The following is a 288,358-nucleotide window of genomic DNA, read 5'->3' on the forward strand; positions in this document are numbered from 1 at the left end:
TTTTTTCATCCCTTCTAACATTCTGCTTAAACTTTGTCATTTGTAATAGTACTGCTTGGACTTTGAAGAAGGGGACATACCCCGAAAGTTTGTCCTCAAAATTGTATGTTAGTGCAAATAAAAAAAGTATTACGGACAGTACTCAATTGTTTCAGCGGCTTTATTGAAATCTTTAAGCCTAGGTTCACACTTCTCCGGTTATCAGTGTGCTTCTCGGTTTGCAGAAATGCACTACAGTCCATGTAACATGGCTTCCTATGGAACATGTTCACATCTGTGTTTTCAGAAGCTGCATTTTTTGGAAAGGATCAGGGACTTTTTTTTTCCCTTTAGCACATTGCATTTTTGGTGCAATAGACTTCAATGGAACCACACCAAAAATGCAAGTGTTGTGTTTTTGATGCATTTTTTTTTTTTTGCCAATAGCAAAGTATTGAGTGAAACTTTGATGCGACTTTACACTCACTGGCACTCAAGTAGCATCAGTTGCACTCATCAAAAGTTGCATCAAAGCTTCCCTCAATACTTTCCTATTGGCCCTCCAAAAATAAAGAAAACAAAGCAAAACGCATCAAGCATTCTGGAACAATATATCAATTCCAACGTACATTTGCGACGGTAGGTGTGAACCTACCGTCAAGTAACCTCCAGCTCCAGTATGAGGATTAGATTATAATGCAAATGCTGTTTGTCACTTTAAACCAGATGCCCGCAGATTTCCGCAAGCTTTCAAAGGCTTTTAGGGAGTACTTATATGACAGTTTACAGAATCAATTGATTCCAGCTTTTTAAAAGTGAGAGTAAGCATTCTAATTAGGCTGTGTGTTGAACATACCCAAACAGGAGCTGAAGTGTGCTTAAAGTAGAACTATAGACACATTTTTTTTTTTTTTCAATTTCAGACAGAGTGAGAGAGCATTATGACCCGTCAGATTTTTTTTTCAGAGGTTCTTGTATAAGCATTACTTACATCCTTTGTTCAATAAAAGCAGAGAATATATCAATGCTAATATGCAGGCTGCCTCAACCTACAACAATGTTTCAGGATAACATTTTTGCTGGCAAAATAATGCCACACTGGATTTGTTTTTTTACAGGTATTTTAAATGAAGAGAGCGATAGACTTTAAGTGAAGAGTGTATATGTATCAGAATGTCTTTTTAACCCAACAGCCATTAATAGTTGATAATACGTTTCCCCCATGACTAATGTGATAAAATTGATCAAGAAGTCGGGCAGCACAATAGCCTGGCAGTACTAGGGTCATTGGTTCGAATCCCAACCACGGCACCACCTGCCTGGAGTTTACATGTTCTCCCTGTGCCTGCATGGGCTTCTTCCGGTTACTCCAGTTTCCTCCCACACTACAAAGTCATGCTGGTAGGTTAATTGGATCCTGTCTAAATTTGCCCGTGTATGAATGTAAGTTTAGGGACCTTAGATTGTACACCCCTTGAGGGTTAGGGACTGATGTGAATGTACAATATATATGTAAAGCGCTGCGTAAATTGACAGCACTATATAGGTATATGAAATAAATAAGTCAAGCTGTGAGGGAAAAACACTTTCATCATGGCCTTTTGGAAGGAGGAGGGGACACAAAAGCTTGCCAACCTTGTGGGGATCAGAAAAAGTGTGTATATATATGTGTGTGTGTGTATGTATATATATATATATATTTCTGTGATGTAAAAAAAATGAGACAAAGATAAATCATTTCAGAAGTTTTTCTAACTTTTATGTAACCTATAAACTGTACAACTCAGTTGAACGACCTTTTGATTTTACAGCACTCAGTTTTTTTGGGTATGAGCCCATCAGACACACACAGACAGTGAAGGAAATAAGTATTTGATCCCTTGCTGATTTTGAATGTTTGCCCACTCACAAAGAAATGATCAGTCTAAAAATCGAATGGTAGGTGTATTGTAACACAGAGATTAGCAACAAAATTTTCAAAAATGCATGACTAACAAATTATGCACCGATTTGCATGTTCATGAGGGAAATAAGTATTTAATCCCCTATCATTATGCCGGATGTCTGGCTACCATGTGTCTTTCATACAGGTAACAAGCTGAGATTAGAAGCAGTCTCTGAAAGGGAGTGCTTCTAATCTCATTTTGTTACCTGTATAAAAGACACCTGTCCACAGTAGCAATCAAACAATCAGATTCCAAACTCTCCACCATGGCAAAGACCAAAGAGCTGTCCAAGGATGTCAGGGACAAGATTGTAGACCTACACAAGGCTGGACCGGGTTACCAAACTATCACCAAGCAGCTTGGTGAGAAGGTGATAACAGTTGGTGCAATCATTCGCAAATGGAAGAAACACAAAACAACTGTCAGTCTCCCTAGGTCTGGTGCACCATGCAAGATCTCACCTCGTGGAGTGTCAATGATCATGAGAACAGTGAGGAATCATCCCAGAACTACACGTGAGGATCTTGTCAATGATCTCCAGGCAGCTGGGACCACAGTCACCAAGAAAACAATTGGTAACAAACTATGCCAACAAGGATTGAAATCCTGCAGTGCCTGCAAGGTCCCTTTGCTCAAGAAAGCACATGTCCAGGCCCGTCTTAAGTTCGCCACTGAACATCTGAATGATGCAGGGGAAGACTGGTTGAAAGTGTTGTGGTCAGCTGAGACCAAAATTGAGCTCCTCAACTTGCAGTGTTTGGAGGAGGAGGAATGCTGCCTATGACCCCAAGAACACCATCTCAACTATCAACACATGGTGGTGGAAACATTCTGCTTTGGGGGTGTTTTTCTGCTAAGGGGACAGGACAACTGCACCGCATCAAAGGGATGATGGACGGGGCAATGTACCCTCAAATCTTGGGTGAGAACCTTCTTCCCTCAGCCAAGGCATTGAAAATGGGTCATGGATGGGTGTTCCAGCATGATAATGACCCAAAAAACACAGCCAAAGTAACAAAGGAGTGGCTCAAGAAGAAACACATTAAGGTCCTGGAATGGCCTAACCAGGCTCCAGACCTTAATCCGATTGAAAATCTGTGGAGGGAGCTGAAAGTTTGAGTTGCCAAAGGTCAGCCATCAAACCTTAATGACTTGGAAAGAATCTGCCAAGAGGAGTGGGCCAAAATCCCTCCTGAGATGTGTGCAAACCTGGTGGCCAACTACAGGAAACGTCTGACCTCTGTGATTGCCAACAAGGTTTGCCACCAAGTACGAAGTCATGTTTTGTGAAGGGGATCAAATACTTATTTCCCTCATAAACATGCAAATCGGTGCATAGCATTTCTTTTGAATTTTTGTTGCTATTCTGCCTCTGAGTGTTACAATACACCTACCATTCGAGTGTTAGACTGATCTTTTCTTTGTGAGTGAGTAAACATTCAAAATCCGCAGGGGATCAAATATTTATTTCCTTCACTGGTCAGGTCCATAAATATTGGGACATCAACACAATTCTAACATTTTTGGCTCTATACACCACCACAATGGATTTGAAATGAAACGAACAAGATGTGCTTTAATTTAAGACTGTCAGCTTTAATTTGAGGGTATTTACATCCAAATCAGGTGAATGGTGTAGGAACGGTGTACAACAGTTTGCATATGTGCCTCCCACTTGTTAAGGGACCAAAAGTAATGGGATAGAATAATAATCATAAATCAAACTTTCACTTTTTAATACTTGGTTGCAAATCCTTTGCAGTCAATTACAGCCTGAAGTCTGGAACGCATAGACATCACCAGACGCTGGGTTTCATCCCTGGTGATGCTCCGCCAGGCCTCTACTGCAACTGTCTTCAGTTCCTGCTTGTTCTTGGGGCATTTTCCTTTCAGTTTTGTCTTCAGCAAGTGAAATCCATGCTCAATCGGATTCAGGTCAGGTGATTGACTTGGCCATTGCATAACATTCCACTTCTTTCCCTTAAAAAACTCTTTGGTTGCTTTTGCAGTATGCTTTGGGTCATTGTCAATCTGCACTGTGAAGCAGCGTCCAATGAGTTCTGAAGCATTTGGCTGAATATGAGCAGATAATATTGCCTGAAACACTTCAGAATTCATCCTGCTGCTTTGTCAGCAGTCACATCATCAATAAATACAAGAGAACCAGTTCCATTGGCAGCCATACATGCCCACGCCATGACACTAACACCACGGTTCACTGATGAGGTGGTATGCTTAGGATCATGAGCAGTTCCTTTCCTTCTCCATACACTTTTCTTCCCATCACTCTGGTACAAGTTGATCTTGGACTCATCTGTCCATAGGATGTTGTTCCAGAACTGTGAAGGCTTTTTTAGATGTCGTTTGGCAAACTGTAATCTGGCCTTCCAGTTTTTGAGGCTCACCAATGGTTTACATCTTGTGGTGAACCCTCTGTCTTCACTCTAGTGAAGTCTTCTCTTGATTGTTGACTTTGACACACATACACCTACCTCCTGGAGAGTGTTCTTGATCTGGCCAACTGTTGTGAAGGGTGTTTTCTTCACCAGGGAAAGAATCCTTCGGTCATCCACCACAGTTGTTTTCCGTGGTCTTCCGGGTCTTTTGGTGTTGCTGAGCTCACCAGTGCGTTCCTTCTTTTTAAGAATGTTCCAAACAGTTGTTTTGGCCACGCCTAATGGGTTTGTTTTGTTTTTTCAGCCTAATGATGGCTTGCTTCACTGATAGTAACAGCTCTTTGGATCTCATCTTGAGAGTTGAAAGCAACAAATTCCAAATGAAAATAGCACACTTGAAATGAACTCTGGACCTTTTATCTGCTCATTGTAATTGGAATTATGAGGGAATAACACACACCTGGCCATAGAACAGCTGAGAAGCCAATTGTCCCATTTCTTTTGGTCCCTTAACAAGTGGGAGGCACATATGCAAACTGTTGTAATTCCTACACCGTTCACCTGATTTGGATGTAAATACCCTCAAATTAAAGCTGACAGTCTACAGTTAAAGCACATCTTGTTCGTTTCATTTCAAATCCATTGTGGTGGTGTATAGAGCCAAAAATGTTAGAATTGTGTTGATGTCCCAATATTTATGGACCTGACTGTATACACTATATTGCCAAAAGTATTGGGACACCTGCCGTTACACGCACATGAACTTTAATAGCATCCCAATCTTAGTCCGTAGGGTTAAATATTGAGTAGGCCCACCCTTTGCAGCTATAACAGCTTCAACTCTTCTAGGAAGGCTGTCCACAAGGTTTAGGAGTGTCTATGGGAATGTTTGACCATTCTTCAGAAGTGCACTTGTGAGGGCAGGCACTGATGTCGGACGAAAAGGCCTGGCTCGCAGTCTCCGCTGTAATTCATTCCAAAGGTGTTCTGTGGGGTAAGGTCAGGACTCTGTGCAAGCCAGTCAAGTTCCAAACTCACTCATCCATGTCTTTATGGACCTTGCTTTGTGCACTGACGCGCAGTCATGTTGGAACAGGAAGCGGCCATTCCCAGATTGTTCCCACAAAATTGGGAGCATAAAATTGTCCAAAATGTTTTGGAATGCTGATGCCTTAGGAGTTCCCTTCCCTGGAACTAAAGGGCCAAGCCCAACCCCTGAAAAACAACCCCATATCATAATCCCCCCTCCACCAAACTTTACACTTGGCATAATGCAGTAGTAGTCAGGGAAGTAGCATTCTCCTGGCAACCGCCAAACCCAGACACGTCCATCAGATTGCCGAACAGAGAAGTGTGATTAGTCACTCCAGAGAAAACGTCTCCACTGCTCTAGAGTCCAGTGACAACTTGCTTTATACCACTGCATTTGACACTTTACATTGCACTTGGTGATGTAAGGCTTGGACAGCTGCTCGGCCATGGAAACACATGCCACAAAGCTCTCTACGCACTGTTGTACTAATCTGAAGGCCACACGAAGTTTGGAGGTCTTTAGCTATTGACACTGCAGACAGTCGGCAACTTCCATGCACTGTGTGCTTCAGCATGCGCTGACCCCGCTCTGTCATTTTACATGGCCTAACACTTCATAGCTGAGTTGCTGTTGTTCCCAGTTGCTTCTGTCTTGTTACAATACCACTAACAGTTGACCATGGAATATTTATTAGCAAGGAAATTTCATAGATTAACTTATTGCACATGCAACCTATCATGGTACCATGCTTGAATTCACTGAGCTCCTGAGAGCGACCCATTCTTTCACAAATGTTTGTAGAAGCAGTCTGCATGTCTAGGTACTTGATTTTATACATCTGTGGCCATGGAGGTGATTGGACACCTGAATCCAATGATTTGGAGAAGTGTCCCAATACTTTTGATAATATAGTGTCTGTGTGATATATATATTTCCTGGACCTTCCCATGTCAGCCTACCATAGGTCAGCTCCACTCCATCTGACCCCTCCAGGACGACCTCTTTCCTAGCTAATAAGAGCGGCTGTCTTCCCCCCCCCCCCAGCATTCTTTTTTCGTCCTCGCTCTGGCCACATTGGAAAAAAAAAAACACAATCTCTCTCCGATGGCCTTCCCAGGTTCAGCCTCTCCTGGGTAAGAAGACCCCTCTTTTGGGCTGAAAACCTCCCTGTGCAGTGGGCTCCCTTGGAGCGAGGATTGTATAGAGTACTGCTGGGAAGGTGGGGTGATTTACCTGTGCATAGTATAGAGTACTGCTGGGAAGGTAGGGTGATTTACCTGTGCATAGTTTGGCTGGCACTTGTAGTCCATATTTCAGCATGTCTGTAGGCTGGCTGGCACTTGTAGTCAAATACCTCAATAGGTTGTGGGATGGCTGGCAGTTGTAGTCCCTATCTCGCCATGTCTGTGGGCTAGCTGGCGCTTGTGGTTTATGGCCTACAATGTTCCTGTGGGCTTCAGTATGTGGGAAGAACAAAAGGACCCTTGTGGATAAGAATTCGAGAAAATATCAAAAAGGGATATCCCAAACATAGCGTATATAAACATTTTGCAATATGCCATAATAAAGACCCATCATGCCTGCTCTTTTGGGGAATAGAAAAATATAAAAACATTGGAGAGGCAGCAACAAAGTTCTAACCCTGAGTCAAGCTGAATCAAAATGGTTATTTGCTATGCAAACCCAGGCCCCCAAAGGCCTTAACATTGATTTTGATCTGATCTGTTTCATCAGTAAATTTTAACAGTTCATTTTTAAATACTGGATTTCTTATAGTATGATGTTGTCTCATGGTTATATATAGTTGTCTCTATTTATTGGTTTTGCCTCAGAAACTGGATTTTTGATGTCACCCCACAAGTTTTCTATTGGATTAGGATCCGGGGATTGGTCTGGCCACTCCATAACGTCAATCTTGTTGGTCTGGAACCAAGATGTAGCACGTTTACTGGTGTGTTTGGGGTTGTTGTCTTGTTGGAACACCCATTTCAAGGGCATTTCCTCGTCAGCATAAGGCAGCATGACCTCTTCAAAGTATTCTGATGTATTCAAACTGATCCATGATCCCTGGTATGCGATAAATAGGCCCAACACCGTAGTATGAGAAACATCCCCATATCATGATGCTTGCGCAACCATGCTTCACGGTCTTCACAGTGTACTGTGGCTGAAATTCAGTGTTTGGGGGTCGTCTGTCAAACTGTCTCCGGCCACTAGACCCAAAATGAACAATCTTACTTTCATCAGTCCACAAAATGTTGCGCCATTTCTCTTTAGGCCAGTAAATGTGCTCTTTGGCAAATTGTAACCTCTTCAGCACGTCTTTTTTTCAACAGTGGGACTTTACACGGGCTTCTTGCAGATAGCTTGGCTTCACATAGGCGTCTTCTAATTGTAACAGTACTCACAGATAACTTTAGACCTTCTTTGATCTTTATGGAGCTGATTGTTGGCTGAGTCCTTGCCATTTTGGCTATTCTTCTATCCATTCGAATGGTAGTTTTTCGCTTTCTTCCACGTCTTTCAGGTTTTGGTTGCCATTTTAAAGCATTTGCGATCATTTTAGCTGAGCAGCCTATCATTTTCTGCACTTCTTTATATGTTTTCCCCTCTCCAATCAACTTTTTAATCAAGGTACGCTGTTCTTCTGAACAATGTCTGGAACGACCCATTTTCCTCAGAATTTCAGAGAGAAATGCACTGTAACCTGCCTTCCTTCCTTAAATAAGGACAATAATTGCCACCTGTTTTTCAAAGAATGAATGACCTCACTAACAGAACTCCACACTGCTATTATTTTGAACATGCCCGTTTCAATTAGTGATTCAATTACACAGAATCAGCAGCATGCATGTCATGACTGTTGGGTCTGTTGAATTTCAATTACTCTACTACACCTGCTAGTAAATTATTTGCCATGTAGAAATATCATTTCTACCAAAAACAGTGACTGATCAGGTTAGTGATGTCTGACTGCTATTATTTTGAACACAACTGTATGAGATGGACTCATTACATGCAAAGCAAGATAGTTCAAGCTGTGATTTGTCATAAGTGTGATGATTATGGCTTACAGCTCATGAAAGCCTCAAATCCATAATCTCAGAAAATTTGAATATTGTGAAAAGGTGCAATATTCTAGGCTCAAAGTGTCCCACTCTAATCAGCTAATAAGCCATAACACCTGCAAAGGGTTCCTGAGCCTTTAAATGGTCTCTCAGTCTGGTTCAGTAGGAATCACAATCATGGGAAAGACTGCTGACCTGACAGTTGTGCAGAAACCATCATTGACACCCTCCATAAGCAGGGAAAGCCTCAAAAGGTAATTGCAAAACAAGTTGGATGTTCCCAAAGTGCTGTATCAAAGCACATTAATAGAAAGTTATGTGGAAGAGAAAAGTGTGGAAGAAAAAGGTGCACAAGCAGCAGGGATGACCGCAGCCTAGAGAGGATTGTCAGGAAAAGGCCATTTTAAAAGTGTTGGGGACTTTCACAAGGAGTGGACTGAGGCTGGAGTCAGTGCATCAAGAGCCACCAAACACAGACGGATCCTGGACATGGGCTTCAAATGTCGTATTCCTCTTGTCAAGCCGCTCCTGAACAACAAACAACGTCAGAAGCGTCTTACCAGGGCTAAAGAAAAACAGACCTGGTCTGTTGCTCAGTGGTCCAAAGTCCTCTTTTCTGATGAGAGCAACTTTTGCATCTCATTTGGAAACCAAGGACCCAGAGTATGGAGGAAGAATGGAGAGGCACACACTGCAAGATGCTTGAAGTCCAGTGTGAAGTTTCCACAGTCTGTGTTGATTTGGGGAGCCATGTGATCTGCTGGTGTTGGTCCACTGTGCTTCATTAAGTCCAGGGTCAACGCAGCCGTCTACCAGGAGTTTTTGGAGCACATCATGCTTCCTTCCGCAGACGAGCTTTATGGGGATGTGGACTTCATTTTCCAGCAGGACTTGGCACCTGCCCACACTGCCAAAAGCACCAAAACCTGGTTCAATGACCGTGGGATTACTGTGCTTGATTGGCCAGCAAACTCGCCTGACCTGAACCCCATAGACAATATATGGGGCATTGCCGAGAGACATGAGACCAAACAATGCAGAAGAGCTGAAGACCGCTATTGAAGCATCCTTGTCTTCCATAACACCTCAGCAGTGCCACAGGCTGATAGCTTCCATGCCACATTGAGGCAGTAATTGATGCAAAAGGGGCCAAACCAAGTACTGAGTACATATGCATGCTTATACTTTTCGGAGGTCTGATATTGTTCTATGTACAATCCTTTTTTTATTGATTGCATGTAATATTCTAATTTTCTGAGATTGTGGATTTGGGGTTTTCATGAGCTGTAATCCATAATCATCACATCACGGCTTGAATTATCTTGCTTTGCATGTAAGGAGTCTCATATATTGGTTTCACCTTTTAAGTTGCATTACTGAAATAAATGAACTTTTTCACAATATACTAATTTTTCGAGTTTCACCTGTATATAAATATACAGTTAGGTCCATATGTATTTGGACATAGGCACAATTTAAGTTTTTTTTCCAGGTATTTACCGAAACATATTCAAGCTATCATTATATAATGAATATGGGCTGAAAGTGCACACTCCCAGGTTTAATTTGAGGGTATGTATATCCAAATTGGAGGAAGAGTTTAGGAATTATAGCTCCTAAGGCAGCCAACCCCCCCTTTTTCAAGGGACCAAAAATAATTGAACAAATTAATATAATCTTAAATAAAACTTTCATTTTTAATATTTTGTTGAAAATCCTTTACTGGTAATGACTGCCTGAAGTCTGGACATTACTGAAGACTGGGTTTCCTCCTTTCTGATGCTTTTCCAGGCTTTAACTACAGCTGTCTTCAGTTGTTCTTTGTTTGTGGGTCTTTCTGCCTTTAGTTTTGCCTTCAGCAAGTGACATGCGAGTCTAATTGCGTTGAGATCAGGTGATTGACTCGGCCATTGCGGAATATTCCACTTCTTTTCCTTCAAAAGCTCCTGGGTTGCTTTTGCAGTGTGTTTTGGATCATTGTCCATCTGTACTGTGAAGCGCCCTTCAATCAAATTTGCTGCATTGGGCTGAATCTGGGCTGACAGTATATCCATCCAGCTGCTTCTGTCACATCATCAATAAAGACCAATGACCCAGTGTCACTGGAAGCCATGCATGCCCATGTCATCACACTGCCTCCACCATGTTTTACAGATGATGTTGTGTGCTCTGGCTCATGAGCGGTTTCAAGCCTTCGCCACACTTTTTTCTTCCTGTCATTCTGGTACAGATTAATCTTAATTTCATCTGTCTAAAGAATGCTTTTCCAGAACTGGTCTGGCTTTTTTAGATTTTTTTGGCAAAGTCTGATCTGGCTTTTCTATTCTTCAGGCTTATGAATGGTTTGCACCTTGTGTTGAACCCTCTGTATTTGTGCTCGTGAAGTCTTCTATTGATTGTAGACTTTAACAATGATACACCCTCCTCCTGGAGAGTGTCCTTCACTTGTCTGGATGTTGTGAATGGGTTTTTCTTTACCATAGAGAGATCTTGCGATCATCCACCACTGTTGTGTTCCATGGACGTCCATGCCTTTTAATGTTGCTGTACTCACCAGTGCATTCTTCTTTCCTCAGAATGTACCAAACTGTTGAGTTGGCCACTCCTAATGTTACTGCTATCTCTCTGATGAATTTGTTTCATTTTTGAAGCCTTACAATGGCCTGTTTCACTTGCATGAACAGCTCCTTTGAACACATAATGTAGGGTCACAGCAATAGATTCCAAATGCAAATACCACACATAGAATCAACTCCAGACCTTTTACCTGCTTAATTGATGAAGAAATATTGGAGAAGCCCACACCTTGCCATGAAACAGCTTTTGATTCAAATGTTCAATTACTTTTGGTCCCTTGAAAAAGAGGGATGGCTACTCATAAGAGCTGTAATTCCTAAACCCTCCAATTTGGATGTACATACCCTCAAATTAAACCTGAGAGTGTGCACTTTCAGCCCATATCCATTATATACTGTAACTATAGCTTGAACATGTTTTGGTAAATACCTAAAAAAAAAACAAGAACTAAAATTGTGCCTGTGTCCAAATAAATATGTACCTAACTAATTAAATATATATATTTATTTATTTCACACACACACACACACAACCACCCCAAGATAGGATAAAGAAAATTAACAAAATGTACAGAGTAATTTATTCTCTTATTGTTTTATTATAACATGCATTTTCAGTTTAATTCATTTTTGCGTAACATTACAGATTTCTACATGCTAAAAAAAGACTTGTCTATATTTTACATTTAGTAGTGTTCAGGTGCCTTCACAATACATTATATAAGGAAGTGTTACATGGTGGGCACAAAAGATCCTACAGATCTAAATCCCACAAATGAAAGTTATCTTCTGTGGTTCTGTCCAATAGGTATACATTATGCAAACACCACAACATGTAAGTCCCGCAAAATGGTATTCCTAATTCATATGCTGTCCATATACACAGCTTGTTAGATTACTTACTCCTGGTAGAACTTCTAGTTATCATTGTATGTGCAGGTGGAACTGAACTTCTGCGACTCTTTAAAGATCTGTTGAGAAATCGAAAAATAGACTGGAAAGCAACAGAGGGTGCCAGGTCATGGTTTTCAGTGCCTGCAGATACCTTTGGGCAGTCTAATTTCCTTAGGGACCCAGTAGGTCTGTCTAAAGGTTTTGCATTCAGTACCCAACTCCTACAATGTGAGCGAATCCAAGCCTGGATTTCTGGGTTAGTTCTTGCCTGATGCGGAGCATGGTGTTTTGAATCTATAAATGCTACAGCGCTCACTTTGCTCATCACCTCCTTACTTTTCTTACAAAGTAAATCCATAAACACTAACCCACCATAGCCATGTGCAATGAATGATATGTTTCTTGCTGCACTTTGTGAAATGAAGTGGTCCCAAACATAGCTGGTGTGCTCTTCTGGTGAACTGCAACACCTTTTGAGAACAATCATTTTTTGTTGAGGTGCAGCAAGCCCAACCTTTTCCCTGATATCTATAGGACAGAACTCCTCTTCTGTTTTGACCAAGGTGCGTGGTTCCTCTTTCATCTCCACAAAATTGTCATTGGGATTTAATACAATCACAGACCCATTGTCTCTTAAGGCAGTCTTAACATATGGGATCTGGGTCCCTTTATCTATGGAGTGATGAAATATTGCTTTTTGTCCCCACTGGCCAGCTCTGACCACCCCACTGTCTTGAAGCAGAACAAAAAGGTTTGTCTGCATACTTGGCAATTCTTTACTCATGAAGAAGAAAGACCTTGGCTCATCTTCAATAGCATCAACTGGAATGGTAATCCTTTGAAGATTGCAGTCTTTTTCGAGTAGCTCATAAACATGAAGTGTAATCATAGCCCCAATGATTTTATACCGTTTGTGGTTCCTATCATATTCATTTTTATAATAGTTATAAAGAAATGGTTTATTGGTGACCATGTGTCTCAACTCTCCTTGCTCATTGAAATAATACTGCAGGTCCTCAAAATGCTGTGGGATTTCTACGCATTCTTTGAATTTCATCAATCCTTCCATTTCCTTTAAAAAGAAAGAACAATAATTCAAATAAGATTGTGGAATTTGTTAAGCGGGAGATAATTATCTAGAGAAAATAAATGGAATGGCAAAAGAAAGCAGACTGACATTGTCGTGTGCAGGCATCAAAGCAAGCATCAGACTACTTACAGTATTTTCCGGTTCTCCAAGACTTTGTACCAACACCTCATGATAACAGAAAATGACATTGCAGCAGTCCAAAATATAACAGTACAAACTAAACATTGTGGTTCTGGAAAATATTTCATCATTTGCACATAAAAATGGAGAGAGGATATTCACATATCTCCCTTTTCCACTGACTGAAGGATGGAACCTGATTGGTTGCTATGCTCCATTTTCCTTTGGCCCTTGTCAGGGATCCCGGGTCCTCGGCGGCGCGCGCATGCGCAGACCGCCGATCCGTCCCAGCCGGCGAGCGCAGAGTCCTCGGCGATCGCGGTGGCCGCACCAATGGGAGAGCAGGGCGCTCTATTTAAAGCTGCCCTGTGCATCTCCAAGTTGCCGCAAGGTCTTGTTCCTGTCCTGTAAGTACGCTTCCTTGTTGCCAAACTCTGCCTGTTCTGTTTATGCTGACCTTCTCCTGCTCTGACCCCGGCTCGTCCCTGACCATCCTTCTGCCTGACCCTCTGTACCGCGCTGCCCGCTACCTGCTGAACCTGGCTTGTTACCCCGACCATTCTCCGCTTACTCCCCCTGTACCACGCTGCCCGCACAATACCGACCCAGCTAGTCTGACCTCGCCTACTCCTGATAGTTGCCCATCCATCCCGCTCGGATTGGGATCTGTCATCCCATCCATCCAGCTCGGATCGGGATCTGTCATCCCATCCATCCCGCTCGGATCGGGATCTGTCGTCCCCTTCACAGCAGGCTCAACCCGGGCACATACCCTCAGCGGGACCCCTCTGCCACCGCCGGGGGTGCCCAGGGACGCGACCTGGTTTCAGTCTTGCACCAAGTCCATCCCCACCATCAGGGGCCCTGGTGAAAAGGCAGACTGGGACTTAGACTCCGCGTCCTGGGAAACCCTGTGCCGTGGACCACTAGAGATCCCGTTGGGCGGAGCCTGACAGTACCTTGCGGCCATGACTGAGCCTGGAAGGGGAACTTCCCCTCTGGACGACATCTGCCAACAGATGGAGACCCTTACACTGGGAATTAGGGGCCTACAGGAAGGTTATACGGTATTGGACAGACGCATGCAGACCTTAGCTACCTCTACCAGGGGGTCTGGGGAACCCATTAGGGAGACTCCGGGGTTGTTACCCGCACCAGAACCCCGTGTCCGCACACCGGAACGTTTTTCCGGAGACCAAAGTAGATTCAGGGCCTTTCGTAACTCCTGTCAGCTATACTTTGACCTCCAGCCTCAGACCTTTTCCTCCGAATCGGTGAGGGTAGGGTTCATTATTTCCCTACTACAGGGGGGACCCCAAGACTGGGCCCACCGGCTCCGAGAGAAGAGAGACCCACTGTTGCAGTCAGTGACGGTATTTTTTGAGGCTATGGCCCTCTTGTATGACGACCCGCTGCGCACCGCAACGGCCGAGAGGGCCCTATATACACTCAGGCAGGGTCACCGGACAGTGGAGGACTATGCCGCCGAATTCAGGCGTTGGCATAGTGACTGCCAATGGAACGAGGCGGCTCTGCACCACCAGTTCCGCGTAGGGTTAGCTGAATCCCTGAAGGACGAATTGGCCCGAATAGACATACCTAGCACTTTGGAGGCCTTGATAGCTTTGACTATTCGAATTGACCGCCGGTTGCGGGAGCGCAGGCAGGAAAGATGCAACCAAGGACAAGGATCAACTGGAACACCCCCTCAGGCCTCAACCCAGTTACAGCCGGCAAGCCAGAACCAGGATGCCATGGATACACCCGAGACCGGGCCATCGGGAAGGATCCGGCCGACACTTACGCCTGAGGAACGCCAGAGGCGTCTTACCAACCATCTCTGCCTCTACTGTGGGGGAGCAGGCCATGTAGTACGTACCTGTCCAGCCAAGAGGGGTAAGTGTTCCGCTGTTTTCTCTACAGTCACTTCTAACAGTGTGGGCAACACTAGTTATCTAGCGGTACCTGTGTCACTTCAGCTGCCGGGGAGAACAGTGGTGACCACGGCTATTGTGGATTCTGGGGCGTGTAGTTGCTTCATAGATTTAGACTTTGCAGTTCAGCAACAAATTCCCCTACAAACCAAGGAGGTGGGATTGAATATTTTTCTAGCAGATGGATCACGTATTAAGTCAGGGGTGGTGGACCACGAGACCCCACCTATCCGTACTACCGTATCGACCCATCATGAAGAACTCCTTCGGTTGGACGCCATAGCATCCCCACTATTTCCAATTATTTTGGGGCTCCCGTGGTTGCGAGCCCATAATCCCCAGGTGGACTGGAAGAGGGGTTCTATGCAGTTCCTCTCCCCATACTGCCAGCAGCATTGCCTCCCTAAGATCTCCCCGATTCCACCGACTTTGTTGTGTCTAGAGACAGATGCGGAGCTGGCGCAAGTCATTCCGTCAGTCTACCATAGTTTTCTGGATGTGTTTAGCAAGCGGGGGGCGGACACTCTCCCCCCGCACCGAGCTTATGACTGCCCAATTGATCTCCTCCCAGGGTCGGAAATCCCATTTGGGCGGATATTCCCCTCATCCGAGCGGGAGTTAGGGGTACTAAAATAATATATAGATGAAAACCTCCATAAGGGGTTTATTAGACCCTCCACGTCACCAGCCGGGGCGGGCATTTTCTTTGTGGAGAAAAAGGACAAGTCCCTCCGGCCCTGCGTAGATTACCGGGACTTGAATAAGGTCACAGTAAAGAACCGTTACCCGCTACCACTAGTCCCCGAGCTGTTTCAGAGGCTGAAGTCAGCATCTGTCTTCACTAAACTAGACTTGAGAGGTGCCTATAATTTAGTTCCTATCAGAGAGGGGGACGAGTGGAAGACAGCATTCCGTACCAGATTCGGACACTTTGAATATTTGGTTATGCCCTTCGGCCTATGCAACGCCCCTGCCACCTTCCAACATTTCATAAACGATGTGTTCAGGGACTACCTAGATATCTTCGTCATTGTATACCTGGACGATATCCTTGTCTTTTCCCCAACCTTGGAGGACCATAGAGGTCACGTGAGGCGCGTGTTAGAACGGCTCCGCCAACACAGCTTATATGCCAAGGCAGACAAGTGCTGCTTTGAACAGAGTAGCATTTCGTTTCTGGGTCTAACCATCTCTCCCACGGGAATAGCCATGGATCCCCAAAAAGTTTCGGCCATTTTAGATTGGCCAGCTCCCACCGATAAGAAAGCGGTCCAACGCTTCATCGGCTTCGCGAACTTCTACAGAAAGTTCATTAAGAACTTTTCGGGCCTAGTGTCCCCTATCACCCAGCTGACCAGGCAGGGGGTTCGCTTCCAATGGACACCTGAGGCACAGAGGGCTTTCGAAGCCTTAAAGGAATTGTTTACGGCAGCTCCTATTCTGAGCCACCCTGATTCGTCCTTGCCATATATCTTGGAGGTGGACGCATCCGAGAATGCGGTCGGAGCGATCCTGTCCCAGAGGAAGGGCATCAAAGAACTCATGCACCCAGTCGCTTTCTTCTCCAGAAAACTAACTCCTGCGGAAAGGAATTATGATATCGGGGATCGGGAGCTCTTGGCGATTAAGGTGGCACTAGAGGAATGGAGATACTTGTTAGAAGGGGCGGTACACCCAATATTGATTTTTACGGATCATAAGAACCTAGAATATCTGAGGACAGCTAAACGTCTGAGGCCACGTCAAGCCAGGTGGGCGCTGTTCTTTTCACGGTTCTTTTTCCATATAACCTATAGGCCAGGGTCTAAGAACACAAAACCAGATGCGCTCTCCCGCATGTTTGGGGATCCCGAAGAGAATCCCAAGCCAGACACTATCCTGTCCCCAGGAAATTTCTTAGTTCTCCAATCGGAGCTCCATTCTCAACTGCAGACCGCGTCCGTAGGAATGCAAGGTCCACCTGGTGTCCCCTTACTAAATAGGGAAGGACTTTTTTGGAAGGAGGATCAGATTGTGGTCCCTGAGGAGGCCCGTACATTGGTATTAGGATACTGCCACGATCACCCACTGGCTGGGCACTTTGGGGTACGTAAGACCTTGGAGCTGCTGCAGCGTACTTTCTGGTGGCCTAATATGGCCAGGGAGTGCGAAACCTACATAAAGACCTGTCCCGTTTGTCAGAGAAACAAACCCACTAGGAATAAAGCTTGGGGTCTCTTGCGCCCATTACCCATACCCGACAGGCCATGGACCATGATTTCCATTGACTTTATCGTGGAACTTCCACCCTCTCAGGACCACACAGCAATCTTCGCGATTGTAGACCGCCTGTCCAAGATGGCCCATTTTGTACCTCTAAAGGACACACCTACGGCCCTTGAGACAGCACGTGTGTTTATTAAGGAAGTGGTAAGACTCCACGGAATTCCCAGGGACATTGTATCTGACAGAGGGGTTCAGTTTACGTCCAGGTTCTGGAAAGCTCTATGTGAAACCCTGGGGATTAAGTTATCGTTCTCTTCAGCTTATCACCCACAGACCAATGGCCAGACGGAGCGTACAAACCAGACCCTAGAACAGTACCTCAGGTGCTATACCACCTTCCTCCAAAATGACTGGGTTACTCTCCTGCCGCTTGCGGAATTCGCATATAATAATGCAAGTCACTCTGCTACTAGACAGTCCCCGTTTTTCGCAAACTATGGGTTCCACCCTGTATTCCTGCCAGATCTAATCCCGGAGGTCGCAGTCCCAGCCACGCAGGATATGTTGACCTTTCTGTCAACCAATAGCAAGGTATTGCAGGAAGCAATGGTAAAGGCCCAGGATGACAATAAGAGGGCGTTTGATAGGAAAAGAAGAGGGGAATTGAGTTTGCGGCCAGAGGACCAGGTTTGGTTGTCCACCGCAAATTTAAAAATGTCCTGCCCTTCGAAGAAATTGGCTCCCAAGTTCTTGGGGCCTTTCCGGGTCAAACGTAAGATCAACGAGGTGGCATACGAGCTGGCACTGCCCGAATCTATGCAGGTTCATCCGGTCTTCCATGTGTCCCTGTTGAAACCAGCAACTCCAGACCCCTTCCCGGATCGAAGGTCTAAGCCACCGGAGGCAGTAGACGTGGATGGGGAGGAGGAATTTGAAGTTGAAGCTATCTTAGATTGCAGGAGGAGGGGAGGCCAAACTCAGTTTCTGGTTAAATGGAAAGGATATGGGGCGGAGGAAAATTCATGGGAGCCGGCCCAAAATGTGCACGCCCAAGGCTTGTGCGGGAATTTTTTCGGTACCAGCCGTTGAGTAGGGGTCGGCTGGGCATCCGGAGGTTGCCCGTAGGGGGGGGACAATGTCAGGGATCCCGGGTCCTCGGCGGCGCGCGCATGTGCAGACCGCCGATCCGTCCCAGCCGGCGAGCGCAGAGTCCTCGGCGATCGCGGCGGCCGCACCAATGGGAGAGCAGGGCGCTCTATTTAAAGCTGCCCTGTGCATCTCCAAGTTGCCGCAAGGTCTTGTTCCTGTCCTGTAAGTACGCTTCCTTGTTGCCAAACTCTGCCTGTTCTGTTTATGCTGACCTTCTCCTGCTCTGACCCCGGCTCGTCCCTGACCATCCTTCTGCCTGACCCTCTGTACCGCGCTGCCCGCTACCTGCTGAACCTGGCTTGTGACCCCGACCATTCTCCGCTTACTCCACCTGTACCACGCTGCCCGCACAATACCGACCCGGCTAGTCTGACCTCGCCTACTCCTGATAGTTGCCCATCCATCCCGCTCGGATCGGGATCTGTCATCCCATCCATCCAGCTCGGATCGGGATCTGTCATCCCATCCATCCCGCTCGGATCGGGATCTGTCGTCCCCTTCACAGCAGGCTCAACCCGGGCACATACCCTCAGCGGGACCCCTCTGCCACCGCCGGGGGTGCCCAGGGACGCGACCTGGTTTCAATCTTGCACCAAGTCCATCCCCACCATCAGGGGCCCTGGTGAAAAGGCAGACTGGGACTTAGACTCCGCGTCCTGGGAAACCCTGTGCCGTAGACCACTAGAGATCCCGTTGGGCGGAGCCTGACAGCCCTTCAGCAGGTACACTATATTGACAAAAAGTATTGGGATGTCTGCCTTTACACAGACATGAACTTTAACCACTTTCAGTCTGGACACTTTTACCCCCTTCCTGTCCAGGCCAATTTTCAGCTTTCAGTGCTGTCACACTTTGAATGACAATTGCGCGGTCATGCAACACTGTACCCATATGAATTTTTTTAGCATTTTTTTGAGACAGATAAAGCTTTATTTTGGTGGTATTTATTCACCACTGGGATTTTTATTTTTTTTGCTATGTCAATTAAAAAGTCAAAAAAATTTGAAAAAAAGTGTTTTCTTATAAAATTTTGCAAATAAATAGTATTTCATCATAAATCTTAGCCAACATTTATTCCGTTATATTTTTAGTAAAAAAAAAAAAAAAAAACCCAAATTAGTTTATAACCAAAAATTATAATTTTAAACATATCTTTTTACATTTTTTTTTTTATTTATTATTAGTTTTTTTTTTTAGTTTATTTACATAATGTCACCCTAGCAGTACAGTGTCACTATGGTGACACTGTACTACTTGTGGGGGGTGATGAAGATTTTTTTTTTTTACACTGATTGCTTTTACACCCATAAAGGATGTAAAAGCAATCATTTCTCCTTCTCTCTAGCTACATTCTTGCAGCCATTGAGAACTACTGAGTGAGCTGTGATTGGTCACAGCTTGTCACATGGCACAAGGCTGTTGTGAATAGCCTTGTAACATGTGACCTCTGTGATCATTCACAGATTTCACACGTAGTAAGTAAGCAATGATGTCAGAAGTGACATCTTGCTTACTACTCTGCATGTGATCACTCGTACAGAGGTCCTGTCCGACGATCGGTGTTCCACTGTGTCCGGAGGACACAGAGGGCACCGGATTGCGGCGCTGCGCGCTCCCAGGGAGCGCGCACAAGTAGGGTGCGGGGAGGCCGTTTATAAACAGCCACCCAACCCTGCACTGCCACTGTCCGGTCGTTTATATACAACGGCCGGACGGGAGGTGGTTAATGGTATCCCAGTCTTAGTCCGTAGGGTTCAGTATTGAGTTGGCACACCCTTTGCACCTATAACAGCTTCAACTCTTCTGCGAATGCTGTCCACAAGGTTTAGGAGTGTGTCTATGGGAATGATTGACTATTTCTTCCAGAAGTGCATTTGTGAGGTCAGGCACTGATGTCGGGTGGCCTGGCTCGCAGTCTCTGCTAAAATTCATCCCAAAGGTGTTCTATCAGGTTGAGGTCAGGACTGTCAAGTTCCTCCACCCCAAACTCTCTCATCCATGTCTTTTGGGACCTTGCTTTGTGCAACAGGAAGGGGCCATTCCCAAACTGTTCCCTGATCTTAAGGGTTTCCTTCACTGGAACTAACGGGCCAAGCCCAACCCCTGAAAAACAACTCCACACCACAATCCGCCCTGCACTCAAATTTACACAATGCAGTCCGGCAAGTACTGGTCTCCTGGTAACCGCCAAACCCAGACACATCCATCGGATTTCCAGATAGACGTGATTTATCACTCCAGAGAACATGTCTCCACCAGAGTCCAGTAGCGGCATGCTTTACACCACTGCATGAATGCCTTGCATTGCACTTGGTGATGTAAGGCTTGGATGCATCTGCTAAGCCATGGAAACCCATTCAATGAAGCTCTCTACACACTGTTGTGCTAATCTGAAGGCCACACGCAGTTTGGAGGTCTTTAGCTATTGACTCTGCAGACACTGGCGACTTCTGCGCACTGTGCAAATCAGCATGTGCTGACCCTGCTCTGTCATTTCACGTGGCCTACCACTTCATGGCTGAGTTGCTGTTGTTCCCAGTTGCTTCCACTTTGTTATAATACCACTAACAGTTGACTGTAGAATATTTAGTAGCAGGGAAATTTCACGGATGGACTTGCACAGTGGCAACCTATCACGGTATTACGCTTGAATTCACTGAGCTCCAGAGAGCAACCCATTATTTCACAAAGGTTTATAGAAGCAGTCTGCATGCCTAGGTGCTTGATTTTATACACCTGTGGCCATGGAGGTGATTGGAACACCTGAATACAATGATTTGGAGGGGTACCCAATACTTTTGGCAATATAGTGTATATCATATACCATGTAGTAACTGTATGACTAAACCTGGCCAAACGCTATATAATCTGATTGTACAATCTCTGTACAATCTCCTTTAGCGTTAACAAAACTATGTAATATGAGGACACACCTGAACAATCCATTCAGTTGGTATCTAAATCAGACAGGCCAGTGCACTACATATTTGTTGGTAAAATTGTACAAATCTTAACCTTCATCAGACCCCTCCCAGTCTCCCACTGTACTTTCTTCCAGGTGGGTGACCACACAGCTGTTCCAGCAGTCCTGGTGATTTGAAATCCCTGAACTTCTCACTCTTCTAAGATAGACCAGAGTGATTCTGATTGGTCACAATAATGCACAATAAATTGCTCTGCGCTCTGTCCTGGAAGAACAGCACAGAGAAGAGGGAAAAAAAAGCAGAAGGTAACTACACCAAGGACCAAGTGCAAACTGACAACATAACAAAAATGTATTTTGTTTACATAGATAGGAAATTGACAGCAGAAAAAGACTGAGTGGTCCATCAAGTATGCCCTTTTTTTTTTTTTGTTTTTTTTGGGGGGGGGGGGGGTGGAGGGTGTGGGGTTGTTTTTTTGTAAACATTTTTGTCAGAGTATAGATTTATGCTTGTCCCAAGCATGTTTGAAACTATGGTTTATGGTTGACTATCTCTGCTGGAAGTTTACTCCAAGCATCTTGAAATTTTGGTTTCATGCTTGAAAATAGTGGCTTCCTGAACCTCATTTACCCCCTTGATGTTTTTAAAGGTTCCAATTATGTCTCCCCTTTCCCTTCTTTCCTCCAGACTGTACATGTTAAGTTCCTGAAATCGCTTTTGATATGTTTTATCCCCCAGACCTTCCACCATTTGTTTTACCCATCTCTGGACTTGTTCTATCTTATCAATATCTTTCTGTAAGTGAGGTCTCCAGAACCGGGCACAGTATTCTAAATGAGGTCTCACTAAAGATCTATATAGGGGAATCAGGACCTCCTTCCTCCTGCTGGTGACCCCACTAGTGATGCATCCTAGAATTCTATTTGCTTTCCCCACTGCCTGGTCACACCGTTTTCTCATTTTACAATAATCTGAAATAAGTACCGCCATATCCTTTTCCTCTGTAGTGCTGGCCAACAATGTAGTACTCTCTCAAAGGATTATTTCTCCCTAGGTGCTATATTTTGCATTTAGAAACATTGCACTGCAATTTCCACTTTTTTGACCAATCTTCCAGCAATGCAAAATCATGTTCCATATTACAAACATCTCCAGGGATATCAACCCTATTACACACCTTTGCGCCAAAAGCAATTAGACACACCTTACCTAACAAACCTTTAGTGTTATCACTTACATATAGATTAAATAGAACAGGACCTAGTACACAGCCTTGTGGTACATCACTAGTGACTGGTTTATTTTCCGAGTGAACTAAAGTGCATTATGTATACAACATATATCGATAGCACGTCAATGGAAAGCATATGAAATCCAGGTTAAAAACTAGTAGACCCCCCAGAAGGTGACATTATGTTCTACAAACGTTATACCCTGTTTGTACACTTTCATTAACAAAAACCAATAAAAATTATTGGAAAAGAAAAACTGGAGGACAACACTGGACTGCAGTCTGAAATCAGACCACTATATATATAACTTCAATGGGCATTGTCATATATTCTGTTTTGAGAAATCTGTCTAGAAGACTCTAGATATTGCCTCTGCCCTCACATTATCTAATTTCACCAAGATCAGTGTGATCAGATGCTTTCCCAGTTTACAAATGGCCCTGTTTATATCCTGCGAAACTGAAGTGATGAAAGGCTCGTAGCGTCCGATTTCTTAAGACTATAGAGATGATTGGCACCATTCCAGTCTCTAATCTGCTCCATGGTCAGCTGGCAGAAACACCAGCTGCACTCTCAGGTTCCCCTGATGGCATGGGACTGCCCGAGATGGCCATAGAAGGCAGCTGTGGGGGGGTGGGTGGGGGGGAGGTGCATTGTCTCCCGCTGCTTGTAAAAGCAATCCTGCAGCTAATTAGCCACTAAGATTGCTGTTACATGAAAGCCGATGGCCAGCTGAAAAAAAAAAAAACGATACCAGGATGCTGCCTGCAGCTGTAGGCATCATCCTGGTATAACCAAAGTCCAGTGAATTACCAGTATGTCGCTGGTCCTTGTTGGGTATATATGCTATGTTTTTGGGGGTTTTTTTAATGCTTGTGTGCTGAATGAAAAAAAGAGAAGAAATCTCTGCCAGAAAAAGTGTGTGGTATGCACACCATTAGAATATACTGCCCTGCATCCACCCACTTGTAATGGTGGGCACACATATGTCTAAATAGTGGCACGCTTGAACAGAAATTGTCCACGTATAATTGGTACCCCATACGGAAAAGGGATGACACCAAGTCCCAAACTATCTTGCCACTACTCCCCATGTAGTCTGGGCATCTGGGGGGTTCTACATGACTATCATTTCCCTTGTAAATCAAAAACTTTTATGTATAGCCTGTTGCCCTCTCACAGGTCTTATACATCTCAACCCCATATCTAGCACGCTTGCTGGGGAGAAATTGTGTAAATGCAAAGTGGCCAGAAAAATTAAGGAGGGACTCATCAACACAGATTTTTTGATGGGAAGTATAGACATCTGCAAATTTTTGGTTCAGGTGATTTACGAGGGGCCAAATTTTGTGGAGTCGGTCAAGGTCATTATACTCTCATATCTCATGACTGGCCATGGCAGCAGAGAACACGGCATATGATGAATCGGGTCTGTGGACCAATACAACCGCAATTAATATTTTTTTTAGTAATGCCCATGTTGAGGGTTAGGCCCCAAAAAAATTTAAATTCGGAAACTGTAATGGGTTTCCATGCAAATGGTCTGGCAAGGTTTGAATTTGAATTGGAGGTGATAAATTGTTGTGCATATAAATTGCTTTGATCCACAATCAATGCATACTGATCTTCTGTTAAAAACAGCTCCAAAAAAAAAAAATCAAGGGGAGTAGTTAAAGTGGGAAAAAGGGGAAGTTCGCTTTAAGAACTGCTCCCCCACTCCCCATTAAGGATTGGCACCTTTGGGGGGCGGGTACCCAAATTTGACAGGTACCCGTTCCCACTTCTGGTCCAATCGCCTAGGTGATCTGAAGCAGAAGGTGTCCTCCCTCCCTCCCTGTAGTCTTTTGGGACACGTGACAGGTCCCAGAAGACTACAGGACCATTCATGAAGCGCAGTGCTACTCGCGCATGTGCAGTGGGTACCAGGCTGTGAAACCGCAAGCTGCACATCCGGGTGCCCACGCTGAAGATGCCGGCCTCCTGGGAACAGGACGACCGGTGAAACAGGCTGTGGGGGACACACCGCGGGACAGAGGGACAGGTATGTGGCTGTTTTTTAAAAGTCAGCAGCTACAGTTTTTGTAGCTGCTGACTTATTTTTTGACAGCGTGAGTGGAACTCCGCTTTAAATTTGTTGTTTCCACCTGAATTCCGGGTTGGGCAGTGAAAGGAGGAAGTACGGGTGCTGCAGAATTTGTGGGCTGCCAATCGAGATTTGCAAGCACATCCGGTAGGATTCTAGGGGCTCTATGGGCCTGTGTGCGAATTCTTGGCATTTGCGGGACAATACTTGTACTCGCCATCGCACCAGCTTGTACTGCACTTATGGGACTCACCACATCACCAAGTGATACTACAGTGCTGGTATGTGAAAAACCAGGATATACTAGGCCGCTGGTGCTCGCTAGTTCACCAAAAGGTAGAGCGGCACTAGTACTGGCACTCTGCTGCATATGAGAGTCATCAAAATTTACCGGCAAGTGCTAACAGAGATCAGGCCTGATTCTGTGAACACTGCTGTTTTGTGCGGAATGTATCAAGTGACCGTGACCTACTGACACTGCACTTGCTGGGGGAGAAGGGGGTAAGCGTAGAGGCTAAAACGCAGGTACTGGCAGGTGCCGGGGCTGATCCCGCTAACGCTGTGTTTTTGGGCACACTATTCTAATGTGAACGCTGGTATAGTACTGATCTGATCCAAGATATTGATCCGTTCAGACACTATACTAGCAATGGAGGTTTATTGTGTATGAGCATGTTCCTGGTACTGGTGGCAATCTGACGCTATCTGGAAGGGGCATGAAAACCATGGGAGCACGAATCACATATATATAAATATATATGTGATTTTGCGCACTCGTGCCGCCCTGTAGCAGTATTTCTGCTATAGGGCGGTCAAGAAGCAGTTTGCATTACGTCACTGCATTATTTTAACTGACAATTGCGCGGTCATGCAACACTGCACCCAAATGAAAATTTACGTTCTTTTTCCCTCACGAATTTTTAAAAATTAAAAAAAAAATTATATATATTTGTTTTCATACTGTCAGTGTCCCTGATCACCACCATACCAGTTATATGACGCTGTACTGCACTGGTGACAGTATGTAAAAAAAAAAAATAGTGAAAATACTTTTTTTAATTTTCCAAAAAATGACAAAATACAACTTAAAAAAACTCGCCATGCCTCTTATGAAGTACGTCGGACTGTCTACTTTGCAAAATGTGGTCATTTGGAGGATATCTGTACTGTTCTGACATTCTTGGACCTCAAGAAATTAGATTGGCCGTCAGTACTTCAGGATTGATAAATTTTCAGATCTATACCATAGTTTGTGAACGCTATAACTTTCCTACAAACTAAAAAATACATCCTCATTTGGGTTATTTTCACCAAAGACATGTAACAGAATACATCTCGGCCTAAATTTATGAAGAACAATTATTTATTTGCAAACTTTTATAACAGAAACAAAGAAAAACGTGTTTTTTTTTTTCACAATTTTTGGTCTTATTTTGTTAATTTAGCAAAAAATAAAAATCCCAGCGGTGATCAAATACCACCAAAAAAAAAACAAAAAAAAAAACAAAAAACTCTAGTTGCGTGAAGAAAATGATAAAATGTTAGTTTGGGTACAATGCTGTATGACCGCGCAATTGTCATTCAAAGTGTGAGAACGCTGAAACCTGAAAAATGGCCTGGGCAGAAAGAGGGTAAAAGTGCCCGGTACTGAAATGGTTAAACAAAAATTGGACATTGTGTTCACATACGATATGCATTTTTTAGCTTGCATCCTTGTTTTTTGTCTGAAAAGTTGGAAATAAGTTGTCAAAAGCACTGTACGATTTTTTTATGTGTATGGGCCATAAGTCTTGCACAGTCCTATCCACAGCAACCATGTAGAACTGCCTCTATATTGAACTGCTCTGCATTGGAAACTAAACTGCACTGCCACATTGAGTTCAGCTGGCCATACACGGATCGAATTGTGAAAGAATTTTCTTTTGAAAATCTTTTCTAAGAATTTTCATTCGAATTTTGCACCATTAGTGGGCTATCGCAGCCATCGAATTTGAGTGATCAGGCATGTTGGAAATTTTTTGAAAAACAAACTTCTAGTCAATGGTGGGAGAATCATGCGAGCAATATAATCTAAAAAGAAATGAGCATGAGCTGTGACCTGGAAAGAAAAGAAAATTCTTGACCACAAAAATTCTTTTCTGTAGCAGGAGAAACAATTCACACTGTGCTGGGGTGATGCAGGGATGTTATATTTGTATCACCTGACGCTTGGGACATGTAATTACAGGCGTCAGGAAGGTAGTTTTTTTTTTTTAACCTTCAGCCCTGCTGTGGGCAAGCAGCAGGGCTCCCCTGTCAGGTGGAAGCATTAAGGCGGCTTCCAGGCAGTGCCAGCCTCCACCCCCTCTGTGAACCTTCCCCCGCTAAGTCTCCCGGGCTCCACTTGCCCATCTGTGGGCCCGGGACCTGTTCACCTCCGTCGGCTAGAGGGAGGGAGGAGAGTGGACACGTCCGCTCCCCTCCCCTTCTTGTCCTGACACTATGATGCCACTTCCGGATCCCAGTTGAGAGATTCCTGGACATGGAGGCAGGGAAAGAATGTAATGCGGTGTGATGTGCACCACATTACATTCAGTGGAGCAGAGGACAGACATCCAGGGTCTTTTAGACCTTGGTTGTCTCAATAAAGAGAACCTGTCACCAAAAATCATTACATAGGGGACTTTGTGAATTTATTTCTTTTTTTGTGCCCTAAAATTAACTTGTATTTTTTGCTGAAATTTTGCAGTAATATCATGTGACATAAAAGATTGGAACTATCGCTATTTTATTCCATAGGGTGTCTGCTTTAAGAAAATATATAATGTTTGGGGGTTTTATGTAATCTTCAGGCCTAAAATTATTTTTTTAAACGTGTGCAAATATGGAAAAATGGCTCTGGCAGCGAAAAGGAATAAAGGATAAGCCCAACAATCCCCTTTCCTGATGAGCACCCAATCGGTGCTCATTAAACTGCAAAGGTCTCTCCCCTCCCTGCTAGTCCCCGGGTGCTGGAGACAGGCAGGGAGATAAGGAGGAGATAAACAGTCCAATGTTAAAAATATTCCTCATAAAGCTCCTTTTGTTTTTAAAAGCCCCAGACATTCCTAAAATCACCTCAGATTTAAATACAGTTTTGGTTAAAATGTATTTATGTTTTTATCAGGACAAGTAGATGGTCATGAGGGACAAGTAGATTGGGACACTGATTTAGTCTCTGGACAAGCAGTTTTTTCAAAAATGTCACAGAGCCCTGTGAGGTTACTCTCCTCTGGCAGCAGCCTCTTGCCAAAACCTGTGTTTAGGCCGACCATACACGGGTCGAATTCCGAAAGAATTTTCTTTTGAAGATATTTTCTAAGAATTTTGGTTTGAATTTCACACCATTAGTGGGCTACAGCAACAGACGATTTTGAGCGACCATCGAATTTGAGTGATCGAACATTTTTTTTGAAAAATGAATAAATTACTAATCAATGGTGGAAGAACCGTGCGAGAAATGTAACTGAAAAAGAAATGAGCGGGAGTGCGCATGTGTGGCCGGTGGGACGGACATGTCTCCCTGACGCTGTCAAACCACAGGGAAGACAGCCGCCCATACACGGATCCCGGCCAGCACAGTTCAATAAGCGGCTCCGGTCTCCGTGGCAGCCCCCCTGGCACGTTCCAGCATGGACAGGGGAGCGCCCCGTCATCAAACCCTGCCGCCCTGTTATCCCATCAAGGAGGCCCTGGCTCGAGCCTCCTCCAAAATGGCCACAGCACCCTCTCCTGGAAGCAAGAAAGCTGCACAGACATATGCAGCTCTGCAGACAGTGCAGCCAAGCCATGCCCGCACATCTGAGGGTGAGTCAGATATTGACACAGAGACCCCCACACACGCCTCAACTCCTGATCTTACTTCTCCTGACCTCACACGCTTTGAAAAAATGCTGCACAAAGCCCTGAACTAGAGCTCAGACCGCATCACAGACAAGCTGTCCAGAGAAATCCGCTAACTAGGGCAACGCACTGACCTGGAACAGAGTGCACGACCTTGACACCTCCTTTCAAACACATGTAGATGACCTTTACCTTCTGCGTGACGAAAATGCGACACTGCAAACGCGTCTTGAGGACTTTGAAAACAGGGCCAGACACTCAAATGTATGCATCCGTGGCCTCCCAGAATTGGTCAGACATCCAATCAACCATCACAGCGTTGTTCCAAGAGCTCGCCCCTGCTATCCCAAAAGAACGTCTAAAAATGGACAGGGTTCATAGGGCGTTAGCTCCACGATGCACAGGTGGCCCACCATGCGATATTGCAAAACTCCACTTTTTTCGCACTAAAGAGCAACTCCTGCAAGCAGCCCGCAACGCGGAATCTTTAATGTTCCAAGGTCACACCTACCAACTGTTTCAAGATCTCTGTCCCACTACCATCGCTAAACGCAGGGTTATGAAACCCCATCTGCAAGTGCTCCAACAGCACGGCATTCCATATTAATGGAGCTTCCCCACTGCAGTAAGTTTCCGATACCAAGCTCGAGACTACATCTGCAAAACCCCTGATGAGCTGCTGGGCACCTTGTGGAACCTTCAGCTACAACCTCCAACAACACCTTCAGAAGGCTCCAGACGGTGTTCAGCGTCCTGTTCACCGCAGAAATCCAACCCTCCACGTCAAAAAAAAACAAAAAACAACATTTTCAATTTTCTAAATAAAATTAGTTCAGAATTAACCCATTAATGCCTGCATTACTCTTCCCTGGCAGCAGCCTCTCTCCAAAACCTGCGTTTAAGCTGGCCATACGTGGGTTCAATGCTGAAAGAATTTCCTTCCACAAAATCTTTTCATTCGGATTTTGCACCATTAGTGGGTCACAGCAATGGCTGATTTTTGAGCGATCATCAGATTTGAGTGATCGAACATGCTGGAAATTTTTTGAAAAATTAACAAATTTCTAATCGATGGTGGGAGAATTGTGCGAGAAATGTAATTGAAAAAGAAATGAAAATGAGCTGTGACCTGGAAAGAAAAGAAACCAGGAGAATTCTTTTCTGTAGCAACACATAGTTACATAGTCTGGCTGAAAAAAGACAAAAGTCCATCCAGTTCAACCACAGAAAAAACAAAAAGTTATAATCCTACACTTACAGTTGATCCAGAGGAAGGCAAAAAAACCCAGCAAAGTATAATCCATTTTGCTCCTGCTGGGAAAAAAATTCCACAAGAGGCAATCGATATTCCCTGGATCAACTTTACCTATAAACGTTAGTATCCAGTTATATTCTGTGTATCCAAGAAAGAATCCAGGCCTTTTTTTAAAGCAATCTATTGAGCTGGCCAGAACCAACTCTTGAGGGAGTCTATTCCACATTCCGAGGTGAAATGAAAGGCTTGTTTGGTCAAATTTCAAAATCAATGGTGGCTCCATCTGATTACAAAAGGCACAATTTGTTCATAATTCGACCCATGTATGTCTGCATTACACAGATGAGGGTCCCTGAACACAAACACAGCCACTCACCTGTCCCTAGCCACGTGCAATCGGCCACACACGTTGTCATTGATATGTACAGCCTTCCTATCTGCAGCTGAGCACAACCACCTGGCCCTACTCCATGCAGAAATCTGGGTGGTGTACCACCCTGGCTGAAGCCACGTACCTCAAAACCTTCACCCTATTTATACTGTACTCCTATCATGAGGCAAATTCTGCCATTGCTGAGCTGAACACTCTGGTTGTCATGCTGATCCTCTGGCATTATTTCTAGGTAAGCATGCTTGTCCCAGATCAGTAAAGCTGGTCATACAGCATGCCAGCCAGGCATTTAGCATTTCCAGAAGGAGAGCTCAGCAATGGGATACCCCTGTGCAGAGTACTCCTACACGTGTACACCACTCACTTCTCGGGAGAGCTGCACAGGAGTCATGTGACCACAGCCCTGCTCACGTGATTGTGTTATGCCTTCTGCTAGACGTCACGTCCGAGAGCCGAGGATGCTGAGCTGGGAGCAGCAGGAGGAGGAGGAGGGGGGAGATCTGTGAAGGGAGGCAGGTAAAGTTTGCACTGTGCTAATCGTCTGACATCCATAACAATCTGTGGGAGAGCTATGACTATCCGGAAGTAGCTGTACTACAGGGTGGAAGACGGTGACGTCGTTGGTCGATATTTGCAAGGTGGGAGCTTTCATCTCATTTGTGCTTCCGTGTTGTGTGTGTGGGGGGGATCTGCCATTGGGGGACATACAGGGATCAGCTCTATAAATAAATGCACATGTCTAGATGTGTGTGGGTGATGGTCCTTATATGTAAGTGTTGTACATCGAGCCTTATTCCGTCTATTGACAAAATCACTGCCCCCCTCACCCCCATAAAGCTCCTTCATACCATATCTGTTGATGTGCAAGGGCACATAGAAAACAATGGCTCTCCGTGTGCCCTCTTCACAGCACAACATTGTGTTTGGGTGGGTTGCAGTGCGCTGCTGTATTTTTACAAAACGCAGCTCATCATAACATGCATAGACTATAAATGGAATGTCATTTTGTTATATTTCAGTAAAGTTAAGGCCCCATGCACACTGGGCATAAAAAAGACCCCTCTATGGGCCCTTGGCATTCTTTTTTTCAGCCTGTAAACGCCCCTCTGTCAGTTTGTCTGCAAGCCTATAGGTGTTTACAGGCGTATTAGAAGAGGAGTGTTTATAGGCTGAAAAAACCCACATTACCAGCACATTCAGGAAGGGAGATTTTGGACAGAAAAAAACGCAGAACGCGCATAAACACTAAACACATTTAGGCATGTTTGTGTGTTAATTGCATTCCAATGGCTAGAATACATTTTCAACTGATGGTCTTTTCCTTCGTAAGGTGCCTGTAGCCTGGTCCAGACCAGTGCTTCCCCCCCACCCTGGGGGTAGGTTCCTGCCTAGTGGATGGCGAGAGCTCCTTAGGCTGGGAGCATTGTGTCACAACCATGGCCTAGTGTGCAGTCATAAGCATAATGTGCACCATTTTCTAATCCTGAAAGACCGTCTTGGACATGGCCCTCATCCTTGGAGTTTTTGCCCCCGGGAGCGAGTGTTGAACATTTGAGCCCACAACTGGACCCTGCACTCAATAAAAGCATCCTGTGTGATTTTTCATGCGGGTATTGGCCTCATTTGAGATGGTGATATCTGCCCAATTTCACTCCAGGCTTCTGAAGCTTATTGTGTTGACTGCTTGGGACAAACTCCCTAAGTCCTTGAACAGGCCCATATACCTACACTATATTGCCAAAAGGTATTGGGTTGCCTGCATTTACACACACATGAACTTTCATGGCACCCCAGTCTTAGTCCGTAGGGTTCAATATTGAGTTAGCCCGCCCTTTGCAGCTATAACAGCTTCAACTCTTCTGGGAAGGCTGTCCACAAGGTTTAGGAGTGTGTCTATGGGAATGTTTGATCATTCTTCCAGAACCGCATTCGTGAGGTCAGGCACTGATGTCAGACAAGAAGGCCTGGCTCGCAGTCTCTGCTCTAATTCATCCCAAAGGTGTTCTATCGGGTTGAGGTCAGGACTCTGTGCAGGCCATTCAAGTTCCTCCACCCCAAACACGCTCATCCATGTCTTTATGGACCTTGCTTTATGCTCTGGTGTGCAATCATGTTGGAACAGGAAGGGGCCATCCCCAAACTGTTCCCACAAAGTTGGGAGCATGAAATTGTTCAAAATGTCTTGGTATGCTGATGCCTTAAAGAGTTCCCTTCTTTGGAACTAAGGGGGCAAAGTCCAACCACTGAAAAACAACCCCACACCATAATCCCCCCTCCACCCAACTTTACATTTGGCACAATGCAGTCAGGCAAGTACCGTTCTCCTGCTAACTGCCAAACCCAAACACATCCATCGGATTGCCAGACAGAGAAGCTTGATTCGTCACTCCAGAGAACACGTCTCTGTCATTTTACGTGGCCTACCACTTTGTGGCTGTGTTGCTGTTGTTCCCAGTTGCTTCCACTTTGTTATAATAACACTAACAGTTGACCGTGGAATATTTAGTAGCAAGGAAATTTCACAGATGGACTTATTACACAGGTGACAACCTATCACGGTACCACGCTTTAATTAACTGAGCTCCTGAGAGCGACCCATTCTTTCACAAATGTTTGTAGAAGCAGTCTGTATGCCTAGGTGCTTGATTTTATACACATGTGGCCATGGAGGTGATTGGAACACCTGAATCCAATGATTTGGAGGGGTGTCCCAATACTTTTGGCAATATAGTGTAATGCAGGCCATAGACGGGGAGAAAAACGGCCGATTTTTCTTTTAAAAAACGAAAAATCGGTCGTTCAAGCGGCCGACGTTACCAGCAATGGTAAAAAAAATCGGCCGATTTTCATCCCGTCTACAGCCGGCAAAAAGTGTCCCTGCAGAGAGCTCTGCTATTTCTTTGACAGTTCTTTGACATTTATAGCGGTTGCAACAATGTATTATTTGTATCCATTTAGGATACAGATGTTTTTATCTGTATAACAAATAGAAACAAATAGATACAATGTTGCAACCTCTGTAAATGTCAAGGAACTGTCAGAAGAAATAGCGGAGCTCTCTGCAGGGACACTTTTTGCCGTACTGGAATTCCTCTTATTTTTCCTCCTCCTTCTCCTCTTCCGAAGGTCGGCAAAATTGGTCGCTTTTTTTTCCAACTTTACCGATAAAAAATATCTGCCAAAATACCGAAAAACGGCCGAACAAATAGCCCACTAACGATCCGAAAATCGGCCGATTTTATTTTCGGCCGAAAAATCGGCCGATTTTCGACCCATCTATGGCCTGCATAAGTCCCAAGGCCAGGATATCTCTGACTTGGTGGCTGGCCATGCCTGTGCTGGAATAGGTTGACTTTTCTCCTATTAACCTGGACAGTTCTCATGATGGATGCCAGCCTGTTGGGCTGGGGAGATGTTGTAGGGATGAAAATGGTCTAAGGGACATGGCAACTGATGGAGTCCAGACTTCCCATCAGCATTCTTGAACTGGGGGTCATTTTCCTATTACTGATGTGTTGGACCAACCAGTTTCAGGGGTGAACAACGAGGATTGGACCGCACCACAGCTGTGGCTTACCTCAGTCATCAGGACAACACCAGAAGCCATGAAGCCCTTCAAGAGGCAGACCTAATTTTAGCTTGGTTTGAAAGGCAGGTTCCAGCCTTTTCCACACTCACTGGTATTTTGTTATGGCTGATATACAGCCTTTCCCCCTTCCCATGGTAATGGATTTATCATTGACTGCTTCACAGGCCCAGGATGGAGGGAATTCTGAGCTGTAGCACCAAATTGGCCCAGGAAGACTTGGTACTCAGAAATTCTATGACTCATGAGAGACATTCTTCAGGCACTCTCAGTCCATCCAGATCTGCTGTGTCAAGGATCGGTCTACCATCCTTTACGATTAATGGCTTGGCTGTTGAAAGTCCTGTGAGATTGAAATCTGTCAGACTCCCTTATTCCTTGTCTGCTTAAAGTGAAACTACAATGTATTTGAGCTCCACAAACCAGAAGTGCTATTTAATTTATTTTTAATATTCAAAGCAAACTCCTCCATCCATCCATGTCTCCATGCTTTTTTTTTTGCTGAAAAATCACTTAGAAAAATACCCCCTATCATTTCCGGTCATGGCCATCTTGAAAAAGGGCAGATGAATCATATAGCAATTACGTCCTGGAATCCATCTGCCCTTTGCTCATGCAGACAGGCAGGAGGGTGTGCTTAGCTTAGAAAACCCCTTCTGAAGATTCCTGGGATGTATTACCTCATTTGCCTAGACATGGAAACTAAAGAAATGTAAGAAAACACAGTTTAAAACAAATATGATATACTTTCCTATGTATTTACTAATGATAGCAGCATGAGAATTCAGAATAGTCAATGTTAATTGATTGGGAAAGAGAAGTTCCCCTTTAAAGCTAGGAAATCTATCTCTCGCAAGCTCTTTCTTTGCACTTGGAAGGCATGGAATGTTTATTTTCAATAGTACGCCATGGGATGTATCTTGTCTTTTCTCCAATATGGCAGGGATGTTGACTTTGTATCTCCTCATGCCCGGGACATGTAGTTACGAGCGTCGGGCAGGTAGCATTTTTCAACCTTCAGCCCTGCTGCAGGCAAGCAGCAGGGCTTACCTGTCAGGTGGAAGCATTCCGGCGGCAGCGCTGCCGCCCGATTGCTTCCACACAACCCACGGTGCCAGCCAAGCACAGCCTACGGTGCCCCCCTGTCACAATCGCAAGATCGCCGCCACCAACATGCGACAATCTCACGACCGCAACCACCAATATGTCACGATCACGGCGTCGACCCCAGACCTTCTCACCAAACTCATGACCCAAGGACCCACCGATCTAAAACTGCGATGTGATGTGCGTAAAAATGCCACACCCAGCTGCACCCTACACAGCGATTTCCCAGCTAATGGATTTCAATCTGTGCCTGCAGCCTGGATGCGCTTGTTACTGGGTCAAGTTAATTACGCAACTGACCCTTACACTGCCACCACCCCTTTTTGTACAGAGAAAGGGGAAACTCTCTTTATCATATATACACTGTAATGGTTGAAAAGTCCTCTGTCCAATACGGTCACCGCAGGCCGATTGGGCAGAGGATTAAACAAACACAGTAGCGTCTCTTTTGAGGCAGGAATTCGTAAATTGCAATTAAGCGCTTTAGAAACAGTCTAACACTTTCAGAAAGAAAGATTTATTACTAAAAGAGTCAAACAGGCGCAATAAAATATTTACAGAAAAAGATGTAACTAAGATATATATATATATATATATATATATATATATATAGAAAACAGCATAGCACAGCAAAGAGTTAACAGGGAGAAGTTAATGGGTTAAGTTACTTGCCAGTACGCCTTGGTTTGTAAGCAGATCCACATTGCAGAGCGAAAGGGTCTCCCCAGGTGGTATATTGATGTTAAAATTGGGAGATGTGTTTAGTTTAACTTTTTAGGCGTGCTAGCCTGTGTTTTAAAGTCCCCCGGCAAGGGGGGGTGGCTCTGAGTACTGACCAATACTCTGTTTAGGGAGGGATCGTCGGGCGGACTCTGCATTAAAAATACATCTTCATAATCCATGATATGAAACATAGGGGACAAACTGACTCGAGGAATGTTCATTTAATTCTGTCACCTATGCTGGTAGGTTTTATGAGGTTACAACCTCTTTCAAGTCCGGGAGAAGCTGCCTTATCTCTGTTAGGAGGTGAGAGTTTACACAGGCTTTTGGACAGCCAGGCTATGCCCCTCTGGGGGGGCCTTTGTAGCTCTGGGCCCCCTGCTGCTCTAGCCTGCCAGCAACTTTTAACACACACACATCTGTCACTGTGCCTCTCAGGAAGGTAGGGGAAAGGAGAATAAAGAATAAATGAATACTTTTAATAAAAAGGGGGACTCTGCGTCCATTTCTGATGAGCAAGGTTGCTACACCCCCCACTTGCCAAGTGTCTGGCTCAGTGTGCGCCGGCATCTAGAGGGGAGGGAGGAGAGCGAATACGTCCGCTCCCCTCCTTTTCTTGTCCTGACCCGGAAGTGATGTTTGACGTCACTTCCAGCTCCCCATTCACAGATTTCCGGCCATTGAGACCGGGAAAGAATGTAATGCGGCGCAATGTGCACCGCATTACATTCAGGGGAGCACAGGGGAGACATGCAGGGTCTTTTAGACCTTAATAATGCTAAACTGATGACCTATAAGGGACTTTAAAAGGGTCGCCTATAAAAGTTATAGGGTACTGAAGTTTGTCGCCATTTTGCAAGCGCATGCAAATTTAAGGTTTGACATGTAGGATATCTATTTACTTGGTGGAACCTCATATTTTATATTTTACCAAAAAATAGGGTAATTTATTGCTTTTTTTGTGCCCTAAAATTAATTTTGTGTATTTTTTACTGAAATTTGCGGTAATATCATACGACATAAAAAATTGGAACTACCGCTATTTTAATCTCTAGGGTCTCTGATTTTAGAAAATATATAATATTTGGGGGTTTTATGTAATATTCAAGCCTAAAATTATTTTTTAAACGTGTGCAAAAAACACAAAAATGGCTCTGGCAGTGAAAGTGATAAAGGATAAGCCGGATACTCCCTTTCCCTGATGGGCACCAAATCGGTGCTCATTACACTGCAAGGTCTCTCCCCTCCCTGCTAGTCCCTGGGTGCGATGCTGGAGAGAAGCAGGGAGGGGAGGAAGAGATAAACAGCGCAATGTTAAAAAAATAAACGTTTAAGTCGCCATAAAGCCCCTTTTGTTTTTAAAAGTCCCAGACATTCCTAACAGCACCTCCGATTTAAATACGGTTTTGGTTAAAATTTTTTTTTTTTTTCTATCAGGACAAGTAGATTGTCATGAGGGACAAGTAAATTGTGGCACTGATTTAGTCCTTGGACAAGTATTTTTTTAAAAAATTTCCACACCCCTGAATATGGTCTGGAGCAGTATTTGGCCTTGAGCACCCTGATGGGTCAAGTCTCAGCATTGACCATTTTCATTCCCTGGTGAAGGCCTTTGTTCGGGGATGCTCCCATTGCTCCTCTTGTTCGGGGATGCTCACATTGGTCCTCTTGTTCGGGGATGCTCACATTGCTCCTCTTGTTCGGGGATGCTCCCATTGCTCCTCTTGTTCGGGGATGCTCACATTGCTCCTCCTATTAGGGGATGCTCACATTGCTCCTCTTGTTCGGGGATGCTCACATTGCTCCTCTTGTTTTTGTAAACCTGTCTTGCCTTGAGATCTACATGTGGTCCTGTCAGCTTTACAGAAGTCTCCCTTTGAGCCTATTTGGGATAATCTCCTGGCTGATCTTACTTGTAAGGTAGTTTTTCTTATGGCTATCACATCAGCGAGATGGGTCTCAGAACTGGTGGCTTTATCCTGTAAAGAAATTTTCCTTATTCTTCATAAAAACATGGTGGTTTTCATGCCTCAAGACTTTTTTTTTTCCTCCTAAGGTAGTTTTCTCTTTCCACCTTAATCAGAATATTGTCCTGATTTTTCTTTGTCCTGCTCCAAAGCACTACAAAGAGATCTCTCTACATTGTTTAGAAGAAGTGTGAGTTAAAGTGTTACTAAACTCACAACCGTAAAATCAGTCTGTGTATGCAGTAAAGAATGTTTGTTATAGTCACTGTGGAAGAGGTTAATCCTCTGCATTGTGTAAAAAGGCTGTTTGATCCTTTTTTCTCTGATCCTCCCCTTTTTCAAGCGACCACAACTTATCTCCACACTGAACCGTAGGCATGCACACGCTCCGTTTGGTGTGTATTGCTAGAGAGGTTTTTATTACTTGGGAGGCTGCATGTGATCATCACAGGGCCAATCAGCACTGTCCAGACAGAGGTTAGGGGATTTCCATTCTCCGAGAGCAGAAAGAAAACTCCTCCTACAAGCTTTAGTTAGTGGTGTGCTGGACACAGATGGAAGCCACAAGACTGCTCTAACTTCTGATGTGAACAGATATATAACAGTTTCTGTTTACTAAAATAATTGCATTTCCATGGTGTGTGTACTGTGGGAGACCAGATATAGATGATGCAAGGTCCTGGGTTTAGTAACACTTTATTCTCTTGGCCACTACAGCCATTAGAACAGCAATGGGCAAACTACGGCCCGCGGGCCGTATATGGCCCGGCGGACCTTTTAATCCGGCCCACGGAGCGTGATAAAAAAAAACACAGCCAGGGCAGGCAAACATTGGCTGTCAGGATGTGTGTAGGCGGGGCAGCGTGCCGAACGTGAAGGGAGCTAGGCTCCTCTCACAGTCCGCCCTGAAGACCGGAACCGCGCGGGAACACGGCGAGAGGAACGTGCGGAGCAAAGGTAAGTGAATTGACACAGGGGGGACTTGGCTTACTACTTGGGGGGGAATAATACTGTGGGGGATGAAATACTATATGAAGAATGAATTACTATGGGGGGATGAATTACTATAGTGGGATGAATTACTATAGGGGGGATGAATTACTATGGGGGATGAATTACTATATGGGGGATGAATTACTATATGGGGGATGAATTACTATATGGGGGATGAATTACACTATGGGGGATGAATTACACTATGGGGGATGAATTACTATATGGGGGATGAATTACTATGGGGGATGAATTACTATATGGGGGAAGAATTACTATGGGGGAAGAATTACTATGGGGGATGAATTACTATATGGGGGATGAATTACTATATGGGGGATGAATTACTATCTACTCTTGGTCCGGCCCCCGGGTCCAATATATGAACCCATTGCGGCCCTCAAGTCAAAACGTTTGCCCACCCCTGCATTAGAACCTTGGATTCTCTGTCTGTCTTGCCTGTGGGCTCTTTCAAGGGCTGTCTAGCATTTCATTTTACCATCTCTAGATGGATATGGAAGATTATCACTTTGTTTATGCCTTGAAGGTTAGGAATCCTCCTTTCCCTGTTAAGTTTCACTTGACTTGTTCAGTCTGTGCCTCTTGGGCTTATCAGTATCACACATCTGTTTCTCAGACTTGCAAAGTGTATGAACAAACCTCTGCTGACGCCAGCTTTGGCCGTAAGGTGCTTCAAGCTTCTGTTTGAGTTGCGAACCTGGTTTCCCTGTATTGGGCCGGTTCAGCTTTGTTTGCTGTGTTGCCCACCTCTGTTATATTGCTTTGGGATGTCCCATGGTCAAGATGTAAAGAAGCCTGTGTCCTGTACTATACTTTTGCGAAATAAGGATTTCTGACTTAGCTGTAAATTTTTTTTTTTTTTCCTCTCTGATTTCTTGCTACCCCTGGATGCATGGTTGGGATCTGCATACTAGGAATTGAAAGATATCTATCAGAAGTAGCCATCGCTATGTATGGGTATACCTGTTGTAGATTGGGCCACCTACTGCTGAAATACAGGCCCATGAAGAGCCTTCCTAGCAGTTTGCTTCTATTCCCTTCCTCATAAGCAGGTCCAGGCCTTCGCAAGCTACCATAAAAGCATATCTGAGGTCTAAATGTAAAATGATGTATTCATTTCCATGTTATATTTCAATAATTTCTAGCCTACTCTTATTACTTCTGTGATGCATATTTCCTATGCCCTGTGAGTAGGTGCTGCTGTGTCACACATTTCAGAGTCTGCCTTCTGAACTATGAGGGCTAGTTCACACTAGATGCAGTCCAGTGAGGTTTTTTTTTTTCTGTATCAAAAATGCGTGCACAGTGTCTTCCATGTATTCCATTGGCTTTAATTCACACTACTGCAGTCAGTTTCCAATGCAGAAAAAAAGTAGAACCTGCTGCATTTTTTCTGCACAGAACCATACTGGAACTGCATCAAAACTGCATTGGAACAGAGAGCGGTGGTGTTAACTGTAAGCAAAAATGTATCCGGAATGCATCCGGAGTGTGTTTTTGTGGGTGAACTGGCCCTCAAGGTTCTGAGAGGAGCAGTTTCAGGAGGCTGAGTCAGTATAGGAAATGCTGTTTGCAGGCAGCAAGGTACCTTTATTATATGTGGTTTAGAAATTGAAAGTAAACAGTAGAGGAGAAGGTGCAAAGCATGCAGGGAATCCAGGAAGTTGTTGAGAGAGATGGCAGACCGACAGAACTCGCAATTTATTGATTTATTGATTCAGCTAATATTGGATTGTCAACAATAACTATTGTTTGGGGATTACAGTGCTGATGGTAATATGCTGTGACCATAGGACTGCTTTAGGTGTTTTAGTGGAAGTTTTTGTGAAGGGAGCTAATATTGTAGTTCATGGTAACCTAAAGCTGAATTCCAGAAATTCAGCAACTTTGTAAAACTTGCAGGAGCACTATGAATTCTGTCCAACCAGGTGCCTGCTTCATGATGGATTTACACTCCAGACACTCTGGGCAGTGAGAGAGGAGAGAAGCATACAGAGCTGCTATGCCCGCCCCTTACCCTCTGCTGCCCATTCACAGAAGCCTTTGTATTATGTGAGCTCATTCACAAAACACAAAGTCTTCTGCGATTGGGAAGGAGGAGAGGAGGGGCAGGTATAGTAGCTGCACTGACTTTACACTTAAAGAAGCTGAGACCAGAATGTCTACGGTCTCAGTTTCCTTGGAGCTCCGGTGTAATCCAGAAGCTATCTGGTTGTAGCACAATAAACTAGATCTAAATAAAAGAGAGAGGTCCACCAGGTGGTAGGCATCTCATTTACCTTTGCTCATAGTGTGCCTGCAACTTTTGTCAAAGTTGCTGAATTCCCGGAGTTCATTAAAACAATGATTATCTTTTTTTTTATGTTTTACAGAATCATTTTTGAGAGGCAAAAGTGTTATGATGAATCCGCAGAATAAAGAATCATCACCAGGAAACCAGTCAAATAGAAATACACCTGGGGTATGTAACTACTGATAAGGATTTACATCTTTGACATATGAGATTTTACACTAATGATCTCTACTAAAAGCAAAACAAAAATTATTTATTTCAGGTACTTATATAGCGCCGTCAATTTATGCAGCGCTTTACATATATATGTACATTCACATCAGTCCCTAACCCTCAAGAGGTGTACAATCTAAAGTCCCTAACTCTCACATTCATATATATATACAGGTTAAACGCGGAAAATTAGAATATCGCGCAAAAGTTCATTTATTTCAGTAATACAAATTAAAAGGTGAAACTAATATATGAGATAGACTCATTAGATGCAAAGCAAGATAGTTCAAGCCGTGATTTGTCATAATTGTGATGATTATGGCTTACAGCTCATGAAAACCCCAAATTCACAATCTCAGAAAATTAGAATAATGTGAAAAGGTGCAATATTCTAGGCTCAAAGTGTCCCACTGTAATCAGCTAATTAAGCCATAACACCTGCAAAGTGTTCCTGAGCCTTTAAATCAGGGTTCCTCAAACTACGGCCCGCGGGCCACATGCGGCCCGCCGAGGACATTTATCTGGCCCGCCGGGCAGGGGCGTATCTGCCACGATGCCAGGGACTAGGGTTTGGCAGGGCGGGAGAGCTCATCAGGGCTCGGGCGGGAGGCTGGAGGGCGGGATCAGCAATTCTAGAACAGGGGAAGGTGGGCTCAGCTTATGAACCCTCACCACTCACCTGGCCTCTCTGCAGCCAGCTGGCCATCTATTCTGATCAGTGCATGCAACCGTCACGGCCGGAGGGCGGAGTCTAGAGCTGACCATGAAGAGGGGGAGCAAGAGAGGAGACTCAATCGCTGCATGTCGGTTTTTACGGCAACGGACCCTAGATGAGTGCAATAAATGATCGATCTCCTACCTCTCTCTTTCCCCCTCTCTCCTCTCTCTCTCTGCCCCCTTCTCTCTCTCCCCCCTCCTCTCCCCCTCCTCTCTCTCTCTCTCCCCTCCTCTATCCCCCCCTCCTCTCTCCCCCTCCTCTCTCTCCCCCGCCCCCTCCCCTCTCTCCCCCCTCCCCCTCCCCTCTCTCCCCCCTCCCCCTCCCCTCTCTCTCCCCCTCCCCTCTCTCTCCCCCTCCCCTCTCTCTCCCCTTCTCTCTCCCCCCTCCCCTCTCCCCCATTCCCTCTCCCCCCCCTCCCCCCTATCCCCCTCTCTCTCCCCCCTCCTCTCTCTCTCCCCCCTCTCTCTCTCCCCCCTCTCTCTCTCCCCCCTCTCTCTCCCCCTCCGCTCTCTCTCCCCCTCCGCTCTCTCTCCCCCTCCGCTCTCTCTCCCCCCCTCTCTCCCCCTCTCTCTCCCCCTTCCTCTCTCTCTCCCCCTCCTCTCTCTCTCCCCCTCCTCTCTCTCTCCCCCTCCTCTCTCTCTCCCCCTCCTCTCTCTCTCCCCCTCCTCTCTCTCCCCCCCTCCTCTCTCCCCCCCCCTCCTCTCTCTCCCCCCCCTCTCTCTCTCCCCCCCTCTCTCTCCCCCCCCTCTCTCTCTCCCTCCCCCTCCTCTCTCTCTCCCCCTCCCCCTCTCTCTCTCCCCCTCCCCCTCTCTCTCTCCCCCTCCCCCCCTCTCTCCCCCCTCCTCTCTCTCTCCCCCCCCTCCTCTCTCCCCCCCTCCTCTCTCTCTCCCCCCTCCTCTCTCTCTCCCCCCCTCCTCTCTCTCTCCCCCCCTCCTCTCTCTCTCCCCCCCTCCTCTCTCTCCCCCCTCCTCTCTCTCTCCCCCCTCCTCTCTCTCCCCCCTCCTCTCTCTCCCCCCTCCTCTCTCTCCCCCCTCCTCTCTCTCCCCCCTCCTCTCTCTCCCCCCTCCTCTCTCCCCCCTCCCCCCTCCTCTCCCCCTTCTCTCTGCACAGGTTGTGGTCATGTTTGGGCTGACAATCCCACACCAGTGGCTTATATCAACCCTACCAGGGTAGCACCAAGGGTCGTGCGATTCAGAAAAAGGGGCACCACATTCTGTCTGGGGCAGAATAGCATGTGCTGTCTTTGTCAGCAGTACATACAGAATTCCAGGTATAGGAAACTAGCATGGGGTTTTCCCTAGCCATCAGCAGCTTATACCGGCAGAGTGGTCCATGCATCACAAGACATTCTCGGAAATCTGCTGGCATTGGGGAGCTCTGGATATGGATCTACAGACTTCCAGGTTTTGCAACAAGTTAGCTTGTGTCCAGTTCAGGAGTCCCACTGACTGCATAGCCCAGGAGGGCTTGGTACACCAACATAGTGTGTCTGTCAGGGGACGCTCCTTGGATACTTCCATTCTGCTCAGAGCTATTGTCTTGGGTCCAATAATGTATCCTGCTTCACGATAGCTAGGATTGAAGGCTGGGCTATTGAAGCCCAGGTCTGCAAGGATTGGGGGAACATGGTTCATGTTTTTACGCACTGTTGAGCGCCAGGAAGCTGGCTTCAGGGAGCTTCCATTATAAGACCTGAGGTGATTGTAGCCGTATTAGTGCACTTGCGACAGAAACAATTGAGTACTGACGTGATACTTTTTTTATTTGCACTAACATAATTTTGAGGACAAGCTTTCGGGGTATGTCCCCTTCTTCATGGTCCAGGCAGTACTACTCCTACTACTTTCTATTACAAGACCATTTTGGTTCAGATTTCGGCTCTATCCATTTTTCCCAGAGATTGTTTCTCACTCCTTGATTCGTACTTCGTAAAAGATGGAACACGGATGGTCATGTCCGTCATGCCACCCGAGTGTCCTTGGGACTTGAACTTGATCTTGGTTGTTCTTGAGGAGGCCAGCTTTTGAGCCAATTCAATAAATTTAATCTCTTGATGCGGAAGGTGGCTTATTTCATTACTGTCACTTCAGCAGGAAGAATGTAAGCTGGCAGCCCTTTCAAGTAGGGAGCCGTTCTTGGTCTTAAAAAATTATACGGTAATGCGTCCTCGTCTATCTTCTTGCCTAGAGTGGTTTTTGGTTTTCACTTAAAATCAGAACAGTATCTCGCCTTTCTTATTTTCCTAGTCCACAGTCAGCAGGGGAAAGATCACTGTATACTCTGAATGTACTTTGGATGGTCATGCGGCACAGGTCAGGATTCCTGGTTTGTGCTGCCAGAATGGCCCAGAAAGGGCAAGCGGCTTCTAGGTCAACTATTTATTTCTCAATGGATTCACCAGTTAATCATTCAAGCCTATGTTTTGAAGGATAAGTTTCTACCCTTTTGGGTGAGAGCATACTCTACCTGGAGTGTGAGGGCATTTTGGGGTGATCCGCCATCAGGCATCAGTTGCTCAGGTTTGCAAGGCCACTACATGGGCTTTGGTTCACACACTCACAAGGTTGTACCAGGTGGATGTCAGAGCCGCAGAGGATTCTGCCTTTGGCCACAACGCTTTGCGAGCTGCTGAGTAGGTCTTGTGGGATTGTTGACGGTGGCTATCATAGTGTCACCCTCCCCTCCAAAATTTCTTTATTGCTTTGGGCAGGGTGGATTTGATTTAAATCAAACTGATTTAAATGACGATTTATATCACTAGTCAGTAAGGTTTGATTTAAATCCTAGTTTTCTACATAAAGGCTAATTCTTGCTGGTATAACTTTAATATGCAAGTAGATGTAGATTTTTAGAATAACAACTTTTCATATTCGTTTTTTTATCCCCAGTTTAAAAGGTTAATCATTCGTATTTGGACAACTCTTCTGTTGTACTTAGGAAGGAGAAAAATAATCATTACCTTAATAATAACAATTTAAATAGATTTATTCAACTGAAACAATAACATTCCAGCATATGTTATTTGCTTAAACAAACATCCATGTTTGTTAACTAATTTGGCTAAACAAAATATATATATTTTAAGAAACTTAGACTGTCAGCCCCTTCCTCCTCACACTTAGTTTCACTTTCTTCTTGTGCAGATCTATTCCACTCCAAACAATCAGAAAAATATTGTTTCTATTCTATTCACTGAACTTCTTGAAATTTAGCACTGAAGGGGTTGATTCTGTATTCATAGGTTTGTAGAAGTTAGGATTAAGGTCTTTTTCTTAACTCTGTTCATGTTATAACATTTTTGCTGTGAAGAAGAGGCATGTGATCTCCGCTGAGTCAAATTCAGTTTTGAGAACTGCAAAAGTAAACCAACCATCTGTGATAATATCTTGTAGGCAGAGAAACTGCCCAATAATCTTTCAAAATCCTCTGGAAGAGCATGACATTGTGAATGGATTAGTGGAATTTATTTACCAAAAAAATTTAACATATACAGCCTTATTCTACATAATTAAAAAACTAATCTTTATTTCATGATGGAATAACCTTTGGATGGTAATATATTTTCCTCAAAAGGCAATTTATTTAAAAAAATCCGATTTTAAATCAAAAAAATTTGACTTAAAAAAAATCCGATTTTTTTTTTTTCTTTTAAATCATTGATTTTTATCCACCCTGGCTTTGGGACATCCCAAAAAATTGGATATTTCATACATACTTACCTGTAAAATCCATTTCTTGGAGGTCCCTCCCCTCTTTCTGGAATTTCATTGATTGCTACAAAGGCTGAAGTACTGCCTGTGAATGGGGGTGGGGGGTTATATAGAGGACGACTTTCTCTCTGATTTGGTCAGTCAGTGTCCATTTACCTACAGGTGGCATATGACCCACACATTCATGAATAGCCTGCTCTGTGTCCCGTGATGTACTCCAAGAATTGGATTTTACAGGTAAGTATGTAGAAAAATATCCAATTTTTTTTCTGCAAAAACACTGCTGCTCCTGGACACACTGGCAGCAGGGAAGGGGGGGTTGTGCCTCTAATCGCCCTGCCTCTAAACATCGGCTAGCATGTAGGGGAGGCAGAAATAAAAAATGACAGGACAACCCCTGTTAGTTTCACCTGATTTCTTGGAATCAGCCAGAACTGTACCAGTGTATGGCTAGCGTAGGAAACTGATTTACAATGCAGGCTTGATTGTAAAGCTATTTTTGTATTAAAATATTAAACATGTCATACTTATCTGCTCTGTGCAGTGATATTTCACAGAGCAGCATTGATCCTTCTCTTCTGGGGTCCCTCACCAGCCTTCCTGGCTCCACCTCTTCGGCGAGTGCCCCCATAGAAAGCTGATTTTTTTGCATGTGTGCAAACCCAACTTGGAGCTGCCCTCCGCTCTCTGTTCACTGGTTTTGACTGACAAAAGCAGGAGCCAAGCCTGTGAGAGCTGGGAGAGGGGAGAGTAGCTGCTGCAGAAGTACACAGCGCTGGACCGAGATCAGGCTCAAGTGAGTATTTAGGGGGGTTGTGAGAGAGCTACTCCTTAAAAGGTTTTTTACCTTAATGCAGAGAATTAAGGTAAAACATTTTTTACCTTTGCAACCACTTTAAAATGGAACTAAATGCATAGATACTTACACCCTCTTGCACTAGCATCTTCTCCTGTGTGCAGTTTTTTGTGCCTCTTCATTGGCTGCTGGTTCAGGATGACGTCACTTTTACACATACATACACGAGCTAGTCACCTCTACACACAGGATTGGGCTGGCCACTGAAGGCTGGGCTGCAAATGCGGAGCTCAGCTTACATTCCAATGATTGCTGTGAGCAGGCATGTAGGTGTAGCTTATTGCAGACATTGCTTGCCTCTTCTGTAATAAAAAGACTCCCTGCTCACAGTGAGTTACAGTGGGACTTTAGTTCCGTTTTAAGTAAGTCAGGAGTTCCAGCTTCACTGACTGCATGCTTGTTCTGCATCAGTGACTCACTCAGCTGTGTATATTTACAAAACAGAGGACACTTGCAATTCCAATATTGCAGTTCTAACATATTGCCTTTAGTAATTGTACATTAATGCACATTTTCTATAACTTTCTACTGGATTTTTCTTATGTGTTTTAGCTCCTTTTAGGTTTAACCTAAATTTTGTTTTATTTATATGATAGTTTAAGATTCCAAAGAAAAAATCTGATGATTGGTGTGAGGACATCCCAGTAACATCTCCATTATCAAGACTGCAAGATGATAACTTCAGAAATGTTACTTGCCGAAGGGTAATGCACAGTGCAAATACTGTGTAGAATGTTTTACTGACAATAGTTGAACACTTTGTAAATACAGCTTGATGATAGTATGTACTTATTGCTCTGTATAATTAGTAGAGGTAGTGAGTTTGTTTGCTTAGTTTTATCTTTGTAGTACATTTCAATGATTTGCACAAGCACAGAATTGACATTTAAGTCCATACAGTATGAACATACAGATGTTATTTGTGTCTGTCATAAACTAGTCAGAACTTCTAATTAATCTAATCTTGATTAGTTGTCACAGTGGTCACGTGATCAGGAGCCGGTTTGTCCTGCTTCTGATTGTCAGTGTGCGCTGTATTTGGCAGCTCAATCTCTGTGCTGTGAGCACGTTCAGCACAGAAACATCGTTCACCCAGTGACGCATATATGCGCCCTGTGGGCGTTAAAGCCCACCATGTTGACGCCACACATATATGTTATGCTGACGGCAACAGGTTAAAAGAAAAGTAGCCAGGTTGCAGTTGTATTTGCAGTTGGTGTTGATACTTATTGTTACTTATGTATGCATGTATGTTTGTTTTACAGAAGGCATGTGGTTCGTCTTACGAAGATTATAATGTACCAAGAAATAAGCGCTCCCATGCATATTTTTCATTGAGGCTTGACAGGTATAAATACTTTTTTTAGTACATAGATTTTCTTACAAAGGTACCAGACAATTTCATAACATTTAGTTTGTTTATTGGCATAAAATTTTCCTACAAATATCTCTTAAAAAAATTCAAACTATCCTTGACAGAAATACCATGAAGGGGTGCAGGAGTGAACTTGGGTCCACAGTCATTATAAATGTACTTGTGGTCTGTTGTATCTTGTAACCTAGCGTAGAATTACAAGTTCAGGTATCTGCACATGATACTTTTTTTTTTTTTTTTTTTAATGAAAACAGCAGAACCAGACCACTCGCACCTCCCCATTGGCCACTAAGTGTGATAGGCACCCTTACAACTCATTAGAACGGGATGAAGGTGGCAGGACACAGCGTGACCATGCAAGGTTCCATAGTAGAGCACTTGGGCATTTGGAGGTGCTTATCATGTAACCTTACGGCCAAGTTGTAAACTGCAGCTAGAACACAGGTTGTACTCCAACCAGTGTTTTTTTTTTTTTGTAGAGTGTGAAAAATGTACTGCTATGTTTGCTCTCATTTAAGAGATCTGCCATAACCCAGGCAACACAACAATTGGAAAGGAGAAATCACACAGACAGCAGTACAAAAAAAAAAAAAAAATTAAGAAAAGTCAAAACCTTTGACCAATTTCTCCAAAACTGTTTTTTCTATTTTCTGGCTTTGTACTGGGAATATTGGCCCTTGATTCCACTTGAAAGCAATTGGTAAGCTGCTAATTGTCCAGGAGGTTTAGACAGTTTACCTTCGTTTGAGTTTTACATGATCCAGCTGTCAGAGAGTTTTGGGAGGAAAGTATTGCAATTATCAAAGACCTAGCAAGATACTGTTGTAAAGCATCAATATGTAGAGCATGCTGTGCATGCCCCAGGATATTTACGGATGTGCTTAAAAGTTTGAATACCCTTGGAGAATTGGTAATAAGCAATAAAGTATGTACCATTTTTTTAAAAGAAAAACATGATGAGCAGGCAGAACACATTTCTTTTATTTCTTATGGAATTCATATTCAACTGTACGTCATAACAGAATGGAACAATCATAAATTAAAATGTGACAAGTAAACAAATTAAATGACCCCTGTTCAAAAGTCTTGTTCTTATTATGGTGTATTGCCCCCTTTACCATCAATGACCGTGTGCAGTCTTTTGTGATAGTTGTCTATGAGGCCCCGAATTTTTGTAGATGATATAGCTGCCCATTCGTTTTAGCAAAATGCCTCCAGGTCATGCAAAGGCTTTAGTCATGTTGCATGAACCGCACGTTTGAGATCTCCCCATAGATATGAGTGGCTCGATGATATTGAGTTAAGGAGAGTGTGATAACCACTCCAGAACCTTCACTTTTTTCTTTTGTAACAACTGGAGAGTCAACTTGGCTTTGTGCTTAGGGTCATTGTCATGCCGTAAAGTCCAAGAGTGTACCATGCGCAGCTTTTGTGCAGAAGAATGCGTATTATTTGCCAGTATTTTCTGATAACATGCTGCATTCATCTTGCTATCAATTTTCACAAGATTCCCCATGCCTTTTTAGAGCTCACAAACATCCCAGACATCAGTGAGCCACCACCATGCTTCACAGTGGGGATGGTATTCTTGTTTCTAAAGGTCTTGTAGACCCCTCTCCAAACATTGCGCTTATGGTTGCGAGCAAAAAGCTCTATTTGGTCTGATACACAGACACTAATTGCAATTTAAAAAGCCTCAGATATGGTAAATTAACCTTTAATTGCCATTTTAACCTGTGTGTGTCATCTTGTGTGTCTGTACCAAGGCCAAACATTCCGGGGGATGTAAACTGTTCATCAGGGTCATCTGGGTAATTTCAGTTATCATTAGGATTTCATAGGGAGCCAAACAGCTATGTGATTATGGCTTCATATGATCACTATCCTTAAATAAAAGACATAATTTTGGCATGATGAGTCATATTTTCAGTATCAATGCCAACATGTCTCGATTTCTGCCAGGGCATGCAATCTTTTGAGCACAACTGTAAGGAACTGTGGGAGGATATGTAATAGCATGTATTAAATTAGCATAAAGAATAATTGTTTCCTTCCCAGGCTTCACACACTGCTTAGTGTCTGAGCAGCCAAGTACCAGGCCAAGCACTGTCCTGTGGGAATGGGAAGTGGGCATACATAGCCCTAAGTGGGTTTAGTCAGTGTAACACTTGACATGAAAATGTATGGGTTTTGGGGTAAGGAAGCTGAAAGGGAAAGGTGAATAAAGACTTGTAGACCTTGCTATGAAGTGAACCTTTTACGTTGCCTAGCACAGACTCACTTTAAAGACTAAGTTTACTATCTGAGTATTCAAAAGTTTCAGAGACTAATTCTATCTCAACTGGTGCCACTGCCCTTAGCAATCAGTAAGCTCCCATCTTTCATTTTTTTTTATAGCTTAGTAAATGAAAATGTATTGGCTGTGCTGCAATTGAGACAAAGGTTGTCTTAGACCAGTGATGGCGAACCTTTTTGAGCCCGAGTGCCCAAACTGCAACCCAAAACCAACTTATTTCTTTCAAAGTGCCAACACTGCAATGAAACCTGAATATCGAGCTTTTGGTTTAGAAAAAACAACTCGTACAGTAGTGCAAACTAATTAACAGTACAGGGATGACCAGAGACTGCGGACAGTACAGGGATGACCAGAGACTGCGGACACAGTACAGGGATGACCAGAGACTGCGGACACAGTACAGGGATGACCAGAGACTGCGGACACAGTACAGGGATGACCAGAGACTGCGGACACAGTACAGGGATGACCAGAGACTGCGGACACAGTACAGGGATGACCAGAGACTGCGGACACAGTACAGGGATGACCAGAGACTGCGGACACAGTACAGGGATGACCAGAGACTGCGGACACAGTACAGGGATGACCAGAGACTGCGGACACAGTACAGGGATGACCAGAGACTGCGGACACAGTACAGGGATGACCAGAGACTGCGGACACGGTACAGGAGATGACCAGAGACTGCGGACACGGTACAGGAGATGACCAGAGACTGCGGACACGGTACAGGGATGACCAGAGACTGCGGACACGGTACAGGGATGACCAGAGACTGCAGACACGGTACAGGGGATGACCAGAGACTGCAGACACAGTACAGGGATGACCAGAGACTGCAGACACAGTACAGGGATGACCAGAGACTGCAGACACAGTACAGGGATGACCAGAGACTGCAGACACAGTACAGGGATGACCAGAGACTGCAGACACAGTACAGGGATGACCAGAGACTGCAGACACAGTACAGGGATGACCAGAGACTGCAGACACAGTACAGGGATGACCAGAGACTGCAGACACAGTACAGGGATGACCAGAGACTGCAGACACAGTACAGGGATGACCAGAGACTGCGGACAGCACAGGGGATGACCAGAGACTGCGGACAGCACAGGGGATGACCAGAGACTGCGGACAGCACAGGGGATGACCAGAGACTGCGGACAGCACAGGGATGACCAGAGACTGCGGACAGCACAGGGATGACCAGAGACTGCGGACAGCACAGGGATGACCAGAGACTGCGGACAGTACAGGGATGACCAGAGACTGCGGACACAGTACAGGGATGACCAGAGACTGCGGACACGGTACAGGAGATGACCAGAGACTGCGGACACGGTACAGGGATGACCAGAGACTGCAGACACGGTACAGGGATGACCAGAGACTGCGGACACGGTACAGGAGATGACCAGAGACTGCGGACACGGTACAGGGATGACCAGAGACTGCAGACACGGTACAGGGATGACCAGAGACTGCAGACACGGTACAGGGATGACCAGAGACTGCAGACACAGTACAGGGATGACCAGAGACTGCAGACACAGTACAGGGATGACCAGAGACTGCAGACACAGTACAGGGATGACCAGAGACTGCAGACACAGTACAGGGATGACCAGAGACTGCAGACACAGTACAGGGATGACCAGAGACTGCAGACACAGTACAGGGATGACCAGAGACTGCAGACACAGTACAGGGATGACCAGAGACTGCGGACAGCACAGGGGATGACCAGAGACTGCGGACAGCACAGGGGATGACCAGAGACTGCGGACAGCACAGGGGATGACCAGAGACTGCGGACAGCACAGGGATGACCAGAGACTGCGGACAGCACAGGGATGACCAGAGACTGCGGACAGCACAGGGATGACCAGAGACTGCGGACAGTACAGGGATGACCAGAGACTGCGGACAGTACAGGGATGACCAGAGACTGCGGAAAGCACAGGGATGACCAGAGACTGCGGACAGTACAGATGACTGCTGACCTTTGGGGAGGGAGGGGGAGCGGGTACCTGAATTTGACAGGTACCCGCTCTTACTTCCGCAGGGTTTTTTTTTTATCTTACCTGTTCCTTTATCCAGCCGCGCGCTGTCTTCCCGGCTTCTGTAGTGTGGGCGCTCGTCGGACAGCCGGATGCCCAGTGCGCATGCGCGAGAAGCGCTGCGCTTTGTGATTGGTCCGGCGGCTTCTGGGATCTGTCATGTGTCCCAGGTACCGCCTTACCATTCACAAAGAGCACTGCTTCTTGCGCATGCGCACTTGGGACCCGGCTGTCATGCACACTACAGAAACCGGGAAGACAGCGCGCCGCTGGATAGAGGGACAGGTACGGTCCCACTGCAGAGCTGAGCGGCCGGCCCGGTATTCTGACACGGCCGCGGTGGAAATACCGGACCGGCCGCTCTATATTCGCTCCATAAGACGCACTGACATTTTCCCCCCTTTTTTGGGGGAAAAAAGTGCGTCTTATGGAGCGAAAAATACGGTATTCTCCTGGCGTGCCCACAGATAAGGCTCGGCGTGCCGGCTGTGGCACGCGTGCCACGGGTTCGCCATCACTGTCTTAGACACTTTTTTTTCCTCTGTGAGGTCCAAGTAGACTATAAAATACACTGTCCAATTTAGTAAAATGTTGCTAAATGTAGCTGGAATACCTGATGGCTATTTAAGCCACCCCAAAACCTGGCTAAATAAAACTCCATCATTGCAGTGTTGCATCCTGGATAATGGGAAGGATGCAAAATCTTTTGGCCACTCGCCCCCGTGTTAAAATGTTGTGCGCATACAGTACACTCTTTTACCCTTCCCTCATTTTAATGTACTTGGACCTCTTATATGTATAGCCTATTTTACTCCAAAAAGTAAACTTAGATTTTAAAGCATAGTCCACCCTTCTAAATGTTTCATGTTACACCTTTCAGCATCTAACATGAAACATGGTCTTATTTCCCAGCTCCCCACCTTCAAACGCCTCCCCTTCATCCTTACTTGAAGTGGGGGATTCTTCTCCCTGAACACACCTGTTTTCGTTTGAATATGAAGTGGCTGTGCATGGCTCTGTCCACAAATATGCGGCATCCATTTACAGATATATTTCCAGTGTCTGTGGCAGAGGAAATCCTAGATCTCAGTGGAGCAAAAGTGCAGTGATGTCACGACTCTTAGTAGAGTTATTTACTAAAACTGGAGAGTGCAAAATCTGATTCAACTCTGCATAGAAACCAATCGGCTTCCAGGTTTTATTGTCACGGCTTAATTGAACAAGCTGAAGTTGATTGGCTACTATGATGCACAGCTGCATCAAATTCTGAGTTCACCAGTTTTAGTAAATATACCCTTTTTAGTCTACTGTTTACTTCTTCCAGCCCAATGTCCATACATGCATATATACCTGGGGCTGGAGGTCTGCCTGTGTAGTCTGTCTGTGTATTGCATCTGCAGTGCACTGATTGCGGTTGCAATGCTCTGTGGTTGCAGGCTCCAGTGCAAAATGCATTTATTATGCACATTTTTTAAATTCTGTTAACCACTTTCCATCTGCCCTATTGCAGTTTTACTGCTACAGCATGGCTTTCCTGTGCAAAATCAATCAAAAAAAAAAGTAATTTTGCACTTCCGCCACATGGGCACGCACCGCAGGAGAAAATCTTTTCCTGTGAACTGTCACAGTACAAAACGATCTACAGGCCCCGGCGAGCAGTTGCTTGCCCAGTACCTGTAGATTGTCAGTGAGGGAGGAAGAACAGTGCTATAGCTATGTTTACATAGTATTGTTTTGACAGGTAAAAGTCATGAATGGTTTCTCTGCAGAGCAAAGAAAACAATCCATCACTTCCTATAGTAATAACACCACCTAGTGTACACCAAGCACATAGCTAGGCACACACTTAACCCTTTGATCACCCTAGATGTTAACCCCTTACCAGCCAGTATCATTAGTACAGTGTCAGTGCATATTTTTAGCACTGATCACTGTATTAGTTTCACTGGTTCCCGCAAAGTGTCCGTGTTAAAATGTCCGCTTCAATATTGCAGTCCCGCTGTAATTCGCTGATGGCCGCCATTACTAGTATAAAAAAAAGCCACTATATGTACCGTGGTTTGTAGACGCTATAACTTTTCTGCAAACTAAACAATATACAATTTTTGGGATTTTTTCTTTTTTACCAAAAATACAGTTAAGTCCATATATATCTGGACACAGGCTTAATTTTCATACTTTTGGCTCTGTATGCCACCAAAATAAATTAAAAATAAACAATCCAAATGAATATGAAATGCAGACTTTCAGCTTTAATTTAAGGGGCTGAACATAAATATCAAGTACTAATTTTAGGAACTGCAACCATTTTTATACACAGTCCCTCCATTTTCAGGGGCTCAAATGTAATTGGACAAATGAATATAATCATAAATAAAATGTTTATTTTTAATACTTTGTTGAGAATCCTTTGCTGGCAATGACTGCCTGAAGTCTGGAACCCATGGAAATGACCAAAGACTGGGTTTCTTCCTTTCTGAATCTAACTGCAGCTGTCTTCAGTTGTTCTTTGTTTGTGGGTCTTCCTGCCTTTAGTTTTGCCTTCAACAAGTGAAATGCATACTCAATTGGGTTGAGATCAGGTGGTTGACTTGGCCATAGGAGAATATTCCACTTCTTTTCCTTCAAAAGCTCCTGGATTGATTTTGCAGTATGTTTTGGATCATTGTCCACGTGTACTGTGAAGCACCGTCCAATCAACTTTGCTGCATTTGGCTGAATTTAGGCTGACATTATATCTCTAAACACTGCAGAATTCATCCGGCTGCTTCTGTCTTCTGTCACATCATCAATAAACACCAAGGACCCAGTTCCACTCAAAGACATTCATGCCCATGCCATCACACTGCCTCCACCATGTTTTACTGATGATGTGTGTGCTTTGGATCATGAGCTGTTCCAAGCCTTCTCCGTACTTTTTACTTCCTGTCATTCTGGTACAAATTAATCTTCGTTTCATCTATCCAAAGAATGCTTTTCCAGAACTGGGCTGGCTTTTTTTAGATGGTTTTTGACAAAGTCTAATCTGGCTTTTCTATTCTTCTGGCTTATGAATGGTTTGCACCTTGTGGTGAACCCCCTGTATTTGCTCTCGTGAAGTCTTCTCTTGATTGTAGACTTTGACAATGATACGCCCACCTTCTGGAGAGTGTCTTTCACTTCACATTCACAGTATTTGGATGTTGTGAATGGATTTTTCTTTACCATAGAGAGGATCCTGCGATCATCCACCACTGTTGTCTTCCAAGGACACCCATGCCTTTTTTTTGCTGAGCTCACCAGTGGGACCTTCTTTCCTCAGAATATACCAAACTGTTGATTTGGCCACTCCTAATGTTGCTGCTGTCTCTCTGATGGATTTCTTTAGTTTTTGAAGCCTTAAAATGGCCTGTTTCACTTGCATGGACAGCTCCTTGAAAAGGGGGGGGGGGGCTACTTTTAAGAGCTGTAATTCCTAAACCCTACCTCCAATTTGGATGCACTTTCAGCCCATATCCATTATATAACTATAGCTTGAATATGTTTTGGTAAATACCCCAGAAAAACTACAGTTGTGCCTATGTCCAAATATATATGGACCTAACTGTATGTAGCAGAATACATTTTGGTCTAAATTTCATAAAGAAATTTGGTTTTTAACATTTTTTTATTAAATGTGTTTTTTTTTTAAGTGTTGGTCTTTTTTTGTTTATAGCGCAAAAAGCAAAATCCGCAGAGGTGATCAAATAGCAACAAAAGAGATCTCTATTTGTGGGGGAAAAAAAAGACAAATTTATTTGAGTGCAGCATTGCATGACCGCACAGTTGTCAAAGTAATGCAGCGCCGTGTTGCAAAAAATGGCCTGGTCAGGAAGGGGTGTAAATCTTCAGGAGGGCAAGTGGTTAATGTGGGTACATTTATTACATTTTAGCAAAAAGTGAAATATACCTTTTTAATGCTTGTATTATAAACATCTATTTCATTTAATAAGACATATCATTGTTATGTCAGAAAATTAGATAAATAATGTTGGCCTTAGTAGTTTATCAGATTTTTTTGTTTGCTATAAGCAACAGTTATTTACTCAGCTCCAGTTTTCATACATCTGGCCAAATGTTTTAAATATATACTTACAGTGTATGTTATGTGCTTTAAAGTGATTCTGTTAACAAATAAGCTGCTGTAAGGCCTCATGCACACGGATGTCTACAGGCATAAAGTAAGCTAGGGTAAAAAACAGCATTTTCCCATACCAGGGGAACCACAGGTGGGGTGTGACCAAAGATGTGAATGATTTACTCCCCCTGTACTCATGTAAATGCTGATGTTTCTGTGCATCGGTGTTTACCTGTGCATGTGTGTGTGACATGTATTCTGAGGGTGGCTCCCCGGGTGCAGGAAACATTGTGTTTTCCTGTGCCAGGGGAGCTGTATTCAGGAAGTTACCTGCTGCTCTCCAGGCATAGGAAAATGCTGTATTTTTTTAAATTAGGCATTTTATGGCTACAAACATCTGTGTGCATTTAGCCTTAAGTACAGGCATCTAGGGGGCATGTACTCATATGTGGAACCTTTCGGTGTCCCTGCTCTGCAGTGTTCATTTTGACTTCAGATTTCAATTTAGATTTAGTCTTAGTCTTTTGACTAAAATACCATTAACACTATTGACTATAGTTGACTAAAATAGTGTTAATTTAATTGACAAAAATATTTTTGTCGATCAACTTAACAATGCAATGCCATGCCTTTCTGATAAGACAAAGCTTCAGCACTAGATCCCTGGGCCTTTTTATAACTGTAAGCAGTTTTTTTTTTCTTGTGGTTAAAGCGACAACTGGAGGTTGTTCTTTTGCAAGTATAGATTTGTATTTATCTACACAATAAAAAAAAAATAAACCTGTTTTATATATCTATTATATTCACAAAATAACAGGCAACCCAAAATTATCCTGATGGATATCCTAAGAAGTGGTGAAGGGATACAGGCTGCACATAAAAATATTTCTGATTCAGTTTCTTGTAATGATGGAAAATTTCAGATTAATCCTGTTTCATCAGCTTCCTATATACACCCCCCAGCACCAGCAAATTTGTGTTTGCCCAGGTATAGTATTATTTAGAACGAGGCCTAGACATTATTCAGCTAAACATATAAAAGTGTGTTTGTTCATATAAAATCGTTTTGGCTAATGATGGCTGACATAAGTTTTGTTATTTACAGATGTTTAAAGGCATAGTTCATCTTCTTTATAAAAGCTGCCTATGTAGATAAAGAGTGTCTGTAGATAAAAACAATATAAACAATGGTGTGCAGCGCTAAAAGATAAAATCAAAAAAAGGTATATAAACCTGGCGTAGAGTCATAAAATATTCACAAATTCACAATCATATATAAAAAAGACATATAAAAGTTCGTAGATAAAAACAGACTGTACAGCTTTGACTAAAGTTGAATTATACCTTTTAGGCACACGTTTGTCAAATTAGTTCATACTTTTTTTAGAATCCATTCTTGGCAAATACGATAGACTCTGCCCTACAGTTACTATCAACTAGCCCATCTCCTGACAAGTATGTTTTCCACTTATTTTTTATCCATTCCCTTCATAAAAGACTTTACAAGCACTGTGTTCCAAAGTATATGGCTTTCCAAGCACTGTGTTCAGTAATAGTGCTTGCTTTGGTGCAGTCTTCACAGACTCCTCTCTGGTTGGTTGAGCTATTTTAAATAGGAAACAACTGATACATTTTTGAGGATTGAGAGTCATTTGAAGACAAGGTAAACAGAACTGTATCTCTCAGTTCATATTTTGTAGGAGCAGACCGTGTTCTTTAATTTTAATGTTTTACATATGGCATAGTTATTAAGAGGCTATCCGCATACACAACAATGGTCCTGACAGGCTGGTTACACACAAAGCGAGTGAGCAACAAGAATTCCATTTGACAAATGGTGCTGTGTGTGTGTTTATAAGCATGCACTCATATGTAGAGAAGTGGTGTTGAGTGTTTATAGAGTAAGTATTGCGTAAGTACAGATCCTGAAATTATTTATAATGTTGTGTAAGGTCCACTGTCTATGTATATATTGGGGAAGTTATAGCTGTAGGAAGTGCAAAGGGCAAAGTAAACGCATAGTTTGATCTGCATTAAAAATAAAAGACTTTGTTACAACTCAAACTGGTGAGTGGTCTTCTAATGCTTTTATTTTAACCACTCTGTATTTTAATGTAAGTGAAATCACACTAATTGTTCACTATGATTTTTAGGAAACCACATTGTAATGATTTTAGAGAGTGGAGCCGAGAAAGAGAAGTTGGAAATAAATATGAAGCATGTAGTCCAGTGGATCGTAAAGGTTGGTCTTTAACCACTTTCCACCTGCAATCTGTAGATTAACATTCCTCTGTGTAATACCCCATGCTTACAAAACATTAATCTATGTCTTTCTTTTGACAGTGAACCAAATAAATGTTCTATAGGTCCTTAACCTCATCCCGTCTGCCTATTGCCTATGACAGTGGATAGGAAGCTTTGCCGATGCGGGCTAACATACCTGTATGTCAGCCCTCATCGATTGGCTCTTGAGCATGCACCCGGGAGTGCGGCGATCCGAATGTCACCTAGATACAGCGAATCACATTACCGTTGTGTCCGGGCGATCACACGGTGTTTTACCATGTGACTGCTGTGACCAGTCACAGCACTCATATGGTAAAAATTGAAAGTGAAAGTAAAGATCGGTTCTCTCTGCTCTGTGTGAGAGCAGAGAGAAGCGATGCAAGAGTTTGTGAGTGTGCAGCAACCTGTCAGGCTGCATGTACACTCACTGCCCCCGTGTCCCTGATCACTGCCCATTGTAGTCTATAGTAAACAATACAGCCAGCCCTGTCACCTGTTCCAGTGCATACTATAACATGGCCATAAACCATACAGATGTCCAAATCACTGCCATACCAGCTTCCTGATCTCTACCTTGCCTCATACCAGCACCCTGATCACCCCATAGGCTGTACCAGTATCCTGATCAACACCATGCCCCATACCAGCATCCTGACCATCCCATATGCCGTAACTGCTCCCTTATCACCGTCCTGTCCCATACCAGCATTCTGATCATCGCCATATCCCATACCAGCGCCCCCATCCCCGCCATACCCCATACCAGCACCCTGATCCCCCCATAGGCTGTACCAGTATCCTGATCAACACCATGCCCCATACCAGCATCCTGACCATCCCATATGCACTACCAGCGTCCTGATCACTGCCATACCATCTTCTTGTTCATCGCCATACTCCATATCAGTTTTCTGATCACCACCATACCCCATACCAGCATTCTGATCACCACCATACCAGTGTCCTTATTACTCCATACCAGCTTCCTGATCATCGCCATAACTCACGCTAACATCCTGATCACCGCCATACGAGCGTCCTGATCACTGCCATATGTCATTCCAGTGTAGGGTCTCAACTGATCAATTTTCAGATATATATCACATAGTTTGTAGACTATAGCTTTCACACAGACTAAATAATATACACTGTTTTGGGTTATTTTACCCCACAAATGTAGCAGAAAACCTTTTGGCCTAAATTTATGAAGAAAGATTACTGATTTGCAAAATTTTACAACAAAAACTAAGCAAAAACATTTTTTGAATCAAAATTTTCGGTATTTCTTTATCGTACATCACGGGACACAGAGCAGGCTATTCATGACTATGTTGGTTATAGGCCATCTATGGTGAATGGACACTGGCCGACTAATCCGAGAGGAGGTCCTCCCCTATATAACCCCTCCTACACAGGAAGTACTTCAGTTTTTTCACCAGTATCTGTAAGGGGGATGGTCACTGAAAGTGTTTGTGCTACTGGAGCATACCTAAGGTCTAGTACAGTTCCTTCGAGAATCATGAACTTTAATCGGATCCATTCGGAAAGCTGTGAGCCAAAATGGATGGTACCCGAGCCTCGCTGGATAAGGAGAAGAATCCTCAGGGTTTTGCCTGTGATGCATCCTTGCTGCGCTGAACCCCGTGCAGATGGAACCCTGTGCAGTTTCAAATCTGACCAAGGCGCTTTCCAGCAGGGTGCTATACGGGTTCGAGGCAGTGGCCCCACATTATGTGGACTGGGTTCTTAAAGGCCTGTATGACAATACCCGCCGTGATGGGTGAAGGTTGGTGCTTGGCAGGACTGGTAAGATAGCTCCTTTTTTCTCTCTGTAAAAAAAGAGGAACAACAAAGCTCAAATTTGGAGGGTATTGTTGTTTGACAGGGTTTCCACCAGGGGGAGTGCTCATTGCATTTTTTTCTCTGCATATGCTTGCTTGTTGTTTTTGTCTTGAGCACCTATAGGGAGTGCGGCCGGCCATCAGCTGTAGGGCACATGCATGGCAAGGTGCGCGTGTGTATTCACAGTAGTGGCCAAAATGGAAGTCGCCCATATTTGTTGATCAGCAGGCCTGGGCACACATGGATTGCTGCTGCTGCCGTTGAGGAATTCCTGTGGCTGGAATACAGAGCAGGCTATTCAGTGGGGCACGTGAGTACTCCCTGAAGGGGAAGCGTTGACCAGTCAGTCAGGAGCCGCCCTTGGTGGCTCATAAGGTCAGCAATTGCATGGAGTGTTTTTCTCCATTACACCTACTTAGATAGCTGTATCTTGTGGTCTGTGTTTATTAGTGGAGGTGCACAGGTTTTTACGCTGAAGTAATGTCTTCCAGAAAGCGGCGTGGGGGGATGTACAACAGCAAAGGACTCTTATGCCGCCTCCAGGTCCTGAGGTACCTAACCGAATGTCCGCTGTAATTTCGTCTCCTGTGAGGCCAGAAGCTAGTGGGCAGTCTGAGCCACTGCATTTATCTGTCATTTTGTCTACTACTGGGGCATCTGCCTTGGCATATGTAACCAAGGATGATCTTGGTAACCTTGTAACCAAAGATGATCTTTTCATCCTTAGCAGGGTTAGAGGATAAGATCGCTGAGATAATGGCATCGGTTCTCAGGGCACTAAGAAGCAGGAGAGATCCAGCCAGAAGTGGCAACTATTGACATTTGTCTTTCTGACCGTGGCAAGCGACTGCTTTGAATACTCAGCCAGGGATTTGGTGGATGTTCCACAATTTTTATGGTTTGCGGTTGATGCTCTTGAGGACTCAATTCAGCAAATTTCTCACTTGACTCTCTTATTAGTGCACATGCTCTGTGATTTGTGGCTAAAGAGTTGGTTGGCAGAACTGCCATGCAAAAAATTATTGGCAGTGTGACCGAGGAATGAGTGGAACAGAACACACACGGAGAGCAGGGGTACACGCAAGGCTTTTATTGAAAGGCAGAGAAAGCAGAGTTCTGGTAGGCAAAAGGGTAAGTCTGCAACATGGGGCTGGCACACAGCAGGGATAGCAGAGTTCTGGCGGGCAAAGGGTAAAATCTGTAACACAAGGCTGAACACACTGCAGGGATGGCAGGACTCCAGCAGACAAAGGGTTAAGTCCAGCACACAGGGCAAAAGGTTCGAGGCAGAATAGGGTTAGGTCCAGCACTCAGGGCAAAAGGTTCTGGGCAGCATAGGGTTCAGTCCAGCATGCAGGGCAAAGGGTTTAGGCAGAGCAGGGTTAATCCAGTACACAGGGTACAGCCAGAGGTTTGGTCTCCAGGACAGGGTTATGGGGTTTGGCCACAGCTCAAAAGCACCCCAGTACTGGATGGAGGACACACACACAGCAGGGTTGGCAGAGTTCTGGTAGGGAAAGCGTTAATCCACACAAAGAACTGGGCACACAGCAGGAATGGACAGGGATCCAGCACAACAGGGGCTAAGTCCTTGGCACAGGGTGGCACTCTAGCACAGCAGAGCTTAGTCCAGAGTCAAAGAACAACAATCGGGGCCCAGAGTGGCAGGCCAAAAACTGGTACAGCACAGTCCCGGAGTACAAGGCAGCAATTCAGGGACTCACCATCCAACAATGGCTTCAGCAGAGGAAGTCTAGACAGAGTGGCATGGAGAAGGAGGTCCTGAGGACAGAGATCCTACACCAACTCATCAGAATCTTTGGAGGGCTGTATGTCCTGACTGCAGCTTCAAGACCTGCAGCCATGATCTCCTCTGTGCATCACTGACGTAAGCTCTGATCATTCTCCCAACATAGGTAAATTATATTGTCCTTTCAATTTGACCAAACCTCAAGCCCCCTAGTGCCGACACATCTGGCTTTTCCCAGTTGCAGTACACCATGCTGTCTGTGCCTCCCGCTGAGATCAACCTCATCTCCCACCTCCTGCAGGGATCAGGAACTCATAGATTTAATTAAGCAGACAAGCTGACTGCTTGACACACTTGTTGATTTCAACACAAAAATAAAATAATATTCTGCTCTCCATCACAGGCAGGTTTTCCCTTTCATGAAGAGTGGTTGTTTGGGGGAGATTTGGACAAATATATCCAAAAGATTTCAGAGGAAAAGAGTTCCCTTCTACCTTTTTAAAAGGAGATCCAAGCACCCTTTTTTTAAGGTGTCAGGGGCTTCGAGTGCTGGCCCCTCTTCTACCAGGCAGTCGCACAGGTCCCAGCCTCCGGAGGTAGAGCTTAGAATCAAAACCCGACAGGGCCGTGGGTACAAAAGTCATCCAAGGCAGATCCAAAGTCTGCCTTCTTTATGAAGGGGCGCCCCCACTCGTTCGGGTGGGAGGAAGGCTTTTGAATTTTGTTGCTTCCTTCAGGGCTCTAATCCAAGACAAATGGGTCATTTCCACGATTTCTGGGGTACAGACTAGAATCCCAGGTCTTTCCCCCTCCCCAGTTTCTAAAGTCAAATGTACCAATAAATCCAGAGAAGAGCTCTATTTCAGGCACTCGATTGCCTATTGTCTCGGGGTGATCATGGAGGTTCCACCAGACAAAAGCTTTCAGGGGTTTTATTCAAACCTGTTTACAGCCCCAAAGCCAAATGGGGATGTAAGGCCCATTTTGGACCTCAAGGGGCTATATCGGTTTCTAAATGTCCGGTCTTTTCCTATGGAATCAGTTTGGTCAGTAGTGGCCTCCTTATAGGAAGGAGTTTTTTTAACGTCCATAGACATCAAGCACGCACACCTACATGTGTCAATATTCATTCCTCACCAAACATTTCTGCGGTTTGACGTAGGAGCTCAGCATTTCCAGTTCATAGCACTACAGTTTGGGGTGGCCACGACTCCCAGAACTTTCACAAAAATTCTTGCTGTGGTGTTGGGGCTACTCAGAACTTGAGGGGGGGGGGGGGGTTGGGTATCGGTCATAGATTATCTAGACGATCTTTTGCTCAGAGGTTGGTTGGTGCCAGGTCTCAAACAGGATGTGGTCCTTACGATGCAGATCCTGGAACAGCTGGGCTGGGTGCTCAACTTCACATCAGCCCTGGAACCAATACAGAGCCCTGGAGTATTTGGGGTGGTCCTAGACATAGTTCAGGCAAAAGTATTTCTGCCTCCAGGGAAACGTTGTGCCCTGAGGAACGAGGTTTGCCGTTTAAAAGCCAAGAGGTACCCTTCAATTTGCCTCTGTATGAGTTGCTGGGGAAGATGGTGTCCTCGTTAGAGGCTATTCCCTATACCCAATTCTACTCTTGACCACTGCAAAGGAATATTCTTACTGTTTGGAACAAGAAGGTTCTGGCCCTGCATTACTGTATGTCTCTGTTTTCAGAGGTACACAAAGCCTGAATTGGTTGTTGATGACTCACAAATTGGAGAGAGGGAGATCCACTGATGCCAGCGCCTCAGGTCGGAGGGCTGTCCTGGAGGAGGACAGCGAACGTGACTTCCACTGGAAAGGGTTCTACCCATCAATGTCCTGGAACTTTGGGCAGTGAGGCAGGCTTTGAGGTATTGGACATCCAGGCTTCAGGGTTGGCCTGTAAGGATTCAGTCCAACAATGCCACAGCATGCATCAACCACCAGGGCGGTACCAGGAGTCGAGGTGCTCAGGAGGAGGTGAAATACATTCTGACCTGGGCAGAGAAATATGTTCCAAGTTTGTCAGCACCCAGCTTTACGGTCGCTAAATTTGATGGCGTGGCTAATGAAACCCAGATCCTAAAGGATTGGGGAATATCGGAATCTGTCATCCCCATCATTGGGTTGGGTGCTAGAACGGTACTCTCTAGAAACATTTATTACAGAACTTGGAGGGCTTACATTCCCTGGTGTGAGGTACCCATGAAAGTATGTGATTGGTAGGATTCTGTCATTTCTTTAAACAGGGTTGAAGAAGAAATTGGCTGTTGGTACCATTAAAGGCCAGGCTTCAGCATTAGTCCCTCTCCTCTTTCTGTGTAGGAGGGGTTATATAGGGGAGGACCTCCTCTCTGATTGGTCGGGCAGTGTCCATTCACCTATAGGTAGCCTATAACGCACATAGTTATGAATAGCCTGCTCTGTGTCCCGTGATGTACTCCAAGAAATGTATTTTACAGGTAAGTATGTAGAAAAAAATCCAGTTTTTTTTTCATTTATATCAAAAAATAACAAACCCAGTGATGATCAAATACCACCAGAAGAAATGTGTCTCAAAAAAATTATACAAATTTCATATAGGTACAGTGTTGCTCAACCGCGCAGTTGTCACTCAAAGTGTGATAGTGCTGAAAGCAGACAATTGGCCTGGACTGGAAGGAGGTGAAAGTGTCCGGACTTGAAGTGGTTAAAAAAAAAAAGTATACAAATAGGTAAATTAGCCGCAGGGGTCTATATAACAATGTCTTCATCTAAGATTTACACAACTTTCACCCAAGATTCCCACCCATCTCAGTAAGACTTGATTGAAAAAAGTGTTACACTCGAGGAAAAGTGTTTTGAATTTGGGTGAAAATATTGATAAATATACTGAATAGAGTTTTATATTCAAGTTATCTGACACATAGGGGTTTATTTACTAAAGCTGGAGAGTCCAAAATCAGACTCCCTTCTGCATAGAAACCAATCCGCTTCTAACCTCAGCTTGTTCAATGAAGCTTTGGCAATGAAACCTGGAAGCTGATTGGTTTCTATGCAGAAGGGAGTCTGATTTTGGACACTCCAGCTTTAGTAAATAAACCCCATAATAACACAGTTAAAGTGATTGTAAAGGTTCATTTTTTTTTTAATAACAAACACATATTTACCTGCTCTGTACAATGGTTTTGCACAGAGCAGCCCTGATCCTCTTCTAGGGTTTCCCACTGGTGGTGCTAGCCTCTTCCCCCTGCTGAATGCCCCCATAGCAAACTGCTTGCTCAGGGGGCACTCATGCATGCTTGCTCCTGAGCTGAAACACACAGAACTCTGCTTGGCCCTGCCCCCTGATCCCTACTCACTGGCTCTGATTGATTGATTGACAGGAATAAATAAATTACTAAAAATACATTGACACTATAATTGCATAAAACACTTAGTACTGATAAAAACATTAAAATTACATTACGTGAATGCACCACTGGAGATATCAAGTATAATAGTCCTCAATCATTCATGTAAGCAATTTTATGCCTTTTGAATATTTTAATAGTTCATTACGTTTTTAACACTACTAAGGGTTTTATGCAATTATAGTGTCAATGTATTTTTATTTATTTGTGACCCTTATGGGCAAACATTGTGTGTGTGCAATTCAATGCGACTTGTTTCTATGATCACACTTCTTAATGTCATAACCAGCTGTGTACAATTTGGGCCATTATTCATACACACCCCAGTGGGGGGAGTCTGCTGGACACTATGTGATACCACTATGTAGCTTTATAAAGACTATGTAGCAGGCAGGATTGGCTCTCGAAACGCATCAGCCATTTGCGGGTCTTCTTGAGGTTTGGGAGTTGACCTGGTGACCTGGTCGCTTTGAGATTATGATGCTTTTAACATATAATTGTTTGTGTATATATTTTGTTTTAATAAAAATTCTATTCTCAGGTAATGCACTAGGCTGTTGTGCCCTTTCTTCCATTGTTTTTGCAGTTCACATTTGGGTTTCCCTTTGACTCTTAGAGGGCAGCAAGGCCTGTGCAGGAGATGGACGCTTAAAGACCTGTACTGTTCATATCATCCCACAACTTTTGAGCGCAGGGGACATTTTTCTGTTTTTTCCTTTTGATGGGAGGACAGTTCCCTTGCTTGGGGTTATAGGCAGCAATAGAAACTGCTTTAAGAGTAACCCTGCACCAAAACCAATTAAAATGTAAAAGAAAAAAAGCTTTTTTTTTGGGTTGTGTTTCACTTTACAAGTTCCATTTGATATTATTATTATTATACAGGATTTATATAGCGCCAACAGTTTGCTCAGCACTTTACAATATAAAGGGAGACAATACAGTTCAATACAAGAGGGTTAGGGGGGCTCTGCTCCTTGAAGCTTACAATCTAAGAGGGAGGGGGATATGAAAATAGGAATTTTATCAGAAAAGCCAATATGCTCATTGTATAATACTTTTTTGCAGCAAAATGCCTATTGTTTTATGAATGAGACTAAATAGCTTTATGTTCACTTTACAGATCAAACACAAAAGTCACCATCTAGTAAAGTCTGCCGTGATGTCAGCAATACATCTATTTCTTCTGGATCAAGAAAATCTACTAGTCTTGATCAGGAAAGCCAAGGTTCATCAAAAGCACAAGAACAGGTATATGTAAGCCTCCATATGCACACCATGATGTCCTAAAGGAAATCTCTATTGAGAGAACTGTGTGGGCCACCATAGCTGAAATCCTCTTTTTAAAATGCTCTTTGCTCAGCTATTTATTGATCCAAAGGTTTCAGTGCTTTCTGATGTGAAAGAATTATCCAGATTAAAATCAATCAATCTCTCTTTCTCTCGTTACAATTACGAAAGCAACTGGGGTTTACACATGATAAACTAAAGGAGACCATATAGTAAAATGAAAAAAAGCTTTTGTCTATATCCCTTCCTCGCTCCCCCACTATCAGTATGCCTTTGCTTTTTTTTTGCTTTTTTTTTTTTTAAACGCTATCCTAATTTTTTTTTTCTTTTTAACTATTTTCTTCTCTACACTGCTGCTGAAGGTTCCCCCACTGATTTGCAACTATCCAGGGTGATTGTCCTCATCACAGCTATTGTACTGTACCTGCCCTCTCATTAAAATCTCAAGTAGTAAGCTAGCGGGGCCAAGCATTGGGAGCTCACATTTTTTCCTTCCTATTTTTCCTTTCCTTCATATTTTTTTAGTTTCTGGGTGCCAATTTTCCCAGTTTTCTGCTCTGGCTTTGCTATGAAAGGCGTTATGAACTCCACGAGTTCTGACATTTCCTACTTTTACCAGGGAGACTTTCTGGCTTATGTGGACATCAACAATGCTTACTTACATGTGTTCATATCTCCAGCACATCATCTGCTTTGTTGTGCCATTGTGGCATCTGCATTGTGGGATACTGTAGCTACCTCTTGTTGAGAAAACAGTCAGCAAAGACTCTGTTGGACGAATTGTCTCTGACTATCCAAATGTTACAGAGGTTCGTATAGATCATGAACCTTCAAAAATTGCTAGGAGAACCTAATGATCGCTTGGAGCATATGGGTCTGGTCCTGGCCTTGTCTTGGGCTAAGTGTTTCATCCTCAGATGAAGCTTCAGACTCTTCAGTTTCAGGTTCAAACTCTTTAATACTGAAGCAGAGAATCGGATGGCTTCTGAACTGAAGTCTTGGGGTTAATGGTAGCTGCCTTTTGAGGCAGTTCCCTCTCCCCAATTTCACTAAAGACATCTGCAACACCACATACGATCATCATGGGACAAAGCAGGCCTGTCTATGTACAGACTGATTTGGTCGACTCTAAGTGCTAGGCAATTCCTGGCTTGGTGTCTCAGGAATCCAGAGTGAAATAAGCACTTTCTTCCCATGTTTTGGAAGTTTCTTATGACAGGTGCCAGACTGTTGGGCTGGGGGAAAATTTTGGATACCTTGTCAGTGCAGGGGACTTGGTCATCAGAGAAAACCCTCTCCAGTAAACATCTTGGAGCTTGGGGCAATTTGGCTTTCCCTTCTGCATTAGACCAACCTGCTGGAGAGCCATGTGATCCAGATTCACTCATACAACATCAAGGCATTGGCGGTGGAAGAAACCAGAAACTTCACTGTGGCAAGAGAGGTAGCACGGATCCTGTTCCGAGCAGAACTGCAAATGGCAGGCAGGTAGGTTTTTTCACCTGGTAGCATCTGGACATGGGAAAGTTGTCTCTACACCCAGTGGTGTTCCAGGACCTGCATCACAGGTGGGGGATGCTCAACGTGCACCTCCTGGCCTCCAAGTTCAACACCAGACTTGGCAGGTTTTGTATCTAGGTGCAGGGCAGTAGCATTGGCTGCTCTAGTGACTCCATGGTTGCAGTAAACCCTGACTGATGCCTTTCCTCCTCTGGACTTTCCTCCTTGCTTGGTCCACAGAATAGAGTTACAGGGCACTCCAGTGATCCTGATTTATCCAGATTGACCCAGATATGTGGTATGACAACTGTGTAGGACTTCTAGCAGATGCAACATGGGCCCTGCCAGACTGTCCAGATCTACTCTCACAAACGATGATTTGTCATCCCGTTTCACCTCGCCTGAAATTTCTTCCTTGCCTTGTTCGTAGGATCAAGATGGAGGGCATTCCAGTAATCCTCATCTCCCCAGATTGGTCCAGGTGTATGTTTGTACGCCGACCTGGTATGACTTCTAGCAGATGCAGGGGCGGACTGACCATTTGGAAACTCGGGCACAGCCCGAGGGCCCGGGGTTAGTAGGGGGCCCCATGAGATGCCCCTGGTGCCTTTTTCATAGGCTTTTTTGAGTTTGGGCAAGGACACAGGGGCCCCATGATCCCCTATTGCCTGGGGGCCCCATGAGTTGTCAGTCCGCCTCTGAGCAGATGCACTATTCATCAAATAAAAATTTCCTTCCATGGTCTGAATTTGGTTTGAGCTGTGTGAGTCCCTCAGTCACTGTTTCTTTCAGAAAGATGGATTCCTTTTTTGTCTTTCTGGATGGGTACCAAACGGGTCCCAGTTTTTGGTTCCACAATCTCCAGGTGGGTCAGTCAGACCATCATTTATGCTTGTGGTCTCAAGTATCAGATCTTCCTTTACTGTTTACTGTTCGGACTCCTTCCATTAGGTCTGTGAGCACCTCTTGGACTTTTACACATTAGGTAACTGTTTCTCAGATTTGTATAGCAGCCACCTGGCCTTCTGTTTACACATTCTGTAAGTTCTGCCTAATCTGAAACTGTTTCAGGCATAAAGTCTTTTAGGTGGCTCTTTGTTCTCCAGGTATGTAACAGAACCGGACCCAATATGCACTTGGGTATTTCCGTTATAATGCCGCTTCCCCATCCAAACGCCGTCGACACGGGCGCCACTGCTGACCATACGAGACGAGACCAGTCTTGTATTAAACCAGGAAATATACTGCTTTATTTTAACACAGACACAAGATATAAACATTCAAGGGAACAACCCACCTCCCTGCATAAGGACACAAGGCGGGGCAAACCAAATCAAACAACAAGAAACACATCAGCAGACAGTCCCATCAGGGGGAAGGGCTGCCGGAAACACCCCCCACCAAGCCAATACACAAACACATACATCCCATAATAGTTTTCTCCCAAGCAAGACACACAATAGAACAATGGGACACAACCACATGGCATTAAACAATGACCAACCCCCCACCCCACCTATACATGTCTACACAATATCAGGACATCTCACCCTGCACCCCTAACAGGCACAGGGTGACTTACACATAAGAGGGATATGGGGAGCTGAGACAGGTGTTTCCCCACCTCTCCAGGGTGAGCTGTGTTCCATGGGCCCCCCACCCAAAGTGACTCCCGTCACATATCTCCCCTTTCGGCAGGAGACTAACACAGGAGTAAACCCCAGATGGGTGGACTCCGAAGTTAGTCTGTACTTCCAGTCCCCCAATGCCAGTGCCCACACAGTTCCCCAAGCAAATTGTCCCACACAAAGCGTTACTCACCCAGCCAACCTCTGCCTCTCTCGTAGAACATACCCGCCCCCTGGGCAGAGTTCAGCAATATTTGGCCCTGTTGCCAGCTCTTCTGCTGGAGGCGCATCGGCTTGGTTCCTCCTCAGCAGAAAGTTAATCAAATCCCCAGTCTCCGGAACTGGTGTCTGGGGATAGGGGTCCACCATCTCCTGTCTGTGGAACCCAGAAGATGTTACAAGTGCTGGGCAGAGGCTAGCAGAGCTCTGCCCTTTTGTCAGCACTTCAGGTTTGGGGACGGCAATCTCTGGAATTTCCACTGCCGATTCTTGGGCATGCTGCTACACGTTTTAGCAGTTGCCTGTATGCCCTTTCCAGATGCTGTTCTTTCATCAGTAGGTATTCCAGTTCTGGTTCAAGCTCTGAGATCCCTGTGAGACCGAACATAGCCTCTCCGTCTTCTCACAGGTCCTCAAGGGTAGGTTCTCCTTCATTGCCAAACACAAAAAGATCTGTAAGGCTCTCCCACAGCAATCTAGGGCCACCAAAGTCATATCCCTCTGGAGAGCATTCTGTTGTCACCCCTAAATATTTCTGCACTACATACCATTGCAGAACCCGATATCTGTTGTCCAGCTCTATCTCCTGCTGGACCAGCCTGTCCAACTCAGTCACCCATTGCTCTTGGGGTCGCTCTCCCAGGAATGGCATCTGTAACATCCGATGGTCCCTGGCCCATTCCCCTGGGGTTGGATAAAACTTGCCCTTGTACATACCAGCAACCTGGAGGGCTCCACTCCACAGCAGCACCCGAATCCGCTGCCTGAGCTCCAGGTACTCATCCGCAGACACAGTCCTGGGGTATGCTGCAAGAACGATCCGTAGCAGCCCTGGGAACTCTGATGCCAGGTCCATATCTCCACTGGGGTGACCGATGTCTACGTTCCTCATCTTGAATCCCGGTGGTGGTTTGGACGTGTTCACAGCTTGGAAGCACAATCCCACCGCTTGCCACCAATGTAACGGAACCGGACCCAGTCTGCACTTGGGTATTTCTGTTATAATACCGCTTCCCCGTTCGAACACGCCACTGCTGACCATACGAGACTAGACAAGACCAGTCTTGTATTAAACCAGGAAATGTACTGCTTTATTTTAACACAGACACAAGATATAAACATTCAAGGGAACAACCCACCTCCCTGCATAAGGACACAGGGCGGGGCAAACCAAATCTAGCAACAAGAAACACATCAGCAGATAGTCCCATTAGGGGGAAGGGCTGCCAGAAACACCCCCCACCAAGCCAATACACAAACACATACATCCCATAATAGTTTTCTCCCAAGCAAGACACACAATAGAACAATGGGACACAACCACATGGCATTAAACAATGACCAACCCCCCACCCCACCTATACATGTCTACACAATATCAGGACATCTCACCCTGCACCCCTAACAGGCACAGGGTGACTTACACATAAGAGGGATATGGGGAGCTGAGACAGGTGTTTCCCCACCTCTCCAAAGTGAGCTGTGTTCCATGGGCCCCCCACCCAAAGTGACTCCCACACCTCAGGTGGGCTGATTTTTGGTGTCCCAAAACCTAAAGACTTCCTGTGTACTCATCCTAAAATCCTTTTTTGGAGTCTGTAAAGGGGCACAGGTCCCATCGCTCTTTATTTAACAACATGCTCTTGGTACTGCTTTGCTACAAAACTGAGACATTCTGGTAGCAGGGGGGATTGACTGGATTATTATTTTGTTTGTGAGTGTCCAATCCTCCTGTAAGTGGCAGTATAACCTGGAGATTTAGACTCACACATCAGAGTTTTGTAGCTCAAAGTTCACAAATTCTCAACAAGCAAAAAACCTATTATTTTCAATAGCACTTGTTCACATCTGAGCGTCCTGTCGCTTGTAACAAAACGCCTTTCACTCAAAAAAGTACATGAGCTACTTTTCAGGCAGAATTGAGCATTTTTTTTTGTCCCCATAGACTTCAATAGAAAAGTGAGACACAAGCATTTTTTTTTTTTTTTTAGTTTTTTTCAAGCGTTTTGTGCGTTTTCTGCTCAAATAGCAGCTGTGCACCCCTTTTTTTTTAGCAGCACTCCACACCATTTTGTTGAAAAACGCCTGGCAAAAGCTGCAAAAATGTGCAATTCACCTCCAAAAACCACAATGCTTGAAAAAAACTATTGAAAAAACACTTGAGTACGTGATGCTTAGGTGAGAACGTAGGCTTACTGTTCCTCAATAAACACCAAGAAAAGGATTTTACACTGTGTACAGTGTTTTTTTTTTTTTTTTTTCTTTTGGAGATTGGGAAAGGCTTAGGATGTTTGGAATGTCCATATTGCTGTCTGTGCTTTTATATCCCGATGACAACCACACCACCAAACCAAACATTTTGGCTGGAGTTGAACTTTAATTTACATATTTGCTCAAAGTTTCAAAGTGAAAGTCCTGAAATGTCAGCAAAGCAAGTTAGTTGATAGCTTAAGCTGTTAGCAGAGACCACTTTTCTTTGTTTTCACCACTTCATCATCAGCAAGTGTACATGATGTTTCTTCACTTCCTTGCAGTGGAGAGTATGCATGCTCATCAGCAGGTGTGGACATTCACACATGGGTGAAGTTGGGGAACATGTGCATGCAATAGTGACCAGCAGTAGGCTGCCATTTGCGTATTCATTTTGGAATGACCCAGTCTGGTGCTAGAGAGACAAATGCTAATGTTGTCAGTTTCGAACTTGTACATTCACAAATTTGCTTTATATCTTCTATTGGTACATGTGAAAATACACGAGACAACTTGTTGAAATTGTATGCCTTTCCATTTGATTTACAGAAGAGTGCTTTGAAGGGTAATGAGGTGTCACCAGCCAAACGTGAGAGAACTTATTGCTACAAAAGAGCAGAATACCAGAACAAGAAAACGTCACTTTCTCCTTCTTCAACTGACCCATCTAGCTCTTCCACTGAGCCGTTTACAGACCACACTTTAACCTGCACTTTAGATTCACCAGGTAGAAAAATTATTCCCAGAGAGAAAATGAAAGAGAAAGCTGAAGAAAAAAACTCTTCTGATGATGGATGTCCCTCAGATACACCGAAATTCCATTCACCACCGTCTGTTACTTACAGCAAAACAAGAAGAAAAGTGCTATTGGCCACAAATGACAGTATGGAAATTCTGCCAAGTAAGCTATTTTTAAAATTTGTTCCTTGTTTTGGTGAAAGTGGTAAAATTTTAGATTTCCTTTCTTTTTTTGTGTCTGGCAATGGTCACTAGGACAGATGGAGATGGTGAATCTCCTTAGAAGGGTCACAAACCCTACCTCACTCCATAAAAGAAAAAAAAGTTTTGTCTTTATATATACTTTAACTCATTAACTTATCAGTTAAAGTATATGTAAAGACCTGTTCGTATAAGAGAATTACAAAGTTAGAACTGAGGAACGTAATGCCCGACCCCTGCCCTTCTCACCAACTCCTGACAAAGGACCAGCCAATCCCACACAGTGCTGTCACTTGCATAACAATGCCACTCTCAGCTGCACCGTGTGCAAAGATTTTCCAGCTCTTGGGACTACAAGCTATGTGCCGCAGCCAGAGAGCAATTGTCACTGGGTTAAGTTAATTAAGCAGTTAATCCTTTAAACTCTAAACTGCCGCCAGATAGCTTTGGACTTATCAACCCTTCACAATATTAGGAAAAACAGATATGAAAAATAAACGTCAGTACACACACTGTCACCCAAGAAAGGGATATTCAGAGGATTATATCATATACAGTAGCACTTTTCGAGAGACAGGGATTCTTTTAGTTTGCATTAAAATCCTTAAGGACAGTTTTAGCACCTTTCAAAATAGGGTTTAATGATGCACACACCAAAATGGTGCAAATAAAATATTTACAGAAAAAAATATGTTACAAAGAAATGACCCCAATAAAGCAACAGAGAAGTAAGGAGTTGAAAATGAAGAATACTTGCAAAGTCCTTGGTTTGAGTCCAGTTGTCCAATCAAAAAATGGTGCTGTGGCTCTCTCAAGTCCGGTTTGGTGCTCCTTGGTTGTTGTTAAAACATGAGCTTTAGGAGGGTCCTGACATTTCCTTTTTCTGTCGTATCAAAGGGTTGTTGCCATAGACCATCTGACCAATTACCCTGTTTAAGGGGTGGGTGCTGGGAGGTCACCACGTTTATGACCAAGTCCCAAATACAGTTTTGTATTGTTATCTTCCATTATGTACAGGTTGCATTCTGGAAACTGGTAGATTGTTCAGCATTATATTTCATGTCCAGGGGCAAACTCAGGAGAGAGAAGACTGGTATCTCCGCTTCTGTGTGTGCTAGCTTAGTCATGTATGACCTTGATTTGTTCACCAGTAACAGATTGCATAGCTGTCAGTACAGTCTATTCCTGACTTGGCTGTGAAAGTTGCAATGTTAATGTTGTAATTGTGACCTGCAGTGTTATTTGTCAGCTGCAGTAGTAGCTGTGTAAGGCTACTTTCACACTGATCCTAGCAGAAACGCATATGCCGTATTTTTGCCACATTTTTTTTTACAAGACATGTGACTCAAAAATGCACGGCGGGTGCGATTCTGATGCATTTTTGCCACATTTTCCATTCATTTCAGTGAGGAGGTGCATTTTTGCTGCAATTTTATTAAATTTTTCTTTCCCGCACCAAAAATCCAGCATTTTAAAAAGAAAAAAAAAACGTAACTGACCTGCAGCGGATCAGTGTGAAGAGTTCCATAGGAATACATGGTCACATGTTTTTCTTCCACTTTTTTAAAGAGATCGGTGTGAAAGCAGCCTTAATTGCTGCCAGTTCCTTCACAGCAGCTGAGAGTAAGTAGTTGAACATGGAAAAGGCGTAGGATCAATTTCTTTTATTTGATTGTCTATGTTGTTTACAACTGCAAGAGCCAGGACAATGTCCCAGACTTGATCTCCAGAGATAGCTAGGATACGTTTTCTGACTGTATGCATTCCTAAGACTAAGAGGAGTTTACATGCGTATTACTGCATGTTGTGTTTTGTTCCGTTTCCCTTTAATAGATTTACACCAACCATGCCTCAGGTTGATATTCGCTGTTCATTCTTATCCTAAAAACAGCATTTAATCATTTACTTTTTTTTTTCCTAAAGTTGTACTGTCTAGTGATGAAGATGATGCTGCCCAGAAGGAAACAAAACCAGGCTGTTCACATACTGTGAAGAAAACTTCAGCGAAGAGAAAAAGCCCATGTTCTTCTAAAAATGCAGAGCCAAAGGTATGTGATTTAATATTCCTTCTATAGGCAGAGCATACCTTATGATTCTGCATCCCCTAGTGCAGGATAACTTAAAGTGGGTTGAGATCATAATCATTGCTTTCAAATCACATTGGTAATATTGTTTGTGGCAGGAGTGTGTATGTTGCCTTTATTATTATCTGCAATCTGTTTATGGAATGCTGGATTTCTTAATATTTTTTGATTGTTTTCTTATTTGTTTTGATATATTGCAGATATGACACTAAAGCACCAATGGCAGTGGCATATATATATAAAATCTGATGCAAAGTTGTTAGGATTTCTTAACAACTGTGACAGTACAATACCATGTCCCAGTGAAAATAGCAATTTGTGTTGTTCGACAGATGAGACTAGACCGCAAGATCATAAAAGATGTGTTACCTTTGGGCTCTCACCCATACAGGGTATGGGGCTTCAGGGCATGTGTTATATAGAAAGAAAACAAGTTTGTTTCTTTTCTCAGTGCTTAGCAAATCTTGGTTTGGGCACTGGATCCTGGAGGCTTCAGAGAGACTTGGGGGAGATGACGTCTCCAAAGTCTCCAACCCTAGGTCCTTGTTTTGTGACCAGCCAGCTCCCACTGATTGTGCTTCTGTACACAATCCCTTTAAGTTTGGGAGTAACTGCGGCTTGGGTCTCCACCCTTCCCAGGAATCCATGTGGTGCAATGGAGCATGTGTGCAAAAGGGAGTTTGAGTACTGTCCGGACGAATAGACCCGGCCCAAAACCTGTGGGCTGGAGCAGCAGTGCTACAAAGGCAGTCAAGTGGCTGATCATGTGCTTTGTGAATTGCTAAAAAACCTTCCATAGGAAACCCAAATGTTCTGTGAACTTTCTTTGAATAAAAGTGAACAAGGAAAGCCCTAAAAACTTGAGGTAATTTTCCCACACAGCCCGCCAAAGATTGTTTTCCTCTCATTATTACAAACTGTTTCATCCAATATTTGTACATTGCATTTACCCTGGGTTACAATTTCAGCCCACTAGAGAAGTACTCTCATTAAAGTGACACTAAACTGTGGTTTATAGAAGAAAATTCAATTCAAGCTTCTTTCAAATCTCTGATTTTATTTATTTTTTGCAACTGTGATGCAGCTTCCTGTTATACGGTGGCTGTGTTTGTTCTGTACGTAGGAACAGAGCTATCCTTTCTTGTTCGATCCCAATATGGACTATGGGGTTTGCAGTGTGCATAGAGCAGTATTCATGATCGCCGCTAATGTGCACTACTTTTTCTAAACAAATAGAAGTGGCTAGGAAAAGAGGTTCATGAGCTCATGGAGGACATTAGAAGGAGGCAGAAAAACACAGTAAGGAACAATTTTATCAAAAAATAAATTACAGGGTCATTATGTAGTGGATGCGTATGGATTGGTTTTGAAAAACACAGATATTGTGTCACTTTAAAGTGGTTGTAAAGACTCAAGGTTTTTGTACCTTCATGCATTATATGCATGAAGGTAAAAAAACCTTCCCTGCGCAGCATCCCCCCCAGCCCCCTTAATACTCCCCTAAGCCCCCTCTCGATCCAGTGATGTGCACTGGAGTCTTGGCTATCCCGGGACTCCCTCTTCTCATTGGCTGAGACAGAGGTGGGAGCTATTGTGTGAATGGACACATGGAGCAGCGGGTGCCCTCATAGCATGCTACTTACTGTGGGGGCACCCAACAGGAGGGAGGGATCAGGAGTGCTGGCGGGGGACCCAGGAAGAGGAGGGTCCAGGCTGCTCTGTGCAAAACCACTGCACACAACAGGGAAGTATAGACATATTTGTTATTTTGAAGAAAAAAAAAAGCCATTAGAATCACTTTAAGTAGAGGTCATTTAACACATATAGCACCAGACAAATTTGAGGACTGTTAATGTCAAATCAGCTATAGCAAGCCAAGGGAAGCATATTTGGTCATATTGTTGTGGATGACCTATGTTATCATAAGTAAGATCTTACAAGGATACAAGGGAAAGACAAGATCAGTCTGTGTTTCTCACACTTCCCTGGAGTTGGTGGGGAGGGGAGGGGGGTTTAAGATTAACAGAATAAATTCATGTAGATTCCATGTATCCAGCTGTTCTCTAATCAGTGATTTTGTCCTGTAGGATCACGCTGATATATTGGAAGATGCCATTAATGCACCAGAACAGTCAGAAAGCCACGTTCTGCAATTAAAATTAGTCAACATCTACCATGGCAAAAAAAAAGGAAGGGCAACTGGATTGGCTAAGGTAATGTAAAAGTTTTATTCTCTCATTGACAGTATGATTCTTTTTCAAAGGAACTAATAATGTGTTTTGATCAGTACAATATTCTTTCCTGTTGCTTGTATCGCCAAATGTCCTTCCAATCATGGGAAATCCTCTGCTGAAGAGTGTTGATCTCCTGGCTCTCCCAGGAGATGCGGTGACATTGGAAATCAATACTACCAGAGATATTGGTTTACCTGCAAACTTCAGTAGATTTTCCATAATCAACAAACCTTTCGATCGATATGCCACACACAGAAAAGTGGTTTTCAATGGATATTTAAGATACGATTGTAACTTGTGATTGTAAGTTATCATTTGCATTTCTATTTCAACCATTTAACCTCATTATCTGATCAATCAAAATTTGATTATATTTATGAACAAACTATCTCTCTGCTTCTGATCGATAATTTTCCTCCCTGGTTGATCAACTCAGTTTAAATAAATAAAATCTAAATCGCGTCTAAATCAATTAGAGTTTTGTCTAAATCAATCAGAAGTTATGGCTATTTGATTGTTTACAATTTCAATAGTTTTGATTGAATTGTACATTGGATAATAAAATTGAAGGCATGAAAGTCCACCATTACAGTTATGGCTTCCTTTAAAATCTTTACTATAGCTACAGAGTCACTTGAAGGATGTATAATATTAATTTTGGTACATTGTTTTATTGAGGGTTTTTTTTTATTTTATTAAAAGCTGAAAAATGGATGAACCGGTTTAGAAAATCTATATATTTTTTTATTTCACACAACATTTTTTAATCAATTAAAAAATGATTTTACATTTTTAACACCGCTTTCCACAGTGTCTGCTTCAGCTTGCCAACTTAAATAATCACTTTGCTGCTTTCTGTGCAAGACACAGTGACCGTTGAAGCTGCAGACTTGATTGCAAGCTCATGTGATCAGTACAATGGGCTGTAAAGAGTTACCACATGATGGGGGCACCATGTTGGTTCTTGATAGATAGCGTACATCAGTTGCTCTCCGTGACAGCACAGGCTCAAGACTAGGAATACACACAGATGCCATGAAAAACATTTTTTATGGATTAACCCTTAAATTTTTATATACTTTGCTGTTTGTTTTTTTTCCCCTCCACAACACTGTTCTAAGTTTCTTTTCTTATTTTAAATTTTACAGTTTACTGCAACATCTATTGAAATTCCTTTGGCAGGCAAGTACTAAGTTTATCTTTACATAAAGTGACACTAAAGCTTAGTTTTTGTTTTTTTTAAATAAACATGTCTATACTTACCTGCTCTGTGCAGTGGTTTTGCACACAGTAACCCCGATCCTCTTCTTTTCGGGTTCCTGCTGGCGCTCCTGGCTCCTCCCCCTCAAACCGTGCCCCCAGAAAAAGCCGATTGCCCTGGGGGCACCGCTGCATGCTCATTCCCGAGCTGCTGCTCTATGCGTCCATAAGACACATAGAGCCGCGGCTCGGCCTAGCTCCCCCACTCTCTCCCCATTGGGTTACTGGCTATAATTGACAGCAGCGGGAGCCAATGTCTCAGCCAATGAGGAGGAAGAGTCCCCAGATAGCAGAGGCTGCTGTGAACGTCGCTGGATCAGAGGGGGCTCAGGTAAGGATTGGGGGAGGCTTGGGAGACCGCTGCACACAGAAGGTTTTTTTACCTTCATGCATAGAAAACATGAAGGCAAAAAACCTTGAGCCTTTAGGACCAGCCAGAATAGAATTTGCTGTGTACGTGCATGAAAACACAATTTCTAGGAAGACACACACTGATGATCAATCCAGATGTATTCAGGCCAGACAAAGCACAGTGCAGCCCCACCTTTGACTTTGACAGTCTTTGGCAGGGCTGCAGTGTGCATCTTCTTAAATTGAATGTGATCTGTCATCATCTGTGTGTGACTTCCTGCTTTTCCTCCTAGGTTTTTAGAGCATAATTGGGCTCCTTTTGGTCAACACCTGGAGTTCCAGAGGCAAGGTATTCTAATACGGGCTTGGAGCAATAGCATATTTCTACATGTCTACAGTGTCTACTTATCTAATAATTATGTTGCTGTTGTCTTATTCTTGAGAGAAGTTCAGCTTCTGTAACAAAAGTGGTGAAGCGTGGACAGGACTCCTGAGTAAGATTTAGAAGCTTTAGAATATTTTATCAGGGCGATTAAATAGAAAAATCTGTGTGCCGCCAGTAGAGGGCTTGTTCACTTTCATTACAAATCTAAAAAAATAGGGGTTTATTCTTTATTTTAGTATAGTGGGCAGGGCCAAGCATATCTGTGCTTTTTGCCCTTTGAACAACAGATATTTCTCCCAGTATTAAAGCGATTGTGACTGTTTTTTGTTTTGTTTTTTTTAAATAACAAGCAGGTCATACTTACCTGCTGTGCACGATGATTTTGCACATAGCAGCACTGAACCTCCTCTTCTGGGGTGCCCTGCTGTCGGTCTCTGAGTGCCCCCATAGCAAGCCGTTTGCTATGGGGGGCACTCATGTGGGCACGAGCCAGACTGTGTGCGTCTTTAGACACACAGCAAGGCTCGACCCCACCCCCTGCTCCCTTCTCACAGGCTTTGACTGGCAGCTGCTCCTGAGTCTGCTGTGAAAAGTGAGAGAAGGGAGGAAAGCGGCTGCAGACGAACACAGTGCTGGATCGAGATCAGGATTAGTTAAGCATTTAAGTTGGAGCTGTAGAGGGTGCATCATTTTTAAAGGTGATTTTTAGACACTTAGAATGCCGTAAGTTACAAAAAACCTTTTTGGCATTATAACCATTTAAAGTGGAGGGGGTGTGGTACCCGAATTTGACTCCCACTTCCGCTGCAATAGCCTAGGCAATTGTCGGAAGAGGAAGTTGTCCTTCCACCGTAGTCTTGTGTGGACACGTGACAGGTCCCAGAAGACTACGGGACCATTCATAAAGCGCCACGCTACTCGTGCATGCGCCGGGTGCCCACACTGAAGATGCTGGCGCTGAGGAGACAGGACAGTCGGTCAACCTGGCCAGTGTGAGGGCGACGCGGGATTGAGGGACAGGTTAGTGTCCGTTTTTTAAAAGTCATCAGTAGATGCTGACTTTTATTTATTTATTTATTTTTTATTCTGACTGGAACTCCGTTTTAAGTAAAAATACATGTCATGATTTATAATGAATACATAAAAACGTGTTCCGCTTTAATGCTGCATTAATACTTTCATTTTATAGAATCTAATAATACAATTTACTGCAGTCACGTTTGTATTTATTTTTCTTGACCATCTTTGAATCTAAGTAAATCTTGGTGCAGTGAATCTCAGGACAAAACACAAAATTCTTTGATAAGCAATGTGTGCTACAGTTTACATGTTTTCTGGAAGTAAGTAATCAGTGTTTCTATAGAGACATTTTTATTATATACAATTTTTTTGCTGCAGTACCCTTGCACAAAATTACAAGCCTCTCTGTGGAGACAAGAAAGCTGCAGAAGTATGGATTATGGTTAACTAAAGGAAGTGACTTGGTCAGAAGTAGTGCTGTTATTATCCTTTGGATGACTCCCGGCTATGTGCCCACCATAGAGAAACAAATGGCACTGTCTGCTAAAAACCAAGCCTGTGAGTACTTTGATTCAGCTTTTCCAATAAAATTATATTTTCAGTTCTAGAGCAAATCTACTGTATTACATACAGTGGGGATCGGAAGTTTGGGCACCCCAGCTAAAAATTTGTATTAATGTGCATAAAGAAGCCAAGGAAAGATGGAAAAATCTCCAAAAGGCATCAAATTACAGATTAGACATTCTTATAATATGTCAACAAAAGTTAGATTTTATTTCCATCATTTACACTTTCAAAATAACAGAAAACAAAAAAATGGCGTCTGCAAAAGTTTGGGCACCCTGCAGAATTTATAGCATGCACTGCCCCCTTTGCCAAGCATCACAGCTTGTAAACGCTTTTTGCAGCGAGCCAAGAGTCTTTCAATTCTTGTTTGAGGTATCTTTGCCCATTCTTCCTTACAAAAGTCTTCCAGTTCTTTGAGATTTCTGGGCTGTCTGTCACGCACTGCTCTTTTAAGGTCTATCCATAGATTTTCAATTATGTTGAGGTCAGGAGATTGTGAAGGCCATGGCAAAACCTTCAGTTTACGCCTCTTGATGTAATCCCCCGTGGATTTCGAGGTGTGTTTAGGATCATTATCCATTTGTAGAAGCCATCCTCTCTTTAACTTCAGCTTTTTCACAGATGGCATCAAGTTACCATCCAAAATTTGCTGAAATTTTATTTAATCCATTTTTCCTTCTACTCGTGAGATGTTCCCTGTGCGACTGGCTGCAACACAACCCCAAAGCATGATTGATCCAACCCCATGCTTAACAGTTGGACAGAGGTTCTTTTCATTAAATTCTGTGCCCCTTCTTCTCCAAACGTACCTTTGCTCATTCCGGCCAAAAAGTTCAATTTTAACCTCATTGTTCCACAGAACTTGTTTCCAAAATGCATCAGGCTTGTCTATATGTTCATTTGCAAAGTTCAAACGATGATTTTTGTGGTGAGGATGTAGAAGAGGTTTTCTTCTGATGACTCTTCCATGAAGACCATATTTGTACAAGTATCTCTTTATAGTGGAATAATGTACCACAACTCCAGTGTCTGCCAGATCTTTCTGGAGGGATCGTGCAGTCAAACGTGGGTTTTGAATTGTTTTTCTCACAATCCTGTGAGCTGTTCTGTCTGATATTTTTCTTGGTCTTCCAGATGTTGCTTTAACTTCCACTGTTCCTGATGACTGCCATTTCTTAATTACATTCCGAACAGAGGATATTGACATCTGAAAACGCTTTGCTATCTTCTTATAGCCTTCTCCAGCTTTGTGAGCGTCAACTATTTTCAGTTTCAGTTTTCTAGACAACTGCTTAGAAGAACCCATGGTGCTGATTGTTGGGGCAAGGTCAGATGAGTCTGGGCATTTAAAACCTTTGAGATTGACATCACCTGGTCTTCCCAGACGATGATTGAGAACAATCCATGACACTGGCAGGTCTCAGCTTGGCAAAGGGGGCTGTGCATGCTATAAATTCTGCAGGGTGCCCAAACTTTTGCAGATGCCATTTTTTTGTTTTCTGTTATTTTGAAAGTGTAAATGATGGAAATAAAATCTAACTTTTGTTGACATATTATAAGAATGTCTAATCTGTAATTTGATGCCTTTTGGAGATTTGTCCATCTTTCCTTGGCTTCTTTATACACATTAATACAAATTTTTAGCTGGGGTGCCCAAACTTTCGATCCCCACTGTAGATCGTGTAATTTTTCAGCATTCAAGTTTATGTATAGCCAAATTTTTTTTCCAGCTGCTGAAGTGTTAGAATCTATGTTCTGTTTTATTGCTATGTCCCAGCTAGGTAGATTCACCTCTTTATTTTTCCTGGTCACCGATGTCATGGAGATAAAAAGTGGAGGGAAATCTAAAATTGCAGAGATGTCACCAGAACAAAAAGTAAGGGGAAATTTTCCAGTGTAGACGTCTTTTCAAGACTAAGACTTTATTTCCCCTCGTATTGTAAAGATATCTTTCTACTTGTTATTAGTGATAGTGGTAGTGGTAAAGGGGAATTGGACACAGATTATCACAGGTTATTTAAAATTTGTACAAGGTCCTTACTTGAGTTCAATTGGCATGCATTCGGCAGCTCACCACAAAGACCGAGATCCTCCAGGAGAGGACATTCATCTGACTTAACAAATCCAACTGTAATAGGTCAAAAAAAGTGCCAAATTAAATTCTTTAGAAGTCTAAAAGAGTGTCTTGCTACAGTGCCTTGAAAAAGTATTCATACCCCTTGAAATCTTCCACATTTTGTCATGTTACAACCACAAACGTATATGTATTTTATTAGTATTTTATGTGATAGACCAATGCAAATTGGCACATAATTGGAAGAAAAATTCTAAATGGTTTTCAAAATTCTTTACAAATAAATATCTGAAATGTGTGGTGTGCATTTGAATTCAGCTCCCAGAAGTCACCTAATTAGTAAATAGAGTCCAACTGTGTGTAATCTCAGTATAAAAACAGATGTTCTGTAAAGCCCTCAGAGGTTTGTTAGAGAACATTAGTGAACAAACTGCATCATGAAGGCCAAGGAACACCACACCAGACAGATCACGGATAAAGTTGTGAGAAGTTTTTAAAGTAGGGTTTCTCTTGATCTCGTGGATCACTATTCAGTCCATCATCTGAAAATAGAGAGTGTGGCACAACTGGAAACCTACCAAGACATGGCCGTCCACCTAATCTGACAGGCCAGGCAAGGAGAGCATTAATCGGAGAAGCAGCCAAGAGGCCCATGATCACTCTGGAGGTGCTTAGAGATCCACATCTCAGGTGTGTCTGTGCACAGGACAACTATTAGTCGTGCACTCCACAATTCTGGCCTTTCTGGAAGAGTGGCAAGAAGAAAGCCATTATTGGTAGAGACATACCCAAAAAAGACTTGCAGCTATATTTGCAGTGAAAGCGAAAGGTGGTTTTACAAAGTATCGATTGATTGGGGGCTGAATACAAATACGTGCCACAATTTTCAGATATTTGTAAACAATTCTGAAAAACATTTATAATTTTCCTTCCACTTCACAATTATGTGCCACTTTGTGTTCGTCTATCACATAAAATCCTCCCAGATCAGTCTGATTAGGAGTACTTTTGAGAGCATTTAACATTCTGCAATTTCATCCAGCCCTGATGAAGGGGGATTGTGCGTCCCCTTAAATGTGGTGGCTGCCTTTTGCCCTGCTTGTTGTAACCAGTTGAACAATAAAGACTTTGGACTCATAAGGATTTTTTATTTGGTGCTCTGTTTGACACTTTACACTTGGATTTCTCACTTGTTGCATCTTGGGAGCTGGAAGCGAAAGAGAAACTCCCAAATAGTGCACATATCATAAAAAGTTAACTGGCAGGATTTATACTTTTTTCTAGTCTGAAAAACAAAAAATAGTTTTCTTAATCTTATAGTCCAGGGCACAGGAATTATTCTGCAACCATAGGTTATATGTCACCACCTTCAGGTGATTGGACACCGGCCAAAATTTTGCTGGGAACCGCCCCTCAGTGTAAACAAATAATCTGTTAGAGAGCACTTTTTTGTATTTTTAATCAGATTTCTTTTACCTCCTTTAACTCACACTTCTATGAAGATTGTACTGCTTATCGCCTTACAGCTCATTAGCAGTTTTTGGATTTGTTACCCTTGATGTTCATCTTCGGACTTGTAGCTGGACCCCACGTTAGCCTGTAATGTTTGCTTTGGGCCCTGGCTCCTGTGTTCGGCTCTCACCTTGGTATGTGGTACAACGAGTGAGTTAGCTGCAGGGTGCTATACAGGTCAAGGGCCCTGGTCCATTCCTATGTCACCCAGACCCTCAACCCCTGTGACAGGCAAAGTCTGGACCCTGAATGAGATTAAGGTAAGATGGTTTCCCTGTAAACGGACATACTGGTTCGTGACTACACATCATGTTAGTTTATTTACCTGGATTCATAGTAGATACTACACTATATATTTTATCCTGAAAGGCACATCATAGTGCTATACACATAAGCATTTTTAAAGGAGCAAGTTATGGGGTAATCTACACTTGATTATGTTTTTTTTTTAATCTTCACTGTTATGGTCTTGTTTATTTGGCCTTGTAGCTAAAATTAATATAGCAGTTTCTTATTTAAAATTGGCAATCTTTTCTTCCACCTCACTACTTTAAGTAACTCTCTAGCTAGTGACATAGAGTTCATAGGACTCCTTAGTGCACACTTTCCCCTACGATGCAAGCCGATCACTTTCTGTCCTCCCTATGTGGCACCTGTGTTGCTGTGATTACTTCATACCAGACTAGTGGTGCACAGAAATGTAAATTCTTGGACCGAAACCAAAAATTCAGGATGCATCTGGCCAAAATCCGAAACGGAAATGGACAGTTTTTTTAATAAAAAATATATTTTTAAATATATAATTGCATTGTGTTCAACTTTTTAATTAATATTATGAATTTAAATGAATATGAATTTATTTTCAAGAACCTTTTGGCCAGTAGCCTGCTTTCACACAATTTTTTCAAGGCTCAAGAAAATGCATCCCTTTAAATTCAATGTTTGTCTTCACACTGGTCCGTTGCACTTCCCTTGCGGTGTTAAAAATCCTGCTTGCCGCATTTTTTTGGTGCATATTTGGCGAGTTAAAAAAAAAAAAAAAGCACCTGGTATTTGGCAAGTTAAAAAAAAAATGCATAAAGTGTAAAAAATGCAAAGTGCAAACTTCTTGGTGTTAACCAGGCCTGAAATGCAGTGGAAACCCATGAAAAACGCACACATGTTGCGTTTTGATGCGGTTTTTGTTTTTTTGTGTGTGTTTTCAGTTGCATGACCTATGAAAAATGCACCCTAAATGTAAAATTGTGCGTGTTCGGCAGCCATTATTGGCACTATATCCATCCGACGATATATCAGTGCATCCCTATACCAGACATGTTGAACTCCCTCAGTCTGCATCAATTCTGTAAATTCTCCTCAGGAGAAGATCCTCACTTGGCAATGGTTGATCACAGGGAGGAACAGGAACATATTGGATAAACTGCAAGAACTTTGCTACAGGTCTGGAGGGGTAGTATTTTCCTTCCCTCTTCCAGAAGAATGCAAGGACTTTCAAACTGCACATGGACACTTATCCACTTAACACAACATGTCCTATCATGCTTCTAAATACATCTATTCAAATTATTGGAGCAACCAGTCTCCTAGGTGTCCTAAATCTATTACACGTGTGAATTCTACTTAAAAGCAAGACCTACAACGCTCAAGGTGAGTATACTTGCTGTGATCCTGTGCATGTGCCACCATATATACTGGAGGGGAAAGGAAGCAATGTCTGCACACCACTGCAGGTTACAATACAAGCAAAGTTTAGTTCTCAGGTGTCTGACAGACAACGGAAGGACACACAATTAGGTGCTTAACTCATAACACATACTGTAGCTTATGAGTAAGCACGTAATTGTGTGGAGATCCTCTTCTTGTAAAAGGTTCTGAGTGAAATCTTTTATCTTTAGGCCTAAGCACTTATGCCTTCTCCTGGGGTTTCAATTACACCCTTCTTTGGTTGCTTCTTCATGAAAGTTTCCAGTGCCTGGCTCTACACAGGGAGGCTAGCTCCATTACATGGAGCCCCCTCCTTTTTTCGTAAGTCTTGGTCTGCATCCCTCATACTCAGACCTGAGTTTAATATGCACATCCTGCCATATAAGGATCAAGGATCACAAGTTTCTTTTTATTTCAACAAGAAAAAGTATCTTTGTCCTCACATCCTTTAGAAGCTGGCATTTGGCCCTTGTCAATCTCCTTTTCTAGATTAGTACTGGAAGACTATGGAATGCATATGAGACTCCAAGGATCTGAGGGTCCCCTTCTCTGCAGATGTCTAGCCCTGGTAACCTTGGGTCACCAACAAACTGGGCCGTTCAGCTCTACCTCACGAAGTCCACTTAAAATGGACCTGTATCTTTCACAGCAATTTCCATAACTTCCCCTTTTGGGTTTTTTGGGGGTAATGAAATGCCCTTCAGTATTTGTCTCCTCTTCTTGTATGAACTCTGTCCTTTTTCATCTGCAATTGAAGCAAACTGCATTGAATGAAGCTGGACAGCCAAAAAGGAGCAAAAGCTTCTTTTGGGGTGACAAGTTTTGTGCAATGAGGTTTGCTATGATTGCAGTACAATTTATCATGACAAACCCACACCGTGTTTAGGTGATATTGAAAATGAATGGCACCCGAACACATGTAGTGCGCTCTGCCAATGTTACAGTGCAATTTGACATTAGAGGCAGAATCACAGCAGTTCTGCTCAAGATCCCAAAACGCCATATGCAAACTGGGCCTTAGGCTGCATTCATACCAGAGCTGAGTGATTTTTAGGAGTTACTATAGTAACATTGTACTACTCTGGGGGGGTGATCAGGGATTTTGTTTTTTTTTTTACACTTTGATTGCTGGTACAATGAAGATTATTGCACCAGCAATGCTTTGAGCTGTCATGAATGGGTTAGGTTCATGACAGTTCAGAATGCTAATGATCTGCGATTGGCTACAGCTAATCACATGGTACAAGGTGCTGTGTTTGGCTCAGGTACCATGTAATAGCTGTGGGCCATTCTTAGCTCACTAGTACCAGAAGCAAAGCTGTTGTGAGTGAAATGCATTCATAACAGCTTTGTTGACACTGTGATCATGTGATCGCATAGCGACAGAATTATAGAGAATATAAAAGATGTATTTTATGGCTAATTTTGTAAGTTTAACCTCTGCAAGCTAAAAGTGTAATTAAAGCAAATCTATTACAGTTAAAGTAAAGGTCTGTAGCTAACTACGAGCACTAACTTCCAAGCACTATGAATGAATGAAAACTATAAATTGCAGTATTGGACAATTATGCTAATATATAGTCAGCTAAAATTGTTAACATATTAGGGGAGATTTACTAAAATGAGTGCACACAGAATCTGGTGCAGATGAGCATAGTAACCAATCAGCTTCCTGGTTTTATTTTCAACACTTAATTGAACTAACTGAAGTTAGAAGCTGATTGGTTACTATGCACATCTGCACCATATTCTCTGTGCACCAATTTTGCTAAATCTCCCCCATTGGGTTTTTTTTTTCTTTTATTAAACCTTATCCTCTATATTTTCCTTTTTCCTGGTAGCTAAATCCAATGAATTTATTTTTCTGGAGTTAGCGGAACCTTTCTCAAGCAAAGAGCAGTCTCTGATGAGTGAAATTATGGTGGAAGCCAGCAAACATGGTTCACCCTCTCTTGCTGAAGTGCTTACCTGGGAGGAAATGTACTCCATGCTAGAGTCCTTACCCTCTGAAGAGTGTTTCTTCAAGTTAAATTGTTATTCTGTTGGATCCCAACCACCTGAGGTAGGCTTCTAATGAATTAAATATATTCTTAAGATTGAACCCAAATGTATGGAAGGTAATTTATAATCCTGCTGAGGGACATTTCAGAACACTAGAACCTACAGCAAAAATGGTGCTTAGTTTGCAAATACATGCAGATATCTGCTTGCAGATTAAATTCTAACCAGTCTTAAACGTAATGTTTTATTGTTATTAAATACTTGGATATTTTGAAGAAACATTTTTTTTCTTTTGATGATATCACTCTGAAGACTGAGGAAATAAAAGGAGTGCAGATTGCATAGAATAAATAGTTCATTAAAACATTCAGCAGAGAGGAGGAACAGTAATTACCAATAGAAAGGTGCAGAGATCTCTTACTGTAGTCCTTAAAAAATATGAGATTGGTGAGTAAACTGCCATCCAATATCTGAATGGAATGACCCTTTAAATTTGTGTCCAGTATGCCCAGTAAAAAATAAAGTGGGGGAAAAAAGCAATTGAATGCAGCCATCACAACTAAGAGCTGATGAGCTACAGTATATTACATATTCGTTTTTGGTTTAGATACACTTTAAAGTGTTTCTAAACCCATGCCCCTGTATTCTCTATATCTGGTCTGCCACAGTACAAAGAACATGAAAGTGCAATTATTTTAGTAAATATAAACTTCTAAATACCCTTTCTCATTAGGAGTTAGAACAGTCTTGTGACTTCTATCAGTGTCCAACAATGCACTGGTTAAAGCTTTTCATTCTCCCCTGATTGTCCTATGAGACTGCATAACCCCTACCCTCTGTCTGGACAGTGCTGATTGGCCCTGTGCTGATCACATGCACCCTCCCAAGGAAAAAAAACCCCTCTCTAGCAATACACACCAAACTGAGCATGTGCAGCTTGCCCCAAAACTGCTCTATCAGCAATTGGACTGAGACCGTAGTAGAAGGGGAGGATTAGAGAAGACAGGATCAAACATCGTTTTTTATCAAATGCAGAGGATTAACCCCTTTAGGTTCCACAATGAGTAAACAAGCATGATTTACTACATATACAGAATGATTTGACTGCTGTGGGTTTAATAACACTTTAAATGTACAGGACATGAGTAAACAAGCATGCTTTCCTGCATATACAGACTGATTTTACTGCTGTGGGTTTAGTAACACTTTAAAGCCCATCTGATCTGTAAGTGTTACAAGGGCTACTCCAGTGCTAGACTATGACCAGAAGCACACCTCTCTTTGGGTTGAATTTGCTTAGTGATGCTGTAAGCAGGGAGCTATCGAGCTCCAGGTAGTACACTTTCACTGCCCTCCTAAGTAGCCTGTTAGAGGGTCTATGAAATCTAACAGAAGTATCTTGCAGTGTACTTGGTTTAAAGTTATCTGAATGGGCTTGTGATTTTAGCACAGTTGCAGTGAATCCTAAATTACAATATCAGCTCATAGATGTTTCCTGTAATTGCTCCTTGATATTCTCCTGTTGCATTTATTTTTTTCCGATTCGTATATATAAAACCACTTAATTTGTATTCTCTGTGCAAGATGTTTTAAGAGAACCAGCACGTCCCCCCTTCTCTGAATCAGGAACATGAAATTAAATTACTGTCTGTGTAGTGCTGTAAGTAGGATAACCTAATTCTCTACCCAAATTCTGTTATCAGTGTCATCTGTGCCATCAGATAGGTATAGCAAACATTTTCTAAAAGAAAAATGTACTCTTTTATTTGTACCCACTGGCTTTAGCACTTTCTTGATCTGCATACTTTTTCAATGTCCCTGACTCAAAGTTTTGAAGCAGGAGGGCAAAAGTTGCAATGCAAGCTTTCATGTGTCTCTTATAATGTGGATATTAACCCTCGACCCCCTCTTCCAGTGTTGTTCTGCTGAGATCCTTCTCTCTTCCGTACCTGCTTGGTCCCGCACTGCCTACTTCTTGTGTGACGTCATCGGGAGGCTGCCGGGAATTCTGGGTTCAGGCGGTGGGCCTCCTAATGACACGCCTCTAGGCCAGCCCCCCCCCCCCCTTTGTCAGTGAAGAACTATGCCTCCTGGGATGTGATCTGGGATATCCCAGGAGGCACAGTGAGCATCGTGCACGTCATTTGCCTTGGTAAGTGATGTGCATGGAGGGTGGGCCAGAAGTCTTTTAGTTATAAAAAATAAGTAAATAAAAAGTGCCCAATTTGTATAGCTTGGGGAGGAGGGGAGGATAGGAGTGAACTTTAATTTCAGGATGAAGATCCGCTTTAAGAAAGCTTCTCTTTAAAGTGATTCTGTTGCTAGTTTAAAAAACTAAAATTAAAACAATTAAAGTGATACTAAACCTAAAAATGTTATTTTTACCTTAATGCATTGCTTGCATTAAGGTAAAAAACGTTTTTAGTTTCTCTGTGCGAAGGGGAAGAGAGGGGAGAGGAGAGGAGATCAGCGTTTTGCATGGTTGCATCTCTTTTTCCCTCTCTTCCTCTTCACAAAGGCACTTGAACAGCAGCAGGAGCCATTGTCTCTTGCTGCTGTCAATCAAATGCAATGAAGAGGAAGTGAAGCCGGGGCTAGTAAGAGGAAGTGGAGCGTGGCTCAGTAGACACACAGATCGGAAGCGAGCACGCAGCGTGTGTCCTCTAGCAAACGCCTCGCTATGGGGATACAGAAAGAAGAGGAGGAGCCAGGATCACCGGCGGGGGCATTTAATAGCCATTTAATATGGCTATTAAATGAAATGTATGAGCTGCTTGCATCTACTGCTGCCCTATACAGGATAGCATACAGTCAGTCCATACATGAAGGGAGGGCATTACTACTGTTAATACAAAAAGAAGGATTTGCTTATCAAAAAATAATTTTATCAAAACGTAGAGTTTTTTTTTTTGTTTTTGTTTCCCCTTTTAGGCTAAGAAAGTAAAACCCACTTATAGCCTTATGCAAAAATGGAATGATGGTCAGTTTTCACTTTCTATGGTACATGAGCAACATAACGTGTTGGGTGAAGCACAGAGAAGTGGAGTTCCTATCAGGTGTGTATTTAGAAATGTATTGAGCTTCAGTATGTGCTTATGAATTGATACAAATAGTCCTACAAATAAAAGGTCAAAATTCATACTGTCCATTTTTTTTTTCCCTGTGGAAAATTTTGATTTGGACACTTTAACCTAACTATGACATTACTCTGCTTATGTTTGCCTAATAATGCAATAAAATCAATTTTCAAGATTAATTTAAGTTAAAAAACAAAATAAAATAATGTAAAATGTTTGTGTTAAAACATTGTGTTAGAACTGGGGTAATAGGGTGTAATATCTGTAATTATTCAAACATATCCCTAGAAAAGATACATTGCTATGTTTTTCAGTCTCCCATCGCCAGTTTGCTGTTTAATATGTAAACAAGGGACCAAAACCAACAGTTGAGTTATCCAATTGCTTTCTTGTTATCTTGGTTCCTTAAGCTGGACATACACATAGATTTTTCTTTATCATACATCACAGGACACAGAGCAGGCTATTCATGACTATGTGGGTTATATGCCACCTATAGCTGAATGGACACTGGCCAATCAGAGAGGAAGTCCTCCCCTATATAACCCCTCCTACACAGGAAGAACCTCAGTTTTTTTCACCAGTGTCTGTAAGGTGGATGGTCACTGAAAGTGTTGCTTGTGCTCCTGGAGCATACCTATGGTCTAATACGGTTCCTTTGGGGAATCATGGATGTTAATTGGATCCATTCGGAAAGCTGTTGGCTAAAATGGATGGTACCCGAGCCTCGCTGGATAGCGAGAAGAGTCTACTGAGTTTTGCCTGTAATGCAGCCATATGGCGCTGGACCCTGCGTAAATGGAAGCTTGTGCAGTTTTGAATCTGACCACGGTGCTTTCCAACAGGGTGCTATACAGGTCCAAGTCAGTGGCCCCACATTATGGGGACAGAGTCCTTGAAGGTCTACATGACAGGGCCCCCCATGATGGGTTACAGTTGGATTCCTGTTGTAATGCTGAGTCCTGCAGTGGGAATCGTAAGTTGCCTCCTCTTTTTCTCTTTTTGTAAAAGAAGGAAAAATAAAATGTTAGAAATTCGAGGTATTGGTTTTCCCTTACTGTCAGCTGAGGTTGCCACTAGGGGGAGTGCTTCGTTTGCCTAAAGCCTGCCTGATTTTTTCTGTGGTGCATCTAGGGGGAGCAGACTGGTTGATGATGTGGCCAATGACTGCTGGGTGTGTGCCTGTTCAGTGGAGGTGCATGCACGCGCACTAACAGCTGAATGAGGAAATTGGCCATATATATTTATGTATTCGGCATTCCTGGGCACATATGTGGCTTCTGCAGCTGGAGGTGGCAGGGACACAGAGAAGGCTATTCAATGGGGCACGTGAGTCCTCCCCTGGGGGAAAACATTGGCCAGTTCAGACAGTTCATTTTAGTCAGCAGTTGCAGTGAGTGTAAGAAGTCACACTACCTGCCCTAACTGTCTCCTGGATTCTCTGTATTTTTTTCTATCTGTATTGCATTCAGATTGAGCTCTGTAGGAAGAGCTCTACAAGTCTAAAGTTTTTCTTTGTATGCTTTGTAGGTTCAGTGGGTGCACTGGACTCCCTAGCTGCCGTTGTGCAATATGCTGGGTGTCAGGTGCGCTCCCATAACCTTTTTAATGAAGGGTGGGGCTCCCCTCATGTTTATCTGGCCTTGTTTCTATCCATTTAAATGCATGTGCCTCCACTGTGAGGACTCTTTAGACTTGTAGAGTTAGGACCACAGATACTCAGGGTGCCGTGACGCGGCTCTGTGGCTTACGTATGTATTTGCAAATGTGTGCTAACTAAACCCCTGTTTTTAAACGCATGTTTCCAGACAGGTTAATTTGGTTTTTGATAGTTGGCTAACTGGCTGACAGTTTGAACTGGCTTTTCTTATCCCCCTTTGTCGATAAGATATACATATCCTTGTTCCTTGCCAATAAAAGCCGATATTAGATTGGGGTAGGCTGGCAAGTTGAACTGGATAGTTCTACTTTTTTGGAAATTTTCTCACGTAGTGACAGCCCCCCATGTTCACTGTTTAAAAAGCCAGTTATAGACCTGGGCAGGTGATCAGTTTTTTCTAATTACGCAATTAACCCTTCACACTGCCACCACCATCCTTTTACAGAGAAGGAGGAAACTCACAAATCTTAGCAGTAACACTATGATATTAGTATAAGGGTCTGTAATACACACTGTCACCACAAAAAGATATATTCAGAGGATTATTACATACAGTAGCACTCTTCAAGAAACAGGGATTCTTTAGTTTGCATTAAAAGATTTAGAGACAGTTTCAACACTTTTCAAAAAATAGGATTTATTACTAAAAAGGTCAAAATGGTGCAATTAAAATATTTACAGAAAAAGATGTAACAAAGATATAAAGAGAACAATAAAACAACACAGAAAAAAAGAAAGGAGTTCAGAAGGCAGAATACTTGCAAAAGTCCTTGGTTTGAGCAGAGTCCAATTGTCCGAACAAAAAGGTTGCCTTGGCTCTCAAGTCTGTTAGATATTTTCTGATTGATGTTAAACGAGAGCTGTCTTTTTCCAGGCTGTCAGTCTTTTTCTATCATATCAAAGGGGTGTCTCCTGAGAACAAATGACCAATCGTCCCATTTGGGGATGGGTGTTAGGCGGTAACCAAGGTTATGACCAAATCCCTTACAATTTCATACTAAGGTAGCATCCCAGCAACTGGCAGATTAATATTCAGAATTATATTCCAAACACAAAGATACCAAACATAGCATACCCTTGTCATCCAGGATAAAAGAGACTGCTTCTTCTCTCTTGTAGGTACTAATATAGTGATGTAAAATTTTGTGTGACTCATATTAAAAGGATCTATCAGAATATATACTTATATTAATGTGCACAGTTCCTGCTGAAGTTTATGAATTGTATGAAAAATGACTCATGTGAAATGTATGTTTTATGGCACGCTCTAGTCCTAATGGCCTAACAGGTCATGACTGACTGAGTTATGGTTTTACGAAAGTGATTTTCAAAGCAGACCCCTGGAACCAGACTAATTAGGGTTTACAGCCCTAGAGCTTTATCTAGCTGTGTTTTATTTAGGATAAGAGGCCCTTTTGACCTCCATTCAACTTACAGCCTCACATTCCATTCAAAAGTGAGGAGGGAGAACAGGAGAGAACATGGCTGAGACCTAAAAAAATGGCTGTCATGTACAACGTCCATGTCTCTAGTGTGCACAGTCATCACAGCCTGTACCTTTAGCAGAGAAACAGCCCCAAAGCATAATGTCTCCACCACCATGCTTGACTGTAGGGATGATGTTCTTAGAGTCATAGTCAGCATTTTTCAACATTCCTCCAAATACGGGGAGTCGAGTTAATGCCGGAGAGCTCAGTTTTGGTGTCATCTGACCACAGCACTTTCTCCCAATCCTTCTCTGAATCATTTAGATGTTCATTGGCAAACTTCAGAGGGGCCTGTACATGTGCGTTTTCGAGGAGCGGGACCTTGCAGGTGCTGCAGGATTTCAATATATGGCGGCGTATTGTGTTACCAATGGTTTGTTTGGTGTCTGTGGTCCCATCTGCAGTGAGATAATTCACAAGGTCCTCCCATGTAGTGCTGGGCTGATCCCTCACTTTTCTCATGCTCATCCTTATCTCATGAAGCAAAATCTTGCATGGAGCTCTAGATCGACGGCGATTGATGGTTATTTTGTATTTCTTCCATTTGCGAGTAATCACTCCAACAGTTGTCTCCTTCTCACCAAGCTTTTTGCTGATGGTCTTGTAGCCCATTCCAGCCTTGTCCCTGACGTCCTTTGACAGCTTTGGTCTTGCCCATGGAGGTGAGGTTTGAATGGAAGAAAGATTCTGTGGACAGGTGTCTTTTATAAACATAACAAATTGTCATTAGGATCACCTTCCTAAATTGACAGGACTAATCTGTGTACCATATGAGCACATAGCTAGTCTGTGGGATCCAGAATTATTGTTGGTTGGTAGGGGATCAAATACTTATTTTACTCACTGAACTGCAACTCAGTTTATAACATTTGTAACATGTTTTTATGGACTCTTTGTTGATATTCTGTCTTTATAATTTAAAACACACCTATGATAAAATTTATAGACCCTTCATTTCTTTGTAAGTGCGCAAACTTACAAAATCTGCAGGAGATGAGATAATTATTTTTGCCACTGTATAATACACGTTTTCAATTCAGCACAATTTACCACAACTGCCATATGTGCGGGACAAACGTTCAGGACTTGATCTACTTCTTGGTTGGTACTGTTCTGTGTGATCCCACAAACGTTTTCCTATATACACAATGTGGCTGTGACAACTTGTGTTACCCTAAAAATCCTCCTATATCTGTGAAGAATCTACCAGAGAGCCTATGATATGTAAATGGTGATGTGTCGTCTTGGTATCTGTATCATAGGCCATCTAGTGGATTCTCTGTTGTCAAATGTAAAAAATACCTGCTAGTGTTTGGTTTGAAGGAAGATGCTGTTGATGAACTGTTCATGTCAAGGTTCAGCTAGGTAAATGCAGTTTGAAAAATAAAGCTCTTTAGCCAAATGTCACATGGATTTGCATTCACTAATTTATTTTAATTCCCCTGTATTGTATTTAGTTTTCATGTTTTGCTATTTCAGATTACTGGTTTATCCTCCTCCGCCAACAAAAGGAGGCCTCGCTGTAAGTAATGAAGATTTGGAGTGTTTGGAGCAAGGAGAGTTTCTCAATGATGTTGTTATTGATTTTTATCTGAAGTGAGTATCTTTTTATTGTCTTTCCTGCACTGTTAGAGTAAAAAGTACTGTTTTCATGCCTTTTTTTTTTTTTTTAGCAATAATCTGCACTAATGTCCCCTTCTATTTTCTAAACAAATGTCTTGCTCTGCCATTTTAAGTTTGATAGCCTGGAGGTTTAATAAACTTAATGATAAGAATTACTGATATTATTGTCTAATATATGTATATTAAAGTTTCTTTACATATTTAGCTTTGTATCTAAGCATACTCTGCCTTTTGGTCAATACTGTTTATGACCTGTGAGGATAGGAATATGGCTGCCATCACTCACTTATTTTTAAAGGTGCAAGCTTATCCTGACTTTAACTTTTTTACATAAATTTAGGCCAAAATGTATTCTGCTACATGTCTGGTAAAAAAAAATCCCAATACATATATATTAATTGGTTTGTGTGAAAGTTATAGCGTCTACAAACTATTGTATACATATTGGAATTTACGTAGCTTTTACTTTCTGACTGCCTATCACATTTCTTGAGGTGCTAAAATGCCAGGGCAGTACAACCCCCACCCCCCCACCCCAAATGATCCCCTTTTGGAAAGTAAATACCCCAAGGCATGTTGAGTCCCTGGAACATTTTATTTTTTACCACAATTTTTGGGAAAATGACAGTTGTGGTTTTTTTTTTTTTTTTACACTTTAATGATATATTGCTCATGCATGCCATGGGTATGTGTGGAATAACACCCCAACACACATTCTTCTACTTCTTTTGAGTATGGGGATGTAACATGAGAGACTTTTTGGCAGCCTAGCTTCATATATCCAATGACCACCTCATATCATTTCCCCACTACCTATCACAGTTTTGGAGGCCCTAAAATGCCAGGATAGTACAAACACCCCTCCCCCAAATAACCCCTTTTTGGAAAGTAGACACCCCAAGGAATTTGATAAGAGGCATGGTTAGTATTTTACAGATATAATTTTTGTCACAGGGTTTTCAGTTTCCAGACAGAAAGAATGGTAAAAGTGCAGGCAGGGCACTGGACAAAGCACTAGGGCCAAAATTTAAGTGAAATTGTTTGATATAGTAATGTAATACTAAGAGATTACAGTGTATTGTGTGTATGTAAAATTGTAACTTTTTTGAATCTCCGGCCGGTTCCACCCCCTTACGTCCCGAAGCTCGCAGGGAACGGAACCCAGAAGACGGATGTTGTCATCGGCCGGGAGACACAGTTGGAAGTACCTCGCAGGATCGTGGGACAAGGTAAGGCTCGAGGGATCACTGCATTGTAATCCCGAGTGTTGCTCTGGGTTACCGCTTCTGGTACTGAAATTAACCCCGGGCTACACTCGGGATTACCGCCAGGAAGGTTAATGCACAAAAACACAGTATATTGCTCAATTGATTGATAATATATAAAAGATGTTACGTGGAGTAAATAGATACCAAACATGATATGCTTTAAAATTGCGCATGCCCATGCAATGGCAACAAAGTACGTCCATTTTTATTATTGATAGGCAACTCTTTAAAAGCCTTTACAGATCACCACTTTATATTTACACAGGAGTTCTAGTGCTAGACATACTGCTCTCAATCTGATGTTCGCGGTGATACCTCACATGCATGGTGCAACCACTGTTTACATACCAGCACGGGGTCAACGCTTGCGCATGCAGGGGGGCAAGGGTGTTTTTTTTTTTCTCTTTTTAGTTATTTGGATTTTTTTAATTATTTTTACACTGTCCTTTTTTTTTTTTTATCACTTTTATTGCTATAGGCATTGTCAGGTATTATTTTTTTGAGAAATCTGGGGTCTATTAGACTCTAGATATCTCCTCTACCCTCAGATCATCTGATCTCACCAAGATTGGTGTGATCAGATGCTTTCCCAATTTACAAATGGCGCTTTTTATATCCTGCGAAACTGAAGTGATGAAATGCTCATAGCTTCCGATTTCTTAGACTATAGAGATGTTTGGAGCTATTCTGGTCTCTGAACAGCTCTATGGTCAGCCAACGGATCTGCTGGCTGCACTCTGGGATTCCCCTGTGGGACAGGAGAGTCCAAGAAAACTGTGGAAGGCGGCAGGAGGGGGGGACCTGTAGCTGCAGGCATCATCCTGGTATAACCACTCAAGTCCAGCGGCGTACTAGTACATTGCTGGTCCATGTTGGGCATATATGTAACAGCAGACAACAAGGGCATACGATTAATTGGGTCTGTGGACCAATATGACCGCAATTCAATCTTTTTTGCAATGCCCATATTGAGGGTTAGGCCCAAAAAAGTTTTAAATTCAGAAATTAGGTTTCCATGCGAATTGTCTGGCAAGAGCTGAATTTGGGTGGGCGGCAATGTATTGTTGTGCATATAAGTTGCCTTGGCCCACAATCAATTGATAGAAAACTTCCTTGAAGAACAGCAGAGGGGCCACGCGCTAGTGCTAGCAGTGAACAGGGACGATCCTGCTAACGCTGTATTTTTGGAGACACTATACAAAGCAGGCACTAGTATAGTTCTGTTCATGATCATATTGATCTGTACAAACACTATACTAGTAATGGAAGTGATCAGCGACTTATAGCTTGAGTGCGATAGTGTGCGGGCAATCTAACGCTACCTGACCCTGGCTGGGTGGGGCGCTTACTGACCCTGATGTTATCTGATGTCGCTAGTGGCAGTAATACAGTGATCAGTGAAAAATTCTATATACTGGCACTGTACTAATGGCACTGGCTGGGTAACAGGGCAGTCAAAGGATTAAATGTGCTAATCTAACGTGTGTGTAAAATTTAATTCTTTTTCTTGGTGCTGTGTTCTCTCTTCTCTCCCTGGACCGTGCGGGGGGGGGGGGGGGCGCAGGCGCGTTCACACCCCATAATAGGAAGGGAAGCAAGATTACGTTGCATAGCCAAGATACAAAATGCATGGTAAGCGGTTGACAAGTAGTTAAACAAAAAAACCTTAAAACAGCTTTATAAAAATTCTCAATATGGTATTTTTTTATTCATTTTATTTAACATTTTTTGTTACCATAGTAACATTGTACTGCAGTGGTGGGGGGAATCAGGGATTTTTTTTTACTTTTTTTACAGTGTTTTGCAGGAGAAATAAAGATCATTTCTCCTGCAATGCAAAGCCTGCTGTCATGAATGAGTTAGGTTTTTGAAAGCTCTAGATAGTGACCTGTGATTGGCTGGAACTGGTCACATGGTACAGGGTGCTGTGATTGGCCCCATGTATCATATGACAGCTGTGGGACAATCACAGCTCACTAGGAGGAGAAGCAGAGTTGTTATGAATGAGATTGATTCATCACAGCTTTGCGTGCATTATGATCTTGTGATTGCATAGCGCTGCACGCCTGCTCGGGCGCTCGGTGCCCCCCTGTGTTAGTACAGCCAAAGCGATGTACAGGTACGCTGCTTTGCCTGTGCCTGCCGCCCAGCTGCGATGCATTGCGGGCAGGCTGGAAGTGGTTAAAATGAAAAATAATTTCATAATGCACTTCATATAAATAAATAAAATCTTCAGTAAAGTGCTCAGGAATAAAATGCTTACTTTCACACACCGGTGCTTGTGTCAACATATGCACCCTCTCATTTCACCATTTCTCCATGTCCCCTTATTTTATAAGTGGGTCTGTATGCGCTTGATCAACTGAATTAGCTTGCTTCTTGGTCCCCATGTACAATCACTTCCCCTCTAAGGGTACTCTCCAAAGTGATGGATTTTTTTTTTTTCATTTTCCTCTCCTCATCCACACCAGGTCATTTAAAAAGGAACCAGAGAGGCAGCCTCCAATATTGTTATACTGTTTTTTTTTATTTTAAAGCAGAAAAGGCAAACAATGCACTTACAGCAATGTAGGGCTTGCAAGTCACCGAAGACCATTCCTGAGGATGTCACCTTGACGAAATGCATTAAGTGGAGCCTCTTACTCCCCATCCGGTCCATGGAACACAAGAGCGTCCCTAATACATGCACATGCCTGTTAGCTTGTGACTAGCAAGTCATACATTGCTGTAAGATCAGTTAGATCAGTGAAAGTATGACTTTGCTGAGAGTGATAATACATTAAAAAAAAACCACACAAACTTTTAGATGTCTTTCTCAGTCAGAATTTTATACTGGGCGATGGGAATTCTTACATTCAATAGGATGTCGATCCAGGATGTTTGTCATTTTCAGGATCAAGCACACAAAACTCACACACATGCACACAGTGGTTAAACTTGATGGTGCTAACCTGGATATAACTATTATACACTCTATTAAAAAAAAAAGTAAATCAAACCTTGAGATGCATACTAGAAGAGCCAACCAAACCTTTAGGCCTATTTCATATGAGCTGACTGACAATCTGCAGAGGATCATGTGAGCAGCGGTTGGTCTCTGCAGTTTGCAGGTGATCAAGAGAGGATATGCCACCTCTCACATGTCTGTTAGAGGAAGGATTGCATACTGAAGTCATTCCTCATGTTGCATTGCATAGCACATTGCAGTTGTGGCGTGGCCCCATTCCCTTTTACAGGGAGGGGGTGCGGTGGAAAGCAATATTACCTGCTGACCATAACATATCCCCTTTTTTTCTTTTTGCCACAGCAGTGTGTATGCGGCTGTCTGAAGTGAGTGAAAAAATGCGCCTGAACTGCCTGGTTTGCTGCCCAACAGTGCCTATGTGAAAAGGGCTTTAGTTTTTTATCAAGGCATTGCAGTAGTGCACCAATGCACCCCACTCCCTTCTGTTAACAGATTCAAAGCTGGATTAGATGTTTGAATTTCACAAGCATCAGCAAGTAAATTCTGGGTTCCAGTATAATGGGCTGTGTGAATTCTGTCTGCAGTGGATTAAAGCACGCTCAGATTAACCTTAAAGTGTTACTAAACCCACAACAGTACAATTAGTCTGTATATGCAGTAAAACATGCTTCTTATACTCACTGTGGAATTTAAGGGGTTAATCCTCTACATTGTGTAAAAAGACTGTTTGATCCTTTCTTCTCTGATCCTCCCCTTTTTCAAGCGACCACCACTTATCTCCAGACTGAACCATAAGCATGCACATGCTCAGTTTGGTGTATATTGCTAGAGAGGTTTTTTTTTTTCTTGGGAGAGTGCATGTGATCAGCACAGGGCCAATCAGCACTGTCCAGGCAGAGTTCAGGGGTTCTGTATCCTCCTAGAGGAAAATGAAAACTCCTCCTACAAGCTTTAACCAGTGCTCTGCTGGACACTGAAAGAAGTCACAAGACTGCTATATACTGCTGATGAGAAAAGGTATTTAGCAGTTAATAAAATAATTCCATTTTCATGCTCTGTGTACTGTGGGAGACCAGACAGAGTGAATGCAAGGTCCTGGGTTTAGTAACACTAACTTTAGAGAGAAGTACAGGCTTTCTGTTTGTTAATGCTAGTTGCCTGGCTTTTAAGCACCTGCTTTGGCTGCCAAATCCAAAAGCCTGTTATTTCAAGAATATGAGATGAGGCAGTCATGACTTTTCCCAGAAGTTTGCTATATGCTTGATCCAAGACAGAGCTATCATTTCCTGGAGAATTGCAATAGCAAACCCCCAGATCTCTCTCATGACTTAACTAAATGGATAATGGTGCTTACTTTTGAGTCTGTGTGATTATTGCTGACATGGCAGCTGTTCCTTGTACAGCTAATGCTTGCTGGATAATTCACAAAACACATTGATCAAAGCTGTATTGACATACTGTATATTATCTAGTCAAATATAAATTATATTAAAAGTAAAGCATTAGGGGAATTGAAAAAGCATTTAGTAGACACTGAAAGTGTTGGTTCTGATTCATATATCTGTCAGAGACTGGTACATGAATCTGTCGGTGCCCGCACTGAGGTCAGTGCACTGCGGTCATCACACTGACAAGTTCATGGCTGTACTAGGTGTAGTCACAACCTGATGGGAATCTAGTTCCTCATCAGGTCTGAATTACTTTGACTGACAGTGAGCAGCAGTGAGCGGATCCATGGCCTCTATTCAGTCCCATAATGGTTCTCTAATACTTCCATTGGCGTGCCCTCTCAGTAATAAGTAAAGTGGACCTAATTGATAACACGTCTCTCAGTTCCTTTATCAGACTCTTCCCACCTAGTGTCAAGTCATTTCCCAAATATTGCCAGTGCCATATTTGGAAAATTACATCACCATTATCCTCTGCCTCTCTGTTTACATTTTAGCTTTTGGTTGGGAAATCTTCCAGCCAATAGCTTAGTGAAGTCAAGGATGGAGCACTGTGTGCAAAACTATCACATTCAAAATGGCTTCCCAGCACAGACATGCCACTGTGAGTGTATGGTATAAAAGTGCAGCGCTAAACAAATAATTATTATAATATTGTGAAACAGTCAAGTGCAGCATATAACGTGAAGTAAATATAGTCCATAAAATATATATAAAGTGTATTAGTGTCCGTGGGACTACAAGGCACAGCAGTCACAGTGAAGGATAAAACTGTGATCATAGTCCAGTGAGGGAATCCACCACTTCTGCCAGATGTAAACTCACCAGAAAGCTACTGTTAAATAGCATGTATCCACAACACATCAGGGAACCAGAAAACAGCCAGAAGACTCTAACTTGGACTGCTCCGCCACAGGCAAAAATGAAGGTGGACCCTCTCCTAGGAAGAATAGCCTACCATAGGAGCCCAGAAATGGTATAGAGTGCAGTATTTTATTGCAGCATGAATAAAAATAATCCACGTGGAACAAAACATAAATGAGGATAAAAACAAAGTACCAAGTTGGCCACCGCTCCGACCTTCGGCAGCAGTGACGTGACGTCAGCAAGTGTGGCTCCTATGGGAGGAGCCACACTTGCTGACGTCACACTGCTGAAGGTCTGAGCGGCAGGCATCTTGACCAAAACAAAATACGCACTATTGTTTCTGGGCTGTACTACGGGTACAAACAACAAATAACATAAACATATATGGTATTGCTGCGATCGTCAAGAGCTGGAGAATTTATTTTGGGCTGTTCTTTGGTGGTAGGTTATGGTAGTAACAAGAAACACACAGCTAAATTTAAAAACAAATATTTTTTTTTTTTACCATTCTTAGCCAGTTTTCCCTTGATAATAAAAAAAAAAATCAGGAGCTATCCATTACCATTTACCACCAAATGAAAGCCCAATTTGTCTTGAAAAAAACGCGGTATATTCCACCTGGATGTACAAAGTAGTTGTGATGATATGTACGGTTTTACTAACACATGTCAACATTGCAAAATTGTGCTTAGGCATTTAGATTTGTTTTACACTTAGGCGTGAAGGGGTTAATTAGGAACAAGTAGTTCTTACAGAAACTATCGCCAAAAATATCAGCTCTTTTATTTCTCATAGATTTAATTTGTGTCTGCTATGTTTGCCTTTGCAACATTGATAATAAGCAGAATAAAGCAATTAAAGAGTATTTATTACAAAAAAGTAACAATAATCTAATGCCAGGTGCTAATAATGTGTGGGGCTTGCTGACTCCAATTGCATTTTTTATTTTGTCTCCTCCAGATACCTCATGTTGGAGATATTTCCGAAACCTTTTGCAGACAGATGTCATATATTTAGTAGCTTTTTCTTTAAGTGCCTAACAAGAAAAGAAACCAGTTCAAATGATAATAACCCAGACATATCGTAAGTACAGTGCTTATTTTTTTATTCATTGTTTTACACTTGATAGTATTACAGAGTTAGTGATCATAATTTTATTTTTTTTTTTTTAAACCTCCTCTTGCTTGCCATGCAACGCTGTCTTCAATTCAGATACTCACCTGCCCAGCGGATCCAGTATTGTCTTGCTGCAGTACGCCGCTCAGGTGTGAAAGGGTCCTGTGTTGCCATCTTAATCCAAATTCATCATTGTGAGCCAGCTGCCCCTTCCAGCTTCAGACAGCCAGCACACAATGATGCACGCCAGTGTTTCCTATTGGCCTTTGTTTGTTCTATGGCATCAACCTTCTGGGATGTAGATATTGCAGGAGGCTGTGAGAGTTGTCTACATCATTCTCATCTAGGCCAGATGTAAATATTAAAGTAGACTGCAGCAGAGGAAAAACAAATGGGGGCAGATCAGAATGTGGCAGAGGGAAGGTAGCCAGGGAGATAAAATTGCTGGAGTGAATGAGGGTCTACTGCTAACGATGTTCAGCATATCAGATACTTCTTCAAACACAGCCTTAGTTAAGCAGTGCTTATATCTGTGATGTTTCATGTAGGTTTTAGTTTGTGTGTGGCCACTTTAACTGCAGCACCTAAAGTGGAATTAAACTCTCACTCCACCCTCCCCTTTTTTTTTTTTTTTGGTAAATAGGTCCCCAGTAGGTATATGTCATAATGTGCTGCTATGTACCACATTTTAGCACTTTATTGCAGGCTTGTCTGTTAAACAATGCTCTCCAGCACTGTGTTGTCAGTGCTCCCATTGGTCAGGGGCACTGCCATCTTCTTCTGGCCTCCCTTCCGGGTTCCATCTGTTCAGTTGCTTGAATGGCCGGGCTGTGATGACATCACTCTAGTGTGTGCACACAAGAGTCACATCACTTCACAGAGTGGGTTGTAAGTGTACACTGTATGCGCGGCTCAGTGTACAGTACAGCTGACAGGAAGAGAGACGCATTTATAATAGAAGAGACCAGTAGTGTCTCTTCTGTCATAAAAACCTCATCTATTAGCGGTTTTTTTAAATGTGACATCATTTTTGCTTTAGAAGTGTGTTGCTGAAGAATTTCAAGTTGCAGCACATTAATAAGTGAAAGTTTTAAATGTTATGAATGAGCCGACTGTAGATTTAAGAATTATACATGTTTTTCAGAACGGCAGAGAGAAGGCATCAAAGGGTGAAAACTTGGACTCGCCATGTTGATATTTTTAGAAAGGATTTTATCTTTGTACCAGTTAATGAAAAGTAAGTATTTTAGATGCAAGCATTTGATTGTGTTTGTTCTCATCAGCAGCACAGCACTTTACACAGTTACCATTAGATTGTCATACCAAATAGCATTTAGTGCCACAAAGTGTTCATGTCACCTTGCCAAGTGTTTAAACCACAAATGTCATTGTGAAACGTATCTCTGCAAGGAAACAGAGGTCACAAAAGATTTTTGTTTTTTGTTTTTGTCTGTGTTGATTTGAATGTATTCACTGAATGATCAGCTAAGCATGCTTGAAGCTGCCATAAACATGAGATGGTCACCTAATTCAGCTGTGTTGGGAGACACACATCTTCTTTCCACTGGCAAGCTTTGATAATAAACCATAGATCTGATATGCTCTCTGTGGTAGGTCATAAATAGACAAACTGCTAATTGTTAGTTTGATCTGAAGATATAGTAACAATGATCATAGCTCACTGTTTAGTTTTAATGTTCTTTTGCCAGACTTTTTTTTTATGCTAAATAATAATAATCCTGGGCATCTACAGCTTCTCAGATTGTTCCTCCATTATGAGAAAGTCTGTTCTTAGCACAAGGCAAGGAGACCATTGGCATTGCTAACCAGGTATTCTAAGCCTTGGACCTACAACTGCAATAACTGTATATTGGAACTATCAAAAATAGGAGCAGAAGTAGATTTACTTATTTATTTTAGGTGCTTATACAGTGCCACCAATTTACACAGTGCTTTACACATATATTGTACATTTACATCAATCCCTGTCCTCAAGGAGCTTACAATCTAATGTCCCTAACTCACATTCATTCACATACTAGGGCAAATTTAGACAATATCCAATTAACCTACCAGAATGTCTTTGGAGCATGGGAGGAAACCGGAGTACCTGGAGGAAACCCATGCAGGAACAGGAAGAACATGCAAACTCCAGGCAGGTAGTGCCGTGGTTGGGATTCGAACCAATGACCCTAGTACTGCCAGGTGGAAGTGCTAACCACTGTGCTGCCCATGACACCCAACACTACTAACCAGATCAATCACTGTTTTTGGTATAAATTATATTTCTACATGGCAAATAATATAGTAGTAGGTGTAGCAGAGTAACAGAGAACGAACAGACCCAACAGTCATGACATGCATCCTGCTGATTCTGCGTAATTTAATCATCAATTCAAAGGGACATTTTCAAAATATTAATAGTGTGGAGTTCAGTTAGTGAAGTCATTTAGTCTGTGAAAAAAGAGGTGTCAAACAGATGTTCCTTATTTAAGCACTAAAGCAGCGAATGTTGTACATGCTGAGTATAGTGCATTTCTTTCCGAAAATCTGAGTAAAATGGGTTGTTCCAGACATTGTTCAGAAGAACAGCGTACTTTGATTAAAAAGTTGATTTGAAGGGGGGAAAACATATAAAGAAGTGCAGAAACTGACTGGCTGCTCAGCTAAGATGATCTCAAATGCTTTAAAAAGGTAACCAAAACCTTAAAGATGTGGAAGAAAACAGAAAACTACCATTCGAATGGATCGAAGAATAGCCAAAATGGCAAAAAATCAGCCGATGATCAGCTCCAGGGCTATCAAAGAAGTTCTAATGTTATCTGTGAGTACTGTAACAATTAGAAGACGCCTATGTGAAGCCAAGCTAATGGCAAGAAGCCCCCACAAAGCCCCACTGTTGAAAAAACGACGTGCTGAAGAGATTACAATTTGCCAAAGAACACATTGACTTGCCTAAAAAGAAATGGTGCAACATTTTGTAGACTGATGACAGTAGGATTGTTCTTTTTGGGTCTAGGGGCCGCAGTTTGTCAGATGACCCCCAAACAATGAATTCAAGCCACAGTACACTGTGAAGACATTCAAAAGGAAAACAGCGGCAGAGGAGCGGCGAGAAGGGAGGTACGGAGAACGGCACGGGCACAGGTCACAGTGAACTTATGCAGACGTGAAATTTTAAGGTGGAGAACTGATTAAGGTGGATATTTATTGATGCTGACCTGACTGATGCCTGGGTGTAAGTGAAACCGAGGAGCTGTCCTGGCTGGCTGTGAGGGTCCTACTAAAGAGGTCTGGAGTTCGGTTCCAGGGTGTGCACAGTGCCTGAGAAGTGCCATATCCTTACCGGTTCCTTAGATGACCACGAGTGCCCCTCTGAGTGTCATATAAATGCGCAATTATATTGTGCGTCTGGTGAGTGCAAGCACACCTCTTTTTCTTATCCACAGAAGTCACGAGCACCTATTGATGTAATTCCAGTTGGAGCGATCATTATCCCCAGACACTGATTGATCTGTGCACTTCTAAGGAAAAGTTCCACTGTTTGGACTATTATGCATTTATAAGTATAATGTTATACTTTACTGCCTGTCTATCTTAAGACGACGCAATATTGTCACTTTATTGCGCTCATTTACAGCACCTTGTTTTATCACTTGTCACTATGTAATTCAACTTATTTGATTTAATGTTATCATATTTATATTTATATGAAGAGGTATTGTTGTTTGGCCAAGGTTTCCACCAGGGGGAGAGGGGGAGTGCTCACGGCATTTTTAGCCCCGAACATGCTTGCTTGTTCTGTCGGGGGCCATTAGAAAGAGCATTTTGGTCCCTAGGTGCGGCCGGCTGTGGGGTGCTGGGGTGCGCACACATTCGACATGCGTGCGCACGAGGATCACGCAGGCATGTGCAGTAGCGGCCGGAAACAGAAGTCGGCCATATTTATTTTCCAAGAGGCCTGGACACGTGGTCTGCTGCTCCTGCTGCCGCTGATGGATTCTTATGGCCGGGACACAGAGCAGGCTATTCAGTGGGGCACGTGAGTACTCCCCTGAGGGGGAAGAGGCGTTGGCCAGTTAGTCAGGAGCCGCCCGTGGTGGCTTATAAGATCAGCAATTTGCATTGAGTGTTTTTCTTCAGCACACTACTTGCACAGCTGTATCTTGTGGTCTGTGTTCACTATTAGAGGTGCACAGGTTTTTACGCTATCTGAAGTAATGTCTTTCAGAAAGCGGAGTTGGGGGAGGCACAGCAGGAAAGGGCACTAATGTGCCGCCGCCAGGTTCTGAGGAACCTAGCTGAATGTCCACTGTAATATCCTCTCCTGAGAGGCCAGAAGCAACTGGGCAGTTTAAGCCACTGCATTTTTCTGTTATTGTGGCTACTACTGGGGCATCTGCCTTGGTGTATGAAACCAAGGATGATCTTGCTTCAGCCTTAGTTTCTCAGGGGACTAAGAAGCGGGAGAGATTCCCCAATCACTAGAACCACCGATCCTGGAGCAAGAATGGGTGGAACCTGAGGATGAGAAGGAACTGGAGGAAGGTCAGTAGGTAGAGTCTGTCTGAGGGGTCACAGCCTGAGGAGAAATAGGTGGTCTCTGCCTCCCAATCTCAGAGGTTATTAGTCCATGAGCTCACGGTACGATATGGTACGATCTGGGTCCAGGCTACCTCCAATGGAAACATCTGAGGTTTCTTTTTATGAACTCTGGAAAGATTTGAAGTTTGGGGAAGATTTGGACAAATATATCCAAAAGATTTCAGGGGGAAAGAGTTCTCGTCTACCCTTTAAATGGAGATCCAAGCGCCCTTCTTTAACGTGTCAGGGGCTTCGGTCGCTGGCCCCTCATCTACCAGGCAGTCATTTCGCCACACACAGGTCCCAGCTTCCAGAGTTAGAACTCAAAATCAAAACCCGAGGAGGCCCTGTGTGCAAAAGTCATCCAAGGAGTATCCAAAGTCCGCCTCCTTATGAAGGGATGCCCCTACTTGTTCGGGTGGGAGGAAGGCTTTTGAATTTTGTTGCTGCCTGGAGGGCTGTAATAAAAGACAAGTGGGTCTTTTCCACAATTTCTCTGGGGTACAGACTAGAATTTCAGGTCTTTTTCCACTCCTGTTTCTAAAGTCAAATATACCAATGAATCCAGAGAAGAAAAGCTTTATTACAGGCACTCGATTGCCTATTGTCTCAAGGTGATCATGGAGGTTCCAGCGGACGAACGGTTTCAGGGGGTTTTATTCAAACCTGTTTACAGTCCCAAAGCCCAAGAGGCTAAATCAGTTTCTAAATGTCCGGTCAATAGTAGCCTCCTTACAGGAAGGAGATTTTTTGCGTCCATAGAAATCAAGAACGCATACCTACATGTGCCGATATTCATTCCTAACCAAAGAATTCTGTGGTTTGCAGTAGGGGCTCAGCATTTCCAGTTTATAGCATTTCCGTTTGAGCTGGCCACAACTCCAAGTTTTCACAAAAATTCTTGCTCTGGTGTTGGGGCTGCTCGGAACTCGGGGGAGGTGTATCGGTCATAGGTTATCTAGACGATCTCTTGCTCAGAGGTCAATCGGTGCCAGGTCTGAAGCAGGATGTGGTCCTTACAATGCAGATCCTGGAACAGCTGGGCTGGGTGCTCAACTTCAAGTCAGCCCTGGAACCAGTTCAGAGCCCTGGAGTATTTGGGGATTGTCTTAGACACGGTTCAGGCAAAAGTATTTCTGCCTCCGGGGAAATGTTGCACCCTGAGGAACGAGGTTTGCAGTTTAAAAACCAAGAGGTATCCTTCAATTTGCCTCTGTATGAGGTTGCTGGGGAAGATGGTGTCCTTGTTCAAGGCTATTCCCTATGCCCAATTTGAGGCATTGGACATCCGGGCTTCAGGGTTGGCTTGTAAGGATTCAGTCCCACAATGCCACAGCAGTGGCATACATCATCCACCAGTGCGGTACCAGGAGTCGAGGTGCTCAGTAGAAGATGAATTACATTCTGACCTGGGCAGAGAGATATGTTCCAAGTTTGTCAGTAGTGTTCATTCCGGAGGTGGAAAATTGGCAGGCAGATTATCTCAGTCGCTGCCGGTTGATTCCAGGGGAATGGGCTTTGCCTCCTGAGGTTTTCAAGGGAATCTGCCAACGACGGGGTTGCCTGGACGTAGATCTATTGGCATCCAGGTTCAACAACAAGGTCAGCCTTTTTGTGTCCTGGGTAAGGGACCCTCACGTGGCTGGGGTAGATGCAGGGGCGGACTGACAACTCATGGGGCCCCCGGGCAATAAGGGATCATGAAGCCCCTATGTCCTCGCCCACACTCAAACCACACCCAAAAAAGCCTATGAAAGGTACCAGGGGCTTCTCATGGGGCCCCCTACTGACCCCGGGCCCTCGGGCAGTGCCCGAGTTTCCAAATGGTCAGTCCGCCCCTGGGTAGATGCCTTACTGATTCCTCGGAACCAGTTTTCACTGATTTATGCCTTTCCTCCGAACATGAGAGTGTGCACTTTCAGCCCATATCCATTTTGTAACTATTGCTTGAATATGTTTTGGTAAATACATGAAAACAACTAAAATTGTGTCTGTGTCCAAATAAATATGGACCTAACTGTATGTGATTGGTAGGATTCTGTCATTTCATCAAACAGGGTTGAAGAATAAATTGGCTGTTGGTACCATTAAGGGCCAGGTTTCAGCATTAGCTGGTTAATTCCAGAGGCCCAGTGCATCTCACTCTTTGGTTCGCACTTTTTTACAGGCAGTAATGCGTATTGCTCCTCTTGTCATGTTGCCTTTGTATCCTTAGGACCTGAACTTGGTTTTGGAGGTTTTGCAAAAACCACCATTTGAACCTATTTGAGAGATTCCACTGGCCCTGTTGACTCATAAGGTGCTGTTTCTGGTGGAAATCACTTCTGCAAGGGTGTTGGAGCTGGCAGCTCTTTCTTGCAGAGAACCATTTGTGATTTTGCATCAGGATAAGGTGGTGTCGCGACCTCAGCTGACTTTTTTTTTTACCAAAGGTGGTTTCTAGTTTTCATCTCAATCAGGACATTGTTCTACCTTCATTTTTTCCGATGCCTCTTTTTGAAAGTGATGACACAGGTCAGGAGGTCAGATGCTCTGTTCGTGCTGCCAGAGGGGCCTAGGAATAGTATTTCACGTTGGATGCACCTATTGATCATTCAAGCCTATGGTTTGAAAGGTAAGGTCCCACCCTTTCGGGTGCAGGCATAGTCTACCAGGAGTGTGGGGGCATCTTAGGCAATCTGCCATCAGGCGTGGCTTGCTCAGGTTTGCAAGGCCGCTACATGGTCTTTGGTTCACACATTCACAAGGTTCTACCAGGTGGATGTCAGAGCCGCAGAGGATTCTGTCTTTTGCCGCAGCGTTTTACGGGTGTCTGATTAGGTCCTGAGGGATTATTGACAGTGGCTATCATGGTGTCACCCTCCCCTCAAATTTCTTTATTGCTTTGGGACATCCCACATAGTCTTGAATAGCCTGCTCTGTGTCCCTTGATGTACGATAAAGAAAACTGGATTTTTTTCTACATACCTTTTAAAATTCATTTCTTTGAGTACATCACAGGACACAGAGGTCTCGCCCCTCTTTCTGTTATTTCATTGCTTGCTACAAAAACTAAGGTACTTCCTGTGTAAGAGGGGTTATATAGGGGAGGACCTCCTCTCTGATTGTTTGGCTAGTGTCCATTCACCTATAGGTGGCATATAACCCACACAGTCATGAATAGCCTGCTCTGTGTCCCGTGATGTACTCCCAGAAATGGATTTTACAGGTAAGTATGTAGAAAAAAATCCTGTTTTTTTTAACAGCCTAATATTCCTTTTTCTTCATTTTCTAAAAAGTAATAAATTTGAAAAATTTTTCTTCATGTTTTGATTTGGAATAGACTGTGCAGTGTTCCCAATGCATTTACGTGTATGGAAATAAAAGCTATTATAAGGATTTTGAGCTGTACTCACTTTTTTAAATACACTGCTATAATTATAATGATCACTCCTCATCCATGATGTGACAACACTTGGCAGAGACAGATCAGTACTCCTGTATATTGTCACAAATTGTCTGTTCCATCATATCTAATTGCAAAATGTAGATATTTTATGGTCAACTTTAGTTATTCTTTACTTAGTTTTTACTAGATTTTCTTTAGTTATGTTTCCTGAATATGGATTTTGTCTTCCTCTTGTGGATTAACCTTTTAATTTTGTACATTGATACTACTTTCCATAACAATGCACATTTTTGTTTTCTTACAGTTCCCATTGGTACCTTGCAGTGATCTGTTTTCCCTGGCTGGAAAAAGCTGTGTTTGAGGACAAGAAAGAACAGGATGTGGTTCCTTATTCAAAAACAAAAGACTGTTCTAGTAGTGGTTCCGTTATTGTATTTAATGACCACTTGTCAAAGACTGAGGAAACTACAGAAGACAGCAACAGTGGATCTGAAGGTATGTTTTTCTCTCCATTAGTCTGCATACCTCGCAGTTGTCTGTGGTTCCAAGAATAACATAATGCTGCACTTTACCCTTCAAGAAATCTGTACTGTTACGTTATGTTACATCTCTAGACTGCTGAGCATTCACAAATTAAACATTATATCATTATAGTATAGCTTACTATAGAATATTGCTAATTTGATCAGCAGTCTTCATTTCAGGACCTTTATCTTAAATCTATTTCCATAACTTCAGCTTGCATATCTTGAATTGTCTCCACAATCAAATTAATTTTGGTGCAGATTGGAGTGATGGTATGTGAATGTTTTAAGAAATGTGTTATATTTACAGTATTTTGAATATAAATAAAGGATGCGCAAATTTGACATTACTTGTTAGTGTTTGCGTTTTAACATATATATTTTTACTTCAGGTTCTCATTGTTCTGGAACCAGCTCCAATCATAAATATCCAGTGAGTGGTTGTGCTTTTATTCAATTATTTGTATAATATATACAAGCAAGATTTGTAAATTATGTGTACACTATATAAATGTGATGGTTTTACATAAATCTTTAAGTCTTGTAAAACATTCAATGTAGATATGATATAGTTTATTGTGTTGTTGTACATGACTATAGACTGCTGTGTTGTGAACTAAAGCTGGGCATAGATGGATTGAAATTTAGCAAGTTCAGCAAGGACCAGATGGATTTCGATCTGCGTGTGGCTCTCCCTGTTCGACATAAGTCAATTGTTAATCTTGGCAGGAGGATTCCTCCGTTCACCTCACTTGTGTAGCTGGAGGAATCTGTTGGCTGAATGATAAAAAAAGAGATGTAAATGCACCCCACAGTTGTAGAATATGGCTCATTTGGAAACAAGGATCAGTGATATACTGTACGTTTTCTGTCAACGGGCAGTAAGAGCTTGACTTTCCTTCGTTTTTTCAACTTTAGTCTGTAGTTGCCATGTGTCCTAGCACATTACCACTGTTAATAGAGTGGTAACATAGCTGGCCAAATCAAAAGTTGAAAAAAGTTTTCATCCTGGAGTTCCACTTTAAGGCTGGCTTCGAACCTTTGTGTTGCTGTAACCAACCCAACACACACATACAGTAGATGCTAATGTGCTTTCACTACAGTGCACCCCAACACACACCATGCAATGTGTAAGCTCTTCTTTTTTTTTTTCTTTTTTAACATGGTTTGAGGTGCACTGGCAGTCCCTGAAAAATGAATGGGCTGCCTTTAAAAGGTCTTACCAAAATTCATAAAACCTATACAGTATGTTAACAACTACACAAATATGAATAAGCACTTTTTCTAATATTTTATTAATTCTTATGGTTGAACTTCATTGTCATTTTTAATTTTTTTTTTATTTTTAACCTAACCAGCTGTATGTAACAGACTGGTGGGGCTACCACAAACGTTTTATTGTTTACAGAAATGTCATAATTTTCAGGTTGGTGTGTAAGAAATTCTTATTTCCAAAAAGGAGAAAAAGGAAATGTAGGAATTTTATAAGTGTTGTCCTCTCAAAGAATGTATACAGACTCCATATAAAATGACAATCTTTTATAAATCCAAAATCAAAATAAACTGAAATATAAAATCTTGTATTCGTAAAAAACAGATGTGGAATTGCATACATCCCCCTCTATTGGCCAATCCACAATTACTCATACTCAGTTGGGCCTCATGCATGCTGGGCATAAAAATGCTTATACAGGCTTTTGGCATTGTCAACCTGTATAAGCAACTCTATGCTAGTCTGTTTGTCCATGCACATTAGGGCAGTTACAGACATATTTGCAGAGGAGCGTTTTCAGGCTCGTGGAAAAAAAAAAGTGTGTTTTTGAGAGGAGCTTTCAGGCAGAAAAAATGCTTGACAAGCAAATTGCACCTAAACGTGGTATTTAGGAGCATTCTTCATTTTCAAGTGTACATTGATTATCATGAAAAATGAGCAGAGGGAATTGTTTTGGGAAAAAATGCTTATAAAAGCAAATACCCATAAACATGCATAAACTCTTGGGCAATACGAGCCACTATGAGCGTTTTTATACTGCTTTTTCTGCCACAGGTTCTGGCATTTTTTCAACCTCCTAGTGTGCTCGAACCCTTAAAGGATCGAAAAAAATCTTACAGCGTATAATGATGTGGATGAGACCTCTCTTGACGTGTTTTGCTTGTTGTTTCACGTGGAGTGGGTCTCCGAAGATGTTATACAGACACTCCTCGATGCCTACGGAAACCGTTTGCCCTTGTAAAAAATTCCTCCAGGAATCTCCAAACTATTCAAACAAAGGGCCAGTTTACTGTCCTTCAGACTTTATGGGGGCTGGATTGTCAGCAGTGGGGATAGAAAATATCCTGGGCCCAGCATCAGTGAGGGTAAACATGGCTTCAGGATTGGTGGTCAGTAGGAGGAGTAGTGTCCCATCATTGGTATTAGCAGGAGGAATAGTACCCTATCATTGGTATCAGTGGAAGAAATAGGTGCCCCATTGTTTGTGTTAGTGGGAGGAATAGTGCCTCATATTTCTGGGAAGAATAGTGCCTCAAGGGCCGGATAAAGGCTAGCAAAGGGCCGCAGTTTGGAGACCCCTGATATATAGATAGAATATATTTGTCCCCACATTACTGGAGCCTTACATGTTAAGTGTCCCCTACATTCGGTCCACCAGTTAAAAATAAAAGTTTAAGCCAGGCATGTATCTTAATAGCCTGAGGAGTAAAAAAAAATCAAATCAGTGGAATCCACTGGTTGATCCAACTATTTCACTAACGTCATGGGGCATGACTTACACTCACCGGCCACTTTATTAGGTACACCTTGCTAGTACTGGGTTGGACCCCCTTTCGCCTTCAGAACTCTCTTAATTCTTCGTGGTATAGATTCATCAAAGTGTTGGAAACATTCCTCAGAGATTTTGGTCCATATTGACATGAGTTACTGTTGCCTTTCTGTCATCTTGCACCAGTTTGCCCATTCTCCTCTGACCTCTGACATCAAAAAGGCATTTTTGTCCACACAACTGCTGCTCACTGGATATTTTCTTTTTTTCTGACCATTCTCTGTAAACCCTAGAGATGTGAGTGAAAATCCCAGTAGAGCGGCAGTTTTTGAAATACTCAGACCAGCCCGTCTGGCACCAACAACCATGCTATGTTCAAAGTCCCTTTCTTCCCCATTCTGATGCTCAGTTTTAACTGTATCAAGTCGTCATCACCAGGTCTAGATGCCTAAATGCATTGAGTTGCTGCCATGTGATTGGCTAATTAGCAGTTTGTGTTACCAAGCAATTGAACAGGTGTATCTAACAAAGTGGCCGGTAAGTGTATAATAAGCATGTTAGGCAGAAAAGGGGCTGCGTGAGTGAGGTGAATATGTGATGGAAGATTAGTTGAGCCTTGTTGTAATAGACTAGTAAAAAATCCAATATGTAATCTAAAGTAGGTATATTACAATTGGGTATAAAATAGAAAGATCTTGTAACATTAATAAATGCAGTTACTGTACTAAATGATATTATGACCGGAGTTTTAATCTTAAGTAAATGGTCTGAGCATCCTTTTAGTGTGGCCTTACCTTTTATTTTTTATTATCTTTTTATTTTTAGAAACCAAAAGATAGTCACATTGGCAAAGTGTGCAAAAGGTAACAATCCATTTTTGCTTTTTCATTGTACATAGCTCATGGCATCTTTTCATTAGCTTAACCACTTGTTTTATGATTATTTAAATTGGTATCAATTATTGGGGCAGCACACTGGCTTAGTGGTTAGCACGTCTGCCGTGCAGTAAATGGGCCATGGGTTCAATTCCCAACCATAGCGCCTCCTGCATGGAGTTTGCATGTTCTCCCTGTGCTTGCGTAGGTTTCCTCCAGGTACTCCGATTTCCTCCCACACCCCAAAGACATGCTGGTAGGTTAATTGGCTCCTCTCTAAATTTCCCTAGTTTCATCCCTGGCCATGCGGGATCTCCTGCATTGTAGGGGTTGGGGAAAGGCTTGGAAACCTACCCTGTAAAATAATTGCTAAGAGAATTCATGGAAAAAGTCGCTTACAAGTGACGGTCCATTAAATCGCCAAGGGTCGGATACGTCTGAATGGATAGAGAGAGAGATCAATTATTGATGCGCTAACGTGATCTTACGTGTTAGAATATATCTTAGATCTTCACACTTGTGTAAGGTCGCCTTTAAATTTGAATAGTTAACTAGTATATTCATAATTGACAGTTTTAAGTGTTTTTAGAATGTGTTATCTTGTGATTGTATTATGTAATCATGTACTTGTATATATGTTTTTATTCTTTGTTTACTTTGACATGCAGACCATGCATTCTAATCTTTGATTCTTTGAAAACTGGATCAGTGAGGACTACTGTACAAGTCTTAAGAGAGTGAGTGGCTTTACTTTCTAATATCTAAGTGTGTGTGTGATGTATATTTAAAATCTATCTTGTCAAAGCCTGGATGTGCCTTGCTAAAATGCTGACATTGATTAAACCTCATTGGAATTAGAGATTGCCTTAAAGTATGTGTGGAAAAACAAGTATACTTCCACTGAAATTGCAAAGGTTTGAAGATTAATTTGTGCCCATTTTTATATATATATATATATATATATATATATATATATATATATATATATATATATACACACACACACACAAAAGTATTGGGACACCCCTCCAAATTATTGGTTTCAGGTGTTCCAATCACCTCCATGGCCACAGGTGTATAAAATCAAACACCTAGGCATGCAGACTGCACACTAGTGCACAAAGCAAGGTCGATAAAGACATGGATGAGTGAGTTTGGTGTGGAGGAACTTGACTGGCCTGCACAGAGTCCTGACCTTAACCTGATAGAACATCTTTGGGATGAATTAGAGCAGAGACTGTGAGCCAGGTCTTCTCATCTGACATCAGTGTTTGACCTCACAAATGTCCTTCTGGAAGAATGGTCAAACATTCCCATAGACATACTTCTAAACCTTGTGGACAGCCTTCTCAGAAGAGTTGTAGCTGTTATAGCTGCAAAGGGTGGGCCAACTCAATATTGAACCTTACGGACTAAGACTGGGATGCCATTAAAGTTAATTTTCGTGTAAAGGCAGGTGTCCCAATACTATTGGCTTTTTTCACCGGCCACTTTATCAGGTACACCTTGTTAGTGCCAGGAGAATATCCCACACACCTGTATACCACCATCACCATTGATACAAGGCAGAATGTACCCGTTCTTTCATGTTGTTAACACCAAATTCTGACCCTACCATCTGAATATCGCAGCAGCCAGTCTGCCCATTCTTCTCTGACATCAGCAAGGCATTTTCATCCACATATCTGCCGCTCACTGGATATTTACTCTTTTTCGGAAAATTCTCTGTAAACCCTAGAAGTGGTTGTGCATGAAAATCCCAGTAGATCAGCAGTTTATGAAATACCCAGACCAGCCCATCTGGCTCCAACAACCATGCCACGTTCAAAGTCACTTAAATCCCCTTTCTTTCCCATTCTGATGCTTGGTTTGAACTTCAGCAAGTAGTCCTCACCATGTCTACATGCCTAAATAAATTGAGTTGCTGCCGTGTGATTGGATGTATGTGTGTATGTGTATATGTATATATATATATATATATATATATATATATATACTGTATATATAATGTGTGTGTGTATATATATATATATATATATACAGATATATACAGATATATAGATATAGATATACTGCTCCAAAAAAATTAAAGGAACACTTTGAAAACACATCAGATCTCAGTGGGCAAAAATATTGTGCTAGTTATCCATAGTGATATGGACTGGGTATTGTGTTAGGACCGTAAGGATGCCCCATTGTTTGATGGAAATGAAAATGATCAAAGTACAGACTGAATTCAAAGACACCCCAAAAATCTGGAAAAATGATGCAACAGGCTAATCCATTTTGCTGAAATTTCATTGCAGCAACTCAAAATGGTACTCAGTAGTTTGTATTGCCCCCATGTGCTTGTATGCATACCTGACAAATTCAGGGCATGCTCCTAGTGAAATGATAGATGGTGTCCTGGGGTATTTCCTCCTAGATCTGGACCAGGGCATCACTGAGCTCTGGGACAGTTCGAGGTGCAACTGGCGGTGTCTGATGGACCAAAACATGATTTCACAGAGGTGTTCTACTGGATTTAGTTCAGGCGAGCGTGGGGGCCTTTCGTTGGTATCCATTCCTTCATCCTCCAGGAACTGCCTGCATACTCTCGCCACAAGTGGCCAGGCATTGCCGTGCACCAGGAAAAGCCCAGGACCCACTGCACCAGCATAGGATCTGACAATGGGTCCAAGGATTTCATCCTGATACATAATGGAAATCAGGGTGACATTTTCTAGCTTGTAGAGGTTTGTGCGTCCCTCCTTGGATATGCCTCCCCAGACCATCACTGACCCACCACCAAAATGGTCATGCTGAATGATGTTACAGGTAGCATAACATTCTCCACGGCTTCTCCAGACCCTTTCATGTCTGTCACACGTACTCAGGGTGAACCTGCTCTTATCTGTGAAAAGTACAGGGTGCCAGTGGTGGACCTGCTAATTTTGGTGTTCATTGGCAAATGCCAGTTGAACTCTGTGGTGTTGGGCAGTGGGCACAGGGCCTAATAGAGGACGTCGGGCCCTCAGGCCACCCTCATGAAGTCTGTTTTTGATTGTTTGGTCAGAGCCATTCACACCAGTGGCCTGCTGGAGGTCATTTTGTAGGGCTCTGGCAGTGCTCACAAAGAAGCAGATACCGATCCTGCTGATGGGTTTAAGGACCTTCTAGGGCCCTGTCCAGCTCTTCTACAGTAACTGACTGTCTCCTGGAATCTCTTCCATGCTCTTGAGACTGCTGGGAGACGCATCAAACCTTCTGGCAATGGCATGTATTTATGTGCCATCTTGGAGGAGTTGGATTGCCTGTGCAACCTCTGTAGGGTGCAGGTATCGTCTCATGCTACCAGTAGTTACACTGTCCCTAGCCAAATGCAAAACTCATGAACAACAGTCAGAAAAGATGAATAGGGAAAAAAATGTAATTGGCCTCCACCTGTAAAACCATTCCTGTGTTGGGGGTCATGTCATTGTTGCCCATCTAGTGCACCTGTTGTTAATTTCATTAACACCAAAGCAGCTGAAACCGATTAACAACTCCCTCTGCTACTTAACTGACCAGGTCAATACCCCAGGAGTTTAACTGACTTGATGCTATACTCTGATTAAAAAATGTTCCTTTAATTTTTTTGAACAGTGTATATTATTTTATGGTAAAATCTATTTATTTTAGGAAATTCATTTTAAAGGATAACTCCATTTTCATGGGAAAAAATAGCTAAAATTATAGCATATACAATTTCTTCAGAAGCCATATTGTAAGTGCATGTTATTCATTATTACCTTTCCTTTTCAATTTGCAGCATTGTAATATGTTTAAAATATAGGAACCCGGAGGTGTTCTGTATGCCATTGGTGTACGGAACACCCCCCCAGAAATGTAAGTTTTTGCTTGTGTGATTGGCTGATTGATTTTCCCATAAGTCTATACTATGATAAGATAAGATTCTGATTATAGGCACCACCTGCAGCAAAAATGTCATTTTTGGTGAGATACTTCTAAAGGGTTAATCACTTCTAAAGGTATTTATACCCTGCCAGTTTCCTCATTAGAATACTGCAAGTGCGTCAGCTGATTAAAGGCTAAGTTCACCGTCTGAAGATGTTACATCCGTATTTAGGGTGTAACATATTCCACAACCTAACCTTCGCTCCCCATGACAGCAGGCAGGGGATCCTCCCCTCACAACCAATGTCACATTTTAAAAACATCAGGGTTGTGTGGAGCTGCACCTGCACAGCTATATCCTTTATTCACAGCGAGTCCTGTTTGCCATCGCAGCAAATGGCTTGTATTTCTCAATTAATTACAAGTGAGCTGATGAGCGCCCTAATCGTCCATTGACATTTCCTGCAGAGGAACAGGCAGAAAGCTGTTGGTTATGTTTGCAGGACCCAGACTTTGCACCTGCGATCCACTGATCACAGTGCTTTGCAGGCTCTAGTATAAAAAATAAATAAATGCACATTTTTGGCCTGCAAAATCATGTTCTTATCCTTCAATAATGAAAAAATCACTCTCATTCATATTCATTCTGCAGACAATAAACATTCGAAACAGGTAGGACTTAACAAAATTTGTTAAAATCCTTGCAATGTACATCACCCAGATGGGATTGTTTTTTGTTCCTCAACAAAAGTGGAGTTATTCTTTAAAATACAATCTAAATAAGCAAATACTATGAGTTGCTTGCTTGACACTGTTACTGTACTGTATGTATTTTTCTGTTCATTGTCTTCATAATTTCTTATTCTTTTCATAGATATTTGAAGGTGGAGTGTCAAGTGAAAAAAAAAACGGAAAGGGAATTCAGTAGGTCCTCTATGAGAGATCTTTATCCTAAAGTGCCAAAGCAGAATAACAGCACAGACTGCGGCTTGTACCTCTTGCAATATGTAGAAAGCTTCTCTCAGGTACAGTTGGTTTAACCACTTCAAGTCCGAACACTATCATCCCCTTCCAGTCCAGGCCAATTTTCAGCTTTCAGCGCTATCACACTTTGAATGACAATTGCGCGGGCAATCAACACTTTAGACAAATGAAATATTTTTTGCGTTTTTTTTTTATACAGATAAAACTTTATTTTGGTGGTATGTATTCAGCACTGGGATTTTTATTTTTTTGCTATATAAATGAAAAAGACCAAAAGTTTTTGCAAATAAATAATCTCTTTACAAATCCTGGCCAAAATTTATTTGGCTATCTTTTTGGCAAAAAAACAATAACTCAAATCAGTTTATTAAAAAATTTATAATTTTTGAAAAATGTTTTTTACATTTTTATTTTATTATTTATGTATTTATGTTTTTACATACTGTCACCCTAGCAGTACAGTGTCACCATGGTGACTGTTTGTGGGGGTTGATGAAGATTGTTGTTTTTTTTTTTTGCATGGATTGCTTTTACATCTATAAAGGCTGTAAAGGCAATCAATTCTCCTTCTCTCTAGCTGCATTCCTGCAGCCATTGAGAAATACTGTGAGAGCTGTGATTGGTCACAGCTTGTCACATGGTACACGGCTGTTGTGAATAGCCTTGTACCATGTGATCTCTGTGATCATTCACAGATTTCACAAGCAGTAAATGATGCCAGGAAGGGACACTTGTTTACTACTGTTCACGTGATAACTGATTGGCCAGTCACTGATCACATGAATCGTGACCTCACACAGCAGTCCCATACAACGATCTGTGTCCGCGACACTGCGCTGGGAACGCGCACAGGCAATGGATGCGAAGGGGGAGGGGGGGGGGCATTTAGGAACTCCCCTCATCCAATGCACATTTATCGGCCGTTTATCGGCATGGGCCTGACGGGAAGAGGTTAAAAGTAGTCATAGTTATAAAAATATGTTTTTGTTGTGTTTTCTTGTTCCCTTTTTCATTATTCTTATGCTCCTCTTCCTGTATGAAAGTCTATCTTCCAGTTCAGGTTTCTACAATGCCAGGTTGCGGCATGTGCTGATATATTAGTAAACTGTCTGGTGTAAGCAGTGTACACCTCCATCTCATTAGCCTTTTACTACCATAGTGAAGATTACCTCGACAGCACAAATGAAATGCCTCTGGTTCGCATGGAGTCCCACCTCCGCTGCTCTAAGCCCCAACATCTGTGATGGTTGATACAGATAGCTGTACTGCTGTTTCTCCTCCTAGAAAAACCTTCCAAACATGACCGAGCAAATTCACTTTTCACGCCTGATGATTTATTTTAACTACTACAATAACTGGCACTTTTACCCCCTTCCTTCTCAGACCAATTTTCAGCTTTCAGCGTTGTTGCACTTTGAATGACAATTGTAACACTGTAAAACATCCTCCAGTTTTGATATGCATACCCTCAAATTAAACCTGAGAGTGTGCACTTTCAGCCCACATCTATTATATAACTATAGCTTGAATATGTTTTTGTAAATACCTTAAAAAAATAAAATTGTGTCTATGTTTAATTTTTTAATTTGCATCATAACTTAAAGGCTAATTCAGAAAGTCTTCTAGTAATATTGTGGAAATGCTTATACTATCCAATATGACTACAACTGTCATTGAGTAGGTATTCATTCAGAATATTGTATATTTTTATCGTACAGTACAGTACACAGGCTGATTATTCATAGACCCTGAATTATAGGTTGGTACCTTCAGGTGATTGGACACTGGCACATGCCCCCTGGGTACCTCTCCTATAACCATACCCTACTCCGTTAATCCTTAGTTTTTTGCTTAAGGTGATGAACCTCTTCTCTATTACATATAAATCACTCTGAGCTTAAACTGAGCTGAATTACTAAACCCAGGACCCTGCATTCACTATATCTGGTGTACCACAGTACACAGAACATAGAAATGCAATCATTTTAGTAAATATAAACTGCTAAATCCTTTTCTCATCAGCAGTTAGAGCAGTCATGGGACTTCTATCACTGTCCTGCAGAGAACTTCTTAAAGCTTTTAGGAGATTTCATTCTCCCCTGATTGTCCTATGAGGCTGCAAGACTCCTGACCCTCTGTCTGGACAGTGCTGATTGTCCCTGTGCTGATCACATGCACTCTCCCAAGGAAAAAAATTTTTCTAGCAATACACACCAAACTGAGCATCTACAGCTTGCCTCCCAGGCTCTGCTCAATCAGCAGATGGAATGGGAACAGTAGAAGAAGGGGGGATCAAACATCCTTTTTACACACTGCAGATGATTAATCCCTTAGGTTCCACAGTGAGTATAACAAGCATGCTTTACTGCATATACAGACTGATTTTACTGTTGTGGGTTTAGTAACACTTTACCACTTAAGGACCAGGTTTTTTGAGACACTTTTTGTTCACATTCAATTTTGTTTGCTAGAAAATTACTTAGAACCCCCAAACATTATATATTTATTTAAAGTAGAGGCCCTAGAGAATAAATTGGGTTTTGCAATTTTTTTTTACGTCACATGGTATGCTTTGCATTACTGCTTGCTTATAGCCATTTCGCACAACATGATCTCCCAGCCCGGTGTACTATATATGCACTGCTGACTGCTCAGCAGGACTGGTCATGGCCATAGCTTATATAGACTGCAAACTAAGGAACTTTTGACATGTGCGGAAGCACCTACATGCAGCTGTAGACCATCATTATTCACAACAAACTGTCAGCTTGGACTTTATAATCCTTTCTAACTATGGAATCATTGCTGCAATAAATATGGATCCATAGTGAATACAGTCCTTATGGCCCTGTGTTAGACAGCCCCATAGATGCACTCTGTTTACAAATTAGATAAAATCCCTACAAATAACAATGGGGTAAGTGAGCGCAAAAAGTAATGAAAAAAGACACCATACAGCAGCTAGCATACAAGGTAAATCTCAACACCTTACAACTTAAAATCACATGAAAACAAGGTATGCAGCGCTAAACAAAAATTAAATGTAGAGAACTAAGTTCCCAATAGTTCCGTATGAATAAAGTTATGATGCTGGTAGCCAGTTCAGGTTCCAAATGTGATAGTTGAACCAAACCCGTTAGAGTACAAAAATGTTCATAACATCAAGGCATCAATATACAATCCTGAAGAAACCAACAAAATTATGCGCTTACCACAAGGGCATACAAACAAGGCGTTGTATGCATATACTCTGGTGTGTCGTCAGTGGGCAGGAGAGCCTGGTTCACATTGCAGACAGCATCCGGTCACCAGGAGGAGATATCAGCACACACTCTGGGATCCCATCCAGCTCATTAGATAGGTCCAACGGCGTCCAGCCTCCCAGCATATACTTCTCCTATGGTGGTCCACCTTTCATGACTCGCAAATGAATGAGTCATAAAGCAAAAACGATATGATAGTGAAGTATGTCTTTATTATAAATCTTTCCAAAAGAATGTATATGTGACTCACATGAGCAAAAAGCCAGGTCAGATGTCAACCTTCCTGGTGATCTAGAGCTCCCTGGTGTATAATGGCGTCAGCTGGGCGAGTCCCCTAACATGTTTCGAGCTATCCACGCTCGTTATCAAAAGCGTGGATAGCTCGAAACATGTTAGGGGACTCGCCCAGCTGACGCCATTATACACCAGGGAGCTCTAGATCACCAGGAAGGTTGACATCTGACCTGGCTTTTTGCTCATGTGAGTCACATATACATTCTTTTGGAAAGATTTATAATAAAGACATACTTCACTATCATATCGTTTTTGCTTTATGACTCATTCATTTGCGAGTCATGAAAGGTGGACCACCATAGGAGAAGTATATGCTGGGAGGCTGGACGCCGTTGGACCTATCTAATGAGCTGGATGGGATCCCAGAGTGTGTGCTGATATCTCCTCCTGGTGACCGGATGCTGTCTGCAATGTGAACCAGGCTCTCCTGCCCACTGACGACACACCAGAGTATATGCATACAACGCCTTGTTTGTATGCCCTTGTGGTAAGCGCATAATTTTGTTGGTTTCTTCAGGATTGTATATTGATGCCTTGATGTTATGAACATTTTTGTACTCTAACGGGTTTGGTTCAACTATCACATTTGGAACCTGAACTGGCTACCAGCATCATAACTTTATTCATACGGAACTATTGGGAACTTAGTTCTCTACATTTAATTTTTGTTTAGCGCTGCATACCTTGTTTTCATGTGATTTTAGATAAAATCCCTGTTACACAATGTGTTAGCCCAAGGGCATCCATGGGAGATGTTTGAATTAGTAACTTTTCACAATTCGGCCATTACTCCCAATGTAGTGACCATTCCATGACGTCTTTTTAATGGGAACAGACAATGTTGTCTAAGGTGAGGTGATGGATGTGGTCTTTTATACATTGGGTTGATCAAATTTTATAATTTGTATATTTGTAATGTTTTGCAATGATTTGAGTTTTGATATACCGCACTGGTTCTTTTGAGGTAACTGCTTTTTGGTGGACTTCTTGTTCACATATATGGTTTGATTAGTGTGTTTGGTTACATAGAACCGCACTTATGTAGTGCAAGCGGATATCATTATGACCATTGCTCCTACTTTGTTATTTTGAAAATGTAAACTGAGCTGCACATGCACAACCAGGTGTTGTTTCTGCAAGATTGCTAACTGAGAGGTAAGTTTATTTTATTACAGAAGAAACAATGAATGTCTCTTCTGGAATAAAGAGCTTGCCTGTTCGTAATTATTTGTATTATTCATTTGTTTTTCCTCTAACTTTAGTTCCACTTCTTTTCTGGCTTTTGCAATCCCTTTTACAGCAAAGAGTGGGAGATGGAGGGACAGCTGTCTATTGCACAGTGCCATTATCCATTCTTCACTATGCATATGGGAGAAGAGACCAGATAACTGAATTAAAAAAGATTTAAGAAATATTTTGGTACATGGGAAAGATCATGTGTATTTAGCTCAGCCTGGAGTTTTATTTAACAGGTAAAAGGTTTATTAAATGTAATGCAGCATACAAACTAAGCAGCATATATCAGTTGAGCAGTTCTGGAGTTTTTATTTATTGCTATTTTTTTACTCTCCTTATTAGATTTCTAATAGTCATAGTTGTAAATATGCTGCATTTCCAACTGTCATTTTAATCACATTTTGTCTTGTAGAAACCAATTGAAAACTTTGAGCCTCCGTTGCATTTGGAGAACTGGTTTCCCTCCTGCGCAGTGCGAAATAAGCGAGAAGAGATCAGAGACTTAATTCTTCGGCTACATGTAGAGCAAACAAAGAAGAGTTAAGAAAACTTCCATACAGCCTTATCCTATAACTTAAAATGGAACTTTACTCACCTTGGCTCCATCGATGTGACCTGGAGCTCCCTGCTGACATCTTTGAGTGTCAGCTTCTGGGTATTGAGCGTCAGCTGCTTTCATTGGCTGGGTGGGGATGACATCACTCCCGTGCATGTGCAGGAGAGGCAGGCAGGTAGGTAATTTGAATGCAGAAGAGACAACAAATGTTTCTTCTGCATTAAACATCCTGCCTGTTTACCCCAGTTTTATTTTTTTACCTAAAGTTCCACTTCAATTTACATAAATGACTGTTTCTTCTCAATGAAGACTAAGGGGTTGATTTACTAAAGGCAAATAGTCTGTGCACTGCAAGTGCAGTTGCTGTAGATCTGAGAAGAACATGCAAGGAAAATAAAAACACAGCATTTTTGCTTGCACATGATTGGATGAAAGAAATCAGCAGAGCTTTTCCTCACTTCAGTTTACCTTCAAATATAAAGCAACTGCACTTGCAGTGCACAGTACATTTACTTTAGAAAATCAACCTCCCAGTCTCATTCACACAGGTGCTGATGCCCTACACCATGAAAGGGCCATTTGTTAATGCGTCTCTAGCACATGGCAGATGCGGAGTACTGGCAGTTCATTCAAGGTTAATGGGACACGTGGCTGCATGGACAGAGCCACTTGTCCTAATGTGACAATCGTAGCTGTGGATGAGTGGCCCCGAACGCATATTGTCTGCATTCAGGGCCACCCACCAGAACCCACATGCCTGTCACATTAGGACAAACGACTGTGTCCATGCAGCTGCTGCATCCTAACAGACTTTAATTGGCTGCCTGTAGTCAGCATCTGCTGGCTAGAAATGCAAAAACAAAGGCTGTTCATAGTGTGCAGCCATCAGCACTCGTGTGAACAAGGTCAAAGACGTTCTGAAACATTACTATTATTGCCATTATTTATACTCTAAACTAGATATTTAAATTAATTAAAATGTAATGTAAATAATGACATTTAGTTTGTAAGTAAGCTGGATATTATTTTACTTTTTTGTATGTTCTATTGCTACTTAAATTGTAAATTTATAAAAGGTTTTCCAACTTATACTTGGTGGACTGTGCTTTCTTTCCATTTTTTTCAGTTGAAGGTATTATACATTTTAATAGCAAGTGTTGATTAAATATTCTTCTGAGGAAATTTAGGTAAGAACATCTGTTTGTGAAAGGGTTTGTTGGTTAACCTGTACTGTACTTGATTAAACACCTCTTTACCAAGTATACATTGTTCCATTTATCAAGAGCCAGGTTGTATCTCTAAGGCTGAGCAGAATATCTGAGGTTGCCTAATTATGTTAAAAATTGAACATGATAAAACAACCTAATTAAGCAAAGAACAGGAGTGGCTTGAGAGCCGAATACGATTATGTAAAAAGTAGGTACACCGCATGTAAATTGTTTTTTTTATTGTTTTTAATATATATTAACAGGCAAACATTAGATCTTTATTCACCTGGTGCCTACTGAAAAATGATGAAAGTGATTGTTTGGAAAAAGTAAGCACATCCCTACATTTATCACCTCCTTGAAAGATATGCAGGGAAAACCTGTCTTATAAACCTAGGGCTATCTAGGGTCTTGTGAGCTCTTTGATATTGATGTGTGTGGTGTCTTTATTCCAAGATCCAAGGAGCTCACTAAAATGCTCAGAAAAAAAGTAATGGATGCCTGTGAGTCTGGTAAAGTATTTAAAAAGATCACCAAAGTATTTGAAGTTAATCATTACACTGTAGGAAAGGTTATATACAAGTGGCATACATTTCAAACTGCTAATTTGTCCAGGGCTGACTGCCCAGCAAATTCTGCCCAGGAGCTGACTGATGCTAAAATAAGTTTCCAGGAACCCCAAAATGCTATTGTGAGATCTTCAGCAGTTGATGTCAAAGTGCATGCATATACCATCAAAAAGAGACTGCATCAACTGCAACTGCATGAAAGGTGTGCTAGGAATATTTGATAGTATGATCCCTTTAAACACTCCTGTGCCTAATTCATGAAACCTTATGACAGTTTCATACACATTACCAGCAGGTAAAATATATTAAGTACAATATTTCTTATTTGTGCCACTTTTAATACCTGGTGCTAATTTTGCAACAAATTCATAAAGAAATCTCTACATAATCAGCGAAAAAGAAAGTGAGGGTAACTAAGACCTCTTGCATATTGGAGTAAATTATGTTGCATGTGTAATAATATATAATACTCCGAAAGACGTTAACCTGTGCTTGAACACCAACTATTGCAGAAGTAGTGTTGGTAGGTAATTACTGACATTAAAGTGTTTTTAAAGGCAGAAGGTTTTTTACTTTAATGCATTCAATGCATTAAGGTAAAAAAAACTTTCTGCGTGTAGTTCCCCCCCCCCCCCCAGCACCCGTTGTACTTGAGCCCAATCTCAGTCCAGTTGTGTGCACGAGAGCAGAGGATCTCCCTCCTCTCTCACTCCTCATTGGCTCAAAGACAGTTGCGGAAGCCACTGACTCCTGCTACTGTCAATCACAGACAGTGACAAGGGAGTGGGGCAGAGTTCTGCTGTCTGTGTCAATAGACACAGATAGCATGGCTCGGGAGCAAGTCTGCATGAGTGCCCCCACAGGGGTACTTGGTGGGGGGAGGAATCCATGAGTACTGGTGTGGGACCCCAGAAGCTGTGGATTTGGGCTGCTTTGTGGAAAACTATTGCACAGAGCAGGTAAGTATAACATGTTTGTTATTTTAAAGAAAAAAAAATTACATTTTTAATCACTTTAACGGGCTGGAAACCTGCAGATGATAGCTGCACCTAACTTGCCAGCAATCCTCAGTACTGAGAGCACGGACTATGGGGTGCAGACAGGTTGCTGCATTCAAAGGCAGCTAAACACCACCTCTGGACACAGGTGCACTCTGGCCATTTTCTGTGCGGTCAGAAAAAAACAAAGCATTGTTCCTGGAAGCTCACAGTCTGTCCAGGGTCGGTCAGAGTCTCTGTTCCCAATTAGATGCTTAGATGAGTAGCTATATGCGATTAACAACAGCTCCGGCAATTGATATGTACAGAGTATAATTCAGACTGAATCTGCTTTTCGCACATAGTGTGTGCATGCAGCATTTAGAAATGCAGGCAAGAACCTACTGGTTCTTGCCAATGGCTGCCACTGCACTTGTGTGCAGCTGTGTGAGTGTAGCTTAAATCTATCTCTACATTGCACTCGCATTCCTGAACAATGTCAGCAAGAGAGCACAAAAACCTGAGCATCCTTGTGGGTAGAAAGTACATTTAGGTGTGGGTAGAAAGTACAGGTGCACCATTCAGCCAAGCTGCTGGCAGCCTGTAAAAACCTGAGAGTCTGGAAGATTTATTGAGCAAGACTAATGTTTAGGGTAGTATACATTCAGGAACTGCATTCCAGGCATTCATCTCTGAGTGCACACTGTCCTAAATGTTAGAGTTCTACAGGCTGGCAGCAGCGTGGCTAGATAATGCGCCTGTGCCTTCCGTCCCCACCTAAAAGCTAGAGTCTCATGCACTGGGGCCAAATGCCCAGTGTGCACAAGGCCTTAATGTGATGAATAGAGAACATAAAGGGGTTGATTTACTAAAACTGGAGAGTGCAAAATCTGGTGCAGCTGTGCAGTCAACTTCTAACTTCGGTTTGTTCAATTAAGCTTTGACAAAAAACAAACAAACAACTGGAAGCTGATTGGTTTCCTAGCACAGCTGCAACAGATTTTTCACTCTCCAGTTTTAGTAAATCAACCCCAAAGTGTCAGTCCACCTGCTCTTCCAGCACTCCACCATGTGTAATGAATGGGGAAGATATACAGTTGTGTTCAAAATAATAGCAGTCAGACATCACTAACCTGATCAATCACTGTTTTTGGTAGAAATGATATTTCTACATGGCAAATAATTTACTAGCAGGTGTAGTAGAGTAATAGAAATCCAACAGACCCAACAGTCATGACATGCATGCTGCTGATTCTGTGTAATTGAATCACTAATTGAAAGGGGCATGTTCAAAATAATAGCAGTGTGGAGTTCTATTAGTGAGGTCATTCATTCTTTGAAAAACAGGTGGCAATTATTGCCCTTATTTAAGGAAGGAAGGCAGCAAATATTGTACATGCTGGGGACAGTGCATTTATCTCTGAAATTCTGAGGAAAATGGATCATTCCAGACATTGTTCAGAAGAACAGTGTACCTTGATTAAAAAGTTGATTGGAGAGGGGAAAACATATAAAGAAGTGCAGAAAATGATAGGCTGCTCAACTAAAATGATCGCAAATGCTTTAAAATGGCAACCAAAATCTGAAAGAAGTGGAAGAAAGCGAAAAACTACCATTGGAATGGATAGAAGAATAGCCAAAATGGCAAGGACTCAGCCAACAATCAGCTGCAGGAAGGTCTAAAGTTACCTATGAGTACTGTTACAATTAGAAGAAGCCTATGTGAAGCCAAGCTATCTGCAAGAAGCCCCCGCAAAGTCCTACTGTTGAAAAAAAGACATGTGCTGAAGAGATTACAATTTGCCAAAGAGCACATTGACTGGCCTAAAGAGAAATGGCGCAACATTTTGTGGACTGATGAAAGTAAGATTGTTCTTTTTGGGTCTAGTGTCCGGAGACAGTTTGTCAGATGACCCCCAAACACTGAATTCAGGCCACAGTACACTGTGAAGACAGTGAAGCATGGTTGTGCAAGCATCATGATATGGGGATGTTTCTCATACTACGGTGTTGGGCCTATTTATCGCATACCAGGGATCATGGATCAGTTTGAATACATCAGAATACTTGAAGAGGTCATGCTGCCTTATGCTGAAGAGGAAATGCCCTTGAAATGGGTGTTCCAGCAAGACAACGACCCCAAACACACCAGTAAATGTGCAACATCTTGGTTCCAGACCAACAAGATTGATGTTATGGAGTGGCCAGCCCAATCCCTGGATCTTAATCCACTAGAAGACTTGTGGGGTGACATCAAAAATGCAGTTTCTGAGGCAAAACCAAGAAATAGAGAAGAACTGTGGAATGTAGTCCAATCATCCTGGGCTGGAATACCTGTTCACAGGTGCCAGAAGTTGGTTGACTCCATGCAACACAGATGTACAGCAGTTCTCAGAAACAGTGCTTATACAACTAAATATTAATTAAGTGATTCAAAGGAAAGCAAAATCTTCAAACATTTTATATAGTGAATGTTTGAGTTTGTAAAGAAGAATACAAACACTGCTATTTTTTTGAGCAGTCTAATATTCACTTTTCTTTAATTTGTTTAGAGGAACAACACAAATTTGATATATTTTTCTTCATGTTTTGATTTGGAATAGAATGTGTAGTGTTCCCAATGCATTTGTGTGTATGGAAATAAAAGCTATTAGAAGGATTTTGAGCTTTATTCACTTTTTTCAACACACTGCTATTATTTTGAACACAACTGTACATTCTATTCACTGACTCTATGGCACCCAGTGTCTAACACCCATACAGTATGCCAAATATAATTATAATATATGGGTATAATGAATAAACAAAGATTTAAACAAACACACCGGGAGTAATATACAGTGCCTTGAAAAAGTATTCATACCCCTTGAAATTTTCGACATTTTGTCATGTTACAACCAAAAACATAAATGGATTTTATTGGGATTTTATAAGATAGACCAACACAAAGTGGCACATAATTGTGAAGTGGAAGGAAAATGATAAATGGTTTTCAACATTTTTTACAAGTAAATATCTGAAAAGTGTGGTGTGCATTTGTATTCAACCCCCTTTACTCTGATACCCCTAACTAAAATCTAGTGGAACCAATTGTCCACCGTTGTGTAATTTAATCTCAGTATAAATACAGCTGTTCTGTGAAGCCCTCAAAGGTTTGTTAGAGATCATTAATGAACAAACAGCATCATGAAGGCCAAAGAATGCACCAGACAGGTCAGAGAAGTTTAAAGCAGGGTTAGGTTAGAAAAACAATATCCCACACTTTGAACATATCACGGAGCACTGTTCAATCCATCATCTGACATGGCACAACTGCAAGCCTATCAAGACATGGCCATCCACCTAAACTGACAGGCTAGGCAAGGAAATTAATTAGAGAAGCAGCCAAGAGGCCCATGGTGAATCTGGAGGAGTTGCAGAGATCCACAGCTCAGGTGGGAGAATCTGTCCACAGGACAACTGTTAGTCGTGCACTCCACAAATCTGGCCTTTATGGAAGAGTGGCAAGATGAAAGCCATTGTTGAAAAAAAGCCATAAGAAGTCCCATTTGCAGTTTGTGAGAAGCCATGTGGGTAACACAGCAAACGTGGAAGAAGGTGCCCTGGTCAGATGATACCAAAATTTAACTTTTTGGCCTAAAAGCAAAACACTATGTGTGGCAGAAAACTAACACTGCACATCACCCTGAACACACCTACCCTACCTTGAAATGTGGTGGTAGCATCATCTTGTTGTGGGGATGCTTTTCTTCAGCAGGGAAAGGGTAGCTGGTCAGAGTTGCTGGGAAGATAAATGGAGCCAAATACAGGGCAATCTTAGAAGAAAACCTGTTCGAGTCTGCAAAAGACTTGAGACTGGGGCAGAGGTTCACTTTCCAGCAGGGCAACGACCCTTAAACATACAGGAATGGTTTAGATTGGGAGTCGGCAACCGATCGATTGCGGTCTACCTTTCAACAGACCTAGCAACCAATCACCTGAGGTTTAATATGAAAAGTTAATTTGGATAGGTCCTCCTCCCACCCTCTTGATGTCAGCAGCAGAAGAGGAGGCTGGGGGAAATGGGGGCAGAAGACATTGCTGGGAGGGAGGGGGCCAGAGGTCACTGCTATAGGGGAAAGGGGGGGCGGAGGATGCTACGGGGGAGGTGCACCCCCATAGCAGTGTCCTCTATTGCCCTTCATATTACCAACCACCCCACAGTATTGTCCTCTGCCCTCCTCCTTTCCCACATATCAGTGACCTCTGCCACCCCCCGCAATTTCCTCTGCCCCCCTTTACTCCATAGCAGTGACCTCTGCCCCCCTTTCACCCTACCAGCAGTGTCCTCTCTCCCCCACACACATCCCTCCCATGAACAGGTATTTTAAAAATCTGAACTCCGAACCAATGGCTGGGGATTGGGATTTTTCTGCCCCCCCAGCTACTCTGGTGTCCTAAGACGGCTGCCTAAACAGACTGCTGGGTAGCTGGGGGACAGAAAATCCCAATCCCCACCCACTTGCTGAGAGTTCCGACTATTCCCTTTATTGTCCTCCTGGAGCAGCTGAAAGCCAGCATCTCCTCCTCACCCTCCCACCAGCGTACAGCTGCTGCAGGAGTAAAATCCAGGGGATCGGTTTTAGTGAACACCTCCCCCACTGCCCGTCCCATCCTTGTTCCTCCCTTTTTCTGCTGCCTGGACCTTCTCCCAAGTCCCCAAGTGCTCCACTTTCAACAGGGCTCCTAAAGAAATTGTAAAAAATATTAAAAAATAAAACTTAAAAAAATCCACTGCTCTACTTACAACAACCTCTGCCCTACTGACACTGTCCACTGCCCTACTGACTGATACTGTCCATTTTTAAGGTAGGCCAAGTTTGTATTTTTACAGTGACATTTGTTTTATTTTATCTTCCTTGCTATTTATTTAGGCCTTGCTAGGTTTTTTTTTTATCTTAAATGGCACTGGACCCTGGTGATCTTTGATCTCTTTCATGTTGTTCAGGTAGATCTCCACTTCTCAAAGGTTGCCTACCCCTGGTTTAGATCAAAGCAATTAGCATGTTAGAATAGCCCAGTCAAAGTCCAGACCTAAATCCAATTGAGAATCTGTGGCGAGACTTGGACATTGTTCTTCACACACACTCTCCATCCAATCTGACAGAGCTTGAGCTATTTTGCAAAGAAGAATGAGCAAAAATGTCACTCTCTAGATGTGCAAAACTGGTTGAGACATTCCCAAATCACTTGCAGCTGTAATTGCAGCAAAAGGTGGTTCTACAAAGTATTGACTCGGGTTGAATATAAATGCACGCAACACTTTTCATTTCTAATTTTCCTTCCACTTCACAATTATGTGCCATAAAATCCCAATAAAATACATTTACCTATTTGGTTGTAACATGACAAAATGTGGAAAATTTCAAGGGATATGAATACTTTTTCAAGGCGCTGTAAATGTACAAGTATAAAACTGTACCTGGTAAGTATAAATACTGTATATCCATATACAACCCCAATTCCAAAAAGCTATTGGTTGGGACATGGCAACAACAAGCTGGAAAATTAAGTGATACTAACAAGAGCCGGAAGAACATTTTGCAACTAATTAGTTTAATTGGCAACAGGTCAGTAACATGATTGGGTGTAAAAAGAGCATCTTGGAGAGTCAGAGTGTCTCTGAAGTAAAGATGGGCAGCAGTTCACCAATCTGTGAAAAGCTGCATCTAAAAATTGTCTGTGAAATTACAAAAATGGTAAATATATAATCATCTACAGTACATAACATCATTAAAAGATTCAGAAAATCTAGAGAAATCACAAGAAAGAAGACCAAAACATAATATTATATGCCCATGATCTTCGGGCCTTCTAAAGGCATTGCATTAAAAACAGGTATGTTTCTCATTTTTTGCCCCCTAACTTTGACTAGTCCCTGTTGGAACACTGACCGAGCCTATTGGGGGTAGTAGGTTATTAGTATACAGAATTTATATATCAACAACAGTTTGCACAGCGCTTTACAAAATTAAGGCAGACATTACAGTTACAAAGCAATTTGGTACAAGAGGAATCAGAGGGCCTTGCCTGTTAAAGCTTACAATCTGCACCGCGTTCCAAATTATTATGCAAATTCTATTTAAGTGTCACAAAGATTAAATATTTTGTTTTCAGTTTAACTCATGGATGGCATTGTGTGTCAGGGCTCTTTTGATCACTGAAAACAATCTCGGACACCTGTGATAATTAGATTGGCAGGGGAGCCCAATTTAAGGAAAAACTACTAAAGGACGGTGTTCCACATTATTAAGCAGAGCACCATTTGCAAGCAATATGGGGAAGAAAAAGGATCTCTCTGCTGCCGAAAAGAGTGAAATAGTTCAATGCCTTGGACGAGGTATGAAAACATTAGATATTTCACGAAAATTAAGCATGATCATCACACTATTAAGAGATTTGTGGCTGATTTAGAGCACAGACGGGTTCGTGCAGATAAAGGCACATTGAGGAAGATTTCTGCCAGATCCATGCATCAGATCAAGAGAGCAGCTGCTAAAATACCATTACATAGCGGCAAACAGATATTTGAAGCTGCTGGTGGCTCTGGAGTCCCACGGACATCAAGGTGTAGAGTCCTCCAGAGTCTTGCAACTGTGCATAAACCTTCTATTCGGCCACCACTAACCAATGCTCACAAGCAGAAACGGCGGCATTGGGCAGAAAAATACATGAAGACTAATTTTCAAACAGTCCTGTTCACTGATGAGTGCCTTGCAACCCTGGAAGGTCCAGATGGATGGAGTAGTGGATGGTTGGTGGATGGCCACCCTGTTTCAACAAGGCTGCAAAGTCGGTAAGGCGGTGGTGGAGTCATGTAATAGGACACCAATCGGGAACAATCCACATGTTTCGGTATATTACTTGTCTATGTAGTGTAAAAACTGTGGGAGGAGTTAGGGTGGTAAATTTGGCTATAATAAGAATATATCTGTGAGAGAACAATAAGTGGTCTTGCCATGCAATAACACTTAATAACAGCAATAGCTTAATAGCAATAGGGTGCAATCAAAATATCAAGTTTTACAGCTTTAAACCTGTAGTGAACATTTTGTATTTTTTTTTGTTTGTCTCCTGCATCTTTAAAAATAGATTTTAGTAACTAAAGTCTCTTTTAAAAGATGTAAGTTTAGTTTAGAGAAGTATAGTATAAGAAAAAGTGCTTATTTTGATGGCAAAAAACATGGAATAATAGTTACTGTAAACATGTTATATTTTTTATCTCCAACAGAGACCTTAGAGAAGTGTGGCAGAAAAAAGAAAAAAGGGCCTCTTTGATGGCCAAAAAACATTGCATAAAATAAATAACAATTGTAAACATTTTGCATTTTTTATCTCCAGCATCTTATTAAAAGAGAGCTAAGAGAAGTAGTGCATTAAGAAAAAACAAAAAAGTGCTTATTTAGATGCCAAAAAACATGGCATAACAATAGTAAACATTTTACCAAAGATGTGCTAATAGAGCAGCCATGGTTTGTGTTGTACAGCAGGAACAAGACTTGTGTAATACCCTTTTTCTGATGCAAAATACCACTTCAATGGCTGTGTGTGGATTGCATTCTATTCAATTAAGAATGTCCCCCAAGGCGGTGGAGAGCGGGCCTCTCCTGCACCTGTCCCCTCAGCGGCGCTGCCAGTGTAATGGCGGTGCTGAAGAAGCCGGAAGTTGGAAACCAGAACTCGGCTTCACAATGAGGCTTGGAACGCAGGTGCAGCCGCTCCATCATCTGTGAACACAGTTTGCCGTGCCATCCAAAATTGCAAGGTAAAGCTCTGTCACTCATAGAAGATCATGATCCAGAAATGCTGCCATCTTGTCTGGGCAACATCTCATTTAAAATAGTCTGTTGCAAAGTGGAAAACTGTTCTGTGGTCTGATGAATCAAAATTTGACAATCTTTTTGGCAACCATGGGTGCTGTATCTGCTGGGCTAAGGAGGGGAGGGACCCTCTGGCTTATTATCACATCTCTGATGGTGTGGGGGTACATTAGTGCATATGGAATGGGCAGCTTGTACATCTGGAAAGGCTCCATCAATTCTGATAGATACACTTTATTGCCAAAAGTATTTGGACGCCTGCCTTTACAAGCACATGAACTTTAATGGCATCGCAGTCTTAGTCTGTACGGTTCAATATTGAGTTGGCCCACTCTTTGCAGCTATAACAGCTTAAACTCTTCTGGGAAGGTTGTCCACAAGGTTTAGTCTATGGGAATGTTTGACCATTCTTCCAGAAGTGCATTTGTGAGGTCAGGCACTGATGTTGGACGAGAAGGCCTGGCTCACAGTCTCCACTCTTAATTCATCCCAAAGGTGTTCTATCGGGTTGAGGCAGGGGTGTATTTACAACAAGGCAAACAAGGCATTTGCCTAGGGTGGCATTTTTCAGGGGGGGCAGCACTGCCCCTTGGAAGAAGGGACAGAAGAAGGGACATACGCAGCATGGGGACCTGGTGGGCTCCGAGAGATGCTGTGGGTTTAATGACGGTGTATGCATAGTCCGACTCTCGTTCCTGGGGATGTCCGGAGCTATGAAGGTGAATGTCTTTCTCTCTCTTGCCATGGGGGATGGTGGCTGGTGTATGGGGGGTAGTGGTAGTGGAGGGCAGGGGTGCTCCTGATCAATGTCGGCCTCTTTATGCCGGGGGGGAGGGTTGGGGGCGCCAATTATTGTGTTGCCTAGGTCAGGACTTTGTCAGGCCAATCAAGTTCCTCCAGCCCAAGCTCGCTCATCCATGTCTTTATGGACCTTGCTTTTTGCACTGGTGCGCAGTCATGTTGGAACAGAAATGAGCCATCCCCAAACTGTTCCTACAAAGTTGGGATCATGAAATTGTCCAAAATGTGTTGGTATGCTGACACTTTAAGCGTTCCCTTCACTGGAACTGAGGGGCCAAGCCCAACCCCACACCATAATCCTCCCTCCACCAAACTTTACACTTGGTTCAATGCAGTCAGGCAAGTACTGTTCTCCTGGCAACCCGCCAAACCCAGACATGTCCATTGGATTGCCAGACAGAGAAGCGTGATTCATCACTCCAGAGAACACGGCTCCACTGCTCTAGAGTCCAGTGGCGGCGTGCTTTACACCACTGTATCCAACGCTTTGCATTGCACTTGGTGATGTAAAGCTTGGATGCAGCTGCTTGGCCATGGAAAACATTCCATGAAGCTCTCTACACACTGTTTTTGTGCTAATCTGAAGGCCACACAAAGTTTGGAGGTCTTTAGCTATTGACTCTTTAGACTTTTAATGACTTTTGTACACTGTGTGCTTCAGCATGCGCTGACCCCGCTCTGTCATTTTACATGGCCTACTGCTTTGTGGCTGAGTTTCTGTTGTTCTCAGTTGCACGGGTGCAACCTAACACGGTACCATGCTTTAATTCATTGAGCTCCTGAGAGCGACCCATTCTTTCACAAATGTTTGTAGAAGTAGTCTGAATGCCTAGGTACTTGATTTTATACACCTGTAGCCATAGAGGTGATTGGAACACCTGAATCTAATGATTTGGAGGGGTGTCCCAATACATTTGGCAATATAGTGTATATCCAGGCATAGGCTTCCAACCAGACAACATCTATTTTAGGGAAGGCCTTGCATATTTGAGCCAGACAATGCTAAACCACATACTGCATCTATGACAACAGCATGGCTTTGTAATAGAAAGGTTTGGGTGCTCAACTTGCCTGCCGGCAGTCGAGACCTTTCACCAACTGAAAATATTTGGCACATCTTGCAATGAAAAATATGACAAGACCCAGGACTGTTGAGTTACAATCCTATATCAGACAAGAATGGAACAACATTCCTCTCCCAAAACTCCAGCAACTGGTCTCTTCAGTTCCCAGACATTTACAGAGTGTTGTTAAAAGAAGAGATGATGCTACAACATGGAAAACATGGCCCTGTCCCAGCTTTTTTGAGATGTGTTGCTGCCACCAGTTTCAAAATCACCTTATTTTTTTCGTAAAATGGTACATAGGATATGCTATACCTTTGTGGAGAACTAGGACTGCAGAGAGCACAGCACAGGGAGAACGATCCTCAAGTCAATAATATGGAATAGCAAAAATTAAATAGTCCACAGGGCAACCAGAAGGCACAGCAAGGGATTACAATGCTCAGGATGGTAAAATGGGACAGCAAAGGGAAAATAGTCCACAGGGCAACCAGAAGGCACAGCAATGGAAAATGATCCTCAGAACAGTAATATGGGACAGCAAAGGGGAAATAGTCCACAGGGCAACCACAAGGCACAGCAAGGGAGAACAATCCTTAGGACAGTAATATCGACAGAAAGGGGAAATAGTCCACAGGGAGGCCATAAGGCACAGCAATGGTTGAATTTGGCACACGGAGCAAGGTTCCAGGCAGAGTGGAGTTTGGCACAGCAGTGGTTAACTCCGTGGCACACATGGCAGAGCAGGCATGGCAAGGTTGCAGAAATCCACCAGGCGGTAATAGGGAACAGCAAAGGTTAATCTTTTGTGGAGAGGAACTATGGTATAGGAACAGGTAACAGTCCACAGGGCAACAGTAGGCATGGTGAGGGGCAGGGATCCTCCAGGCAGTAACAGGGCACAGCAAGGGTTAAGTGTCCAGCACACAGGGCAGAGATCATTCACAGGCAGATGGTGGGTCCTCAGAGGGAGTCCTGTCTGCGGCTTCAGGAGTACACAAGTTGGGAAGCAAAGACGCGGCAAGGAAAAATAGTGGAACCTCAAGGAGAAATAATTCTCAGGACAGTAAAAAGACAGCCAATACGGAACTGCATGTCCAAGCACTCCTGGTGTCCAGAAAGTAGCACACAGCCCATGTGGGCAGCAGTCCTGCCCATCTAATCTGAGGTCTCCTCTATATTCAGTCACCACTAGACCTGTAATGTTAAGCCCCCTCATATTCACCATCAGACCCCTTCCCCCCATGTGAAGCTTCCCTTAAATTCATCCAGCAAATTTGGACTCTGATACCCTGATAAATACTCCATGGCACACTGGTGTTCAGTGTAGATTCCTCTATAACAGAGAGTATGTACACAAACCACCAATGTAAAAAGCCATATACAATAATTGCCAATTTAACAGAGGCATTCACATGGAAGACCAATGTAACAGGAGTATTTACACAGCCCACCAATGCCCCCAGTATAATGGAGGTCAGTGTGTATATCTTAAGGCTGCATTCACACCTGAGAGATTATCTGCTTGAAGCTTGTAGCTCTAAACTGCTCAAAAGCCAAACCCGATTCATTTCAATGGCCCCTGTTCACATATGAGCGTTCTGTCGCCTGAAGCAAAATGCATGTCACTCAAAAAGTACATCTTCTTTTTGGCAGATTACAAGTGTTTTTGGCCCCATAGATCTCAATTAAAATGCCTGAAAATGTGTGACTTGAGCAATTGTCATGCATTTTCTGTTCAAACAGTAGTTCTCCACCCCTAATTTCCTCCCCCGCTCCTCCCCCTAGTGCTTTCTTTTGGCTAAATAAAAATGACTGAAGGTGCAAAACACTTGATATACGCTTCTACAATGCTTGCAATACACTTCTAAAAATGTGAATGCAGCCTAAGATAAGTTTACCTTTTGACCAAAAATAATAAATCATAATTTTTTGCAGGTAAAAATATGTGCATTTAATGTTTTTTTCTGCAGGAGCCTGTAAAGCATTGCACCAGCGATCAGCAGAGCACTGGTGCCATGCAGGTCTCCTGCAGATCTGTCAGCATATCTGCTTGCCCGTACGGAATGTACGAGTGTGCAGATATATTGACAGGAAGAATCAATTAACTGCCACGGCGCTCTACAGCTCCAACATAGTTCATTGAGAACTACAAGCCTACAGCAGCTAAGGCTTTCGGGACTTGTAATTCATTCATTCATTCACAGAACTCTGTGAATGAATGAAGCAACCGTGTGAGTGGAGCCGCGCATGGCCGTGTTCTATTCCACAAAAAAATTACAGCTTGTACGGGTAACTTCCCTCCCGTACTGTCAAGGCAGGGAGGGAATCGGGCGGTGGCTGCAGCATCGGGAACATGTTACATTGCATGTTCCACCGTAAAAACAGGTGGAACAAGTAACATGTTCCCAAAGGTGAACTTATCCTATAATTATAATGGTGGTCAGTAGTGTAAATGCATCTGCTACATTGGTGATCACTGTAAATGCCCCCATTAAATTGCTGGCCAGTATCAATGTATTTGTTACATTGGTAGTCAAGTATAATCCCATGTTACATTTGTGGTCATGGTATATTTCCCCATTACAGTGATTAATTATCCTGTTACATTGGAGGTCACTGTAAATGCCCCCATTAAATTGGTGGCCAGTATCAATGCATTTGTTACATTGGTAGTCAAGTATAATCCCATGTTACATTAGTGGTCATGGTATATTTCCCCATTACAGTGATGAATTATCCTGTTACATTGGAGGTCACTATAAATGCCCCCATTAAATTGGTGGCCAGTATCAATGCATTTGTTACATTGGTAGTTAAGTATAATCCCATGTTACATTAGTGGTCATGGTATATTTCCCCATTACAGTGATGAATTATCCTGTTACATTGGAGGTCACTGTAAATGCCCCCATTAAATTGGTGGCCAGTATCAATGCATTTGTTACATTGGTAGTCAAGTATAATCCCATATTACATTAGTGGTCATGGTATATTTCCCCATTACAGTGATTAATTATCCTGTTACATTGGAGGTCACTGTAAATTCCCCCATTAAATTGGTGGCCAGTATCAATGCATTTGTTACATTGGTAGTAAAAATATAATCCCACGTTACATTAGTGGTCATGGTATATTTCCCCATTACAGTGATTAATTATTCTGTTACATTGGAGGTCACTATAAATGCCCCCATTAAATTGGTGGCCAGTATCAATGCATTTGTTACATTGGTAGTAAAAATATAATCCCACGTTACATTAGTGGTCATGGTATATTTCCCCATTACAGTGATGAATTATCCTGTTACATTGGAGGTCACTATAAATGCCCCCATTAAATTGGTGGCCAGTATCAATGCATTTGTTACATTGGTAGTTAAGTATAATCCCATGTTACATTAGTGGTCATGGTATATTTCCCCATTACAGTGATGAATTATCCTGTTACATTGGAGGTCACTGTAAATGCCCCCATTAAATTGGTGGCCAGTATCAATGCATTTGTTACATTGGTAGTCAAGTATAATCCCATATTACATTAGTGGTCATGGTATATTTCCCCATTACAGTGATTAATTATCCTGTTACATTGGAGGTCACTGTAAATTCCCCCATTAAATTGGTGGCCAGTATCAATGCATTTGTTACATTGGTAGTAAAAATATAATCCCACGTTACATTAGTGGTCATGGTATATTTCCCCATTACAGTGATTAATTATTCTGTTACATTGGAGGTCACTATAAATGCCCCCATTAAATTAGTGGCTAGTATCAATGCATGTGTTACATTGGTAGTAAAGTATAATCCCACGTTACATTAGTGGTCATGCTATATTTCCCCATTATAGTGATGAATTATCCTGTTACATTGGAGGTCACTATAAATGCCCCCATTACATTGGTGACCAGTATCAATGCATTTGTTACATTGGTAGTCAAGTATAATCCCATGTTACATTAGTGGTCATGGTATATTTCCCCATTACAGTGATTAATTATTCTGTTACATTGGTGGTCACTGTAAATTACCTTGTTACATTGGTGATAAGTATAAATTTCCCTACCTCACTATGAGCATAAATGCTTTCACGTTATTCGTGTTCAGGGACAGAAGGGTGCTGTCACATTAATGTTCAGTCCACAGTTTGCGATGTTTAGTGGGAGAAGGCCACTAATTGAGTGAAGGGCCCATATTCATTGTTGTTAGTGGTTACTTTTCTTTAAACAAGAGCTCTTATTTATTTATTGCAGGTACTTATATAGCAGCACTTTACATATGTATATATTGCACATTCACATCAGTCCCTGCCCTCAAGGAGCATACAATCTAGAGTTCCTAACTCACATTCATACATACACATATTAGGGCCAATTAACCTAACAGCATGCCTTCGGAGTGTGTCGGAGGAAACCTACACAGGCACATGGAGAACATGCAAACTCCAGGCAGGTAGTTTCTTGGTTGGGATTTGAACAGACAACCCTAGGGCTGCTAGGTGGAAGTGCTAACCACTTAGCCACTGTGCTGCCTGTAGATTCCTGCTGCAGATACTTTTTGTAGGAGACAGAGTATGTCCAGAGGTGTTTGTGGGACCTCTACACCTAAATTGGTCTTCCCTTCTTGCTTGACAAGTAGCCTGCTGCAGAAGGTCCTCCAGATACTTTCCCATGTTTTGCCCTTATTTATGTATAGTATATCCTCATAGCATTTCAACACAAATTCCTGACCCTCTCTCTACAGCTGTTGATGCTTCACTGGACCTGTGGGTATCAGGAGCTTCCTAGGTTAGGGAGGATCCATTGCATTCTTCTATAGGCCCAAGTGTCAACTTGGGGTGTTTACGTTTTTATGTTCCCCTTGGCATCTGCTTCTCTTGGGGGTTCACCCCGGTGTTTTGTTCAAATGGTCATACCATGTTGTTGGTCCGTCTTCCATGTTTGGCAATTTGTTTTTACACTATATTAGTGGGTCTTGGTTGAGCAGATTTTCGCTAACTCAGGTTCAGTTTTTCCCACCCGTATGCAGTCTTTCCTTTCTAGCAGAGACCTTTTCCACCTTAGAACGGTAATCTGCCACTCTCCTAGTAAAGCAAAAAATAAACTAACGTCCACCCAAATCAGTGCATAAAGAGTTACATACATAACCAAGGGTGCTAGAACCATACCTCAAGAAAGAGCCAGGAATAATAAAATTATAGCCAGCACTTCAGACAGCTAGCTTTTCATGTTTTATATATTCATGAAAGGAAGCATCATATAAAGCCTTAAAGTGTTACTAAACCCATAACCCTGCATTCACTATATCTGGTCTCCCACAGTACACACAACATGGACATGCAATTATTTTAGTAAATATAAACTGCTAAGTACCTTTTCTCATCAGCAGTATATAGCAGTCTTGTGACTTCTATCAGTGTCCAGCAGAGCACTAGTTAAAGTCTTTCTGCTGTGGGAGGATACAAAACCACTGACCTCTGTCTGGACAGTGCTGATTGGCCCTGTGCTGATCACATGTACTCTTCCAAGAAAAAAAAAAACCTCTCTAATCTAGCTATACACACCAAACTGAGCATGTAAAGAGTGTCTCCACATGATATGTCTTATCAGGAGATAAGAGGGAGACACTGGAAGAAGGGGAGGATCAGAGAAGAGAGGATCAAACAGCTTTTTTACACAATGCAGAGGATTAACCCCTTAGGTTCCACAGTGAGTATAACAAGCATGCTTTACTGCATATACAGATTCATTTTACTGTTGTGGGTTTATTAACACTTTAACAATAAATGGTGGTGCATGTACAAGATTTTCCCACAGTTCCTCTATCTAGACAAAAGCAAACTCTCAGCTAGAAGCATCATATACATTATCATTAGAACAAGGACGAGATCCAGGCTAACAGTACTGCAATTAACAAACATCAGTACACATGGATACTGTTGATACCAGAAAATTCCTTCATTCGGCATGCAAACACTCAGAGTCAGGCGGCAGTGGGAATCAGCATTTCCGATTAAAAAAACATTTAACAAGTGAGATTCATCTCATACATTAGTCTGTTGTTGCATGTGAGTGCTGTCATAATTGGCGTGTTACAGCAATGTGATAATGTGACTGGGACCTAAATATTCACATATTTCTGGTGCCTTCTCAACTTCATAGCAAACAACACTGGCCAGCAGTACTCAGGGGAATATGTCAACAACTGTGCTGCATCATTTTATTTAACCACTTGCCGACCAGCTGCAGTACATACGCTGTGGCTGGGCACGGCACCTGCAGGCAAAATCACGTACATGTACATAAATTTGCCTGGTCCGGATCAGGGGTGTGCTAGTCATATAATGACGCTGTACTGCGCTGGTGACAGTATGTAAAAAAAAAATAGTGAAAAAAATGTATTACATTTTTTAATTTTCACTAAATTGTCACAAAAAATTACTTAAAAAAACTTGCCATGCCTCTTACTAAATGCCTCAGACTGTCCACTTTCCAAAAAGGGGTCATTTGGGCTGTATTTGTACTGTCCTGGCATTTTAGGGCCTCAAGAAATGAGATTGGCCATCAGTACATCAGAATTGTTCAGTTTTCAGATATATATACCTTAGTATGTAGACAATATAACTTTCATGCAAACCAATTAAAATACACTTATTGGGATTTTTTTTATCAAAGACATACATTTTGGCCTAAATTTATGTTGAAATTTTTGGTCTTTTTTTTTATATTGCAAAAAATAAAAACCCAGTGGTGATCAAATACCACCAAATGAAAGCTCTATTTGTGTGAAATGTCATAAATTTCATTTCGGTACAGTATTGCCTGACAGTGCGACTACCAGTTAAAGTAGTACTGTGCTGAATAGCAAAAAAATGGCATGCTCATGAAGGAGGTATTATCTGCTGGAGGTCAAGTGGTTAAGAGATTGTAGTCTCCAAAAATAAAAATGGTAGGTGTTTGATATGCCCATCAATTTATATTATACATGTGTCCCTATGTTGTTGCCTATTTTTTTAATATTTTATGATGGCATAAAATAAAACAAACCCATCCAAAAAAACTTGTTTTTTTCACCAGCATCTGACCACTGGCTAATGATTATTGCCCATTTTAGCATTTATTTGTTCTTGTTGTCATCTGGGAATTGCTATTGCTCAAACTGCTGCAACACTGAATGAACGATAAACATGTTTAATTAGGTGTAAAATGCTCTTCCTATCAATGGGCTGTCTCTTTACAACTTGACAGGCTCTGCTAAAGAGCTTACCAGCGCAGATTAAACCTAAAAAAAAACTGTCTCTTCTCCCATCTGTTGAGTTGTCACTCGCCATTCAGCTGCCAGTCTAAACGAAGTTGGAAGACTGTTTTTTTATATTTTGTACAATATTTTTTATCTTTATACATGCTTAGCCTTCATACAATTTTACCTTTATGGTAAAATAAAAAAATACATTTATTATTTTCTTTTCTTCTGAAGCTATAGTGAGAAGAATGCTTAATTTTTTTTGGAAAATACTTTTGGGATTTTTCTCTGTGACAATATTGGAAGGACAGCTGCAAACTTTAACAGGTAATGTTTGGATTTACAAATTTAATTATTTAATTTTATATGAATAACAACGTTACAGCATTTTATATATATTTTGTATCATACTACATATTCGGCATATGCCATGCAGAATTGAATGTATATTTTATTTTTTTTACTTATTTGCCAACAAATAAGGATTTGGGAAACATGGCAATAAGCAAGCGATTTTAATATAATTTGTAAAACCAGTATTAATGGTAGAACAGTAGTCTACATTTTTTAATGTAAACTGTCTGTATCAGAACTCTATCTAGAGTAGAGTCCTATTAAAATTAGTGATTAATACAGTGCAATAGTTGTTTTAGTAATGAACAAGTGAATTGTATTTTCGTCTAACTTTCCAAATGTTTTCATGTAAACTTTTTGTCTTATGAATCAATAACTTCAATCAGGGTGTTTTCTCCAAATACCGTTAACCTTGCCAGTGTGACATGATATATTTGCAACTAATTTCAGGATTACTATTGTGAGTTTTACATTAAAAAAGTTGTTAGCTATAAAAGTACAAAATGAAAGTATTGAAGTGTCAGTGGAAAACTATATGAACCTTTTTACATTTTAAAAACAGTATTTTTGCTATAAAGGACTCACCAAAATAAAACATGTATATAATATTGAAACTAAATTATTTCTGCTGCCAACATGATAGCTAATAGAACTATGACGTTTAAAAAGCCTTTCCAAACGGTAACACAAAGAGGTCCCTTTTCTCCATATTCTTCTCTTATAAATAGTACTTCTGTAGTAGTAAATTTAGTGAGACATGAAACTGTTGCCGGTGTTGGTAAGAGTCGTGTGCAGTTGTCTGTTGTGTAATGGCAGCGATACTAAATGCTATAGATTAGTTTGTGTTGGACTTTCGGCATAAAAACTCAGAAACTGCAAGTTCATAGGCAGCAAGTTTATAAAGTTGATTGGGGTAGTCTGCAGCCATCTCAAGTGCTATATTATTAGAAGATTCTAGTGAGTCATTATTCAATTCTAAAAGAGCATTATATAAAGGAGGTTTTAATGACACTCATGGATAAATATGTGAAAACTTCTGAAATGTTTAATTTCATATTTACTTTAGTAAGTGATAATGCATGTGACACTTGGCTGAAATAAACTACATAATTGTATAATCACAAGGCACATTTGGCCATAAGAACATGGAACATGCCTGACTTGAGAATATAACACTAGAAAGGGAGTAATGTGTTGCATCCAGTAGCTAAGACATCCTGAATCTGTTGGTTAACTTGTCCAACAGACCTTCAATAATCATGAACAGAAGGTGGTGGTTGGCCGCATACCTCTTTTCCACTCACATAGATTTAAATGATATTAGTATTATTGGTTCTTTTACACAGTGCATATAGGGTTTTTTTTCATATAGTAGGTATAGTAGTCCTTTAAATGGCAGCTGTATGAAGAATAGAACACAATAATAATGATACTCAGCTAAGCAGAATGAAAGAAACAAGCTTATGCTATTAATTAAAACTTGGCACACCATATGAATTCAGAGGAAAAAATCCAAAAATGCTGAACTCGTACCCCTTTCTTATACAGCTTTTAATAGATGGGTAAAGCATAGCCAAAAATTCCTGACTCAGGCTGTTCTATCAATGGACCATTTTCCCTTAAGCACGGTTTACAAGTGCATATTCATGACAGTTTGCATGGTAAGTAATTAGACTGGTTACTTTAGATTATTTTCAATTAATACACCTGTGCAATAATCTGGAAGTATGGGTTTTTAGTGGAACACAAGGACTAGGGGACCAAAACTCTGCAATGGTAATATGACAAGTATATAGAGGGTTCATTTGTAGAACTCATGCAGACTGAAGCCCTCTGTACCTAACAATTTTGGTTTAGCATTAACCTTTTATTAAGTAAAGTTGTATGTAAAATAATAAATGCTTTAGAGAAGAATATATTTAATTTTGGAAATGGTATGTAGGATTTTTTAAGCTAGTGCTAGTTTTATATACACTATATTGCAGAAAGTATTGGGACACCTGCCTTTACACGCACATGAACATTAATGGCATCCCAGTCTTAGTCCGTAGGGTTCAATATTGAGTCGGCCCACCCTTTGCAATTATAACAGCTTCAGATCTTCTGGGAAGGCTGTCCACAAGGTTTAGGAGTGTGTTTATGGGAATGTTTGATCATTCTTCCAGAAGCACATTTGTAAGGTCTAGCACTGATATTGGACGAGAAGTCTTTGCTTTACTTCATCCCAATGGTGTTCTATCAGGTTGAGGTCAGTACTCTGTGCAGGCCAGTCAAAGTCCACCCCAAACTCATTCATCCATGTCTTTATGAATCTTGCTTTGTACACTGGTGCGCAGTCATGTTGGAACAGGAAGAGGCCATCCCCAAACTGTTCCCACAAAGTTGGGATCATGAAATTATCCAAAACGTCTTGGTGTGCTAACGCCTTAAGAGTTCCCTTCACTGGAGCTAAGGAGCCAAGCCCAGCCCGTGAAAAACAACCCCACATCATAATCTCCCTCCACCAAACTTTACACTTACACAATGCAGTCAGGAAAGTACCATTCTCCTGGCAACTGCCAAACCTATTAAGTCCATCGGATTGCCGGACAGAGAAGCGTGATTCAGCATGCCAGCTGACACATCTCCACCACTGCATCCAACGCTTTGCATTGCCCTTGGTGATGTAAGGCTTGGATGCAGCTGCTTGGTTATGGGAACCCATTCCATGAAGCTCTCTACGCACTGTTGTTGTGCTAATCTGAAGGCCACACAGTTTGGAAGTCTTTAGCGATTGACTCTGCAGACAGTTGGTGACTTCTGTGCACTGTGCATTTCAGCGTGTGCTGACCCCGCTCTGTCATTTTACTTGCTGTTGTTCCCAGTTGCTTATAATACCACTAAAAACTGACTGTGGAATATTTAGTAACAAGGAAATTTCATATATGGACTTATTGCACAGTGAAACCTATCACAGTACCACACTTGAATTCACTGAGCTCCTGAGAGTGACCCACTCTTTCACAAATGTTTGTAGAAGCAGTCTGCATGTCTAGGTGCTTTATTTTATACACCTGTGTCCATGGAGGTGATTGGAACACCTGAATCCAATTTGGAGGGGTGTCTCAATACTTTTGACAATATAGTGTATGTCTGCAACAGAATGTTGACTATTCTGACAATATGACCATTGACAGTTGACATATTACTTCTTTTTTGCACATTCATTTTCTATTTGATTTTGTTTTAAAGTGAAGCTGTCAGAAAGGAAAAATGAGTGCTTCCCCTGCTTACATTTTTTAAAGTTGAGCTCCAAGCAAACAGCTAACTACATAAAGAAATATGTATAAGAAAGCTGCTTTACCTGCCAAACTATTTGTATTTCTGTCTATTAAGTTCTAAAATTTACACAGCTCTGTCACATAGGACATCTTTGTCTGACAGGATCAGAGACTTGATTTTTTTCGCCTCTATTGAATGTAGTCACCCTCCCCACCCCCGAGCTTGTGACTAGACAGTGAAAGCAGAAGCAACTGACTGATGAGCTCATCTCTTTGTCATACAGTTCTCTCCTCTCATCAAGCACATTCCTTATCAACACATAAACTAGTTGACTGCTTAAACTCCTTTTCCCAGTCTAAGCTCTGCTATTTAAGACGTACAAGAAGCTGATACCAGGTCAAATGCAGGTGCTTTACACTACTTGCATTTACAAAATACATTTAATACTGTATTCATCAATACAGAGCCTAATTAATTTTAAACTTTTATACATGCCTGTTTGGATCTGATATCGTACTACAAATTTAGCTATTTCTCACTTCCCTGATATTCTATAACCTAAGCCAGACTAAGCCTAAAACTGCCAGAAAGTGCAGAAGTACGTATAATCAAAATTACTGGTGGTTTGCTGCTTCTAGGCCTGAGCCACAGCTGGGGGAAGGTTAATGAACTGGCAGAAGTACTGTGTGGAAGATCAGGCAGAGGCAGCCAATCAATGCCTCTGCCTGCACACAGATCTAGGTTTCAGATCAGACCCAGAAGCAGAGATCCATTAGTAAGTAGAGGATCAAAGCACCAAAAATATGTTTCTGCAGCTCCCATGGCTGTTAATGCCTAAATTGGAGGTCACCAAGGGGAAGGGAAATAGCTACAGTTGCAATTTGACCTTAGAGCCACTTTAACGGTCCAATTTGTAAGGCTGTCATGCTCTCTCTTCCTTCGTTGCTGAGTAATGATCAGGAACTTAGAAAGTAGTGGAGCTTTGATCAGGAAGATAAATCCAAGTCAGTAGTATTACCTCCGAAATCTCTAGGATGGCATTAGACCCACGCTTCTTGTTATCCATACAATTTTCTAAATTCTTAAATAACTTTCTCCAGATATTACAAGTTTGTTTTTGTTTTTTTTAAATGTGCTTCCCATTAAATAATATAACCATTTTTGACAAATTTTTAAAGATGTTATGTCCTGTGGTAGAGCAAATGATAACACAAATTCTATTTCTTTTCCACTACTGGCAAATACCTGTTGTATTGTATTGTATTTTTGATTTAAGCATTACTTTGCAGGTTTGAGGAGTTTATCATTTCCATTTTTGTTTCATCTTGTTGCAGATTCTGGAACACTTTCTGATGGTATTGTACATAGAGGACTAACAGACGTGCAGCATGGGCTGGAAGAAGGGAGCGGATTATTGCCAGAAAGCAATCCACCTATTGCTGAATCAGACAGCCAACGGTATAGGGGTTTCCTGAAGAGGAAAAAGAGGGCCATTTTATTTCCTAGTGGAGTGAAAGTGTGCCCTGAAGAAACATTTGATCAGGCCCTTGTCAATCATATGAAATTTTTTAAGCTTAGAGGTAAGCCACTAGTGTTGAGTATAACAGAGATATACTTAATCAAATGCCATGTTATAAAGACAGTTATTATGAAAAAAAACATTACAAGTAGTCCAGTATGTTTATTATAGTTCTGCGGTGAAGTAGATTGTGTTTCAGGCACGTTTCCAAAGCTCCAATGTATTAGTGACAGATAGCATTAATCAGCACTACGGGGATCTTTAGGAAGATTAATACTGATGATGAACTTTGTATTAGGCGTATCCCTGCTGTGGTTAGCTCCCATAAATAGCACCTGACACTGTCTAAACCAAACACTGCTACTACATATTTATGTACCTGTCATACATGCCAGACAGTAATACATATGTAATATGTAATAAGAAAAAAAGTGAGTCTGTGGTATTTCAATGAAATTTAGCAATAGTTGTCTACTGTAACACACTGTACATTGTCAAGTGACGTATAGCATATTCTTTCCACAACAAAAGAAGCACATGTGATATAATACAGTATTTACAGTTTATATAAAATGATAGAGTGGTACATCCTGGTGTTAATAAGTTCCAGGTTTGCTAGAAATCAGGTCTATCTTCATAGTGTTTCTGTGTTTCAGACACAGGGTTAGTATGTGGGTTCCTGGTATTTTCAATGTGGATTTTTATTATTGAATAGAACATTAAAGAGGGAGTGAGCAGAGAAAAAAGTGGAAGCAAAAAGTGTTTTTTTTGTGGGAGGGGGAGGTATGGTAAGGAGGAAAGGTGAAACAGTGAGGAGAATAGGGACTCCAGGAAAGAGTCCCCTCTGATCGTCCCCCGCCTGAGGGCCAGTCAATAGAAATGTAAGTTGAGAATTTCTAAGAATATGTGATTAAGTCCCACTAATAATCTCAGGATGTGTTACATTTAGGTCTCAATTATCTTCCGTGAAACTGAAATTATTCCAGTAAAAGCAGATGCAACTAAATTTGTCTTCCCTACGATTCAGAGGCAGTAAGATTCTCCATATGATTGATCTCATTAACTACCAAAATCCACAGTCTTAAAGAAGGAGGTTCTTTACCCTTCCACTTCAGTGGTATGCATGATCTCGCTTTGTTGATAAGGTAGATGAGCAGGGATTTTTTTTGGGCCTTGGGTAGCAGAGTCATTTAAAGGAGAAGGGCCACAGGATCGTCCCTGAATACTATTCCAATACGTTTTACATAGACATGTAATACAGCCATTGTTGTTGGAGAGAAAGTAAAAAAAGGATTCTGATTTAAATGGCAGAAGCACCCGTTGGAATGTATATTATGGTGTCTAGGGATGAATTGAAGTCATCATATTTTTTGATCATCAGGTTACTTTATTTCACCAAAGATGTGTTTCATTGCTCGAACTGTCCACTTCCTCAGTTTAAACATGACACACAGATATCTGTAGATACAGTTAAATCGAACATGACATCTGTGTTTCACCATTAAACTGAGGAAGTGGCCATTTTGAGTCATGAAACACGTCTTTAGTGAAATAAAGTAACTTAATGTTTCTAAAATACGATGACTTCAGTTCATCCCTAGAAACACAGAAATACACATTCATTCGAGCATCTCTGCTGTTCTAACTACAGGCAGGTTTTTTACTTTCTCTCTAAAAAAAAAAGTTCAGCACCCTCCTGAAGTCCCTTCTGAGGACCCAAGACACGGACCACCTGGGAATTGAGAATGACCACCTCTATCCTTGGTGGAGACAGGGGTATTCTCCACTTGTGACCACGGAAGGCTGTGTGTTCTACCTGGTTGGGTTACCACAAGTCTATTTTTGTATCTAAACCAGCAATATTTTGGAGTTAATATATTTTTTATTTACGTATTATACTATAAGGGCTTCCCCACCTCTCCTATTCTTCTGGTGGACAGCCCGGGTGGTTCTTTAAGCCACCCCTTTGCTCTTCCCACTCCAATCTGCAGACTTCTAAGGACCACCACCACAGGAACCCTAGAGTAGTTGTATCTCCAGCAACAGGGAGAGACAGAGGGATAGATTTTATTTAGTAGAGTTGGGACTCTGTACAACCTGGTCAGAATTTTAAATCTAGTTTCCTGGACTCTGCTGGAGATACATGGTTTGTGGAATAGATGTGATCTCTTTCTTCCTAGGTGAAAATGTGATCCCGGCCCATTTCCTATTTCAAAAGAAATGGGTGCATGAAATCTTCATCTGAACTAGTAAGTAAGCTGAAAGTGAGGGACAGGGTATGGTAAAATGGATTCTAAGCAATAGGATTGAAAGCCATTGGGGTGTTAATGGACACATCCCAAGATTTAACATTGGTAATGTGGGAACTGTAAAACTGTGAATCTCTCAAATTTCTGGTGTTTGATATTGAGATCCACCCCCTGTTTCCAGGAAGTCTTTGAAATGAAACTGGTTAGTGAACAGAAGGGGTCTAAATTGGAGATCCTGTATACCTGGTGGAAAAACCAGGTTACCCAGCATAGGATAGTGGATAATGTGGCCCCTATAAGCGGGTGATGTTTGGACAAAGTAGGTATATACTTCTTTAACCAAGGTAGACACAAAAGAGGGACTGTAAGTGCATCCTGTTCCAGAGCTACCTAGCATTTATATGAAATGTGTGTGCACTAGTTCAGCCAGTGCACTGCCTATTAATAATTGCTTGGAATGGTCAAAGGAATTTTAAGAATTCGCTTTTTACTAACTTCAAAATAGAGCTAGGTATAGCAATAGGGAGAGCTTATAACAAATACAGTAAGAAGGGGAGGAGATTCATTATTAGGATACTGTTTCTCCAAAACCAGGTGTGATAACTATCGTTCTGTCGTTTAAGATCTTGTCTGATGGTCGTGATTAGAGGAGAGAAGTTCATCATGAAAATGTCTGAGAGAGATGAAGTAATCTGTACCCCCAGATATTTAATGCCACTAGTGGCTCATTTGAAGGGAAAGGTATTTTCTTATTTTGAATATAAACCAGAGTATAACTTATAGTGATCACATCTGAACTTCTAACATTGAGAAGATACACAGCACGGATGCAGTTTTGTCACGGTATCTTTATTTTTACGAAGAGGTTATTGTGTTATATGGTGGTTTAATACAGTCTGGACTTACTCAAGCTATGAACAATATTTTTTGGATGTGAGAGCATGGTGCAGTCCTTTAGGGGTTTTGAATAAAGAATGGCACCTTACTGGGGTTAAGAGAACAGTGCTTTGCCTGTATTTAATCCTAGACCTAACACCTGCTTATACTTGTTGCTCCTTTCTGACTTATTTGTTTGTAGAAGGTATTGCCTTATGTAAGCTCTAAATTGTGTTGTGGAGCTTAAAAATGTCTGAAGATTCTCATGCCATGACCATTGGGTACCTGTGTGGTTACTTTCCAAGCACTAACGCCAGGCAAAAAGCTAAATACACAGTTGAAATACATATATGGAAGCTATTCTACTTTTGTAATTCTATCCATCCATGGCTCTGCTACACAGCATATCCAGGCTGGTAACTTGACTTTTCTCTGCTGCAATTAGGAACTTAAGAAAAACAGATAGAGAAAAGGGGTGCAAAATAAAGAAAAAACTAGAACTAATGTGAAAAAAGCCAAGAGAGGGGTTTGTAAATGGAAGAAATGGAGCCTGGAGTTTGTACAGAGGCAAGTCTAAGTCTAAGTCAGTGGATCCCAACCTTAGTCCTCAAGTATCCACAACAGGGAGTGTTGTGGGCATTACCCTTAGATAAAATAGCTATCATTAATACCACACCATTGGCATTAATTTAAAGCACTTGTGAAAGGTGAAGGAAGTCCTGAAACATGACCTGTTGGGTGCCTGAGGACTGTGGTTGGAAACCACTGCTCTAGGGGCTGGGAATAATTGATAACATTAGAAGAGCTGTATTATCATGCTGTGGTTGAGAATACTCCACCTGAGGTTGATCAAATGTTATCAAAAATCATCAGTGACCATTGTAGATTTAAGCCTTGTTTTTATTGAATTGAATCTTAGGGTGACTGTTTTACAGGGTGATTGTTTATTATCTGTAAATATAAGTGTAATTAAGATCCTTTCCATCTGGGGTATAAGAAGTGTGTTATTTGATCTATCTTTGTTTTAAATGTTCTTTTGTCATACAGTTTCAAGATTAACACACAACGTCTTTAAGAGTTCCTAAAGTATTTTGTTAAGCTGGCACTAAGGAGTTGCTTTTTGAAGAGCCAATGTGTGATGTGGCGTCTGCATCTCCATGGGAGGAGTGTCAGCTTCTGACTTGTATATGTGTCTAAGAATCTGGCTGGGTTAGTGTTTTTTGTTGTCATGGAAGTGGCAGACTTAGTAATATCTACTGTATGTTTCCACTGAGGCGGTGGCCAATCCACACATAATGATGGAAAGCACATCACCAGCTTCATATCCCTGATCAAGTTGTAAGATGTAACATGTAGGGCAGAGCTACATGTGATGCATACATACAAACCAGTTGGAGTTGTGGATTAACCCTTGTTGATACTTGTTAAGCACCAGATACAGTGCATAGACATGCAACTGTATAGTTTTTGAGCTTTTATTGAAGCTTACAGAAAGTATTGTGTAATGTCTTGGGATTTACTTCAAAGGATATACATACCTGGGATGAGCTGTTACCTGAGAACCAATATTTAACTACTTAGTGTGCAATATGCTGTAAAAACCTTGCTTCCTTTATAAGGTAAATGTAAGGAGGTGAGGTCTAGCCCATATCTGAGTGAAGTGGGGCACAGAGATGTTTTGTGAAATGGCACTTCAGCATGTGTGCATGTGGTTTTGTTGCACCACAACCTGATGGACAGCTTATATAGTATTTGTTTTTTACATTATACAGGCACTAGAAGCTGTGGACTTTTTGTTACACTAATTATCTATTCTATTATACTACAGTATCTTTCACTGCTATATTGTTTTCTTTGTTTAGCACTTAGGTTACATATCTTTATATTCACACATGTTGTTATATACATTGCTTTAGAAGTAGTGGTGCATTATTGTTTAATTAAAAGTGTCAGCTATTTAGAGGGTAGGTGAGGGTATTAGGAGCATAGAAGAATCTCTGTATGTCTTTTGATTCCTTAGTTTATGTTGTGGTTTTGGGTTCTAATGAGTAGTTGTATGTGTTTGAACCAGTTGTTGGTTCTTTGCAGCTCTACACTCCAATCTGTTTTCCAGGTTACAATGTCCAGAACAAACCACTTTATTTTTAACCAAACCCTGATGAAGGTGGTCCCCTTTGAACCCTTGAAACACCTTAACTTTATGTTTTATTCCAAATAAAAATGTTTTTAGGACCCAGCAAGCACATTTTGGTGCTTTCCTTCATACAGCTCCAACAATTAAAACCTGACTGAGATTCAGCATTAAAATCAACATCAAAACATACAATCACTAATAGCTTTGAGGCAGTTTATTCGTTTTTATGCAAATGTTTTAAAATTTTTATTCTGCATATAAAATATGTTTTACAATAATATAAACATGCATCCATGTCACTGAATTTGTAGAATGTTTTCTAGCAAGATATTAGTAGGTGGCTGTTGGAAAAGGCTTCCTCTGCAGGAATTCTGTCCATCTGTCTCCTGTGAGGCCCCTGTCTTGCCCCTACGTATGACTCACTGCCTGCCCTACTACTACATACTGCTGACCATGGGTGGACTGACCATTTGGAAACTCGGGCACTGCCCGAGGGCCCGGGGTCAGTAGGGGGCCCCATGAGATGCCCCTGGTACCTTTTTCATAGGCTGTTTTGAGTTTGGGCAAGGACACAGTGGCCCCATGATCCCCTATTGCCCTGGGGCCCCATACGTTGTCAGTCCCCCCTGCTGCTGACTGTCTGCCCTACCACTACATACTGCTCTCTGCCCTGCCACCACATATTGCTCACTGACTACCCTACCACTATGTACTGTTCTCTGCCATGCCACTACATACTGCTCACTAACCACCCTGCAACTAAATACTGCTTAGTGACATCCCAGCCACAATATTCTGCTCATTGACTGCCTGGCCACTACATTCTGCTCACTGACTGCCCTGCTACTGCATACTGCTAATTGATAGCCTTACCATTACATACTGTTCACTAACAGCCCTGTCACTACAGTTTGCTCACTGATGGCCCTGCCACAACCTGCTGTCTACTGACTTCCCTGCCACTACATACTTCCCACTGCATACATACTTACATACCATACACTCCACAGCTCTGCACTGCTATTTCGTACTGCCCTGCACTGCATACTACCCATTGTATATTTCTATGTACTGCTCTGCATGGACACTACAGCCGCACCAAGTGGGGGAAGGGAGGGAAGACACTTTTAGGTAGGCTTTATGGGAACCTTTGAGTTTAAAGGTGGCCCTACTCTCCAATAAGCAACCACTGAAACCAATGTTCCTTTCAGCAACTGGTAAGAATTGCATTCTACCCACTGACCACCAGGGTTGTGGGGTCCTTTTTTCAATAAATCTCCCAATGACCACCAGTGGAAGGGTGTCCTTCTCCTACTAACCGTAGGGTCCTTCCTCACTGACTACCAAGGTAAGGGAATGTTTCACTGAGAGAAATGGGATTAGTCTAAATCTTGCATTTTGTCAATTTTTCAGTAGTTTTGTGAGTCTGGAGCTAAAAATAGCAGTCCCAATCTTCTAAATGTTGACACTTTAATGGCCATATATTTGTATCAAAAGAAAACCCCAATGGTTGGGACTTTAAACACATCAGTAAATGGGTAAAAAAAAATCAATCTTTATTGAACATAGATATGTTTAAAATAATCTATGGACGGTTACTTTGGATGTAAGTACAATATCACCATACAAAGATATATCAACATTACAGAGTTCCTGAACAACATCAGACTCGTTTCAGAGTAAGTCTACTCCTTCTTCAGAGATGAGTCTCTGTGCACAGGTGATATAGTCTATAGAACCTGAAACATACATATTTAGATCATACAGCAACTCTATCAGCAATTTTATAAAACATCATTGTGTAAACATCAAATATCCAATATTCACAACATAGTACAGTGAGAACCAAAAAAAAAAAAGTTTCTACCACATTTAAAAGCATATGGTGTGTAGCCGAGTTCACCAATCCTTCCCAGACTGCATCTAGGCAGGCACCAACTGGACAAGGCCCCTCCAAAAAGGCACTGGGAATGCACTGATAGCCACAAAGGGGAACTACATGACAAAGATTGTAGCAATAATTACAACCGAGCAAGAAAAGTTGTATCATTTCCTGTATAAAAAGTAGTTAATAGGTCTAGTAAACAACCACCATTGCTAGTACAGGTGCAGGTTCTATCGTAGCAAATATTGTTTGAAAACTAATAGGGGAACACAGCACCATACATAGAAAAGTCCGCTAGCTTTTTAGAAGAGACTAGTCCAGGAAAAACCTGGAAGAAATATCAAAAAGAAACCCCCGTATAACTAATGTAAAAATGTATATTGGTATAACCACATATCCAGCCCCATTGGGGGGGGGGGGGTAATCAAAGAGAGAGGAGATGGCTTACCTAAGTGGGAAGATAGTTACAGAACTGCACAGTGGTGAATCAGCCTTGTCCACCAAATATAAGGAAAGAGAAATAAAATCAAATGTAGGAGATCTATATACTGTAGCTTAGAAAGTATACACATCTAATGGGTCACAGGCCACCAGTCAAAAGTGGCGCCGAATGTCAGAGCGCTACAGCTCATCATCCACCCATCAGGCTCCGCCCCTGATACTTCGGTGCATTGCGTCACCCTGTCACGTAGTGCAGGATAACTTCATGCATCGGCAGACCACTGACATGCACAAAGATGGCCGCTGAGCAGGAGAGTGGTAAACAAGGCCTCCTAAAGGGGAGGCATCCCAAGCTCCAGGAACCACAACACAAGGCCGCGGCCACCAAAAAAGCGGGCACCACTTGAAGGGACCAATACTCGCCCGGTTTCGATCCCCACCACTACACAGGGCAAAGAAAGAACAGCAGAACAAGGCCCACACTAATGCATAACAGTACAATATACAAAAAGCATCAACAGATATGTAATATTAGATTCATTATAAAAAGGACATCATAGGGGAAATTACACAATTCTACATTGCACTAATGATAATGACATTCTGATAATGATATCATTGTCATACAGACATGCATCCTACCCCCCACCCCTGCACTTCCAAGAAGCCACTGAGATTGCTACACAATATTTAGAACAATATTTAAAGAACATCAATGGAAATTTATTGATGTGTAAGCCTACATACTTAGAAAGGAGAATACGCCAATCCTCAATATTGATTTTGTGATACATGGAATACAAACGGGATATCAAATTACATGTCAATGAAAAAAGCCAGCATACAAAACACGATGGCAAGAAGAGGGAATAGGTTGGCATCAAGAGAATTATTTTTCCATGCTAACGGATGAAAAGCCCTGTAAAAAGGTTTATAGCTGGTGGATTTATTCAAGCCAAGAGGGGATGTCGCACGTAGATGGAAAATCCACTGAAATTCCAACTGTAGCAGCAGTTTGTCCCAATCCCCTCCCCTAGGGTGTGGATGTATCCAATCAAGGATAAGAAATTGAATTCTCGGAAAGGTGGTATGTTGCCCCAAAGGCAATTTAGGGTCACAAGTTTTCATACTTTTTATATGTCTATAGGCTCGTCTCCAGAATTCCAACTTGGTCTTACCCATATGGAAACATCCACATTCACACAGCAAGAGATAAACAACCCCAAAGGTTTTATGATTGGCAAAGTGTTTAGGTTTAAAAAAGTCCCCATTGGGCAATCTGGGTTTCACCTCAGTGTGCATATATTTACAGTATGTACGGGATCCACAGATAAAGGTGCCTTTAAGTTTGCATGAGTCTCTAAACATATCACCTTTGTACTCACTCTGTGTTATTCGACCTTTTATGGATGTAGCCCTCCTAAATGTAATTTGGGGGACTGAAGGTACAAAATTTTCCTATTACAGGATTTATAGTAAGTAAGTGCTAATATTCTTGAATTATATTTCTGATTTGACTTCACTGGAATATGTCATATTAATTCTTGTACACTGATCCGATTCTCAATTTTTGGTATCCTTATATAGTAGGTCCCTCCTAGTGTTCAAAATTGCCCATTTGTATGCCTTTTCCAACAGTCTATCCCATAAAGCTTCTGCTTCTTCCTTAAAACCTTGCTCAGTTCCATTTTATTCTTAAATATTGGCTGTAGGGAATGGATGAAATAGATCTCCTACATTTAATTTTATACACATCGACGTATTGGGGGAGCCTGATGAGTGCATGAGCGGGAGCGCTCTGGCGTTTGGCGACATTTTTGACTGGTGGCCTTTGACCTATTAGATGTGCATACTTTCTGAGATATATAAATAAACCTCCTACATTTGATTTTATTTCTCTTTCCTTTTATTTGGTGGACAAGGCTGACCCATCACTATGTGGTTCTGAAACCATCTTCCCACTTAGGTAAACCGGCTCCTCTCTCTTTGATTACCCCCCAATGGGGCTGGATACGTGGTTCTACCTATATATATTTTACCATTATTTATACGAGGGTTATTTATTTATATTTCTTCCAGGTTTTTCCTGGACTAGTCTCTTCTAAAAACCTAGAGGACCTTTCTATGTATGGAGCTGTGTTCCTCAGTTAGTTTTCAAACAATATTTGCTACGATAGAACCTGCACCTGTACTAGCAACGGTGGGTGTTTATTAGACCTATTGGCTTCTTTTTATACAGGAAATGATGCAACTTTTCTTGCTCGGTTGTAATTATTGCTACTATCTTTGTCATGTAGTTCCCCTTTGTGGCTATCAGTGTGGCCCCAGTGCCTTTTTGGAGGGGCCTTGTCCGGTTTGTGTGTGCCTAGATGCGGTCTGGGAAGGATTGGTGGACTTGGCTACACACCATATGCTTTTAAACATGGCGGAATTTTTTATTTTTTTGGGTTCTCACTGTACTATGTTGTGAGTATTGTATATTTGATGTTTACACAATCATGTTGTATAAAATTGCTGATAGAGTTGCTGTATGATTTAAATATGTATAAGAAGTGGTAAAAAGCGCTCGGATCTGCCTTATTGTCTAATGTCCTACCGGAGAAACCAGAAATAATATTTCGCAAGGCCACTAATCTAAGGCATTACTTGGCACCCAATGTGATTGACCCACCCAAAGAAATTTCTTTGTTTAGCAACCTTAAGGGTTATCATCCGTGCAACAAGTGTATAATCTGTAAATGTGACAACATTAGGAAGCATAAACAAACTACTTTTACCTCACAAGTAACTAGAAAGAGGTACAATATAGACAAATTTATCACATGTAATAGTAAGTTTGTTGTCTATTTACTAGAATGTCCATGTAAGCTGCAGTACATTGGACGTACCACTAGGCGGCTTAGGGACAGGCTATGAGAACACGTCAATAACATTAAGCGTGGATACAGAGAACATTCAGTCTCTAATCACTATAGGAGATTTCATAACATGGACCCCACCTCTTTGAAATTTGCGGGCATTGATGTAATCAAACCCCACTGGAGAGGAATACATAAGAGACGTGCTGTCTCACAATTAGAAATGAATGGATATATGAGCTTTGCTCTTTAAAACCCAATGGCCTCAATATTGAGGTCGATATTAACTGTTTCATTGAAAATAGTTAGATACCATCCATCCTGTATATGTACTCTTATTTTTATTTATTTTATTTATTTTAATTTATTCATTTTAACATTATTAGTTATACATTTTATATGTTAATCTTTTAAGATTTTTATGTATATTACATACTATGGCTCAGGCATAGTGTGAAGATTTTTCAATATGTCAACCCATCATATAGGATTTTAATGGGATCACTATGCACTCTTATTCCTAATTTTGATCTTAATATTTTTATACATTAACATCTTATCCATACAATACCGTTATTTATTCTTGTTTAACATATTAATGTATTTTTTATATTTTTATGGCTATGAGGAATAGTCACACTATGTCTCTCCATAGGAGACATGTGCTGATAAGGATTTTTTACTATATTATTATTATTGTACTGTGTGGTGATGATATTCGCACATGCGCACTGACCCTAAGTCCATGGGAAATGGGTTATAATTTTCGTCATAATTTTTGTATTAAACATCTCCCATGCCCTCCATTTCTAACATCATACATTTTATCCTTACTGGTTCTACTATTCAAAAGATAGACAAGTTCTACCTACCATCATTGTATTACTTGATATAGACACTCAGGAGGTAAACCTGTTTTGTCTATCATCATTTTTCTATCTAACACTAGATGGCGCTGGAGTTTTCCCCTATTTAAACCCATCAATATATTCCCATGGATAACATACAGGCATCCAGTCTGTCTAATTGGGTTCTATTGTGTCCCTTGATTAATGGGAGAGGACGCTGAAGTTTTCATTTATACCTAATAGCTCATCCCTATTGGAGAACATACAGACATTCAGTCTGCTTCTTCACACGATGAGACCAAGGCAAAATGGCGCCCGTAACTCCTGCGCATGCGCAGTCCGCTCTGCGCTATTCCAAAATGGCCACGGTCCACTGCGCATGTGCGAAATCGTTTATAAATATGAACGGCGGACGACACGGCGTGATTGGCGACCCCCCTCTGAAGACGTGCTGGAGCACGATATGCGTCAGGAGGAGCCACACCACGCCGTGACGTCACGCCGCCGGAGCAACGTGGAGCTCCGGCGGCCATCTTTAGTTACCAGCTGGTCAGTCCCTTTACAGACTACTGTCTGCAACGTTGTATATCTATTTTTACCTGATGCACCTTAATAAAAAATTTGGTTTAACATACTACACTATGGGAGTGTTCTTGTCGCCCCCTGGGGGAGTGTTCTAGCCCACAGACCTACTCCAAGAACGGATTACTACTTACCACCCAGTGACAACATCCACTAGGACCATATAGGGGGACCTTTTGAGGAGAAGGAGAACTTACCTAGGATCCGATAGAGGGAAGACCACCCATCACCTGGCAGCAGGATAATTATACACAAGGCGCATTTAATATGCGCGTCCGGTGAGTGCGCATTTCATTACCACCTCTACAGGGATATCAAAGTCACCTCAACTATTTATACTCACCTGTATTTGCGGGACTACCCCATATCCTTTATTATTTGATCCACCAAGGACTTTTGTATACATATTGTTTACAAGCACTGCACCTTTCACATATATTTAAATATGTATGTTTCAGGGTTCTATAGACTATATCACCTGTGCACAGAGCCTCATCCCTGAAGGAGAAGACTTACTCTGAAACGTGTCAGTGTTGTACAGGAACTTTGTAATATTGATGTATCTTTGTATGGTGATATTGTACTTACCTCCAAAGTGACCGTCCATATAATATTTTATGGTTAATATTTTCAACATATCTATGTTCAATAAAGATTGAAATTTTTTACCTATTTACTGATTCCTTTAAAGTCCCAACCATTGGGGTTTTCTTTTTTTAGACAATTATATATTTTAGGCATGTTGGCATCTATCGTGATCATTTTTTCCAAACTTTAATGGCCATACGTATTCTGGTATACTATGTTAGTGGTTATGCTACAATGTTTTATCAGCAGTTTAGTTAGTTAGTAAAATACAATAACAATGCTGCATACAAGGAAAGATGTAAGAAAAAAGCAGGGAAAAGATAACAATTTTAAACCTGCCTGGGTAATAAAACCAGTTTGACTTCTCATACCTGCTGTCAATCACAGCCAGTGAGCCAATGAGGAGTGAGTGGGGGGCCAAGCCGTAGCCCAATTGACTTACAGATGCATAGAGTAGCAGCTCTGAAGCGAGCAGGTAGCGATGCCTCCAGGGCAAGCAGCTTTCCCTGGGGGGCACTGCTCGAGGGGGAGGAGCCAACATGCAGATGGGTGACCCAAAAAGAAGAGGATCGGGGTAGCTGTGTGCAAAACTACTGCACAGAGCAGGTAAGTATGACATGCTTGTTATTTTATAGAAATAAACCCCAAAGCTTTAGTAACACTTTAAGTACTTTTAATTCACAGACATGAAACAAACATACTGTAACTGAGTGTCAGAAAATTGTCAGACTTCCTTGTGTCTGCATTTGTTCCAGGTCAGAGATTCAAACAGAACTGACGCCAAAACATCAGCATGAAATTCAGGGAACTAACATTTTCAAAAGACAGTTCAGCAATGGCAACCTCCGTTATTTTCTCATCACAGATTCCCTTTACGTTTTTTATTTTTTAACATTGTATATGTGGCTAAGCATTTCATATGACCTCTGCATTTTTTTTCTTATTAATATACAGGATATTATAACTTATTATTGTTAATAATCATTTTTTTTTAATAACACTTGAGCTTGTGTTTGCTGTTTTAGCCGCTTTAGCGCTGCCGCATAGCAGAAATACTGCTACAGGGCAGCAGCGGTGAGCAAAATCACGTATATGTACGTAATTTTGCATGTTTGGGTGGGGGGCGTGAGCCCTACCCACCCTGCCATTTGCAGTTGTGGCTGTCAATCACTGGGTCACAGCCGGTGATTACTCGCCGGTGCCTGGTGATTGCTGAGGATCTCCAATGGGGGGGAGAACTGTTAGTAAACAAAACAGTTCTCCTACCTGTCAGCTCCTGCACACTGCTTTGCATGGCTGTGCACAGCACAGCCATGCAAAGCAGTGTGCTTACAGTGAAGCACAAACACAACATCATGTAAAATGGCACACAGCACACAGTTAACCCTTTGATTGCCCACATGTTAACCCCTTCCTGCCCAGTGCCATTAGTACAGTGGCAGTGCTTTTTATTAGCACTGATCACTGTATTGGTGTCACTGGGGATGTCAGTGATACCAAGTTAGTTCCCCCAGTGTCAGAATGCCTGCCACAGTCCTGCTATAAGTCACTGATCGCTGCCATTACTAGTAAGAATTTAAAAAACAATCCCAGTATATATACTGCCATTTGTAAACACTATGACTTAAACTAATTAATTTATACGTATTGGGATTTTTTTTTAGCAAAGACATGTAGCAGAATACATTTTGGCCTAATTTTATGATGAAATTTGATTTTTAAAATTTTTTTACTGGACATGTTTAATAGCAAAAAGTAAAAAATATAGGTTTTTTTTCCCTCAAAATTGTGGGTCTTTTTTTTCTTCTAGTGTAACAAATAAAAAATGCACAGGCGATCAAATACCACCAAAAGAAAGCTCAATTTGTGGGAAAAAAAGGACGTAAATTTCATTTTGGTGCCGCGTTGCATGACTGCGCAATTGTCAGTTAAAGTAACGCAGTGCCGTAATGCAAAAAATGGCCTGGACAGGAAGGGGGGTAAATCCTCTGGAGGGCAAAAACACTAGTGAATCAAACATGGATTTTACTTTTTAAAATTGCTATGAAAGAGAATGTACCTATCTACAGTATATGATTGTACATCAAAAACTTTCAGTAGCTTTAGGCAAGTTAGTAGTGAGTGCTAAGTCACTGCTGCCATTTTTTTAAAGTCCTTAGCTCTCTTGCTGCTATACTCATCCTCCTAACTTCACTTAGTCTCTGACAACCTTATTTAGTGATTTGCAGAAGCTAGTATTTATAGTGCCCATATTTCCACCAGGAAGGTTCACTTCTAACTGAAGATTAGGCAACATTTCTAAGAGCATGTTTTAGTGTCTTAACTCATAGCCTTTCCTTGATTGGATTATTGTATCTCACTGGTTCGTGACTTGAAATGACATGGTAGTTGGCATTCTCACTGTGTCTATTTCTAACTAAATAGTACAGGGATGCAGTCCTTAAGAAGTATTACATAACTCTGGGATAGTGTCTCCTTGTATCAACTCTTGCCATACTGCTTACCTAAACTCACGTTATAGATGTGTGAAGCTTAAGGAAAACATGTGCATTTTGCCACGTGGCTCTCCTTCTGCTATGGTGAGGTCATATGGGTAATGTGCATCATCTGATTTCCTTAAAGTAAAATCTTTCATTGCTTTCATCACCCTGGGCTTAGTGTGGTATTGGAATTAATGCTGGATCTTTTATATAACACAACAGACATGAAAACTTAAAAAATGAAAAAAAAACATGCTTATATATTTATTCTTTTCAATGTGTTTCATAGGGAGAATAATTTCTTTTAATCGCATGCTAAACTCAATCCACCAGAGTTGATATCACTCTAGGGGGAGACTATTTAGTGCTCATCTGCCTAGCAGGTGCCCAGACCAACAATGGGATCCTTTTATTCTCTTACTGAAAATGCTGCAAAAACTCAGGTCACAATCCGCTGAAGTTTATTTTTTATTCATTCAGCTTTATTGCAAAAATAGCATAGCTTACATTGCAAGTTTCTCCAGCGGGACACATTTCACCCTTGTTCAGGGGTTAATCATAGGAATTCACTTTTGCATTAACTTTGCAAAAGAATTTTCCCCAGAGCCAAGTGAATGTGGTGAAGTTTCTCTTTGCAAAGAATCCCCAATCAAGTGCAAGGAAAAGAAAAAAACTGCATTTTTGCTTGAACATGATTGGATGATGAAGTCAGCAGAGCTTCACGTCATTCGTTAAACTCTTTTGCAAAGTGAACAGTCTATTTGCTTTTAATAAAACAACCCCTTTGTGTTTGAAAGCAATTTATCAGACTTTTAAATTACCAAAGTTATTTATTGTCCCATTGTACCTGTTCAGCCCAAATTATCTGAAATCATCCTATTTATCCAGATCATGGTATAGCTATTAGTAGTTAGTCACTTGGAGGGTTATTTACTAAAACTGGAGAGTGCAAAATCTGGGGCAGCTCTGCATAGAAACCAATCAACTTCCAAGTTTTATTGCCAAAGCTTAACTGAACAAGCCGAAGTTAGAAGTTGACTGGCTACCATGCACAACTGCACCAGATTTCTGAGTGTACCAAATTAATAAGACAGAGCATTTAAGAAAGAATTCATTAAAAATTTAACACAAAATTTGTGTAAAGTCTGTAGTTCCTAATCGCTTCCTGACACCATCTCCATATATATATATATATATATATATATATATATATATAAAATTAGTTTTAGGCAGGTGTGAATACATGCTGTCAAGTAAAAGTGTTTTCAAAAAAATATTTTATCTTAGTCAATTTACAAAATCCAAAGTAAGCAAACAGAAGAAAAATCTAAAAACAAATCAATATTTGGTGACTTACCGTTGGCTTCAAAACAACATCAATGCTTATGCTTGCTCACTTTGTACACTTGCACAAGGTCAGGGATTTTGTAGACTAGAATCGGGGGTATAATTAACAAATTATACCAAGCAGGTGCTAGTGATAATCAATTTCATATGTAGGTTGAAACAGAAACAGCTGTGTAGAAGGCTTAAAACGGGTGAAGTACAACCATACTCTGCTACTAAGGTGAGGTTGTGGAAGGCAGTTTCATGTTACAGGTCATACACCATGGCAAGATTGTACACACCAACAAGACACAAATTAGTTATACTTAATCAGCAAGGTTTCTCCCAGACAAATATTTTATAGCACACTGGGATTTCAAGATGTGCTATTCAAGCTCTTTTGAAGAAGCACAAAAAAATGGACAACGCTGAAGACCGTAGATGGAGTGGTCAGCCAAGGAAACTTAATGCAGCAGATGAAAGACACATACTTCCTTTCGACATTGGAAGATGTTCAGCAGTGCCATCAGCACAGAACTGGTGGAAACCAATAGGACCCAGATACACCTATCTATTGTCCAGAGAAGTCTAGCCAGAAGTGGTTTTCATGGAAGAATTGCAGCCAAAAAGCCATACCTCATGGAAACAAGGTTAAGTGATTTAAAGCGGAGTTCTAGTGAAACTATTAAAAAATAAAAGTCAGTAGCTACAAAAACTGTAGCTGCTGACTTTTAAAAAACAGCCGCTCACTTGTCCCTTGATCCCGTGGTGTCCTCCCCGCAGCCTGTTTCACTGGCCATCCTGTGTTCCCAGCGCTGGCATCTTCAGTGTGGGCACCCAGCTGTGAAAGCTTGCCCACTGCCCTTGGACGAGTAGCGCTGCGATTTCTGAATGGTCCTGTAGTCTTCTGGGACCTGTCACATGTCCAAGAAGACTACGTGGAGGGAGGGGGGGAGGACAACTTCCGCTTCTGATCACAGCAGAAGTGAGAGTGAGTACCTGTCAATTACGGGTATTTGGGTAACCGCTCCCCAAGGGTGCCAATCCTTAACGGGTAGCGGGGACCAGTCCTTAAAGTGGAACTTCCTCTTTTGGGTGGAGCTCCACTTTAACTATGCATGAAAATGGGAAGCAGAAAAATGGCAGCAGGTGCTCTGGACTGATGAGTCAAAATTGTAAATATTTGGCTGTAGTTGGAGGCAGTTTGTTTGCCAAAAGGCTGGAAAGCGGTACACTAAAGAGTGTCTGCAGTAAACTTGGAAGCATGGTGCTGGTTCCTTGCAAGTTTGGGGCTGCATTTCTGAAAATGGAATTGGACATTTGGTCAGGATAAATGGTGTCCTTAACGCTGAGAAATATAGTTAGATACTTATTCATGATGCCTTTCCATCAGGGAAGCATGTGATTGGCCCTAAATATATTCTGCAACAGGAAAAACACCCCAAACATACAGCCAATGTGATGAAGAATTATCTTCAGCATAAAGAAGAGCAAGAAGTCCTCCAAGTGATGGTTTGACCTCCACAGAGCCCTGATCTCAAAATCATTGAGTCTGTCTGGGATTACATGATGAGACAGAAGGATTTGAGGAAGTCTACATCCAAATAAGATCTGTGTTTAGATCCCCAAGATGTTTGGAACGACCTATCTGCCAAGTTCCTTCAAAAACTGCAAGTGTACCTAGAAGAATAGATGCTGTTTTGAAAGGCAAAGGGTGGTCATACCAAATATTAATTTATTTTGGATTTTTCTTCTGTTCACTTGCTTTCCATTTTGTTAATTGATATACTGTAAATGAACTATTAACACTTCTATTTATTGAAGCATTCCTAATTTTTCAGCCTAAAACTTTTGCACAGTAGTGTATATGCATGCATACAGTGTATGATGATGATTTAGGAAAGAGATTAACAATTGATTTTATATATTATTTCATTGCATAGTGTATGCAAAATTTTTATTTACTTGTTTTTTAAGTGCTCTGTTTTATAAACTCTGCCAAAAGCTGGTAAAATTAGAATCTTCACAGACATGTTGCAATAAAGCGACTGAATGAAAATAAACTTCAGTGGTGCGTGACCTGGATCTTTGCCGCCTTTGCTAAGCTCATGTTGTTTTGTTAGCCAAGTGCAGAGAAAGTATACAGAACCTCAAATATGAAAATCATATCATGAACAAGTACACATTTCACCTTGCTGTTACTCTTGTTACTGTAGTTGTTGGATGCAGCTTAGTACTTGGTTATTTGACCTTGCATTTCACTTCTAAGAAAGCTAAAGTTGAATGAGTTTCTGAAAACCTGCCAAGTAAATGTAGAAATGAGCTTCACAGTAAGTTCCCCACTGGTAAAACGGAACTATCCAGTGACATGAATGCGTATATAGATGAACAGACAAAAAAAGGCTCAGATCTGTCTAGCGTACTCCTATTCACTTGCATTTTAATCACTTTGAGTATTGAAGGGACCAGAAATCTGGTTGTTCCATGGACTTTGCTACTCAGATTAGTCTAGCATAGTAGAGTTCTGTATTCCCCAGCACTAGACCTCAGGCTTAGCTCAGGAGGGCTAAATTCAATATTTTAAGCTCAAAGCAATGCATAGTCCCATGGGTAGTCAAACAATGTAGCCAAACATGCAATATTGTGTACCTAATACTTACATTGTGAAGAAAACTGTGAAATATTTGAATCTCTGTGACCTCTTGGGGCAGGAGATGCTGTAATTTTGCCAAGACTATCTGTAAGGACTGAACCCCCCCACCCCCATCTGTTCAACCAATTATCTTCACAATGCAGGTTCAGATATATCTTCACAATGCAGCATTTGTTTTTGCACAATCTATTGTATTGCATTTTTGCTATGCTGTGAGATCACCCATTAGACAACATTTGAACTTCAGATCCACTTTAACCTTACAGTTTAGATTTTATTAGCTACTTTAAGGACCTGGGTAGACAGAATTTGGGCTTGTGTCAATGGCATCAGTTTAATTTCAGTTTGAGATGATTGTGATATCTTTCAGAAATAATTGACAAGTGCACTTGACATTCAGTTGACCTTCATCTGACTTGCATTTTGACCTGCTTGTATTGAAATGTAGAACCCGCTCGACACACACAAAAGCCCATTGACACAGGCTCTAATGCTAGTAGAAAAAAACATTGACTCATTAGAAATCTGGGCCTAGTGTCATTCAACAAATTTGGAAGTACTGAAAAACTATTTTACTGAGATATATTAAAAGTATACATTTCAGAATGGATCTTAAGACACTTGAAGATCTTAGGATCTTTGAGATTAACATTTGTGAGATACTGTCCCTTATTATTAAAGGCTTTTTGTGTCATGATGCAAGGTTAGATTTTATTCCAGTTAATGCAGTTTGGTAAAAGTGAGACAAGAATCTGGCCCTGCCTCATAGACCCATGGTTGGTTAATCAATCACATTAAGTTTTGCAAGCTGAAAGTTTAAAGCAGAACTAAACTCCCTATCCTTTCTAGCCAAGGAGGCTACCATTTTAAGCAGGCCATAGATGGATGGAGAATCAGCTGGTTCAGGCTTAATTTTGATCCATCTATGGCCATTCCCATTTTGGGAAACAGTTCAAACAAAGAGTTTAGGTTCACTTTAACATGCTAACATTTCAAATACTATTTCTTTCTACCCAACTACTTATAAATCTGATAAAAGAAAGATACAAAGCATTTGAACATATTAAGGCATCAGTAAGTATAAGTTCTCCACAGATGCCTGTGGGTCAACGTAGTACATGCATACAAACCAAAGCAAAACATATCAGCTATGTCACAGAAAGCTTTGGTTGTGGATCTTTTTATTACATTGAGGACTGTTTAGAAAACTGGAGAAAAATATTTGCTTTGACCAGAATAGCCAATCAGATTCCAAATGCCATTTTTCTGGTTACAGCTGAAACAATTGAGTACTGTCCGTGATACTTTTTTTATTTGCACTAACATACAATTTTGAGGACAAGCTTTCGGGGAATGTCCCCTTCTTCAAGGTCTAAGCAGTACTCTGGTTACAGCTGTAATCTGATTAGTTTCTATAGGAATGTGGTTGTTTTTTTCTTCTTCACCTTAATGGTAAGAAAAAAGTGAGATATTACATTCAGTGATATTAGCTATAGTAGATTACAGAAATTAGAATTTACATAGAAATCTGTTTTAAGGTGAACTAATAATGATTTTCTGTTCACATAAAATTAACCTTTTGTGTTAAGGTGATTCTGTGTCACATCTATTGTGAGGAGACCTAAGCTCTCAGTGTTTTTAAGACCATAGTATATTCTTTAACTAAGCTGGATAAAGAACTCTCTTGGCCATCGATGGAAGAAGCAGGATTTAAAACTGATTATTAAAAGTGTTAAACAGCAAGAGACTGATTGCATAACATATATAGCCTTGGTGAGATGGAGTAAACAATATACAAAAAGATTATGCTTGGAGTTTGCATTTAAATAAAAAAAAATAGTCTCAAATTTTGCAGGACCTCCAACTAAGCTCAGGGGCAGGAGTAGTTTCAGTGGATTGATTTATTAGTGTTAGGCCTTGTTCATAGGGGTGTACTGTGAGGGCCGTGCTCCCAATTTGATAGTCGGGTGTGTACAGGGGAGACAGGTGCAAGTCCACGAACATGGACACATGAAGTGTCCATGTGCTAACACGGAACATACTAATATTAGAAAAGAGCAGGGTGACAGATGGGCTGATCAGGTAGGGATCAGATACAAGACACGTAGGAATTACTTAACTGCAGCAGAAAAAAATCAGCTAACCTACCTTATCAGCCAGAGCTGTACTATGTGGCAGAACTGCCTAAATCCCAGGACTGGATGGACAGAAATACAAGTCCATTGGCAGGAAAAACAGCTACCATATGTATTTCAGCTATGAATTTAGTTGTTTTCCTGGAGTTCAGCCATAGATTATTTAAAGTGATTGTAAAGGCTCAGATAAAAAATAAAAAACATGTCATACTTACCTGCTCTGTGCATGGGTTTTGCAGAGAAGCCCTGATCCCCCTCACCTTGGATCCCCCACCAGTGCTCCTGGCTCCTCCCCCCTGCTGAGTGCCCCCAGAGCAAGCTGCTTGCTATGGGGGGTCTTGTACTTGCTCGCTCCCAAGCTGCCTCTGTGTGTTTATAGACATTCAACCCCATCCCCGGCTCCTTCCTCACTGGCTGTGATTGTTTTGGAGTATGCATTCATCTGAGCTGCATGCCGGCTGTGGATGTCAAAATATGACAGCTGTGCAGAAAAGGCTGCATGGCCCTAAACGTACATTGTCTGTCTCATTTATAATATATATACGGTAGCTGATTGCTGGAGTTCAGCTTTAAAATGAATCTTTCCTGTCAGTAATAAGAGGCTAGCCATTGGTGACCTCTTTCTGATGATAGTTGCCTGTTTGTTTTGCTGATCCTACAGTGCTTGATTAAGCTTTGTGGAGGCCCCTAGGCAGTCAGAACCTTGGGGCCCCCATCGCAGGTTTCTGGAGGTTTCTTGTGTGTGAGCTGTCATGGGATAACATTGAACTAAGTAGTGTGCACGTCAACAGCTAGATGGAGAAGACCACCCCTTCTGTATATCACATGTATGTAGGCTGCACCAACATTTTTTACAAACTGACTGCTGAAAGAAGATGAGCTTTTAAAACTGTGATGTCAACCTGATATCTATGGTTTATTTACTTTAAGTTGCTATTGTTTATACATTAATACAGTATTTTCTCTATGGAGTCTTTATTGTAAAATGTTCGTTTCTTTGAGTTGATTAATTTTTCTTTTTGTGAACAATTTAAAAAATCCTCATTGTAATTCTCTTTCAAGATTACATCAATATAATTTTGATCTGTTGTTGTGGGGCTCTTATGCCGGTGCCTACTCTGCCTATTTGGTAATCTGGCACTGTGACCCTATAAATTCAGTAAGTCACTAACCTTGGACAAGTATTCTTATCAGGGAAGTCAGTATAAAGTCAGAAGTCATTTTTTAGCACATTTGTTTTGGATAAGCCCCCCTTGCCCTGCAAGTATTAACTGCTTGTTAAATATAGGGGTAGCGGTCCCCCAATATCTTTAGCAGTCACACCCTCACATCATAATGTACGATGTAAGGCCAATAGTCCTACATTGCACGTGAGGACAGTGAGAGCTCTCCCACAACCCAGAGCATTAGAGAGAAGAGAACAGCTCTTCAGTTAATTTTTGCAAAGTGTGTGTGTGTGTGTGGGGGGGGCGCACTGCAAGGGTAATTTAAAAAAATAAATCACCAAGTTCGGCTTTAATTTTTCTTGTAACTTTTTCCAGAAGAAGGAAAGAACATTTATTGCTCCATATTACATTGTCACAGTGCAGCATTGTTTACTGGGAAAGCAATCAATATATGCTTGTAGAGAAGGACAGAGAGGGGTAGGGAGTTCTTAGTACAGCAGGGAAAAACCCAGGCAGGGCTGCTTGTGATTTCAATGTGTCAGGTCAGCTTTGTCAGCCAATAGCAGGGACTTTGGAAAACCCTAGGTTTCTGGCAGGCTTGCCAGGTATTTTTCTGTACTTGTGGCATTTGTAAATGGGTTCAAACATGGAAAAGTGTTGACACAAGTGCATGTATTGAAGTTTTTTTTGCACATACATACACTTTAAATATTTTGTACTAGGCTGTTTTCCGATAATAGTCTGTTTACTGAAGAATGTGTTAATCCATATGCTTGTTCTAGAAAGGTAGATGTTTCACCATAAAAAATAGCATAGCTGCCATTCCAGATGCATCACCTTGCAGCATAGACCATCACAATTTCCTTTAGTCTCAAAACTCGAGGGCCAAATTTTACAAAATAGCCAACTGCATTTTGATCTTAACTAGCCATGCAGGTCATCATGTTTGGTAAGGGGTTTACTACATTCATTATTTCATCATCAAGCACCCAAATATGCCTGATTACAATCAGGTCTATGACTTTCAGGGCTTGCTGCCCATAACAGTCTCATTGCAAATTTCCTTATGTCCTATGAGGTTAATTCATTTCAACACACTGCATTGGTGTGCACTTAAAAAAGTAGGACATTTTGCAAATTTAAGTAGCACTTTGTGTCTCACTGTAACTCATAGTAATGTGCTGCAATGCATAGAATTAAAAAAAAAAAAAGAAAAGAAAAGGAAAATAAATTGCACTGCACAACAGCACGTGTTCATACGGCACACCATCACACATGCATTGCTCGCTGTGGTGTGTGAAGGAACCTTCACTGTTATTCAGTACTGCTCTCTCCAGGCTGTTACTTAGCAATTTTCAAAAAGCTATCTGGCAAGAATGTTGTTTTTGTGTAATGTCATGTTTTCAAGCTTTCTTTAGCTTAAGGCTGACCATACCGTATACAGTTTTCTTGTACAATTTTCCTTTAAATTTACCAAAACCGTATAATCTGAGGTCAAACCTAAACATTTTCAATTTGTATACGATCCTGCAGGCCTTTGTACTATATAGTTGAAGGTAAATTTAAAAGAAATTTATCAAGAAAATTATATAATGTAAGACCAGCTTTGCTCTATTTATTTGTCTTTTCAATAGAATAACTTTTGTTTCCCTTGGTTTCTTAACTGATCTTTTTTTTAATAGTATATTGTGTCATCATAAATGCATATATATTATTGCTTCTTTGTCGATGGGAATGTACCCCTTTATAGGATAATGATTAAACAAATTTCATGGGCATTTTCAGAATTATCAGTACAAGTAGGTCAGTATTATGTCATTGGCTCTAAAAGTAGTCAGATCATTTGCTGGTAAACCTGGCCAGCACAGCTTAGAGGGAGGCTAAATATCTTTGCCAGCCCTCCAATCACAGTGAAAGCTCACTCTGTGTGGGGACAAGACACTGTAAAGCTGACTATATATTTTTTTCAGTTCAGCAGGTTGAAATTAAAAAAAAAACTTAAAAATCCCTGTATCAGCATACCTGATGTTGATGCAGGGCTCTCTCCTGCTGTTCTATTGTATTCTGATAGCAGGGACTCCACCCCACCCTGTTAGAATACACAGTTCAGCACTTGCAGTCATTGGCTATGAGAGCTGATCGAATGCTGGTTCCTCAGCATGAACATTTGATAGAAGCCAGTCGTCAGACTGGCTTCTGTTTAACAGACAGCGGTATACATGGACTAAACTGCTGAACCTGTCAAATTTCAGTTCGTGTGTACCAAGTTTAGGAGTGTCCAGAAATGTTTAGACCCAACCTTGACCCATTCTTCTTAGGAACATCTAAAAGGTAAGAAATATATATGTTTTTATATTTTTTAGCTTTGCAATGGGAATAGGAATACGTAACAAATATATAGTGGGGGTTTCTAAAATTTGACTGCAAAATGGAAATACCCATTAAATCTCTTAGAAGAATCAGTTGGAAATATTCTCTGTAGTTTAGGGAAAGCTAGTTGTTGAATATTGTAAAAGGAAATAACTAAAAAATAACCACCAAATCAATTGTTGGGATAGTCTAGGAGCAATCTGTCAAAACATGTCATTCATTTGCTATAGCAAATGGCAATATCATATTCAAAAGTGAAACATCCAAGTGAAAACACACCCTAGAGTTCATTATGGGTCTTATGGGTAGCAAGCTGTATTCTGTTATACGTTAATTTTTGTAAAAAGTAAACTCACCAAAAGAAAAAATTTGGAGAACACTGTCAACTAAGTAGGGTTGTAACTTTACCGTTGTCAGGCTCAAATGGGGTGAGTTCACTTGTGTTTCTGGTGCTTTGGAGCATACCTGGGGGACCATGAATCATTGTTCTTATGGCTCTATCATCTTGGGATCTAGTGTTTTTCATAGCTATAGTTTTTGGTTTTGCATATACTTTATTTAGAGTAAATTTTTGGCTGCTCTGGAATTAATCCCATGCATGTTAACATGATGTGTATAAGGTTGAGCCACGGAGCCTACAGGGAAACTGCAACTTTTAGTTCAAAGATAGCTGGAGACCATATGTTCTCATTTTTTTAGTTCTATTCTTATGGAGTAGAGTATTCCCTTTATTAGAATTGGAATAGACTATGGATTTGAAGTTTTGACATGGGTTTCAAATATGTGCACATTAATTTTCACTATATTGTGGATATAAAGCCAGTAGACAGGTGCTGGGTACAGTGGTAATATTCATCCAATTATTTATTAAAAGGACTATTTTATATCATTCCCCCTTTACAAACACCACAGCAAAAGTCAGTAAGGTTGAATAAAGACACCAATCCATCCAGTTCAGCCTGAGTGTGTGTGTGTGCGTGTGTATGTACGTCACTGCCATGTTCAATATCCCTTTGTGTTCGCGTAGCAACACCTCTCAAGATTTTTTCATTTATCTACACTCCGCAATGACACAACCAACTGTGGAAGGGAGTTCCATTTTCTTACCACTTTACTGGTAAAGAACCCCCTACACTGCTTGAAGATTGGACCTCTTCTCGTCCAACTTAATTTTGCTACCATGTGTCTTCTTTAGAGACCTTTTAATGATTTATATTTTGTGATCATATCTCCTCTTAAGTGTCTCTTCTCCATGGAGAATTAGTTTAATGGTTGTAATCGATCCTCATAACTAAGCTCCTCCAGCCCCCTTAGTAGCTTTTTTTGCTATTCTCTGGACTCTCTCCAGTTTAAGTACACCCTTCCCGAGAATTTGTGACTAAAACTGGATGACATACTCAATATGTGGCCAAACCAAAGTTTTGTAAAGCGGTAGAATTATAAATTTCTCTCTTGAGTAAACACCTTTTTTAATGCTCAGTAAAAGTCAGCTTGCCATTGTATGCTATTGCTAAGTCTGTGATCTACAGTGACCCCCAAATCCTTTTCCATATTTGATTCCCCAGAGGTACTCCCACTAGCGTATAACTTGTATTCCTATATTTATTGACCTGCTTAGCTTTGTATCATCAGCAAACACTGAGATTGAACTATGTATTCCAACCTCTACATCGTTTATGAACAACTTAAACAGAATTGGTCCCAGGACAGAGCCCTGAGGCACACTGCTCACAATTCTAGACAATTCAGAATATATGCCATTTATCACCACCCTCTGGACACACAACTTCAACCAGTTTTCCATTCATGTACATACAATCTCATCAATGCCAAAAAACTTAAATGTAAATTGTAAATTAGCATTTATGGGTTACTGTATCAAACGACTTAGCAAAATCTAGATACACAACTTCCACAGACCTTCCTCTATTCAAATTACAGCTCACCTCCTCATAAAATGTTAAGAGGTTGGTTTGGCAAGAATGGTTCTTCATAAACCCATGTTGGTTACTACTAATAATACTATTCTCATCAGCAACTTCTTGGATATTGTCCTTTATCATTACTTCCAATAGTTTGCATACTATTGATATTAGGCTAACTGGTCTGTAGTTTCCCAGAATATATCTCAGCCCTTTTTAACTAGTTGCCGACCGCAGATAGCCGAATGACGGCTGCACTGCGGCCGGCCAGTTCTGAGTGGACGTCATATGACGTCCTCCCAGAACGCGCTCTCCTGCGCGCCCCAGGGGGCGCGCACCCGGCGATCTCCGTGATTGCTGTGTCCTACGGACACAGTTGATCACGTGATGTGGTAAAAGGCCAATCACAGCAGCCTTTTACCACGTGATCAGCGGTGTCCAATGACACGCTGATCAGAGGGAAATGCAAGTGCCGGTTCTCGGCTGCACTTTCCTCACGCTGTCAGATCGTGAGGAAAGTACTGCCGAGAACCGGCAGTTGTCAGAGCGGGGATCGGTACTGATGATCAGTGCCCTGATGATTGGTGCCCAGCAGTGCCGCCCGCAAGTTCCGCCCACCTGTGCCCAGCAGTGCACCCACCTGTGCCCAGAAGTGCCACCTACCTGTGCCCAGCAGTGCCACTCACCTGTGCCCACCAGTGCCACCCACCTGTGCCCACCCACCAGTGCAGCCCAGCAGTGCTGCCAGTCAGTGCCACCAGTCAGTGCCCAGGGGTTGTGCCAGTCAGTGCCACCAGTCAGTGCCCAGCAGTGATGCCAGTCAGTGCCGTCTATCAGTACCCATCATCAGTGTCACCTATCAGTGCCGCCTATCAGTGCTGCATATTAGTGCCGCCTATCCGTGCCACCTCATTAGTACTGCCTATCAGTGCCCTTTAGTGCTGCCTATCAGTGCCCATCAGTGCCGCCTATCGGTTCCCATCAGTGCTGCCTCATCAACGCACATCAGTGAAGGAGAAAAAATACCTGTTTGAAAAATGTTATAATAGAAACAAAGAAACTTTTTTTTTTTTTTCAAATTTTTTGCACTTTTTTTATTTATAGCGCAAAAAGTAAAGCGCCCAGTGGTGATTAAATACCACCAAAAGAACGCTCTATTTGTGAGAAAAAAATGATCAAAATTTCATATGGGTACAATGTTGCATGACCGCGCAATTGTCAATCAAAGTGTGGCAGCGCTGAAAGCTGAAAATTGGCCTGGTAAATAAGGGGGTATAAGTGCCTGGTAGGCAAGTGGTTAAATAACGGTACCACATTTGCTTTTTGCCAATCGCTAGTACCATTCCTGTCAGTAAGTTGTCTTTAAAAATCTGGAATAATGGTCTAGCTATCTCATACCTCTTTGAGAAGTCTTGGGTGAAAGCCATCTGGTCCTGGTAATTTGTTCACATTAAAGTGATGGTAAAGGTAGAAGATGTTTTACCTTAATGCATTTTCTGCATTATAGTAAAAAACTTTCTGTGTTGAGCTTACCCCCCAACCCCCCTAAATACTTACCTGAGCCTGATCCCAATACAGCACAGTGCCCAAGAGCAGTATTCCTCTCAGCTCTCTCTCTGCATTGGACACAGAGGCAAAGTTGGAGCCATTAGCTCCTGTTGTTGTCAATCACAGTGTGTGAGGAGGAAGTGGGGGTCGGGGCCTAGCTGTGCTGGGTGTGTCTATGGACATACAGAGTGTGGCTCAGGATTGAGCCCATATGAGTGCCCCCAAAGAACCCCAGAAGAGGAGGATTGGGGCTGCTCTGTGCTAAACCATTGCACAGAGCAGGAAAGCGTAACATGTTTGTTAAAAAATAAACTAGGTTTACAATCACTTTAATTTTTTCGAGCATTTTTTGAACACTGGATGTTGTCAGCCACAAGGGTATATTCAATAAAATGTTTTTACTTACTGTCTTGTTTATTATGCCCCTTCCTTTAATTCATAGAAACTGGAGAGAAGAATTTATTAATACAGTTTTCTTCTCCCTGTAGCTTGTGACCAATTTCTCCTGATCATCTTTTATGGAGCCAGTATGTTTTGACCTTGCCTTTTTACTATTAAAAACCCAAAAGAACACCTTTGGGATTAATTAGAGTGCAGACTGCGAGCTAGGCTTTCTCATCCCACATCAGTGCCTGACCTCACACATAAGCTTCTAAAAGAATGGTCAAACACTCCCACAGAAACATTCCTAAACCTTGTGGACAGCCTTCCCAGAAGAGTTGGAGCTGTTATAGCTGCAAAGGGTGGACCAACTCAATATTGAACCCTACAGACTAAGACTGGGATGCTATTAAAGTTTATGTGCATGTAAAAGCAGGCATCCCAATATTTTTGGGAATAAAGTGTATGTATTTAAAGCACTCCCACTTTTCTTCAGTGTTCTTTGTTGTAAGAATGTTATCCCATTTACTGTCATGTGGTATGGAATGCAGCTTATTAAAGTTGGATCTTTTTAAATTTAGTGTTCTTGTCCTACCTTTTGCATCTCCTTTTCCTATAATTTATGGCAAATGTAATTACTCTGTGATCACATTTTCCTAAGTTATCCCTTACTTCCACATCTACAATCAGCTCTGAGTTGTTTGTAATTAGTCAGTCCAGCAGAGCATTATTTCTAATATCCTTATATCCTGATCTCAGGATACCCTTGTATAATACACTATGAATTAGCCATAACACCAAAAAATACACTCATGTATTTTGGATTTTTTTGCATAAGAGTAAATAAAATACCATTGATCATAAAATGGAAGACACTATCATTCATTGTGTTGGCAGTTAACTAACACGCATCAGCCATGATGTGTTTGCTGTAAATATATATATATATATATATATGTATAAATTTTCATAACAAATTCTAACAAACATGCATTTGTTTTGATACATTGGAACAGTGTGCCAAGAAACTGTCTGGGAAGTCTTCAAGATCTTCTGGGACCGACTACCGGACCAAGCTGAATATCAGCACTGGATGCATCTATGTGAAGAGGGCACTATGCCAGTGTTTGTTATAGGGGAAAATTTCAGCAAGTCGGAAGACCATCACAAGTTGGTCAAACAGGTACACTATCGTAGTACACATACTTTTTTTTATCAAGTGGTTTAATAATATCCCCCTGTAGCAAACAGTATTAGCTTTCAATAGTTACCCTTCCTAGTAAATATAAAAAGTATACTTAGAACTCAAATTAGTACAATAAAAAACTGAGCTTACATACTTTATTATACTTCATCCTAATATGCATTATAAAGTTGTTGAGCCTGAAATTAGGACAAGGTAGGGGGCAGGGCAATGGTAAGGGCTAATAGTAGCAAGCAGAGTGTGCTTTACTGAAATGAAAGCAATGGCTTTACAGTGGTGTAAGCAGTGCCCATTGATAAACTTTGAGCTGACAGTGTTGAGTTTAAAAGTGAAAAGCCTGTAGGGCTCCTCATTCTAACCTTTTGTGTTCATCCTGCCTTCCGCTTCAGCTATTTGCACATCCCTCTAACTACCTGTGCCCTTTCCTAACCCTATGCAAGTTCTTAGGATCTCATCCTGCTACTCACCTCCATTTTGCACTCTACTTCAGCTCTCTACACTCCTAAGGAACCTGGGGGGCAGCCATATTCTTTTAAACATTTTGAAAGTACCTTCTCTAATTGAAGCAAACATTCAGCATGGAACATTTTCAAATCTTTTGACCGGCTAGAGGTTCTGGGGCAATGCTTATGTACTCTTACTGTACATGCCAGTGAGGAACAGGAGCTCTACAAGAAGTAAACACAGCCCAATCCTCTTCCAGGTCTCTCTTTCATCATGGCAGAGGAACTCCAGGTGGCCCGGAATCCCAGCTGATTAGCCAGAATCTCTGGAGAAATCTAGTGAGCTCCCAGCGACAGTGGGCAATCAAAAGTATGTGAAGTCACAACAATAGACAAACACAAGGTACTTAAACTGATAACACGCATAATTCTAATTTCTCGTGTCTTTATTGAATACATCCATTAAACATTCACAGTGCTAGAGGAAAAAGTAAGTGACCCCTTAGACTAATTACTTCAATGAAAGCTAATTGGAGTCAGTAGTTTGCACACCTGGAGTCCAATAGTGAAATGTAGGTGTGATTTAGAGCTACTTTGACTGATAAAAGACACTCAGACATTTTAAGATAACTGTTCATATGAAGCATCAGCTGATGTGAACCATGCCTCACAAAAAGGAGCTCTCTGAAGACATACAGTCAAGAGTAGTTGATCTACATAAGGTTGGAAAGGGATACAAAGCAATATTAAAGTGTTTAGGCATTCATCCGTTGACAGTTAGACAAATTGTCTACAAATGGAGACAGTTTAATACTGTAGCTATTCTTCCTAGAAGTGGATGCCCAGCCACAATAACTCCCAAAGCACAATGCAGTATCCTCAGTGAGGTAAAGAAGAACCCACAAGTAACAGTTAAAGGCTTGAAAACATCAGTGGAACTGGAAAACCTCTCTGTTTATGAGTCTACCATACATAAGTCTTTGAACAGGCAGGGTGTCCATGGCAGAACACCATGGGGGAAGCTGCTACTGTCCAAAAAACAATTGCTGCACACCTGAAGTTTATCAAAGAGCACCTTGGAAAACCACAGTGCTACTGGGAAAATGTTTTCAGGACTGATGGAACAAAATTTTAATTGTCCGTGAAGCACTACATCAACACTATGCATGGCACAAAAAGGGCACATCTTACCAAAACCAAAACATCATTGCAACGGTGAAGTCTAGTGGAGGGAACATCATGATTTGGCCTTGCTTTGCTACCTCAGGGCCTAGACCCCTTGCCATCATCGAGGAGAAAATTATTTCCCAAGTTTAGTAAAATATCCTACAGGATAATGTTACAGTGGCTGCCCATCAGCTGAAGCTTAGTAGAAGTTGGATGAAACAACAAGACAGTGACGAGCATTGAAGTAAATCCACCGCATCCTGGTTTAGAAAAAGAAAGTGCGCCTTCTGTAGTGGCCCAGTCAGAAACTGGACTTTAACCCCATAGAGATCATGTGGAATGACCTGAAGAGAGCTATCACCACCAAACATCCTACAAATGTGTCTGAGCTGAAGCAGTTTTGTAGATAAGAATGGTCAAAAATTCCTAGGTATGATCAAGAGCTACCCAAAACAAATTGCTGCCAAAGAAAGTTTGCCAGATATTAACACCAAGGGTTCCCTCCACCTTTTCCTCCAGCACTGTGAATGTTTAATGGTTGTGTTCAATAAAGACATGAGAGATTAGAATTGTTTGTGTATTATCAGTCTAAACACATTGTGTTTGTCTATTGTTGTGACTTGATGGCTATCAGATCACATACTGTATTCATGCAAATTACTGCAAAAAACAGTTAAATCTAAATCCGAAAGGGTTCATGTAATTCTTATTGCCACTGTTCTAATATTGATATACTGTATTTAAAATGATTATTGATCACATCTCAGAAGAACACAATTAAGGATGGGGCTAGACTATTTTCACTATTTTTCCCCCATCTAGCATAAATCCCTCCAATCCTACCTCCTAGCACAAATCCCCCTAAATCCCTCCTCCTAGCACGACCCCCTCCAAATTACCCTTCCCAGAACAAATCCTTTTTCCCCACCCTAATCCTCCCTCTTAGCACAAATCCCCCCTCCTAGCACAAATTCCCCTCCCCTCCTAGCACAACCCCTCCCAATACCCCCTCCTAGCACAAATCCCCTCCCATTCCCGCCAATCCACTCTCCTACCACAAATTCCCCCCAATCCCCCCCTCCTAGCACAACCCCCCCATCACCCCTCCTAGCACAAATCCCCCAAATCCTCCATCCTAGCACAACACCCTCTCCTAGCACAAATCCACCCCCAATCTCCCCTCTGAGTACTAATCCCCCCCATCCCCCTCCTAACATAAATCCTCCACATTCCCCCTCCTAACACAAATTCCCCCATTCCTCTCTCCAAACACAAATCCCCCATTATTTCCCCTAGCACCCCCCACCCCTGTCATCCCCTTTACCCTTCCTAGCCCAAATAGCTCCGTATAGTTCCCCGAGCCTGTAAGCTTCCCTTCTCCCCAAACTTACAGCCAGGTAAGCAGGTAGAGGTGCGGGTTGTGCTGTACTCCTGGAGCGATCCTCCATACAGCAGATAACACAGGATCGGTCTTGGATTGGGCTGTATGCAATTTGATTACCCTGCCCCCTATCTCCTCCAATGACCGCTCATCACTCAGCAGCAGGTAGCCAGGGTATGAATCAAACACTGAACATGCCAATGTAGGAGCGATCCTGTGTCATCTGCTTTATGGGGAATCACTCCACTGACCAAGACCTCTCCACTGGACAGAGACCGCAGCCTGCACCTTCCAGCTCTCTCCTATCATTTCTCCTAAGCAGGCTTTACTGCTCTATCCTTGTCACACCCGGAGTGTGCGGGGATGGGGGAAGGCACTCAAAGGCCAGGCACAGTGTCCATGGAAAGACTGGTGTTGGTGGGCAGAACTGAAATCTGTGGGGCGTAGTCACCCCAGCAACCCCCTAGATCCAGCCATGGAGGAGAGCAGGGAAACCAGCTGCTGTGGCTGCGCCTTAGGAGGCAGCGCACCCTAAGCTGCTGCCTAGTTTGACTAGTGGTGTCGCTGGCCCTGAACACAATTAATGTGAAAAATATCTAAATATTCTGGGATTGATTTAATAAAGTAGTAAAGACTGCCCACATCCTATGTTTTTAATTAACTCTGTAACTGGGCATTTACCCACTTAGTACTAGTTTATATTTGCCCCTCCATTACCAGGCTATTTTTCAGTTTTTAGTGCTATTATAGTTTGTCTGGCAATCACTCGGTCCTGCAACTCTCTACCCAAATGAATAGTATATTGTTTTGGGACAGATAGAGCTTTCTTTTGGTGGTATTAAAAGTTTGGAAAGAAAGGTTTTCCCTTAATTTCTGTTAGAAACATATAAAATAAAAATGCCCGTACAGTACAGACACCCTAAAATGACCCCGTTTTTGAAAGCAGACACTCTGAAGTGAACTCAGTTTTTGTCACAATTTTCTGGATATGGAGAAACATGCGGGTATTGAGGTGGTTATAACATAGAGCTTGGTAATAGCTCATCAGATGACAGCTTTAATATAAGGCACTACAGAGACAGGAAGGAGATGAGATGTACAATGGAATGTGAGTAACAAGGTTAAAAAAACTATTCCAGTGGCAACCAGAACTATTGCTCAGGCCTGGAAAAGTGCATCTGTTCCTTTTCAGGGGGTGCGGGACCAGATGATCACCTTAATGCTCAATGAACAGATGTCGAGTATTCGTAATGACTCCCAACCAACATTTATGTAAATGTGGGAGCCGTGGTTGACATATGCTTTTCCCATGCTCCCACCCGCTAGTCTGGGTTTAGGTTGTTGATCGGTATTGGTGTTCCCGGATCCCTGCTGTTGATCTTGTCTCCTCCTTCCTTTACTCTTCCTGTCTTTTTGCTTTTGACTGATTTTTGTGAGGCGGTTGATATCTACCTTTGGTTTGCTTTACTGCTGATATTACAACACTGTATCTTTATATTTTCTGTACCATTGATGGCCCCTGCTTGGGCGTGTATTTTACACTGTTGCCTATGGCATTTTTTCCCTTTGTATTTTATGTCCCATTGATAGCCCCTGCATGGGCATACCTTTTGCTTACATCTCTGTTTGTTTAAAATTAATAAAAACCATTGAAATACAAAAAAAACTATTCCAGAATAACATTTATAAAACCCCTTTGAATCTGCTGCCATCTTCACCCCATGATCCCTTTAATCATGTAATCCTCTTTCTTCCTTTACCTCTGTTGTGAAAGAAAGGGAAAGGATCTCAAATGTAAACACTGGAAGTGTTTACGTTTGTGGTCATTGTTATTGGACTTCACATTGATCACAAGGCACAGAGCCACGTTGATTGGCTCTGTACATTTTACTTGTGATCTGCACCATCTTAATGATAGCACAGTCGCAGGCATTGTGTGAATGGTGTAGTAGTAAACGAAGTGCCAATTTAAATGGTGCTCTATAACTACATGATCACCGCCCACCATTTTAAAACAAGTGAAATGTGCAGACTTTCACCTTTTTTCTGTGTTTATAATGCTGCTCAGGACTTGTTATTTTAGTACTTAGTAGCAAAGAAACCTGTGTGCTCATGTAGCCCTGTGAAATGTTTTTACTTTTATTATCATATGAAATTAGCAGTGCATTCTAATTGTCTGTGGATTAAAACAGCATTATTGCCAATGCAAAAATAATTTAGTACATTTTTGTATTGTGCTATAATTGTTTTGATACACATTCGCTCATGTTTATATTGTTAATAGGTCTTGAATGATTATTATTTTTATTTTCTTGCAGAAACTGGCTCTGACAAAGCATGCAGACAGCACGTAAGTTACAGTTAATAACATTTAACGAGTAAATGAACTTTTCCCTAAATAAGAGTACCACCACAGGGTTTATATCCTACTACTATATTTCCTCAGTGGTCCATGCTCTTAGTGTGCAGTGGAAGTATGTGGGTGAATGCTCATGGTTAATAGTGTCCAGTCTGGCACAGAGCCTGCATACATATTCCCACATAGGTTTAAGTGCCACTGTTGAGATACAGATTGGGAGGGTGTAGGCATTAGACAGTGTGAAGGGACCATGAATTATCCTGCAGAATGGGCATATAATTATATTTACTGTTTTGCTGGAAACTGAGGAACAGTTTCAAATCTGCTTATTTTGGTAAAAGTTCATTAATGATAAGTTTTCATTTACTAAACATTATCCGTTATTTAAACAACTTTCCATCCAATATTAGTTATTAATTATATATTTTTTATATTTTAAGTTCTTGCACTGACTGGACTTGTGGGTAAGTACTTAGCCTATCAATTAACTCAGCTCTGCAATCTTTTTGCTGTCAATTTGCAAAGGATAACTATGCACCAGTTATATTTTCGGTAAATCAGTTAGTTTTCAGAATTTTGATTTAAGGGAGGCATTTTCACCCTTTACTCTGGGTTTTGACCAGGGTCATATACAATAGCCATGTAGAGGGGATGGACTGACCATTTGGAAACTCGGGCACTGCCCGAGGGCCCGGGGTCAGTAGGGGGCCCCATAAGATGCCCCTGGTATCTTTTTTATAGGCTTTTTTGAGCTTGGGCAAGGACACAGGGGCCCCATGATCCCCTATTATACAGGGGCCCCATGAGTTGTCAGTCCGCCCCTGGCCATGTATACATGATGTATACTGGATCATGTTTCCATGGACCAACACTGCACTGGCATAGATTTTGTATTTAGATTTTTGTGTCTATTGACCTCCTCGGTTATTAACTCCAAATGCTTCTGTGTTGGTAAAGTACTATAGTGTATTTTAAGTGCGCAGATTTTTAAAGTTAATATTGATAATGTAATTTTTTTATTTGAAACAACTGAGCTCAAGAATGCAGGAAAAAGTGGATCTGCAAGGAAGGTACTCATCTGTCCTGCAATCTGCCCTTCCTTTGCTTTCTTTAATGGCATGCAGTGTAGGATGCCTGTTCCTTCATTGTGCACTGTGGTTCTTTCCACCGGTCCCACTAGTGAAGATCAGAGGAATGGGCATTGGAACAATTTAGTATCAAACGTTTTCTTTTGTTTTATGTATTTACATTTCCTTAACTTAGCAACAGTCGCTTTAAGGTTAATTTACCTAAGCTTGCTTTATCTTTCTGTTATTGTATTCAGTTTTGTAGGTTTTCTCTTAATTATTGTATCTGAATTTTGCCATACTTAACCTGCTTCTTCAATAACTACTGACATTGTTAGTCACCTAGAGAATGTATTGTTAGCTATACCGACAGGTAGACTTGCAATAAGAAAAGAAAACAGGCACAACCAAACATATATAAGTCATCACTTTCCTAGGCATTTAAAAAAATATGAATAAGAAACTAGTTTCTCTTATCAGCGATATTAAACCTAAAAACATATTGCAGCTTAACAATCTTTAGATGTGGCGGTTACATTTGTTTCTCTTTTTGGACTTTTTTTCCTCCTCTGTTTTCACCTGGTGATCTGGTCAGTAACATACTTCTTGTATTAGAGAGCCTCCACCCTGGAAAACAGAGCACAAGGGCACCTTTGGACAGCAGCAATGTCAGACTGGGGGGGAGGGTAGTGTTAGATGTACTAACTAGCAGATTTAGATACACTAATAAATTGAAGACACACCAGCTCATGCTTCAGTTACAGCAACAGTTTTTTTTTTTTAATTAAGCTTTTACATGAATAAATAAAAGCTGATCATTGTCAGTTGTATATGGTTTGTCTCAACGCACTAGCTTCTACATTTGCAGGAGAGCTTGTTCTGCTGGAAAACAGTAGACTTACTGGCTAGTAGTTAGCACTTCTGTCTGGCAGCACTAGGGTTGTTGGTTCAAATCACAACCATGGAACTACATGCTTGGAGTTTGCATATTTTCCCTGTGCCTGTGTAGGTTTCCTCCAGGTAGTCTGATTCCTCCCACACTCCAAAGATGTGCTGGTAATAATATGGCCAGGCGAGTACACTGCTATTCCAGGGTGACATCCTCCTATTTGCATGCCTAAGGGGTCATCTGTGACCCACTGTGTCCACTGGACACAACAGAAAACAGATCGATGTACCTATTTTTTTTCAAAATTTTTGTTTTGTTGTTGTTTATGTAGCAAGAAAAACAGTGATGATTAAGTACCACCAAAAAAGCTCTGTATTTATTACAGAGACCTTATTGTACGCCACAGAAGTTATTTATGTTTGACAGGCACTTGGATGATACTTGCCCTGGATGTGGAGGCTCTCCAGGTACACTCTTTCACATGATGTGATGATGCCCCAAGTTACATAGGTATTGGGAAGCAATTCTCCATACTTTGAACTCTGTTTTTATGTTATCCTACTCCCTGAATCCATTGTTCTGTCTTTTTGGCTATATGGATGAGCAACTTGTGCCAGCCACCACACAAATACTGGGGCTTTGCATGTAAGCTCATAGTAAGGAGATGGTTGGCGAGGCTTCCACCCACTCATTCAGACTGGGTGCATACGAACGATACCATATTAAAAGAAAAGTTCATATATACTAAGCTGGGATGCCCCAAAAAATTCGATAAACTTTGGGTTAGGGTTTGCTTTTATTATTATTTTTTTTTCTAGGTCGTATTGCTACGTGATATTTTGTTTAACTTATTTTTGTTTATGTATGAAGAAAAAAATGCCTAGGCAGAATGGGGCTGAACTTGTCCGGCATTGAAGTGCTTAATTGGCCACTGTCTAAATTGTCCCTAGTATATCTATGTATGAAGGTGAGTTAGGGACCTTTTTTTTTAGAAAGCCTAAAAAAGAAAACTAATGCAGCCATCACATCTAAGAATTGGTAAGCTACAATATAATACATATTTGCTGTTAGGTTTAATACTGCTTTAAATGCAGCCCACCCTTGAAGTTATCAATTTCTAACACTCCTTTAATCCTCCCTCAAATAACTCACTTGCTGTCCTGGCTGTGATAGCCTTTTATTATCCAAAAGACCACCCTCTGTACTCCACGTTGTAGTCAGCAAAGTACAAACCTTTTTTCGGTTTTACATATTTGATTCTTTTAGAAAGGGTGAATTCACTAAAATGTAGGAGTTTTTTTTGCAGTCTGGGTATGTTGTCTATTAACAATTTTCTTTTCAAAATGGTCAATTCACAAACATAAATTTGGTTATGGCGTGCAGTCAGGGGTGGACTGACCATTTGGAAACTCGGGCACTGCCCAAGGGCCCGGGGTCAGTAGGGGGCCCCACGAGATGCCCCTGGTACCTTTTTCATAGGCTTTTTTGTGTTTGGGCAAGGACACAGGGGCCCCATGATCCCCTATTGCTCGGGAGCCCCATGAGTTGTCAGTCCACCCCTGTGTGCAGTCATTTTTTACTTGCTTTGAATAGGTAAATTAACACTAACAACCTCATAAATTGTTATTGTATCACAAATTACATTTTTCTGCTTTCCTCAACAGAAACCTGCCCATTTTTTGCCAGTCTTAATCTTTATCTGCCAGTCTTTTAATTCAAAAAATATAAAAATGCAAAAAAACAAAAAATCCATTTTGTAGATTCAGCTAACCCTCTCAATAAATTAAGTAAAAAAGAAAATCTTATTATTCAAAGTATTAAAAATAATGCATGCATTAGTGAAAGGACTACATTTGCAAGAAAATGTATATTTTGGAATGTTCCAAAATATTTCTGCAGAAAAAAAATAGCATTTAATTAGCTATTGGAATTTATATTCTGACCTCATTAGTGTAAATGGAAGCAATTATTTTGCACAATAATGTAGTTTGTTGCAACTGTCAGATAATAGTTGCATAACAATTAAGTAATTGGGTTAATAGAGATGTCTGCAAAATGTTTTTGAAAGGGAGTTAGATGGTTATTTAGGGAACTGTGTCAGACAGATGCCAATAAAATCAAGAAAAATGTCAAACTGAAGTGAAAAGTGAAAAAAATCATGGTGAATAAACATGGCTACACAGCTTTATAATGAGAGAACAGGAAAATTTGAAGTGTTTTTGCAAAAATTAATGGCATTTATCAATTAGGTATTTAAAAAAAAATTGCCACCCTGTAAATACATGTTACATTGGGGGTTTGTCTAGAACAAAGTTGTCCTACATCTAGTGGTTTTTATAGTATTTCCTTCATCCTCCTTTGTAGGACATGGAGAATGCTAGAAGGAAGATAGCGTTAACTACATTTGAAGCTTGATTAAGAGTATGGTCTGAGTGGCAGCAGTGTAAAAGTGGTTAATGTGATTATTTATCACTGACAAGTCATATATCTAAAGCCATTAACTTCAACAACATTGTAGAATGATAATTAAAGTGTATGTAAAAGACAAACCATTTTCTTTTTACTTTTTGATATGGAAGGGTTGAAGTGTCCTGTTGGGGGAGATTTTGCTTCACTTCCTGTGCTGGAGACAGAAATTGAGAGGCATGCTCTTTAAAGTTAAAGTGATTCTAATAGTAAGTGCTATGGGGCATTCAAGCAGGCTCACTCCCGGGCCACGTACCTGGACATAATCCATTGGTTCCTGCCCCCTGCTCTCTTCTCATTGGCTTACTGGCTGTGATTAACAGCAGCAGGAGCCAATGACTCAAAGTGCTGTGTGTGCCAATGAGGAAATAAATCTCGGAAGAACCCTCTGAACACTATTATTACCCTTGCAAACATTGCAATAAAATTAGGGATATTTAGTTCACACATATTGCAATTGAAGAAAGAGACACAGAGGAGAGCCACTACTCTCATGCACATGGTTGGATGGGACTCAGGTAAGTATAAGGAGGGGGGGATTTCAGGGGGGATCTGCACCCAGAAAGTTTTTTTTACCTAATGTATAGAATGCATTAAGGTAAAAACCCTTCTGCCTATAAAACAGCTTTAACAGAACTCCCATTTAGAGTTACAGGCAGAGATATAACCTTTGGAGAATTTTCTCTGACCTGCTCTGGTGACAAAATACATTTATTGGATTTTCCCTCACTTTTTATCTTAGTGACAATGGTTAACAAGACAAATATAGGTCTGAGTCTACCTAGGGGAGTCACAGACAGAAATAAAAACTTGGCAAAGCATCTGACCTTTCATTAATCTATCCAAAACTCTTTCTTTGGTAATGCTCTGTATTTAGCCATGGAATAGAATAAATGCTTTTTTGCATACCATTATCAGTATAGGTTTTCTCTACCCAATGCACATTGGAATGATATTTAGTGAAGTATATAGTTTTACCCAGCGGTGGACTGACAACTCATGGGGCCCCCAGGCAATAGGGGATCATGGGGCCCCTGTGTCCTTGCCCACACTCAAAAAAGCCTATAAAAAAGGTACCAGGAGCATTTCATGGGGCCCCCTACTGACCCCCGGCCCTCGGGGAGGGCCCGAGTGCTCGAATGGTCAGTCCGCCCCTGGTTTTACGCCAGTGTTGCTCATTGCATGCCCATCTCCATGTCTGAACATGAAGTAATGATGCCTTTTAGTATTCCTTGTTTAAATAGTGATAGGAGTTACCTGTAGAAGAAACCTCTAAACAACATCTTAATTATGCTTCATGAAGCCACATTCAGTTAATCCATGTAAGCAGAAATTAGTCTAAGTGGCTGAGTAAATATCTCTAGGGTAAATGCTATTTACTTGTCAAAAAGATGTAATCCCATGCTAAATAACCAACCACCTGTTATGTAGCATAGATGTTTGTACCCTTTACAATGGTCTGCTTTGTAAAAAGCCTAAGAGTTCACAGCATATATTGCCTACTTGATGTGGAGTGAGAAAAAATGTTGTTTTTTTATTGGGTCTCCAAAATATTTTTAAAGAGAGTAGAGATAATAAATTGCAGCTAGATGAGTCTGCGCTATCAGAATAATCTTTGTTTTTAAATGATTTGTGAATAGCTAAGGGCTCATCAGTAAGCAAACTTGGTTCCACTACTTACTCTCAAGTGAATCAAGTTAATGAGGGGTCTTCCTGTACTGGAGACACATCAGGAAGCAGAAACATTTCTCCAAATTGAGACAAAATCTCTGCATTGACAGATGCCATTAAAACAAGTATCCCTGCTTGGTCAAGGACACATCTATAGACTGCTAATTAGACAATAAAGCAGCAGCAGACTGATTAGGTCACATTTCTGCTTACTCCACTGTTCCCTACCCTCAATATGTTTATTGTCAGAACATGTACACTGCAGACAGGGTAGCCATAAGAAATCATGGGGCCCCACACAACCTAACTGACAGGGCCTCACGCTTCCTCCCATCCATTTTCCCCGAATGATAAGCAGTGAGGTAGCACAGAGAGTAGACTGTGGCAGTAAACCCAGGTTGCATTTACTGTGATCTAGAGGGGTATTGCAAGATGGGCCATCTGAGGATTGTCATACAGGGTAAGCAGCCATCATCCCACATCCCATATTCTTTGGCATACCGTTCAAGGAGGTCACTGATTGGTCAGCTTTAAGCTGCAAGCTGGCCTGGTTTGTACTGCAAGGAGACCACATTGGTGATCCTGGCAACCACCTGAGGAGCAGGCAGGTCTTTATGTGGACCACCTCACTTTCTGATTGGTATGCAGACACTAACGAGCTTGTGTGAGTTCTGCCCACACATCCTTTTTCTGTGGTCAGTGAGCCATGTGGAAGACATTGACAGAGACAGGGTCTACTGGGGCTCAGGCATAGCAGGCAGCTCCTGCCTAGTCTTGGCTACCCTGCCAACTGGATGGAGTCAGGGCCTGGTACAGGAATAAAATATGATAAAGAGATAATTCTGGCGCACAGAGATGAAGTTATATATAAAAACAATAAATGTATATAAACTAATGCAGGAGATGGCAATGACATACAACACTGTGAAATAAAGGTATAATGTTCATAAGTACACAAGGAGTCTATTAAAAATCTCTCAAGCAATCAGCCCAAAGGTCAGCACTAATTAGCAGCAGCCATCCTCGGAGCAAAGCCAGCTCTATATGCAAAGACAAAAGAAAGGAAGCAGGAGGCGCCCATCTAAGTGCAGCAGATAAAACTGTATTTAATGGCAAAGGATTAAAAACACTCACAAGAATAAAAAGACACTTCACAGAACACAATAAATCCACCACGGGGATCTCTGTATGGATCCTTGAACATATTCCCATATTACCCTCTGTGGCACAGAGCTTCAAGTGCCTCGGTCAGTGTGAAACATGTTGGATCTTATGTGTTTTATCCAGATTTTTATTATATTATTACTAATGATCATTTTAAGTTCCATATATAATTTTCATAATGTTATTATTAGTGTATAGACCCTTTTATGTATTATTATTATTATCAATTCCTTTATTAATTCCTCTTTTATTTTATATTATTTTTATTGTTGTTTATAACATCGGTGCTTATATATTGTGCCCGGTATCATTTATTGTTCCACATTAGTAATGTTATCCCTTTACGGTACTGCGCCTTTAAATCCCTGATGAGTGATGTTGTCCCACGCTGACAGCATCTCTTATTTAAGCTGATACCGCTCCCAGCACCATCAGGCCAATAGAAGGAGCTAGAGGCTCAGAGCGCGTAGCCTGCTTGTCCCATGTCTGTATCTTCTGATCCAACTGACCTTCCGCCTCTTCTGGTGACATCACTTCCGCCGGTGTACTCCAGGCTGGTTGTACGGTCCTTTCCTGTACAGATGCTGCTGGATCAGCCACACAACACAACCACTCTGCAGGATTGACTCTTACTGTGCCTTCTTATTACTCCATCAGCCCAGCACACATCCCTAATGCCACCGGTGGTGCCTGCAGGTCACCCTATCTACACAGATGAGCTTGTTTTCTTATTACTCTTGTGAGTGTTTTTAATCCTTTGCTATTAAATACAGTTTTATCTGCTGCACTTAGATGGGCGCCTCCTGTTTCCTTTATTCTACAGCCTTGACTAAAGCACACCTTTTTGTCTCAGCGTTCTGGCACTCCTGTTCCTAAGTGCTGTTGTTCAGGGGAGTTTATGAAGACTTATCAGTAGGTACTCACACTACTTTCTTTAAAACTACATGTTGAAAAAGAAGTTTTGTTAATCTGCCTGAAGTTCAACTGTAACCAAGCTTACTCCTTTCTACACAAGCAAGCATGCAACACTTACTGGCTGTATAAAAGATGTGGTGCTTTAAAGATTTTTGGTTATCGGAAATATAGAAAATGCTTAATAGATATAAAGCCTTGAAAATTGTGCTTCCTGCATTGAATAAGGACATGTCCAATCCCTGTACCTATCCTGTGTTAAGACTTGACACGTGAAAACACACTTGAGGTTTAGAGATGAGATATATTTGTTCTGAATTTGTTCTGGAACATGTTATACACTAAATATACTGTATGTGTCTAATAGAGGAAATGCCTGATTCATGTTGTTTTTCTAATGGTTTGAGTTATGGCCCTATGCTGATGCCATCATTAGGATTTGTTTGTGTCTTATATTTCAATATCAATCATTCAGTAAATAAAACATAAAACACACACACACACTGAATAAATAAATACATAAATGGTCCCTGCTGCTGCCCCGAAGTACTGAAGCACTCTGAAGAATGAAATAATAAAGACCCCAGTGGGGTGCAGCACTACGTCACCAACCGTTGAAAGTTGGTATATAAAAGTCTAGTGCTCAGTGCTTATTCCCAAACACAAAATCTGTGACATGTTTCAAAATTCATCCTAATAAATAGTACAGGACACCTTCTGATGTTTCTGAAGATGTCCTTTACTGATGACGAAACATGTTAGGCGGGATCTTCCAGTTGCGTCATATCTGCTCTGTGAAGTGCATGCTTCCTGATACAGGCAATCTCTATGTGCATAGATGTAAGTACATTGGCTTTTATTCTTTTTATTCAATAAACATTACTTCACTGTGGCAGTCTCTCTCTTTGGCACTGATTGCTTTACCTCATATGTGGTACATGTGAAACAATGCTGAAGCAGATCTCTGCATGCTTTTAATGTTTGGTCTGGCTCACTTGAAAAAAAAAGGAATCAATCATGTCTGGTGAGTGTGGGAGAAGCTGGAGGGCACATTTGGACAGCACGCTTGAGAACACTGCCATTTCATTGGATGAATTTTGACACAAGTCACATATTTTGTTTTTGGGAATAATTTAAGTACTGAGCACCTCACTGTATTGGACTTGTATGCACAATTATTAACGTTGGACTGGTTTTATATATTGTTTTGCACATTGGGTGGTTGGTGATATTGCGCTGTCCTTCCTGTGGGGTCTTTACTATATCACTCATTCATTTAATGCCAACCAAGAACTTCACTGCTTATTGGTTTTATTAATTGATGATAGTTTAGCTGTGGCATAATATGGACTATTTAAGATATTGATAGCTGTTAGAGACTGGTGTACATTTAACACACAGTTATTGTTCTTATACTGAATACTCACTGCTGCACCTCCAACTTTAGCCCTCTCTGTCTTCTTCTAACTAATGTCCAGCAAAGGTTTTGCTCCATGGGTCCACTGGTGCAGGTAAGCAGAAGAAGTCACTATATACAATCAGATTTTAGAGTGCTTCTAGCAAAGGCATTTTTTGGGGCTCATTCACGCAGGCATGCATTTATTGCACTGTTCATGTATATCTGATAGCATAAAACTACTCGAATTAAAATACAATACATATTTCTCACTTCTGGGTTATTGGCATACTTTATTCCTTTCAGGTAGCTGAAATTCTTCCTAACACACCATAAATGCTCCAACAATGCAAAACCGGTGTCAATTTTTTTTTGTTTGCTTTTCTGATATATATATGTATGAATGAGCCCTTTGCTTATCATATATTGGAAATATTGAAACCATTACTTTGTACAGTCCTTGGACATATCCATGCAAAGATCAGAATGTGTTAACACAATGATGGATCTTTAAGCCAGTGGAGTGCTATGCTGTATAAGGTGCCCATAGACATTAGACATAGGCTGTTCAACAGTTGTGATTCCAGCATGATTAAATGATACTTGGACTTTTGCCACTACAGCAGCTTAAACAGCAGGAGGTATCAATGGTGTCCAGAAACATCTGGAAATGTTGAACTTTTAGCCATTTTTCCCATGCTGGAACTCGGTATGCACATTTACACATTTGAATAGATATGTACAGTACATTGTTATGCATTTAGAGTTGTGTTAGGAGAAAAATGTTTACATTGAAGGATAACTGTACTTTTAAACCACATTAGAACTATTATTACATACAGGAGTACCCACCAAATGCAAATATAACCTATTATCACCAACTTTTTTTCTCTGTGCTTTGAAAGCTGTAGTCACAAGTCCAGTCCAGTGTAAACATTCAGCTAATCTGCAGCATGCACTGAATCTGCAGAAAAGTAAGGCATGCACTTTACCTATCAGCTTGATTGAATGTTTACCTGCCTGGAGCCATAAATGATGATGTCCATGCTGTAATGCCCTCATTGGCAATCACAAACTGCTCAACGTGGGCAGTCCTGTCTACCCCTCCATTATGTTATAAAAGATAAAAATTTGGAAAGCAGAATTCATGTCTAGAGGAATCCCTCATTCCTTTTTCTCTTCACTCCTGTTATGGAGAGCATCCACTCATAGCTCAAATGTCTGGAAATTTTGAAGCCATGAGAAAACATTTTTTCCCTGTTTTTTTTTTCAGAAACATGCAGTGTGGAATAGTTTAACAAATTAAAAGTAATTTTGTTACATTGGGAAATGCAACGTATATAAAAGTATTATGCTTGACGAAAAAATGCAGCTTATTCAGTAAATGAACTAAACTTGCTTTTTACATTTTTATTTTTTATTACAAATGGAATAACAAAGACTGTATATGTAAAAACATTTCAACTATACATGAGAACAAGTGTCCACCCCCTTTTCCCTCAAAAGCAGCAACAAAAACCATCTCAATATTTTGGCTACATAGCAAGGTTTAATTTTTGAATGGTGCTTTAAAAAAATAATAAATTGAGAAATATTTCCAAACTCTAGATGTTGGTCTCACCATTTCACTGAGAGGAGAAAAAGAAAAAATAATTTACTGAGCAGACTATAGGAAAACATTATGCAGTGATAGTGGAAAACATTAATGGGAACCACTTAACCCTTTGAGGACCATAAGATTACAGAACGCCAAAAGAATCAATTTTTTGTTTTTAAAGTTCGTTCAGTTGCTGTAACTAAGCCATTTCATGAAATAATTGGCAAAAAGCTAGATCCATTTGTTGATAAGAACTAATATTTTGACTCAAACCAAAAAAAAAAAGTATTTTAAGTTCTTAATCAGATGATACAGGCAATTAAAAACATGGGACAAATACGTCCGTTGGTCCTCAAAGGGTTAAAGGTTTTAAAGATAAAATAATTTGTCAAATTTAACCTCGTACCTGTCAACTAAGTCCTGAGAGGACAGAAACTAACATTTACTGTATCCCAACAATCATCCAACTGTAGGTGGTACAAGATGGAGCAAGCAAACTAAACTGGAGCCTTTCCCCTGCAGTGCCCCTTAGTGGCAGAACTGCATTGAGTGTTACTTGAATTGTATTCCAGTATTTTCTTGTTTTCAGCTGAGAGAACTTACAATAATTTAAGACTTTACATAAAGTCTCAGACATTGTTCATTAAGGACTTTAGATTATATAGTTTAAATACCATCTCATATATTATTTATCATTGTAATAGAACATACTACACACTTTTCTTTCATTTCTCCCAGGCCTTCCCTTCTCTACTCCCAACTGTCCCTCATTTGAAGAGACTCTCTTTATTTTGAGTCCAAATATTCTTGTCCCTTGTGCAGCCTCAGATGTCCCTCTTTTTGGTCTCATGTATACATCTCTGCACAAAATGTACTATTTTACTACCAAAAGTGTTATGCTGCACTGCACTTATGTCAGCAGCTGGATTTTTTTTTCTCAGTGTCTTATATCTATGGGTAGTCACTTATTAAAAGATGCCATGCAGAGTTGCTAGCCCTGGTGCAATTACACTGCTTATCCACATTATTTATCTAGATTCCCAATTTAGTCATTAGATTTAACCTGTAGTTTCGTAATTTAATCATTTAGAATTCCTCTACTCCTATTTGTCAGTTTTCTTAAGAGATACATTTATTACTAGTGGGAATGCACAATCAATAGCACAAGTGTAATAATACAGGTATTTGTACATTACGTTGCATTTTTTTGTGTACATTTCACCATGGGTATAGTATAGATTTATGGGGCTGGGATGCTAATTATAATCTAGGACATATTGTAATGTGTCTACTAGTGCTAGAGATAATACATAGTTGTACACAAATAGATACATAATACAAGTATTTTACAATGTATTTTATATAGTACAATTTTTATTGATACTTAGGGAGTAAACAGATCTATCTATACACATCTGAAGCTATATATATATATATATATATATATATATATATATATATATATATATATATATATACTGTCTCTATTACTCTAAAAATGTAGTCTTCAGCTTGTAAAAGTGTTTACAGAAGCAATGATATGATCAGTGAAATTATTATAGTTAGTTTAGTTTGGCCAAAAATTTGAAAAGGAGGTTTGCTTGCCTTACATGTCTATGTTGATTTAGAATTCTTAACATCTTTATACAAGCCTTTGCTTTCGATGGTACTTCTGACAAAGCATTTTCCTAGCTGTGAATACTAATATACTAGGATACTAATATACTACGGTGTATCTCACACATCTATTAGGAGAGAAAGTATACAGTATTTCATTAGTTATTATTTCCCATATTAGAAAGTGTAGCTTTAATCTGTATATATGTAGCATTTAAATCCTATATTATTATTCATTTTTAAAGATTTTTTTATTAGTCTTTATTTGATGTATGTGGTTGTGCGGGCTTTCCTTCTATTTCAAACACTGTCTCTAGAACCAATAGTGTATTTATTGCAATGAACAGTAGACATACAGGAATATAATTTAGTTACTTGTTTTTAGTGGTGACCTTATATATACTCATTCAGTGATCTCTGTTTATTGTTAAAGAAGAAGTAGAGCCAAAGCTCTTTTAGCTGTTCTTTTCCTGTGGATTACAGGAGTGCAGTTCAATCTGCACTCCTATGACCTATTTTCAGCTGACAGCAGGCTGAAGTCCGCTGTTGACTGACATCACTCTGCTGGTCCAGGCTGGGGAAAGATCCCAACTTTAAAGTGGTTGTAAACCTAATGTTGGTCAAATGCTGAATACTGTCATCCATAAATACCTTTGAGTGCTGTGTGTCTGATCACCTCTTTGTACAATTTTTCTGTTACTCTATTTTTGAGATGTAGCCCTCCAAAGTTGTTCCTTTCTGTGGGTGTGGTGGCACTTTGGAGCTTGGGTGACATGATAGTGATGTCACCGGAATCCCCTCCCCACTCTACATGCCCTCATCCCCGGCATAGTGGCGCACACTGTGGGAGTGCATCCTACGCCCCATGATGAGTCATGTCCAATCAGACACCTGGATCTGCACAACCTGACTTCCTTCCCTTCCACAATGCTGAGGGACAGAGCTGCCAATCCAAGTGCAGCAGGAGGGGGAGCGAGAGAGAGATCTGTGCATGAGTGCACAGGAGACATGGACACTTCTCGTGCTAGTGCATGAGAAGTATTATGTAGGCTGTCAAGCAAAGGAGAGGGAGCATGGTGACATCATTTTATGTCCTGTGACAGTTTTGTCCAATGAGGGACAAAGAGGAAATAGCAGAAGAGTGCCGGGTCCTTTTCAGACATGGGGTGTATGCATTGTCCTGCTGTGCAGATTATGGTAATGTGATTATCTAAATTTATATTTTTTGGGTTTACAACCACTTTAAAGTCAGGATCCTCCCCAGAGTCTGGAGCGGCACCTGGCTCAGCCTCTCAGCTGGCCACTGAGATCCTGAGCCAGCTGCATCCTCCCCCTCCACAGCTCAACGCTTCATTGAGCATGGTGCGGGAGGGGCAGAGTAGAGAGCATTGACTGACAGTCACCGCTCTCTGCTCACAGCAGCAGTGAGAACTCAGCGATCAGTGGTCATGTGATCACTGAGTTCTCACACTTAGAGCTGGCAGGGGACAGATGTAGGACTGATGCAGCATCCACCTAGGTAGGTATAATTTGGGAAAAAAAACAAACAAACCCACACTTCTCTTTTAAGATGTATACAGTTTTTGTTAAAGTAGCATAAGACTTTGTAAAATATCTGATTATCTATTATAGTGCAAAGTATTTACAAGTTTTGTACTGGGTTTTGAACATTTTTTAGAAAGGTTACATAAACTACACCATAAAGCATCAAAGCTATAAGTGAGGCCAAAAAAAGTCTTAAATCATTAAATAATCATATTCATATTTCCAATAAAATAATCCAGTTTAATAGGTGTATTTATTTTTGTTCTTAAAAAATATATGTCTGCAAAGATCTGTAGATATAAAAAGGTCTAATTCCTAAAGCCAGTAATCTATAGCTCTCAATCAGAAGTTATCTTGTCCTGGTCTAATTTTAGCAAAGTGAACTTTGGTTGCTACGTATAAACAGTTTTAGCATAATCAATCTTTTAAGAACTATCCAGAAGGTTGTTGTGATTTTGGAGAGGCTTATTGTGCTATGCATGCAGATGAATACTGGCCCTATGCACGCTAGTGAAGTAAATAAATATTGCAATGGAGTGGAATTGTTCACATGGAATGAGCTTTATTGAAACATTTCTCATAAATCAGTATTTTACTTGATAAGTCGTTATTTTATCTCAGCCCCAAACAGCTCAGTTTTCTTCTTCCTGCAAAAAGCATTGTGGTAACCTTTGCGAATCGGCTTTTAGATACAAAATACCACTAACATCAATAACAAAACATGTCCTCAAAAATTCAGCAGATATGTGTGATAAAATGAAATTAAAATTTTGATAGAAAAGTTAGCCCCTAACCCAAAGGAATGTGTATGTGTTATGCTTCTGTGAATTCACTTTTTATTGTATTTTTTTCTTTTACTGTCATTGTTATATTTTTATGCCAATAAATGATTGTAAGACTGTCATACTTTATTCCACTTACTTCTAAATCTAATTCTTATGTATATTTCATTATGGCAAATTTCTTATATGTTTTTCAGTTCAGAAGAAACATCAGTGACTTCAATATCAGAAACCACAACAGTTCGAGGTATTTTATAGTGTTATAGTAGAATATATAGTAGTAGTATAAAGTAGTTATTTTATGCTATAAGAATAGTTACATTTATGTTAATGACGGTCAAATCTGACACTGTGTTTAAATAAAAAGTGGTTTGCATTTACTAAGGTGTACAAGATAAAAGAGCAAAGCTCTTTGTTTATAGGAAGATAGGACAACAGAAGGTGGAGTGCCCAGGCTCAACTAAAGGCTCCAAAAGCTTCTTAGCTAGCAGTTTCTGGGTGGGTCTCAGAATCGGGGAATATCACACAGCCTCATCTAGAGTTCAGAAACCTAAAAACAGGAAAACAAAGTGTTACTCCATTCTAGGTCTTTGACACTAGCATGATTCTTCAGGCCCACATGATCTTCATGTACAAAGCATGCACAGGTCGAGGTCCTGTGGCTTTTCTCCAGGTACACTGCCTACACAAGGGTCTAGCCCTCCAGGCCCTGAGGCCTCACTAGAGACACACAGTTGTTAACAAGTGAACCTCCACTCAGCTAAAAAAACCTCTCTCCCTCGAAAGGGAAATAGGAAAAGGATCCTTCTGGTACCATGCTGTTTTGTCGAAGTATGGTCGAACCCCCTGATGACAATCGTAGCAAGGGTTAGCCAACTGATAATTCATTCAAGACTCTCTATACAGGACCCCTGTCACATAACTCTGAAGCTTCTAGGAACTATGTTCTGCAAAATACCAAAAATACGCAACAAACACTATAACCAAACCTGTCAGAGAACACATCCCTACATGAAATTTAATGCATTCAATGCCATTGTAAAAGCATCTGATGATATAAAGAATTACATTAGGATCTGTGTGAATGGATTTCCCCTTGCATTTTAAAAATACTGACTTACAGTTTTATCACAAAATATATTATATCCAAATATGTATTGATTGTCATCATTCTGGGTTATTGAGAATGTGTGCGTTTGTGTTTATTTTGTTCTGGAAGATGCGGCTGCCAGTGTACCGCTATCATACGAAATATCAGTTGAAGAAATTTCACCAACTGTTCTTCTGAAGGAAGAGGAGACTGCAGAAGTAAGTAAACATATTTGCTTAAATTTTTTAGTATAAATATAAAAAGAAACATAGCACGATTGTGATAGATAGAAACATACACTATTTCCTGGGGATCCATCTATACACCACTAAATTAAATTATACAGAATAGACCTGTACTGATTCATACAGGCCTAGAAATATAATGAGGACATTTTACTAAGACTGGAGCAGACATAATCTGGAGCAGTTGTGCATGGAAACCAACTGGCCTCTAGATTTAATTTTCAAAGTTTAACTAAATCCTAAACAAAAATTGTATATATTGTAGCTTACCAAACATTTAATCTAGTAAATGCATTCATTTTTCAGGTTTTTTATTTATCTAGTGACTGTCCAGTAACACACCTCCAGTCTTAGGGTGGCTACATCCACTCTTCCACTGTATCTATGAAGGAGCAAGATAGTCACCCTTGGACAGCACCGTTGTTAATCAGTGAAGAGAGTAGTGTAAGATGGACTAACAGATTTAGATGGACTTGACATAGGTAACTAACAATTTAAAGCTGAACTCCAGCTAACACTTATTAAGCAGTTACAGCAACAGGTTTTTTTTCTTTTTGTGATAAAGGTTTTACATAAACAAATAAAAAATGAACATTGTAAGCACCCCTCTTAATATTAAATGGTCTGTATCAACCATTTAACTGCCACCTTTGCCAGACTGCTTGGTCTGTTAAAGGCAGTTGAAAAACAACAGACTTACTGGCCAGATTACCATGTAATAAACTATGCTACGAGGAGGCTCAGAAAAACAAAAAGACTTCTGTGTTAATGGTATGAACAGACTGTATCATATATGCCAATTTTGGCCATAGTTACACATTATTATTATTATTGTTATACAGTATTTATATAGCGCCAAAAGGTTTGCTCAGCGCTGTACATTATAGTGGGGGACAGAACATGAGACAATACAGTAACAAAACAAAACACGAGGGGTTCAAGGGCCCTGCTCTTTTGAGCTTACAATCTAGGAGGGAGGGGGTAGTGGTACAGGAGGAAGTGGCTGTGGGGGATGGAGTGGTAGGAGGAGTGGAGATCAGCTGTTAGGTGAGGGCGGGGTAGGCTTCCCTGAAGAGATGGGTTTTCAGGGTGCGCCTAAAGGTGAGGAGGGTAGGTGACAGTCTGATGGATTGGGGTAGTGAGTTCCAGAGGAACATTATAAAGTTAACTGTTTCCCAATATAGTTACATTCAAAGCATGCAGTAAATGATAACGTTTTCAGTCGCTCATGCTCTCAAGTGAACTGTCAAGCCATGAAATGGCTGGTGTCATAACAGATCACATGTTCAGCACAATGGCAACTGCGGATTAACCAAAGGCAAAGAGCTTCCCTCACTGTATAGGGGAGGAGGGTTTAGTTCTGCTTTCACTGAACAAGCTGAGACTAGAAGCTGATTTCTATCTAATCCAGTTTTAATAAATTCCCCCACCGTATTATATTTTAGTTTACATGTGTAACCTTGAGATGATAGCTACATAGTACAATGCGAAGTTCCAATGGACTTACAGGATGCATTTTTTACTTCTGAGTTGCAGAAATATAGAGAAAGCATGTGTTAGCAAATATAGTATATCTTACAAAAATTTTATATTACAAGGTCTTTTATTTATTTAAAGGCATAATGGTGTTAGCTGGAAAACATTTATATTTACAATGGAAGTACTAGTAATACATGTGCATGCTTGCAGAGTTAAAATAACTTGGAAAGCATTTGGTGTCAAAGGCTTCACTGAAGATGGTTGGGAAATACTATTAAACAATATTTTGTATGCTATTTTATCCTAATATAGACAAATTCTAGTTTATTAGTATTAGTAGCACAATGGTGCATAAGCATTATGTTTCTCTAATTCAAAAGTTTGGAGGTTAAGTGATACGATTTGTTGGCCAACTGATATTATTAAAGGTGCAAGCTTTCAATACCTGTTTAGTTTCTTTCTACTGAAGAAGGAACCTAGCAGGTCCCAAAAGCTTGTATCATTATTACCTCAGATAGCCAATAACTAAAGGGTATCACTTAAACTTCAAATGGACTGTATAGAATTAAAATTTCTCAAAACTGAAAGAGGTATGATTGGAGTTACAGGATTAGGTATTTCCTGCTTTGCTGCAATGGATAAAATAAGAGAAAAAATGTTCTTCTCTGAAATGTTGATGTATTACTTCAGCAGTTGGACAATGAAATTTTCAGGATTACAGAGGAGCCAAAGGGACCTGCAGACAAAATGGTTGAATTTACTATCCTTATTCTTAATGAGCAGTACAGCCCTGAACTAAGTGACCTGTCCACAGATCAACATAAAGAGTTCACTGGAAAGTTTGTTACCGAGGTATCTATCTATCTATCTATCTATCTATCTATCTATCTATCTGTTTTTGTATTCCAATTGTTTTTGTATTATCTATTAACTAAAATCAAATCTATATATTAAAGTTGATTTTGAATGATTTGTTACTTAAAGATATATATTCTGATAAATTATTCAAATTGTTTCTTTGCTTTTACAGATGAGAAGTGTATTTCATGCTTTGCCAGGCTATAAAGGCATAAGAGTACAGAAAATAAGGTATGACTTGGTTAATTTTGTCAATATGACCTTTGTTAATGCTTGTATTTTATAATTTTATAAATGAAAAATATGTTTTGTTTAATATAATCCTATTTTTTAATTTTATATATTTATAACGTACAACTTATTTTTTTTCAGCCCTTCCCTGCTGGATGAAAGGTACTGTGGCTGCTTTAATATTCATTTTCAGAGAAGTTTTATAAAGTACAAAAAAACCCCATGTGTTTTTATCCTCCGAATCCACTTAAATTACAACTGGTTCACCCAGAGGCAGAAAAGACTTGAAACAGATAACACACCATTCTAGCGTTTTAATTCTGCCTACATATCTTTGCCCTAGTGTAAGTGTGCATAGGATTTATTAATGTTACCTACAGAATATAAAACAAGTTTATTATCACTGCATCTAACTGCAAGGAAGAACCCTGTTTATATTGCCTATTACCAGGGGTGGACTGACCATTTGGAAATTGCCCGAGGGCCCGGCATCAGTAGGAGGCCCCATGAGTTGCCCCTGGTACCTTTTTCATAGGCTTTTTTGAGTTTGGGCAAGGACAGAGGGGCCCCATGATCCCCTATTGCTCGGAGGCCCCATGAATTGTCAGTCCGCCCCTGCCTATTACTATCCCTTTCATTTGCTGATTAATCAATAGTAGTTATTAAACTATTCACATGAATCTAGTAAGTTTGTAGTTCATAACTTGATGCTGGGGTTTATAGAAGTTCTATTTTGTTTCCAGGAATACTATTCACACTATTCAAAAGCCTTGATAAGAGATTTTCAGACAAATCCTTACAGACATCAATAGTCAGAAATTATGGTATATGCACTTTTGCAGACATATAGCAGGCTTTGCTGTCATGTATTATTAAAATTGAATGTTGTTCTTTGGTTTTGCTGGCAGATTAAGTATGACATTTTTGTCACAGCTGTAATTATATATTAACTGAGATATGATGTATTTCTGGAGATTTAACCCATTTCAACTTTTCAGAAAGCATAGTTCTTTGTTAAAGTAGTTGTGAACATTCAATGTTATAGACACTTTCTAACACAGTTCTAACTATGGAGGCACCAAAAACTTTGTTTAGTTTCAGAAATGATGTTCCTTAGCTTTGCACAGGGCTAAAAAGTTCTGTCATTTGCCAATGCATCTGTTCTTCCTGACAGTGGAGGTTGGTGTTACAGGACACTGTGCAGACACCCAGGGATTGATTTACTAAAACTGGAGAGTGCAAAATCTGGTGCAGCTGTGCATGGCTACCAGTCAACTTTTAACTTAAGCTTGTTCAATAAAGCTTTGATAAAAAAAACCTGGAAGCTGATTGGTTTCAACGCAGAGCTGCACTAGATTTTGCACTCTCCAGTTTTAGTATATCAACCCCACAGTGTACCTATATTCATTGTTTGTTCAGCCTGAGGAAAGATGTTGGTTGAGTTTAAGCAAGGGGTGTGTGCCAGACCAGATGCAGTCTGGGATCGGTTGGGGCCATAGTGGATGAACAAGCTACCTAATAGAGGCATGCTGTTGTTTTCACAGCATCCTGTACCTCTGAATGGCCAGCCAAAGGATGCAAACTGACCACACTAACACAGATCAGCTTCTGTGTTTTGTGTGGTCAGTTTATAACGAGGAAGAAAGGTGACAGGCAGGGTCAACCAGGTGTTTCAGATGGAAGAAGTAAATGAAAAAGATATAGACTGTGATTTATAAAATACACATATGTAACAAACACATAAAAAATGTAGGGTAACATCATACACTTAAAAGTCCATTTTTGTAAATGGAACATTATGAGACCAGTCTGCAAAATGTTTTTGTCTAAATATATTTTTGTTGTTTTCAGCTGTCTAATTCAGGGGTCTACAAACCCTTTGCTTGCCTTTATCTGGCCCTTGGGTCACTATTCCTTCCACTGATACAAGGCATATTCCTTCTACCAACACCAAAGATGGGGCACTATTCCTCCCATTGACATCAGAGAAAGGGAACCAAATCTCCTACTGACACCAATTATGGGGCACTATTCCCACTACTGACACCAGTAATGGGGTAATAATTCTACCACTGACAGCAATTATCAGGTGCTATTTCTCCCAGTGACACCAATTATGCATTTGTTTTTACTTTAACTGACCACCAAGCCTATGGCATTAATTACTCCCACTGATGCCAGGGCATTTTCTACTCTTACTGGCCACAGTCCAGCTCCCCTAAAGTTTGAAGGGCAGGAAACTGGCCTTTTGTTCCAAAAGTTTGGAGACCCCTGGTCTAACTAAATATACCCATATTTTCATTTGCCTAGACTTATGCTAGGCATATGCTGATGTAATGTTCCATGAACAACTGTTGACAATTGTGTCTACATATACTCTGTGGTAACAAGCTCATTTTAGACATTTCACATTTGAAACAAAAGCAATACAGATGCCATAAAACAAGATAGATAATTCAACAAATTACTCTGGTGATCAAATATGCCTGATAAGGCAACAAGCAGAGGCGGACTGACAACTCATGGGACCCCCGGGCAATAGGGGATCATGGGGCCTCTGTGTCCTTGCCCAAACTCAAAAAAGCCTATGAAAAAGGTACCAGGGGCATCTCATGGGGCCCCCTACTGACCCCGGGCCCTTGGGCAGTGCCTGAGTTTCCAAATGGTCAGTCCGCCCCAGGCAACAAGTATCACTACCTCAAAGGAAATGTACTCCTGCACAGCACATTTTCATGAGATTTAGGCTCCATGCACACTGGGTGTTTTAATAACGCTGGTAACATTAGCTGTGCAAAGTCACAATAAAAGCGTGAGTTGTTCAGCTTTTTTTAAACATTTTTGCATTAGCGTTTAGAGGCGTTTTGCCACGATTAGTGGTGTTTTCCCACGTTTTTCCATGTGTGCATTTTTTAGCGCTTTTTTTTACTAAAAAAAAATTTGTTTGGTAGAAAAAAGTTCAAAAACACCGGTGTGCGGCGTGTTTTCAGTGTTTTTCAGCGTTAGAGCATTTTTACAGCTATAAAACTCCTCTAGAGACCCACTAGTCCTGTTTTTTTTTTCCAGCCAAAAAAGTTGATTACAGTCTATGTGTGCATGGACACATAGGATAACATACTGGGTGGGGGGGGTTGCTGGCTGTAGAAAAAAAAGTCAAAAGCCAAAAATAGCCACTTTAAAAACGTCAAGTGTGCATGAGGACTTATGCAGGCCATAGACGGGTCGAAAATCGGCCGATTTTTCTTTTAAAAAAACAAAAAATCGGTTGTTCAAGCGGCCGACGTTACCAGCAACGGTAAAAAAAAATTGTCCGATTTTCATCCCGTCTACAGCCGGCAAAAAGTGTCCCTGCAGAGAGCTCCGCTATTTCTTTGACAGTTCCTTGACATTTATAGGTGTTGCAACAATGTATCTATTTGTATCCATTTAGGATACAGATGTTTTTATTCGGAAAGAAATAGATACATTGTTGCAACCGCTATAAATGTCAAGGAACTGTCAAAGAAATAGCGGAGCTCTCTGCAGGGACACTTTTTGCCGGACTGGAATTCCTCTTCTTCTTCATCCTCTTCTTCTTCTGCATCCTCTTCTTCTTCTGCATCCTCTTCTTCTTCTTCATCCTCTTCTTCATCTTCTTCATCCTCTTCTTCCTCTTCCTCTTCTTCAACCTCTTCTTCTTCTTCATCCTCTTCTTCTTCATCCTCTTCTTCATCCTCTTCTTCTTCATCCTCTTCTTCTTCTTCATCCTCTTCTTCTTCTTCCTCTTCATCCTCTTCTTCTTCATCCTCTTCTTCTTCCTCTTCTTCTTCTTCCTCTTCCTCTTCTCCTTCATCCTCTTCTTCATCCTCTTCTTCCTCTTCTTTTTCATCCTCTTCTTATTCATCTTCTTCTTCATCCTCTTCTTCATCCTTCTTCATCCTTCTTCTTCCTTCTTCTCCTTTACTTCTTCCTTCTTCTTCTTTTTCTTCTTCCTACTTCTTCCTCTTCTTCATCCTCTTCTTCTTCATCCTCTTCTGCTTCCTCTTCTTCTGCTTCCTCTTCTTCATCTTCTTCATCCTCTTCTTCTTCATCATCCTCTTCTTCTTCTTCCTCTTCTTCTGCTTCCTCTTCTTCATCCTCTTCTTCTTCTTCATCTTCTTCTTCTTCTTCTTCTTCCTCGTTTTATTCCTCTTCTTCTTCTTCATCCTCTTCTTCCTCTTCTTCATCCTCTTCTGCATCCTCTTCTTCTTCTTCCTCTTCTTCATCCTCTTCTTCTTCTTCCTCTTCTTCTTCATCCTCTTCTTCACCCTCTTCTTCAGCTTCTTCATCTTCCTCTTCTTCTTCATCCTCTTCTTCTTCATCTTCTTCTTCATCCTCTTCTTCTTCATCCTCTTCTTCTTCCTCTTCTTCTTCTTCATCCTTTTCCCCTTCTTCCTCCTCTTCTTCATCCTCTTCTTCTTTTTTCTTCTTTTTGTCTTCCTCTTGCAGGTCACTGCTCATGCGCAGATTTTTTTATCGGTAAAAGATCGGCCGATTTGCCTATCATTGCCGCAAAAATCGGCTGATCGGCAAAATCGGCCGATTTTTTTCCAACTTTACCAATAAAAAAAATCTGCCAAAATACCGAAAAACGGACGAACATTTAGCCCAAAAATCTGAAAATCGGCCGATTTTATTTTCGGCCAAAAAATCGGCCGATTTTCGACCCATCTATGGCCTGCATTAGGATACTCAGGTTTCCCAGCAAATAAGGCTTTTTACATACAGTATGTGTAGTTTGAATGAGTATTTAGCTCTTTGTCTAGAATTTAGCATTAAAGAACCGTGTCTGTAATAATATGAAAATTTTTATGTTTTCCAATGCACATTGTTATGAAATATTGCAATACTTCAGGTAGTGTTTGGTCAGTTAATGCAGACCTAAACTTAAAGTTTTAATCTGCTTTAATGTAAAATCCTACCTGCAACAAAAAAGCAGCTCCCATGGTGCAGTACCTTCTGGTCACATGTCCCAAAGCACTGCAATGCTAACATCAACAAAGTTGTTAGTCAAAGTGAATAAAGACTGCTGATGTTAATATTCACAATATAAGACTTCAGCACGTTATGGGACCTAACATGTAGGACTCAGGAGGGCAATGGCAGCTGCTTTGTTGATTAACTGGGATGTTTTTCAACTTTTTCACTGATAATGCCTTACTAATGTTTCAAACAGTCCTAAACCTCAAATATAGGTCAATTAAAAAAAATATGTTCTCTTTGGTTCATTATTTTGCATAATTGTCATATCTTTTGTCAAGAAATCTATTTATACATTCTGTTAATTGCAGACTTGCTATGGAAGTTCAATATGCTGTCATTTTTGAGGGAGATTCAGATGCCATAAACCATGCTACTTTGGACCTTATGAATCTACATTCCAATAAAATTGAAGACACTTCCCTACATTATATTGAAGATAATCCAACAGCTGTTTATACTGTCAGTAGCTTTAGGAATTTTATATTAGATGGTCTAAACAGACGGATATATACTGGAGAAAACACACTCGACTTTGACCCTGATTCTCTCCAACTTGTCAATGGTAAGAATGTAAAATCATTTTTTAATTATTATTACTATTATTATCATTCATCATTACCATTTATCTTTGTTATCATGGTATACCATTATGAATAATAGCATCAAAAAAAGGCAAGGGAAACAAAATGGCATGCATTATATATATTTTAAAAAAAGTTTTTAAATTATAAATGAAATTAAATGTAATGAGCTATTGCATTAATAATAATCAAAACTAAAAATTGTGCATCTTTCATATCACAAAAAAATATTTATTTACAAAAAAACAAAACCCCCTTTAAAAAACTGATTCCCATTCATCAGCAAGACCCTATCTAATCAATAGATTAATTAACCCTCATCTAGTAGATGATCCTAACTGCCATGTTGATCTGGGACCAAAGTTATAAAATTCATCAAAGTACTTTCTATTTCTAGAAATTAAAAAAATCCACTCTTTTCAGTCCATCAAGTGGTATATATATCTGGAAAAAAAGTTTAATGAGGTAGATGGTTAATAGAAGTATTAACAAGCTGCATCTTTCTAGCATTAATTTCGACTGCCGCACAGAATCAAAATGAAAATAGATTTACAAGGCATCAAGGTTCAAAAAATGTAAGCTGTGTGCATAAAGTGTAAAACAAAATCATAGCTATATGTAGCAAAACATGAAATGTAAGAATATCCATCTGCACCGCCAGGCACACTAACTAATATAGCATATGTGATATGGTGTGCTCAGATTATTGTGTCCACATAGTTATTAGTTAACAACATGATTGGATCACATCTTGTAGCAATATGTAGCGCAGGTGGAAAAGAGTTTAAATCACCTTGTAAAAAAGCATATCCTAAAATATACTAACTGATGTCAGGTGTTGTAGTATGTGCCCCAGTGTTTTCAACTCATTGGATGTTATGTACATAAAGTACTCTGAGATACGATGTGATCACAAAAGTAAGTATCTTGTCACGATCTTGTCTACTTCTAGGTAAATTGCCCCAATCACAAATACGCTTGCTACTAATAATTGTCCTGCTTTTATCACCATTCTGACAACTTCAATCAAAGCTAGCATCCAGGCATCAAAAGATAAGGGCATATAACATCAGAAGTAAGGCAGCATGGAGAAAACCAAAATTTCCCTCTCTTCTTGATTAAATAGATTACCCCACACAGCTGCAAATATATAGCAGAACTAATCAGTAAAATCAAGCAATAGTGGGGTTGATTTACTAAAGGCAAACAGAGGTGCACTTTGCAGGTGCAGTTGCACTCAGAGCTTAGCAAATGTGGCAAAGCTTCACTTTGTAAAGCATGCCCAATTAGTTGCAAGGAAAAAAAAAACTGCATCTTTGCATGCATATGATTGTAGGATGGACATCAGCAGAGCTTTAATAAAACCTTCTTAGCATCTGTGAAATCTTCAAATATTATTCAGAATTCATACTCCCAATTGATCCACCTCCATGGAATCACTCTTTCAATAGCCACATGTGCCTCAAAAAAACCAAAATCTACATATAGTGCATTATCCCTATTGCATAAACATCAAATAAAACTCAAAATCCAAATCTCAGTGTATATTGTGTTCAAAATGTATATTACTCCACCCAGTGTCCACTTCTATGTGGCTGGATAAAATACTCTTACCCTAAATATACTTGTACATGACTTCAAATCTCATTCCATAGTAGAAATCCACTAAAAATACGATCCTCCAACCTTTATTTGTACTTTAATAATAAATATCCTCTTTAAAGGCTTTCACAAACATAGATAATGTAAAGGAAATTAAATGACACATAGGAACGTCAATTAGTTTTGTAAACTAAGAATTTTACCAAGATCAGTGGCATATTATCCAGTGTGCAGGCCCCCTGGGCGGGGGGGGGGCACTGTGACCTGCACACAGTACACACAAAGAAATATCCAGTAAACTGCGCATCTTCTGCCTGCTTGGAGGGGGTGCACTGTGCATGTTCGTCCTGTAATATCTCACTCACAGGAATTCTGTGAATGATCTATTAAGACACAGGATCAACAGTGCCCAACACAGTCTGTTATATGACCAGGACAGAGGAGACTGAATCTGCTTCACCTCCCATCCGACTCTTGCTGAGTCTGCCAAGCCCACACTCCACCCCCCAACTTGCACTCACTGCTATGAAAGGGCTTTAGAGGTGGCTTCAGATCCTGGCTGCCTGAGCCTAGGGGAGAACATTCTGGAGCCATAATTGTGAGTAGCAGGCATACTGAAAACCCCCTCCCTCTCTCACCCCCCTCATCCCATCTCTCTCACACACACCCTCTCTAACCCACCTCTCTCTCTCTCTCTCTCTCTCTCTCTCTCTCTCCGCCTCTCATTCCCCCTCTCTCCCTTTCTCACCACCCTTTCTTGCTACCCTTCTCCCTCACCCCCAACCCCTCTCTTTCTCACTCCCCACTCCCTCTCACCCCCTCTCTGCTGTTAAAGGGCTTGCTATGAAGGCAGCTCTAGATCCTGGCTGCCTAAGCCTAGGGGAGAGAAGCCTGGGGCCATAATTGTGAGTAGCAGGCATACTGAACACCCCTCCTCTCTCACCCCCCACCCTCTCATCCCGCTCTCTTTCACACCCCTCTCATTCTCTCACCCCCTCTCTCTCACTCCTCCTATCTCATCCCCCCTCTCTCTTACCCCCTCTCTCTCATCCCCTCTCTTTCCCACCCCCATCTCTCTTAAACCCCCCCTTTCTATCTTTCTCTTTTTCGCCCCCTCTATCACACCTACTCTCTCTCTCATGCCCTCTTTCACACCTACTCTCTCTCTTACCCCCCTCTCCCACTCCCTCTATTTTCTACCCCCTCTCTTTCTGCCTCCACTCTCTCACCCCTCTCTCTGTCTTACACCCTCTCTCTCACCCCTTTCTTTCATCTCCCTCTCTATCTTTATCTCTCTCTCCCCCTCCCCCTCTCCTTATCTCAATCCCTATTTACCCCCTCTCTCTCACCCCCTCTCTCTCTCTCGCCCCTCCTCTTTCTCACCCCCTCTCTTTCTCTCTCTCCTCACTCTCTCAATCCCCATTTCTCTCAACCCATACCTCTTTGGCTCTCTAAGTCACTACCCACTCTCTCTCACCCACCTTTCTCACCTTTTCTCTCTCTTGCTCTCTTCCCTTTTCTCACCCCCCTCTCATTTACGCTCATCTCTCTTACCCTCTCTCTCCCCCACCCGCTCTCTCTCTCTTACCACCTTCTCTCTCTCACCCCTCTCTTTCTCTTTCTCACCCCACTCTCTCGCAGCCTCTCTCCCCTACCCCTTCTCTCTCCCAAACACCCTCACCCACCCCCTCTCACCCTCCCTCTCTCACCCCTCTCTTTCTCTCTCTCCCCACCTCTCTCTCTCTCCCCCTCTCTCAGCCACCTCTCTTCTCCCTCTATCTCATCTCCCCATTCTTTATTACCTCCTCTCTCTCACCCCCCTTTTCTCACCCCTCTCTCATTCCCCCTCCCTCTCTCACCCCACTCTCGCTCTCATCCCTCTCACCTCTCTTTCTCCCCTCTCTCTCTTTCTCTCTCACTCCCTCTCTCTCTATCACCCCCCTTTCTCACCCCCCTATCTATTACCCTTCCTCTCTGTCACTCCCTATCTTTCACCCCCCCTTCCCTACCTCATCCCCCTCTCTCTTACCCCCCCTCTCTAAACCCACCTCTCAAGCCCCTCTCTTTCTGGTGGGAATCCAGATGTGACATGTCTGCATTTAGACCCCAGGTGCACAAGACAACCTTTAGACAACCCCATATGCCGCATTATGTGGTATCAGGCCCCCACTCTATGAAAGTAATCCTGTATGCTAAAAATGAGAATAGACTAATATATTGTCTTTATTTGATCATACATAGCAGAAGCATAGTCAGCAGCTTTTCAAGAACACTGGAATCATTATAACAAAATAAATATTAGCTGCATTTAACGCAATGTACATTTATCTTGTAAACAGAATTTTAGGTCATAGTGGAAAAATCATTGACATGCACTTATGTTTTAAAACTTTTTTTCTTATGTCTTTAGTAAAAAATGTTCCATCACATATTTACAAAGAATGGACATTTGTCACTGAGGAACCAGCCTTTCCCATTCCTTCTACAGCAGATGTTGTAAGTATGTTACCTGTTAATTTATAATCTAACTACAGTTCTAAAAGTGCTGTACATGGCTAGTTCTTACAACTGTTTGAAGAAAAAAACATTTTAAAAATGTCTAATGGGAAGGATGCAAAATAACAGTTTTAGTGCGCCAAAATTCTCACAAAATTGCACTGTCTCTAATTTCAAATATATGATCTGTTGCTAAGGACAATAGTCAAATTTAATTCCCACACTGCTCCTCCATAAAGATAGATAAGGGTGATAGTATGCAAGACTTTGCCTCTTCTTTTTTTTACCTCTTTATTTATTCTCTGTCCATGTCTGTTTACTGTCACGATTCTATGTAATATCTTTTTTATTTCAGTATGTTTTTTTACACTCATTTAACATGTCATTCATGTGATTTTAGAATAATGCACTGCAAGCTGAATGGCTCCCCACTGATTTTTCAACTATAATGAGAACTTATCCAGTGGAAGAGATTCACGACAAGTTGGCTCCAAAAACCCAGGCTGCTTTGGAAGCAGAAATACCTGTTGTTACAGAAGATTTTGTTTTTAACGATCATTTTTCTACAAGTTCTGAGTACATGCTTACTACGCAAGCAACTGCTTTAGACTTTGTGCAAAGTACATCTCTCAGCTCAGAGGAATCTTTATTATATCCAGTCACTACTTCAGCACAAGACTTAGACACTCAAGAAGAATCTGGGGATAATGATATGTCATCATATACTCATACTACTATTGGCACCTCATATTCATCTGTGTTCAAAGATATATCATTGCCTAAGGGGAATGATGTTATTACCACCGCCCATCTTTCACCAACTGCTACCATTCCATCAGCTATAGAGTACTATTCAGACATTGTGACATCTGCAATAGCTGCAGAAGAGCCTGCATTAAGTGAACCCACTTTGAGCAGTTCACCAATTTATTCTGGAAACACTGAAGAAAAAAGTGACCACTTATTATCACAAGTAACTGCAGCAAATAGTGAAAACTTATTATCCCTAGTAACTGCAGCAAATAGTGACAGCATACTATCCCAAGTAACTGCAGCAAACAGTGACAACTTCATACCACAAATAACTGCTGAAAGCAAGCTGGACCCCGCTGAAATTCTGGTGGAAGATAATTTACTGCCTACTACATTAAGCACTGAAAATAGTATTCCCCTTGAGGATAGTTCAGGTTCAGGATATGGTGGTTTGTCCAAAGAGGAAAAACCTGTGACATGGTCTTGGACAAAAACAACAGTGGAATCCCTTTTACCCTTAAATGAACAATCAATAGATGTAGATTTAATGGAGGTAACAAAAAGTTATGAGGATCTTACTGAAGAACCTTTTACTGATAAATCAGCTGATCAGTATATCAGTTTGGCTACCACTGAAGTACTCTCTGCTTTGAGCCATGGTTCAGAAGACACTGAGATTTCTCATAGTACAATTGTTACAGAAGAAAGTAAAAATCAGCCTGTCCTGCTGGAGACTGTGGCAAACCTTTCACCTGTTTTGTCAACTCCAGAATACTTGAATGTTGATCTGTCTGCGCAAACACCACAACCCTCAGTGAGCAAAGGGCATACAGTTACCGAAGCAACTAATATTGATAACTCATTGGATAATTTATCTTCACATAGTGAAGACACTACTGGCGCTGCTCAAACAGCAGAACCACCATCCCAAACAAGCCTTATAATGGGCTATGATGCTATCATTACAAAAAGTTCTATATCTAATGAAATAGAACCATTACAACCAGATATCCCTGTCCAAAACCTTAGTTCAGTGCCAACAACTAATGAAAATAATGACCAAGCTATAACCAGTTCTAATAAAAATGTTTTCTCAGTGTCAACAACTGATATTATTAATGACAGTTATTTGTATTTTACTTCAGTGCCACCAAGTAAACCACAGGATGAGCTGTCAAATACCATCCTCCTGGATATAATAAAAGCACACCCAGACAGTGACTCTGAATCTGTAGGCAAAGACAATATACCTAACATTATTCCTATGATAGACATAGGGGAAGTAATTTCAGATCCAGTGCAGTCCAAATCACATCCAAGTGGAACATCTGTAGTCCCAACAAGGCTATTGGTACATGAAGCTGGGATCACAGTGGATGTACAGGACATTTCCCTGGAGTTAGATCACACGAGTACAGTTTATTTTCACCCAGACATAAGTCCTGAAGAGAGAAGCATGGTGGCAAAGAAGGGGGACTCTACAGACTTATCAGGTGTTGTCTTCTCTACTCATGAGAGTGGCATGAATGTTTCTGCACAGAGACGAGCACTTGTGGTGTTTTTTAGTTTGCGTGTGACTAATATGATATTTTCTGAAGATTTGTTTAATAAACACTCTCCTGAATATAAATCTTTGGAACAACGATTTCTAGAACTGGTAAGTTTCAACTCTAAAGTGTGTTACGTGATTTATAAATCTTGAAATACATTTATAAACATTATGTAATAAGTAATTTAATTTAAGAAATTACACATTTTTTTCTAAATTGTTTTTTTGTTAAGAGTATTTAATAACATTTGTTGGATCAATATGTAAACATTTTAGAAGATTAGTTGAACTAAACATATTTAAAATGAAGGTGGAGTAGTGGCTGGTTTTAATTCCCAATACACAGATTATTTCCTGAACTCAACAGATTAAGGTACAAAGAAACAACCATATTTTGCTTTGTTTTAGCACTGTATTACCATGCATTTCAGTTTTTGCCAGGTTTATGAAATTTTCTGACATTTTCATGTTTGCCTTAAATCTTCATCTTCTGGACAAACTAAATAGTAGTTTTGGAAGTTTTTTTTCTAAATAAGTGCTTATTTCTTCTTTGGGAAGTGTCTCTGCATTAACCTCTCAGGAGATGTCCCTTCAACCTGCCTTTGCTAGATATAAGCAAGCTGTAGCGGCAAAGTGGAATTAAATAGAATACTAGAGAATTTTATGTATATTACTTTTCTTTTACAGAATACCAGCTTTTGTTGGACTCAATTATAAGAGATAAAAAAGGTTATTACCCATTTGCAGAATTACCATTCAGGCTGTCTTAGGCAAACCTTTGAATGCCTAAGAGCCCAAAAATCTCACTGGAAATGTAGTTCTCTTTCCAATATGGAGCTGCTGGATGATGTCTTTATTCTCATATGCCTCTTACGTTGTGCATATTTGTCAGTGCATGTTAAATTGGTGTTTTTTTTTGTCTCCAAGACATAAGCTGGTAGGAATCTGGAGTTTATTTATTACCAATAAATGCAGTTTTAGTAGAATAATCTAGTTTGTGTGCTTGAATAAAAAGCCTCCGCTTACTAAGTCGCAAAAAACCGTTTGCTTACCTAGCTTCCCGCAGCTATGTAATTAATAAATGTAGAAGAATATTTGAAAAATTACTATTGTACAGACTACTTTTTTTGTTTTCTTTGTTTCAGCTGGTTCCCTATCTGCAGTCCAACTTGACTGGGTTTCAGAACCTTGAAATATTGAATTTTCGAAATGGCAGCATTATTGTCAACAGCAGAATGAAGTTTGCAAAACCTGTTCCACGCAACGTTACAAATGCTGTTTACATCATTCTTGAGGACTTCTGCAACACGGCATACCATACTATGAACCTAGCCATTGATAAGTACTCTTTGGATGTTGAATCAGGTACTGTTACAATTTTCCTTAAAAAAGGTGACAATGCTTGTGGAAAACAAGCAAACAAACAAACACAAAAACAAAAATAAGAACTGCCAGCATACTATGAGATATTTATCACAGCCAAATGTACTTACATGAAATGTGCTGGGCTGCAATATCACCAAATAAAACATATAATAATAATTCAAATGTCTCAAAAAATCTTCCAAGACACCTTATCTTCAGTGCTCCAACACCAAGAAGAAACTTAGCTCTGCTTACCAAACTGAAATGACTCTCAAATCAACAAGAGTCACAATTGCGCTTCAGTTAAACTCCATAGAAGCCATCCTCCATGGTCTTCAGATTACTCTCTCTTTGGAATAAGGCCACTCTCCACCAGGAAGTACCTCCACAGCATCCGCCAAAAAGAACATTTGTGCATGAGGGTAAGTATCCAGAAAAGAAGATTATAAACCCTAGTCCACAAGCAGCGGGCCATTGGACCGGTCCTCCAAATGTGGAGCATTGTACCCTCTAGAGAGCAGTAGAGTCTCTATGTTTCTATCTATCTTCTTCAAGTATTATATTCCTATATTTATTATTGTACTGTTGACGCTGTTTTTTGCTTATCTGTGCTTTGGTGTACCTCAAAGGGCACTAACTGAAGTGGGGCATGCAACAAGAGTCACAGTTAAACTCCATACAAGCCATCCTCCATGGTCTTCAGATTTCTCTCTCTTTGGAATAAGGCCACTCTCCACAAGGAAGTACCTCCACAGCATCCGCCAAAAAGAACATTTGTGCATGAGGGTAAGTATCCAGAAAATAAGATCACATGCTCCACATAGTGTGAAAACCATAAGATTTTAATTAAAATAACTAAAATTGCACTCACACACAAGTAAAATGTACTCAGCACTGCTCAAAGTCTTCAACTCCTGCAAACATCGCAATTCCAGCTCACTTCTGGTAAAAACATGATGGCGTCACAACAGGCTCCACCGACATGGTACGTCATAAATTACATCTTCCAGGGCAAGGAAGCCATGTTGGTTTTTCACGTTTTATATAGTCTGTTACTGTCTAAGGAAATTGAGCTAGCCAAGCCTCGTTTTAAAATTCTCCAAGATAGTTCAAAATCGGCAGTTATCTTAACCAGTACTAACCAGGAACCATGCCTAAAATTGGGACATTTGAATTATTATTATATGTCTAGTTTGGTGATGTTGTATTGCAGCACATTTCATACAAGTACTGTCTCAATTATCGCAAAGTGACCAATCTCTGTTTTTCTGGGGGGGGGGGGGGTATTTAGACATGCAGATTTTCAGTTAATCTTTAAGTGCATATGGTAATGGTTGTTTAGTGGTTATAGGTGTCATTAATTATAAGGCATTCTTTTTTTTTAAATAATGTCAAATTCCTCCATTTATGTCTGCCAGGATCTCAGCACATATTAAATATCAGCATTAGTTTGACTGACCTTTTAAATAATTCCTCTAAGGTTCATCAGAATGGAATATTTTTCTGGACGTTATCTATAAAAGTAATTTCTGTTTTCAGTTGCTAAGAATAATTTCCATTTTAACCTTTTATGAACTAAAGTAACTATGGCTTTCATTTGAAAATCCTTATTTTTATTGAGACCAGTGTTCAGAGTCTTTATGTTCCTTTTACCAAAGATTTCATCAAGCATGTTGAAAGAAACATACAAACCATGACAAAGTGACATCAGACAATAGAGGATTGAGAAACATCATACAAAAAACACAGAAATACACATATGAGGCCCACGCCTGGGTCTAGATAACACTGTATAAACAGAGGGCCACGAGGCCCACAATCACATCCTGAAATATAAAAGCTACATTCAAGAAAGGCAGCAAAAAAAAAAAAAAAAAACACAAAGAGAGCCTCGCCCTCTTGAGGCAATATTATCCCTGAGAATCATAGATTTGTTAGATAACAACAACAAATGATAGGCAATTCGTCTAATGTAAACAAACCATATGAGAGAGGAAAGAAAAAAGAAAAAAGGGTCAAGTAGATCCAGAGAGGGGCAAGGGGTCAAAAACCCTAGACCCCCCCCAATCCAGAAAACACAGAAAAACAAAAAAGAAGGAAAAGAACAGAGAGAAGAAATAGACAGGCCAGCAAAGAACAGAAGTTCGTCTGGGGGGGAGAGCCGGGAGACACGAGTGGACGACTTCCAAGAGCTGGCAATTGTCTGCTTAGTAGCCATAAAAAAAGAAATTAACCAGTGAGCAAGGTCTGCGGGGCATGCCACAAAGTGGCTTAAAAAGTAAAGCTTCAATAGGGTCTTTTTTAAGGTTAATGGCCATAACTGAATAAATAAGATTATAAACCCTAGTCCACAAGCGGCAGGCCACTGGACCGGTCCTCCAAATGTGTAGCATTGTACCCTCTAGAGAGCAGTAGAGTCTCTATGTTTCTATCTATCTTCTTCATGTATTATATTCCTATATTTATTATTTTGCTGTTGATGCTGATTTTTGCTTTTCTGTGCTTTGGTGTACCTCAAAGGGCACTAACTGAAGTGGGGCATGCATTTTTGTATAACTGTTATAGCTTAAATAAGTGCTAATCAAGGGTGGACTGACCATTTGGAAACTCAAGCACTGCCTGAGGGCCCGGGGTCAGTAGGGAGCCCCATGAGATGCCCCTGGTACCTTTTTCATAGCCTTTTCTGAGTTTGGGCAAGGACACAGGGGCCCCATGATCCCCTATTGCCCGGGGGCCCCATAAGTTGTCAGTCCACCCCTGGTACTAATACAATGTTTCTGCTGAGAAACCAAATCTAGACAAAACTTTTTTGATTTTGGAAAGTGTGGGGAAGATCCCCCCTCATTTTCTGTACTAGGACAAAAAATGAGGGAAAATAAGTGTAACTGGGACAGGATGGATAGTAAATAAAACCTGAAAGAGGTTCTTACCCACTATACTAAAAAATGTTTTTACTGTTTCATCACATCACCGTGAGAAGTGAGGGTGAATTTTCAACAATAGGCACATGCTGAAACTATGTGAAGCTCATTAAAACTGAAATGTATGTTCTCTTTCCTTTGCATAATCAGGAGATGTAGCTGACCCTTGCAAATTTCAGGCATGCAATGAATACTCTGAATGTCTCATTAACAAATGGAATGGTGAAGGCGAATGTGTTTGCAACCCAGGATATGTAAGCATTGATGGCTTGCCTTGTCAGAGCATTTGTGATCTGGAAATAGACTTTTGTCAGAATGATGGCAAATGCGATATTATCCCTGGACAAGGAGCTATTTGCAGGTAACATTCTACTTTAGAAATAAAACATTTAATATGTTTATACAGTTTAGAGATACTTAGGTAGTCCAGTGGCAATAGTTTTTAGTCTAGATTGTTACAATTTTAAATCCACTATGTTTAAGGCTGAACTCCAGGCACACAGCTATATACAAAGTTGTTTCACTTGTCAAAAGCTTTGTATATCTCTTTATCCAATTCTGAGATTCAAGCAACATAGCCCCCTTTATTGCAGGACAGAATGCCTGATTTTCCTCTCCATGATTTTTGCTCCTTGTTGGGACATGAGCACTGCAGCACTCCTGATTGACAAATTGTGCTCCTTTTCCCCCTGCCAGTCTATGTTCTGCTGTACAAGGACCATTAAGCTGGCATTTGTAACATACTTAATGTGACCTATAAACTGTACAACTCAGTTGAACAACAAACGTTTAGGTGGAGAGAAATAAAAATAAAAAACTAAAATAATATGGTTGCACCTTTTGATTTGATTCCAGCACTCAGTCTTTTTGGGGATGAGTCTATCAGCATGGCACATCTTGACTTGGCAATATTTGCGTACTCTTCTTTGCAAAAACACTCAAAATCTGTCAGATTGCGAGGGCATCCCCTGTGCACAGCCCTCTTCAGATCATCCCACAGATTTTCCATCGGATTCAGGTCTGGGCTCTGGCTGGGCCATTCCAAAACTTTACTCTTCTTTACTCTTCTTCTGGTGAAGGCATTCCTTTGTTGATTTGGATGTATGCTTTGGGTCGTTGTCATGCTGAAAGACAAAGTTCCTCTTCATGTTCAGCTTTCTAGCAGAAGCCTGAAGGTTTTTTGCTAATATTGACTGGTATTTCAAACTGTTCATAATTCCCTCTACTTTGACTAAGGCCCCAGTTCCAGCTGAAGAAATACAGCCCCAAAGCATGATGCTGCCACCACCATGCTTCACTGTGGGTATGGTGTTCCTTTGGTGATGTGCAGTGTTGTTTTTGCGCCAAACATATCTTTTGAAATTATGGCCACAAAGTTCACCCTTGGTTTCATCAGACCAAAAAACATTTTCCCACATGCTTTTGGGAGACTTCAGATTTTTTTTGCAAAATTTAGCCAGTCTTGGATGTTTTTCTTTATAAGAAAAGGCTTCTGTCTTGTTATTCTACCCCATAGGCCAGACATATGAAGAATACAGGAGATGGTTGTAACATGTACCATACAGCCAGTACTTGCCAGATATTACTGCAGTTCCTTTAATGTTGCAGCCTCCCAGACAAGTTTTCTTCTCGTCTTTTCATCAATTTTGGAGGGACGTCCAGTTTTTGATAATGTAACTGTTGTGCCACATTTTCTCCACTTGATGATTTCTCCACTTCACTGTGTTCCATGATATATCTAATGCCTTGGAAATTCTTTTGTACTCTTCTCCTGACTGATACCTTTTAACAATTAGATCCCTCTAATGCTTGGGAAGCTCTCTGTGGACCATGGATTTTGCTTAAGGATGCGACTAAGAAAATGTCAGGAAAGACCTACTAGAACAGCTGAACTTTATTTAGGGTTAATTAGAGGCACTTTAAATGATGACATGTGTGTACTGACTCCTATTTAACATGATTTTGAATGTGCTTGCTTAATTCTGAACACAGCTACATCTCCTGTTATAAGAGGGTGTGCACACTTATGCAACCACATTATTTTAGTTTTTTTTTACTCCCCCCTAAAAGATTTCAGTTTGTTTTTCAAGTGAGGTATATAGATTATAGGTCACATTTAAGGTGGACAAAGTTCCAAAATGATTTATCTTTGTCTCATTTTTTTTACATCACAGAAACCTGACATTTTAATAGGTGTGTATAGACTTTTTATATCCACTGTATGTGACTGCAGAACCTGATAAATTGAAGGATGTTGAATACACAAAGTCAGACCTTTTTTCAAATTTATATTGGTTTCCTGTTGAAACAGAACATGTAAAATTTGTACTATAAACACAGCTGTTACCTTTCATTGCAGGTGTCGTGTTGGAGAAAACTGGTGGTACAGAGGAGAGCACTGTGAGGAATATGTCTCAGAACCTCTTGTGGTTGGCATTGCCATTGCTTCTGTAGCAGGGTTTCTTCTTGTGGCTTCAGCTATTATATTTTTCTTAGCAAGAACACTTCGAGTTCAAAGTACAAAGGGAGATTCTGAGGAATCTGGGGGGTGAGCTATTTAATCAATTACTTCTTATACTCAGGATCCCTTATATGTAGCATTAACCCGGATACTGGTAGACATGACAGATGTATGTATGTATTTTTTCTGACTCTCAATGATTCTTTAGACCAACACTTGGACACCATGCCTGCTACCCTTGTAAGCCTTTACACAGAAATTTGTTTGAGAATTTTTTTAGATAAGTCTCAAGGTCTTTCCTCAACCCTCTCCAATTGCTTGGGCTTGGGACCAACCTGCAGAATGTGATAACACATGTGCATAGCTAATTTGTACGCACATACAAGTACCAGTTTACCTACCAGCATGTCTTTGGAATGTGGGAGGAAACTGGAATAAGCTCACACAAATACAGGGGAACTTACACACTAAATGCAGATAGTGCCCTGGCTGAGATTTGAACTAAGGAACCCTACTAAGCCACTGTGCTTCCCTCTTGGCAAATACATGCTGATGTTATGATTGGTGATCTGCTGCATGCCCAATGCCTTTTAGTAACATATATATATAATAACCAATACAAATAAAACCATTGTATTTACTTTTGGATTTGCAAAATGCTGATTGTATATTTTCTAATCCGCAGGAGACAGAGTGATAGCTTGTCATCTATCGAGAATGCTGTGAAATATAACCCTATGTATGAGAGTGACACCACTGGCTATAGTCACTATTATAAGCGATACCCACAGCTTCCATCGACCAGTTCTACCAGTCCAGAGACTTCTGCAGATTTCAGCAGTGAAGAGATAAGACATATCTATGAAAACAGTGAGCTCACGAAAGAGGTATATTGTACAGCCACTTATTTTGGTGCCGTCTTTACAGGCTACTTGCTATATTGACTATTAGTATAAAGGCAAAGGAGTCAATTCACTAAACACTGCATACATTTTTTACTTAAAATAACTTACGCGGTATCTCAATTCACTAAAAACTTGTGTTATTTACCAAATGTGTTAAATATTTATGTTTTGCAATATTTAGTGCTTACATTTTGCGTCATTTTTTACATTTTTTTTTGCAATTTTTTTTTGCAGGCTAACACTGCATCAGAAGGCACATAGTAATATTGTGAAACTATGAAATTATTCTAGTGTGCTTTCATTCACAAAATGATTTCCCCCTGATGAAATGTTACAATTTATTTACATTCCTAAGCTCAGAAGAGAACATTTTCACACTGATATATTGTATACTTTTCATATTCCGGCCAGTGCAGAGTTCCCCTCAATATAATTTTGTATGTTTCTAAAATATCGTCAGCAAAACACCAGGTGATGAATAAGGAATGTGTGTGTTTTTAGTGAAGTGACTTTAATGATTTATCTCATGTTTTTTGCGGTATTTATCTCACTAGTTTAACAAATGTGTGGTATTTAAATCGCATTCAATATTTTACTTTGATTAATTGACTCTTTTATTACCTCATGCGATATTTCCAAAAAATGAATCACATGACCTTCATATTGCATGCGGTAACCTTTAGTAAAGTGACCCTATTGCATTGGTCTAGTTAAATAATTTGCTCTCTCACTGGATTTTACTAGCTGTAAAAAGTAAAGAAGCACTGTCAACTTTCCCATTCAGGACAAAGTTGCAGTGTCTATACAATGGTGCATCCTAGACCCCGTATACTCACCTGACTAGCACTCCCCTGCTGCTCCTTCCTCTGCTACAACCAGTGACAATTCTGGTGCTTCTGGGTATGGGGTAGCATGTGCCCTTTCATATAACCATGCTTAAGTTCAGCAATCAGTTTCTAGGCTCAAACACTTTTACATGATAGAGGGAGTGACATTACCACTCCCATGGTTTTCCCTACCTGACACTGGTAAATTTAATGTTGGATGCAACAAAGGAAGGACTGGCGGAGGAGCGTTGGCAAGGTGAGTATAAGTGGCTTGGGGAGCTCTTTGCAAAAGACCCTGTCACTTAACCCTGAATGGGCAAGGTGACACTGTCTCTTTAAAGGAGATGTTTGGGGTATTCAAGAAAACAAACATACATACTCACCTTGTTGCAGCAGCATCACTGTGATGAGGCAGCTGTTCCCCACCGGCTCTAAGACAGAGAACTGAGTGATCACATGGCCACTGATTGCTCAGTTCTCTGTCTTCTTGGAGCGGAGAGCACTGCTCTCCACTCTGCTTCTCTGGCTCTCACTAGAGCACCAGGCTGGAGAAGGGAGCTGGCTTTGGCTTTGCTGAGAGTAGAGTCAAAGCCAGTTGTCAATTAGGCATCTTGGTAGATCATGATAATTTGGCTGGAATCTTTCCAGGCCCTGGAGCAACTCTGTGACATCCGCCAACAGCAGGCTTTAGCCCACTGTTGGCTGATTCTGGGTCACATGAGAGCACAAGTAAGTGCACTCCTGTAATCCATAGGCAAATTATGGCCAAAAAAGTTCTGGCAACAATTTTCTTTTAAATCAGATTAAACTGTAGGCTTAGCAAAGCAAAACATTCCTAAATGCCATGTGAACTGATTTAAAATCCATGCTCAGAACAGTTGTTTATGACTATGAATATTATATCCTATTCATTAGTAAGTGTTTCCCCAGTAATCACAATAGTCCAGCAGTAAAGTGTGCCAAAATTAACCCTACTCATTTTTGAAGAATTGACCTATGATATCTTTTATAGGAAATTCAGGACCGGATAAGGATAATAGAGCTCTACGCAAAAGACCGACAGTTTGCTGAGTTTGTGAGGCAGCATCAAATGTAAGCTATTCATCTCATCATTTGAAGTATACCTGTAAATGTGATTTTTCTTTTCAACTTTCTATGTTTGATTTCATAGTTGGGGGTTTATGTAATAAAACAAAAAGGATCACTTAGGCTTTTTTACCATTTATTAAACAATGTAGAACATGCCAACATTTATACCACAGAGGAAGAGAAAATAAAATGTATTCTGGGTAGTCATTATGAAATAAAGCCACCTATAAAATTGTTGGTAACTCAGCTATTTGTTGTATGCTAGCAGTCCTAGTTACAGTAGGTCTATGTTAAGGTTTACTTACAAGCAGTGAATACATCCATGCCAAGAAGATGAACCCCATTAATATTAGCAAAATATTTTTATTGACCTGTTCAAATTTTTCATCACAAAAACAAATAGTATAGTATAGCTGATTAACCAAATGTTATTATATTAAAAATTATTATTACATTGTAGTACTAATTATTATTAGTAACTGGTGGCCTATTAGGAATACTACACAAACACACTATATATACCCCTCCTGAATTACCTATTTAACCTATTTAAAAATCAGTGCTTAAAATAACACTTCTAGATGTATTTTTATTCATTAAAGGCTGCAACAATCTTTCCATGTTTTACCAATCAGTGTGTAGATATCCACTCATATAGTATGTACATGTCTATTCGCCTAGCAAATCCTGGAACGTTTATTATTACTGGAGAACAATAGCTGTTGGGAACAGTGATGCACATGGCTTATAGTTATTTCTAGCCACTTGAGCCCAATTTCTGAGCTCTCTTTCTAAGACTGCTAAGATGCCTGCCTGTCACTCTGATCCGCTGACCTAAATCATTTCTGATTCACTGACCTGAATCAGATATGGAGGCATGAGTCTTCAATTTACAATTTGTGTACCACATGTTCCAGGTCAGGAAGAATTTGAACCAAAGACAGGCAACTAGCATGTTTAGGAGCTAAACAATGGCAACCTACATATTCCTGGAAGTATAGGTTTCCTGTAAACTTGCAGTAACCCATTGATCTCATGATCACCACTTGGTCCTGCCAGAATAGCGGCTAGATACATACACTCTTTTAAAAAACATAAAAAATGCTAAAGAATCAAGCTTGTGAAGATATTAGATGGTGATAGTTTGTTTAAGAAATTATTTGGCTGCAAAAAGGTCTGTTACAAACAGTACATATGCTGGCTTCTTATTAAAACTATTATTGGTTGTAGATAGCAGATATTGACCAACTAATGCCTATGAGTAACATTGCTAGAAAAATGGTATCTTCTAAGCATAAGCACAGCTAATAGTACTGAAATTCACAGCAACACAAAAATGTACATATGTTTTCAGCTGCTGTGTTACTGAGATGTATTGCATCAACAGAAAACTAGTGATGCCTAATATCACAATACAATCTGTATTCATGTAATATTATAACTATTGAACATGATTACATTGTAATCTGATTTTTTTTTACTATCAGGTCCGTGGATAATGTCAAAAAAACCAATCCAACGAGTTAACTACTCATATGTCCTCATCTTGCAGAAACAAATGGTAATGCTTTGTTGAGATATATAGATTTCCTCATATCCAGATACATATTTCTTTTATATACTGTACTGTATGATGCCAATGTTCCATGTAATGCGTGAAAGACATTGTGTAAGAAATAATCAAAATACAGCAACAACATTAAACGGGCATATAACACAACAGTAACTTAATCCTACTATTAGGTTACTGCTTTTTTTTAATAAACAGGTAATCAACAGTAAATATACTTTCAAAATGCATTATGTGCTGTATTCAAACCATGCTGCTCTTTTCATTCTGGCCTAAATATCAGTTCTTTTGTGTGACAAGAATGTGTTTGCTTTGTTCCTGTTACAGAGTGAAGTGGAACGCTATGAGGACCGGATGAGGAAAACATTTTGCCATTACATTAGAAATGTGTTACCTCATATTGTATTTAGCAGATGTTTATTCCAAACTGTACATACTGTAGTTCTAAAATAGGACATTTTGAAGACTGTATCAGATTACTTTATATGAAGATTGTTAAGAAAATTATTATTGTTGAGTTTTTTTTTGTAAGAACATTGTTTTACTATCAACTTTTGTATATTTTATTTTCTTGTATTGTGTTGTCTTTGCAGCCACAGTACATAGCCTCAACATTTCTCCAGTGAGATACTGTATATGTAACGTTATGCAGAAATGGATGATTGAGGGGTCTGCTGCAGTCAAACCTCACTGATATCTGAGTTTGATTTAAGAGTGGTTTGTAGCAAGTTCAACAGCATTCTAGGTAATATCTTGGGATTTCCAATGGCAAGGTATCCCCATCTGAATTCCCAGTGCTGTGATCATGTTATTCCCCAGGGCTTGGGTGCTTTTTAGGTCCATTGCAACATGACTGACAATGGCTGAGGTGTAAAAGCTGGGGAAAACAAGTCACCCATTACAGTGAACCAGTATGACAGATTATAGAGTTATGTGTGTTTGCTTACTATATGTAAAACAGCTGAAATGTATGTGTTCAGATGAAGAGTAGTGTTAATTCTGATTGAAAGGTTAATTTAGATATCCTATAGAGGTTCTTTTAAGGTTCAAGGACTGTTTGGGCTATTAATTGATTTGAAATAATTTTAGGTTTTGGAAGATGATACATAAAACAAATCAGAGCAAACACAACTAAAGCCCATTTCTAGGCAAACATTTTTTTTATTTTAAAAAACTGTTAACAGTTTAAAGTCTCTGCCAGGTCTTTATTTCCATCTGTGTCCCTATTGGAGAGTTTTTCCTCCACTTTCTGCCAAGATAGGAAATGACGACTCTCCAATGGGGATGCAGACAACACACATTTTTTTCCACTGTTTTAATTGCTGTCCATGCCTTTCTGTCCTGAGGACAACTGCTTCTCCCATTTCTTGTATAGGTGGGAACATTTCCCAAGGGGGCTTATGCATAAATCTAAACACAGCAGAAACTGTAACATTTTTCGATTCCATGCAAAACAAAAATACATTTTAGCTAGAATTGGGCTTCAGTTATCCAAGACCATATTGAGGGAATGGTGGCAATAAATATTCACATGAACAACTTAAGACATATTAGCTGTTACTGAGGAGTATAGAGTATGTATGAATCAGGGGTGTACTGACAACTCATGGGGCCCCCGGGCAATAGGGGATCATGGGGCCCCTGTGTCCTTGCCCACACTCAAAGCACACTCAAAAAAGCCTATTAAAGGTACCAGGGGCATTTCATGGGGCCCCCTACTGACCACGGGCTCTCAGGCAGTGCCCAAATGCTCGAATGGTCAGTCTGCCCCTGGTATGAATTGGTACTCCTACTGTGGACGAGTACTTATCCCCATATATGCTGCATCCAAAGCGGTCAGTTTGGGGTTGATTTACTAAAGGCACAAAGAATTTTACATTGTAAGTGCAGCTGCATTCTGAAAGAGAATTCTCCCCAGAGCTCAGTGAATGAAGCGAAGCTCTGCTGATTTCCATCACCCAATCATGTGAATGCAAGAATTCAGTTTTTTAAATTTTTTTAGCACATGATTGGGTATTCTTTGCTAAGTGAAGCTTTTTAGTGCAACTTTACTTGCAAGGTGAACAAACTATTTGCCTTTAATAAATCAACCCCTTTGCTGGAATATGAGTGGAACATGGTACATACAGTTGCAAGAAAAAGTATGTGAACCCCTTGGGATTACGTGGAGTTTTGCATGAATTGGGCATAAAATGTGCTCTGAACGTCATCTAAGTCACAACAATAAAAGAACACAGTCTGCTGAACATGATACTACACAAACATTAGATGTTGCCATGGTTTAATTGCACATAACATGTAAACATTCACAGTGCAGGGAGGAAAAAGTATGTGAACCTTTGGTCTTAATAACTGGTTGACCCTCCTTTGGCAGCAATAACCTCAACCAAACGTTTCCTGTAGTTGCAGATCAGACCTGCACAACGATCTGGAGTAATTTTGGACCACTCCTCTTCACAAAACTGTTTCAGTGTAGCAATATTCTTAGGATGTCTGGTGTGAATCGCTCTCTTAAGGTCATGCCACAGCATTTCAATCGGGTTGAGGTCAGGACTCTGACTGGGCCACTCCAGAAGGCGTATTCTGTGCTGTTGCAGCCATTGTTTTGTTGAATTACTTGTATGCTTTGGGTCATTGTCCTGTTGCATCACCCATCCTCTGCGGAGCTTCAGTTGGCGGACAGATGGTCGTACGTTTTCCTGCAAAATGTCTTGATAAACTCTGGAATTCATTTTCCCATCAATGACAACAATCCGTCCAGGCCCTGAGGCAGCAAAGCAGCCCCAAACCATGATGCTCCCTCCGCCATGTTTTACAGTGGGGATGAGGTTTTGATGTTGGTGTGCTGTGCCTTTTTTTCTCCACACATAGTGTTGTGTGTTCTTCCCAAACAACTCAATCTTGGTTTCATCTGTCCACAGTACATTTTGCCAGTAGTGCTGTGGAACATCCAGGTGCTCTTTTGCAAACTTCAAACGTGCTGCAATATTCTTTTTGGACAGCGATGGCTTCCTCCGTGGTGTCCTCCCATGTACTCCATTCTTGTTTAATGTTTTCCTTATTGTAGATGTGTCAACAAAAATGTTAGCATGTGCCAGAGATTTCTGTAGGTCTTTAGCTGACACTCTGGGATTCTTCTTTACCTCATGCAGCATTCTGCGCTGTGCTCTTGCAGTCATTTTTACAGGACGACCACGCCTAGGGAGAGTAGCAACAGTGCTAAACTTTCTCCATTTGTAGACAGTCTGTCTTACCGTGGACACATGAACATCAAGGCTTTTGGAGATACTTTTGTAACCCTTTCCAGCTTCATGCAAGTCAACAATTCTTGATTGTAGGTCTTCTGAGAGCTCTTTTCTGCGAGACATGGTTCACATCAGACAGTGCTTCTGGAAACCAGTAAACCCAAAACAGGTGTGTGTTTTTTAAGGGCAGGACAGCTGTCAGCAACACATCAAATATCATCACACTGATTAGAGTCAAGGTTGGCTCACTCCTGGCTCCAATTAGCTCTGGGAGAAGTCATTAAGCTAGGGCCTCACATACTTTTTCCTCCCTGCACTGTGAATGTTTACATGTTATGTGCAATTAAACCATGGCAAAATCTAATGTTTGTGTAGTATTATGTTCAGCAGACTGTGTTCTTCTATTGTTGTGACTTAGTTGACGTTCAGAGCACATTTTATGCCCAATTCATGCAAAACTCCACGTAATCCCAAGGGGTTCACATACTTTTTCTTGCAACTGTATAATGGAGGGTGCATAATATGTTGTCTGCTTTGAAAAACACTTCATAGAGAATAGTGAGTTCACATAGCCATGGCATTTCATGGCAAGCAAAACCCTTGATACATAGAAAGTGTTGTGCCACCTGTGTTGGAATGCATCCTCCGTGGAAATTTGTGTTGGAAGACCTGCTACTCTCATATACGAGAGTGTAAAATACAGTATATATTTAAAAACGAAGAGCCTAAAACAATATTGAGGTAGACAAATGTATACAACGGCAATTTGACTAAGTATTACATTACGGAATGTTCTTTTGAAATATGTGTGTAATGATCAACAAGAATGTATAGTATTGTTTTTTTGTTGAATGCTTGTCATTTAATTTCAGTGGCTATTGCGTTGTATTCTCTCGAAAGTCAGAACCTTCATAATCTCCTTGTGCCCAACTTGATTTGTATTTTTTAATATTTTGGTTCCTTCTTAAAACGCCCTTGCTGTGTTGCAGTACAGGCAGATATTGTATGTATAAATCTGACCCTTAAAGCGAAAGAAGATGCTGCTGATGGCAACCCCTTTACCTGCCTTTAAAGGATAAGTGCACTTTACAACCAGTAATTCTTTAGGGCCCCTCCAAGTGCAGATCATTTTGCTAATAGCATAATATGAACTATTCAGTAAGGCTCTGGTGATTGTTCTGCATGACCTGCCTGCCTCACACAACCTCTTCTTCAAATCTGTTCAGCCGCCCATTGCGCTCATTGTGCATAGGCTCTGTGAGCTCCTTTTATTTTTTGCACAAATTATAAAACAGAAGAAACTCTATTTATGAACAGCACTATGAGAAAACGATCCTTCACCACTAAAATAAATAGAGGTCATAGAGTACATGCAGAGCTGGTGCACTGGTCAGCTGGAATCATTTTGAAGAAAAGGCTGTGCAGTAAAGTGAAGATCACTGGAGCCCTGTAGTTCAGATAAGTGTAAGCTTTTAGAAAAATGCTCAGCAAAGGGAAGACTTAAGAAAGTGCACTTATGTTATAGCAGAACTAAAGCCGAAAACAAGTCTCAAGGGGTACAGTTTTTTTGTTGAAGAGATTTTGAGGTTGATTTTCTAAAGGCATATAGACTATTATTTTTGCAAATGCAGTTGCACTCTGCAAAGGAATTTTCCACAAAACCTAGTGAATGAGGTGAACCTCTGCTGACTTCCATCATTCAATCATATGCAAGCAAAAATGCTTTTTTTAAATTTTCCTTGCTAGTGATTGGGTACTCTCTGCAAAGTGACGTTTCACCTCATTCAGTAAGTTCTGTGGAACATTTCCTCCTAAAGTGCAGATTCCCTTGCAAAGTGAACATCCTATTTGCCTTTAATAAATCAACCCCTTTGCGATTCTGCCAAAAAATTGACTTTTTCTATTTTTTTTAGCAAATTTGTTTACATGTACGCTGCTTGCAATGTATATGCAGAACGCACTGTCCTCACACCTTTAACATTTGTAAGATGGAGGAGGGTGCCAAGGTAATTCTAGCATTCCTATGTGGTACTTGCATCAGCAGTAGCTGCCCAATGGCAGAAAAAAGACCCCAGTCCAGAAGAAGAGAAGAAAAAGATGGCAGCGGCTGTTAGCACTGTAGAAGGCCAAACTGAGGGAAATGTTATAATGCACCCCCAGCACAGTAACTCTCATGAAAGGAGAAGTACAACCAAAGCTCTTTTGGCTGTACTTACCCTGTGGATCACAGGAGTGCAGTTCATTCTGCACTCCTGTGACCCGTTTTCAGCTGACAGCGAGCTGAAGCCCGCTGTCGGCTGACGTCACTCAGCAGGTCCAGCCTGGGGAAAGATCCCGACTTTAAAGTCGGGATCCACCCTAGAATCTGGAGTGGCACCTGGCTCAGTGATCTTCTGAGAGCCTGAGCAAGCCACTCCCTCCCCCTCCACAGCCCAGTGCTCCAGTGAGCCAGGGGGCAGAGCAGAGTGGCTGAGAGAACTCAGCAATTAGTGATCATATGATCGCTGATTTCCCACCCTTAGAGCCATCAGGGAACAGATGCAGCATCGGACCAATGCTGCATCCACCTAGCTAAGTATGATTTAAAAAAAAAAAAAAGAAATGCCATACTTCTCAAGGTCAACTAGAAGCTTTCTCTTCTGTTCTACTATTGTTGTACCTTTCTGGATTCAAATATCATACAAGATGAATTCTCTATAAATCGTCTTCTGTTTTTGCAGTTGTCTCTTTGGTTACATATTTTTGACCCTCCTCACACCCCAGCTCCCTTAAGGCTGGTACACATGGAATGAATATTGGGCAGTATTGGCCGGTTCCATAGAAAGGGGCCGACATTTGCCTGGTGTGTATACAGCAGCCTGTCCAACAGAAGCCAGTCTAACAACCAGCTTTTATCGAATGGGCATGTTGGAAAACCAACATCTGATCAGCGCTGGTAGCCAATGACTGTGAGCAGTGATCAGTGTGTTCTGGCAGAGGGGAAGTCCCCCTGCTACAACACAATAACTCAGCAGGGGAGATCGGCAAGGCAACCTCAGTTTGTTTTTTCATTCAGCCTGTTTTTATTCAGCATTAGCTCTATGCTGTCTACCTAGAAGGGGGAATCCATGTTTCTATGGTAAAACACAAACATTATTTTATCACTTTAATCAGGAGAGAAAAGAACAAGGGAAGTGGACATAATGAAGTTTAAGCAAACATTATTCATCCCAAGAAATAGAAAATTTCAAACTAGGGAGTTGCCCACAAAATGGTACCATTCACAGTTGCCCTTCCCTGACCTGCGAGGTGAGGGGCAGGTGGCTGTTAACAATGACTGACATCACTACAACTGAAAAGAGTTAGAGGTTTATGCATTTCACTTACAAAATAGGGCAAACTTGAGGGAGTTTAGAGAGAGGACCTGAAAATTAAAAATGTATAGGAAACAGAGAATATGATGGTTCTAAATATTAAAGAAAAAAAAACACATTAACCACTGAAGCTAAGTGTTATGTAACCTTTAAGGTGTGCCTTCTGTATTGGTAAACATCTCTTTTGCTTTGTATATATAGAGGGTGCACTTCATCAGGATCTTTCATTTGCAATATATTAGAATCTAATATGAGACTTTTTACCATAATTAACTCTCCACATCACATGCAGATAATAATTCCTGGTTTTCTGAAAACTAAAAAGAATGAGATAGGATTTCAACTGCAGCTCCAGCAGCCAGAAAGCCTGAGATCACATTGAATTCTTTGGTAATGTAGAAGTTCTTATATCTGTTTGAATGGACTTCAGTCCATCAAGCAGTGTACATAATAGTAGCATGAAGTTCCCGCTGCCTTTGCAAAGGGGGGCTATGGGGTAAAGCCTGATGTTAGTAGAAACGTTGTTCCAAGCCATATGGTTTAGAACAATTGTTTTTAACCCCTTGATGCCTAACGCACGCAAATATGCACCCTCTCGACATCTAGGCCTTGATGCCGAGCGGCTGCATATTTGCGTGCAATTAGACAATACTGCTCCCAGCACATATGTCCGTGACTCACAGAAAGGTCCCAATCTCCCCTTTCGATTTGGGACTTTTTCCGATCATGTGACTGCCATGATGGCAAATCATGGCGGTCACATGACCCTAAAACGCTGCCTGCCTCCCAGCTTCTGAAACTCTTAAAGGGCTAGGAGGCACCAGCGCGAAGTGGTTAACCTCTTTCCGCCTGCCCTAGCATCCTCATTAAAAGTTCCTAACACCCATAGGATGGGCATACAGGAAGGATTGGCAATCATGTGACTACTGTGACCACTGTGCGGGGTTGGGGTGAAACATTTTGGGGAATGGCTTGAATGAATTGAGCTGAGGCTGCTTTTACCTGCTAGCCACTAAGGCCAGGCGAGGTGTGCGGTGGCTGAGCTATCTTTCTATTTCTACAGTGTGCTTTGGGTATGGACATACCTTTCCCCAGCCTGCACCCTCATGAATCAGCAGTATTGAATTTATTGGACCTTGTAGCCTTAGGGGGCCACTAAGCATTTATCGTAGTTGTCACAGTGGTCACATGAACGGAAGCTGGTCCTGTCGGCTACCAATGTTTTCTCAGGACTGAGAGCCGTTTTCAGGAGCTTGGTCTTTGTGCTGGGTGTGTGCAGGGAGCATGCTCGCAGCACACAAATATTGGCTGCCCAGCAATGTATATGTGTGGCATGTGAGCATTAAAACCCAGCTTTTTGCTGCCACACATATGTGTTACTGGGGCGAAGGGGGGTTAAAATTGGGATTTTGGTTATACAATTAAATCATCTGTTGTTGGGTTGGATTTTATTAGTGGATTAATATTTTTCTTGTTTATTTGGTATCATGCAATAAACCTGTATGATAACTGCTGCTGTTGTACATTAGCCCAGAGTATTGATAAATATTAGATTTGAGTAGTCTAGTGGACTTAGGCTTTTAAAGACTGACTTATCATTGGTTGCTGTGGGTTTATCTCTTTCATTGTATTGTAATATACACTGAGTCATATCTAAAGCATGTAAATGCTATAATTCAAGGAAAATATCATTTATACATTTGGTATGCCAGCTGAATGACCAGGACCACAAAATTTTAAAAATGATTGTACAGTATTTTAGTGTAAATGGCAATCCAACCAGATCCTGCAACTACTTGATGAACGTCACCCAACAACTTATTCAATAGCAAAGTTTTTTGATGTCTTGTTACACGGTTGTTTCAATATGTATTTACAACATGCTGAATTGTTTCTGTTTTTGTATTTTGATATTTGTTTTAAATATATTTGCTTACTAGGAAATTGTGTGTGTTTCAATTTGTACAGCTAATTGAGTATTTTGACTTGTATTAAAATAGAGTTCAAAATTGTAATATATTATACATAATTAACATGAACTTATCAAACCAAATACATCTGGTATTTAAGGTAAGAGACTAAGCAAAGACAAGAATAACGGTTGGTTCACTCTATAGAAACGCAGTCCAGATGCATTCCGGATGTGTTTTTGCAAGTGCATTTTTTCCCCTCTTTTTTCTTTAAATGAAAATAGGGACGTGTGCATTCCGGTGCGTTTTTAATGCATTTTACAGCGTTACAGTACAATTCTGTGCAGAAAAAATGCAGCCTGTTCTACTTTTTTTCTGCAACTGGACCGCACTGGAACTGCAAGCACTGATGTGAACTATGACATTGACAATCAGATAACCTACTTTCTGTGCATTTTGGATTCAGAAAAAAAGCAACTGAAATGCAGGTAGTGTGAACTGGCCCTGACGTGATAATGTAACAAATACACATTCTTTTTACCTGAAAAACCATTTCACCACATTTATCATTTTTCCACAGCTCAGCCAGTTTTGCGTAAAGGAGATTACACAAAGCCAGTTGAAATAGATTACTGGATCTATAGGAAGCACGGCAGTTTAAGCATATTACATCAGGCAGACAGATGACCCATAATTGAACTGCAGAACTGCAACCTGTGAATTGTTAATTGATGGTGTCATTAATCTTCTAACAAACAAAGCTATTTGGTATTGCCCTTGAATAACCTTTTCTTTACTTATATGCTATAATTTGTACTTCAAGGTATTATAGTGTTTATGAATTTGTTCTAACCCCAGCTAGCATTAATACGTAAGGGCCGCACAGATGGGCGTTATTTTCCTGCAATTTGACATACGTTTGAAAAGCAAGTCAGCAGATTCCTATTCACTTCAATAGCATAGATGGCAGTCCTGATGTTGATTTTGAACTGCTTTGCATTGTGTTTTTCTGGGACTAAACACATTCATTAGAGCTGCGCTGTATTAAGTTGCAAAAGGCAGCATTTGAAAACAATGCCGATCGACACGAGCCCTAATAGCAATTATGACAATTCCATGTACAGTACATACATAATTACAGATTGTACAACATCATTAAACCTAGGCTTTTACATTCACTTGCATGTTTAAAAAGCTTTAAAGGATAAGTTCACCTTTTGTAACATGTTACACCCATATTCACCGAATTTCGCCAGCCTCCGCATCCCCCCCCCCCCCCCCCCGAGAGCCCATTGTGACAGCTGGCGGGGGAGTGGGGATTCCCCACTAGCTGTCACAAACTGAGAAAACGCAAACGAGTGAGGCTCCGCCCACCTGGCCTCGTCATCCATTCACAGTGTTCTATGCATTGGAAAACTACAAGTCCTGATGGCCTTTGTGGCTGTTGGCTTGTAGTTATCAATGAACTTCCACAGCGCTGCTGATCGCTGTGGAAGTTCACTCTTTCTTCCTGTCAGTGTGTATCTGCCTGGCCATATGATGTACAAGCAGATAGATATACTGGCAATCTGCAGGAGTCCAGCATGGCACCGGTGATCTGCTGATTGCAAGTGCAATGATTTACAGGCCTCAAGTATAAAAAATAATAAATGCACATTTTTTTTAACTGCAAAAAGATGTGCATTTAATTATTTATTTATTTTTAAAGGTGAACGTATCCTTTAAACATAGACCATACATTGTCTTTAAAATTTAATAAAGATTAAAAATGACAAATTCCACAATAGTATAACATTATGCGTCTGGTAACGGCCAATTAAGCTACCTTTTTAGTAATAACTGTTAGCATGAAATACATTTCTAAACACTTAAAATATGTGCCACAATAGTGCGAGTAAGAAGTTCCAAGCACATTGCAGGGGTGCATTCTTCTGGGGTTTCAACTTCCCATCTTTTCTGACAATCATCCATGAGGTGTGGTGATGTCACCCATGCCTCCCAGAAGCTTCAGAAGCCTGGGCCAAGGACAGTAACTTTTATGCTGTATGTATTTGACAATTGGGGGCTGTCAATTAAGCGTACTTAACATTTTAATGGAACATCTGCTTTACATGGTATTTGGAACATGGTACATTTGGAAAGTATTTTCTAAAATATAATACATACATAGTAAATGTGAATGCTTGTTATGAACTGCAAAAATAATATCAAGTCAACAGTAGTTTTATCTTCTTTACATTCCAAATAGCAATTCTTAAATCTTACAAACAATAACTTAAATACTTTCCGCCATCGTACTTAAATAAACATATAATATTGATGTGGCTGAGTGTCCCTGTTCAGAATGTGAAGGCTGTTGACCTAATTCAATAAAGAGGACACATTTGCGAATGCTGTAAACCTAAACAACCAATCATTTTGCTCCATGTTCCTGCACTCAAAGTGGACCTAGCAGATATATTTTTTCATTTTAAGTGCATGCAGGCTTTTCTGAATGTATAACATTTACAGGTATGTACAGGGGCGGAGTGACAACTCATGGGGCCCCCGGGCAATAGGGGATCATGGGTCCCCTGTGTCCTTGCCCAAACTCAAAATAGCCAATGAAAAAGGTACCAGGGGCATCTCATGGGGCCCCCTACTGACCCCCGGACCTCGGGCAGTGCCCGAGTTTCCAAATGGTCAGTCCGCCCCTGGGTATGTATTACCTTTCACAGAGATCACTTTACTCCCCTTGACAATGATTTCATCTGCTATTTAGAGCAAATATCTACTTCCTTGACTTACACATTGGTTCAGTGATAACATTCATGTAAAACTTGATGCCTGTGCAGTTCTTGGTTGTGTTCGCACATTTCTGACACAGATCAGCCCCTTTTGCAGACTCTCACCTTGTGGCTTGCTGCAAGGTTACAATGTTGTTTACTGAACAATAGGAAGAGGAGACAGGGGAAATGTTTCCCCCTGTCTGCAGCAGACTGATGACATCATCTTAGCCTAGGTAAAGTCACCTGGATGCCTAATAAGTAATTTTTAATAATAAAAGACAGCTCTTTAAGAATTATATTGCTGCTGTACATTGTGACGTCAGAAATTCATTCTTGAAGCCTTGTACAGCTTCTGAAAGATCTACTTTAAGTATTAGTACTTAAGAATGAGCACTCTTTATGGAATAACACCATATGTTCACAACAGGACAGTACTCTTACAATTATGGTTTAAATCCATTTAGTAAAAAAGTATAATTGCATTGTCTCTAAGAGATTGCGGTTTCCCATCAGAAGGATAATCGAATTTCCCTAATTAGCATCAAACCTATATATAGGCAATTGATGTGTGGACAGCAATCCTCCTAAGTGTAAGAATGCAAAGCACATGTGTCAGTGAGGTCTGAGCAGAGCATTAGTTAATAGGATGAGCTTCCTTATAGATTTCTCTACTTCTGTTCAGAGCTTTCAAAGTTTTTACAAATAGTAACCGCAAAGGATGATACAATGAAACCGAAGGTTGTATGACTTAAATCCTTTCTCAATATCATGCTTAAATATTTTGATTATATCTTCTATAGTGTTCTTCCAGGACTTATAGTCTCAGCAATGTTTAATGAAAAGGAAGGTAGTGGTTTGGCATTGCTAGGTGTAGTTCAACAGTATGATGTGACATACTGAAATAAAGGAGGCCTAAACAGAGATAAATATGTAGATTTTCCAAAGTGTACTGCAATCTGAATTCCAATTTTGACTTGGCACACATCTGCAAAACTTGAAGTACTGACCATCAGCTTTCTTACAGTTGACATGTCATAAGATAGATACCATCATGTTCTAGTCATGGTGGACAACTTTACCAGGTTTATGGTGGCAGTACTGACCAGACCATTAGGATCACCGCCCAGATGATGGGGAAGCGCTTCTGTCTTTTTTATGACTGTCTGCAGAAGATACTTTCAGACTAATTACACTGTTTCGAAAGCGGGTTCTTGTAAGAATAAAGCCACTTACTAGGCACTAAGTAGCTGCACCGAGTAGAAACCCACAAGGCCACGGAGCATATGAGAGGTTCAATCGCACCCTGATATAATTGGTGAGAGTCTTAGCTTGTGAGAAACAAAGGAAATGGATTTAGATACTTAGCTGAAGTAATCTGGAAGTACAACCATATAGTACATTTCATGACAGGCTGCTCACCATGTTAAGTGTGCCTATGCTGTTGAGATACCCACAAACCTGTGGGCCACAGTGCCCACAGTAAAACTTGAACACACTGTGACTTCCTGGATTTGGGAGTGGAAACAATGTCTGTCTGAAGTCCAACAGTTTGTTAAAGACCACTCATGAGTGTGGTCAGAGCTTAAGGCACCCTATTGGGGACACTGTGAATAGCGCTCTCTATTGCCTTAAACCCAGGCAGGAGCCACTGTCAAGTGAAAGTCAATATTAGGGCGATGCTCCAGACTTAGAAGCGAGAAGCTTGCACAGTTAACACTTTGTAATCTGTGGCAATACTTCTTACACTGACACTAAGCAATTTGGACAATACACTGTTAGAGAATACCACTCCTCAGGTGTTCAGCCTTTCTGAACTGGCACTGTGTAACATTTACTGTTCTCCATCAACTCATAAGTGCCATCACTTCAGTCCCAGTGGCAATACCCTGAATGTAACAGTTGGACACAGGAAATGCACTCCTCCATAACTCGTTGCTTATTCTCCCTCATGGGGCTCCCTCTACCTTTCTTTCCTGTGACTTCAGGCTAGGTCCCTAGGTACTTTGTGCAGCAAGGTCAGTCCCAGGATATGGGGGACTGGCTATTAGTGAAGGGGCCAAGCACTACCAGAGTTTCCATCACCTCTACCACGTCACCATCTCCTTTAGCAAGTGACACAAATATGGTAGTCATTAGCAAAGCCTGCAATGGTTGTACACATTGGGCACATAAAAACTATGCAACATCCATTTTGTTCATGTCCCAGCTCATCTCAGCCATTGTGTCAGAAGGAGAGGCATAGCCACATTTATCCCCCCCCCCTCCTTCAGTTCATGCAATACACAACTGTTAGCCATGCCAGAAGTTTCTTATCAGATCCTTGAGGAGGAAAATGCAGAACCTCTGGTGCCTATTACCAGAATCCACATTTCATTTTGAAAACTTTATTAAAAATGCCAGACTCAACAGGCCTGAATACCTCTAGTTTTAACAGGTCCCCTGTCGTAAGTAGGGGAATGGCCAATACATATTCCTGACTAACTGGTTATTAGCAAAGATTTTAAAACTTCAGTATATGTCATAGCTCATGAAATGATAACAGCACAGACATAGTAAGGACATATTTACTTTTCTCAGTTAATATGAGAAGGGGGATGGGGGAGGCTGTAAAGAAATGAGCTAGGACATGAACAAAATGGATGTCATTCATGTGCCCAAAGTGCATAACCATTACAACGGCCATCTAAGTTCCATAGACAGCATTTTGCTCATTAGACCCCTTTAGAGCAGGAAGTTGAACTGAACAACAGAATTCATTACTAAAGTAGTTGAAGGTAACACAGAAACAGTTCTCCAAGACATCTTCAGCATACATTCCTGTACAAAGCTCTTTAAGTGCCCTATGAGATAGTCATATCTGAGTTTAGCAGCCGAGTTCATGCAAGTAATCTGTAACAAGGCAAGTGTTCCAGGAGCAGTAAATCTATAAACGCAATAGTCAATCCAGAAGAGTCCCTCATAAGTCCATGTAGATCCAGACCCCATGGAAGCCCGACTGGCCTCCCACATGGGGGCAAACTGACAGAGTAACAGCTACACCTGCAGGCACCTCCGAATAGTTTCGGGTCAATTTAGCAGGAGTATAATATATCCTATAAAAATGCATACAAGGGAGAGGTGCAGCGCTAGCTGAATAAATACTTATATACTTGATAAATATAAATCAGTAAAAAGTGCTGTTAAAGTGCAAAACGGTGACTAAAATAATGAGTATAGTCCATAGCGTGCTCAGAATCCAAGAGAGTCCTTTAAGAGCTCCAATCCCTGGATTCGTGGATGAGGTGATAAAGGTAAAAATTGCGCACTCACCAGATACGCAATTCAAATCCGCATTCAAAGCTGACAATTCCAGGGTCCTCATATGGATCTGGTCAGATCTGGTCACAAAAGGCCCTCCGCCACCTGGTAGTGTATTCCACACATAGAAGAAAAGGCCGCTCTGCAGATGTAAAGGACTCCCACCAGAGCCCAAAGAACAAAGGAGGCCAGATAGTGTGATACCTTATAGGCAAGGGGTATTTATTCCCAAAAACACACAGTATAGTATACAGGCAGAGGCAGGAAGGTTCCTTCCTGCCTCTGCCTGTATACTATACTGTGTGTTTTTGGGAATAAATACCCCTTGCCTATAAGGTATCACACTATCTGGCCTCCTTTGTTCTTTGGGCTCTGGTGGGAGTCCTTTACATCTGCAGAGCGGCCTTTTCTTCTATGTGTGGAATACACTACCAGGTGGCGGAGGGCCTTTTGTGACCAGATCTGACCAGATCCATATGAGGACCCTGGAATTGTCAGCTTTGAATGCGCATTTGAATTGCGTATCTGGTGAGTGCGCAATTTTTACCTTTATCACCTCATCCACGAATCCAGGGATTGGAGCTCTTAAAGGACTCTCTTGGATTCTGAGCACGCTATGGACTATACTCATTATTTTAGTCACCGTTTTGCACTTTAACAGCACTTTTTACTGATTTATATTTATCAAGTATATAAGTATTTATTCAGCTAGCGCTGCACCTCTCCCTTGTATGCATTTTTGTTTATTGAGAAGGTTCATATGGTACCTCTTTGGTGTTCAGCTGCTATTTTCTTATCTCATTTTATTTATTAATTGATTTTATATTAGCTGTTTTAAGCGCTCACTTATTTTGATAATATATCCTATGTAGGAATTTAAAATGAATCAGTCTGTCACGTGAGGATACCAAATGTGAAAATGGAGAGGTCCACATATCATCCCAGTCCTCTCCATCCAGATCCAAAACTTCCTCCATCCACTTCGCCTGACATCGAACCACTGATAGAGGGGGAGTCGGAAAAAGCTCTTTGTATAATCCAGACATTGTTTTTTCAGTGATTCTTCTGTAAGGACATTTTCAAGCGAGGAAGGCCGAGTCTCTATACAAACTGAACCAAACTGAGCAATGAAAGCATGTTTTAGTTGCAAGTAGCGGAAAAGATACACATTGGCGAGGTTAAGTTTATGCTTCAGATCATCAAACGTCAGCAGTGTACCCCCCCCACTATATTCCCAAAAATGTTGACACCCTTCGAATCCCATATGATAGGATCAGGTGTAGATGCAAACTGAGGAAACCTGGGATTCCGCCAGAGCGGAGAGGTCAGTGGGACAGCTGTGCAAGCAGGGGCCAGAATGTACTGAGTAGCCTCCCAAGCTTTAACGGTAGCCTTCGTGGTGTCAGTAAGAGGAAAAGCAGCTCCCAACCCTCTGTACAGTAGAAGTTGCAGGCTTTCATATGATCCCAAGACTGCTGCCTCTAGCACTGTGGCTGAATCACCATCATCCCCCAGAAGCCATCTGTGGGCAAAGACTCCCTGTCCAGTCAAATAAAATTTATTCAGGTCTGGGAGTGCAAGGCCTCCCTGACCCCAGGGATCCTGGAGCACTTTCAGGCCAATCCTAGGTGGAGAAGATCCCCAGATAAAAGAACTATATAATCCATGTACCCGTCAAAAAAATCAGGCATGGCAATGAGGCAGGAGAGTTCCATAGGAAATAAAGGAAGATCGGCAGCATCTTCATTTTAAGAAGATTAATGCACCCCAGCAGGGACAGGGGGAGATTATGCCACGCCACTATCTTAGATTTCAAAAGGTCAATCAGGGGCAATAGGTTTATACTATAGTAGTCTTTGATCTTAGCAGATATCCGAACACTGAGATATGTAAATTGGGTCACCCACTGCAGAGGCAGGGAAGTATCCACAGCAGCCTGGATCCCAGGATTCAACGGTAGGATAGTGGACTTCCAGTTACCTGGAGTCTGGAAAAAGGTTGCATACTTGTTTAATATGTAAAGGACGGCATCGAGGGAAGGACCTGGATTGTTCAGAAAAAGAAAAAGATCATCTGCATATAATGTAAGACATTCTTTAATTGATCCCACTTCCGGGGCCCCAACCTTCGGAGATAAGGCAGGGCTATAGCCAGAGGTTCTTTCATAAGTGAAAAGAGAAAGGGGGAAAGGGGGCAGCCCTGTATAGTGCCCAGGTCTATGTCAAGCTTGACTCTCTGTTAATATAGAATCTTATAGTTACTATGCTATGTAGCCACATGTCACCCTGATTAAGCCCTGGTTCACACTGGTGCAACTTCAGTTGCGACATGTGATTTACAAATTGCACCTGAAGTCGTATCTAATGTATTTCTATGGGCAGGAAGGACTGACAACTCATGGGGCCCAGGGTATTAGGGGATCATGGGGCCCCTGTGTCCTTGCCCAAACTCAAACAAGCCTATGAAAAAGGTACCAGGGGCATCTCATGGGGAAACTCGGGCAGTGTCCGAGTTTCCAAATAGTCAGTCCGTCCCTGTCTATGGAAATGTTTAAATGAGTGCAATTTGAAGTAGCACGATGTAAAAAAATTGTTCCTGCACTACTTTTTCCGATTTCATTGCAACTTGCATTGGCTTCTGTTAAACGAAGTTGCAAGCTCAATACAAATCGCATTGATCTGCATCTTTTAAATCATGCTATTTCAAGTGAAGTAGCGCAATTTCAAAGTCACATTCAGTGTGAATCAGGGCTGAGTCACAGAGACATTGCAATGAACGGCCCATGTCTGTACAGCTTTTATTAGAGTATGCATGTTGCCATCTTGAACTAGTTTTGCTTTATTGCTTCTAACTTTACACCTGTTTAGTAAATTGAAAATTACAGTTTGTCTGATCCCCCTGTCTGATCATTCGGCCGTCCTGTTATATAATTATTTGGAAGTAGATTACCAGGCACTAGATTACTATGCAGGAAATCAAGAAACTCACTCATTTTCCATTGGGTTCTTGGGTTGTAAGAGGAAATCAGAGCACCTTGGTAAACCCCACACAAGCATGGGAAAACATGCAAACCTCATGAAAACAATGCCCCTATTGGTAATCAAGTAAAAAATGTCCAGACTAAAGAGCAACATTGTGAGCCACTTAATTACCACATTACCTGCAGTAAGTACAAGTACAGAAGACCATAAACTAAGCATACCAATCTGATTAAAGCTTTAGCCAAGTAGTCTTTATACAAAGCACAAAATATTTTCTCACACCCTCCATAGTAATTCAGCAAATAGTGCTCCATGCTGTTCATCTGCTCACAATCAAATCTTTATGTTAGACATTCTTTTGAACCACTTTGGTATGACAGACTGTTGGCACATAAAGAATGTTATAATGAACCTAGAGCAGAGTAATTAAGCAGTAAACATCTACAACCATCCATTCTTTGTTTTAGAACTGAAACAGTGAATGTACTTTCAGTAATGACTAAGCAGCAATAATAGACTGTTTGTTTTCATATTTATATTAGATTTCAATAACTGCTTACATTACATTCTGACTCTTTCCCCAGTGGACTCTGAGTTACCTTTTTTTCAAGAAAAAGGTCTTCTTTGCACTCATTTATCCGTATTCAGTCCGTTATGTCCTAATTTTTGTCTTACCTCTGTTCTCACAATTACAACATAAACATTTACATAATAAATGTATATAAGCAAATCTAGAGCAGGGATGTTGTCTTCAATTCTTCTAGAAACCATTTTGTTGTCCAGAAATTGTGTCAAATATGGAAAATATGTGAAGCCCTCTAGCTCCGCACAAATACTATTATACCAAGGCAAACCTACCAAGAAGCCCTCTGATTTTAGTGGTGAGGAATAGGAAACCTTGTTCTTGGACTGCATGAAACACTTATGACTGCAGTGTCTCTCACTGCTGAGATGGTGGTTGGTAGCTGAAAACATTCTGCTGAAAGAAGGGGGCAAATTGGAAGTCAGTTTTGTAGTCTTTAGCTTACGGTACTGAACTTGATGAGGTTATCCTTACCTGTTGGTGTATTGGGGGGGTGGCAGCATGCCTGTCAGGAAATAAGATGTGTATCACTTTTTTGTAGATTCATTGTATCAAAAATGCCAGCAAGTGAATTCAAGAAATTATTATGTGTGACACTTCTTTATAAAGTTTTTTTTCTGCATTGCATTGAGTTTTTTTTTTTATTCACCTTGCTCTTGCATTGGGATTGTCTTGTGCAAAGCAGCCTAAAAAAGGTGTTTTGAAAAACCCTAGCTGATTAACTTATTACACAATAATAAATTGCATTACCTAGAAAAATTTAAATTGAATGCCAGATGCACATTAAAGCTGTTGTAAGGCTTTGTTTTTGTTTTTTTTTTATTAAAATAACCAACATGTCATACTTACCTGTTGTGTGCAGTGATTTTGCACAGAGCAGCCCTGATCCTCCTCTTCCCCAGCTGGTGCTCCTGGCCCCTCTCCCCTCTCCCCTTTCAAGTGCCCCCAGAACAAGCTGCTTGCTCTGGAGGCACTGGTGCCGTGCTTGCTCCCGAGTCGGCCCTGTATGTCCATAAGACATACAGAGCACAGCTTGGCCCCTGCTCCCTCCTCACTGGCTGTGATTGACAGCAGCAGGAGTCAAGAATCCCACTGCTGTGCCTCAGCCAATATGGAGGTAGAGACCCTAGAGCAGTGATGGCGAACCTTTTTGAGCCCGAGTGCCCAAACTGCAACCCAAAACCAACTTATTTCTTTCAAAGTGCCAACACTGCAATGAAACCTGAATATCGAGCTTTTGGTTTAGAAAAAACAACTCGTACAGTAGTGCAAACTAATTAACAGTACAGGGATGACCAGAGACTGCGGACAGTACAGGGATGACCAGAGACTGCGGACACAGTACAGGAGATGACCAGAGACTGCGGACACAGTACAGGGATGACCAGAGACTGCGGACACAGTACAGGGATGACCAGAGACTGCGGACACAGTACAGGGATGACCAGAGACTGCGGACACAGTACAGGGATGACCAGAGACTGCAGACACAGTACAGGGATGACCAGAGTCTGCAGACACAGTACAGGGATGACCAGAGACTGCAGACACAGTACAGGGATGACCAGAGACTGCAGACACAGTACAGGGGATGACCAGAGACTGCGGACACAGTACAGGGGATGACCAGAGACTGCAGACACAGTACAGGGATGACCAGAGACTGCAGACATAGTACAGGGGATGACCAGAGACTGCGGACACAGTACAGGGGATGACCAGAGACTGCAGACACAGTACAGGGATGACCAGAGACTGCAGACACAGTACAGGGATGACCAGAGACTGCAGACACAGTACAGGGGATGACCAGAGACTGCAGACACAGTACAGGGATGACCAGAGACTGCAGACACAGTACAGGAGATGACCAGAGACTGCGGACACAGTACAGGAGATGACCAGAGACTGCGGACACAGTACAGGGATGACCAGAGACTGCGGACACAGTACAGGGATGACCAGAGACTGCGGACACAGTACAGGGATGACCAGAGACTGCGGACACAGTACAGGGATGACCAGAGACTGCGGACACAGTACAGGGATGACCAGAGACTGCGGACACAGTACAGGGATGACCAGAGACTGCGGACACAGTACAGGGATGACCAGAGACTGCGGACAATACAGGGATGACCAGAGACTGCGGACACAGTACAGGGATGACCAGAGACTGCGGACACAGTACAGGGATGACCAGAGACTGCAGACACAGTACAGGGATGACCAGAGACTGCGGACACAGTACAGGGATGACCAGAGACTGCGGACACAGTACAGGGATGACCAGAGACTGCGGACACAGTACAGGAGATGACCAGAGACTGCGGACACGGTACAGGAGATGACCAGAGACTGCGGACACGGTACAGGAGATGACCAGAGACTGCGGACACGGTACAGGGATGACCAGAGACTGCAGACACAGTACAGGGATGACCAGAGACTGCAGACATAGTACAGGGGATGACCAGAGACTGCAGACACAGTACAGGGATGACCAGAGACTGCGGACACAGTACAGGGATGACCAGAGACTGCGGACACAGTACAGGGATGACCAGAGACTGCGGACACAGTACAGGGATGACCAGAGACTGCGGACACAGTACAGGAGATGACCAGAGACTGCGGACACGGTACAGGAGATGACCAGAGACTGCGGACACGGTACAGGAGATGACCAGAGACTGCGGACACGGTACAGGGATGACCAGAGACTGCAGACACAGTACAGGGATGACCAGAGACTGCAGACATAGTACAGGGGATGACCAGAGACTGCAGACACAGTACAGGGATGACCAGAGACTGCGGACACAGTACAGGGATGACCAGAGACTGCGGACACAGTACAGGGATGACCAGAGACTGCGGACACAGTACAGGGATGACCAGAGACTGCAGACACAGTACAGGGGATGACCAGAGACTGTGGACACAGTACAGGAGATGACCAGAGGCTGCAGACACAGTACAGGAGATGACCAGAGACTGCGGACAGTACAGGGGATGACCAGAGACTGCAGACAGTACAGGGATGACCAGAGACTGCGGACACAGTACAGGGATGACCAGAGACTGCGGACAGTACAGGGATGACCAGAGACTGCGGACAGTACAGGAGATGACCAGAGACTGCGGAAAGCACAGGGATGACCAGAGACTGCGGACAGTACAGATGACTGCTGACCTTTGGGGAGGGAGGGGGAGCGGGTACCTGAATTTGACAGGTACCCGCTCTTACTTCCGCAGAGTTTTTTATTTATCTTACCTGTTCCTTTATCCAGCCGCGCGCTGTCTTCCCGGCTTCTGTAGTGTGGGCGCTCGTCGGACAGCCGGATGCCCAGTGCGCATGCGCGAGAAGCGCTGCGCTTTGTGATTGGTCCGGCGGCTTCTGGGATCTGTCATGTGTCCCAGGTACCGCCTTACCATTCACAAAGAGCACTGCTTCTTGCGCATGCGCACTTGGGACCCGGCTGTCACGCACACTACAGAAGCCGGGAAGACAGCGCGCCGCTGGATAGAGGGACAGGTACGGTCCCACTGCAGAGCTGAGCGGCCGGCCCGGTATTCTGACACGGCGGCGGTGGAAATACCGGACCGGCCGCCCTATATATGCTCCATAAGACACACTGACATTTTCCCCCCTTTTTTGGGGGAAAAAAAGTGCGTCTTATGGAGCGAAAAATACGGTATTCTCCTGGCGTGCCCACAGATAAGGCTCGGCGTGCCACGGGTTCGCCATCACTGCCCTAGAGTATGTATATGCAATGTATATGCATGTTTTTTACACATAGCACAACATTTATTTGCCAATTAATTCTTGTTATCTAGTTCTGAGGACCCACAGTGTAGCTTATCTGTTATTTATAGTCATCCCTGTTCACTGGGGATTCAACAGTTCCGTTGTACTGGAGGCAGTGGAATATATCTGAAAGCAGGCCTGCTAACATATACTGTTGTTGCCTTTGCTCACAGTTGCCAAGAGTGACCAGATTTGCTGCCAATACCAGTGTTATTTTGTTCTTTTTGACTCAGTTACCTCCAAGTCCAATATAAACTTTATTTTGATTTATACTACACTGTGTGTGAGTCCATTTTGCAGGTGTGTCTTTCTGGGTCACCAGAGCACAGTGGTGTGAGCAGAGCTCGGGCTTTTAATGAGAGGTCCAGATTGACAGGGAAAATGACTAAGCAACTCTTAAGGGGGTATTGCTACAGATATAATTGAAAAGAAAGAGTTTTCCTTAAATGGATACTTGCTTCTGATCTCACTCTGATCTCCTTTTCCAAGTCTTTCTTGCAGACATGCAGTATATTAGATAAGCACACTTTATTACTAACGGTGCAGTTAGGACACTTCTAAATAATCCATTCAATTTACTTCCAATCAGGGATTTATAATCCTTCTGATCTAAAAGCTAGTGTAAGGCAAGCCATAGATGATGCACTTTTCTTTCTTGCAACCCTTGAAAAACCTCTCAATTCCCCCATCAACACAGTCAATGTTGATGGAGGAATCCCTCTTGCTGCGCTATTGTGTTTTGATGGCAGGTTGCCCTCCCTCCCTTAATTCCAACAGGCTGGCTGTCGATGGATTGACTTCAGTACAACCAACCTGCCTATAGAACTGGCAGAGATTTGATCCATCTCTTAAAGAGGCTTTAAGGTCAGTTGGAGAGCAGTTTGCAATTTTATTTTAATCCTATATACAATCAATGTTGCATTGCATGTCCAAGTCGATGATGTCACAAGAAAGCAGGGGCTAGCCTGGTTGATGACACCACCCCATAGATATTTAAGAACTGTCAGGCCAGTAAAAAAGTTTACTCAGATGTGGTAAGATACTACTTAGTCAGTTGACCCCTGAGTTTGAAGTTTGCGGTCGAAAGTTCATTAGGTTTGAATGTTCGACTGCGAATTGAGCAGGGGGGTTGTCACGATATGAGTTCTCTGCCAGCCCAGTTATTAATCCCCATAATTCCATAATTCCTTTATTAATCCCTCCTGGCCATAGGAAGAGCCTCCTCCTATTAGTATTCAATCCTGTGTGCCAAAGACCCCTAGCTGTAATTAACTCGCCCCTCCACAAAAGGTGTATACATCCCTAATTAGTGCCTTACTTTTGTATTAATGTATTTCCCCCACTAATTATCCTGTCCAACCAATCTTTTCTGTTTACAGCCACAAATTAAATTACTGTAGTTCCGTTCCTGTCCATTTTCTTCATTGTCACCTGCTAATGACCCCCCTCTGCCTCTCGTCCTGCTCAGGGGGTTTTCAGAGGCCAGTGCTGGTCTCTCTTGTAGAGCCATTCTGCTGGGCAACCACTGAGGGTCCAGCTGGACTCTAGTGGCCCCCCAGCTCTGCCTGAGCCCCATTAGAGGAAGGGGGATCCCAGAAGCTACATCAACCCTGCCTGGAATGCTGTTAGCTCTGCCTTAGACTATCACATCAACTTTGCGTGAGTGTATGCTTCCCTTGTGCTATCTGACTGCTTATGAACTGCCTTTTGGATTACAAATTGCTGTAGAGACTTTAACTTTGCCCACCGGGGCTGGATTACAAGTATTTTGGACTCTCTCTCCCTACACTACACCCCATTGAGTGACTGTTGGCTGTTTTAATAAAGCTTTAAGTGTTTGCCGTCTGCCTTGTGTGTTCTGTCCCGATTACCCTCCGTCACAGGGGTGTTCGGCCCATTACTATCCCTTATCTGGTTAAGCATTTGGGAATGTCGTCAGCAGAGTAGAGTGCTGCTACCTTATGTCACAGACTACCACCCCACCAGCAGATGCTATCCTCTGGTACATGAGTCCAAGCCTGGAATACTGCCTTAATATAATACTGTGCTACTACAAGGTAAATACCATTGCTATACTGAGCTTTATTTAATTATCTGCTGTTGCCATATTGTGCTAAAGCAAGTAATCTGCTGATGCAGTACTGTGCCTTATTGAGTATTCTAACACAGTTGCAGTCACTGTCCATTTGTGAATATACTCTTGTTATTGTGTATGTTATTCTAATACTAGTGCCTGAAACAAACTACTCACATTTATGTCTCCTAATTACATTACAATATAAAACTCTCTGGACTGCATGTGTGATTTCTCCCAGTTTGAGTACCAAAGACCCAGGACTCACCTTTATGATGCTACAGAATCTTTTGTCTGGTAGGTGGATATATTTTAACCTGTTAATTGTATGGTTGTGGTTGGAAACTTCATGGAGTAATAATGCAAGCATTCGCCAGGTTATGTGGATACCGCAACACTAATAGGTATATCTTTGTTACCAAGATGCTGCCAGGCCACACACAGAAGATCAGCAGAAAAGTGCAGAATGGTCCATACAATTCTTGCAAGGCATCAGGGCCTGGAAATACATATGTGTCAGATAACAAGAGCGCTTGGTACAACTATACTAGGGATCAAATCCTAACAACACTTGCCAAGGCTGTTTATATTTTCTGCTCAGTAAGACAGAAAAGGCAGAGAGCGCACAACCACCCTAGTGTAACTCCATTTATTAAAGATTAAAATACATAGAAGTCATTGCACTCTTATGGCACAAGGAAATTAAGGCACTCTCAGTGTGGTAGTAGTCCTCTATATATTCCTAGTATTGTGGCCATCAATGTGGTCATCAGCTGGTGGCTGAGCAGCTCCTCTGATAACCAGAACGACCTGTCGGGGCATTTTGCTACTATTGTGCATGTGCCCGGACCAGCCGGCGCACTCTCAATGGATACCTCTTACAACTACAGAAGGGAAAGAAGGAGGACGTGGTTGCTATGATGACACGTTTTGGTGGTGTGGCCTCCTTTGTCAAGTCTCTTATGGAGGTGGGGGCTAGGACGGATTTCAAAAAGCCTTTTAGGCCAGGCCAAGAGTTACCTGAATGAGGCTGCTTGACCTGGATGGTCCTGGGATAGTTGTACATATGGAGGAGGTGACTACAGAGAGCACAATCCTGTCAGTACTAATGACCCCAGGTGAAGGAGAAACTGTTAGAGGGAGATGGCTGCTAAAGTGCTGCCTATGCTTTCACATGGGACTATTGCAGTCTGTCCACTGAATATGATTGACTATGTAATGTTAAAGTGACTCTGGAATGTATGTTTATGTGATGTGTCTGTTATACCATTTCCTGAATTCCATCAGTAAAGTGCAGCAAACTATTTTTATGTTTGGACATTCCTTCCTTGAGATATAAATGTCAACAACTGGCAATGTTGTATGGAGGCCTCTGGAATGGAGTGGGGGCAGTGTTCAAGTAGCACAGGAGTGGGTGTAGGAACTTTGTGCTCTTGGCACCAATTCTAGCCAATCAAGAAGCCACTCTTAAATGCACGTCCCCATTAAGGGTTGCTCCTCCTATTGGTGGAGCGATTGCATAATGTGTCCTATATAGGCTGGGTGGAGCTGGCTCTAGGAGGGAAAGAGCTTCTGGAACCATGTCTGGATAGGAAGAGTGTTCTTAGTGTTTCCCTTTACTTCTCCTCTTCGGGGAGGGATGGCTGCTGTTCTATGCAAGGCTCCAGTAATACTGGAGGAACTATGTTGATATAATTATTGAAGATTCCATATGTGATGCCAGAATGTGGACTGTTGTGCTCTGTTCTGCTGATTTAAGTATAGAAGTTTTGTTACAAGTTTTGTTACAACCAAGTGTAAAGTCCTGAAGAAGTAGGTGTCAAGTACAACCAATACCTGGGGAGTGAAAAGAGAGTTCTGTTTTCTACTGATGCAAGCCTGTTTGGCTCTGGAGTGGGTGGTGATGATGAAAAAGGAGTCTCCTGCCTGACAGTGAGAGAGAACCTCCTCATGCAGCACATGGCAGGTGGCCTGGGCCCATCTGTGTCATTGTGCCGTGGGTGGTTGGGTTGGAGGGTTTTTGGAGCTTCTGTTTCAACCATGGGTCAAACATATGCCTATGTGTGTGAAGACTCCATGACGGTTCATAGTCAAGTAACCAGGAGGATTAAGAGAAAAGGTCTAGGACTGACATCTGTGGAAATTACTTAATATGTGGTTTGGGCTGAGCAACCTGTGACACCCTGCAGCCTGTAAGTATAAGTGGAGTCCAGCTGAGCATGATGGCCACATAGAAATAAGCTGGGTGCTCTTTATTTTTCTATACCAGTTGTTTTCAACTTTCCAGGTGTAGGGGGCCTCAACTGTGGCCTCTAATAGCTCCAAAGGGCCACACATACAGTATATGACAGAAGACTTCAAACATATTAGAGGATATGATTAAAGACTGCACACCTTCAATAAGTGTGGTTAGAAGACAAAAGATATTGAGAGAATGGGGATACAGTACATGAGACTGCTAGAGGTCACTGACATTGTAGCTTATTTACAAATAAATTTTTCCACTACTGACTGCTGGCATCTGCAAAAGACTGCATAGTAAGTACCGAAGGACCACAGGTTGGGTACCAGGAGCCTATACCCAGCTTAAACCGGCTGCATAATAATTCAATCATTGCTCGTTCACACTAGAATGTGGTGTGGGAGAGCCGTGTTCCCTTGCGGCTTCCCGCATTGCATCTATATCGTAATGCCCTTGTGATCAGAGTAGAGTGGAGTGGTCTAGCCAGTCTCCAGACCTTAATCCGATTGAAAATCTGTGGAGGGAGCTGAAAGTTCGAGTTGCCAAACATCAGCCACCAAACCTTAAAGACTTGGAGAGGATCTGCCAAGAGGAGTGGGCCAAAATCCCTCCTGAGATGTGTGCAAACCCGGTGGCCAACTACAGGAAACGTCTGACCTCTGTGATTGCCAACAAGGGATTTGCCACCAAGTGCTAAGTCATGTTTTGTGAAGGGGACCAAATACTTATTTCCCTCATGAACATGCAAATACGTGCATCATTTGTTAGACATGCATTTCTTTTGAATATTTTGTTGCAATTCTGTCTCTCAGTGTTACAATACACCTACCCAGGGGTGGACTGACCATTTGGAAACTCGGGCACTCCCCGAGGACCCGGGGTCTGTAGGGGGCCCCATGAGATGCCCCTGGTACCTTTTTCATAGGCTTTTTTGAGTTTGGGCAAGGACACAGGGGCCCCATGATCCCTTGTTGCCCGGGGGCCCCATGAGTTGTCAGTCTGCCCCTGCACCTACCATTCCATTTTTAGACTGATCATTTCTTTGTGAGTGGGCAAACATTTAAAATCAGCAGGGGATCAAACACTTATTTCCTTCATTGTAGACCCGCATATGAATCACACAGGATTGCACATTGTACTCCTAAGCGATTTCAGATCAGGGCATAGTGTGAACCAGCTCTCAATGCAGAATAACAATGTTAAGATCAGTTCTCAGTGACTTCATGAAATCAGAATAAAGGATGCTTTTATACAATGTGTGACTTTGATGTTTGTCTATGACCCTTCTGTTGGAATGTTTGTGTTATGAATGCTGTGGGGCATTATCATTATCATTTTTCTTGTGATAGACTCATGAAACTGATGTGATTGTGCAATTTCCAGCATCTTATTATTGACCATCTTGTAGTAATTAGTTATTTCACAGAATCCTATATTAATGAGGGTGCCTTTAAGTTAGTGTATTTACAGATTTTACAAGAATTTATGGTAGGGAAGAGCTGTAAACAACAGGCCACAAAGCATTCCAGCAAGAGTCTATGGCAGGATTCTGTTTGTTTCAATTATTCTTTATTACAAATTTCTTCTTGGTACATACCACTGCTAATCTACTATGTGGTTTTCAATGATAGTTTATGCTTTTTTTTAAATTGGGGGAAATATTAATATAAAGTTGGAATACAAAAAAATCTTCTGCACATATGGTGTCCAAATGGAAGATAATATTACCATGTCTGCATGTGACCAATAGGTGGCACTAGAACTCCTTGCACGTCTAAACTCTACACTGGACTTTGTAATGAGAATATTATATGAACTTTGGATAATCAATGTTCTTTTTAAACTGCTGAAAAAAGTGAAATACAGTATACAAATGTACACATTTTTACATTTGTTTAATGATTTAGCTTGTGTGTTTTGTTTTGGAAATGTTTACCAATGGAATACAGTAATTGGGAGCTAATAATATATGTTTATCATTAGATCTTCCGTAAAGTATTAATGATCTCAGACACTGAACAGACAGAATGCTTTTAAAGAAAATGACATTAGGCTATGCAGTTCTTAAAAATGTTTTTGGTGGATGAAATACACTTCAATTTCATTTAAATTGTTACTAAACCTACAACAGTACAATTAGTGTGTATATGCAGTAAGGCATGCTTGTTATACTTACAGTGGAACCTAAGGGGTTAATCCTCCGCATTGTGTAAAAAGGATGTTTGATCCTGTCTTCTCTGATCCTCCCCTTCTTCCAGTGTCTCCCTCTTATCTCCTGGTAAGACACATCATGTGGTGACACTCTGCACATGTTCAGTTTGGTGTGTATTGCTAGAGAGGTTTTTTCTTTCTTGGGAGAGTGCGGGTTAATCCTCCACATTGTGCAAAAAGAATTTTTGATCCTGCCTTCTCTGACTCATCCCCCCCTTTCTTCTACTGTCCCCAATTCATCTGCTGATAGAGCAGAGCCTTGGGAAAAGCTGCACATACTCAGTTTGGTGTGTATTGCTAGAAATTTGTTTTTTTTTCTTGGGAGAGTGCATGTGGTTAGCACAGGGCCAATCAGCACTGTCCAGATAGAGGGTTAGGGTTTATGAATCATCATACGACAATCAGGGGAGACTGAAAACTCCTTCTACAAGCTTTAACCAGTGCTCTGCTGGACACTGCTAGAAGTCAGAAGACTGCTCTAACTGCTGATGAGAAAAGATATTTAGCAGTTTATAGTTACTAAATAATTGAAGTTTTGTGTTCTGTGTACTGTGGGAGACCAGATATAGAGAATGCATGGTCCTGGGTTTAGTAACACTTTAAAGGTATGCATTTTCTAGCATAGTTATGTTCGTCCAGCTTGGACCACTGTAAGTCTGTATTGCCATACCTGTGGGAACATTGTGGAAGCAGAGAATCACTGTAGTAGCAGCACTGCTTTCCGGGTCCTGTGCCAAGCGGCTCCTCGGCTGCTGAGTTAATGCAGGTGGTCGCTTGATCTGCATGAGCAGCATTCATAGAACACCTTGTATTTTTCTCAAAGAATGTAAGGTGTTCTCTGACTGGACAAGGTAGAGAGGCAGAGAGATAACATCACGATCTCCACCTATTTCAAACAGAGGATGCCTTGCAGTCATTGAAAAAAATGCAAGGCGTTCTGTGCACTTGTATCGAGAGTACAACCTCCTGTGTTCACTGTGCAGTAGGGCAGCCATTCGGCGCGGGACCCATAAGGTACAGCAAGAACTCTAGCAGTTGCTCTAATAGAGTGATTTCCACAGGTATCTCTCAGGTATGGTATATGGATACTTACATTGGTCTAATCTGTACCAATGAAAGTATGCTATAAAATGCATACTCAGAGTTCAGCTTTAATACCATAATGCAAAGGAAAAATTAGTTTTTTTTGTTTTTTTTTTGTTTTGATAATTACAGTGTAAGCATTCCACTGGTTTTCAAGTATAATTATATTTATTTTCTCCCCCAAAAATTTATTTTTTCCTCAAAAAATATTTCCCAAATGCTCCTGCTTGTTCCCTTTGCAAAAATGGTCAGTTTCCAAGCTGGATAATTAGTGGATTTTTAATTTATAGACATATTTAACCACTTACCAACCAGACACTTTTACCCCCTTCGTGGCCAGGCCAATTTTCAGCTTTCAGCACTCTCACACTTTGAATGACAATTGCGTGGTCATGCAACATTGTACCCATATGAAATTTGTATCGCTTTTTGAACACAAATAGAGCTTTCTTTTGGTGGTATTTAATCACCACTGGGTGTTTTATTTTTTGCACTATAAATAAACAAAAAATGCAAAAAAAAGGTTTTTCTTTGTTTCTATTATACAATTTTGCAATTAGGTAATTTTTCTTGTTCACTGATATCCATTGATGAGGCTCCACTGATAGTAAGCACTGATGGGCATTGATAACCAGCTTTGATGGGCACTGATGAGGTGGCATGGATAGGCTGCACTGTTAGGCAGCACTGATGAGGTGGTACTGATGAGGTGGCACTGGCGGGCACAGATAAGGAGGCACTGATGATGCTGCACTGATATTCAACAATGATGGACATTGATAGGTGTCACTGATAGGCGGCACTGATGGGCACTGATAGGCGACACTGACTGGCGACACTGATAGGTGGTGCTCATTGGCGGCACTGACTGGTGGCACTGACTGACAGCATTGTTGGGTGGCACTGATGGGTGGCACTGTGGGCACTAGTGGGAGGTACTGCTGGGCACTGCTCATCAGGGCACTGATCATCAGTGCCCTGATGATCAGTGCCAATCTGCTCTGTGACAGCTGCTGGTTATAGGCAGGACTTTCCTTACGTCGTGACAGCGTGAGGAAAGTGCAGTTGATAACAGGCAACTGTATTTACTTGGTGATCTGCTGTGTCATTGGACACAGCTGATCACGTGGTAAAAAGCCGCTGTGATTGGCCTTTTACCTTATCACATGATCAGCTGTGTCTGTAGGACACAGAGATCACGGAAATTGCTGGGTGCTGGAGAGCGCGTTCTGGGAGGACGTCATATGACACCCTCCCAGAACTGGACAACCGTGCTGTAGCCATCATTCAGCTATAGTGCGGTTGGCAAGTGGTTAAACGAAGAGTGGGATATTATTTTATTTATTACAGGTACGCTGTCAATTTACGCAGTGCTTACACATACACTACTGTATATTACCAAAAGCATTGGAACGCCTGCCTTTACACGTACATGAACTTTAATGGCATCCCAATCTTAGTCTGTAGGGTACAATATTGAGTTGGCTCACCCTTTGCATCTATAACAGCTTCAACTCTTCTGGGAAGGCTGTCCACAAGGTTTAGGAGTGTGTCTATGGGAATGTTTGACCATTCTTCCAGAAGTGCATTTGTGAGGTCAAGCACTGATGTCGGATGAGAAGGCCTGGCTCACAGTCTCCTCTCTAATTCATCCCAAATGTGTTCTATCAGGGTGAGGTCAGGATTCTGTGCAGGCCAATCAAGTTCTTCCACCCCAAACTTGCTCATTCATGTCTTTATAGACCTTGCTTTGTGCACTGACGCGCAATCATGTCAGAACAGGAAGGGGCCATCCCCAAACTGTTCTCACAAAGTTTGACTGATGTTGGACGAGAGGTCTTTGCTCTACTTCATCCCAAAGGTGTTCTATCAGGTTGAGGTCAGGACTCTCTGCAGGCCAGTCAAGGTCCACCCCAAACTCATTCAGCCATGTCTTTATGGACCTTGCTTTGTGCACTGGTGCACAGTCATGTTGGAACAGGAAGAGGCCATCCCCAAACTGTTCCCACAAAGTTGGGAGCATGAAATTGTCCAAAATGTCTTGGTGTGCTGACATAATAAGTGTTCCCTTTACTGGACCTTTAGGTGGCCTACCACTTTGTGGCTGAGTTGCTGATGTTCCCAGTTGCATTCACGTTATTATAATACCACTAACTGTTGACCGTGGAATATTTAGTAGCAAGGAAATTTCACGGATGGACTTATTGCGCAGGTGGCAATCTATCACGGTACCACGCTTGAATGCACTGAGCTCTTGAGAGCAACCTATTCTTTCACAAATGTTTATAGAAGCAGTCTACATGCCTAGGTTCTTGATTTTATACACCTGTGGCCATGGAGGTGATTGGAACACCTGAATCCAATGATTTGGAGGTGTGTCCCAAAACTTTTGGCAATATAGTGTACATTGTACATTCACATCAGTCCCTAACCCTCAAGAGGCATACAATCTAAGGTCCCTAACTCACATTCATATATACACATACCAGGGCCAATTTAGACAGGATCCAATTAACCTACCCACATGTCTTTGGAGTGTGGGAGGAAACTGGAGGTCCTGGAGGAAGCCCACGCAGACACAGGGAGAACATGCAAACTCCAGGCAGGTGGTGTCATGGTTGGGATTTGAACCAACAACTCTAATGCTGCCAGGCAGAAGTGGTAACTATTAGTGATGGGTTGAACACCTCTGTGTTTGGTTCACAGTCGAACATTCAAACCTAATGAAAGTTCGACCACAAACTTCAAACTCGGTGCAAGTCTATGGAACTTGAACTTGTAAATTCAAAACTGTCCATTTTGAAGGCTTATATGCAAGTTCTTGGCCATAAAAGAGTTATGGGGACTCAAGTACTGCCCTGAGGGACATGAATCTGTGAAAAAAAAAATTCAAAAAGTACTAATTTTAAAGGGGCAGTCATTTTTCATTGCTTAAAGTAAAAAAAAAGAAACAAAATCCCTTTAAACTACCTGCACATCTGTGGAACCCAACACACTTTAAAAAAAATTTTGTTTACTGTGGGGTCCCTCCTAACATTCCCACCAGAGCTAAAGGGCCTGGTATGGATTAGGGGAGGGGGACCCATGCTGTTTCTTTTTTTTTTAAATGTAATTTTTGTTTTATTTTTATTAGATTTTTTTAATGTTAGGTTTTTTTATTATTTATTTATTTATTTGTTTATTTATTTGGGGAGAGTATTCTCCCCTGTCTTTCACCTTCTTCTTCCTCCTATCCGCTATATCATTGCAACTGCGTGTCTTGCTCATTACATCATTTCACGCCAAGGACGTGGTGACATCATTAAGTCATTCCCTGTCTGGTGATGTGTTGATGCCACACCAACTGTTGTCACCTTCTCACCAAGCTGCTTGGCAATAGTTTGGTAGCCCAGTCCAGCCTTGTGTAGGTCTACAATCTTGTCCCTGACATTCTTGGACAGTTCTTTGGTCTTTGCCATAGTGGAGAGTTTGGAATCTGACTGTTTGATTGCTCCTGTGGACAGGTGTCTTTTATACAGGTAACAAAATGAGATTAGCAGCACTCCCTTTAAGAGACTGCTTCTAATCTCAGCTTGTTACCTGTATGAAAGACACCTGGTAGCCAAAAATCCTGCAGAATGATAGGGGATCAAATACTTATTTCCCTCATGAACATGCAAATCAGTGCATCATTTGTTAGACATGCATTTATTTCTGTTTCTCAGTGTTACAATACACCTACCATTCAATTTTTAGACTGATCATTTCTTTGTGAGTGGACAAACATTCAAAATCTGCAGGGGATCAAATACTTATTTTCTTCACTGTGTATATATATATTTCCAAGTAGTTTACAGTTTTTTCCTGTTAATGAGTCCTTTTGACTAGGTTCTATTAGCTATATATATCCTACTTGCAGGGCTGACATCTATGGGCCTCAGTGTCCACCTACGCAATCCACAAAACTGGGAGTTTACAAGCAGGGGACCCATGGCCATCTAGGTGTTACTGAGGGATGGCTATGATCACTTGCTTTTAATATTACGGCTTTGCCTGGTGATATATCCTGAATTGTAAGTTGTTCATAGAAATTTGCAATATGATTTGTATGTACATGCAATTTTTGGGATCCTTGTTAATCATATCTATTATACTCTAGAGAGTGTATATCCTTAAAACCCCTGAGGAAAAAGTGTTCTATCTTTGAAACACGTCGGCTGAATGGAGATACATCACAAGTCTGTGTCAACCATTGAGAGCTCATTGTATTATATGTATTACAAATTGTGGTGAAAGCTGTTCTTGATTTTTTGAATTTGTTGTATAATATAATATAATAAAATATGTAAAATTTTTTATTTAATACTTGGAGTGTAGTGCCTTTAAAGTCCCATACTGGGGTCAAAGATTTTTGTGGTTATGTTTTGGGGATGTGGCACACATGATACTACACCCACCAATATTCTGTACCAGGGGCGGACTGACAATTCATGGGGCCCCCGGCAATAAGGGATCATGGGGCCCCTGTGTCCTCACCCACACTCAAACCACACCCAAAAAAGCCTATGAAAGGTACCAGGGGCATCTCATGGGGCCTCCTACTGACCCCGGGCCCTCGGGCACTGACCGACCGCCCGAATGGTCAGTCCGCCCCTGTTCTGTACTGTCTTCGGCAGTGTCCAGCAACACACTACATAAGGCTGCAGTGTAAGCAGCCTTATATAGTGTGGGGTGGGGACTGTGCACTGTGAGAGTACACGGCATTGTGTTGTATTTGGTAGGTGAACAGTTGGTGGTGCCTTCACACCCAAACCCTTCAGAGTCATGAGTGCAGGATTGGACCCTGCTCTAAAAATTCAAATTACATGCACCTGTCACACAGTGTGTTGAAAATGGGCCTTGGATGTTGGTGCCTCTGCACTGTAACCCCTTACAGTTACTCTTGATGAGCGCAGGAATTGGCACTGCTCTAAAAAACTGAAAATATACGCACCTGTCACACAGGAGTGCAATATTTAGGCCTTAAGTGTAGGTGTTGTCTGAACACTGTAACCCCTCACAGTTACTCTTGGTGAGCACAGAAATGAGCCCTGCTGTTAAAAATTTTAACAATTAGAAAACAAATTGTAAAAAATTGAAATTACATGCACTTGTCAAACAGGTGCAGAAAAATTGGGCCTTGGGTGTTGGTGGTGCTCTAAACCAAAAACATTGTTGGAAGCTAGCATAATCAGGAATAGGATAGGCAGCATACACGATCTTCAAGGGATCCCAGATCCATAACAAATTTAATCAGGTACATCAGCATCAGGGGCTTGATAGCTGCTGTTGATCCAGGACTGATTCATTTTGATAAATTTCAGCCGTCTGTGGACAGACACACTCTTTTATCCATCACAAAACCTCCAGCAGCATTGAATGTTCGTTCGGAAAGCATGCTGGATGTAGAACAGGCTAGCAGCTCGGTGGCATATTAAGCAAGTTCCCGACTAGTGATCGATCCTCAAGACCCAGTAACCCAGTGGATCCTTAGTTGGAAAGGTCTTCAAGTCTGCTCTTACCCCTAGATAATCCTGCACCAGATGATGCAGATGCTGCCGATGGGTGCTTAAACCTAACAGCGCTGGGCACTGAGGACTAATGAATTGTTTAAAGGCATTAGTCAGCTGGCCGCCTTCTCCACCTCTCTTCCTTTGACCGAACGAATCCTCAGAAACATGTTGTCCAGGAAATGGTAACCTCCCAATGTCTTGAAAGGTGTTACACAAATTTTTCTTCAAGGCATCCTCAAGATGTTTCATCCTCTGCTTCCTTTGCGAAGGCAGGATGAGCTCTGCAACTTTTCCCTTGTAACGTGGATCAAGAAGGATTGCCAACCAGTAATGATCCCTCTCCTTGATGCTACAAATCTTTGGTTCCTTTTGCAGGCTTTGCAGAATCAGAGAGCCCATGCAGCGTAAGTTTGAGGAGGCATGAGATTCTGAGTCCTCTGGGTCCCTGAGGATGACATTATCAGGAACTACCTCGTCCAAGCCATGTACTACACCTGGGGTTTCTTGGGACTGAAAACCATCCCTTAAAGACTTCCATATGTTATCCTCTACTTCCATGCTGCCACAATCCTTCTCCTCCTCCTCTTCCCTCTCCTCATGTGTGTCTGCAGCCCCACAGGAATGGTATCTGCATAAAAGGGGCCTTGAGAGGAAAGGTGGTTCTCCTCTTCCTCCCACTGTTCTGCCTCAAGTGCCCTGTCCATAATTCCATGCAGCCGGAAGATTAGAGGGATCGTGTCACTGATGCAATGCATGCATTGTCGCGGCTCACCATCATTGTGGTCTCCTCAAATGGTGACAGGACAGTGCATGTATCCTTTATCAGCAGCCACTGGTGTGGCAAAAAGAGCCTGAGCCTGTCCTTGTGCCATACTCATGCAGGTACTCATTGATGGCCCTCTGCTGCATGTGCAGCTGCTGAAGCATTGTCAATGTTGTGTTCCACCTGGTGGGCATGTTACATATGAGGCAGTTGGTGGGCAGGTTGAATTCCCGTTGAATACCAGCCAGCCGAACACTGGCCGTGTATGACCGCCAGAAATGGCCACAGACTTTTCTGGCCTGTCTTAGAAGATCTTGTGAGCCTGGGTACCTAATCAAGAAATGCTGCACCACCAAATTCAGGATTTATGTCAAGCATGGAACATGGGTCAAGTGTCCCAGTCAGAGGGCGAAAAGAAGGTTGGTGCTTTTGTGGCATACAACCATTCCTGGCTCAAATGTCAATGACCTGTGAGCCTGCCCCTGCAGAGCTGACAGAATCTCTGCCCGGAGTGGCTCCTATCCCCTAGACAGACCAGCTAAAGCACTGCATGGCATCTTTTAGCCTGACTGCTTGCATAGCCCCTTGAACGCTTAGGGAGCACTGCTGGTTCAGAGAACTATTCAGCAGAAGAGGCCATAGAGGAAGAGGAAGAGGAAGAGGAAGAGGAGGGGGTGCAGCAGACAGATGTGGCAGAATCACCACCAGTGGCTTTTGAAGACATGGTTGCGGAACAAACTACAGCACTGAACCCTATCCTGCATCCTTTCCAGCTGCCAGCAGAGTTACCCAGTACGCTGTGAAGGAAATGTAACATCCCTGACCATGCCTGCTGTGCCACGTGTCAGCAGTAATGTGGACCTTGCTGCTGACTGCCCTGTCCAACGAGACCAAAACTTTGCCTTCCAAATGATAGTACTGAGCTGGAATGGCTTTACGTGAAAAGAAATTTAAATTCGGAACCTGCCACGGTGGTACAGCATATTCTACAAATTCGTGGAAAGGGGCAGAGTCCACCAGATGGAAAGACAGCACTTGTAACGCTAGCATTTAGACGCATGTGGCTGGGAGGGACAGTATTTTTTTTACGGTTCATCAACTGGGGTAGCAAAATTTGCCTGCTGAAATCAATAGGTGGTGTACTGCTAGCAGATTGGGTACAGGGACCTGTGGCACCCATTGCTATACCATCATCCCTCAGTGGAGGCTGTTGAGACAAATTGAGGCATAGTAGGGATAGAGATCCCAGATGAAGAGCAAGGAGAAGTCTGCACTTTTTATGATGTGGGTCTTTCAGGTGCTGTTGCCAACGGGCTGCATGGAAAGTCATCTTATGTCTTGTCAAACATATGATGCCCAAGCGGCTGGTGTTTTGGCCACGCTTAATCTGCTTCAGACAGAGACTGAAAACAGCAACGCTGTGGTCTGCTGCACGTGTTGAAAAAAGCCCACACCAATTAACTTTTGGAAGTCAGCAGGGAGTCAGCAGCACCCTGCACCTGTGGAGCTTTGTCGTGTGATGCAATAGGGTGGCTGCCCTTATGCCTGCCCCTGGAGGACATCCTACCTCATTGTGCCTCCTCCTCACTTTCCTCCTCTGCATAGCAGAGCAATACAAAGCAATGTGCTTATACAGTAAAACACAGCCCACAGTAAAACAGCACACAGTTAACCCTTTGATTGCCCCATATGTTAACCCCTTCCTGCCCAGTGTCATTAGTACAGTGTCAGTGTTTTGTATTCGCACTGATCACTGTATTAGTGTCATTGGGGATGTCAGTGACAGTTAGTCAGTTACCCCCCAGTGTTAGAATGCCCGCCGCAGTCCTGCTATAAGTCGCTGATTGCTGTTATTAGTAGTATTAAAAAAAAATAAAATTCCAGTGTATATACTACCATTTGTAGACGCTATAACTGTCACATAAAACAATTAATTTACACATATTGGGATTTTTTTTAGCGAAGACACATAGCAGAATACATTTTGGCCTAAATTTATGATGATATTTGATTTTTTTAATTTTTTTACTGGACATGTTTAATAGAAAAAAGTCAAAAATATTTATTTTTCTCAAATTTGTCTGTCTTTTTTTGTTTATAGCGCAAAATATAAAAAACACACAGGTGATCAAATACCACCAAAAGAAAGCTGTATTTGTGGGAAAAAAAGGACATAAATTTAATTTATGTACAACGTTGCATGACAGTGCAATTGTCAGTTAAAATAATGCAGTGCAAAAAAATCGCAAAAAATGGCCTGCTCAACAAGGGGGGTAAATCCTCTGGAGGGCAAGTGGTTAAGGATGGGATGGTAACATATTGGTAAATAAACATGTAGTTAATCCAAGAATGTATGGCTGCCCATAGACGGGTTCAGCATAACACCTGAGCGGACACAGGGGCCTGACTTAATTGATGGGTGAATCTTCACCTTTCCTATGCTGGAGTTGTTCCTTTCTTTTTTTCCCCTTGACCATCCAGGGGTTATGCTTTGCCCTTCTATGGGCTGCCGCACTTTCTTGGATGAGTCACATGTTTAATTAACAATGTGTCACTATCCCATCCTGAAGAAGTGGAACTATCAATAAAACGCTTCGAGAAGTGGAAGCGTGCTTCGGCATTTACTATGGCCCCCTTTTCTATGCTTGATTAATATTATGACCTCTTTTCTATGCTGGAACAATATACTGAAAATGTAACATTATGAACATACACTAGGGTGTCTTTAGCATTAGGTGCTCCTCCTCCTGAGAATGGGTATGTCTGTTGAATAATGTGCATTTCTAATGAGTATGTCATAATAGGACCAATCTGATTGCCAAATATTTTTAACTATGTTAATAAGAAATATTTGTTTTAAAAGTGTTATCTCGGATGATACCTCTAAAGTCTGCATTCTTTTTACTCTTGAATATTTGCTAGTAGTTACAGATGTGGTATTAAGTTGGTCTTTAACCTACATATACATATATACACTAATCACACCTTAGCTTATAGATCTGGCTTACCGACAGCCTACTCTGTTATCTGGCACTTTCTATATCCATGCTAAGTGACATCACTGCTGTGCATACTGTAACTCCCTTGGTCATGTGCTGCTACCTAGCCCCATGCAGGCACTGTGGGGCAGGATATCAATCTGCCTGGAGGTGCCTGCACTGTAATAGCACACTGTACCTCTCATGGGTATGCCACTAGTCTTTAATATACTCCATGTGCCTAATCAACAACATAATTGCACTTCTTTTTCTTAATCGTATTATTGTAGGTAGTTGAGTAGCACAACTGCGGAATTTTTTTGGTTGCTTTCTTTGCCTATTAAATTTAATTTTGTGATCCTTTTTTGAAGCTGTTCCAAGCATGCCCCCAAACCAATATGGCAGTGATCCAAGATTAAAAGCTTAGCTGTCATGTTGCGATAGGTGCTTCTTCTATTCTTTGTATATTGTACTATCAGTTGGAATGCCCAATGTTGCGTAGGCATTGGACCCAGACACAATATTTTTTGGATCCTAGACTATGTATGAACATATTAACCACTGTATATTAAAAAGGTAGGCCAACGTGTTGATTTTTATGTTTAGTTGTTTCAATAGCTCCTCATTTTACAATAACATTCTTCAGATAGAATAGAGTTCTTTTTAAACTGAGTTACGTTTGAAGGTATACACATTTGCCACATATACGCGTCTTTGATTGCAAACTATTGCACCAGACAAGTTTTGACTGCATATAACTTACACACAAGAAACTTTAAATACACACTGAAAGCAAGCTATTTAAATCAGAAACCATAGAAGATAAGTGTCTACATTAAACTTTGAAGTCTAAAGCAAATAGTATTTTTACTCAAGTCATTTTAGTGGAACATGATGTTACTATTAAACAAGTATGAAAGGTTTGGAACATGATCCCTCAAAGCAAAGTTATTGCAATCACCCTCTAAAGTGTTTTAAAAGTGTAAAATAAGATGAGAATGAAGGAGTTGATGATTTGAAAAACTAACTGATTGGAACAGTTAAAAAGATCGAAACATATTATGCTAGTTGAGGTTGGCACTTTCAGCAATACCTACAACGGTTCACTAAAATTTGTGTATGGCATGTCTGCAAAGAAAGCAATTGGAAAAGGCCACATGTTAAACCAATATGCTCAAGGAAATTTTATCCTATATCATTAGGTTAAAGTATAGGGTTTCATGGGTTACATCAAGGGTCTCCAATATTTCCAAACAAAGGACCAGTTAAAAGTCCTTCAGACTTTAGCGGGGGGGCTGGACTGTGCCCAGTGGAAGTAGAGAATGCCCCATCCTCAGTTGGAGTAAACAATGTACTTTTGTTAGTATTAGTGGGGGGAAATAGTGCCCCATTGTTGGCATCAGTGGTAGGAATTTTGCCCCACCATTGGTATTAGTGGGAGAAACAGTGCCTCATTGTCATATTGGGGAGAGGAATAGTGCCCAGTCACTGGTGTCAGTGGAAGTAGCAGCACCCCATCATTTGTATTGGTGGTAGGAATAGTGCCCTATTGTTATATCAGAGGGAGGAATATTGTCTCATCTTTGGGATCAGTGGAAGAAATAGTGCCCAATTGTTATATAGTGGGAGGAATAATGCTACATCATTGGTATCAGTGGAAGAAATAGCACCCCATCATTGTTGTCAGTGGTTGGAATAGTTCCCAATTGTTTATGACAGGGGTAAGAATAGTGCTCCATTGTTAGTATCATTGGAAGGAAAGGTTCCCCTTTAATTGGTGTCAGTGGGACAAAGAGTACCCATCGTTAATATCAGTAGGAGGAAGAGTGCGCCATCATTGGAAGGAATAGTGCCCAATTGTTATATAGTGGCAGGAATAATGCCACATCATTGGTATTAGTGGGAAGAATAGTGACCCATTATTGGTATCAGTGGAAGAAATAGCACCCCATCATTGGTGTCAGTGGTTGGAATAGTTCCCCATTGTTAGTGACAGGGGGATGAATTGTTAGTATCATTGGAAGAAAAGGTTCCCCTGTAATTGGTGTCAGTGGGAAGAAGAGTGCCCCATCGTTGGCATCAGTGGGAGGAAGAGTGCGCCATCATTTGTATCAGCGGGAGGAATTTTGCCCCACCATTGGAATTAGTGGGAGAAATAGTGCCCCATTGTTATATCAGGGAGAGGAAAAGTGGCCAGTCATTGGTGTCAGTGGAAGTAGCGCCCCATCATTTGTATTGGTGGTAGGAATAGTGCTCTATTGTTATATCAGTGGGAGGAATAGTGTCTCATTTTTGGGATCTGTGGGAGGAAAAGTGCCCAATTGTTATATATTGGGAGGAATAATGCCACATCATTGGAATCAGTGGGAGGAATAGTGCGCCATCATTGGTATCAGTGGAAGAAATAGCACCCCATCATTGGTATCAGTGGTTGGAATAGTTCCCCATTGTTTGTGACAGGGGGAAGAATAGTGCTCCATTGTTAGTGTCATTGGAAGGAAAGGTTCCCCTGTAATTGGTGTCAGTTAATATCAGTGGGAGGAAGAGTATGCCATCATTGGTGTCAGTGGGAGGAAGAGTGCTCCATTGTTGGTGTCAATTGGAGATATAGTGCCTCCTGTCAGTGGGAGAAATTGCGCCCTGAGGGCTGGATAAAGCAATGGCTGCATCTGGTCTGCAGGCTAGTTTGTTCAAAATAAATACATATTTACTATGATCATCAGCACCATCTACTGGCCATAATGTGGTATTTTCCTGATTCAAGCCATTCTGTATACATAATAACATTTACATTGAAATAAAATAACATTTGTTCTGCCCCCATTTGCAGAATGAATTTACATGCAGTTTCAAAGTAAAAATAGCTCTGAGAATAGTTATAAACACACCCTTTCAACTGCTCCTGCTTCTTGTAGCATTTGCAAACAGTCTATGCCAAAGCTATTTGACTATGGCTGTTTCATCTGTATATATTGTAAACCCACAAATTAGGCTGAACAGCATTGACAACACAGTTATCTATCTAAGGTTCACTTAGGACCAGAAATAAGTAAAATGTATTGTGCTTCATTAAATATAAGGTGGATTTCCTAAATGAGATCTTTTTCAGACAAATCATTGTTTGTCAGATCTCTTTAATATGTATGTGCCCATTTGCTCACTCATTTTTCTGTAGTATGCTGACTTCTAGTGGCAGTTCTAGAAGTTATACAACTTGTTTACTAATGTGATTTTGGTATCTTCATCTGTGCTCTTCTCCTGTTTAGTGTTAGTTAGTTTAGTCCTAGTTAGACCCTTCTCTTTTTTTTCATGTTCCCTCAGTCACTGTTAGTTTTTCACAGAGACATGGGTTAGGAAAGTCATTGTCTTCCTACACTTCAGGACTGGAAAAACATTCTCTGTATTGCAATTAGCTGAAGTAATTTGCATTAGATTCAACTTCTGTGTCTTATTGAAGAGTTAAGCTGTCTGTGGATGGTGACAAGTCTACAGGTGACCATACTGTGCAGACAGACTGGATCTAAGGTGGTATGGCAATGCATAAAGTGGCATTTGAAACAAAACAGTACTTGAATCACTAAACTGGATGCACAAAACCACAAATTCTTTGAGAGGTAAAATGTATGTAGATGTATTTTTACCAGCATATTTATCTGCTTACTGGAAATTCATCTTTAAGTACACTTACTGATACTCAATTTTCTCTGTAACCTACAGTATGTACATGATTATCATATACAGGTATTTGTGATAAGCCAAAAGTCTACCAAGTACAAAATTGAGACCAATGAGCAAAGGGCAATGAGCAATTGCAGAGTAAGCAAGACAGGCATTAGACCGAATGGTTGAAAGTCAGGACTAGTGGCAATTTTGGATAACAAGAACTAGCTCAAGAGACAGAATCTGAACATCATCACATAGCTTTGGAGTGCTGTGTGCCCATAAGAAAGTGCTGATGAGTGTGCCCATGTGCACACTGCAAGAACCTTTAGTGTGCACCCATGTCCCTGTGTAGAACATACAGTAGACTGATGGGTAAAGGAAATTATCAAAATTGCTGCTGACACAGATATGAATAGGAATGCTTGTGATAGATGAATAACTGTAAACAGCGAAGCGAAGACCCCACCTTTGCAATTTAGAAAAGGAAAACACAGTTTTGTTAACCCTAATTTTATGTAATCTCTCTTTATCTTCCCCATACCACACCATTTAATACAATGACACTATAGCTGCTCTAAGGAACCCTCCCTTTTATATTGCAGGTGCTGGCTTATCCAAAAGCTGGTTATAGGAAGAAGTTGGTCTCACAGAACAAAACAAAGTGGATCTTGCATTTAGGTTGTTTGGCCCCTAGGGGGCTGTTGATATAGACCTGAATTGTTATTTATCTAAATGGTATCTTATCATTTCTGTGGGTAATGACTACTGAGGTGTATATTTCTACATTTTTTTAGTATATTTAATAAATTTATACATAATAATTGTATTAATATTTTTTTAAATAATACATTTTTTATTTTTGAATTAATTAATTCTTTAATTGTATCAGCATTTGTTGTAGTTTTTATTATTATTTTAAGTAATGGTAACAATAATCCTTGTAATATTCTTTAATTATATCAAAATATTGTTGTGATGTGAATTGTATCATCTATGGTGGCAATTTTGATTGAGAAGTGAATTTGCAGTAAGGTGGGCCATTCCCTGGTATTATGATCAGCACGGGTATGTAAGAATTTAGTAATTTAGTTATTCCCACCCATTGAGATATCGACGAATCATAGGGTGAGGAGGAGTGCTCGGGAGGTATATTTAGCACGAAAGCCGGAGATTCAGGTTCCGTGACGACGCCTTGGAGGAGGGGGCGAAACGCGTTGACGTAATTTCCGGTTTTCAATTCACGACGTGTGACGTCACGTCCGGTGAGTGGAACACACACTAGTACACACACTAGTGCGGCATTCAGTGGCCATATTTGTTGTGGGCAAGACAGGCAAAATCCCCTTATTGCTGTCAGTTCATTTCTCTCCATGCTAATATGATCAATATACATGCCATAATGGATTTTCAGCTTGTCTGAAGGAATTTTATCTACTAAAGGCTTACTCTTTTAAAGTGTGAGTGCAATATGGAAAAAACATTTTTATATTAAAGGCTTTATACAGTATTTTGCTATTTGGCTCTCTCCCCCTTTTTTTTCTTTGCATCTACCATCCATCCATGAGTGAGAGTTTGCGGATCACCAGGGAAGGATTGCTGGGGGTCGTAATGGTGAACATTAGTTATATTTTTTAGTTTATGCAGTGTTACACGGTTTGTTTTTTTCTCTTCTCTCTTTTTCATCCACTCGTGAGGGATTGCTCAGAAAAATATTGAAGGTTTTGGAGATTCGTTCAGTGTTATACAATTGTGAAGATCTCATCTCACCTCCAAAGCATGTGTCTGATTCCTAAAGCTATTACCCACTTGGGAAATCACCTGATTGGGTGAGTGTGGGTGAATATTTGAACCACTACAGATGATTTGAACACGTTGGGATCATATTTTTTGTAGTTTTTTTAAAACACAAGACTTTTACTTTTTTTTATAAAATTGGTTTGCTCTGCTTTTATTTTTTGGTTATACACTGACTGAATTGGATTGAGTTTTGATCAGTGTGTGACCACCCCCTATCAACAGAAGTTGATTATTTAACTACTGTTGAAGAGACATATAAATATATATAAACACATTTGCCAGGACCAAAAAATTCTGAACCCACAGGATTTGACCATTGACGAATACCATGCCAACTCCTAATAAGTGAACATGGCTACCCTTAATTATTTATTTAAAAATAAAGAAAGGTGACTACTGATATTTGTACGCTTGCATTTAACAAATGTAGTATATTTTGCCTTATGTTGGTACTTCTGTGTACAATTACTAGCTTGTAAAAAAAAATGTTTTTTTTTTTAAATAAACTTGGAATTTAAATTGGTTGGAACATGGGAATATGTGGTTTTTAAAATTAGAGCTGCAGTGTCTGTGGGTTACAATCCCCAGGATCGATGTCAAAACAAATTAAAACAGCATTTTCCTGGTCATCAAACAACCTGAAAACAAACAACAAAGACTAAAATCTTATTTTAAACATGGCACCAGCAGATGCTACTATCCATTTAAGTATATTCAGAAAGGCACTGAAAAGAGGAATCTAAAGTGCAAAGTATGATAACTCCCAGAAACCAACCAGGAACCATGTTGCTGTTTGTCTTTGCTACTTAATCCCTGAACTTTATTGGAACCGAAATCCATATGTTAAATGTAAAATTTCATAAAAACAAACTTCATCTGAGTCTTTTCAAATGTAAAAATACTTAGCAGTGGAATCCGGCACATTGCATGCCTCTTCATTGTTAGATGGATGGAGAAAGGATTCAATTAACGTAACACATACAAAGTAGGAAGGAAATCATTATCTCATTCTCAGGCCTGGAAAGAACAGGGCGCATTCCGTGCCAGTTTACACATGTAACCTGGTTCTTACATAAAGAAAACCCCATCTGTCCATTTTGAGTGGAGAGGGGAAACTGAAGAGTGTATTCTCCATAGGAATATATAGAAAAGGCTTAAAGAAGAAGTACGTAGTAGTGTTGATCAATTTATCCCTATCCATATCAGCCACTTCTTTGATCTTATCATTGATAAATTGTTGGTTATATCTTTTGGAGGTGAATCTACTACCCATCATGCTAGCTTGTTCGAAGACATCTTCCTTTTTAGTGCAATTTCTTCTTAATCACATTAGTTGTCCCTTAGGTATATTATATAACCAAGAAACACAATGGCAACTATCAATAGGGAGTTAACTATTCCTATCAACATTCTTGAAATGTGTCTTGGTAGATACTTTCTGTCCATCTATTGAGATGTCCAGATTTAGAAAATGAATCTTCTCTTTACTCACATCCCATGAGAGGCGTATATTCCTCTCATTTTTATTCAGAGCTCCAAGGAACTCATATAACATTTGTTCTTCTTCTTTCCAGACCATGATTACATCATCGATGAATCTCCTGTAAAATATTAATCCCGATGGTCTATTTTGATATATGGCCTCGCATTGTGCCATAAACAGATTAGCTACACTGGGAACAAATTTAGTTCCCATGGCTATACCCATTATTTATATCCAAAGGATATAACCAACAATTTATCAATGATAATATCAAAGAAGTGGCTGACATGGATAGGGATAAATTGATTAACACTACTATTAAGGATGAACAACAAAAAGATATGGTACCAATTATTTTGGAGTATAATATACAACATTTTATTATACAGTATTTATAAAGCGCCAATAGTTCGCTCAGCGCTGTACATTACAAAGGGGGACAGAACATGTGGCAGAAAAATAACAATACAATGCAAAACATGAGGGGATCGAGGGCCCTGCTCTTTCGAGCTTACAATCTAGGAGGGAGGGGATGGTGGCACAGGAGGAGAAAGCTGTGGGGGATGGAGTGGTAGGAAGAGTGGAGGAGGTCGGCAAGTTAGCAGGGGGTGGGGTAGGCTTCCCTGAAGAGGTGGGTTTTCAGGGTGTGCCTAAAGGAGAGGAGAGTAGGTGATAATCTGATGGGTTGGGGCAGGGAGTTCCAGAGGATGGGTGACACCCTGGAGAAGTCCTGGAGGCTGGCATTGGAGGAGGAGACCAGGGAACTAGAGAGAAGGAGGTCTTGAACAAGTAGAAAAGATTATACAATGTTATTGGCATGTACTGAAGGCAGATAAACATCTTTTTACTACTTTACCTGTTCGACTCAGATTTGTATACAAAAGGGCACCCACTGTAAGGGATACAATTGTAAAGAATGTCATTGAACCACCACCAACAAATACATTCTCCTTTTTTTCCGGAAAAGGCTTCTATCTGTGTAAAAGATGTTATGCCAATAGTCACACTAGAAGATTAACTGAGAAGAAATTTGAATTTAGGGCAACTAATACAGATAAAATCTATCCAGTTAAAGATTTCATATGTTGTAATACGGAAGAAGTAGTTTATGTATTGGAGTGTACATGCAAATTACAGTATGTAGGCAGAACAAAAAGACCATTGAAAGTAAGGATTAAGGAACACATAAAAAACATTAAAAAAGGTTTCAGTAAGCATAGCGTATTGAAGCACTTTGTGTAAGTACATAATAAGGATCCATCCCATCTTAGATTTTGGGGGATTGAAAGCTATAAGAAACATTGGAGAGGGAGTCATAAAATACGCACTCTGAGTCAACGTGAGTCTAGGTGCATTCACAGTTTAGACACCCTGACTCTTAGTGGTTTGAACATTGAGTTTGATTTAAATAGTTTTATTAGTGATTTTTAATCTTAATTCATTTTATTTTTATCGATATATATTTTTATAGGTATTATGTTTTATTTTTATTTAATGTTTTATTTAATGTGCCATTGGGATAGCTACATACCTTATGCATATGTATGTATACTATTTATACATTATTTATCAGTGTTGAGTCCATTGTTTATTTTTGTTGCTGGATATTATTCTTTTAGATTTATTTCAATTATTTGATTTTAACTTTACCCATTTAATGTTTATTTATTCACACCCACGTTATGGTATCTACAGTGAAGGAAAAAAGTATTTGATCCCCTGCTGATTTTGAATGTTTGCCCACTCACAAAGACATGATCAGTCTAAAAATCGAATGGTAGGTGTATTGTAACACTGAGAGACAGAACAGCAACAAACAAATTCAAAAGAAATGCATGTCTAACAAATTATGCACTGATTTGCATGTTCTTGAGGGAAATAAGTATTTGATACCCTATCATTCAGCAGGATTTCTGGCTACCAGGTGTCTTTCATACAGGTAACAAACTGAGAAGCGTCTCTTAAAGGGAGTGCTGCTAATCTCATTTTGTTACCTGTATAAAAGACACCTGTCTACAGGAGCAATCAAACATTCAGATTCCAAACCCTCCACCATGGCCTCTCTTCTTTTTCTCTTCTTCCACTAACAGCAATATTACAGATGTTGCAGCTGCTGCCAAGAAACATGGCATAGCGGACATGGCATAAGAGTTTGGATAGCACAAGATACCAAAAAACCACACAGAAAAACCAGGATGTTGTTACAAGATTGATAACAACATATGATGTAAAAAATTAAACTACTTTCCACTGGCCAAAATAAAAACACCTGAAGCTTGAAAACACATTAAAAAATGCTTTGAAAACACGTGCTCATGTATAAAAAAAGCAAGAGAAAGATTCAAAATCACCTGAAAATGCTCACGCTCATGTGCTCTCATGGGGTTTGTTTTATATTAGGCTTAACCAAACGTGTGCAGACATTAATACAAATATGACAGCTGTGTTTAATATATGATATTTACCCAGCTATTATTCACAATTTATGGAACATTGGAATGGTGAAAAATGGTCAATTTCTTCCCTCATTGAGTTACTGTATGAGTTAAATATTTGCTGTGTAGGATTTGGTATGCACTTAGAAATGGATTTGTATATTATTCTTGTGTGTTTCCCCTGGTCTCCTGCAGAGCTCTGTGACAAATATGTTGCTTTCAGGTTAATGTTGGTGTATAGTGATTAGAAAATGACAAAGCTGACTAGCCCAGTAAAACTGGAGCAGAAATAGTAGCTACTCGCCAAATGCTGCTGGTCTTACTCTCGACAGATCACAGTGTTCTTTCCTATTTGGACAAAATGATCATAAAAACACTAGAACAAGAAAAATAGAATAAGTATTTATTATGGAGGTCGGCAGCCTTTTCCACATTAAGTATCTATATACAAACATTAGACAACTAGAATTGCAGTGAACAATAGTGTCTATAGCTCTATAGATTTTTATTTTAACTTTTACACTCATGGTTGTACCGTTAATAGCAAGTTAAACTCATTCATTTGTATTATTATTATATCAGTTTCCACACACACAAAAATACCTGTCTGTATTTACCAATGTAGTGGAGTTCCCATTTACTTACCGTGCTCAGATGAGAACGAAGTCCCCTTCAACTACATTTCCCAAAAATCCTTGGGTTCCTGGACATATCCAGGGAAAATACATTTCTCTGTTTCCCTCCCTCAGCAGCTTGAAGAAGCTATAGATGATGAGGCAGAGTTTGCTGGGCAAGTGATCTACAGCCAGGTGAGTGGTCCTCCACTATCAGAACAGGCTTGAAGGCAAGCAGGCAGAAGAATAATAGTACATAAATTCTCTCGAAGACCTAGCTACTGTGAAGAGTGCCTCCCCAAATGCTGCAAGAGGATTCCAGTTCCAGTGAGGTGGTCCTTTGTCCTTGGGCCTTGGATACCTTCAGTTGTTTGCCTGCGTTACCAGAACTACCCTGGACTTCACTGTGAAGGACACTATCTTTTAGATAATCACTTGTTTGTGTTCTGAACTGTTTTACTGAAGTAGTGATTGTTAGCTACACTGACCTGCCACTTTATTAGGTACATCTGTTCAATTGCTTGGTAACACAAATTGCTAATCAGACAATTGCATGGCAGTAACTCAATGCATTTAGGCATCTAGACAGGTTGAAGATGTCTTGCTGAAGTTCAAACTGAGCATCAGAATGGGGAAGAAAGTGGATATAAAGGACTTTGAACGTGGCATGGTTGTTGGTGCTGGACAGGTTGGTCTGAGTATTTCAAAACTGCTGATCTACTGGGATTTTTACGCACAACCATCTCTTTGGTTTACAGAGAATGGTCAAAAAAAGAGAAAATATCCAGTGAGCAGCAGTTGTGTGGACGAAAATGCCTTGTTGATGTCAGAGGAGAATGGGCAGACTGGTTGCTGCAACATTCAGAAGGTAGGGTCAGAATTTGTCTTAAACAACATGAAAGCATGGATCCATCCTGCCTTTTATTAACGGCTCAGGCTGGTGGTGGTGGTGTAATGGTGTGGGGGATATTTTCTTGGCACTAGCAAAGTGTACTTAATAAAGTGGCTGGAGAGTGTAGACTCTCGGTTGTTATAGAGCCTTATAGAGATTATGCTTTGCAGCCATGTTACCCTGATTGCGTCACAGAGACATTGCTGTGAAGAGTACATATTTACACATCCTTCATACATCTGTGCAACTTTAAGGCTTTATGCATACTTTACGCCTAAACAAATACAAGACCTCTGGCAGAAAAAAGCAGCATAAAAAAGCGTATTGCACATGTGCTTATGTGTGTTTATAAGCATTTCTTCTAAAACATTCCCCTTATCATTTTCACTAGAATCAATTCACACTTGAAAATGCCTTAACCCTGCATTTATATGCATCAAGCTTTTTTTTTTTTCTGCCACAAATTTCCTCTCAGAAATGCTCTTGTGCAGTTTTTTTTCCAGCCTGTAAACACTCCTCTTCAAAATATGCCTGTAAATAAGTATCTGTAATAAATAAATAATAAATGCCCAAATGTGCATGGACACATAGGCTAAATTAAAGTTGATTCTACAGGCTTAAAGAAAAAAAGCCAAAAGCCTGTATAAGCAGCACTTTTTTATGCTTAGTGTGCATATGGCCTAATTATTTTGCAGTTTATGCAATTTTTTTGCTGTCCTAAAACCTCTTTTGCATTATTTCTTCTAACTTTACATCTGTTTAGTTAACTGAGAATTACATGTATTCTCTGTCTGATCATTTAGCCAATTACGTGTCTTTCGTGGTTTAGTTTTGCTTTTGTCTGGCCGGTAACATGATAATTTCAGCTGCACACATGCTTCTAAGTTATTTGTTGAAAGTCCACTTTCAGATAGACTTACCAAAAGGCAATATTTTTTTGGTTTTGGAAAGAGTGAAAATGGATTAGAACACCTATTAGATTTTCATTGCTGCCTGTGTCCCTGTTATGGAGATGCACCCTCTCTAGTTGTCCTGTTTACCATTATCATCAAAAGTGAAAGTAAAAGAAACCCCAAATTTTGGGCTGCCCCCGAAAAGTAATAGAGGGGAAATCTTCCAATGGGGGCACTAGTTATGGTGATCTGGGGGTTCCCATGGAATTCCCTTAATTTGCAGATATTTTCTCACTTTTTGTTTTGCTATTGGAACAGGAAGTTAAGGTAAATCTCCCTTCTCAATGGGAGATGGCAAAAAATCTGACAGGGATCATAACCTTCCTATATGAAATTCCCTTCCCAGAATGAAAAGAAAATTTTTGCCTATAGTTCTACTTTACAAAAAAAAAAAAATCTGCGCATATAAGTGGATCCAAATGCAGTGATTCATGGGACATAAGAATCTGTCTGGTAAATTCTCCCAACAGGTTACAACTGGTGTTGCTTGGTCTTTGTCAGTGTATTTATATATCCACTGAGAAGATGTATTGAGCTCATTCATATAAATACTATAATAACCTATGATGACACTAATATTCAACAAACTTTACTACAGTTATGTTTGATTGAGAAATAAATGATTTTGTAGACATGTGACTGTCCATCTTCTGGGTGCCACAGTAGGAACGTAGAAGTCAAAGGGAGCAACCAGTGACTGGTGTGGGTGACCCATGAGAACAACACACCCAGAAATGTTGATTTTCCTTCAGACTTCAGCAAAAGATCATTCAATGTTGCACTGGTGGTCAACGATTTGGGAACGCAGGAAAGTTAAGTATATCCTGCCTTATTTTACAAGTATGGCTTGCTTTTAACGTTTTATATAGCAAAAGGGTCTCTTTAAAGTGGATCTGAATTTTATATAGCTCTTGCTATAATGTGCTTGTATATACAATATATTTGCACATTATGGCAGACTTACCTCCCAAAGTGACCTCCTCCAATTTTGTGATCTGGTGAAGGAAAAACATTCCCCTACTTTTACATTAGATAATGCTTAGTATATTATAATCAGTTGTTTGTAATTCGCTAAGCATTATGATGCATAATAGATAATATAGGACAGCAAACTTGATTGGAGCATAAACCAGCATATCCTGGAATTATGTATTTAATCTCTGTGTAAAATCATCTACCAAACAAATAACTCCATAAATATAATGTGCAGATTTATGTTCTTAGCAGATTTAAACTTGACATTTGATTTTTGTGACAATACTGTCCTCTGATGACAGATATATAGTATTAGCTTAACTATGATGAAACTAAATATGACATATAGTACATTAATTAAACTACTACAGGTCAAATCTAGTGGACCATCAAGCCATGCAACAATGGTAATACTATGAGCTTCTGGGTAATGTATCGGGAAGATCAACTTAATGCAGTGTATGGGGCTTTTATACAAAAGTTATTGTATGACACTGTGCTTGAGTGACTGTTTGGATTATATGATTATTAAGCAACTATGTAATGGCTAGACAATGCATTACATGTTTTTTTGGCCAGAATAACTGAAGGACATAAAAAATCCTACATTGTGGAACTAAAGAGAGAGACAGAGACTGAGCATGATAGTTCTGGTAGAAAATATGTGTAAAATTGGGTAGTTTAAAGAGCTTATGATTCTATTACACATTACCTCCTCTTAAAGTGTTTCAAATATTGCTATAATTTAACAGACACTGACATCAAGTTACACTTTTCAGGCTGCTCACATGTCAATGTGTGACATTAGCATTTACTCCCTCACCCTTACAATAGCTATTCATTATGCCTTTTTTTTAGTAATAGTCCTATAGTTTTCTGTAAGTGTCAGAGGCTTTCTGTAGTGGTCCTGATGTGAACAAGGTGTCTGGCTGCTGCTTTCATCATCTGCAGTCTTTTCTCTGCTGTCACGCACAGAGTGCTGGAGGCTGTACAGGCAGCAGTCGGACACCATGGTGGGCCAGGAGAGGGGAGCAGAGCTTAGAACTTCACTCTCTCAATCAACATACACTATTTTTAAATCTTATGCCGCTAGCATTAGTAAATAGAAAGGAAAGTATATAATATTTTCATATTTTAAATATGTCTGCATGCCTAAAATAAGAACAGATGGATTTTAGCAAGTAAATGCTACATGGATAATCTGTTGTTATTCAAGATGGCCATGGACAGAAATGTTAGGGGGTGTTTTTCAAAGTTATTTCTCAGCAAAAAAAAAAAAGCACGGTGAAATGGATGGAAGAATGGAAGGATGAGTTTGCTTTGAATATCAAAAATGAATTAAATGGTGTTTTTGGTTTGTGGTGTCCAGATGCAGTGTAGTTCCACTTTAACATAAAGAATAGTTTATAAAACTAGATACCAGGGACAATTCCTTACAATCAAAGGACTTTGACACTGCTAGTAGGGACAGCTAAATGCTAGTCTGTTGCATTATAGCAAACAAAGATGCATAAGCACATGCTTCTGCTTGCACCAACATGCATATGCCTATTGTAAGTGCAAAATGTCACCATAACACACTGGGGCATGCTGTAACTCAAATTGGGAGAAGGGATTTTTAGAAAAGGTCAATGGTTGTCAGCACTGATTTGGAGCCATGTGAAATTGGTGATTCTACCTCTAGTGACACCTCAGCAGTGTCAAAATCACAAAGTTCAACATTGTTTCCTTACTAGCCAAATTACTGCAGAATTAATCTCAAACAATAGCGGGGAAGTGACACTATAAGAAATGGAGTGTTGACCTTAGTTCTTCTGGCAAATTGAGGCCAGAGACAGAATTACTTATACACATTGTGACATGAGCCCTAACATCCTAATTATTTGTCAGATTAGTAAACTAGAGAACAGCTAGGATTTGTATGCAATTTTTTAGCAAAGATCAGAATAATGTGAAGAATAAATTACTTGGTGCGATGATAATAAGGTCCAATGAACCCCAAGCTGAGTAAAGAGATTGGGGGTGATACTGAACACAGTGCACCCTCCTTTCCCCAACTTGCTTTCAGTGGCAAGCAAATAGGTTTAAAATCTTGTGTGAGGGACACATCTCATATAACCCCCACATTAAAATAATCTGCTCAGTGGAATGATCAGTACACAAAGATCATTGATGTCATGATGCTGACTCTGACATATGATATGAGCCTCAGAACTATGTAGGAACCATCAAATGGCAGGTCAATCAGCCACAGCTCAAGGAATCCCTAGAAACCTAGAGGAACCCTAGGGCTCCATGCAGCATAGATTGAGGATGGCAGTTTTAGACCGTAAGCTCTTGAGGGGCCCATCTATGGTTTTTCTCTACAGTTTTTTTCCTTATGCTGATTCTTCTTTTTTGTTTTAGCATTTTTTATTGTAATGTTGAAAAAAACAAAATCAGTTTTTCTATTGTGTATCATTTCCCTTTGGACAATATTTTCTGTTTAATTTGTTTTTGCTTTATATTTTATTTTTGGTGTTTTGATATACATTGTTTACTACTATGATGTGGAAAGTCACCAAATTCCTGGGGATTCGATAAAAACTATGTACATAACTATTATTAGAGAAGTAAAACAGAATAATACATATTTTATTTTTAGAATATTTAGATTTTATGACTTCTAATTTATGGAAATGTTCTTCTTGGGTATTTGTTTAAATCTACCCAGTTACGTAGTGTTAGAAATATCCTCCTTTTTGTAATATTTATTTTAAATCAAGTGCAGATAGTAATAAAAATCATTGAACACCTTGCACTAGTTGCTCCTGTTTTGGAAAAGTAACAATAGCCAGATGGGTAAACCTGTTTTACTGTTGTCTGTGGATACTTGGAAAGAAATGTTTGGATATAATGAAGTAAAGCCAGACAGATTATACTATATTTGTTCTACTGCTGTACTTTTGAAAGATGCTGTTTATTAATAATATTGGTTAGGTTAATAAGGAAAATCAGTTTCATAGCCATCCTCTTAGTATTAATTCCCAAAGCAAATTGCCTATTTGGCTGCTGGCTAGTCTTAGAAGATTTTCTTCCTCTCACTACTACATAAGTTGTGTAAGTGCTGCCTGTACAATAACGAGCAAGCTTAACTGATGTTATCAGTATTACTTTTCTTTAAATCTGTGAAATAGATAGCAAGCAATATCAGAATTTGATTGCCAAATTCAGCATGTCAACAAAGCAAAGCACATGCATGAGGTTTCCCAAGCACAGGAGGCAACAATATGAAAACCATTGTCACTGACCACACTGCCCACCTGCTGAGGATATAGTGACCAATTTTCTGGTGAAAACACAGCAGAACCTTTCATGCTGTATTATATTTTTCACACAGGCTTATCAAATGCAAGATGGTATGGGAGTGCTTTACTTTGAATATAATCTACATTCAATGAATGAACTACACTTGGCAGTGTTGGTGCCAGGGAGGAAGGGTGGGACCACTTCCAAAAGGTGGAACTGGAGAAGAATATCATCTTCTCCTGTAGCCTGAGTTGGTAATTCATGTTGGTACTACCTGTTTTGCATAGCTGTCCCTTTGGTGCATTTTACCACTTAACAAATTTTTCAAAAACAGTTTACTGGTCATGTTGCAACATGTACATACAATGATGCCAAAAATGTGTAACTAATGTTGTGGAATGTGATTATGAAATTGATTGAGCTACACGTGACAATATGAGACCCAATATTTTGTTTTGTGAATGTATAATGCTTATACGCCTTTTTCGGGTGTCTGGGCTTATGCTGTTCATCCTTATAGTAAAAGAATCTGTGCTTGGGAGAACTACACTTTTGATTATCCTATCTTCCCTGCCCACCTTCCCACACACATCTGTGTGTTTCTTTGATGAAGCAAAGTTTATTGAAGCATTTAAAGGGCCCAGATAATTTGGACCTACTACAAGCCAAGGACCTCCACTGAGATGAAATGCAGCTTTAGAATGTTTGTGAAGTAAAGAGACTGGGTATGCTGAATGTACCATACTAGGCTGTCTGAGGAAAATCTCATGTGATCCTGGGGGATAATAACCCTACACCTAATTTGAACTGCTAATTATAATTATTATGATTAATGTAGGCTTCACCTTGTAATATATCTGAGGCATATTGATAAAGCAGTGCATCTGATAAAAGCAGCAAACTTTCTCTGCATGTAAATTCTCCAGGTCATTGTTTTTTTTAATTACAGTAATTGATTCTCTAACAGAGGGTATTTGGTGAAAGTCACGTTCATTGCTTTATAAATAAATCCTTTGAAGTGAATATTGTAGCAATCATGCCCACAGAGAAGGACGCAGTCCTCCATTTTGTTAAGAATTCTCCATGTTGTCCCATCATCCCCCCTTCCACTCTGTTCATACACAGTGACATATGGTCGGTGTGTTGGAAGTGTCACAGGCCGGCCAGGGCACAGCAGGGGGCTCCGAACTACAAACCATTTTTGAGCTGGGTGCCGGGCAGGCTTGCAAGCTGAGTAATCTGGCACCACGTAAAAAGATAACCCAAGCCTTCCCCTGAGTTCAAAGACATTCCAGAGGAGTAAGGAACTAGATAACACTTTTAAAATCCATTTTTCCCCTATGTCTCATATCTTGGAATATGAGAGACCTACATGGTCCACGACTAGACAAATCGTTTGATAGGTCACACTCCCTGACTGGAATACCTAGGAAAGCAGAAACGTACATCTCTTGAACCCTTCAAATATGTATTTCATATTTCATATGTACCTCAGATGCGTCTGCATACTAATCTACCCACGGGTGGAATTGTACTTTTGCCTAGGAAAAGTTATGAGCCAAAATATGAGTTATGAGAGATTTTGGTTCTAGTTTGAGTCTCCGCCCAGACAATCCCTCCCTAAATGAGGCATTGGTCCTTGGCTTCAGAGACACCCCCTGCTGGGGGACGACAAAATGGGCTGTCAGGCCTAAGAGTGTAAGTTGAAGAATTCTTCCTCTTAACATCAGAACCACCTTGGGAGACCATGCCCTTTCACTCTGAAACTTGATCTGTAAACCCAAGGCTGATTGGCAAGTACTTTAACCCTTTAACCTCCTTTCTGTTACCTCTTTGCTGTGCTATTGTCCTCTGTATCTTTATATATATATTGGTTACATCTTTTTTCTGTAAATATTTTTATTGCACCCTTTTGACCTTTTAGTAATAAATCTCTCTTTCTGAAAGTGTTGAACTGTTTCTATAGCTCGTTAATGCAACTTACAAATTCCTGCCTCTAAAAGAGCGTTACTGTGTTTGTTTAACCCTCTGTATAACCTGTCTGCGGTGACAGTGCTATACAGACGATTATCTCAACCATCCTAGTGCTATTGCTGATATTGCCGAGTTTCCTCTTTCTCTGTACAAAAAGGAGGTGGTGGCAGTGTAAAGGGTTAATTGCGTAATTAACCTGACCTAGTAACAATCGCATTCAGGCTGCCGGTACATCGATTGGTGGTCCATTAGCTGGAAAATCGTTGTGCAGGGTGCAGCTGGGTGTCACATTGTTACGCACGTCACATCGTGGTTTCAGATTGGCCAGTCCTGGCCGCGATCGTCACAAATATAACCCCTCATTTTAAAAGGAACAAAACATGATTATTGTGACAAATTTACTAATAATAATAATAATCATCTTCATCATCATCATCAAAATTAATATCCATATCACATTAAAATATTCCTGCACCAAAATACAGGAATTGCAGTGTGAACTCTGCACCTTAACTGCTTCCACACCGCCGTATAGCAGATATACTGCTACACGGCAGCACCCGTGTGCAAAATCACGTATTTATATATGCGATTTTGCATCTCCGGGTAGGGGGCACGCGTGAGCCCAACCCGTGCCGCAATTTGCGGCCGCGAATGTCAATCACCAGTTACCCGCAGGCGCCCAGTGATTAGTGACAATCACTGATGGGGAGGAAGACTGTTTTGTTTACAAACAGTCTTCCTCCCTGTCAGCCCCAGCAGTGTGCATACAGTAAAGCACACACCCGCCGCCCCCTAGTAAAACACTCCCAGCACATCTCAACTCTTTGGTCTCCCCTCACATTAATCCCTTCCTGCCCAGTGCCATTAGTACAGTGTCAGTGCTTTTTTTTAGCACAGATCACTGTATTGGTGTCACTGGGGTGTCAGGGACACCAGGTTAGTTCCCCCCAGTGTCAGAATGTCCACCGCAGTCCCGCTAAAAGTCGCTGATTGCCGCCATTACTAGTAGAAAAAAAAACCTCCCAGTATCTATACCGCCATTTGTAAATGCTATAACTTTCATGTAAACCAATTAATTTACATGTATTGGGATTTGTTTTAGCAAAGACATGTATCAGAATACATTTTGGCCTAAATTTATGACGAAATTAAATTTTTTACATTTTTTTACTGGACATGTTTAATAGCAAAAAGTCAAAAATATTGTTTTTTTTTCTAAAAATTGTCTTTATTTTTTTGCTTATAGAGCAAAAAATAAAAAACACACAGGTGATCAAATACCACCAAAAGAATGCTCAATTCATGGGAAAAAAATTACGTAAATTTCATTTGGGTGCAGCGCTGCATGACTGCGCAATTGTCAGTTAAAATAACGCAGTGCTGTAACACAAAAAATGGCCTGGTTATGAAGGGGGGTAAATCCTCAGGAGGGCAAGTGTTTAACTATGTTCTGATGTATTCTACAGTACCATACAGAAAATCAATACAGTGGGATAATTTAGAGATCATGGTACTTTCATTTAATTTTCAAACTGACCACCAAACACAGTTGCCACCTCCAGCCAAAACCTATACTAGCCTGGTAAATATGTGCCAGTAAAAAAAAATAACTGACCCTTTAAGGTCTAGTAATTTGCTCCATAGCCTATTCTTATAGGTTCTACCAATTCTAGACACCAAGTCTGCCCTCACTGTTCACATATGACTTTGCTCTTTAGTAGCTGCCTACTGATGGCTACTCTCCCCATTACCAGACTGTCCTGATGTTAGTGGACCCTTTGCATCATCAGACAATTATAGGCCCTAAAAAGGGCAAAGGCACAGAATACGGCGACCCAGTATTCACCAGCACACTCCCCAAGAGAAGATGGGCTATGCTTATTTTAAAACACCTGGGCAGGCAACAGTTGTCATCAACAAAGCACAGTACAATAGTCTCATGTAATGAGATTGAAGTCAAAGAAGCAAGAGGTCAAAACAGATGGATCATCACAAACCAGGCAGAGGTCCTTAACAGGTATCAGAAACTGGAGATCATGGGAAAAGGAGCAGGTCTTTTCTCAGGCAATTCCCAGTTGCACTGAATAAGTTTAAATAACTCTCCCAGACATAACATCAGAGGAAATGCTCAGCACTTCAATATGAATAAAAGGAGGGAATGTAGGAACGCCTAAAAACAAGGTCAGAGTAAGCTTTAGCACATAGGGAAGATGAAATCCTTTGCACAGGGGAAGATGAACAGGCATCAGACATTGAGCTCAGATGACAGACTGATTTTGCAGATTGATTTTGCAGAAACTCTGCTATAGCAGGTACAGCTGTTAGAAGTTGCGTGGTTAATTGTGAAGACAGTAGATTGGGTGGAAGAGTGGCTTTGAGACACTGCCCCAGGAAACCCTTCCTTAGACCTGTCATCACCAGTGTTCCCACATTGCTTTCAGCTTCCTTTATCTGTATCCTGCCTCCTGACCTGGAGTCATCCAAAAAACAATTGCTATGCCTACTGTTAGGTTGTACTTTACCCTATCAGGCAGTGCACACACTTTATAGGCATATAAACCTCAAACTTTTTTTTACATTTTAGAGTATCGTAGTGTTAAACCCTCTATAAAGGCATTTTGATGTCTCTATCTTGCTGAGAAAGTTTCTCTATGCTTCCTGTGCTGTAGGTGCAACGTGAAATAAAAGAAAATCTCTCCAAAGTGTAATTAATGTAATTATATTTTAGAGAGAAACAGGTGGAGGTTTGGAGGTTTTCCCCTCACCTCTGTTAACTCAAAATTTTGGGCTTTCCTTTCATTTTCAGCCTCATTGACAATTCTCATGAGGGCATCTCCTCAGTGGGGACAAAACAAAACCAAAAAATGGTCTAACCATTCCCTACTTTATAAAAAAAATGCCTTTTCATACACTTTTTTCCTTGGTATCTAAACTATAGGTCTGTTTTAATCTGGCGACTACAGTGGAAGTTGGTGGAATAAGTTTATGTACCTACTATAACATAGGTAGAATTGCTTTATGATTTGAAAGCATAGGAAGAGCTATATGTGTTATGAAATGTTTTCCTCCTATAATCCTGCTATACAAGACTCTGAGTGGGTCTCAGATTATGACCTTCAACATTTACATATAAGAAATATCTCTCAAAATAAATGCTTTCTCTGTTG

The 288,358-nt window shown here is 41.2% G+C and overlaps 3 protein-coding genes across 4 annotated transcripts; 2 read left to right on the top strand and 1 right to left on the bottom strand.

Annotated features, from left to right (window-relative positions):
* Window positions 1-11,577: 11,577 nt before the first annotated feature.
* Window positions 11,578-30,507, bottom strand: LOC149446121 (putative protein ARB2BP). Its single transcript, XM_089652924.1, has 2 exons — window positions 30,122-30,507; window positions 11,578-12,964 (listed from the first exon to the last, which is right to left on the bottom strand). Exon 2 carries the CDS (start codon window positions 12,959-12,961, stop codon window positions 11,894-11,896), a length of 1,068 nt encoding a protein of 355 aa, XP_089509050.1. The 5' UTR covers window positions 12,962-12,964; window positions 30,122-30,507; the 3' UTR covers window positions 11,578-11,893.
* Window positions 30,508-30,561: 54 nt separating this feature from the next.
* SENP7 (SUMO specific peptidase 7) lies at window positions 30,562-127,395 on the top strand. Of its 2 annotated transcripts, none has more exons than XM_089652923.1 (22): window positions 30,562-30,652; window positions 40,906-40,994; window positions 46,920-47,027; window positions 47,589-47,671; window positions 58,313-58,401; window positions 66,559-66,686; window positions 72,872-73,223; window positions 75,185-75,309; window positions 77,433-77,558; window positions 78,728-78,761; window positions 80,974-81,153; window positions 88,294-88,514; window positions 91,385-91,509; window positions 96,157-96,273; window positions 103,809-103,931; window positions 105,109-105,201; window positions 112,241-112,431; window positions 112,853-112,893; window positions 116,048-116,085; window positions 116,766-116,834; window positions 120,848-120,998; window positions 126,163-127,395. In XM_089652923.1, the coding sequence occupies exons 2-22, from the start codon at window positions 40,932-40,934 to the stop codon at window positions 126,292-126,294; spliced, it is 2,589 nt and encodes an 862-aa protein (XP_089509049.1). In that variant the 5' UTR covers window positions 30,562-30,652; window positions 40,906-40,931; the 3' UTR covers window positions 126,295-127,395. The 2 variants fall into 2 exon arrangements, with proteins under 2 accessions (XP_089509049.1, XP_089509048.1); XM_089652922.1 differs by having other exon boundaries at window positions 30,575-30,774.
* A 19,641-nt stretch (window positions 127,396-147,036) lies between these two features.
* Window positions 147,037-230,404, top strand: IMPG2 (interphotoreceptor matrix proteoglycan 2). Its single transcript, XM_089652903.1, has 20 exons — window positions 147,037-147,160; window positions 150,978-151,223; window positions 180,621-180,787; window positions 186,118-186,149; window positions 186,599-186,622; window positions 201,462-201,511; window positions 202,484-202,572; window positions 204,769-204,930; window positions 205,109-205,167; window positions 205,309-205,329; window positions 210,474-210,727; window positions 214,759-214,844; window positions 215,245-217,254; window positions 218,292-218,511; window positions 221,583-221,793; window positions 223,792-223,980; window positions 224,579-224,780; window positions 226,638-226,717; window positions 228,202-228,275; window positions 228,612-230,404. Exons 1-19 carry the CDS (start codon window positions 147,037-147,039, stop codon window positions 228,239-228,241), a joined length of 4,266 nt encoding a protein of 1,421 aa, XP_089509029.1. The 3' UTR covers window positions 228,242-228,275; window positions 228,612-230,404.
* Window positions 230,405-288,358: the final 57,954 nt, after the last annotated feature.

Source organism: Staurois parvus, unplaced genomic scaffold, assembly GCF_062004578.1.
Source record: "Staurois parvus isolate SC_StPar_1 unplaced genomic scaffold, SC_StPar_1.0 ptg000696l, whole genome shotgun sequence".
Lineage (NCBI taxonomy): Eukaryota > Metazoa > Chordata > Amphibia > Anura > Ranidae > Staurois > Staurois parvus.

What these genes read in the sequence shown, in the direction of transcription:
- LOC149446121 (XM_089652924.1), bottom strand. Translation starts at nt 12,961, where the DNA reads ATGGAAGGATTGATGAAATTCAAAGAATGCGTAGAAATCCCACAGCAT.
- SENP7 (XM_089652923.1), top strand. Translation starts at nt 40,932, where the DNA reads ATGATGAATCCGCAGAATAAAGAATCATCACCAGGAAACCAGTCAAAT. An exon ending in GATAATAACCCAGACATATC is followed by an intron (nt 103,932 to 105,108) that starts GTAAGTACAGTG and finishes CATGTTTTTCAG; the next exon opens with AACGGCAGAGAGAAGGCATC. An exon ending in ACTGTACAAGTCTTAAGAGA is followed by an intron (nt 116,835 to 120,847) that starts GTGAGTGGCTTT and finishes TTCTTTTCATAG; the next exon opens with ATATTTGAAGGTGGAGTGTC.
- IMPG2 (XM_089652903.1), top strand. Translation starts at nt 147,037, where the DNA reads ATGACGTTTAAAAAGCCTTTCCAAACGGTAACACAAAGAGGTCCCTTT. An exon ending in TGCACTGACTGGACTTGTGG is followed by an intron (nt 186,623 to 201,461) that starts GTAAGTACTTAG and finishes TATGTTTTTCAG; the next exon opens with TTCAGAAGAAACATCAGTGA. An exon ending in CTGGAAAGTTTGTTACCGAG is followed by an intron (nt 204,931 to 205,108) that starts GTATCTATCTAT and finishes TTGCTTTTACAG; the next exon opens with ATGAGAAGTGTATTTCATGC.